Source organism: Rutidosis leptorrhynchoides, chromosome 2, assembly GCF_046630445.1.
Source record: "Rutidosis leptorrhynchoides isolate AG116_Rl617_1_P2 chromosome 2, CSIRO_AGI_Rlap_v1, whole genome shotgun sequence".
NCBI lineage: Eukaryota > Viridiplantae > Streptophyta > Magnoliopsida > Asterales > Asteraceae > Rutidosis > Rutidosis leptorrhynchoides.
This window is the reverse complement of record NC_092334.1, coordinates 216,625,960-216,914,317: the sequence shown is the minus strand read 5'-3', so window position 1 is coordinate 216,914,317 and position 288,358 is coordinate 216,625,960. Positions and strand designations below refer to the sequence as shown.

Genomic DNA, 288,358 nt, shown 5'->3' with positions numbered 1-288,358 from the left:
CTTTTACTCTTTACATTTTTGGGACTGAGAATACATGCGCTGTTTTCATAACTGCTTTATTAAATGCTTTTGAAATATATTTTGAACTGCGAATACATGCAAATGCTTTATTAACTGTTTTACAATATTTATATGCGTGAGTTTCATTTGCTCCCTCTTTAAATGCTTTTGCAATATATATATTTATGGGACTGAGAATACATGCGCTGCTTTTATAAATGCTTTACGAGATAGACACAAGTAATCGAAACTACATTCTATGGTTGGATTATCTAATCGAATATGCCCTTTTTATTAAGTCTGGTAATCTAAGAATTAGGGAACAGACACCCTAATTGACGCGAACTCTAAAGATAGATCTATCGGGCCCAACAAGCCCCATCCAAAGTACCGGATGCTTTAGTACTTCGAAATTTATATCATGTCCGAAGGAGGATCCCGGAATGATGGGGATATTCTTATATGTATATTGTGAATGTCGGTTACCAGGTGTTCAATCCATATGAATGATATTTTGTCTCTATGCATGGGACGTATGTTTATGAGAAATGGAAATATGAAATCTTGTGGTCTATTAAAATTATGAAATGATTATTTATGTTAAACTAATGAACTCACCAACCTTTTGGTTGACACTTGAAAGCATGTTTATTCTCAGGTATGAAAGAAACATTCCGCTGTGCAATTGCTCATTTTAGAGGCATTATTTGGAGTCGATCATCGCAATGGGACCAACTGTTAAAGATTTCGTCCAGGTGGATTAGGACGGGTCCTTTCAGTTGGTATCAGAGCGGTGGTCTTAGCGAACCAGGTCTGCATTAGTGTGTATAACTGATAAGTCGTTAGGATGCATTAGTGAGTCTGGACTTCGACCGTGTCTGCATGTCAAAAGTTTTGCTTATCATTTCGTGCCGAAAATTACTTGTTTATCATCCTTAAAGTCTAGACACGTCTTACTGCCGCTATTGCATAGACAGTGCATAGATAAATTCATATCTTAGCATATCTGTTGTTATTACTTTGCCTGACAGCTTCCGTAGATTCCTCCATAACTTATGGGATTTTAATATTATATATGCATATGTAAATTAGGTATTGCAGGATACTAATCTACATCCTATAATTTATTTTTATCGAAAATCCTTCATCTGATCACACGAGATGAATCCCTCAACTAGATCGAGTCCCTCGGATTCCGACAGCTATTCCGACATAGATGTTCACCTAAGTTCCGAAAACAGCATCATCGGCATGAATCAACCAATCAGCCATTATCAATTCATCTGATGGGTTCGTAGTTGACTTAATTAATGGAAACGCGCAGAAGACAATCCCTTCCATCAACCGAATTCACCTCTTGACAATGTACCTGAAGCATTTACAGGCGAACCTGTTCGAGACACCATTTTCAGTCTCATTTCCAGGGTAACTCAACAAGATTATATTCTATCCACAATTCTGAACCCTATTCATCAGGTCATTCTGACCGACAATCATCCTGGAGTAATAAGTCAACGAACTTCGCGCTCGAATAATCAATTCGGAGGATATGGTGCAAAATGTACCAGCTTCAGCAACATCACCGGCACCAACAGTACAATCAATAACAGCATCAGTACCATCAACAATCCATACTTCAATATCATCATCTGTACTTTGAGTATGATCTTCGTTCGACATGTCGAATATGTAATCTCTAAAGTTTTAAAGATTATTTATTCTAGTTCCAACCGAAAAGCAAATGAGTTTAATATTATATTAACTCATTAAATCCATGAATACATCTGAAGAAAATATATATGTATATATGTTTTCATAAAGATTGTAATTAAAAATTCTCTTGTACAAACTGTTAATGGTGAAATATTTTAACGGGTAGGTAATACCCGAGGACTATTTAAATTTCACATTAATAAGTTACATTGTACGTTCTTCGAATCGGTTTCAACAGTCATATACTATCGTACTTACATTCACCGATACACAAATCTATTCACCACAGAATAACCATATTCATCCAAATACATATTTGGATTTTAACCTATCAGAATCCAACAAGTGGCATAATGAAGAAATAATGGACACAATAAAAATTGATTAGAAACAGATTAATTAACAATGTGAAATTCTATTAAGAATCCACGCTAACAAAATCCTAGCTAACTGTTCCTAGCTAACTGTTAATTCCGTATTACCATTTAATTATCGCAATTTATTTATCGCAATTTACATTCTCACAATTTTATTTATCGTCATTTAATTTCTGTTATTTACTTTACGCACTTTATTTATCATCATTTAATTTCTGTTATTTATTTTACGCACTTTAAATATCGGGACATGTATACAAGGTTTTGATATATCATATCGACGCATCTATATATATTATTTGGAATCACCATAGACACTCTATATGCAGTAATGATCGAGTTCTCTATACAGGGTTGAGGTTGATTCTCAAATAATATATATACTTTGAGTTGTGATCGAGTCTGAGACATGTACACGGGTCACGATATTTATTAATCAATTCGAATATTATATATTAAACTATATATGAATTACTGGACTGTTACTGTGGAATATCAACTGTAGACTACCAACATTGGACAATTAAAATGAATTAAAATATTGATTATAACATATGAAACTAAACAATTCTTCAAGTTTGCCACTTGGTTTCATTTTAAATCCCATTCATATCATCACAATTACAATCTGCGTTCAAACCTTTCATGATTCTTGAAAACACCTCAATCGAGAGGATGAACCAACCGCACTTCATCTACGTAAGAAGAGATTGATGCATATAGTTATACACTTGAAAACTCTCAGAACCTGAGTAAACGTTTAACACGTATCTGCGATAGCTCCTTTGGCGTTGTTATTACCAAAAATAATTTTACAACCCCTCTCCAAATTAGCCAATTTCGTCACAGTTCCAACAAATCAACTTCGACTCTTCGTTTGAAACAACCTTATTATAACTTTGACATATATGCGTGCTCTTTTATTGTTACCGGGGAACCATTCATATTCCACCATGTTACCATCAGCGTTAATCATCTAAAAACACAATTCTCTTGAAACCACTTCGGAATGATAACCGATGATTCAGATATCGTAGCATTAAATGCAGAGGAAACATAAAAATTGTAGATAGTCTAAACGGTCAAAAGTTTAATGATAAAGAAGAGAGTGTTGGGAACGCTCGATAGAAAATTTGGTACTGAAAAACAGATTGAGCAAACCATGAAGGAGACCAAGGCCAAATACCAGGACCATACCATATATTCAAAGAATCCAGGTAATTCTGAATCCCATGAAACCTTCAACGAATATCTTGCTCCGTACTCATGTTAAAATCTTGCGGAAAATCTTCCTCATCAACCATAGAACTTAGAAATTCCAAAATATCATCATCAATATCTTCGATATTTCTGAGGATATTTTCATAAATATCCTCGTTCGAAATTATATACCTCTTCATGCTTCCTGTGTATCATTATATTGGAAACATTCAATAGAAAATTTAGTACCGAAAAGCAGATTATGCGAAACTAGGAAGAAAGCCGTGGACAAATCACAAATAATAAGTTTGACTTCAAAGAATCTAAATGATTCAATGTCTGCTAAAGTCTTTAGTAATATCTTGCTCCTTACTCTAAACCCTTGCAGCTAATAGTTTCTATCATCCTCTGATCTTAGATATTACGAGATATTATCGTATCTTTCATTATAAATATCCTCGATATTTCTGAATATATTTTTATAACTAATACTATCTGAAATCATTTATCTCTTCGTGCTATCAGTGTTACATCATATAGAAACTGTTAGTTTCTATATTCTGTAAACTTTCGAGCTTAAAATATGAATGTTATTAAGGTAATGTTGGGAACTGATGCATGAGTTAGTATAATATAATGACACTTGATCAACGTGATTATATTACAGTAAGTCATGCTGAGTTCTAACGGGACATGATGGTTCACAGTAGATCATACCACCATCATGTGTCATGTTACATAACTCTTTTATTCTAATTAACTTCTGAACATATCAAGAAAGTATATTCTTGATAGCTCTATTCTCAATGATCCTGGTAATTTGACGAATCAAATCGTGCTATTACGTTCTTTCTTGATTATAACATTAAATTCATTCGAAAATCCATACTTATAAATTCTAGACCATTACCCATTTTACTAGAGATCGAGAGGAGATTAAAAAGACGAAGAGCTTCGAAACATAAAGGAAGATATAAAACTCGACAACAACACCGAAATTACAATAATTAAAAATTTAAAACATCACGACAATTAAAAATTAAAAGATTACAATCAAACTACTCGTCGTCGTCAATTGTCATCTGCAAAGTAGTGTTCACCAGTCATTTCACCATCCGTGAGGTACTCTGGAGGCATCGGTATTTCTCTTGATGCCTCAACTGTTGTTTCAGCTGATTCATCGAGGTAACGATAACCCAACGTCTCTTCATCTTCAAGAACCGCATACAAAGAAATGCATTTACCGCGATCATCAATGGTATCTTTTATAAAGTACCATTGATCATCGGTACACAAAAAACTTGCCCTACAATCCGCATCATAATCGTCTTTATAAAAGAACACAGATGTGAATTCACACGGAACTTTTTCCTTCAGAAAGGATAGCAAGTCTTGTAAACCAACATCGCGAATGTCGATATCTTCAAACGAAATACTGTCGCCCCATTTATATTCCTTCATTTGATTACGGAAATCACCTCCGTAATGAACGTTGAATGAAACAATCATTGGGGAAAGTGTTAACATTTTGCAGTTTGGGAGTGTTTGATTTTGATTTTGAGAAAGGTGGAAATATAAAAGAAATATATGTTTGAGTGTATAAAATGATGTATATGGTTGGTGTTTTTATAGTGTAAAAGTGACCGTTGGGATAGCCGTTGGAAATTTTTTTTACTAACGGCTAAAAATTTGGGCAAGTTTTTGGGCGAAGGTGGACGATGCCCGTTGGGACCTCTCTCATGATAGCTTCATTCGTATTCTTAGAATAATCGAATTGTTTCATCATTATTATTCAATGATGATAAACCTCTAATTATCAACTTTTTGGTCATGAAAACATTTTTTTATTGTTAGCCATGACGACCACACTCAAATTTCGGGACGAAATTTCTTTAACGGGTAGGTACTGTGATGACCCGGGAATTTCTGACCAAATTTAAACTTTAATCTTTATATGTTTCCGACACGATAAGCAAAATCTGTAATGTTGAGTCTCGAAGGTTTTGAAATCTATATTTATGTAATCAATTACCCTTTGGCCTTGCCTAACGATTCATGAACATTTATGTGTATAATGATATGTATATAATATATATTTATTAATTGAAAACGTTAACAAAGTATTAAATATAAAAATACTTTACATAAAGGTATTTGTTCAATATGCTTATCGATGGAATTAAAAGATAATATCATATGATTGAATTATCAGATACATTGAATTATGATTACGAGTTTCTGTTATGAGGTCCACGTTGATTTGAGAAATCTTTTCTTTTTAACGGTATTCGGAATAAATGGTTAAGTCATTTACAAGTAAGAACAGAGTATCAATTATTGAGAGTTAGTCAAATGATAGTGAAGATTCCTCCCTAACTTTCAAGGTGTATTTTACAATAAATTCTCGAGTATGTTGATAGGTTAATCATTAGAATTAAATATGTAAAATAGGATATAAAATAATTAAGATGTAATTAAAATAAATTTATATACAAAAATATGACTTATATATTATATGTACATTGTAAGATATGTTAAAATGTATAAAAAAATTTAATATTCATTCTTACATAATATACAGTATGTAACTATATTACTTAATCTATAATATGTACTACTTATATACTAAGAGTATTAAGAATAGTTGTTATAATAAAAATATCAATATCGGTATTATTAATATTATTAATGATGTGTAATATATAGATGTAAAATTTAATACATGTAAATTATTACATTAATATTATTATTGTCATTATTTTTATAATTAACATTATCATTAGAGTTATTATTATTAATTAGAATTATCATTATTATTAATACATATATAAATTATTAATGTTTATTTAAAAGAAACAGATATACATCAGCAAAATCGATTCTTTCATTATCAGAATTTTATTTTTACTAACCATATTATTATTAATATATAGTTATTTATAATTACTAATTATTAAGGTTAATATTAAATATAAGTGAAATATAGTACAGAATTAGCTTTCTGTTGTGCATCACCATCGGACTATTCTGAATTATTGCTTCTGTCTCTAAATTATTTAGCATCGAATCTCAATCTTTAATTACAGACAAAAATAGTTGAGAGTCCATATCAGGTGTATTTTTTTTTATCTTTTATTTTTTTTTCTTCTATTCTCATGAGGAGTCTGTCGACATCTATATATGTAGAAAACGAGTAAATGAAACCATTCAACCCTTTCACTCTCATATTAAATTATAATTACAGAAAACAACTGAAATTCATTTGAAATTAAACTGAGATTTTTAAAACGAGTCAAATATCTCTGTTTCATCTTATTTTTCCAAAAATCTTGAATCTGAACTCCATTTTGAAATCTATAAATGCAAAGATGTTAGAAAGATTTCATTTAAACATTCTGTAAAGTTTCAAAAGCCAATTCGTTGTATCGAGTACGAATTCGTGAGTCAAAGTTTAAATTCAAAAAAGTCAAATTTTGTTCATCAATCGAATTCGCGTCATTCGTTCCAATTCAAATTAAAATGACAATTTATAAAGTTTATAGACGTAATTTGGAACATACTTTGTGTTGAAAGCTTTACCTAAAATGTTCTCAATTCAACGATCAATTTTTTTTTTCCTGCTCCACAGCGTCGAACAGCGATCTGCTGTATATACATATATATATTTTTTTTATCAGAAGCACAATTATAAATATATCATTGGTTGTTTATGAGTCTCAAACAGAAATTAAATTCATTGTTTCAATTTGAAAGAGATCCCTGGTCGACTTACAAGTGAAGAAGAAGGAGAGAAAGGGACAGAAAACAGAAACGGGTTTTAAACATTAAAGTTAGCATAATATCAGGAAAAACGGAAATGGCTTAATGGTTAGGGTGCGTGATGGGTGAGCGTGAGGTCTAGGGTTCGAGTCCCGTCTCCTGCAATTCTTTTTATGGAAACTTTAAAAGGGTATAACCTTTTTACCTTTCATTTTTTTTTATTATTATTATTAGTAGTAACCCCATTTATTATTATTAATGTTATTATTGTTAGAATTATAATTGTTATTACTATTATCATATTTACAAATTATAAGTATTACAATTATTGATATCATAAATATTAATATAAGTATCATGGATATTAATATCATTTTAGTATTATCTTTAGGTATTGTTATTATTGTTATTATCATTATTATTAAACTATTATTATAAGTATTACTAGTATTATTATTATCATTCTGTATTTTTATCATTATTATGTTTACGATCATTATTATGAATGTAAGGAGTGTAATTATAAATAATATCATCTCTATTATTAACAGAATTATTAGTATTATTATTATTAAACCTTTTATCAATATTATTATTTTTAGTAGTAAAATGGATATTTTTATAAGTGTTATTATTATCAGTACTAATATTGTTACCGCTAATACTAAAAATATCATTATTTTTAAAATCTATCATGTTATTAAAAATTGATACTATCATCGAAATTAACATTTTTTTTTTTGTTAAATATTAATTTGTTATTATTATTAAAAACTAACATCCTTATTATTATTATTATTATTATTATTATTATTATTATTATTATTATTATTATTATTATTATTATTATTATTATTATTATTATTATTATTATTATTATTATTTTTATTATTATTATTATTATTATTATTATTATTATTATTATTATTACTTTCATGATCCTTAACTTCATATTATTACAAATATCAACTTTTACAAACAGAAGATATTTTTATAAAAATATATTTATTATAAATTATATTAATATTACATAATATTATGTTCTAACTAATATAATGTTATAACGTTAATTAAATTATATATATCAAATAAGTATCATAACAAAATATATAAATTTGCTCAATTACTATTATATGTTTTAATATATATACGAATGATATAGGTTCGTGAATCCGAGGCCAACCTTATACTTGTTCAATGTCGTCATATGTATTTTTACTACAAAATACAATAGGTGAGTTTCATTTGATTCCCTTTTACTCTTTACATTTTTGGGACTGAGAATACATGCGCTGTTTTCATAACTGCTTTATTAAATGCTTTTGAAATATATTTTGAACTGCGAATACATGCAAATGCTTTATTAACTGTTTTACAATATTTATATGCGTGAGTTTCATTTGCTCCCTCTTTAAATGCTTTTGCAATATATATATTTATGGGACTGAGAATACATGCGCTGCTTTTATAAATGCTTTACGAGATAGACACAAGTAATCGAAACTACATTCTATGGTTGGATTATCTAATCGAATATGCCCTTTTTATTAAGTCTGGTAATCTAAGAATTAGGGAACAGACACCCTAATTGACGCGAACTCTAAAGATAGATCTATCGGGCCCAACAAGCCCCATCCAAAGTACCGGATGCTTTAGTACTTCGAAATTTATATCATGTCCGAAGGAGGATCCCGGAATGATGGGGATATTCTTATATGTATATTGTGAATGTCGGTTACCAGGTGTTCAATCCATATGAATGATATTTTGTCTCTATGCATGGGACGTATGTTTATGAGAAATGGAAATATGAAATCTTGTGGTCTATTAAAATTATGAAATGATTATTTATGTTAAACTAATGAACTCACCAACCTTTTGGTTGACACTTGAAAGCATGTTTATTCTCAGGTATGAAAGAAACATTCCGCTGTGCAATTGCTCATTTTAGAGGCATTATTTGGAGTCGATCATCGCAATGGGACCAACTGTTAAAGATTTCGTCCAGGTGGATTAGGACGGGTCCTTTCAATTTGCGTCTTCAAATCGTCGAATCTGTCTTTTGTCTTCACCTTTTATTATTTAAACGAATATTACTTGGAATTAGAACAATTGTAACTAAAAGCTTGTCTTTCTGGAAGGATAATGCTATGAAATATATGTTCGTTTTTAGCATTATCAGAGAATATGGTGCAAAGGTTACAAGCACCAGCAGCAGCACCGGCAGTAATAGTACCACCATCAGCAACACCAACAGTATCATTACCACCACCAACAACAACATCCGCATCCCACACCTCAACATCATAATCTGTACCTAGAGCATCAACATCATACGCATCATAGATACCAAGGAGTACCAACAACATTATCCGATTAAGTATTGATTCAAAACTTCATTGAAGAAGCACTCTGAGGCGATTATGTAATCTCTAAAGTCTTAGAGGTTATCTATTCTAGCCCTAACCATAAATCAGATGAGTGAACCAAAATGATAGAAGGAAGAGTAGAAACCCTGACAAGAATGGTGCGTGATTTACAAGCTAGACTTGTTTACCAGCAGCATCAACAGTACCGCCAGCATTATCGTCAGTATTACCAACACGCTCAACACCTATAACACTACAAGCTTCATCAATTACGTAACCACTAACGATACCGACAACACAATCACTAATAGGTATATCGAAATAACGAGTTATGAAGTATTAACTCATTTCCACTGAAGGATTTATGTTTATATCTTATATATATAAAATTTTAAACCATAATAAATCTTTCCGTACTAAGCTATTATGTGTGAATCTTAACTACTCTGTTAATTCATATTACTAATATGCTATGATGTACATCCTTCGTCAGCATCATCGTTAACTACAATCTCTGTTTCAACTCAATGAATCTCAATTCATGATAAACCAAGTGTATTAATCAAATACATGTTTGATTTTACAATTTCATCTTCGATGTACTCGAAAACTTTCTAGACAACATCATTTGTATCTTGCGAAGTTAGCAAGAGTTCCACGGCACCAACATCATTCATCGAGTAAACATCAATAATGAAGTATTGATGCATGATTTCATTTACGTTGAGGTAATAATCCATGAAGATTACGAAATTTCTAAAGTTTTAGAGATTATTCATTTCTAGTTCCAGCTGAAAATCAAATGAGCTTAATATGATATTAACTCATTAAATCTGTATTACATCTAAAGAAAATATACATATATTTTCATAAAGACTGTAATAAAAATTCTCTTGTATAAAATATTACTTGTGATTTTTTTAACGGGTAGGTAATGCCCGAGAAATATTTAAGATCACAATTAATATGCTACATTCTTCGATTAAGCAAATCATCAACTATATTCACTACTTTCACAATGATACACATTCTTTCGTAGAAACCAGAACAACCATGTTCATCCAAATTTGATTACGTATTCTAATTTTGACAAATCAAAATTTAAGTCAAGATTTAACAGAACACATCACTCTTGAATTCTTACATCTTTCAAAGCTATACTTTGACTTCAAAACTGTACTAGAACATCATTTCTATTCATGGAACCCAGAAAAATATTTGTATCATTCAAAATCCTAGAACATCATATGTATATTAACAATTACAATCTGTGTTCAAACCCTTCGAAATTCCTGAAGACACTCAAGATGATGATCCAACCACATGTTACCCACAGTCTTGTACCAAAAAAATCCTCGAAACCAAAGTCATAATTTAACACGTATCCGTGTCAGACCCTTTGGCATTTATTAGCTAAAATAACTTTTCAATCCCTTCTAAATATAGACAGTTTTGTCACAGCTCCAGCAAACCAACTTCAATTGTTCATTCGAATAAGCCTGATTATAACGATTGCTCCTTCATCATTGTTACCGGGGAATCTTTCATATCTCACCACATTAGCAGTAAACTTACTAACAACTTCACTGATCTTTAAGCCTCTCCGAAAAATCACTATACTTATTCATTGAAATCCTATCATGAAATCATCTGCATCTTGTAATGGTAGTTGCCATACCAAAAAGCTTGCATCATTATTCTCGAATTTTGCAGCAATTTTATACCAACAGTTATATGTATATACATATAACGTCCATCTCCAAGACTTACATACTTTGAATGTGAAGTTTATGAAAAACACCCTAAACTGCGAACTAGTTCTCGAAATTTTAAAAAATGCTGATGAAGCAGCAAAAACTGTAAACGACATTAACAGTAAAAAGTTTAATGATAAAGAATAGTGTGTTGGCAAAGCTCAGAAAAAGAGAAGGTTTGGAACTGGAAAACGGATTGAGTAAACTATGAAGGAGGCTATGGATAAATCACAAGGACGAAATCTACCTTCGAAGAATTCAAATGATTCAGTGTCTGCTGAAGTTATTATCGAATACCTTACTCCTGACTCTAAACCTTTACAGACAAATCTTCATCATCATCCATCGATGTTAGAAATTATAAGATATCATCATATCTTTCATTATAAATATCTTCGATGTTCCTGAAGATATATTCATGACTATTGTTATTCGAAATCAATTACCTCTTCGCGTTATCTGTATTACATCATAAAAGAAACTATCTAGTTTCTAAATTCTGAAACCTTCGAGTTTAAAATATGAATGTTTTGAAGTAGTGTTGGGAACTGAAGCATGAGTTAGTATAATATAATGACACTTGATCAACGTGATTATATTACAGTAATTCATGCTGAGTTTCTAAATGGAACGTGATGATTCACAGATCATAACGTCATCATGTGCCATGTTACACGACTCTTGTATTCTACTTAATCTCTAAAAATATCAAGAAAATTTTTTCTTGATGATTCGGTCTTTTCTGAGGTATTCTGGTAATTTGACAAATCAAGATCGCGCCATTACAATTTTCTTCTTAGAACATTAACTATGTTCATTTTGAAATCCATACCTACGAATTCTGGACCATTATTCGCTTGACTTGAAGTCGGGAAGAGGAGACAAAAGTATGGAACTCTTGGATATAAAAGAAAATATAAAGCTCAACAACAACACATAAATTATAAACCATGCATATCAATACGTATTGCCACGTAAAGGCACGGAAGAATTAAAATTACTATAATCCCAAGGTAATAATAAAAATAAATAAAATCTTCCGGTGGTAGATGAAAAAGAAGAATGACAGATATGAAAGTTAGGAGTATATCAAGAATCAGTACAGGATGGAGCATATTAACAAACGTTTTAAAGTATGAATTGAGGAAGAAATAATAGAATATGTGAGTTGTGAAAATAAGGAAACGAAGATGGTGGATTTATAGTGAAATATCCGACAGAGCAATCAAAAAAGATTATCGCATTTAATCAAAGAGGATCCTAATTTCCATAATTTCCAAAAAATCAAATCTTATTACAAAGATTTCCATTAAATCCCTTTAACTCTGGAAATCAACCGTATCTACGTCAAAAGATATGACGAAACTTTATTTTCTCATTTCACTCTTTTGCGTTAGCTTCACTCGTACTCTTTACATAATCAAATTGTTTAATCCATATTACACAATGATGATAAAATTCTATTTATCAAGTCATATTCGTCATAATAACATTCTTACCGTTAGCCATGACGACCTCGATCAAATTTCGGGGACGAAATTTCTTTAACGGGTAGGTACTGTGACGACCCGAATTTTTCCGACTACTTGATTATACTATTTACATGATTTAATAATTCTGACTTGATAAGCAATGAATTTTAATAAGTCTTGAACCTCCGGAAAGAGTTTTTTTTTAAAAGCGATTGACCACCCATTTGTCTGACGATTCACGAACGTCATAACTTGTCTTAATTGTTTAATTGAGTATATATATATATATATATATATATATATATATATATATCTCATTGAGTATATTATCAAAGTATTATATACACATTTTCATACTACTAATTTAAAGAGTTTTCAAACAATATATATGTTTCTATTTAAACAACGTAATTAATTCATGTTAAAATATATTTACATACAATGTATTATGAGTATAAATATATCCTTAAAAATATTGAATACACTTTATAATATACAAATACAGATAAATGATAGCTATACTCGTATTTCCGTTCATTTTTCTCAAGATTCCTACTCGTATTTATACAGTATATATACACGTATAAATATTAGTCAAATAGTAATTTGCATGATTGATGTATTATGTCATGCATGACCTCATGGTATTTAACTTATCCTAGATATTTGTTATAAAACAACAAAATACAACTAGTATATAAAGACCTTACATGGTATTTTTTACACACATTTACATCCATTCTACTTTCAATTCTCTTCCAAGTATTCTCTTATTCTTTCACTATAAAAACACTCTCTAATATCCTCTCTTCAATTTCTAATAAGCCTTCATTATCTACAACAAAAACTAGTTACAAAAACAATCCATAAACACCATAGAAGTAGTAATCAAGAACACCTCCTTTGATTTAATTTTTGCTTCCAAGTTTGGTTATCTTTAAGCACCCTTTTAAGGAGTCTTTCAAGCTCTAGAAATCCTCTTCATGTTCAGCTACTTCCCTTTCTTAAATCAAGGTATTAGCCTTACCAAAACTCTTGTTCAATTCATATAATTATAGCTATCTATATAAGAGTTTATAAACTAGAACATAGTTTAGTTAATTCTAAACTTGTTCGCAAACAAAGTTAATCCTTCTAACTTGACTTTTAAAAACAACTTAACACATGTTTTATATCTATATGATATGATAACTTAATGAGTTAAAACTTGGAAACACAAAGAACACCGTAAAACCGGACATACGCCGTCGTAGTAAAACCGGGGGCTATTTTGGGTTGGATAATTAAAAACTATCATAATCTTTGTTTTAAAAGTTGTTATTCTAGAAAAATGATATTCCATATGAACATGATAAAATATCCAAAAATCATGGTTAAACAGAAAGTAGAAGTATGTCTTTCAAAATGATCATCAAGATGTCGTACTTTCGACGAAAATGACTATGTCTTTAAAAATGGGCATGTAACCTGTAACTCTGACTATAAACCACCACTTTTTCAGTATTTTTTTAAAAATTTCAGTTCGTTACGAAACCATAGCAATTTGATTCACTCGAAACGGATTTATAATGAAGAAATTATGAGCAAAACAATATTGGTTAAAAATGGCTAAAATGACTACGTGATGATTTTACAAAAATCTATACTAACCATATCTTAGCTAAATTTTCTTATATTATACATGTATTCTAACATGTCATGGTTACACAATACGTTGGATAAATCAAAAGACACCACATACACAATACGTGTAACTACAATAGCGGTATTGTGGGTCATGATTGAGTCTTATACAATACGTGTATACTATGTCTTGATTATTTCAAGGTGATGTATCGATCTATATATTTACTACTAACTGTGGACTACTAATTGTAGACTACTAACGTTGGACTGCTAACTTGACAACTTAAAACACGTGATTGAAAATATGAACTTAAACAATTACACGTGATTGAAAGTATGAACTTAAACAATCACATGTGATTGAAGATATGATATGAACTTTCTATATTAATTTTGTTCACATGTATTATTATCTGAATCGTTATTATTGTTACAGGTTCGTGAATCCAAGGACGACGGCCATATTTTTAATAAGTTGAAAACTTATTATTAATATACTTTTACGACAGTGAGTATATAGTCCCATTTTTAAACTCTACAAATATTTTGGGATGAGACTACATGCATCTTTTGTTTTTCGAAATAGACACAAGTACTTAAATATATATTCTATGTTGAGTTGTACCTTTGTATATATCCCTAATAGTCTGGTAACTATTTGTTACATGTGGTTAACATGTAAGCACGAATCCTATTGATAGATCTACTGAGTTTGATAACCCCACTCGGGCTAGTTAGCACTAGTTCATAATGGGTGTTTAGTACTTCATTTTACTACACTTGGTACGGTATAGAGATAACTTTAAAAAGGGGAATATGCACGGAAAACATCTGTTAAGTATAATTACTAGGCGCTCAACCACATATAGAATTTCTTTGCTGAAACGTTTATAACATGAAATCTTGTGGTCTATTATTATATCTTATGCTGGCTTTAAAACCTATATCTCACCAACCTTTGTGTTGACTGTTTAAGCATGTTTATTCTCAGGTCCTTAAGAAAGTCTTCCACTGTTGCATTATCTGAGCAAGCTGTGCATGGAGTCTCATGCTTTTGTTTAAATGAAGTGTTGCATTCAATAAAACCTTTGTCATGTATTATATTCAACTGTTATGTCACGTGTGTAGTATTTGGAAACTAATGTAATATGGGGATTATTCCTTAAATAGCCCATTTGTTTAAAACATGCATTATGTATAATAATGGTGTGCTTTTTATGAAACGAATGCAATATTTTCTAAAACGTATCATATAGAGGTCAAATACCTCGCTATGGGACCAATGAATAACGTACCTCGTTTATAGTATTATGGACGGGTCGTTTCACAACCTTTCTTGCTCCTCTTGAGCTTGTCTCATTTGTTCAAATTCTTGAACTTCCATTGCTTGACCGTAAGCTTCTTGCTGACCATAAGGGGGTGAGTGTGGTGAGATTGGTTGCCTTTGGTTGTAGGGTTGCCTAGAGGGCTCGGGTTCCAAGTAGCGTTTGGTTCATCATGGGACAATTACAAAACATGGTATTGCAATCCTTGACGCAACTCCATCCTGCAAGACGGTATTAGGTTTCATCGGGTTGTATTTGACTTTGTAAATTCATATTACCGAATTGCTCTAAAAACCACGCTTCGGACAACCCATCGGTTCTCGAACTACCCGCCCCACTAGAACCCGCGCCATGTGTTGGTGCGTATTGGCCATAACCTACATTCACATTATCCCCCAAAGACGTTCAATTTCCTCCTCCTCATTAACCTCAGCTTGTTGGTGTTGGCGATACCACTTAACATAAACCTCATTTTCCTTTAACAAAATGTGACCACCCTTGTAGTCAACATAAGATAATGGATTCATCGGTAGTTTCTCAAGGCCACTAAAATTGATATTCAAAAATTTTGCAATCCTAGTCACATAACCCCCGCCCACACTTGGTTTAGTCGCCTTTTTGCCATTATCATCATAAAGATAATTTACAACAATATTTGGGACGTGTACATGCCCATGTCGGTCAATTTGATCGAACAACCAAATATCAAGGGCGTTCAATTTCTCGTTACTCTTCTTCCGGTAATTAACCGTATTTGCAATGAAACGATCAATCACCCGGAGTTTTTGGGTCTTAAGGGATGTAGCAACTTCCTTACCAGGCCTATATCCCACATCACTGATGCGATACCAAGCAGCACGAAGTTCGGCTTCATTTGGTAAATATTGGTCGCAACCATTTAATCATGATCATCAAACTCTCCATAGATACCTAGCGCCTTACAAAAATCCCAAACACTTAAGTGGTGAGTGTCCCCTCCCAAATGGAACCAAAGATATTAGGGGCTTTCAACATCAGTAATCCTCGGGTTAAAAATAAGGGTCGTTAGGAATTCACGAGTCAAGGTCGAATAAACAAGCTCATTGAGCGTGAATAATGGTTCCCAAGGGGAAAGGATCTTTTTACCATGTTTAACTTGGAAAGCCCTTCGTATCTCGTTATACATGCCGGCTTGGCGAAGGGGTCCCCATTCAACAAACTTAACTACATGCACATCATTGTCAATTCTAAGCTCCATATTTGTCCTAAATCTAGGGTTCATCAAAACCTTTTCCAAAAAGGTTGGTTTGTTATCCTACGAATATCCACAGGGACTTGGGGTTGTTGCTCATGGTTTGATTGGTCATAATCTGACCCAAAATTCGCGTCGTCTTGCGTTGTAGCTGGAGCTTTACCCCGACCCCTGCCACGAAAGACAATGGTAAACCTTCCACGTTTGTCCGGTTATTTATCCTTACCATGCGAAGATGTAGCCTCTTTAGTCTGCAAAAACACAATAGAAGTAGCACAAAACAATATTGTTATCAAAGCATAGTATTACATTCATCCAATAATCCGATTGGTCACAAAGTTGCAAATTTACTAAATGGAAGTCATAATAGAAGCATGAAAGATAGATCATTTTGGCAAGCATGCATAAAAATTCATCACTTTGATTCATAATACACAAGCATAATCAACATGACTCAATTGCAAATAGTCAAACCCAGTTCAAATTTCAAAATTCAAAATAAGCTTAAGACTATGAGTATGCATCTTAGTGTAGCAATTAGCCTTATCGTATCAATTTTAATCTCAAACATGCAAACTTTCATTACAAAGCTACCCCAATTGGTCAAATATAGTCAAAGTCAAAAAATCAAGACCCCTAATCTCAATTTAACCGCATACAAGCATGAAAGTTTGATTCTTTTTGATCTTGACATTTTACACAAGCATATGGTAGCCAATTGCATCATTATATTCTCAATTAGACCTCACATTCGAAAACTCCCAAATTGGGATGAACCCTAAAAATTCAAATTGCAAATTTTAGAAATTATGCATGCAAATCATGTTAGAAAACATTATAATAAGAAGAATCCATCACCAATTTAGCATAGTCGTCATCAATTGTTCATAATTCCAAAGGTAAGTGCAAACATGAACATGGTAGAAGTCATGTAAAAAATTGAAAATATGGAGTAATGTAGCATGAATATTACCTTTCCCATGTTAAATGATGTTAAAGATGCAAGAAATCTTCAAAAAGATGTTAGATTGATGCTGGGGTTCGAATTTAGTGAGTCTTGGTCGGTTTGGGAGAATAAAATTGAAGTGGGTGTGTGAAAGTGAGTTCAAAATCCAGCAAATTCGATTTTATATCAGGTAGGTGCGCCGCACCTTAAAGTGGTGCGGCGATCCAATTCAAACAGGTACAGGTGCGCCGCACCTTAATGGTGGTGCGCCGCACCACATAACATGAGAAAATGGTTGGGCTGACTGATGTTAAATTTTCAATTTTTAGGCTTATGGTGCGCCGCACCTGGCACTCGGTGCACCGCACCTTATAACTAGTGACCTTTTAACTTAGATTTATCAATATCCACCCAACACTTAGCCATTTTCAGCACAAGTTTAACTAAACAACTATTTATGGTGTTTTCCAGTTACCCAAATGCATGAAATGCAACCTAAATGCAAATGCAACTATGAAAAGATAACATCATACAACTTACATGAAATGCAACTAAATGAGCTATGTACACGAATGTGGAAAGTGTTTAATGAGTCTATCACCCGACTAAACTCCACTTATGAGTTCAACTAATACCGGGGTAGTAAATTTCCCCATCCCTTGAGCTAGGGACATTTCCACATCGAGAATCATCTCTTAGCATTGTGAATAACCAATCATCCATCACCGTAGCTTCCATGATTAATTCTCTAAGCTTACCTTTTTCACATTTTGACAAGTTTGACACTAGACGCTTTCTCACATGCGCATCCTCCTTGGATGAAGCACGATGAACCCGCCCATATAGCTTTCTCATGGACTTGTTAATGACATCAATTTCACTTTTAGGTTCACTTAGTGTTTCTTTGGTCAACCCCCCACACTTAGTTGGTAAACCAACTTGAGTTGTGCTAGTAGCATCTGTCACACTAGCAATGACTTGTGGTGTGGTCTTGGGTGTTGGTGGCAAACTAGTGCACTTACTACGAAAACTCATGCATTTACTTTGGTCCCTTATAGTCAATTTCCCGGTTCTAAAGTCAAATATAGATCTCGCGGTTTCTAAGAAAGGTCTACCTAACACAAGTTGAATAACCAGATCCTCTTTTAAGTTAACTAGAACAAAATCAGTCGGGAATTTCATTTCACCTACTTTAACAATTAAGTCCTCGATAATTCCCACGTTTTGACTTATAGATTAGTCAACCAATTTGATCCTCATTTTGGTAGGCACAAGGGCACCAAGGCCTAACCTCTTATAGATAGAGTAAGGCATAAAGTTTATGCTTGCTCCTGAGTCGGCCAATGAAGTAAACATCACCGACCCGTTTATATTTCATGGGATTAGGAAAGGCCCGGGATCACCCATTTTAGGAGGTAAACTTCGCTTTTTCAAAATCCCATCACACCCCTCTTTAGGAATGCGGTAGATGATAGCTCACATTCCCCTTTCTTTGCCATAAGTGTCTTTAAGAACTTCCCATAGTTGGGCATGTTTTCGAGCACTTCCGACAAGGGTAGTTTAACATAAATATTTTCGTTCTCGGCTTGAGTAGACTTACAATCTACATCCTTTGGATGTGTAGGAAGTAATGCTTGAGGATATAGAATTGGTGCCTCATACTTCCTAATGGTTGGTGTAGCATGAACCTCGACCTCGTTCTTTTAATCCTTTTCATTTAAACCACTTCCTAGTTTTGCCCCGTTTTCAACCTTGTTCAATTCAATTGCCTTGAAATCATTTTCCTTCTTCTCAGATGGTGACTCGGTAGCCTCCATAGACATCACACTTTTCACTTGATAAGGAATGAAATCCGTCACTTCGAAATCATCTAAGAACTTAAACACTCGAAGCTCCATTGTGGTGGTTTTCAATGCTTCATCCATATCAAACTCTTCCTCTTCAACATCAAATGTAAAGATACAAGGACAATCTTGTTGATCTTCTTCGTCGATTGTAATAATTGAGTTCACTTGAGCGTAATTGAAGTTTGGTGTGGAATTTGATGAACTTGCTTGGTTATGATTTTGGTTGTGATTGATACTCTCAATGGAAATGGTTTTTGTGTTGTTTTTGTTTTGGTTTTGGTGTGGGTGTTGATTGTTTTGATTGTTGTTGTAATTGTTATTAGGGTTAACTTGTGTGTTTGACGATAGAGTGCCTTGAGGTCTCTCGACGACTTGGTGTGATAATCTTCAAAAGGTGCTCTCAAGGTTTTGGAATGATGCTTGTTGATGTCGTAATTGTTGTTTTAGAAATTCATTTTCCTTATTTAAAAACGCCTAGGTTGACTCCACTTTCTTGATGTAGTTTTGCATCATCTCTTCTAAGCTCTTTGAAGGTTGAGGTGGTTGAGTGTTTTGTTGAGGTTGTTGATTGTAACCCTGGTTTTGTTGAAAGTTTTAGTTGTTTTGATTGTTGTGACTTTGGTTTTTTTAGGGTTGGTTGTTGTAAGGTTGTAGATTTTGAGGTTGGTAGTTATTGTTCCGATTTTGGTTGTAGTTTGGGTTGTAACCTTGGTTTTAGCTTTGGAATTGGAATCCGGGTGGTGGGTTTCTTTGGGTGTTGAAAGAGACTTGTCTTTGGTTTAGGTTGAAGTAACCTTGGTTTCCTTAGTAACAGTTGTTGCCTTGGGTTGATGAACCTCCTCGTTAGTAGTTTTGGTTACTCACAAAGTTGACATGAGCTTCCGAATTCATTGGAATGTCATCAAAATCAAGTTGATTGCATTGGTTGATTGGTGGACAACTCTTTGTAAGGTGAGGTCCATCACATCTCTCACATCCTACTTGCATAGCAACGATGGATTGTTGTAGCTTCTTTAATTCCTTACCGTAAGATTGAAATTGGTTGTTCAAGCTAGCAAGAGTAAGTTGACTGTTGTCACTTTCCACTTGAGCTATACTATTTCTTGAAAATGCCTAGGTGAGGGGTTCCACTCATAAGTATGAATCAAAATGTATTCTAATAACTTTTCAGCCACATTTGGTGATTTATACATGAACACACCTCCCGTGGAGGCATCAAGAATTTGTCTCGTCCTATACCCCGATAGAAAGTATTGATATACTCCCTCTTTGATAAACCATGTGGTAGACACGCCCTCAACATCTTCTTAAAACGAATCCATGCGTCATTTAATGCATTGATCTCCATTTTAAGCCACTCCGCCTTCGATGGTGGAAAGAAATTGTTGGTTGAATATCGGGTTAAGAACTAAATGAAAATATTACGCTTAACCGATAACGATGTTTTGATGATGACATATAGACTTAAGTGATGTTAGATATCTTAACATAAAACACGCAAGTTCACTAATCCATGCTTGATCTGGCAAATGACCAAAACAAACTGAAAATAAAATTGGATTAGAATACGCGCGGTCGAAGCACGGCTGACCGCAGGATCGACCGTAGGACCCTCAGTAAGATTGCAACGCTATTTTATGAAAACCAGTTCCACGGTCAACCGTGGTGGGTATAACCGCAAATCATGCTGTTCAAAATTTCAACCAAATAAAGATCTCCTACTTCCGGGCACTCATAATTCATGAAACATTTTTTAACATACTTAGAATTGGTGCCCTTTTCATAACCAAAAGGATTTTTATTGTAAAAGCGCTAATTTCAAGTAATCTCACTTAATGACATCTTAATGACGTTTTGAGCACAATTAGCTTTAACACATAAGGGTTACATCTTTCTTTACACAATTTTTCTTACATACTAATGATGGTCATTAAAGTCCCAATTAAAGAGATGATCTCTCACTTAGATTTAATGACATATGTATGGTTAGTTACTTTGTAATGAATGTGTAAGTATGTAAGTGTTGGTGATTAAGAATAGTCAAAGAGGTCTCTAACTAGTAATAAACTAGTCAACAAATGGAGTAACTAGATACCAACTTGAAGAATGCTTCCATCAATTAGAAGATAAGTGTTTAAAAGGCTAGCTAAGCATGATTTAGAAGCTAATGGTCATAAAGACAAAAAATTTGAAATTACCTCATTTGTTATCAGTGATAAATGGTCAAAGTGTGAAGAGTTTCCTCAAAAGCTAGCACATGTCAACTTCCCCACTTATATCCAATACCAAAGAAGTAATGGGGTTGATCTCATATGTTCTTGGCCTATTAATGCAGCCAACTAATAAGGGAAAGTGACAAAATCAAAGGACACAAACAGCTAGAAAATTAGAAGTCAGAACGAGCGCGGCTAAGCCACGGTCGACCGCAGTGTGAGCCGCACGAAGCTCTGGCATATTTCTCTCTCCTATAAAAGCCAAGATTTGTGCATCTGAAAAACTCACCACTTGCATTCAAACTTTCATATATTCTCTGATTTCATTCAAGTCTTTAATACTTTTGTAATCTTTAAGAGTGATTCAAGCAAGGGTCATAGCGAGCTTAAGTGTAAGCTTACTTATAAACTATATTCTTAAAGGGACTTAGAAGATAGTGGTGATTTCACTAGGACTAGAACATTAGAAGTCTTGTGATAAGAGTATTGTGTATTTGTTTATTCCTCGAAGGGACGTTAGGGATCATAAGTAGCGGCTTATCGAAGGTCTAGTGTTGTATCCGGATTCTCCGCCGGGATTGGAGCATCATAGTGAAGAAAAATCTCAATTCGTAGAATTGAGGAGTGGATTAAGGAGATTAGTTAACATCTCCCCAACCACTATAAATCTTGTGTTTGTTCTCTTATTCCTTACCTTTACTTTTATTATTTGTGAACAAACACTTCAAATCACACTATAGTAACTTCAAGTTCTAAATCGTCGAAGAATTTTTCAAAAATGTTAAAATTATCTTAAGTAACTATTCACCCCCCTCTAGTTACTTACAGAAATGATTGAGGAAAGTATCAACTAAATCTTGAAAAGTTCGAATTGAATCGAAAGGTAGTTTTCTTAGCCAAATCTTAGCATCGCCTTGAAGAGAAAAGGGGAATGCCCTTAACTTGTATGCATCTTCGGTAAGATCCCTATGCTTGTAGAGATCACAAATGTCATTGAATTGTTGAAGGTGCTTAAAAGAATTATCCTCCATTAAACCATGAAATTGCACATCCTTTAACATAGTGAAGAAATTTCCTTCAACTTTCCAATGTTCCGCCCCGATGGGCGGTTTAGTAATAGCCGGTGGCACCACCGTAGGTGTAACCAACCTTGCATCCCACATAGGTGTGTCATTTAGATGTACTTATTGTTCTTGATTAACGAGTGGTTGGTTATTGGGATCACCCACACCGAATGAATTTTCTTCATGTTGAAGTGGTTGACCATTGCCATCCATCTCTTCAATACAAAATGGTAATACCTCAAAATTATTTCTTAAGACCCTTTCTTCCCTTTTCTTATAAACCCCGTGAATGTGCTTCTCCGAATCAGAAAATGGATGTTCAAACTCTTGATCCTTTTGGGATCTTCTTTTCATACACCGCAGTACCTAACTTTCGATCACAACACAAACAAAAACGTGGTTTTCCAAACACAATAATATAATAAAAATAAGAAAGTAACATTTGCAAGGATAAATACTTACAAAAGGATCGAATAATTAAAAGCTTAACTCAAAGATACAACTAGCTAACCGCTCCCCGGCAGCGACGCCAAAAAGTTTGATGAGCTTGTTATAAACATGCTTAGTTGCTTTCTGTTAAATTTATGATTGAATTAAACGTGGACTCAACTATGTAATAAACTCTCTAGAAACAACGACTCGGTAGTTGTAATTAGTAAGTTTTCCGTTTAAGATTCATCCGAAGAGAGCGTCAATTGCTAGTTGAATCGATGAAAACTCATAATCATCCTAAGTTTTTTTTGGTTTGGGGGGGGGGGGGATTGTAATTTGAATGTTTTAATTAACAACTATAACTAGTAACAATTAGCAAGTAACTAAATATCGAAATCTAAATCAAATAATTAAGTAGTGTTCACTTATCTAATCTACCCTTTTGTGACGACTCGGAAATTTCTGACCAAATTTAAACTTAATCTTTATATGATTCCGATACGATAAGCAAAGTCTGTTAAATTGAATCTCAAAGATTTTGAACTATGTTCATGTATTCATTTAACCTCGACCAAATTTCGATGATTCATGAACATTTATGTGTATATAGATATGTATATATAATATATAGTAGATTAATTGAAAACGTTAACAAAGTATTAGATGTATAATACTTTACATGAACATATTGGTTTCAATATATGTTTAATATATTTATCGACGGAATTAAAAGATAATATCAAATGATTGAATTATCAGTTACATTGTGATATGATTACGGGTCTCTGTTGTGAGGTCTACTGTGATTTAAGAAATCTGTTCTTTTTAACAATATTCGGAAAGTGGTAAAGAGATTTACAAGTAAGAACAAATGTGTCAATTAACGGGAACTAGACAAGGGTTAGTGGAGATTCCTGTTTGATTTCCAATTTATGCTTTACAATGTTTTCCTCGTGACTTTGATACGATAACTATTTTAGCTTTCATTTTATTTAATGTGAAAGTAAGAACGTGAAGTGTAAATAACTTAGGTGTTGGATATCGACAAGTTAAGTAAATCGACATTTTACATTAAGATGATTTCATACGTTTATTTAACCTTTGGACTTTATCCCACGTTTCACCAACAAACTGTAATATAAAAACTTGAAACCTATTATGAGTATATATAATTTTACTTTTCTAAAACGTTTTATGATATAACGATTTCCATTATTTTAACCTTTTAACAAAATGATTCTTAAATATATTTAGTTTTGGAAAACAAAATTATCATACTTATTTGATTTATTTTCAAATGTACTAAAATATTTTAATATTTAAAAAGAACTTTATTATTAAAACGTTTTATAAGATAATTTATTTATGAATATAAAATTTGAAGAACTTAATTAAAGCTTTGTATTATAAATTTGCAAATATATTTTTATTGTTTCAAAAAGGTATAAGTATTACTAAACGATAATTTTGAAACGATTTTAAATTATATAATGGACATTGAAATATAATTAGTTTTGAAAAACTAAATATTTATTAAATAAATATTTCAAATTTATATTTTGATATATATATATATATATATATATATATATATATATATATATATATATATATATATATATATATATTTTACAATGTAATAAATTATAATATTAACTTAGTTATAAAATGTTTTGATTTTAAATAATATTATTATATATATTATAATTAATAACGAGAAGATGATTTAAAGAAGTAAATGACCAAAACATACAAATGAATAAGTTATACTTCGAGTAAAATAGTTTATCGATGATTTAAGTCTAATTATTGATAAAAGTACGTGTCGCGAAACATAAAGTACCAGTTTTCTAAGCGTACGAAAATGCGTTCGAGAAACTGGAATCGGGACTTAAGTCGAGCGTTAACGTACAAGTTATCAGAACAAAAATTACAAGTCAAATATGCACGTAAATATAATATAATATATAATTAGTTATATAAATTAAATTTATATATATATATATATATATATATATATATATATATATATATATATATATATATATATATATATATATATATATATATATATATAAGACCGTCGGCAAGAATAAGTTAAGCGAGTGTGTGCTGGCCAAGTGACCCATACGATCACATGGGGGTTAGGTGCAGCAAACATGTTTAAAGCTCGATCGAATTCGCATTTTATCATTCACAATTCAATCTCTCTATCTCTCTGATCTTACTCCGTAATATATATTATTTATTATTATTATTATAAATTATTATTATTATTATTAATCTTATAGTATTAATATTAGTAGTATTATTTATATTGTATTACATAAAATACTACGACGCGAGTATGTTCAAGTGTTTTCAAAACGGGGTTTTGAGTGGGTTAAAGCTATGGAAATTATGGGTTCTAGCTAAGGAGGTTATTAGTATGATGATGTTAACGAGGCGATGTCGATGAGATTAGGATGGTATAATTCTCGTCACTTTTATAGTTATTATTATTATCTTTATTATTATTATGTTAGTATTACTATTATTGTCATTATGATTAAGATTATGCGATTGCGTTAATTGATAACTTAAGCTATTACAGGATATGTTTATGAATATTAGACAAAGTTATTATGATCTAGTTAAAAATATTGTTAAGGTTACAATTCAGATAAAATGTTATTTTTTTTATAAAATTATCATTTCTATTAGAATTATCATTCTTATTATAAATTATTATTATTATTATCATTAAAACATCGTTATTATTAATTATCATTTAAAATTTAATATTGTTATTAAAACTATCATTTCTATTAAAAATTATTATTCCTATTAAAAATTATCACCTTTGTTAGAAAGTATTATTATTAAACATTATAATTTTAAAAACTATCATTTTTAGTAAAATTATTATTTTTTTTATCATTTTTATTAAAAATTATCATTTTTATTAATATTATTAGTATTATTAATAAAATCAATATTATTATCATTATTATTATCATTAACGACTATTATATTTTTATTATCATTATCACTAATATTAATATTATTATTACCACAAATAAAATAATTATTATTTTTATAAAAATTAGTATTATTATTAACAAATATAATTATTGTTATTTTTATCATTTTTATTATTACTATTATTATTATTATTATTATTATTATTATTATTATTATTATTATTATTATTATTATTATTATTATTATTATTATTATTAAAATGATTATTATTATTATTACAAAATAATACAACTTTTGTTTATTACTATTATTTTAGCAAATAAATATTTAATACAAAGATATTTACTACATGTAATACAATTATATTAATATTACATATCGCTATACTTTTATCATGTTAATTAAACCATATATAAAGTATACCAATTAATAAAAATATATATTTACCATATACAAATCTAATATAAAATTTTATTATACGAATTGATAAATATTATATTATTAAATTACTTTAGTAAGTATTTTTTACATTAATATTAATAAGTGCACTACGAAAATAGATATCAAGTATTTAAAATACGTAGAATATATATATATATATATATATATATATATATATATATATATATATATATATATATATATAAAAGTTATTTAATCATTAAAATAACATATAATTCATTAAATATAACAAGTATATTAATAATATAAAAATATACATAAACTTATTATGTGTTTTAATATAAATATAACTGATATTGGTTCGTGAATCCGAGACCAACCCTGCACTTGTCCAGTACCGTCATATGCATAATTTGCTACGAAATGCTGTATCATGAGTTTCAATTGCTCCTTTTTTATATGCTTTTGCAATATATATTTTTGGGACTGAGAAAACATGCGCTGTTTTTTATAAATGTTTGATGAAATAGACACAAATACTTAAAACTACATTCTATGGTTGGATTATTAAATCAAATATCGCCCTTTTTAGTCTGGTAATCTAAGAATTAGGGAACAGACACCCTAATTAACGCGAATCCTAAAGATAGATCTATCGGGCCCAACGAGCCCCATCCGGGTTACGGATGCTTTAGTACTTCGAATTTATCATGTCCGAGGAGAGTCCCGGAATGATGGGGATCTTCTATATGCATCTTGTTAAGGTCGATTACCAGGTGTTCACCATATGAATGAATTTTTATACACAGGTTATGTGTATCATGTTTTGTACACGGGTTACATGTGCGGTTAAATATTTGAAATCTTGTGGTCTATTAAAATTATGAAAATGATTGATTATGATAAACTAATGAACTCACCAACCTTTTGGTTGACACTTTTAATCTCGACCAAATTCTGACGATTCACGAACATTTATGTGTATATAGATATGTATATATATAATATATAGTTAGATTAATTGAAAACGTTAACAAAGTATTAGATGTATAATACTTTACATGAACGTATTAGTTTCCATATATGTTTAATATATTTATCGACGGAATTAAAAGATAATATCAAATGATTGAATTATCAGTTACATTGTGATATGATTACGAGTCTCTGTTGTGAGGTCCATTGTGATTTAAGAAATCTGTTCTTTTTAACAATATTCGGAAAATGGTAAAGAGATTTACAAGTAAGAACAAATGTGTTAATTAACGGGAACTAGATAAGGGTTAGTGGAGATTCCTGTTTGATTTCTAATTTATGCTTTACAATGTTTTCCTCGTGACTTTGATACGATAACTATTTTAGCTTTCATTTTATTTAATATGAAAGTAAGAACGTGAAGTGTAAATAACTTAGGTGTTGGATATCGACAAGTTAAGTAAATCGACAATTTACATTAAGATGATTTCATACATTTATTTAACCTTTGGACTTTATCTCACGGTTCACCAACATACTGTAATATAAAAACTTGAAACCTATTATGAGTATATATAATTTTACTTTTCTAAAATATTTTATGATATAACGATTTCCATTATTTTAACCTTTTAACAAAATGATTCTTAAATATATTTAGTTTTGGAAAACAAAATTATCATATTTATTTGATTTATTTTCAAATGTACTAAAATGTTTTTCAGTTTAAAAAGAACTTTATTATTTAAACATTTTATAAGATAATTTATTTATGAATATAAAATTTGAAGAACTTAATTAAAGCTTTGTATTATAAATTTGCAAATATATTTTTATTGTTTCAAAAAGGTATAAGTATTACTAAATGATAATTTCGAAACGATTTTAAATTATATAATGGACTTTGAAATATAATTAGTTTTAAAAAACTAAATATTATATTATTAAATAAATATTTCAAATTTATATTTCGATATGAATATATATATATATATTTACAATGTAATAAATTATAATATTAAGTTAGTTATAAAACGTTTTGATTTTAAATAATATTATTAAATATTTTTAATTAATAACGAGAAGATGATTTAAAGAAGCAAATGACCAAAACACACAAATGAATAAGTTATACTTCGAGTAAAATAGTTTATCGATGATTTAAGTCTAATTGTTGATAAATATACGTGTAGCGAAACATAAAGTACCAGTTTTCTAAGCGTACGAAAATGCGTTCGAGAAACCGGAACCGGGACTTAAGTCGATCGTTAATTTAACAACCCTCATTTTTCTGTTCTGAAGTGACTAAAATGCCCTTAGGGTTTCACCAGGTTATTTTGTGTATTTGAGTTAGGGTAGGTATACGTTCATAATTAATGATCTTAACTAATACTTGAATTTATTAACCTTAAACCCTAACCCTAATACTAAATAAATAATATAAATTATATGTAGTAAAATAATTGTGACAAATTAATACATTTAAAACTAATAAGAACTAAATAACAACTTAATAAAAGACATGGGCAAATAATGTAAATAAATAAATAAAACTATTATTAAATAAGGTTAACATTTTAAAAAAAAATATATATAATATATATGAATACTTAAATGACAAAAAAAGAAGAAGATAATATGTATAAAAAAAATATGGACGGCTAATATAAAAAAAAGGGAGAAGAACTTGATCATTAAGCAAAACTAATCCTAGTCTAACACTAATACTAGTCCTTGATCACCAAGTAATCCTAATGTGATTACAACATCCTAATCTCCTATAAAAAGACCCTTTAGCTTGATCTTTCTCTTTCACAATTGCATATGAAAGTTAAACCATAAAATCCTCTCCTTCCTTGCTTATTTTTGGCAGTTTATATCTCCCCAAAAATCACACCTTAGTCGATTAAAACACTACCCTCAACAGCCTACATTCATCACCCCTTTCAACCCACCAAACAGCTTCTTTTCGCTACCCTTCCTGCCTTCTGTTTCTTCTGTACTTTACGAACCACAATAGCCTACCTTCTTGTTGTTTTGCTGCTAAAATTGATGTCTGTCTCTTCTGTTTCTGCGTGATTCAGCAGCCCCATAATCACCCTAAGTTGCTGCATTTTTCCTCTGCTTCTGCGTGTTAAAAACAGCCCAAGAAACCCTTCAATTGGGTCATGTTCTACTGCTGCTGCTGTCAAAGGCATAACACACCATCAACCTTCTCTTTTTCTTGGTCTCTACCCTATTAAGGTATTCCTAAAACCCTGGCTTAATCATACTCCTTTAGTCTTTTACTTTTAGTGAATTAGGTTGTTAATATTGGTCTTGAGTATGAATAATAAATATAATTATTATGAATATGAAGTATTATGAATTGATCATGAAACTAGTAATATAATCAAGTATGAATATAGTATGATCATGATTGTTGTTACGAAGTTAATTAAAATAGATAAAGGTTTATAGATATGATGAACATGATTATAATAAAAGATTATGATTAAGGTTAAAAGTTATGATTAAAAGATTAGTTATAAGGTTGAGTATGATGATAATAGTTAAAAGTTATGGACTAAAAATTATGGTTAAACAAGATTAGGGTTGAAGAATTATAAGTATTATGAATAAGATAATGATGATGTTAAAAGGTTATGAATAAGGATAAAAGTTTATGATTATGATTAATTATTATGATCTGATGTGTTAATGATTAATAAGATAATGATTATTAAAAGTTTAAGATTATGAATGTGAATAATTAATATGATTCATGATTATGATAAATAAGTTGTGATTTTATGTACATGAAGATTAGTGTTAATATATGAAAGAGGATTAGTAAATAATAATGATAATAATACACGTGCATGCATGCGTACATATGTACATATGTATGTAGTAGATATACTCGTGTGTATATATGTATATATATACATGTGTGTATATGTATGAATGTATGTATATGTACGTGTGTGTGTGTATGTATGTGCATGTGTATATGTATCATATATATTATAGGTAACTAAAGTTTATAAATTATAGTATAGATATATGTACCACCTTTACGCTTATATGTATATGTAACACATATATGATAAATACATATAATATAGGTATAAACATATACATATAATACAATAATAAGATATACATATAATGTAGTATTGAACATATAAATGTATGATTATAATACAGAATAAGAATAATATTATTACTATAACATGTAAACTTATCTATATAGTAACACTTTAATTACACTAAGTTATATTATCTCCTATATATATAACTATTAAAGTACATAAATTAATTTGTTATGTGTATACATATATAACGTGAAGGTTATAATTAAAAGATAACGTACAAAGACTACAAACATCACCGCTACTTGTGGCCTAGGGTGGTCCTTCTTGCCTTATGGGAACTGCTTGTGGATTTCGAATGCCATGACTTAGATTCTGGTCAAGAATCATGGGCGCCCGGTAACAACAGATCATTCAAGTGACTTGCATGATAGCAACGAAGTTTAGGCAAGATTGTACAACATCTTTGTGAAGAATTATAACCCGAATATACTAAAATTAGAAACTTACTATAAGTAGAAGCTTTCCATAAATAGTAGGTTTCCAAAAATAGAAACTTTTCTCGAAAACCGTCACTGTTAATATAGTTGCTATATTAATAAACATACTTTATGTCTGTAAGACATTAACTAATCAAAGATTATATCTCTATGTTGAGATCTCCGATTACATACTCCATTCATACTACTTGCGTGGAATAACCTACTTGCTACTAAGGTGAACTTCATAGCCCCATTTTTACTATTTATTAACTGCTTTACAATTTTTGGGGTGAGACACATGCTTACTTTTAAATGATTTACAATTTAGACACAAGTGCCTAAACTATTTGATATGCAACTTCGTGAGATTATTGTTAACTTGTATTGATTATATCTTTACATGAAAATCCCCACTATAATACCATTAATTGCTGGAATTGAAATGTTGCAAGCTTAATTATTGTGAGTAGGCCTATTGAGAGTGACGTCTCTACCCATTGAGCTATCGTCAAGAGGGTACATAATAATGATTACCGACACCTGTACAGTGTCAGGGGTTAATGTTTAGCTCGATATTATAACTCATGGCATATTGATATTTTGAACTAAATCTTGTGGTCTAAAACTTATTATGATTGTTAAACCTATGATGTTCACTCAACCATTGTGTTGACATTTTAAGCATGCTTGTCTCAGGTGAAGATTAGCTTATGTGCTGCCCTATGATGCTTAGCTAGCTGTTGCATTGGAGTCCACATATTTAGAACTTATAAATTATGAATTTCATTACGTAAAACATTATTACATTTCCGTTGCAAATCAAATTTTGTTAAAACGTCTCATGTAGAGTCGTTCTCGCTTATATATACTTGGGTTGTGATATTGTGAAGTCATATTTACCCCGGCCCTATTTGGGGGTATGACATAGTGGTATCAGAGCCAGGTTGTTATAGAGAACCAGGATTGCATATTATGTGTGCCTTATATGCTAGTTAGGTGCCTTAGTAATCCATAGGTCTATAACCTTTCATGACTTAAGATTTCTAGTGCCTTTCCTATGCATTTTATTACGTGCCTATACGTCTTCCTTAGAACCTACCTAACCATCTCCCCTTCTTCTTATTTAGGATGTCTCGCCGTAACCCAATCGTCATTTCTGACTCTGAGGGATCCGACTCCAAAAGATCTATCCGCACACCGACTTATGGACCCATTTCTCCACCATTATCACCAACTCACCCATATTATATTCCTGCTACTCCACCACACTCCCCTCTTATGGAAGAATCCCACACAAATATTAATTATGATGGGGATGATGAAGAGGAAGAGGTTGTGGAAGAAATTATTGAGGAAGAGGAGCCCGAAGAAGAAACCCAGCCTAAGCCAGAACCCCCTGTTGTCATAGCTCCTTCTTTAAAAAGAAAGGAACCCGAGACATCAGATACCCAGAGTTCAAGTTCATCTAAAGAACCCTGTCTTACCACTGTTCCCGTGTTTTACACCAACTCTGTTGAACATGCTATGGTAAAGAGTGATTTACATGAAGTGAAAATAGAGTTTGGTAAGTTAATGGAACTTCTTGATGGTCACTTTAGTACGCTTGAAGATCAACAAGAGGAATTATCAACATACTCATATGATGTGTATAACATCTTCAGAAAGACTGCTGTGAGACATGATAGAGAAATTGAGCTGCAAAATCAAAAGATTAAGGAACTAGAGAAGGATGTGCAGTTTCTCAAGGATCTTCTGTGGGAAAATTCAAGACCCAACCTCCATCTCCTAAGAAGAATTAGATCTTAGGATTTATTTTTCTATTTCAGTAATAGTTTTCGTTTATTGTAAAGGCTTTGCCTAAAACTACTATCCTTGCTTCATTTCGTGTTTATTCTTGTTTCGTTTCGTGTTTAATAAAAGATGTTAGTTATCTTTGTGATGTTTAATGAAATTCAAGTGTTTTTAATACATCTCGTTGTTTCCCCTATCTATCCTTTTATGCATTGTGTGAATCTTGCACATTTATTTAGTAAAGTTATAATTTACTAGCGCCATTAACTCTTCGACTAATACTGTTTTATGTATTGAATATTAATGGCTCAATCAACTCGTGGTGCTACCGCTCTTCCAAATGTCACTTTGACTCCCGCACAATTTCAACAACTTCTTGCTGCCGCTCAAGGCAACAATAATCAAGGGAACAACCAAGGAAATCCACCTACATCATGCATCTATAAGGAGTTTATGAACTGTAAGCCTCCATCCTTCAATGGAAATGAGGAAGCAGTCGAGTTGACTCGCTGGTTCGAAAAAATCGAATCAATATTTCGCGTCTGTTGTAGTGACCCGAACTTTTCCATGTTTATATATATTAAATGAAATTGTTATTTACATGATTAAGTATTTCCAACATGTTAAGCAATCAAACTTGTTAAGACTTGATTAATTAAAATAGGTATCATATAGACAATTGACCACCCAAGTTGACCGGCGTTTCACGAACGTTAAAACTTGTAAAAATTATATGATGACATATATATGGATATATATAGTTAACATGATATTATGATAAGTAAGTATCTCATTAGGTATTTTAACAATGAGTTATATACGTAAAAAAGAGTCTATTGAATTAAGAAACTCGAAAATGATATATATAACGATTATCGTTATAACAACGTCTTACTAAGTACATATGAATCATATTAAGATATTGATACACTTGGTTAAATATGTTAAATGATAGGTAAATATATCATTAAGTGTATTAACAATGAACTACATATGTAAAAACAAGACTACTAACTTAAGGATTTCGAAACGAGACATATATGTAACGATTATCGTTGTAACGACATTTAACTGTATATATATCATACTAAGATATATTAATATATCATAATATCATGATAATGTAATAATTTAACATCTCTTTAGATATAATAAACAATGGGTTAACAACATTTAACAAGATTGTTAACCTAAAGGTTTCAAAACAACATTTACATGTAACGACTAACGATGACTTAACGACTCAGTTAAAATGTATTTACATGTAGTGTTTTAATATGTATTCATACACTTTTGAAAGACTTCAAGACACTTATCAAAATATTTCTACTTAACAAAAATGCTTACAATTACATCCTCGTTTAGTTTCATCAACAATTCTACTCGTATGCACCCGTATTCGTACTCGTACAATACACAGCTTTTAGATGTATGTACTATTGATATATACACTCCAATGATCAGCTCTTAGCAGCCCATGTGAGTCACTTAATACATGTGGGAACCATAATTTGGCAACTAGCATGAAATATGTCATAAAATTACAAAAACATTAGTAATCATTCATGACTTATTTACATGTAAATAAAATTACACATCCTTTATATCTAATCCATATACCAACGACCAAAAACACCTACAAACACTTTCATTCTTCAATTTTCTTCATCTAATTGATCTCTCTCAAGTTATATCTTCAAGTTCTAAGTGTTCTTCATAAATTTTATAAGTTCTAGTTTCATAAAATCAAGAATACTTCCAAGTTTGCTAGCTTACTTCCAATCTTGTAAAGTGATCATCCAACCTCAAGAAATCTTTCTTATTTACAGTAAGATATCTTTCTAATACAAGGTAAATCTCATATTCAAACTTTGATTCAATTTCTATAACTATAATAATCTTATTTCGAGTGGAAATCTTACTTGAACTTGTTTTCGTGTCATGATTCTGCTTCAAGAACTTTCAAGCCATCCAAGGATCCTTTGAAGCTAGATCTATTTTTCTCATTTCCATTAGGTTTATCCACAAAACCTGAGGTAGTAATGATATTTATAACATCATTCGATTCATATATATAAAACTACCTTATTCGAAGGTTTAAACTTGAAATCACTAGAACATAGTTTAGTTAATTCTAAACTTGTTCGCAAACAAAAGATAATCCTTCTAACTTGACTTTTAAAATCAAATAGACACATTTTCTATATCTATATGATATGCTAACTTAATGATTTAAAACCTGAAAATACAAAAAACACCGTAAAACTGGATATACGCCGTCGTAGTAACACCGCGGGCTATTTTGGGTTAGTTAATTAAAAACTATGATAAAATTTTATTTAAAAGTTGTTATTCTGGGAAAATGATTTTTCTTATGAACATGAAACTATATCCCAAAATCATGATTAAACTCAAAGTGGAAGTATGTTTTCCAAAATGGTCATCTAGACGTCGTTCTTTCGACTGAAATGACTACCTTTACAAAAATGACTTGTAACCTGTATTTCTGACTATAAACTTATACTTTTTATGTATATATTCATAAACTTAAGTTCAATATGAAACCATAGCAATTGGATTCACTCAAAACGGATTTAAAACGAAGAAGTTATGGGTAAAACAAGATTGAATATTTTTACTTGTGTAGCTACGTGAAAATTGGTAACAAATCTATATTAATCATATCCTAGCTAGCTTATATTATATAATACATATATTATAATATATTATGTAATCTTGGGATACCATAGTCACGTATGCCAATATTTTGACATATCATATCGACCCATCTATATATATTATTTGGAACAACCATAGACACATGATATGCAGTAATGTTGGAGTTAGCTATATAGGGTTGAGGTTGATTCCAAAAATATATATACTTTGACTTGTGATCTAGCCTGAGACGTGTATACACTGGGTCGTGAATTGGGTCAAGATAATATATATCAATTTATTTCTGTATATCTAACTATGGACAACTAGTTGTAGGTTACTAACGAGGACAACTGACTTAATAAACTTAAAAACATTAAAACGTATTAAAAATGTTGTAAAAATATTTTGAACATACTTTGATATATATGTACATATTTGTTATAGGTTTGTGAATCGACTAGTGGCCAAGTCTTACTTTCCGACGAAGTAAAAATCTGTGAAAGTGAGTTATAGTCCCACTTTTAAAATCTAATATTTTTTGGATGAGAATACATGCAGCTTTATAAATGTTTTACAAAATAGACACAAGTACATGAAACTACTTTCTATGGTTGAACGATCGAAGCCGAATATGCCCCTTTTAATTGGTAACCTAAGAATTAGTAAACCAGTCTACTAATTGACGCGAATCCTAAAGATAGATCTATTGGGCCTAACGAACCCCATCCATGGTTGCGGATGCTTTAGTACTTCGATGTTGTTTTATCATGTCCGATGGATTTCCCGGAATGATAGAGGATATTCTTATATGCATCTTGTTAATGTCGGTTACCAGGTGTTCACCATATGAATGATTTTTATCTCTATGTATGGGATGTATATTGAAATATGAAATCTTGTGGTCTATTAATACAATTTGATAAATATATAGGTTAAACCTATAATTCACCAACATTTTTGTTGACGTTTAAAGCATGTTTATTCTCAGGTGATTATTAAGAGCTTCCGATGTTGCATGCTAATATATGGACAAGATTTGGTGTCAACATGCTTGTATAATATTGTTTAAAACTGCATTCGAGATTTATTTTGTTGTAACATATTAATATTGTAAACCAATATGTATTGGTAGTGTGTAAGTGTGATATTTTTAGATTATCATTTCTGGATAATCTAGGTAGTGTCTTTTTAACCTTGTCGATAAAATAAAGGTTATGGTTTGTTTTAAAAATGAATGCAGTCTTTGAAAAACGTCTCATATAGAGGTCAAAACCTCGTAACGAAATCAATTAATATGGAACGTTTATAATCGATATGAACGGGACATTTCAGTTGGTATCCGAGCGTTGGTCTTAGAAAACCAGAAATTTGCATTAGTGTGTCTTATCAAGTTTGTTAGGATACATTAGTGAGTCTGGACTTCGACTGTGTTTTCTTTAAAAACGATTTTTTAACACTTTTGTTGGAAACTATATATTATTAACATGTAAATATTATGTGATATATTAACCTCTTAATGTGTTTGATATTGTGTGATAGATGTCTACCACTAGTACAAATCCCATCGATTCACCTAATAATAATGAAGAGTCGAATATATTTTGGGAAGATTCACAAATTCCCGAAGAAGAACCGGAAGAGGAGGAACCGGAAGAGGAGGAACCGGAAGAGGAGGAATCAGAAGAAGAGGAACTGGAAGAGAAGGAACCGGAAGAGGAGGAACTGGAAGAAGAAGAGGTTCCGGAGGAATAAATATTGATACCTACAGTAATTCGATTAAATAAAAGAAAATCCTCAACCAACGGACCAAAGTTAATAATGGTCAATGGTGTTTTCGCTGAGGAAGCAAAATATTGGGAAGATTACTAATTTTACGATGAATCGAATCTCGATGAGGATTTCGATGATGTTATAAAAATTACCTCGACCCAATTTAATAAAGCGAAAGAAAATAATAAGGGAAAAGGTATAAAAATAGAGAAACCCGATTCCAACCCCGATGAACTTTATTTGTATCGGCAACATCCGTATTTCCTAAATGTAACAATGACCCGGGAACCTCTAAACCACCAGGTTTTTCTAAACCATTGTGGAAAACGACGGCTCGTATTAGAGGAACACCATATATTCCTAGAAAATTAGGAAAACGTACCAAGTCAGAAGAAGAAGAAACTAGTGATTCAGATTAGAGGGTTGTAATCATGTTGTGTATTATATGTATTGTAGTGTGCTTGTACTTTTATGTTCTATGTAAAAATTACTTGTATTGTTTGTTAATTATCTTTTACGAATCTAATCCTTGTCTATTTTACAGTATAAAAACAAAATGGACGTTAAGGGTAGACAACCGAATATTTTAGAAGACCTACCAGAGGATATGATTGAGGAAATCTTGTCTAGAGTTGGTCAGAATTCATCAGCACATTTAGTTATGGCGAAATTAACTTGTCAAACATTTGAAAGACTTTCCAGAAATGCCTTAGTTTATAAAAGGCTTTCCTTTGATAGGTGGGGTATATCACATTGGGGAGACCGTAAGTTACGCCGTGTTTTCTTTAAAGCGTTAAATGCAGGGAACCCAAATGCAATGTTACGCTACGGGTTAAGAACCTATTTTAACTCAACATATCCCAACATAGGATTTCGTGAATTAGAAAGAGCTTCTAACATGCAACATAAAGAAGCATGTTATGCTTACGGGTTAGTGATGTTCGCTTCTTACCAAAGTAAGAAAAAGAACATTGGATTGCAACTTTTAAATAAAACCTTCCCACAAGTGACGGATTTAGTAGTTGGGGTGAGAAACAAGGTTTTTAGATTATTACGGGGCTGTTGGACATTACGAAACCCTCGTCCTTTTGACGACATTACAACATGCTACCTAGCCAATGGTCATAACGGTTATTTTCCACAAGATCAAGGATGGGAAGTCGTCTTAGTAAAACCTGAATGCATGACTTGTTTATGGACTTATGAATTACGTGTCTTTATTTCCTTTGCTGAACAACTTGCGTATTAACTAGATTTATCTTCAAAACTGTCCTGTATCAAAATGTACTATATTTCATGTTATATGTAATATAGCAAAGTTGTAAGTTTGAAGAATATTTGTATGTGATATATTATTGTAATCAGTTTTTCATATGGAATTGTAGTAGTTGAATTGTATATTAGCTACTAAGTATGAACTTAACGGGTAGGTAATACCCGAATTAAAAAAACTATAAAACGCTAATATGAAGAAAAAGCTTTTATAAATAAGTTCATACTATGCTACGAAATACTATTGACTACTCTTAAAATTCTATATGATTAACTTAATTCTTTTGGGCTATTTTTGAAGGAAATGGCACCGGCGACTCGTCAGAATTTGAACATGAGCGAGGAAGACTTCCGCGTTTTTCTTGCAGCAAACATAGCTGCAGTACAGGCTGCGATGCAAAATAACAATAACTTTGGATCTAGCAGTGGAACTAATTTCACAAGAAATCGTGTAGGATACTCCTACAAAGAATTCACTGCCTGCAAACCTTTGGAATTTGATGGAACCGAGGGTCCAATTGGATTGAAACGGTGGACCGAGAAGGTTGAATCGGTGTTTGCCATAAGTAAAAGTACTGAAGAAGACAAAGTAAAGTACGCTACGCAAACCTTCACAGGTACAGTGCTAACATGGTGGAATACCTATCTCGAGCAGGTAGGACAAGATGCTGCTTACGCATTACCATGGTCAGCATTCAAGCAATTGATGAACGAGCAGTATCGTCCCAGAAATGAGGTCAACAAGCTCAAGGTAGAGCTTAGAGGATTACGAACGCAAGGTTTCAATATCACCACGTACGAACGATGATTCACCGAATTGTGCCTATTGTGCCCCAGAACATTCGAAGACGAAGAAGAGAAGATTGACGCATTTGTAAAAGGGTTACCGGAAAGGATTCAAGAAGATGTGAGTTCACACGAGCCCGCTTCCATACAAAAGTCAAGTCAAATGGCTCACAAATTAGTGAACCAGATCGAAGGAAGGATTAAAGAGCAGACGACTGAAGAGGCTAACATGAAACAAGTCAAGAGAAAGTGGGAAGAAACCAATGACAAGAGTCACCAATACAACAACAACAATAACAATAACAACCACAATCGTAATAACTATCCCAACAACCGCAACATCAATCGCAACAACAACTTCAACAAACGTCCTAACAACAACTACAATAACCGTCCCAACAACAATAACAACAACAACAATTGCAACAATAACAATCCTAATAACAATCTCAATAACAACAATGGCAACAAAAACCAAAAACAGTCATGCCAAAGGTGTGAAGAGAATCACCAGGGGTTCTGCACGACATTTTGCACTAGGTGTAGAAGAAATGGTCATAGTGCAGCAAAGTGTGAGGCCTACGGACCAAAGTTTAACAGAATTAAAAGAAAAAATAATGTCGAAACAGATAATGCCGCCATAGTTTGCTTTGCATGTGGAAAACCGGGCCACATTAGTAGAAATTGTCCGAATCAGGGGAATACTAGTGGGCAGGGCCACGGAAGAGTTTTCAATATTAATACGGCAGAAGCGCAAGAAGACCCAGAGCTTGTTACGGGTACGTTTCTTATTGACAATAAATTTGCTTATGTTTTATTTGATTCGGGTGCAGATAGAAGCTATATGAGTAGAGATTTTTGTGCTAAACTAAGTTGTCCACTGACGCCTTTGGATAACAAATTTTTACTCGAATTAGCAAATGGTAAATTAATTACAGCAGATAATATATGTCGAAATCGAGAAATTAATTTGGTTAGCAAAAAATTTAAGATTGATTTGATACCAGTAGAGTTAGGAAGTTTTGATGTGATAATCGGTATGGATTGGTTGAAAAAGGAGAGAGCAGAAATCGTATGTTACAAAAATACAATTCGCATTGTACGAGAAAAAGGAAATCCTTTAATGGTGTACGGAGAAAAGAGCAATGCGAAGCTAAATCTTATTAGTAATTTAAAGGCACAAAAACTAATAAGAAAAGGTTGCTATGCTGTTCTAGAACATGTCGAGAAAGTACAAACCGAAGAAAAGAACATCAATGATGTTCCCGTCGCAAAAGAATTTCCCGATGTATTTCTGAAAGAATTACCGGGACTGCCTCCACACCGATCTGTTTAATTTCAAATAGATCTTGTACCAGGAGCTGCACCAAAGCTCGTGCTCCATACAGACTTGCACCCAGCGAAATGAAGGAACTCTAAAGCTAATTACAAGAACTTTTAGAGCGTGGTTTTATACGACCAAGTACATCACCATGGGGAGCTCCTGTTTTGTTTGTCAAAAAGAAGGATGGTACATTCCGGTTGTGTATCGACTACCAAGAGTTGAACAAACTTACCATCAAGAATCGTTACCCACTACCGAGAATCGATGACTTATTTGATCAACTACAAGGCTCGTCGGTTTATTTGAAGATCGATTTACATTCCGGGTATCATCAAATGCGGGTGAAGGAGGATGATATTCCGAAGACTACTTTCAGGACGTGTTACGGTCATTTCGAGTTTATGGTTATGCCGTTTGGGTTGACTAACACACCAGCTGTGTTCATGGACCTCATGAACCGAGTGTGTGGACCATACCTTGACAAGTTTGTTATTGTTTTCATCGATGACATACTTATTTACTCAAAGAATGATTAAGAGCACGAAGAACATTTGAGAAAAGTACTAGAGTTGTTGAGGAAAGAAAAACTGTGCGCTAAGTTTTCAAAGTGTGCATTTTGGTTGGAAGAAGTTCAATTCCTCATTCACATAGTGAACAAAGAAGGTATTCAAGTGGATCCGGCAAAGATTGAAACCATTGAAAAGTGGGAAACCCCGAAAACTCCGAAGCATATACGCCAATTTTTAGGACTGGCTGGTTATTACAGGAGATTCATCCAAGATTTTTCCAAAATAGCAAAATCCTTGACTGTATTAACGCATAAAGGGAAGAAATTTGAATGGAAGGATGAACAAGAGAAAGCGTTTCAATTATTGAAGAAAAAGTTAACTAGGGCACCTATATTGTCATTACCTGAAGGGAATGATGATTTTGTGATATATTGTGACACCTCAAAGCAAGGTCTCGGTTGTATATTGATGTGTGTGAGGTGGTATACGAAATAGTTATATTTTTACAACAAAATACTATTAAATACGATACAATTTTACACAAGTTATTTATTTATTTATAGAGTGGATATACCTAAACCTTGCTACAACACTTATAGGCAGTGTACCTAATCGTACAGTAGTGTAGTTTTTAGTAAGTCCAGTTCGTCCACAGGGAACTTGCCAAGTTTAACGCTATATTTTTAAAACTATATTTGTAAATAAATATATATATTACAATTATTATTATAAAAGGGGGGTTTTTACCGTTTAATGACCGGTTTGTCGATTTTAAAACTTTAGTCAAAGTTAAAACCTAATGTAAAATATTAAAAATAAATATAATTTAATTTAAAGCGTAAAGTAAATAACGATAATGAAATTGCGATAAAATAAAATTTGTGATATTTAAAAGGTACGATAAATAAAATGACAATAAATTAAAGTGCGATAATTAAAAGTGCAATTAAATATGAAATATATAAATTATACTTATTTAAACTTCCGTAATCATGATGTTTGACGTGTTGATTTTAGTTTATTACTATGGGTTAATTGTACCTTGTCCTGGATTATTCAATATGTCCCTCTGGTTTTTGTCCATAACAATCCATCAGTCATAAATATAAAGTGCAAGTGTCCTTGTCAAATTATCCTTATATCCGAAGTCAAATATTCCAACTAATTGGGGACTTAAACTATAATTACACCAAGTGTCCTTGTATATAATTCACCCCTATTTTAATAAGTCCATTAACTATTAATTCATTTCCATGTCTGGTTAAATGAACGATTATTAGTACTTATAAATATCCCGCCCATCGTGTCCGATCGAGTGTATATGGTTATTTATAGGTACGTCCAATTGTAAATCTTTATATTAAATTAACAAACTATCATTTAATTAAACAAATATAAAGCCCATTAATAGCCCATAGTCTAATTTTCACAAGTGTTGTTCTTTTGTCCAAACCCCAATTATGGTACAAAGCCCAATTACCCCGTCTTAATATTTTAGCCCAACATCACGATTACTTCGGCTTAAATAAGCATAATAATAACTTAGCTACGAGACATTAATTTAAAAAGGTTGAACATAACTTACAATGATTAAAAATAGCGTAGCGTTACACGGACAGAATTTCGAATTACACCCTTACAACATTCGCTAACATACCCTTATTATTAGAATTTAAAATTAAAATTAAAATTATAATATATATATATATATATATATATATATATATATATATATATATATATATATATATATATATATATATGTATATGTGAGAAAGATAGAGAAAAAGATATATATTTGATCAACCAAAACTGCAAATTTATAGGAGTGTGGCCTGATACCTACTGCCATGCGATCGTATGAAAAATGCACCTCCAGGCCATGCGATAGCATGGCCTCTTTTTCCAGCTCACATGAACTTGTTTTCTTTCTTGCCGACGGTTTTTAATATAATATATAATATATAAATAATTTATAGAATTATTTAAATATTATATTATATTTGTGTGCATAGTTAACTTGTAATTTTTAGTCCGTTGCGTCGAGCGTTGAGAGTTGACTCTGGTCCCGGTTCCGGATTTTCGAACGTCCTTGCGTACACTTTAATATCTTGTATTTTGCGTTTTGCGTCTTGTACTCTTGTAATTTTGGGACGTTTCTTATCAATAATTTGAACCACTTTGATTGTACTTTGTACTTTTGAGCTTTTTGGTCGTTTGCGTCATCAATTCGTCGAATCTGTCTTTTGTCTTCACCTTTTATTATTTAAACGAATATTACTTGTAAATAGAACAATTGCAACTAAAAGCTTGTCTTTCTTGAGGGAAAATGCTATGAAATATATGTTCGTTTTTAGCATTATCAAATATTCTCACACTTGAGCGTTGCTTGTCCTCAAGCAATATAGTCTTGAAATAAAAATACTAGAATCACTTCTTTATTCTTCACACTTTGTACATCAGTGATTTCTATACGGCGGTATGAACAATGGTAGTAACGATATGGTTTACAGTCCCACATGACTATAAAAATTTAGATCCTTTAGGAAATTGGATCTTTATGAAAAAATTTGATCTTTTTAAAAAATTAAATCTAGCTTTTACCCTAGATAAGTTTTCCGGAATAACCCTTCACCGGTGTTTGCGAAATTGTTTTTGTGGGTTTGGTGGGTTTCAGATTTGAAAATTTTAGCTCAAAACTTGCGGTTTTGTGTCACCCACTTGCTAACCTTGTATTAGGAAAGTAACACATCCAGTATACTTGCTCCGTATATTACCTTTCGGTAAACTACCGTCCAGTTGTAAAGGAAAGCATTGAACAAGCAACTGTTAAGGCAATGTCCCCTGACATGCTTTTAATTATGGTCTATAACGTGTCGGATGCAATTACTATCCTTTGTAGGAGCAATAGTAAAACTCACCCTTTAGTTTTTCCAATCTGGCACAAGGTCCTGTCTTTGACCATGCTATGCAACCACCTTTCTTACGGTTGACACCCGATTTGGTTCAGGTGACCTAATGAATTCCAGGTGAATTTCTAGGATTTTACGTTCAATGGTAATGAACGCATTAAAAATGGGTTTTCAGAAAACAAATCGGTTTGTAATTTTTGATCAAAATATTTTCTCGTTCAAGCTCGAGTTTAGATATCATTGAATTCCATGAGTTTGTAATTCTCAATCTTTAAAAGTCAATCTCTAGGATTGAGTAATATCAGGCTTAAAAGCTGATTTTAATCTATAAGGAGATTATCCTTTTCTGGGGTTCTGATTCATTAGTCTTATCAAGCTAATTTGCACGGCGCCCTCCCCATTTTACGAGACAGATCCTCTCATGGTTAGGATAAGTCTGACCACTTGGCGACCCTGTTTGATGCTGAGGTCCGTGGATTTCCTGCTGATTTTAGTGATGACTTTTCTAGATTTTTCGTCAACCTACAGCTGGTCTGGACGACAACTTCCTGACCTAAATCAAGAAGCGCGTTTCTTTTTCGGAAGACTTTACTTCCTTTTAATGATGGAATTGAGTCATTGTGTAGATCCATCTTTCTTTCAAATATCTTACAATTTACCGGGTAAAACGGTTAATTTTGTCCAAAACAAAAGTATCTTCAATTATTTGTACAAAAATATGTGATATATGTTTTAAATAACTTGGTAAATTTTTCCCACACTTGGCTTTTATTTTCCTTTCTTTGCCTTTTTATTGTCCTCTATTCCATTTTAAATGAATTCTAACATTTTGGATTGTTTCTCAATTTATGTCCTTTCTGAGGTAACAATAATTTCGGTGTTAATACCTAGTTTTATCGCTCATAAATATGTATAAACATGATTTTGAATTCATTTAATTGAAAATTTTGAAAAATTTTACTAGAATTAGGTAGTCAGTATATAAGACTAGGGCTGTTCTTTATTATCAGAGAACACTAGATTCTAATACAACTATTGCGTTACTAGTATTTTTAATGGTAACCAAGTGTTTAAATTTAAAATTTTAAAAATCCGAAAGAATTTAACCCCTTCCCACACTTAAGATCTTGCAATGCCCTCATTTGCAAGAAATCAATAACAATTTAAATTATTGAGGGTGATTAGCGTAGAAAAATGATTAAATTTTACCAAAGTTTCCAAACATATTGGCGTTTGCTTGTTGAATGATAAATGATGCACATCATTTGTTCATTCCGTCTTGTAGTTACATCACATTTGTTTTTCGTTTTGTCGTCAAAATTAGTAGCTTTTGCTGAACTTAATGCCAGTCTTTGAAAATGCGCTGTTTTACCCTGTTGTGTACATGAAATAAAATACCTACAATACAAATATAAACATGCATGGTAATTTGAAATGAGACTTAAAATCCCACTTTCAAATCAAATATGAAATATTAGTACAACAAATAAAAATATTAAACATTACAATAAAAGTATCAAAATATAATGTGTTTAAACATAAATAAATAGAAATAATAAAAAATAAAAATCATAGAAATCACCAACGGAACTATATCAATCTGGATAGGGGTTCCAGTTAATGTTGTCATCCGGGTTCCATGGTTGGTGATAGGTGTATTGATAGGCCTGGTTAGGGTCGTAGAGAGTATATGGTGGTCTCATCTCGGGCTGGTGTGGAGGATAGTAAGCGGGTCGGGTTGGTACGTAGTGATCTTGAGGTGACAACCGGCTCATGATCTGACGCTGATGATAGTCCCATCTATCATGCCATTGTTGCCTGGAATGCTCGTAATCATTCCGGGCTTGCCACTGCTCCATCTGACTAAATCTCTCCCTGTTTGTCATATCTACCTCATCTACACGCTGGTAGACGTCAGTGATAGCCTCCCTAATGACATCCCTAATGTCATATGCTTCCTCCATTTCCTCATCTGAACCTCTCTCTACCTGAGGATGACTACCAACATAGGGTATTGCCTGATTGCGTCTGCTTTTTAATACCTTAGCACCCTGATAGACCCTCAATCCTAAAGGCTCAACCTGTTCCCTATATACCATAAGTGGACCACCTTGATCCCTATCTACACCCAAATACTCTCCAATGAGAGTAACAAAAATACCTCCTCCTATTATTCCCCCTTCCTGTATTCCTTCCACCATCTTAGATAAATAAAAATCAACACAGTAAGGGATATTAACAAAGCCTCTTGGGTCTCGAATACACTTTAGGTAAAATAAATCATGTAAGGTCATTTTCTCCTTATTGTGACCTCTCTGTGTAATCGAGTTAGCCAAAAATCTATGAATTATACGAAGCTCGACTTTGTTAATATGTAAGTAGGAGTGTTTTCCTCCCAGCGTAAAAACATTATAACCTGACATACGCCTCCAGACGGCGTTCGCGTCAAAATTCCTATCTACCCTTTCATGTAATCTATCTACATCTGCATTTAACGCTAATGCACCATTCCTTATATACAAGTCTACGAATGGTGAATAAATGTTCCCAATCGTGAAAAGAAGAACTGCCATACCTTTGGATCAGATGCTCCCTAACTGAGTTAACTAGTTGGACCCTTTCTAAAGGCTCCCAATCGATTACCCTCAGAACTTCTACATTTTTCGGTATCAGTTTGAATTTGTTACTTTGATATATCGGGTAATCTCTCCAGCTTCTATCGAATCTCAGATTAGGATGCAACGTGTGTTTAGGAATCGTTGGGTATTCTACTGGTGGATGCATTGGAAATACTATGAAGGCATCAACAAATTGTAACAGATCATAATAAGGTACGTGTTGATCAGGTTGTTGTTGTTGTTGTTCCTGTTGTGGTTCTTGTTCGGGTTCTGGCTCGTATTGCGGCTCATATTCTGGTTCAGGTTCTGGTTGTGGTTGTCTAGATGTTGATGATGCACCTCCAGTTTCAGTATATTTCTGCAAAACACATTAAACACAAAATTTGTGCATCCAAATATGCATTAGTGTTAGCAAAATAACAACTTAAAACAATCATAATGACATGTTTAATCAAAATTAAACTTATGCTCATTTTCACAATTTTATTAATTCTACACTTTTTCAAATAAGCATATATGAAAATGTATACAAAGTTCATAAGCATTTAACTCAAATAACATGTCAAAATAGTCATTACTAACAATTAAACAAGTCTCAAATGGCAATTATATCGAATTAATCAAGTTCATGAATTTTTGACCTAAAAAGTCCACTTTAATTCTCAAAAATCATGTTTAGGATCAAAGTTTGAATCATTTAGCTACCTAAACATGTTACACTACTTAATTTAGCAATAATTCATGACAAAAATCGGCCATAACCTGTTTATATCAAAAAGCCCCAAATTGCTCAAGAACACAATCCCTAGATTTCTAAAATTTTTGAAGTTTTTGACTTCAAATCATGTTAAATAGCATCAATCTAGGTTATACATGCATAATATACTAACAATTTAACACTAATTACACTAGAAATTAACAAAATCAAATTAGGTAAAATATTGGTAAATATCACAAAAATTAAGAATTTTAAGAGTTTGGTATAATTTTTACATTCTTGTTGAAAAATCCGAATCTAGGCATGATTGTAGTGGATTGTAGGACGAAATTTGGTTGAATTTGGTGAAAAAATGGCGATTTTAGGAGTGTATATGTGTGTATGTTCGTGTGTGTGGGTGTTTGAAGACAGAACACAGCTCGTTGGAGCTTTTGACCCGGGCCAGATATTGGCCTCCATGCGATCGCATGAGGTTACAGGGTAAATCTCATGTGATCGCATGAGGTCCCCCCCCCCCCCTCTTTTTTTTTTTAAAAAAAAAACCTTATAACTTTTAAAACATAAATTAATAAAATTTTAAAAATTTGTTTCTTTTTAGGAGTGAGGGTGTTTCGGATCTTTGTCCTAGTCCGTCCCTCGACAAAATTTTAAAATTTGTCAATTCAAAGCGTTGTTTTAAAAGCAAAGATTTTTTTTGGGTTTTTTAAATGTTTTTGGCATACTTTAATTCAATAAGATTAAAAATAATGATAATAAAAGTTCTTGTCCCTCCCTTGGGTAGAGCAATTTAGGTTCAACGACCTAGTTTTCAACTCACGACGAATTTTAAAAATCAAATTTTTAACTTAGTGAAATAAAGTAAATTTTTGTTTTTAAAATTCACACCAAACTTAAATTTGAAATGCATAAAATTAAAAATTCATATTATTAATACAAACTTTATATTAAAAATTTTGTTTTTAAACATACAAACTTAGTTTAAAAATATTAATTTTTCAAATATTTACAAACCTAAATATATTGATTTTAAAAAGTTTATAATAATAATTTAATATTAATTTTAAAAACAAAGTAAAAATAAAATTAAAAATCTTTTTGGTCTTTTATCCCACTTTAATCTATCAAATATTATCAAAAATATACGCCCTCTTTTCGGTAAAGTAATTTCGGCTATATTACCTAGTTTTACTCCTGACGAATTTCTGAAATATTTTAGGTTGATTGATTAAAGATATTTATACCTTAAGAATAAAAGGTAAATTTCGCAGTGATGTAATAAATTTTTGCATGATATCAATAATTTCGGTTACGCATACCTAATTTTATTTAATACCAATTTAATACTTTATAGCGAACGATTTAGCATTTATTATCAAAAGGTTAAAAGCAATAAAATAAAAATAAAAACTGTACATACTTACCTGTGAGATAGAATTCTCAGTGACCTGCTTTAGCCCACTCATAAGATAGTCGGACTAATTGGTTTTCCATAGCTACATAGGCATAACCTCGAGCATTCAACGATTTTTCTTCGAAACATATGAACGGCCCTTCTCTACATAAAGTAACGAACTCGGTATTGGAATATGTCTGATTCGTCGAGCATTTTCCTTCGTGTGACCATTTTCCGCATTTGTGACATCTTTCAAGGTGTCGTGCTCTTCTTTTTGCCGCGGATTTTGATTTTCCTTTACCAAAATGTAACTTATTATGATCGTTCCTGAGTTCTTTTCTTACTCCATCCAATTTGGCTCTTATTACTGATACCAGTTCACTCGGGAGTGTGTCATTATTACGTTTAGTGATCAAAGCGTGTAGCATTAGACCATGGTTTAGTTCACAGGAATTCTTCATCTCGTAAAACCTAAAAAAAATAAAAATTCAGAATGGGGGGAGAAGACTAGTTCTTTAGGGTCTGCTAGGGAAAGACCATTCGGATTCCATTTTCGAAAACTACACGAAAACAGAATATCTAACTCTAACAGAAATACATATTACCCTAAAAAGATTCGAACCTTCCCACACTTAGTTAGCTGTGGTGTCGAAATTGTGATTAATTTCATCTTCAACTTCCATTGGATTATCTATGTAATGTTTAACTCTGTGACCATTAACTTTAAATTCAATCCCATTTGAATTTATTAATCTACTGTTCCATATGGGAAAACTCTTTTGACTATGAATGGTCCAGACCATCTTGATTTCAATTTTCCAGGAAATAGCTTGAATCGTGAATTGAAAAGAAGAACTCTATCTCCTTCTTTAAATTCTTTTGAACTTCTGATTCTTTTATCATGCCATTTCTTCGTTCTTTCTTTATAGATCAACGAATTTTCATATGCTTCATGTCTTAATTCTTCTAATTCGTTTAGTTGACTTAACCGTAGACGTCCAGCTTCATGTAAATCAAGATTACATGTTTTCAAAGCCCAAAATGCTTTGTGTTCAATTTCTACTGGAAGGTGACATGCTTTTCCATAAACGAGTTTAAAAGGTGTGGTTCCAATTGGAGTTTTGTAGGCTGTTCTAAAAGCCCAGAGTGCATCCTCCAATTTCATGGACCATTCCATCGGATTTGATCCTACGGTTTTCTCTAGAATACATTTTAAAGCTCGGTTGGTATTTTCAACTTGTCCACTTGTTTGTGGATGATAAGCGGTTGAGATTTTATGAGTTACTCCATATCTTTTGAGAACTTTCTCAAGTTGATTATTACAAAAATGAGTACCCCGATCACTTATTAAAGCTTTCGGTGTTCCAAACCTAGCAAAAAGACGTTTTAAAAAGTTGACTACAACTCGTGCATCGTTAGTTGGGAGAGCTTGTGCTTCCGCCCATTTATATACATAATCAATGGCAACGAGAATGTAGAGATTATTATGAGATTTTGGAAATAAACCCATAAAGTCAATACCCCAAATGTCAAATACTTCACATACTTGAATGACATTTTGTGGCATTTCATCACGTTGACTTATTTTTTCGGCCCTTTGACAAGCATCACATGATTTGTAAAGAAGGTGTGCGTCTTTGAAAATTGTAGGCCTATAGAATCCAGCATCGTAAACTTTTCTTGCTGTGAGCTGAGGCCCATAATGCCCTCCTGTTGGTCCTGTGTGACAATGGTTTAAGATTTGACTAGCTTCGTCCCCGAATACACATCGACGTATTATTCCATCGGGACAACTTTTAAACAAATGTGGATCTTCCCAGAAATAGTGTTTTATATCACTAAAGAATTTCTTTCGTTTTTGGTACGACAACCCTTTTTCAAGGAATCCACATACTAAGTAGTTTGCATAGTCTGCAAAACATGGAATTTCACTATAATCTATCTTCAATAGATATTCATCAGGAAAGTTGTCTTGTATGGCCGATTCATTTAGAACTTCTAATTCAGGATTTTCAAGACGAGAAAGATGATCAGCTGCGAGATTTTCTGCTCCCTTTTTATCTCGGATTTCAATATCGAACTCTTGTAAGAGTAAGATCTAACGGATTAATCGTGGCTTGGCATCTTGTTTTGAAAATAGGTATCTAAGAGCAGAATGGTCAGTATAGACCACCGTTTTTGCTAGAACGAGATATGAATGAAATTTTTCAAAAGCAAAGACAATAGCAAGGAGTTCTTTTTCAGTAGTTGTGTAATTCGTTTGTGCTCCTTGTAACGTCTTACTAGCGTAATAAATAGGTTGAAATCGTTTTTCAATCCTTTGTCCTAAAACGGCTCCCATTGCAAAATCACTTGCATCACACATAAGTTCAAACGGTAGATTCCAATTTGGAGTTATCATGATCGGCGCATTAGTGAGTTTTTCTTTAAGAATATTAAAAGATTTGATGTATTCATCCGAAAAGATGAATGGAGCATCCTTTTCTAGGAGTTTATTCATATGTGTGGCAATTTTAGAAAAATCTTTTATGAAACGTCGGTAAAAACCGGCATGGCCTAGAAAACTCCTAACTCCTCTAACATTGGTGGGATGTAGAAGTTTAGCAATTACATCTACTTTAGCTCTATCCACTTCAATTCCTTCCTTTGAAATTTTATGACCAAGAATGATGCCTTCTTTAACCATGAAATGGCATTTCTCCCAATTAAGAACTAGATTTAATTGTTCGCATCTAATAAGCATTCGTTCAAGATTAACTAGACATGTTTCAAAAGTATCAACGAAGACTGAAAAGTTATGCATGAAAACTTCCATGCATTCTTCTATCATGTCGTGAAAAATCGCCATCATGCACCTTTGAAAGGTTGCAGGGGCGTTGCAAATTCCAAATGGCATGCGTTTGTAAGAAAAAGTACCATAAGGGCACGTGAACGTGGTTTTCTCTTGGTCCTCGGGTGCTATTGGAATTTGAAAATATCCGGAAAAACCATCAAGAAAACAATAGTAACTATTTCCGGGTAATCTTTCCAACATTTGATCAATGAAAGGTAAGGGAAAGTGATCTTTTCTGGTGGCGTCATTTAATTTTCTATAATCAATACAAACACGCCATCCTGTTACAGTCCAATAGGAATAAGCTCATTTTTCTCATTTGTGATGACAGTCATGCCACCCTTCTTAGGTACGCATTGAACTGGGCTTACCCATGGACTATCAGAGATTGGATAAATTAAACCTGCATCAAGTAGTTTAATAATTTCTTTCTTAACAACATCTTGCATATTATGATTTAGTCTTCGTTGGCGTTGCACATACGTTTTATGACCTTCTTCCATAAGGATTTTATGTGTGCAATACGAAGGACTTATTCCTTTAATATCATGAATTTTCCATGCAATAGCTGGTTTATAAGCTTTTAGCACAGAAATGAGTTGAGATTTTTTATTTTCAGTAAGAGAAGACGATATTATTACAGGTAATTCAGTTTCACCATGTAAATAAGCATATTCCAAATGGTTTGGAAGTGGCTTTAACTCTAATGTCGGTGGTTCTTCTATCGATGATTTGTATCGATATCTGTCTTCTTCTTTTAGCATTTGAATTTCTTCTGTTCCTTCTCCTAAAGAACATTCTCCTAAAGAACATTCTCCTGTTCCTTCAGTATCGATATTCCATAAGTGTAGCTAACATTTCAGTTTCATCAATTAGTTCAGTTCCTTCTCCTAAAGAACATTCTCCTGTTCCTTGTAATTCTGAAAATTCTTTTAACAATTCTGCATGTGAATCTATAGTTTGAATATAATAACATGTATCATCTGCAGATTGCGGTTGTTGCATGGCTCTATCCACTAAAAAGGTAACACTCTCATCCTCTATACTTAGGGTCAGTTTCTTACCAAACACGTCTATTATTGCTTTAGCCGTGTTTAAGAATGGTCTTCCTAATATGAGAGGAACTCGAGAATCTTCTTCCATGTCCAGAATAACAAAATCTAATGGAAATACTAAAGTACCAACTTTAACTAGCATGTTCTCCATTATCCCTCTAGGATATTTTACTGATCGATCTGCTAGTTGTATGCTTATTCGTGTTGGTTTCAATTCTCCAAGGTCTAGTTTAGCGTATAGTGAATACGGCATTAAATTTATACTAGCACCTAAATCTGCCAATGATTCTATTGAACTAAAACTACCCAGAAAACATGGAATTGTGAAACTTCCTGGATCAGATAATTTTTCTGGTATCTTATTCAACAGCACTACAGAACAATTAGCATTCATAGTAACAGCCGAGTGTTCTTCCATTTTCTTTCTATTTGTGATTAGATCTTTCAAGAATTTAGCATATCTAGGCATTCCTGAAATCACATCAATGAAAGGAGGATTTACATTTATTTGTTTAAACATATCCAAGAATTTGGATTGCTCGGCTTCAAGTCTCTCTTTTCTCATTTTACTCGGGTAAGGAAGTGGTGGTTGGTATGGTTTAACATAAGGTGTAGCCTTAACTGTGTTATCTTCATTAACCTTTTTAACTACCGGTTCTGTTTCCTTATCTTGCTCAGATTGTGGTTCTTGTGAAGTAGGAATAGTGTCCTCAGAAATTACAGGTATTTCAGGTGGTTTAAGTGTAATACCACTTCTTGTGGTAATGGCTTTAGCTGTTTCATTCCAGGGGTTAGCATTTGTATCACTAGGTAGACTTCCCGGTTTTCTTTCACCTATCAACCTTGCTAGGTTGCTCACTTCTTATTCCAGATTTTGAATAGAAGCTTGTTGATTTCTAAATGCTTGAGCATTTTGTTCATTGGTTTGTTTCTGAGATGTGAAAAATTGAGTTTGAGATTCAACTAGCTTCGTCATCATGTCTTCTAAATTTGGCTTTTTATCATCGATTTGTGGTGGTTTGGTTTGAAAAATAGGTCTTTGCTGATTGTAAGTATTGTTGGATACTTGTTGGTTGCTAGGACCTTGTTGGTTGTTGTATGGAACATTTCGGTTATAGTTCTGATTTTGATTGTAGATTGGTCTTGGCGGTTGATAATTATTCTGATAATTATTTCCAGGCCTTTGGTTTATGTATGAAACATTCTCTCTTTGTTCCATTGTTGGTTCAATACTGAGATAATCTTTTGTTAAATGTGGTCCTCTATATTGCTCACAACTAATTCTTATTGAGTGGATATCTTTAGTCATCTTTTCCATTCGCCTCTCGACAGCATCTATCTTTGCGGAAATGGAATCAAAGTCATGGCTAGAATCGGCTCTAGCTGCTTTAGATGATCTAACGATATCTTTTTCTTGGTGCCACTCATGTGAGTGGGAAGCAGTGTTATCAATAATTTTGTAAGCGTCAGTTGCAGTTTTCTTCATAATGGAACCACCAGTGTCTTTCCTTGTAGTGATGTGGCATCCTTGGTAGAATATTTGTACTATTTGACAAGTGTCTAAACCATGTTGCGGACATCCTCTCAATAACTTTCCAAATCTTGTCCACGCCTCATATAGAGTTTTATTTGGCTTTTGTGTGAACGTAACTATTTCTCCTTGAAGTCTCACGGCTTTAGATGCTGGAAAAAATTGTTTAAGAAAATTTTCAACTAAAACGTCCCATGTATCAATCGCCCCTTCAGGTAACGATTCTAACCAATCTTTGGCTTCTCCCTTTAAAGTCCAGGGAAATAACATGAGATATATCTGTTCATCCTCCACTTCTCTGATTTTAAATAAAGTGCAGATCCTATTAAAAGTTCAAAGATGTTCATTTGGATCTTCCTTCGGCGCACCACTAAATTGGCATTGATTAGTTACCATGTGTAAGATTTGTCCTTTGATTTCATAATCTGGCTCATTAATGTCGGGGTGAGTAATTGCGTGACCTTTGATCAATCCATAATTAGCGATGTTACTTAATTACGGATTGAGTGCAATAAGATTGTAATGGAGGATGGAATGTTTGATGATTATTTTGGGCCCCGATGATCGTCTTTCACTTTAACTATCAAGTGATCAACCACCCCGACCCGGTCTTGATTGTTAATTAGCTTAATTCACCTTTGCGCGGTGTAAAAATCCCTTGGGCAAGATCACAAGTGGAAATTACAAAGGCTTAGGCAAAATGGCAGAGAATCAACAACCCATAAATGAGAGGCCAAGCTCCCTATTTATAGGAATCGAAATATCCGCGGTCTGCGAGTTACTTAACTATCCGCAGAAACTCAGCAGATTAAACTGCGGTCTTGCATTAATGCGAAAACATAATCGCTGCACTTATTTTCAGCAAATTTTGTATAGCTTTGCCTTATAATTCGCGTAGTTCTGCCTTTGGCTTTTAGCAAATAAAATATACATATACAATGCCATGTATATGATCAAGTCCCCCAGTTTATTATGATGCATTTTCGCGAAGCTAATGCATCATGATAAACTTTAAAAATAACGAAATGCTTCTTAAAATAGTTCGCAAACAATACTTTAATATTTCTTACCGCCTATTTATTACCGTTGTTTTAATTAAGCTCAACACGTAATTACAATGGTAACTTTCACCAATCTGTCAAATCAACACGCTGTAACGGCTAGAAAATTACCGTTTACACGTTTTACCACGTTGCGGTAATTTCAGCCATTTAAATGCAATGATTATCTTTTCAACTTGCTCGCCCTAATCCCGATTATAAATAACACAATAATCCGCATAAAAACTTTACTCTTTCTCTTTCAATTTCATCTGCAACCAAATTCGTCGAATCACAATCGTACTTTGCAATTAGCCAATCGAAACTTCAATTTCATCAATTCAACCTCCGATTTAGCTTTTTTTATTATTCAATTTATTTTTTTATTGCAAATGGCGTCGTCTTCATCTATGCATACCCCCGGAGGTTATGTTTCCTATATGACGGAAGCAAAACTTCATACCCTGCAAGAATGGTATCCGCCACTTGCCCAATTTGTTCCTACCGCGCCTGCGGCAGAACAGCGAGCCGATACTCCCCCTAAAGGGATGATTTCTGTTTACGAGGCTGCCATTTCTCAAGGCAACCTTCGATTTCCACTTACCCGCTTTTTTCACAGCGTTTGCGAATACTATAATATCGCTATGGCACAGTTGCATCCTAACACGATTAACAAGATTGTGCTGTTCGAGATGTACTGCAATGCCACAAACCAACCACTACTGCTGAACGTTTTTCGTATGTGCAATAGCCTGGTGCTATATGATGTGGGGTGGTTTTCTTTCCGCAGTAAACTTGGCGTTATGACTTCACCAAAAGATTCAATTCGGAATTGGCGCAGTTCGTTCTTTTACATCAACGACACCGCCTATTTGGATAGTGCTATTCCTAAAGCTTGGTGTACAAAGCTTAACCCCGAGCTCAATGAGAGGCCTGTACTCGATGATCTTGAGAATGACACTCTCAAGACACTAAAAAACGCGGGCATATTTCTACGACCTTACTCGAATGTACCACTGTACATTAGCAGAGTGTCAATTCAATGGCCGTGGAGCGACCATGATGCGCTTTTGGTTAACCAATCAAAAAATGGTATGCCGCTGAAATTTATCGCAGTATATTAACAAAATATACTTACATTTTTCGCAATATTTTTGCTTTGCATAACACTATGCACTTTTATTTTTACAGTGGTTCCACTTGACCTTATCATGAGGTCCACTGATATAAGCAGGATTAGCCCTGCCCGTCGCCTAAAGAACGGCGACGGCGACATTATTCTTATTGATGAACCGATCATCAATACATGTTATATTGCTGGAGGCGAGGATCGCGGCAAGCGTAAGGTTGTGGAAACTACTCCCACTCCACGCAAGAAACATCTACGCACTCATTCTGAACAAGAAACAAGTAAGCAAATGCTATTTCACAGTATGTATTTGATTACGCATTGTTTGTCTTAACATAAACTTGTTATATTTGCTTATCTGTTTATAGCTATTCTTCCTGGGTCATCCGCTGAAGCTACACCGCTTTACAACATTAGAGAGAGAATCCCTACAGATGTTCTTAATGAACCCGGGAATGAAGATCTATCTCTTCCATCTGACGCAGAAGCGTCCAACCAGGAAGAGGAAGGAGAAGACGATGCGGAAGAAACTGCCGCAGCAAATCGGGCCTTTAAACTATACCAAAGGCTCTATAAATTTGTTCCTGCAGAAACAAGAGAGCAATATCGCAAATTGTCTTATCCCGAGGCTGCCAGACAACGACTGCATAATTGCTACAATGCAATTTATCTGACAGTCGAACACATGGAGCATTTCACGGAAATGTCAGACGAGTATGAGAAAGCAGTGAAGACTGCCAACGCACAAGAGAGAAGGGCGCGAAAGGCTGAATCGCGTCTTGAAAAGCTGATGGAAGAGAACGCCAGAATTAAAAGAAGGGCAGAGGTTGCGGAACACGAGTTCGCACAGCTAGTCAAATATCTCCCGACATTTGCGGATAAAGTGATGGACTCCGAGCCAGTCACTGAAAAATTTCAAACATATGCTCAAGCAGCAAGGCTCGCCACTCGCTGCGAGTGGCATGATTTATTATGCAAACTTGGCGATCTTTCACAACCTCTTCCTTCTGATATGGCGAAAGAAATATGCGCCACCGATGATGCTCGCGAAATACTGGAGAGGGCGAAGAAGGAGATTGAGAAGATTAGCATACCTGCTCTTGAAGAGCTCAGTCAGCGAGAAGGCATTTCTTTTGCAGATATTAAATCATTAGAACTTTAGTTTTGTCTTAACTAATTTGCTTTTGAATGTATTCTCACAATTACAAATTGCGTTTGTTGTAAGAATTCGCGTTGCGTACGCGCTTAATATTAATCACTTTTTTCGCAGTTCGTAGTTGCAACTTCTTTTATTTATATAGCGCTTTATTATAAATATTCATAACACGGACTTGTCCTTTGTAATTTCCAACTTTTATTATTGTGCACATAATAAATGTGTACTTTTGCAAAATAATCTGTATGCGTATATACTTATACGTTATGAATCTTCTAAGTCCACCATAACGATCCTTAGGCAAATTAGCATTGCGAAGCATCTAAGTATTGGCAAGATCAAATACTTAGGAAGTGTTATCCTTTCGCAATTATTTTCAAATTAACACAAGTGGGCTATTTCATCACTTGGTTTTTAGCAAACTATTCCGCAATGCAGTTTTGCATTTTCATAACACTTAAGCAGACTATGCTTTACAAAAATTATGCCGCCTTATTTAAAATATCCGCAGAACAAACATTAACTTAGTGTTGTAAAAGACAAGTAATTGCATTCTGCGAAATAAGCACTACGCGTGGCCACACGCAGTGTTTTCGCTTTGTAAAGAAACAATTACTTAACACTGAAATTAACTCTGCTTTATTCATTACTATTTCGCATTCAAAACATAAACACAACTATCAAATTCGCATATTAATATCATGCATTTATGAATTTTGCCTTAGCATCTTATTACAACTTTTTAAATTTTTGCACTACTCAGGATTAACTGAACGTCCTTCAATACTCAAATTTATATTTGCCATAATCGTAGCGCAGAGTGGCTCCACTTCCGCAGAAATCAGCGTGCCAATGCCCTTGTTGGCAGAAAATTTTAGCATACCATGTATGGTAGATGGTATAACGCCAAACATGCGCAAAGCTGTGCGCCCAAGTATCATATTGAATCGCGATTGATTTCGTATTATGTACAGATTCAATAAAGCTTGGCGCCTTAGCGACTCATCGCTGTCATCAACTAACTCCATTTGTAACTCCAACAGTCCAACAGGCCAGGATGACTCTCCTGAGAACCCGGCAAGTGAAACCGCAGTAGGTTTCATCAAAGCTTGAATGTTCGCAGGCAACTTGCTAAAGCATTGTTCATACATGACGTCGACACTGCAACCAGTGTCCACATGAACCTTCATTATCATTATTCCAGTATTTGCAACGCGACATGAAACCACTACAGTTTTATCATCATCAGCGGTCAAATTTGCAGGAGGAAACGCAATAGAAGGACATTTCCAACTGGCCATCTGTTCTGAAATTTGCATTACCGGCATTTCGCCCTGCACTTCTACCACGTTGATCACCTGAATTCCGCACTGATTTTCTTTTTTGCTCACCATTTTTACTCGCAGATTTTTTACTGCGGGAGCCTTTCGCTCAACCGCGCCTGACGCATTCGAGGTATTGGCTTCTGCAGGCATTATAACCGCATTCGTGGTGTGTTGTGCGATTAAATGGTCCAGCTTGCCTTGCTCGTACGATTCTGCAATGAATTCTGCCAAATCTCTGCAACGATTGGTGTCATGACCGTAATCATCATGGAAAATACAAAATTTTGATCTATCGCACCTGCTATTTTCTCCCAAAGGCTGCGGATCAGGAAAAGACTTAGCAACACTTTCTTGCAACAAAATTTCCTTGGGCGTTTTTGTTAGCATCTGAATGATGTTGAATGATTCATTGCTCCACTTTCGCGTAGAATAGCGATCACGGCGGCCATATCCATGGTTATCATTTTGGCCTTGAAACCTGTCATTTCGCGGGTATCCACCGCTGCCATTTCTTTGCGGAAAACCTGATCCGCGGTAATTATCATTGTTACCATCGCGAAAAGAGTCATTGTCATCTCGCCAACTTTTATCTCTACCCCATCCACATGCAGAGGTTATAGTGCTATGCTCTCCACCACGGAGGTAATCATATGTTTCCTGTTGAACTTTAGCAAAAGTGTGCGGAACATCTCTTCGCAGCCTTCGCACCAGAGTTGGATGTCTCTGCGGATTAATAGCATGCAAAAATCCAGAGATTTTTTTATCTTCATGCAGGCTTGGAATCTTTTGACATTCGTGACATTCTATGTGCGTCTTTTTCTGCGGTAATAGAGTTTGAAACTGCAGCAAAAATTTTTTGCGCAAATCTACGAAGCCAATGATACTGCGAGATTGCAAACTATGGAACCATTCCCTTGCTAACCCTTGCAAGGCCATGGGGAATACTCTACACGTGACTGGTTCATCCCAGTTATAAGTGCTCACAACGCCTTCTAAGCTTTGTAGAAAATCCAAAGGATCAGTTAGACCCGAATAGACTCCCAGAGTTGCCGGCACGATCGGCGGAGAAACAATTGGATAGTCAGAAATATGCTGGGCAAACTTGTCCACAGCAGTAGTGATTTCTGTTGCCTTCTTTGTGCGAGTATCTGCATTCTCCGCACAAAACTTGGTAAGCATGTCTTGCAGAAAGTTTGGCTGATCAATCTTATGTTGCATTGACTTTGGCGCAATGCTTCTGAAAGCATCTGTCAAAAAGTTCTGGGCATTTTCTCTGCGAGCAACGTCAGATATGTCGCCCTCTTCCCCATAGCGAGGGAAAGGTGTTGATGGTCGCTTTCGCTTAATTTGTAGATTTTTAACAAACTCTTCTACGCTGTCCGAATCATCAGAAAATTCGCACTCTTCTCTTGGCGTTTTTGCCATTTTTGATTTATACACAGAGTTCAAATGAATGCGATCTTCTGCATTATCACTATAGCTATCATTATGCTCAATAACTAGACGATCAACTTGTGATCCTGAATCATTCAATGGCTATAAGTAAGTGCGCGGTATGCGAGATTCACAATTACGCTTAGCATCTCTCTTAGCTTGCTCGATTGCAGTACCAACAATCTTGTCAGTTCGTAAACTAGATTTTACAGCCAAAGCTTTTGGTCGCTTCCCATCAGCGGTTATTTCACTGCGATTTTGTAGCAAATTTCTTCGCGCAATCATTTTTTCAGCAGGAACTTCTGGCTGCGAGTCACTAGCATTGTTTTCAGCAGATGTTTTAGCGATCGGCTCTTGAACCCATTTTCCCGCGGTTATACTAGCATTTGTTTGTAATGGAAATATCACAACGTTCTGCGAATCACCAGGCAGTGCATCAGCATTCGCAGAACCACCAGTTTGCTTTGCATTTGTCATCATGATTGTCAAGCAGATCGACTGATTGCGTATTGTAAAAGCACCTGCAAATCATCACAACAAAAACACGATTGCAATTAAACCGTCAAATTAATTGTTTAACGGCACGAAACAAAAAATTTTCAGGTTAATTTGTAAAACGTGTCCCACGGATGGCGCCAATTGATCAATCCATAATTAGCGATGTTACTTAATTACGGATTGAGTGCAATAAGATTGTAATGGAGGATGGAATGTTTGATGATTATTTTGGGCCCCGATGATCGTCTTTCACTTTAACTATCAAGTGATCAACCACCCCGACCCGGTCTTGATTGTTAATTAGCTTAATTCACCTTTGCGCGGTGTAAAAATCCCTTGGGCAAGATCACAAGTGGAAATTACAAAGGCTTAGGCAAAATGGCAGAGAATCAACAACCCATAAATGAGAGGCCAAGCTCCCTATTTATAGGAATCGAAATATCAGCGGTCTGCGAGTTACTTAACTATCCGCGGAAACTCAGCAGATTAAACCGCTGTTTGCATTAATGCGAAAACATAACCGCTGCACTTATTTTCAGCGAATTTTGTATATCTTTGCCTTATAATTCGCGTAGTTCTGCCTTTGGCTTTTAGCAAATAAAATATACATATACAATGCCATGTATATGATCAACCTTGGCCAGTGCGTTTAGCTCTCATTCGGTCTTCCATACTTAGAGGTTCCAGATTTTCCATGATTGAATTTGTTGAATCTGAATCACTAGAGTATTCTGATTTAATGGGTTGTTCCTCGACAATTTCTGTTTGAATGATTGGTGGTTCTGGAGGAAAGATTAGTGGTTCAGGATCTCTGAATTGTCCTTGAATATCCTCCGGATTCTCAATTGTGAGGTCGGGTTCAAAAAATGGATTATCGGAAATTTGAATTGAAGTACTTGGTCGACTGGATGATGATTCTAAAGAAAAATCAACGGCGACAATATTGGCTAGATGTCTTGATCTGGTTACAGGTGGTGAACGTATAAAAGGTGATGAACGTTTTGCTCGGTGCATTCACTGAATATCCTATTTGTTATAAAAGATAAAAAATTATATAAGTTATCAAAATAATAGACTTTTCTGCTTTCGCCCACGTTTCGAATAGCCAATAGATGCAGCAGGGAGCCAGAACCCTTTAAATCGGAAGCTCACAACTCAGCCACTAACAAATCCAACTATTACTACGAAGCAGAAAATTTGAATGTCTATCAATTGAACCACTTAACATAATTTTTCGTTGAAATTTAAAGAAATTTTAGATAAGAAATAGAAAATTCTATGTCTTAAAAACTAGAGTGGCAAAAAATAAGAAAGAAAAAGAGCGCGTCGAAAAACGTCAAAAAATAAAAGGTCGAAAAAAATAATAGGCGTCCAAAAATAAAAATAAGAAAGTAGCGCGTCGAAACTTAAAAAGGAACTAAAAACTAAGAATTAAAAGTTGCGTCTAAAAATATTAAAGCTTAAAAGAAATACTATATCTCAAATGGCAATAACTTAAAAAGGTACTAAAATTTTAAAATGGCGTCGCAAAATTCTAAAGCACTTAATTCTTAGTCTAAAGAAAAAGCACTTAATGGATTTTACGGCAAAGCCTAAAAATCTAGAAATAAAAATAACTATGGCAAATACTATATCTTAAAACTAGTTACGAACGAAAAATACAAATATTACGCTAAAACAAATAAAAAGATACAAAATATAAAAAATAAACTTAAAGTTGTAAAAAGTACAATTTTTATAAAAATATTATTTTTATATTATTTATTTTATAAAAGTATTAATTTTTATATATTTATAAAACCAAATAAACATAAAATACAAATTAATTAAAAACTAAAATTAAATAATTAAAAACACTAACCCTAATTAGGGTTTTAATTAAATAATAATAATAATAATTACCCCGTAATTAATGCTGAACTAGGTCAACTTCGGCGTGTCAGACAGGGCCATGCGATATGGTCTTCACGTTATATATCCATGCGGTCGCATGGAGTAGGGTTTCGGGCCAGATCTGGGCTGCTACAGTACCAGGCCGATTGTTTTTTTTTCTTTTCTGTTTTGTGATTTAAATTTATACAAAATATATATAAAAATTAAATAAAAACTTAATTTTTTTAATAAAAATAAAAACTTTATAATTTTATAATTTTAACAAACTATTAAAATATATAATTTTTGTTTTTCTTTTCTTTTTATATATTTGTATCTTTAATTTTTAAAACGTATATTTTTATAAAAAAAGAACTAAATAAAAATCTTTTTTTATATAGCGTTGCGCTTTCGGCGTTTTAGTGTCCCCGGCAGCGGCGTCAAAAATACTTGATGTGTGCGAGGTGGTGTACAAAATAGTTATATTTTTACAACAAAATACTATTAAATACGATACAATTTTACACAAGTTATTTATTTATTTATAGAGTGGATATACCTAAACCTTGCTACAACACTTATAGGCAGTGTACCTAATCGTACAGTAGTGTAGTTTTTAGTAAGTCCGGTTCGTCCACAGGGAACTCGCCAAGTTTAACGCTATATTTTTAAAACTATATTTGTAAATAAATATATATATTACAATTATTATTATAAAAGGGGGTTTTTACCGTTTAATGACCGGTTTGTCGATTTTAAAACTTTAGTCGCAGTTAAAACCTAATGTAAAATATTAAAAATAGAAATAACTTAATTTAAAGCGTAAAGTAAATAACGATAATGAAATTGCGATAAATAAAAGTGCGATAAAATAAAATTTGTGATAATTAAAAGGTACGATAAATAAAATGACAATAAATTAAAGTGCGATAATTAAAAGTTCAATTAAATATGAAATGTATAAATTATGCTTATTTAAACTTCCGTAATCATGATTTTTGACGTGTTGATTTTAGTTTATTACCATGGGTTAATTGTACCTTGTCCTGGATTATTCAATATGTCCGTCTGGTTTTTGTCCATAACAGTCCATCAGTCATAAATATAAAGTGCGAGTGTTCGCGTCAAATTATCCTTATATTCGAAGTCAAATATTCCAACTAATTGGGAACTTAAACTATAATTACACCAAGTGTCCTTGTATATAATTCACCCCTGTTTTAATAAGTCCATTAACTATTAATTCATTCCCGTGTCCGGTTAAATGAACGATTATTAGTACTTATAAATATCCCGCCCATCGTGTCCGATCGAGTGTATATGGTTATTTATAGGTACGTCCAATTGTAAATCTTTATATTAAATTAACAAACTATCATTTAATTAAACAAATATAAAGCCCATTAATAGCCCATAGTCTAATTTTCACAAGTGTTGTTCTTTTGTCCAAACCCCAATTATGGTACAAAGCCCAATTACCCCGTCTTAATATTTTAGCCCAACATCACGATTACATCGGCTTAAATAAGCATAATAATAACTTAGCTACGAGACATTAATTTAAAAAGGTTGAACATAACTTACAATGATTAAAAATAGCGTAGCGTTACACGGACAGAATTTCGACTTACACCCTTACAACATTCTCTAACATACCCTTATTATTAGAATTTAAAATTAAAATTAAAATTATAATATATATATATATATATGTATACGTGAGAGAGATAGAGAAAAAGATATATATTTGATTAACCAAAACTGCGAATTTATAGGAGTGTGGCCTGATACCTACTGTCATGCGATCGCATGGAAAATGCACCTCCAGGCCATGCGATCGCATGGCCTCTTTTTCCAGCTCACATGAGCTTGTTTTCTTTCTTACCGACGGTTTTTAATATAATATATAATATATAAATAATTTATAAAATTATTTAAATATTATATTATATTTGTGTGCATAGTTAACTTGTAATTTTTAGTCCGTTGCATCGAGCGTTGAGAGTTGACTCTGGTCCCGGTTCTGGATTTTCGAACGTCCTTGCGTACAATTTAATATCTTGTATTTTGCGTTTTGCGTCTTGTACTCTTGTAATTTTGAGACGTTTCTTATCAATAATTTGAACCACTTTGATTGTACTTTGTACTTTTGAGCTTTTTGGTCGTTTGCGTCTTCAATTCGTCGAATCTCTCTTTTGTCTCCACCTTTTATTATTTAAACGAATATTACTTGTAAATAGAACAATTCCAACTAAAAGCTTGTCTTTCTGGAGGGATAATGCTATGAAATATATGTTCGTTTTTAGCATTATCATGTATTAATGCAATGAACGAAGGTAATTGCTTATGCGTCTAGACAATTGAAGATTCACGAGCAGAATTATACGACGCATGATTTGGAATTAGGCGCGGTTGTTTTTGCATTAAAGACTTGGAGGCACTACTTATATAGGGTCAAAAGTATTATATATACCGACCACAAAAGTCTTCAACACATATTTAATCAGAAACAACTGAACATGAGGCAGCGCAGGTGGATTGAATTGTTGAATGATTACGACTTTGAGATTCGTTACCACCCGGGGAAGGCGAATGTGGTAGCCGATGCTTTGAGTAGAAACGACAGAGAACCTATTCGAGTAAAAGTTATGAATATAATGATTCATAATAACCTTATTACTCAAATAAAGGAGGCGCAACAAAGAGTTTTAAAAGAGGGAAATTTAAAGGATGAAATACCCAAAGGATCGGAGAAGCATCTTAATATTCGAAAAGACGGAACCCGGTATAGGGCTGAAAGAATTTGGGTACCAAAATTTGGAGATATGAGAGAAATGGTACTTAGAGAAGCTCATAAAACCAGATACTCAATACACCCTGGAACGGGGAAGATGTACAAGGATCTCAAGAAAAAATTTTGGTGGCCGGGTATGAAAGCCAAGGTTGCTAAATACGTAAGAGAATGTTTGACGTGTTCTAAGGTCAAAGCTGAGCATCAGAAACCACCAGGTCTACTTCAATAACCCGAAATCCCGGAATGGAAATGGGAGAACAATACCATGGATTTCATCACTAAATTGCCAAGGACTGCAAGTGGTTTTGATACTATTTGGGTAATAGTTGATCGTCTCACCAAATCAGCACATTTCCTACCAATAAGAGAAGATGACAAGATGGAGAAGTTAGCACGACTGTACTTGAAGGAAGTCGTCTCCAGACATGGAATACCAATCTCTATTATCTCTGATAGGGATGGCAGATTTATTTCAAGATTCTGGCAGACATTACAGCAAGCATTAGGAACTCGTCTAGACATGAGTACTGCTTATCATCCACAAACTGATGTGCAGAGCGAAAGGACGATACAAACGCTTGAAGACATGCTACGAGCATGTGTTATTGATTTCAGAAATAGTTGGGATCGACACCTTCCGTTAGCAGAATTTTCCTACAACAATAGCTACCATTCAAGCATTGAGATGGCGCCGTTTGAAGCACTTTATGGTAGAAAGTGCAGGTCTCCGATTTGTTGGAGTGAAGTGGGGGATAGACAGATTACTGGTCCAGAGATAATTCAAGAAACTACCGAGAAGATCATCCAAATTCAACAACGATTGAAAACTGCCCAAAGTAGACAAAAGAGCTATGCGAACATTAAAAGAAAAGATATAGAATTTGAGATTGGAGAGATGGTCATGCTTAAGGTTTCACCTTGGAAAGGCGTTGTTCGATTTGGTAAATGAGGGAAACAAAATCCAAGGTACATTTGACCATTCAAGATTATAGATCGTGTCGGACCAGTAGCTTACCAACTTGACTTACCGCAACAACTCGCCGGGGTACATAATACTTTTCATGTCTCGAATTTGAAGAAATGTTTTGCTAAAGAAGATCTCACCATTCCATTAGACGAGATCACAATTAACGAAAAACTATAATTCATTGAAGAACCCGTCGAAATAACGGATCGTGAGGTTAAAAGACTTAAAAAACAAGATACCAATTGTTAAGGTTCGATGGAATGCTCTTAGAGGACCTGAATTCACCTGGGAGCGTGAAGATCAGATGAAGCTGAAATACCCTCACCTATTTCTAGAAGATGCGTCGACACTTTCAACAGCTTAAAATTTCGGGACGAAATTTATTTAACGGGTAGGTACTGTAGTGACCCGAACTTTTCCATGTTTATATATATTAAATGAAATTATTATTTACATGATTAAGTGTTTCCAACATGTTAAGCAATCAAACTTGTTAAGAATTGATTAATTGAAATAGGTTTCATATAGACAATTGACCACCCAAGTTTACCGGCATTTCACGAACGTTAAAACTTGTAAAAATTATATGATGACATATATATGGATATATATATATATATATAGTTAACATGATATTATGATAAGTAAGTATCTCATTAGATATTTTAACAATGAGTTATATATGTAAAAATGAGTCTATTGAATTAAGAAACTCTAAAATGATATATATAACGATTATCGTTATAACAACGTCTTACTAAGTACATATGAATCATATTAAGATATTGATACACTTGGTTAAATATGTTAAATTATAGGTAAATATATCATTAAGTGTATTAACAATGAACTACATATGTAAAAACAAGACTACTAACTTAAGGATTTCGAAACGAGACATATATGTAATGATTATCGTTGTAACGATATTTAACTGTATATATATCATACTAAGATATATTAATATATCATAATATCATGATAATGTAATAATTTAACATCTCTTTAGATATAATAAACAATGGGTTAACAACATTTAACAAGATCGTTAACCTAAAGGTTTCAAAACAACATTTACATGTAACGACTAACGATGACTTAACGACTCAGTTAAAATGTATTTACATGTAGTGTTTTAATATGTATTCATACACTTTTGAAAGACTTCAAGACACTTATCAAAATACTTCTACTTAACAAAAATGCTTACAATTACATCCTCATTCAGTTTCATCAACAATTCTACTCGTATGCACCCGTATTCGTACTCGTACAATACACAGCTTTTAGATGTATGTACTATTGGTATATACACTCCAATGATTAGCTCTTAGCAGCCCATGTAAGTCACCTAACACATTTGGGAACCATCATTTGGCAAGTAGCATGAAATATGTCATAAGATTACAAAAACATTAGTAATCATTCATGACTTATTTACATGTAAATAAAATTACACATCCTTTATATCTAATCCATATACCAACGACCAAAAACACCTACAAATACTTTCATTCTTCAATTTTCTTCATCTAATTGATCTCTCTCAAGTTCTATCTTCAAGTTCTAAGTGTTCTTCATAAATTTTATAAGTTCTAGTTTCATAAAATCAAGAATACTTCCAAGATTGCTAGCTTACTTATAATCTTGTAAAGTGATCATCCAACCTCAAGAAATCTTTCTTATTTACAGTAAGATATCTTTATAATACAAGGTAAATCTCATATTCAAACTTTGATTCAATTTCTATAACTATAATAATCTTATTTTGAGTGGAAATCTTACTTGAACTTGTTTTCGTGTCATGATTCTGCTTCAAGAACTTTCAATCCATCCAAGGATCCTTTGAAGCTAGATCTATTTTTCTCATTTCCATTAGGTTTATCCACAAAACCTAAGGTAGTAATGATGTTCATAACATCATTCGATTCATATATATAAAACTACCTTATTCGAAGGTTTAAACTTGAAATCACTAGAACATAGTTTAGTTAATTCTAAACTTGTTCGCAAACAAAAGTTAATCCTTCTAAATTGAATTTTAAAATCAACTAGACACATGTTCTATATCTATATGATATGCTAACTTAATGATTTAAAACCTGAAAACACGAAAAACACCGTAAAACTGGATATACGCCGTCGTAGTAACACCGCGGGCTGTTTTGGGTTAGTTAATTAAAAACTATGATAAACTTTGATTTAAAAGTTGTTCTTCTGGGAAAATGATTTTTCTTATGAACATGAAACTATATCCAAAAATCATGATTAAACTCAAAGTGGAAGTATGTTTTCCAAAATAGTCATCTAGACGTCGTTCTTTCAATTGAAATGACTACCTTTACAAAAATGACTTGTAACCTATATTTCCGACTATAAACTTATACTTTTTCTGTATAGATTCATAAACTTAAGTTCAATATGAAACCATAGCAATTGGATTCACTCAAAACGGATTTAAAACGAAGAAGTTATGGGTAAAACAAGATTGGATATTTTTACTTGTGTAGCTACGTGAAAATTGGTAACAAATCTATATGAATCATATCCTAGCTAACTTATATTGTATAATACATTTATTATAATATATTATGTAATCTTGGGATACCATAGACACGTATGCAAATGTTTTGACATATCATATCGACCCATCTATATATATTATTTGGAACAACCATAGACACTCTATATGCAGTAATGTCGGAGTTAAATATACAGGGTTGAGATTGATTCCAAAAATATATATACTTTGATTTTTGATCTAGCCTGAGATGTGTATACACAGGGTCATGGATTGGGTCAAGATAATATATATCAATTTATTTCTGTACATCAAACTATGGACAATTAGTTGTAGGTTACTAACGAGGACAGCTGACTTAATAAACTTAAAAACATTAAAACGTATTAAAAATGTTGTAAAAATATTTTGAACATACTTTGATATATATGTACATATTTGTTATAGGTTCGTGAATCGACCAGTGGCCAAGTCTTACTTCCCGACGAAGTAAAAATCTGTGAAAGTGAGTTATAGTCCCACTTTTAAAATCTAATATTTTTGGGATGAGAATACATGCAGCTTTATAAATGTTTTACAAAATAGACACAAGTACATGAAACTACTTTCTATGGTTGAACGATCGAAGCCGAATATGCTCCTTTTACTTGGTAACCTAAGAATTAGTAAACTAGTCTACTAATTGACGCGAATCCTAAAGATAGATCTATTGGGCCTAACGAACCCCATCCATGGTTGTGGATGCTTTAGTACTTCGATGTTGTTTTATCATGTCCGATGGTTTTCCCGGAATGATAGGGGATCTTCTTATATGCATCTTGTTAATGTCGGTTACCAGGTGTTCACCATATGAATGATTTTTATCTCTATGTATGGGATGTATATTGAAATACGAAATCTTGTGGTCTATTATTACAATTTGGTAAATATATAGGTTAAACCTATAACTCACCAACATTTTTGTTGATGTTTAAAGCATGTTTATTCTCAGGTGATTATTAAGAGCTTCCGCTGTTGCATGCTAATATGTGGACAAGATTTGGTGTCAGCATGCTTGTATAATATTGTTTAAAACTGCATTCGAGATTTATTTTGTTGTAACATATTAATATTGTAAACCAATATGTATTGGTAGTTTGTAAGTGTGATATTTTTAGATTATCATTTCTGGATAATCTAGGTGGTGTATTTTTAACCTTGTCGATAAAATAAAGGTTATGCTTTGTTTTAAAAACGAATGCAGTCTTTAAAAAACGTCTCATATAGAGGTCAAAACCTCGCAACGAAATCAATTAATATGGAACGTTTATAATCGATATGAACGGGACATTTCATCTGTAACTGTGCGGATGTCGACCGAGTGAAGTATGCCACTCATACACTAAGTGGTCTTGCTTTGACTTGGTGAAACGCTTATGCCCAAACTGTAGGGCTAGATGCTGCTAATGCTATTCCATGGGCTGTTGTGAAAAGAATGATGGCTGATAAGTTTTGCCCAAGGAATTAAATCCAAAATCTAGAAGTAGAGTTTTGGGAATTGAAGGTCAATGGTACCAACATTAAAGCTTATACCAACAGGTTTATAGAGTTGGTTTCATTGTGCCCGGACATGGTACTAACTGAACATAATAAGATAGAGCGATACATAGAAGGTCTTCCTGACGAGATTCAAGGAAATGTTATTGATGCTAGTAAAGAGACCTTAGATGCAGTGATACTTATGGCTCAAAACTTGATGATGGCTAAGAGGAGGAAGGCCGCGGCTAATAAATAAGCCGAGGCTAAGACTAGTGATGTAACGACCCTGGATTTTCCAACGTTTATTTATTAATAATTATTATTAATACTTGTGATTTAATGAATGTATTGTTTATATACATTTACATGTTACCATACTTGACTTTAAATGCCCGAAACGTCTTTGTGACACACGTACATTACACGAATAATATCTTCGAGTATTATTTACATTCATGATTAAGTTTTATTTATCATTTTAATTAACTAAGGATACTAGTTAATTACTTGGGCCTTTATTAGTGTTAATGAACTTTTACTTGGATTATTATTATTTGGACATGGACTTGTGTTAATGGACTTAAGAAGCCCACTCTACTCACCTTAATGGACTTATTAGCCCATTACACATGTAAGTATTACTTTAGAACTAAACTAGATGAATTAACTAGGTATGGAATCTAGTCACTTACACCTTTCCCATGCAAACACTCCTTGTAACCAACTTTTAAGACATTTACATGCAAGAAACTAGTAGACAATCTCCTCCCCCTTTGATTCCTTTGATGACCGTCGGCCAAGGAGGCCTTTAGAGGAGTTTTGTGCATTTTTTATTACTTCATTCACTAGTTTCATTCACTTCACACACACACAAAATACCTCTCAACTTTCTCTCATATTCTCTCTAATATTGTAAGTAACTTGAACAAATTTCTCTCTTCCTTTTCTCTTGTCCAAAACCGAAGCAAACACCTTCATCATCATCATTCTTTGTTTGTTGTTTTTTACTTGATCTTAGTTGTTGTTACTTACTAGTACAAGAATCAAACTTCCTAGTTTAATTCTTCATATTATCTTGTATTTACAAGAACACACACAAGAATCTAGACTTACTAGTTTATGTTCTACACTTAAAGTTTTAAAAGATTAAAGTTCATGTTGTAAAATCATACTTGTAATTCATGTTTGTAAACTTAAAGTTTACATTCTTAAAGATCAAGCCTTGGTTTGAATCTTTAAAGTATGAACAACCATTACTTGTTACTTGTTTAAATTAGTTTATTTCTTCATTTCCTAGCATCTTTAATTCGTGATTATGGTTGTTGTTGGTCAAATGTTACTAGTTAACTTTGATCTCATTTTTCTTGAACAAAAGTTAACTTGAAAGTTCAAGAACATGGAAGTGTTACTCTTTAGTTATAACTTCATACACATATGAAAGATCTAATCTTCTATAGCTTATGGTCTACTTATTTTGTCATAAACAAAAGCTTGTAAGCTTACATACACTTTACAAGATGAAAATCTAAGTTTTATAGCTTATGGTTTCATTAAAGTAAAGATTCATGTGTTATTACTTAGGATTTAACTTAATAACTTTAGATCTAGACTTTTCGATCTTGGATCTTCAAGATCTAACTAAGAACTATGTTCTACAACTTAAGATCTTGATTAGTTAGTTTACTTTCAAGTTTGTAGTTCAATATTACTTTTATAGTTCATGTATGTGTCGGATCTAAGATTTTGATGTAACTTTGGTTCATCAAGCTACTTGAAACACTTAAATGAGTTGTGCTACATGTCTTAGACTTACACAAGTGTTATGATGGTCAAACCTTGGTTAAGATGATGCAAACACATCAATGAGTTGTACACTTGAAGCTATATGCATCAAGGATGAGAACCGTGATAAGCATCGAGCACCAAGAACCCACCGGAACCTACTGTTTACTTTTTTCTGGAACAGACCCGAATACCTGGGCTACTGTTAAGTTGATTTTCAGTTATCTCTGTTCGAGTAGATAGTTTTTCGTTTAAGACTCGTCTTAATCCGAGTTACGGTTTAGGACCTATGGCCCTCCGAACGTCACTATGTCCTTTTAACGTTGTGCTGAAAATTCTGACCTACTCGCACTTAAACCATCGCCACGGTCAAACCAAGACGAGTTTGCTTCTGGAATTTTTACCACAACTAAAGGACTCATATATGGAGCCAAGGCCACTAGTCTCACCTTATTTCAGTAGGTATAGAGGCCGTGGTGACTGATCCAAGTCAGCCCTTGTTTTAAACTCTTTTCTAGAATGAAACTTACTTTACACCTTTTGTTTGATGATGAATGATGATGACCCTTAAGACCTAATTTACATACATTTAAACATATTATAATGATTTACTGACTTAGTAATATTTGACTTAGGTTGAGGACTTTCCGGACCTACGTACTTGCTTACTTTCCGACTCAACTTTACTACTACTTTACACTGTGAGTTATAGCATTCCCTTTTTACTTTAACTTATTTTGGGTAATGAGAATACATGCGCATTTTACGTTTTACATACTAGGCACGAGTGCTTAAACTTTATATATGTGTGGTTTATACAATGATAGAAACTTTCCCTTTAGCTCGGTAACGTTTAGTCATTGGTTTTTGAACCGGTGAACGCGAATCTTAGATATGGATCCATAGGGTTTGACATCCCCACTCGGGCTAGTAGCGCTAGCATTTAACGGGTGTTTAATACTTCGTAAACATACGCACTCGCCAAGTGTACTTTCAGGGGGTTATAAACGTTAAGTTAGTTACCAAGTGCCCACGGTTAAACATATACCTTATCATACTGTTTTGAAACGCTCTTTGTAGCACTGAAATCTCGTGGCCTACCTTACATACTGTTATACTTAAAATATAGCTCACCAAACTTTGTGTTGATGTTTTTAAGCATGTTTTTCTCAGGTGCTTAAGGTTGCTTCCACTGTCGTACTAGTCTTGCTGTAGACACCCGCTGCTTTAGAGATGTCACCGCATGAACGTTTATCTTGCTTTCATAAACATTATTACTTTTGAAACTATGATTTGTAACGACCTATGGGTCACATACTATTATCCTTGCTTCTATTCATTGAAGCATACTTTTGGATGTAAAACATTTGACGTTGTTTATGACGTCACCTTTTATCATGAATGCAACTTGTTTTGAAAACGCATATAGTGTTTGACCTGGTAATGATCCTATTGTTGATGGTCCGTACATGATGATTTAGTACGGGGCATCACAAGTGAAGGCAAAAGGAAATTTGAGCCTACTCAGGAATCAAACCAAGGTTCAAATAAGAAGGTTGCCAAAAGTTCAAGAGGAGGTTATTCTAGGAAACAACCTTATTGTAAGCGTTGTGAGAGACACCATTCTAGGTGGTGCAAGGCTGAGTGCACCAAGTGTAAGAAGATTGGTCATATAGCCAAGACTTGTAGGGTTGCAGTTCCTTTAACTGATACATCTGCAATAAAAGCCAACATAATCGTTCCTACATGCTATGACTGTGGAGTAAGAGGGCATTTTCGCAACCAGTGTCTAAAGAAAAAGGATAACACAGGAAATGCTAAAATCGAAGTGTTTGTAATGACTGCCGAGGAAGCTCGGGACGATGAGGAAGAAGGATGAAGAAGGATGAAGAGGTACAATGAAGAGTTTTTGACAACTACAAGAGTCATTTAAATTTCTCATAGTGTTCTTTATGTTACCATTTAGTACTTCTATATTTCGGAAGATTTCGTTAAGTTTCTGTAATACTCTAGTTATTTTCTTTTAAATGGATGAATGATGTTATTTTCTTTTCTTTCATTTTCCATTGAATCATTCACCTCGAAGAAGATGAATATTGACTAGATGACATAGTAGTAACTTTATGGAGTGATAAAAGTGTGATTTAGTATAATATAATGACGCCTGATCAACGTAGTTATATTATGATAAGTCATGCAGAAATTCTAATGGATCATGATGGAAATAAAGTCTGATCAACCTTAGGACCATTGTATACCATTACCTACTCCTTATCTCTATATTGTCAACTAAAAATATCAACCTTAGATATTATATTATCTTTCACTTTCAAATTATCCGCGCCCGGTGCTGCACCTATTGCAAAAGCACCATACCGCTTAGTTCCATCCGAAATGAAGGAATTATCCAACCAACTCCAAGAACTCTTGGAAAAAAGGGTTTCATTCATCCTAGCTCGTCTCCGTGGGGAGCACCCGTTCTATTTGTTAATAAGGAATATGGCACGTTGAGGATGTGTATTGATTATCGAGAACTCAACAAGCTAACCATCAAGAATCGTTATCCACTCTCGTGTATTGATGACCTGTTTGACCAATTGCAAGGGTCAGGTATCTATTCGAAGATTAATCTTAGGTTGGGATATCATCAATTGAGAAGTCAAGGAAGCTGACGTTTCTAACACTGCTTTCCGAACTCGTTACGGACACTATGAGTTTCTTGTTATGCCTTTTGGTTTAACCAATGTGTAGTGACCCGAACTTTTCCATGTTTATATATATTAATTGAGATTGATATTTACATGATTAAATGTTTCCAACATGTTAAGCAATCAAACTTGTTAAGACTTGATTAATTGAAATATGTTTCATATAGACAATTGACCACCCAAGTTGATCGGTGATTCACGAACGTTAAAACTTGTAAAAACTATATGATGACATATATATGGATATATATATATATATAGTTAACATGATACTATGATAAGAAAACATATCATAAAGTATATTAACAATGAACTACATATGTAAAAACAAGACTACTAACTTAATGATTTTTAAACGAGACATATATGTAACGATTATCGTTGTAAAGACATTTAATGTATATATATCATATTAAGAGATATTCATACATGATAATATCATGATAATATAATAATTTAAAATCTCATTTGATATTATAAACATTGGGTTAACAACATTTAACAAGATCGTTAACCTAAAGGTTTCAAAACAACACTTACATGTAACGACTAACGATGACTTAACGACTCAGTTAAAATGTATATACATGTAGTTTTTTAATATGTATTTATACACTTTTGAAAGACTTCAATACACTTATCAAAATACTTCTACTTAACAAAAATGCTTACAATTACATCCTCGTTCAGTTTCATCAACAATTCTACTCGTATGCACCCGTATTCGTACTCGTACAATACACAGCTTTTAGATGTATGTACTATTGGTATATACACTCCAATGATCAGCTCTTAGCAGCCCATGTGAGTCACCTAACACATGTGGGAACCATCATTTGGCAACTAGCATGAAATATCTCATAAAATTACAAAAATATGAGTAATCATTCATGACTTATTTACATGAAAACAAAATTACATATCCTTTATATCTAATCCATACACCAACGACCAAAAACACCTACAAACACTTTCATTCTTCAATTTTCTTCATCTAATTGATCTCTCTCAAGTTCTATCTTCAAGTTCTAAGTGTTCTTCATAAATTCCAAAAGTTCTAGTTTCATAAAATCAAGAATACTTTCAAGTTTGCTAGCTCACTTCCAATCTTGTAAGGTGATCATCCAACCTCAAGAAATCTTTGTTTCTTACAGTAGGTTATCATTCTAATACAAGGTAATGATCATATTCAAACTTTGGTTCAATTTCTATAACTATAACAATCTTATTTCAAGTGATGATCTTACTTGAACTTGTTTTCGTGTCATGATTCTGCTTCAAGAACTTCGAGCCATCCAAGGATCCATTGAAGCTAGATCCATTTTTCTCTTTTCCAGTAGGTTTATCCAAGGAAATTAAGGTAGTAATGATGTTCATAACATCATTCGATTCATACATATAAAGCTATCTTATTCGAAGGTTTAAACTTGTAATCACTAGAACATAGTTTAGTTAATTCTAAACTTGTTCGCAAACAAAAGTTAATCCTTCTAACTTAACTTTTAAAATCAACTAAACACATGTTCTATATCTATATGATATGCTAACTTAATGATTTAAAACCTGGAAACACGAAAAACACCGTAAAACCGAATTTACGCCGTCGTAGTAACACCGCGGGCTGTTTTGGGTTAGTTAATTAAAAACTATGATAAACTTTGATTTAAAAGTTGTTATTCTGAGAAAATGATTTTTATTATGAACATGAAACTATATCCAAAAATTATGGTTAAACTCAAAGTGGAAGTATGTTTTCTAAAATGGTCATCTAGACGTCGTTCTTTCGACTGAAATGACTACCTTTACAAAAATGACTTGTAACTTATTTTTCCGACTATAAACCTATACTTTTTATGTTTAGAATCATAAAATAGAGTTCAATATGAAACCATAGCAATTTTATTCACTCAAAACGGATTTAAAATGAAGAAGTTATGGGTAAAACAAGATTGGATAATTTTTCTCATTTTAGCTACGTGAAAATTGGTAACAAATCTATTTCAACCATAACTTAATCAACTTGTATTGTATATTATGTAATCTTGAGATACCATAGACACGTATACAATGTTTCGACCTATCATGTCGACACATCTATATATATTTTGGAACAACCATAGACACTCTATATGTGAATGTTGGAGTTAGCTATACAGGGTTGAGGTTGATTCCAAAATATATATAGTTTGAGTTGTGATCAATACTGAGATACGTATACACTGGGTCGTGGATTGATTCAAGATAATATTTATCGATTTATTTCTGTACATCTAACTGTGGACAACTAGTTGTAGGTTACTAACGAGGACAGCTGACTTAATAAACTTAAAACATCAAAATATATTAAAAGTGTTGTAAATATATTTTGAACATACTTTGATATATATGTATATATTGTTATAGGTTCGTGAATCAACCAGTGGCCAAGTCTTACTTCCCGACGAAGTAAAAATCTGTGAAAGTGAGTTATAGTCCCACTTTTAAAATCTAATATTTTTGGGATGAGAATACATGCAGGTTTTATAAATGATTTACAAAATAGACACAAGTACGTGAAACTACATTCTATGGTTGAATTATCGAAATCGAATATGCCCCTTTTTATTAAGTCTGGTAATCTAAGAATTAGGGAACAGACACCCTAATTGACGCGAATCCTAAAGATAGATCTATTGGGCCTAACAAACCCCATCCAAAGTACCGGATGCTTTAGTACTTCGAAATTTATATCATATCCGAAGGGTGTCCCGGAATGATGGGGATATTCTTATATATGCATCTTGTTAATGTCGGTTACCAGGTGTTCACCATATGAATGATTTTTATCTCTATGTATGGGATGTGTATTGAAATATGAAATCTTGTGGTCTATTATTATGATTTGATATATATAGGTTAAACCTATAACTCACCAACATTTTTGTTGACGTTTTAAGCATGTTTATTCTCAGGTGATTATTAAGAGCTTCCGCTGTCGCATACTTAAATAAGGACGAGATTTGGAGTCCATGCTTGTATGATATTGTGTAAAAACTGCATTCAAGAAACTTATTTTTTGTAACATATTTGTATTGTAAACCATTATGTAATGGTCGTGTGTAAACAGGATATTTTAGATTATCATTAATTGATAATCTACGTAAAGCTTTTCAAACCTTTATTGATGAAATAAAGGTTATGGTTTGTTTTAAAATGAATGCAGTCTTTGAAAAACGTCTCATATAGAGGTCAAAACCTCGCAACGAAATCAATTAAAATGGAACGTTTTTAATCAATAAGAACGGGACATTTCAGTTGGTATCAGAGCGTTGGTCTTAGAGAACCAGAATTTTTCATTAGTGTGTCTTATCGAGTTTGTTAGGATGCATTAGTGAGTCTGGACTTCGACCGTGTTTACTTGAAAAATAATTGCTTAACAAATTTTGTTGGAAACTATATATTTTTAACATGTGAATATTATGTGATATATTAATCTCTTAACGCGTTTGATATTATGTGATAGATGTCTACCTCTAGAACAAGTCCCATTGACTCACCTAATAATAATGAAGAGTCAAATGTAAATTGGAATGATTCGTGGACTGATTCACAAGTTCCCGAAGAGGAACCGGAAGAAGAGTCGGAACCGGAAGAAGAATCGGAACCGGAAGAAGAATCGGAACCGGATGAAGAAATAGAACCGGTGGGGGAAATAATAAAACGGTTAAGTAAAAGAAAATCCTCAACCAACCGACCAAGGTTAATTATGGTCAATGGTTTTTCCGCCAAGGAAGCAAAATATTGGGAGGATTACCAATTCTCCGATGAATCGGATTCCGACGAGAATTCCAATGATGTTATAGAAATTACCCCAACTGAATTTAAAAACGCAAAAGAAAATAATAAGGGAAAGGGCATAAAAATAGAGAAATCTAATTCCAACCCCGATGAACTTTATATGTATCGTCAACGCCCGAAGTCCTTAAGTTGTAACAATGACCCGGGAACCTCTAAACCACCAGGTTTTTCTAAACCAATGTGGATAACGACGGCTCGTATTAGGGGAACATCATATATTCCTAGAAACTTGGCAAAACGAACCAAAACCGAAGAAGAAGAAACAAGCGAGTCGGAATAAGATAGTTGTATTCGTGTGGTGTAATATATGTAATATAGTGTGCTTATGCTTTATGATATATGTAAAAATTGCTTGCATTAATAAGTATTTTTTTTTATGAATCTAACTCTTGTCTATTTTACAGTATAAAAACATAAAATGGATAGACAACCCAATATTTTAAGAGATCTACCCGGAGACATGATTGATGAAATCTTGTCTAGAGTCGGTCAGAATTCTTCGGCACAACTATTTAAGGCGAGATCAGTTTGTAAGACATTCGAAGAACGTTCCAAGAATGTCTTGGTTTATAAGAGACTTTCGTTTGAAAGATGGGGGATATCACATTGGGAAACCCATAAGTTACGATGTGTTTACTTTGACGCATATATTGCGGGGAACCCAAATGCTATTTTACGCAACGGGTTAAGAAATTATTTTGACTCAATATATCCGAATATTGGACTTCGTGATTTAGAAAAAGCGGCTAACATGCAACATAAAGAAGCATGTTATGCTTACGGATTAGTAATGTTCGCTTCTCACCAAAGTGAGAACAAGAACATCGGGCTACAACTATTAAACAAAACGTTTCCACAAGTGACGGAGTCAGTAATTGGGGTAAGAAATGAGGTTTTTAGATTATTACGGGACTGTTGGACATTACGTAACCCTCGTCCCTTTGACGACGTTACAACACGCTGTCTTATCAACGGCCATAACGGTTATGTTGCACAAGACCAAGGATGGGAAGTAGTCCTAGTAAAACCAGAATGCATGACTTGTTTCTGGACGTATGAATTACGTGTCTTTATTGCCTTTGCTGAACGACTTGTGTACTAGCTAGAATTATCTTCACAACTATCTTGTATCAAAGTTATTGTGTGCTATATTTCATGCTTTATGTAAAATAAGCGGTATTGTAAGTTTGTAAAATATTGTATAAAATTTTGAACGCGAAATATTATTATAATCAGTTTTTCATATAGAATTGTAGTAGTTGAATTGTATATTAGCTACTAAGTATGAACTTAACGGGTAGGTACTACCCGAATTTAAACTTATAAAACGCTAATATGAAGAAAAAGCTTTTATAAATGAGTTCATATTATGCTACGAAATACTATTAACTACTCTTAATATTCTGTATGATTAACTTGTTCCATTTAACTATTTTGAAGGAAATGGCACCGACTACTCGACACACCGTGAATATGAATGAAGAGGAATTCCATACTTTTCTAGCTTCAAACATAGCCGCAGTACAGGCTGCGCTACATACCAACAATAACCTTGGATCTAGCAGTACAGGAAATCGTGTAGGATGCACCTACAAAGAATTCACTGCCTGCAAACCTTTGGAATTTGATGGAACCGAAGGACCGATCGGATTGAAACGGTGGACCGAGAAGGTTGAATCGGTGTTTGCCATAAGTAAGTGTACTGAAGAGGACAAAGTGAAGTACGCTACGCATACCTTCACAGGTTCTGCGTTAACATGGTGGAATACCTATCTAGAGCAAGTGGGACAAGACGATGCGTACGCACTACCGTGGTCAGCATTCAAGCACTTGATGAACGAGAAGTACCGTCCCAGAACCGAGGTCAATAAGCTCAAGACAGAACTTAGAGGGTTACGAACCCAAGGATTTGATATTACCACGTACGAAAGACGATTCACAGAATTGTGCCTATTGTGTCCGGGAGCATTCAAAGATGAGGAAGAGAAGATCGACGCGTTTGTGAAAGGATTACCGGAAAGAATCCAAGAAGATATAAGTTCACACGAGCCCGCCTCCATACAACAGGCATGTAGAATGGCTCACAAACTCGTGAACCAAATTGAAGAAAGAATTAAAGAACAGACTGCTGAAGAGGCCAATGTGAAGCAAGTCAAAAGAAAGTGGGAGGAAAACGGTGATAAGAATCACCAATACAACAACAACAGCAATTACAACAATAATCGCAACAATTATCCCAACAATCGCAACATCAATCGCAACTACAACAAACGGCCCAACAACAACAACAACAACAACAACAACAACAGCAACTACAAAAATCATCCCAACAACAATAATAACCGCAACAACAACAACAATCAGAAGCAGCTATGCCAAAGGTGTGAAAAGAATCACTCGGGGTTCTGCACCAAATTTTGCAACAAGTGTAAAAGAAATGGTCATAGCGCGGCGAAGTGTGAGGTCTACGGACCAGGGGTTAATAGAACAAAAGGAACAAATGGTGTCGGAACGAGTAATGGCGGAGCAAGTAGTGTCGGAGCAAGTTATGCCAATGTAGTTTGTTATAAATGTGGAAAACCGGGCCACATTATTAGAAATTGCCCGAACCAGGAGAACACGAATGGACAAGGCCGTGGAAGAGTTTTCAATATTAATGCGGCAGAGACACAGGAAGACCCGGAGCTTGTTACGGGTACGTTTCTTATTGACAATAAATCTGCTTACGTTTTATTTGATTCGGGTGTGGATAGAAGCTATATGAGTAGAGATTTTTGTGCTAAATTAAGTTGTCCATTGACGCCTTTGGATAGTAAATTTTTACTCGAATTAGCAAATGGTAAATTAATTTCAGCAGATAATATATGTCGGAATCGAGAAATTAAACTGGTTAGCGAAACATTTAAGATTGATTTGATACCAGTAGAGTTAGGGAGTTTTGATGTGATAATCGGTATGGACTGGTTGAAAGAAGTGAAAGCGGAGATCGTTTGTTACAAAAATGCAATTCGCATTATACGAGAAAAAGGAAAACCCTTAATGGTGTACGGAGAAAAGGGCAACACGAAGCTACATCTTATTAGTAATTTGAAGGCACAAAAACTAATAAGAAAAGGTTGCTATGCTGTTCTAGCACACGTCGAGAAAGTACAAACTGAAGAAAAGAGTATCAATGATGTTCCCATTGCAAAAGAATTTCCCGATGTATTTCCGAAAGAATTACCGGGATTACCCCCACATCGATCCGTTGAATTTCAAATAGATCTTGTACCAGGAGGTGCACCAATAGCTCGTGCTCCTTACAGACTCGCACCCAGCGAGATGAAAGAACTGCAAAGCCAATTACAAGAACTTTTAGAGCGTGGTTTCATTCGACCAAGCACATCACCGTGGGGAGCTCCTGTTTTGTTTGTCAAGAAGAAAGATGGCACATTCAGGTTGTGTATCGACTACCGAGAGTTGAACAAACTTACCATCAAGAACCGCTACCCACTACCGAGAATTGACGACTTATTCGATCAACTACAAGGCTCCTCTGTTTATTCAAAGATTGACTTACGTTCTGGGTATCATCAAATGCAGGTGAAAGAAGATGATATTCCAAAGACTGCTTTCAGAACACGTTACGGTCATTACGAGTTTATGGTCATGCCGTTTGGTTTAACTAATGCACCAGCTGTGTTCATGGACCTTATGAACCGAGTGTGTGGACCATACCTTGACAAGTTTGTCATTGTTTTCATTGATGACATACTTATTTACTCAAAGAATGACCAAGAACACGGTGAACATTTGAGAAAGATGTTAGAAGTATTGAGGAAGGAAGAATTGTACGCTAAGTTTTCAAAGTGTGCATTTTGGTTGGAAGAAGTTCAATTCCTCGGTCACATAGTGAACAAAGAAGGTATTAAGGTGGATCCGGCAAAGATAGAAACTGTTGAAAAGTGGGAAACCTCGAAAACTCCGAAACACATACGCCAGTTTTTAGGACTAGCTGGTTACTACAGAAGGTTCATCCAAGACTTTTCCAGAATAGCAAACCCCTTGACTGCATTAACGCATAAAGGGAAGAAATTTGAATGGAATGATGAACAAGAGAAAGCGTTTCAGTTATTGAAGAAAAAGCTAACTACGGCACCTATATTGGCATTGCCTGAAGGGAATGATGATTTTGTGATTTATTGTGATGCATCAAAGCAAGGTCTCGGTTGTGTATTAATGCAACGAACGAAGGTGATTGCTTATGCGTCTAGACAATTGAAGATTCACGAACAAAATTATACGACGCATGATTTGGAATTAGGCGCGGTTGTTTTTGCATTAAAGACTTGGAGGCACTACTTATATGGGGTCAAAAGTATTATATATACCGACCACAAAAGTCTTCAACACATATTTAATCAGAAACAACTGAATATGAGGCAGCGTAGGTGGATTGAATTATTGAATGATTACGACTTTGAGATTCGTTACCACCCGGGGAAGGCAAATGTGGTAGCCGATGCCTTGAGCAGGAAGGACAGAGAACCCATTCGAGTAAAATCTATGAATATAATGATTCATAATAACATTACTACTCAAATAAAGGAGGCGCAACAAGGAGTTTTAAAAGAGGGAAATTTAAAGGATGAAATACCCAAAGGATCGGAGAAGCATCTTAATATTCGGGAAGACGGAACCCGGTATAGGGCTGAAAGGATTTGGGTACCAAAATTTGGAGATATGAGAGAAATGGTACTTAGAGAAGCTCATAAAACCAGATACTCAATACATCCTGGAACGGGGAAGATGTACAAGGATCTCAAGAAACATTTTTGGTGGCCGGGTATGAAAGCCGATGTTGCTAAATACGTAGGAGAATGTTTGACGTGTTCTAAGGTCAAAGCTGAGCATCAGAAACCATCAGGTCTACTTCAATAACCCGAAATCCCGGAATGGAAATGGGAAAACATTACCATGGATTTCATCACTAAATTGCCAAGGACTGCAAGTGGTTTTGATACTATTTGGGTAATAGTTGATCGTCTCACCAAATCAGCACACTTCCTACCAATAAGAGAAGATGACAAGATGGAGAAGTTAGCACGACTGTATTTGAAGGAAGTCATCTCCAGACATGGAATACCAATCTCTATTATCTCTGATAGGGATGGCAGATTTATTTCAAGATTCTGGCAGACATTACAGCAAGCATTAGGAACTCGTCTAGACATGAGTACTGCCTATCATCCACAAACTGATGGGCATAGCGAAAGGACGATACAAACGCTTGAAGACATGCTACGAGCATGTGTTATTGATTTCGGAAACAGTTGGGATCGACATCTACCGTTAGCAGAATTTTCCTACAACAACAGCTACCATTCAAGCATTGAGATGACGCCGTTTGAAGCACTTTATGGTAGAAAGTGCAGGTCTCCGATTTGTTGGAGTGAAGTGGGGGATAGACAGATTACGGGTCCGGAGATTATACAAGAAACTACCGAGAAGATCATCCAAATTCAACAACGGTTGAAAACCGCCCAAAGTCGACAAAAGAGCTACGCTGACATTAAAAGAAAAGATATAGAATTTGAAATTGGAGAGATGGTCATGCTTAAAGTTGCACCTTGGAAAGGCGTTGTTCGATTTGGTAAACGAGGGAAATTAAATCCAAGGTATATTGGACCATTCAAGATTATTGATCGTGTCGGACCAGTAGCTTACCGACTAGAGTTACCTCAACAACTCGCGGCTGTACATAACACTTTCCACGTCTCGAATTTAAAGAAATGTTTTGCTAAAGAATATCTCACTATTCCGTTAGATGAAATCCAAATCAACGAAAAACTTCAATTCATCGAAGAACCCGTCGAAATAATGGATCGCGAGGTTAAAAGACTTAAGCAAAACAAGATACCAATTGTTAAGGTTCGATGGAATGCTCGTAAAGGACCCGAGTTCACCTGGGAGCGTGAAGATCAGATGAAGAAGAAATACCCGCATCTATTTCCAGAAGATTCGTCAACACCTTCAACAGCTTAAAATTTCGGGACGAAATTTATTTAACGGGTAGGTACTGTAGTGACCCGAACTTTTCCATGTTTATATATATTAATTGAGATTGATATTTACATGATTAAATGTTTCCAACATGTTAAGCAATCAAACTTGTTAAGACTTGATTAATTGAAATATGTTTCATATAGACAATTGACCACCCAAGTTGATCGGTGATTCACGAACGTTAAAACTTGTAAAAACTATATGATGACATATATATAGATATATATATATATAGTTAACATGATACTATGATAAGAAAACATATCATAAAGTATATTAACAATGAACTACATATGTAAAAACAAGACTACTAACTTAATGATTTTTAAACGAGACATATATGTAACGATTATCGTTGTAAAGACATTTAATGTATATATATCATATTAAGAGATATTCATACATGATAATATCATGATAATATAATAATTTAAAATCTCATTTGATATTATAAACATTGGGTTAACAACATTTAACAAGATCGTTAACCTAAAGGTTTCAAAACAACACTTACATGTAACGACTAACGATGACTTAACGACTCAGTTAAAATGTATATACATGTAGTTTTTTAATATGTATTTATACACTTTTGAAAGACTTCAATATACTTATCAAAATACTTCTACTTAACAAAAATGCTTACAATTACATCCTCGTTCAGTTTCATCAACAATTCTACTCGTATGCACCCATATTCGTACTCGTACAATACACAGCTTTTAGATGTATGTACTATTGGTATATACACTCCAATGATCAGCTCTTAGCAGCCCATGTGAGTCACCTAACACATGTGGGAACCATCATTTGGCAACTAGCATGAAATATCTCATAAAATTACAAAAATATGAGTAATCATTCATGACTTATTTACATGAAAACAAAATTACATATCCTTTATATCTAATCCATACACCAACGACCAAAAACACCTACAAACACTTTCATTCTTCAATTTTCTTCATCTAATTGATCTCTCTCAAGTTCTATCTTCAAGTTCTAAGTGTTCTTCATAAATTCCAAAAGTTCTAGTTTCATAAAATCAAGAATACTTTCAAGTTTGCTAGCTCACTTCCAATCTTGTAAGGTGATCATCCAACCTCAAGAAATCTTTGTTTCTTACAGTAGGTTATCATTCTAATACAAGGTAATAATCATATTCAAACTTTGGTTCAATTTTTATAACTATAACAATCTTATTTCAAGTGATGATCTTACTTGAACTTGTTTTCGTGTCATGATTCTGCTTCAAGAACTTCGAGCCATCCAAGGATCCATTGAAGCTAGATCCATTTTTCTCTTTTCCAGTAGGTTTATCCAAGGAAATTAAGGTAGTAATGATGTTCATAACATCATTCGATTCATACATATAAAGCTATCTTATTCGAAGGTTTAAACTTGTAATCACTAGAACATAGTTTAGTTAATTCTAAACTTGTTCGCAAACAAAAGTTAATCCTTCTAACTTAACTTTTAAAATCAACTAAACACATGTTCTATATCTATATGATATGCTAACTTAATGATTTAAAACCTGGAAACACGAAAAACACCGTAAAACCGAATTTACGCCGTCGTAGTAACACCGCGGGCTGTTTTGGGTTAGTTAATTAAAAACTATGATAAACTTTGATTTAAAAGTTGTTATTCTGAGAAAATGATTTTTATTATGAACATGAAACTATATCCAAAAATTATGGTTAAACTCAAAGTGGAAGTATGTTTTCTAAAATGGTCATCTAGACGTCGTTCTTTCGACTGAAATGACTACCTTTACAAAAACGACTTGTAACTTATTTTTCTGACTATAAACCTATACTTTTTCTGTTTAGATTCATAAAATAGAGTTCAATATGAAACCATAGCAATTTGATTCACTCAAAACGGATTTAAAATGAAGAAGTTATGGGTAAAACAAGATTGGATAATTTTTCTCATTTTAGCTACGTGAAAATTGGTAACAAATCTATTCCAACCATAACTTAATCAACTTGTATTGTATATTATGTAATCTTGAGATACCATAGACACGTATACAATGTTTCGACCTATCATGTCGACACATCTATATATATTTCGGAACAACCATAGACACTCTATATGTGAATGTTGGAGTTAGCTATACAGGGTTGAGGTTGATTCCAAAATATATATAGTTTGAGTTGTGATCAATACTGAGATACGTATACACTGGGTCGTGGATTGATTCAAGATAATATTTATCGATTTATTTCTGTACATCTAACTGTGGACAACTAGTTGTAGGTTACTAACGAGGACAGCTGACTTAATAAACTTAAAACATCAAAATATATTAAAAGTGTTGTAAATATATTTTGAACATACTTTGATATATATGTATATATTGTTATAGGTTCGTGAATCAACCAGTGGCCAAGTCTTACTTCCCGACGAAGTAAAAATCTGTGAAAGTGAGTTATAGTCCCACTTTTAAAATCTAATATTTTTGGGATGAGAATACATGCAGGTTTTATAAATGATTTACAAAATAGACACAAGTACGTGAAACTACATTCTATGGTTGAATTATCGAAATCGAATATGTCCCTTTTTATTAAGTCTGGTAATCTAAGAATTAGGGAACAGACACCCTAATTGACGCGAATCCTAAAGATAGATCTATTGGGCCTAACAAACCCCATCCAAAGTACCGGATGCTTTAGTACTTCGAAATTTATATCATATCCGAAGGGTGTCCCGGAATGATGGGGATATTCTTATATATGCATCTTGTTAATGTCGGTTACCAGGTGTTCACCATATGAATGATTTTTATCTCTATGTATGGGATGTGTATTGAAATATGAAATCTTGTGGTCTATTATTATGATTTGATATATATAGGTTAAACCTATAACTCACCAACATTTTTGTTGACGTTTTAAGCATGTTTATTCTCAGGTGATTATTAAGAGCTTTCGCTGTCGCATACTTAAATAAGGACGAGATTTGGAGTCCATGCTTGTATGATATTGTGTAAAAACTGCATTCAAGAAACTTATTTTTTGTAACATATTTGTATTGTAAACCATTATGTAATGGTCGTGTGTAAACAGGATATTTTAGATTATCATTAATTGATAATCTACGTAAAGCTTTTCAAACCTTTATTGATGAAATAAAGGTTATGGTTTGTTTTAAAATGAATGCAGTCTTTGAAAAACGTCTCATATAGAGGTCAAAACCTCGCAACGAAATCAATTAAAATGGAACGTTTTTAATCAATAAGAACGGGACATTTCACAATGCTCCTACTGTATTCATGGATCTTATGAACCGTGTATGAAAACCTTATCTTGACAAATTCATGATCGTTTTCATTAATCTATTCCAAGAGCGAGAAAGGGCATGAGCAACATCTGCGATTGATTCTAGAGCTCTTAAAGAAGGAACAACTGTATGCCAAGTTTTTCCAAGTGTGAATTTTGGCTGCGAACTGTACAATTTCTTGGGCATGTAGTTGATAGTGAAGGAATACATGTCGATTCTATAAAAATCACCGCTATTCAGAAATTTTCGAGAAGTAGTCTTGGATGAAGCACATAAGCCTAGATATTCTATTCACCCAGGCTCTAGTGTAACGACCCAGATTTTTCCAACTGTTTTATACATATGAGATTAATATTTACATAAATTAAACATTACCAACATGATAAGCAATCCAAATTGTTGAGTCTTGTGTTTTTGAAAAGAGTTTTACACAACGTTTGACCGTCCAATTTGACCGATGATATCACGAACTATATAACATATGATAATTATACAATTGTTTACATATACATATTTATGCATATTTAACATGATCTAAGGATGGTTTAACATATCATTGTGTACTAATAACAATGAGTTATAAGTATACTTTGAGACTACTAACTTAAGTTTTCAAAACGATAACTATACGTAACGTTCTTTGACATATATACCTATAATCTATAATGCTTATACAAGTATCGTATAAATACGTATTTAATTACTTTAAAGGACTTAAATACATAAAACAATATAATTATATTCACAAAAGATAGTTATATTTGAATTCTCGTTCCGTTTTCTCAAGATTTCTACACGTATACCTAGGGTATATGTACCCATATTATACGCAGCTTCTAGATGTATTTACTATTGATAAATACCAATTATTAGACCTTAATTATCTGCTCTTAGCATCCATTTTTAGTCAACAACATGTGGGATCAATTAGGAAGACTTATGAGCTAAAAATCAAAACTTAAAATCTATATATATACATACATATACACATTTTTTTATATACATACATATACTTCCATATCAACTTTATTTTAAGATAAATGATCTTCTAAACTCTCTCATCTTCAACCTTCAAGTGTTCTTCAAGGTCTTCATAAGTTTCTAGCTTCATAATCAAGGTAAAACTATGTTTAAACTTTGATTCAATTCATGTAAGTTAATTATCTTAAATCAAGATATAAACTTACTTACAACCTTTGTTTCTTTCATGATTTCACTTCTTAATCTTCCAAGTCATCAAGAACAATTTCATATCTTGTTTATTCAGTAACTTTCTTCATCATACTTGAGGTATAACCTTTGTTCATCATCTTGTTCAATTATAACTATATTACTAAGAATAAACAAATTATAACAACAAGAACATAGTTTGAGTGATTTCAAACTTTTTCGCAAACTAAATAGATCCTTCTAACTTGACTTTTAAAACACTTCAAGACCTATGATATATCATAATGATATGCTAACTTAACAAAATACAACTTGATTTTACAAAGAACACCTTAAAACTGAATCTACATCGTTGGAGTGCAACCGGGGGCTGTTTTGGGTTGGATAATTAAAAACTGTCTTAAACTTTGAATTGGAAGTTTATATTCTGGAAAAATGATATTTCTTATGAATATGTTAATATATAAAAATTTCATGGTGTAACTCAAAGTGTAAGTATTTTTGTAAAAATGATCATCTAGATGTTGTTTTTACAACGGAAATGATCACTTTCATAAGATTTACCAAAGTTTGACCTATAACCTGCGATTTTGAATACAAACTAAGATATTTACAGTTCATATTCATAAATAATGACTCGATCCAAGGAAGTGGCAATTGAACCAACAAAAACGGAGTTATATTGAAGAAACTACGGCCAAAACAAAATTGGGTATCCGAAGCTAGTTTAGCTACGAAATTAATTGGAGTAAAACTAAACTAATCATATTTTTGCTAATTAATATGATATTTTATATATATTTACTTATGATTTGATTTTATATATTTCAGGACCACCCGTAAACAACACGAGAAGATTAATTATAAGACCTCATGATTGTACGCAACATGTCATTTGACAACACGGTACTTTATGTACGCAACACGTCATTTGACAACATTGTACCATGGGTCAAGATTAATTTTGATCAATACGAATACGATGGGGTCTTTATTTATGTTATTGAGCAACTAATTATGGACCACTAACATCGAACTGCTAACTACGGACTAATAGATATTAAAAGTATTATAAGTATATATGTAACAATTATTTGAAAAGAAAATATGTTAATATATTATATATATGGTTAGGTTTGTGATATCTATCGGAGACCAAGTTGTGTTAAATATCTTCAAAGCAAAAGTGAGTATATAGTCCCATTTTTAAACTCTAAATATTTCGGGATGAGAATACATGCATTTTATGATTTACGTTATGGACACAAGTGATTAAAAATATATATTCTACGTTGAGTTGTACCACTGGCATACTTCCCTGTAACTTGGTAACTACTATTTACATGAGGTATTGTAAACGCGAATCCTGTTGATAGATCTATCGGGCCTGACAACCCCAATCGGACTGGACGACCAGTATTCAACGGTTGCACAGTACTTCGTTTCGGTGACTACACTTGGTACGGTGTAGTGAGATTTCATAATAAAGGGAATATGCGACGTTGATTAAATGTTAAGTATGGTTATCAAGTGCTCAACCACTTAGAATATTTTTATTAAAACGTTTATGTATATTAAATCTTGTGGTCTATATTTATAACGCTGCTAGCATTAAACCTATATCTCACCAACTTTATGTTGACTTTTTAAGCATGTTTATTCTTAGGTGATAATTAAAAGCTTCCGCTGCATTATGCCGAATTTAAGCAGGATTTGGAGTATGCATATTTGTGTCAAAAATAAAACTGCATATCGGAAGATTTGTAATGTGAAATATGTTGGAAATCGTATTGTTATTATCAAATGTAAAGTTTATAAAACTAAGATTATCGCTAAACGATAATCATTATTATGCTATTTGAACCTTTGATTATAATAATGGTTATGGTTTGTATTATAAAAACGTATGCAGATTTTGAAAAATGTCACATATAGAGGTCAATACCTCGCAATGACACCAATGAGTACGTGACGTTTATATTCGATATGAACGGGATGCTTCAGGTGGTATCAGAGCGTTGGTCTTAGAGAACCAGAAAATTTGCATTAGTGTGTCTTATCGAGTTTGTTAGGATGCATTAGTGAGTCTGGACTTTGACCGTGTTTAGAAAACTCTTGCTTATCCTTGTTAGTTAAAAATTAATATGTAAATATTATGTGGTACTAACGTGCTAGTTGTTATGTGATAGATGTCTGTCTTAGAACTTGTTATCACATTCAGCGACTCCGAACCAGAATCCTCAGATAGTGTTCCAGTCATTAATCTATCTGATGATGAAAACGACACCTTTGGGGAAGACTCACAATTTCCGGATGTATCAATTGAAGAGGAACCGAAAAGTGATCCTGAGGAGGAAGAAATACAGGAAATTACAAAAGACAAGTTCGAACGAGGAAAGAAACGAAAGGCTACTGAATTGGAAAATCCAAATCCCGAGTTTAGTGAGGATGTTGTGGCACCAACTCCACCAGACACTTCCACCCCTATTCCCTCTATTCCTATTAGTTCTATCCTGACATCCAGTTCTTCGGCCCCTCAGCCAAAACGCAGGGAGACAGCCAGGATAAGCTTTAAGCGATTTCTTTGAACACAAACGTTTTGGGTTAAATGATGCGCTGTTGTTTAAAACCATGGGATCATATAACGTTTTGTATAATATTACTAGTGTGGTTTGCTTAATGTTTGATGTAAGATAAGCATATGTAAAATAGTGAAGTGTGAAATGCAATAATTTTCCATGGTTGAGTATTATTTAGGTGGTAGTAATTGATTTTCGTACTAAGCTATTAAGTATGAACTTTAACGGGTAGGTACTACCCTAGATATAATTATAAAACGCTAATAAGAAGAAAAGGCTTTTATAATAATAACTGGTTCATATTATTAATAAGCTACGATGTACTGTAAATACACACTACATCTATAATATTCCATGTGCATAATTATTTTTTTCATTCTTATTGAAGATTATGGCACGATTGAACCGAATGACGGAACAAGAAATCGAGGAACTCATCAATCAGCGAGGGAACGATAGAATGTTATGGGTCGAGGCTGCAAGAGGTGCTACAGTTAACCCAAATCCTCGTGTGGGATGCACCTACAAAACTTTTCAAGGTTGCAAGCCCTCATCATTCAGTGGAATAGAAGGACCGGTCGGTTTAACCCGGTGGATCGAAAAGATTGAGTCTGTGTTTAAAATCAGTGATTGTATTGAGAAGGACATGACCAAGTATGCATCGTGCACCCTACAAGATAGTGCACTCACGTGGTGGAAAAACTATATGAAGGCCGTAGGAGGAGATGTAGCTTATGATACTCCATGGGAAGAATTCAAAACAATGCTAATCAACGAGTATTGTCCAAGGAACGAGGTTATAAAGTTGGAAGCTGAATTACGAAGCCTGAAAGTTGTTGGTACTGAACTCACCAACTACAATCAGCGATTCATGGAATTAGCTTTGCTATGTCCCGAATTGGTACCAACCGAAGAACGGAAGATAGAACTATACAAAGATGGTTTGCCTAAAAATGTCAAGGCAAATGTTACAGCATCGAAACCCAAGACTATTCACGAAGCCATCACCATGGCAAACGAGTTGATGGACCAGATTATTCTGGATAAGAACACCGATGTCAAGACATCGGAAAACAAAAGAAAGTGGGAAGGTAATCATCAACAATCCAACAAGAAACAAGAAATCACGCAAGGTGCGGGTAGTGGTTCAAGCTCAGGTTACAAGGGATGAAATCCTTTATGTAACAGATGCCAAAAACATCACTCTAGTTATTATAATGTGGTATGCAACAATTGTAATCAAAGGGGTCATCTTACTGAAGATTGTAGGGTTCCCGTTACAATTACAAATGACACCAAGACTCCTGCCACCAATGCAAATAGAACTACCTTGGCCACTGTTACTTGTCATGGGTGTGGAAAACAGGGTCATTATAAGAGCCAGTGCCCGAATCCAGAGAAGAATAACGGACCTACACGTGGAAGAGCATTTATTATTAATGCTAGAGAGGCGTGTGAAGACCCGGAGCTTGTTACGGGTACGTTTACCATTAATAACTTATCAGCATCTATTATATTTGATACTGGTGCCGATAGAAGTTATATGTGTAGAGATTTTTACGCTAAATTGAATTGTTCATCATTACCTCTAGATGCTAAGTACATGATTGAGTTAGCTAATGGTAAACTAATTAAAGCCGATAAAATTTGCCGTGATTGTAAAATAAATTTAGCCGGAGAAACGTTTAAAATTGATTTGATACCCGTAGAATTAGGAAGTTTTGATGTAATAGTCGGCGTGGACTGGATGTCCAAAATAGGAGCTGAAGTTGTGTGTGCCAAGAAGGCAATTCGCATTCCTCGTAAGGATAAAACGTCAGTAATGATTTATGGAGAGAAGGGTAACTCAAAGCTAAAACTCATTAGCTGTTTGAAAGCCCAAAAGTGCTTGAAGAAAGGGTGTTATGCAATCTTAGCACATGTTAATAAAGTCGAAACGAAGGAAAAAGAGAAGAGCATCAACGACGTGCCTGTAGCAAAAGATTTTCCTGAAGTCTTTCCGAAAGAGTTGCCAGGATTACCTCCATTTAGATCTGTAGAATTTCAAATAGATCTAGTACCAGGAGCTGCACCAGTGGCTCGTGCTCCATACAGACTTGCACCATCTGAGATGAAAGAGTTACAAAGCCAGTTACAAGAATTATTGGACCGTGGTTTCATTCGACCGAGCACTTCACCGTGGGGAGCTCCGATTTTATTTGTCAAGAAGAAAGATGGATCCTTCTGAATGTGTATAGATTACCGTGAATTAAATAAGTTAACTATCAAGAATCGGTATCCACTATCGATAATTGACGACTTATTTGATTAACTGCAAGGATCACGTGTTTATTCAAAAATCGATCTAAGATCGGGCTATCATCAACTACGCGTCAAAGAAGAAGATATTTCGAAAACTGCTTTCCGGACATGCTACGGTCATTACGAATTTTTGGTCATGCCGTTTGGATTAACGAATGCGCCAGCTGTATTCATGGACCTCATGAATCGAGTTTGTAGTCCGTATCTAGATAAGTTTGTTATCGTTTTCATTGACGATATTCTATTCCAAAAATGAGCAAGAGCATGAGCAGCATTTAAGGTTGGTATTAGAATTGTTAAGAAAAGAACTGTTATACGCCAAATTTTCTAAGTGTGCATTTTGGTTAAAAGAAGTGCAATTTCTTGGCCACGTTGTTAGTAGCAAAGGAATTCAGGTTGATCCAGCTAAAATTGAGGCCATTGAAAAATGGGAGACTCCTAAGACACCAACACAAATACATCAATTTTTGGGCCTAGCGGTTATTATAGAAGGTTTATTCAAGATTTTTCCCGAATAGCTAAACCATTGACAGCGTTAACACAAAAAGGGAAGAAGTACGAATGGACCTCTGAGCAGGAGAGTGCATTTCAATTACTGAAGAAGAAGTTGACTACGGCGCCTATTTTATCATTACCTGAAGGGAACAATGATTTTGAGATATATTGTGACGCTTCACGACAAGGTTTTGGTTGCGTCCTTATGCAACAAAAGAAAGTTATTGTGTATGCATCCCGACAATTGAAGATTCACGAGCGAAATTATACGACGCATGATCTAGAACTGGGAGCAGTAGTGTTTGCATTGAAGATATGGAGACACTACTTATATGGGGTTAAATGCACTGTGTTTACCGATCATAAAAGCCTTCAACATATTTTCGATCAGAAACAGCTGAACATGAGGTAACGTAGGTGGGTCGAGCTGATAAATGACTATGATTGTGAGATTCGCTATCATCCCGGGAAAGCGAATGTAGTGGCCGACGCTCTAAGTAGAAAGGAACGAGAGCCAATTCGAGTACGAGTGATGAACATAAAAATTCGCATGAATCTTAACTCACAAATCAAAGAGGCTCAACGAGAAGCTCTTACTAAGGAAAACATAGGAAATGAAATAATGAAGAAGTATGAGAAGCAATTCGTTATACAAGAAGATGGAATTCGATATTTTGCAAAACGTATTTAGGTACCAAAGTTGGGTAGATTAAGGAAGTTGATATTGAACGAGGCACATAAGACAAGATACTCGATACATCCTGGAGTTGGAAAGATGTATCAAGATCTTAAGACACGTTATTGGTGGCCTAATTTAAAGACAGACGTTACAACATATGTCGGGGAATGTTTAACTTGTTCCAAAGTCAAAGCAGAACACCAGAAGCCATCAGGGTTACTTCAACAACCAGAAATCCCAGAATGGAAATGGGACAGTATTACCATATATTTTATCACAAAGTTACCCAGGACTGCATGGGGTTATGACACCATTTGGGTAATAGTTGATCGTCTCACCAAATCTGCACATTTATTTCCTATAAAGGAAACGGATAGAATGGAGAAACTATTACGATTATATATAAAGGAAATTGTTTCAAGGCATGGAATACCTATTTCCATTATATCCGATTGTGATAGTAGATTTACATCAAAGTTCTAGCAATCACTACAGAGGCCCTGGGAACTCGTTTGGATATGAACACCGCATATCATTCGCAAACTGATGAGCAGAGTGAAAGAACAATTCAGACTCTTGAAGACATGCTCAGGGCATGTGTGATCGATTTTGGAAACGGATGGGATAAATATCTACCATTAGCAGAATTCTCGTATAATAATAGTTATCATGTGAGCATTAAAGTTGCACCATTTGAAGCACTGTATGGAAGGAAGTGTAGATCCCCTATCTGTTGGAATGAAGTAGGAGATTGACGATTAACTGGTCCCGAAATCATACACGAAACTACTGAGAAGATAGTACAAATCAAGGAAAGATTGAAAACAGCCTGTAGTCGCCAAAGGAGCTACGCCGATGTTCGAAGGAAACCATTAGAGTTTCAGATCGGTGACATGGTTATGCTAAAGGTGTCACCTTGGAAAGGTGTAATACATTTCGAAAAGGGGGTAAACTGAACCCAAGGTATGTAGGCCCGTTCAAGATCATCGAACGCATTGGACCGGTAGCTTATCGACTCGAGTTACCACAACAACTCGCCAGAGTACATAATACGTTTCACATTTCAAACCTTAAGAAGTGTCTTGCAAAGGAAGACCTCACCATTCCTCTTGAAGAAATCCAAGTCGACGAGAAACTACAATTCATAGAAGAACCAGTCGAAATCATGGATCGTGAAGTTAAACAGCTCAAGCAGAGCAACATACCAATCGTTAAGGTTTGTTGGAATGCTCGAAGGGGTCCCGATTTTACTTGGGAATGAGAGGATCAGATGAAACAAAAGTACCCACATTTGTTTCCCGAGAACGCAAAATAGGTACAACTTTAAAATTTCGGGACGAAATTTATTTAACAGGTAGGTACTGTAACGACCCAGATTTTTCCGACCATTTTATACATATGAGATTAATATTTACATAAATTAAACATTACCAACATGATAAGCAATCCAAATTGTTGAGTCTTGTGTTTTTGAAAAGAGTTTTACACAACGTTTGACCATCCAATTTGGCTGATGATATCACGAACTATATAACATACGATAATTATACGATTGTGTACATATACGTATTTATACATATTTAACATGATCTAAGGATGGTTTAACATATCATTGTGTACTAATAACAATGAGTTATAAGTATACTTTGAGACTACTAACTTAAGTTTTCAAAACGGTAACTATACGTAATGTTCTTTGACGTATATACCTATAATCTATAATGCTTATACAAGTATCGTATAAATACGTATTTAATTACTTTAAAGGACTTAAATACATAAAACAATATAAGTATATTCACAAAATATAGTTATATTTGAATTCTCGTTCCATTTTCTCAAGATTTCTACACGTATACCTAGGGTATATGTACCCATATTATACGCAGCTTCTAGATGTATTTACTATTGATAAATACCAATTATTAGACCTCAATTATCTGCTCTTAGAAGCCATTGTTAGTCAACAACATGTGGGATCAATTAGGAAGACTTATGAGCTAAAAATCAAAACTTAAAATCTATATATATACATACATATACACATTTTTTTATATACATACATATACTTCCATATCAACTTTATTTTAAGATAAATGACCTTCTAAACTCCCTTATCTTCAACCTTCAAGTGTTCTTCAAGGTCTTCATAAGTTTCTAGCTTCATAGTCAAGGTAAAACTATGTTTAAACTTTGATTCAATTCATGTAAGTTAATTATCTTAAATCAAGATATAAACTTACTTACAACCTTTGTTTCTTTCATGATTTCACTTCTTAATCTTCCAAGTCATCAAGGACAAGTTCATATCTTGTTTATTCAGTAACTTTCTTCATCATACTTGAGGTAAAACCTTTGTTCATCATCTTGTTCAATTATAACTATATTACTAAGAATATACAAATTATAACAACAAGAACATAGTTTGAATGATTTCAAACTTTTTCACAAACTAAATAGATCCTTCTAACTTGACTTTTAAAACACTTCAAGACCTGTAATATATCATAATGATATGCTAACTTAACAAAATACAACTTGATTTTACAAAGAACACCTTAAAACTGAATCTACATCATTGGAGTGCAACCGGGGGGCTGTTTTGGGTTGGATAATTAAAAACCATCTTAAAATTTGAATTGGAAGTTTATATTCTGGAAAAATGATATTTCTTATGAATATGTTAATATATAAAAATCTCATGGTGTAACTCATAGTGTAAGTATTTTTGTAAAAATGATCATCTAGATGTTTTTACAACGGAAATGATCACTTTCATAAGATTTACCAAAGTTTGACCTATAACCTGCGATTTCGAATACACACTAAGGAATTTACAGTTCATATTCATAAATAATGACTCGATCCAAGGAAGTGGCAAGTTGAACCAACAAAAACGGAGTTATATTGAAGAAACTACGGCTAAAACAAAATTTGGTATCCGAAGCTAGTTTAGCTACGAAATTAATCGGAGTAAAACTAAACTAATCATATTTTTGCTAATTAATATGATATTTTATATATATTTACTTATGATTTGATTTTATATATTTCAGGACCACCCGTAAACAACACGAGAAGATTAATTATAAGACCTCATGATTGTACGCAACACGTCATTTGACAACACGGTACGTTATGTACGCAACACGTCATTTGACAACATGGTACCATGGGTCGAGATTAATTCTGATCAATACGAATACGATGGGGTCTTTATTTATGTTATTGAGCAACTAATTGTGGACCACTAACATCGGACTGCTAACTACGGACTAATAGATATTAAAAGTATTATAAGTATATATGTAACGATTATTTGAAAAGAAAATATGTTAATATATTATATATATGGTTAGGTTCGTGATATCTATCGGAGACCAAGTCTTGTTAAATATCTTCAAAGCAAAAGTGAGTATATAGTCCCATTTTTAAACTCTAAATATTTCGGGATGAGAATACATGCATTTTTTGATTTACGTTATGGACACAAGTGATTAAAAATATATATTCTATGTTGAGTTGTACCACTGGCATACTTCCCTGTAACTTGGTAACTACTATTTACATGAGGTATTGTAAATGCGAATTCTGTTGATAGATCTATCGGGCCTGACAACCCCAACCAGACTGAACGACCAGTATTCAACGGTTGCACAGTACTTTGTTTCGGTGACTACACTTGGTACGGTGTAGTGAGATTTCATAATAAAGGGAATATGCGACGTTGATTAAATGTTAAGTATGGTTATCAAGTGCTCAACCACTTAGAATATTTTTATTAAAACGTTTATGTATATTAAATCTTGTGGTCTATATTTATAACGCTGCTAGCATTAAACCTATATCTCACCAACTTTATGTTGACTTTTTAAGCATGTTTATTCTCAGGTGATAATTAAAAGCTTCCGCTGCATTATGCCGAATTTAAGCAGGATTTAGAGTATGCATATTTGTGTCAAAAATAAAACTGCATATCGGAAGATTTGTAATGTGAAATATGTTAGAAATCGTATTGTTATTATCAAATGTAAAGTTTGTAAAACTAAGATTATCGCTAAACGATAATCATTATTATGCTGTTTGAACCTTTGATTATAATAAAGGTTATGGTTTGTATTATAAAAACGTATGCAGATTTTGAAAAATGTCACATATAGAGGTCAATACCTCGCAATGACACCAATGAGTACGTGACATTTATATTCGATATGAACGGGAAGCTTCATCTAGTAAAATGTATCACGATGTGAAGAAGTTTTATTGAAGGCCTCCTACGGACGGAAATGTAGATCCCCACTGTAATAAAGTGTAAACTTTGTTTTAACAAAACGTTGACCGAATGGTAATTTTTAGTCAACACTTCCTGTTTATTAAAGTTCGTACATTTCACATCTCGAATCTTAAAAAGTGTCTTGCTGATGACACACTCGTTATTCCATTGGATGATATCCGCATTGATGATAAAATGCATTCCGATGAAGAACCGATAGAGGTTATGGATTGTGAGGTTAAAGGCTTGAAGTAAAGCACTATTTCTATTGTTAAGATCCGTTGGAATTCACGGAAAGGCCCCGAGTATACCTGTGAGCGTGGAGACAAGATGAGGCAGAAATATCCACATCTCTTCTCAACCGCTGATGCATCCGAGCAGTCCACCTGAAACTTCGGGACGAAGTTTAAATTAACGGGGAGGTACTATAACAACCCTCTTTTTTCAGTTCTGAAGTGACTAAAATGCCCTTAGAGTTTCACCAGGTTGTTTTATGTATTTGAGTTAGGGTTGTTATCCATTCATAATTAATGATCTTAATTAATACTTGAATTTATTAACCTTAAACCCAAACCCTAATACTAAATAAATAATATAAAATATGTAGTAAAATAATTGTGACAAATTAATATATATAAAACTAATGAGAACTAAATAAAAACTTAATAAAAGACATGGGCAAATAATGTAAATAAATAAATAAACCTATTATTAAATAAGGTTGACATTTAAAAAATATATATATAATATATATGAATACTTAAATGTCGAAAAAATAGATAATATGTATAAAAAAAAATATGGACGGCTAATATAAAAAAAAGGAGAAGAACTTGATCATTAAGCAAAACTAATCCTAGTCTAATACTAATATTAGTCCTTGATCACCAAGTAATCCTAATGTGATTACAACATCCTAATCTCCTATAAAAAGACTCTTTAGCTTGATCTTTCTCATTCACAATTGCATATCAAAGTTAAACCACAAAATCCTCTCCTTCCTTGCTTATTTTTGGCAGTTTATATCCCCCAACAAATCACACCTTAGTCGATTAAAACACCACCCTCAACAGCCTGTATTCATCACCCATTTCAGCCCACCAAACAGCTTCTTTTCGCCACCCTTTCTGCCTTCTGTTTCTGCTGTACTTTACGAACCACAACAGCCTACCTTCTTGTTGTTTTTCTGCTAAAATTTCTGTCTGTCTCTTCTGTTTCTGCGTGATTCAGCAGGCCCATAATCACCCTAAGTTGCTGTGTTTTTCCTCTGCTTCTACGTGTTAAAAACCGCCCAAGAAACCCTTCAATTGGGTCGTGTTCTGCTGCTGCTGCTGTCGAAGGCAAAACACACCATCAACCTTCTCTTTTTCTTGGTCTCTACCCTATTAAGGTATACCTAAAACCCTAGCTTAATCATACCTTTTTAATGTATTACTTTTAGTGAATTAGGTTGTTAATATTGGTCTTGAGTATGAATCATAAATATAATTATTATGAATATGAAGTATTATGAATTGATCATGAAACTAGTAATATAATCAAGTATGAATATAGTATGATCATGATTGTTGTTATGAAGTTAATTAAAATAGATAAAGATTTATTGATATGATGAACATGATTATAATAAAAGATTATGATTAAGGTTAAAAGTTATGATTAAAAGATTAGTTACAAGGTTGAGTATGATGATAATAGTTAAAATTTATGGACTAAAAATTATGGTTAAACAAGATTAGGGTTGAAGAATTATAAGTATTATGAATAAGATAATGATGATGTTAAAAGGTTATGAATAAGTATAAAAGTTTATGTTTATGATTAATTATTATGATCTTATGTGTTAATGATTAATGAGATAATGATTATTAAAAGTTAAAGATTATGAATGTGAATAATTAATATGTTTCATGATTATGATAAATAAATTGTGATTTTATGTACATGAAGATTAGTGTTAATATATGAAAGAGGATTAGTAAATAATAATGATAATAATACACGTGCATGCATGCATGCGTACATATGTACATGTGTATGTAATAGATATAATCTGGTGTGTATATGTATATATATACATGTGTGTATATGTATGTGTATGAATGTATGTATATGTACGTATGTGTATATGTATGAGCATGTGTATATGTATCATATATATTATAGGTAACTAAAGTTTATAAGTTATAGTATAGATATATGTACCACCTTTACGCTTATATGTATATGTAACACATATATGATAAATACATATAATATAGGTATAAACATATACATATAATACACTAATAAGATATTCATATAATGTAGTATTGAACATATACATGTATGATTATAATAAAGAATAATAATAATATTATTACTATAACATGTAAACTTATCTATATAGTAACACTTTAATTACACTAAGTTATATTATCACCTATATATATAACTATTAAATTACATAAATTAATTCATTATGTGTATACACCTATAACGTGAAGGTTATAATTAAAACATAACGTACAAAGACTACAAACATCACCGCTACTTGTGGCCTAGGGTGGTCCTTCTTGCCTTATGGGAACCGCTTGTGGATTTCGAATGCCATGACTTAGATTCTGGTCAAGAATCCTGGGCGCCCGGTAACAACAGATCATTTAAGTGACTTGCATGATAGCAACGAAGTTTGGGCAAGATTGTACAACATCTTTGTGAAGAATTATAACCCGAACATACTAAAACTAGAAACTTACTATAAGTGGAAGCTTTCCATAAATAGTAGGATTCCAAAAATAGAAACATTTCTCGAAAACCATCACTGTTAATATAGTTGCTATATTAATAAACATACTTTATGTCTGTAAGACATTAACTAATCAAAGATTATATCTAGGTTGAGATCTCCGATTACATACTCTGTTCATACTACTTGCGTGGAATAACCCACTTGCTACTAAGGTGAACTTCATAGCCCCATTTTTACTATTTATTAACTGCTTTACAACTTTTGGGGTGAGACACATGCTTACTTTTAAATGATTTACAATTTAGACACAAGTGCCTAAACTATTTGATATGCAACTTCGTGAGATTATTATTAACTTGTATTGATTATATCTTTACATGCAAATCCCCGCCATAATATCGTTAATTGCTGGAATTGAAATGTTGCAAGCTTAATTATTGTGAGTAGGCCTATTGAGAGTGACGTCTCTATCCATTGACCTATCGTCAAGGGGGTACATAATAATGATTACCGACACCCGTACTGTGTCAGGGGTTAATGTTTAGCTCGATATTATAACTCATGGCATATTGATATTTTGATGTTTTGAACTAAATCTTGTGGTCTAAAACTTATTATGATTGTTAAACCTATGATGTTCACTCAATCATTGTGTTGACATTTTAAGCATGTTTATCTCAGGTGAAGATTAGCTTATGTGCTGCCCTATGATGCTTAGCTAGCTGTTGCATTGGAGTCCACATATTTAGAACTTATCAATTATGAATTTCATTATGTAAAACATTATTATGTTTCCGTTGCAAATTAAATTTTGGTAAAACGTCTCATGTAGAGTCGTTCTCGCTTATATATACTTGTGTTGTGATATTGTGAAGTCATATTTACCCCGGCCCTATTTGGGGGTATGACAGTTAACGTACAAGTTATCGGAACAAAAATTACAAGTCAACTATGCACGTAAATATAATATAATATATAATTAATTATATTAATTAAATAAATATACATATATATACATATATATATATATAATAAAACCATCGACAAGAATAAGTTAAGCGAGTGTGTGCTGGCCAAGTGACCCATGCGATCGCATGGGGGTTAGGTGCAGCAAACGTGTTTAAAGCTCGATCGAATTCGCGTTTTATCATTCACAATTTAATCTCTCTATCTCTCTGATCTTACTTCGTAATATATATTATTTATCATTATTATAAATTATTATTATTATTAATCTTATAGTATTAATATTAGTAGTATTATTAATATTGTATTACATAAAATACTACGATGGGAGTATGTACAAGTGTTTTCAAAACGGTTTTTTAAGTGGGTTAAAGCTATGGAAATTATGGGTTCTAGCTAAATAGGTTATGAGTATGATGATGTTAATGATGTGATGTCAATGAGATTAAGATGGTATAATTCTCGTCACTTTTATAGTTATTATTATTATCTTTATTATTATTATTATTATTATTATTATTATTATTATTATTATTATTATGTTAGTATTACTATTATTGTCATTATGATTAAGATTATGCGATTGTGTTAATTTATAACTTAAGCTATTAAATGATATGTTTATGAATATTAGACAAAGTTATTATGATCTAGTTAAAAATATTGTTAAGGTTAGGATTCAGATAAAATGTTATTATTTTTTTATAAAATTATCATTTCTATTAGAATTATCATTTTTATTATAAATTATTATTATTATTATTATCATTAAAACATCGTTATTATTAATTATCATTTAAAATTTAATATTGTTATTAAAACTATCATTTCTATTAAAAATTATTATTACTATTAAAAATTATCACCTTTGTTAGAAAGTATTATTATTAAACATTATAATTTTAAAAACTATCATTTTGAGTAAAATTATTATTTTTATCATTTTTATTAAAAATTATCATTTTTATTAATATTATTAGTATTATTAATAAAATTAATATTAGTATCATTATTATTATCAATAACGACTATTATATTTTTATTATCATTATCATTATCACTAATATTAATATTATTATTACCACAAATAAAATAATTATTATTTTAAAAAAATTAGTATTATTATTAACAAATATAATTATTTTTATTTTTATCATTTTTATTATTACTATTATTATTATTATTATTATTATTATTATTATTATTATTATTATTATTATTATTATTATTATTATTATTATTACTATTATTATTATTATTATTATTATTATTATTATTATTATTATTATTATTATTATTATTATTATTATTATTATTATTATTATTAAAATGATTATTATTATAATTATTATTATTATTTTTAAAAAATAATACAACTTTTGTTTATTACTATTATTTTATCAAATAAATATTTAATACAAAGATATTTACTACAAGTAATACAATTATATTAATATTACTATCGCTATACTTTTATCATGTTAATTAAACCATATATAAAGTATATCAATTAATAAAAATATATATTTACCATATACAAATCTAATATAACATTTTATTATACGAATTGATAAATATTATATTATTAAATTACTTTAGTAAGTATTTATTACATTAATATTAATAAGTGCACTACGAAAATAGATATCAAGTATTTAAAATACGTAGAATATATATATATATATATATATATATATATATATATATATAAGTTATTTAATCATTAAAATAGCATATAATTCATTAAATATAACAAGTATATTAATAGTATAAAAATATACATAAACTTATTATGTGTTTTAATATAAATATAACTGATATAGGTTCGTGAATTCGAGGCCAACCCTGCACTTGTCCAGTGCCGTCATATGCATAATTGCTACGAAATGCTGTATCGTGAGTTTCAATTGCTCCCTTTTTTAATGCTTTTGCAATATATATTTTTGGGACTGAGAATACATGCGCTGTTTTTTATAAATGTTTGACGAAATAGACACAAGTACTTAAAACTACATTCTATGGTTTAATTATTAAACCGAATATCGCCCTTTTTAGTCTGGTAATCTAAGAATTAGGGAACAGACACCCTAATTGACGCGAATCCTAAAGATAGATCTATCGGGCCCAACGAGCCCCATCCGGGTTACGGATGCTTTAGTACTTCGAATTTATCATGTCCGATGAGAGTCCCGGAATGATGGGGATATTCTATATGCATCTTGTTAAGGTTGATTACCAGATGTTCACCATATGAATGAATTTTTATATAAAGGTTATGTGTATCATGTTTTGTACACGGGTTACGTGTACGGTTAAATATTTGAAATATCGTGGTCTATTAAAATTATGGAAATGATTGATTATGATAAACTAATGAACTCACCAACCTTTTGGTTGACACTTTTAAGCATGTTTATTCTCAGGTATGAAAGAAATCTTCCGCTGTGCATTTGCTCATTTTAAAGATATTACTTGAAGTCATTTACAAAAGACGTTGCATTCAAAACATTTGAGTTCAAAAAGATTGTTGATAGATGAATGACAGATTAGTCAATTATATTTGGGAAACATGATAATTTCATTGGTATTAATATTTGTAAACTTTCATTGAAATGAAAGTTTGTCTTTTAAAAAGAATGCAATGTTTATAAAATGTATCATATAGAGGTTAGAACCTCGCAATGTAATCAACTAATGTGAATCGTTTATAATCGGTATGAACGGGTCCTTTAACCTTTGGCTTGGATTGCCCCATTTTACCCAATTTTCTATCACATTAGTTGTTGAACTATTAGATGTTTAGCATCACTACTAAGCCTTAATCTAGTCACACTATGAAAACTCACATAAGCATTGTATTAACAAGATCAAGTTGAATTATGAGTAGTCATTGAGATTATGCTTGGATTAAAATCACTTAAAACCTTTCAACTATCAAAATCACTTAAGATAATCGAAACCACTATGTTGACTAAAGACTAATTGAAAACCAACTCAAACTAAGAACACAATCACTTGAGATCCCCAATTTGGTTGTCTAGATCACTCAATGTGTTGAAGCACAATTTGTTTCAATAATCAAATCACTTAGAAAAGCTAGATAATCTTTGTAATCAAAGTAAAGCCTAAAACAAATGCATAGCAATGGATCTATAGCTAACTAAATAACAATTACTCATATATAGCTAACTTCTATTCAATAATTTGAGGTAAATCCTTACATCAGGGCTTCATAAATAAGCAAACACAAGTGAATTAGCCAAGAATGGCTAAATCAAAGCTAAACAAAGATGAACAATCACAATTAAGATTCATATTCAACTATTAAGAGTATTCAATGCAAAACAATAGAAGTAGAGGTGGAGATTACAACCCAAATGAAGAAACTAAGTAAAACTAATGATAAGATTGCTTGAGCTTTTGATTGATCCTCCAAATTAGCCTTAATCCTAACTTGGATGATGAAATTAGGGTTATTAAGGTGAGATTTGAGACAAAAATTGCAGCACTCTCTTGGAAAACCCTATCTTAACCCATTTATAGCTTGGAAAAATTCTGCACTCAAAACAGCGATGGTGCGTCGCACGGAGAGGTGTGCCGCACCCTAAGGGTGGTGCGTCGCACCGTATAACTAGAAAATCATCCTGAATGTTCTAAAATAGAAATTTGAGAATCCTTTGTTGAGGTGCGCCGCTTTTGGACTTTGGTGCGCCGCACCATATAACTACACTTCCAGAATTTGAATTTTCTCACTTTATCATTGCACATTTGCACTCTCTTTGCACTTTGAACCATGTCCTGCACTTTGGTTCACTAATTTGGCAAGATTTTTAGTTAATTTTGCACTCGCTGAGGTCTTTACTGTTGGTGATTTTAGTGTTATCAACAAGCATTTTAGTTAATTGAGATTTACTTGAAAGCAAGGGTAATCAAGTTATACTTAGTAACGGGTTTGGAGTGTGTGGAGTACACGCCCGTAAGAGTTAACTTGATGCTGGCATGGAAATTGTGGTATTGAAAAGGCTCAAAATTCCACCATTTTCCATTAGGTGTTAACGAAAAGTTGCGTCTTTTCGTTGAAAGATTGCCTATTTTAGTTGAAAGGTTGCGACCTTTCATCGCACCCTTTCATTTCTTATATATATGGGATATGAGTTTTGCTTTCATAAGAACATACAAAAATATTCACATTCTCACTAATACTATAATTTGATCTCTTCTTGCCTAGAGACAAATTGCGTTCTTGTCTTATCCCAATTAAGATTTCGTGTAACCCAAGGCAAGTAGGGTCGAAATACTTAATTAGGAAAGTGTTTCACGATTCAAGAATCAATCCGGGATTATCATTTACAACCCTCATCTCCAACAAACTAATTAAGTATTTTGAGATGATCGTGGTTAGAGTGATTCGTGGAATTTGCAAATCTTGAAAAGAAGGCTATGTTGGTGAAAATATCATTTCGTGATTTAAAGTTAAATTAGATGGCAACCAAAACAATTAATGGTGAGAGATCTGGTCAAACAATAAACTTGTGGTTTGGATTGACTAACGACAAAACACAAGGAATTGTTTGTGTGTCATGATCTTGGTTTTAATGAAAACTAATTTTCCTTTTGGCATGTGTCATGCATATGCATGAAAACCAATTAATTTAATTGTTCAGATCGGTTGACAAAAGAAACATTTTAAACACAATTTCTTTGTGTTATTTTGTTTCATTAATTTAAAGAAAGAGGATGTATAATCCTTGAATGAACCATGAAAGGACATTGGCCGGTGAATCTTTGAAAGATGTGACTTTCCAAGTTTGGCAAATTGGGAAAAAGGAGTGGATAAGAGTTTGGCAGAATCAACATGAGATATTTCTCCAATCTTACAAGTACGCGTATTCTATTCATCTTTTATATGCTGTTAATCTGTAAGTTTCATTTATTTTCATATCCATAAGTCGGTGGGTAATTTGATTAGTGACTAGATCATTGAATTCAATTTTGTCATCCTATAATTGGATTAAAATTGGATTCTGTCAAATATTGATCAAAACGGTACAAACGGTTTTTATCCAACGTAAATTCTATCACCTAAAAACCCATGGTTGCAATTTACAGAGTATATGTGGATGATCAGACAAGTTCACATATCCACCGACAAATATTACATGTATGGTTATGGTTATTGTATTAATATAAGATATATGATATTTGAATATTTAGTTAATAGTCATATTAATATTAATCGGGCATTTCGAATGTATTAATTGATGTTTTGTCTCACATGATGGCTTGGTAAGTAACCGACATGCAAGAAATGATGATTTGGGTGATTTAAAGTTAAATTAGATGGCAACCAAAACAATTAATGGTGAGAGATCTGGTCAAACAATAAACTTGTGGTTTGGATTGACTAACGACAAAACACAAGGAATTGTTTGTGTGTCATGATCTTGGTTTTAATGAAAACTAATTTTCCTTTTGGCATGTGTCAAGCATATGCATGAAAACCAATTAATTTAATTGTTCATATCGGTTGACAAAAGAAACATTTTAAACACAATTTCTTTGTGTTATTTTGTTTCATTAATTTAAAGAAAGAAAGAGGATGTATAATCCTTGAATGAACCATGAAAGGACATTGGCCGGTGAATCTTTGAAAGATGTGACTTTCCAAGTTTGGCAAATTGGGAAAAAGGAGTGGATAAGAGTTTGGCAGAATCAACATGAGATATTTCTCCAATCTTACAAGTACGCGTATTCTATTCCTCTTTTATATGCTGTTAATCTGTAAGTTTCATTTATTTTCATATCCATAAGTCGGTGGGTAATTTGATTAGTGACTAGATCATTGAATTCAATTTTGTCATCCTATAATTGGATTAAAATTGGATTCTGTCAAATATTGATCAAAACGGTACAAACGGTTTTTATCCAACGTAAATTCTATCACCTAAAAACCCATGGTTGCAATTTACAGAGTATATGTGGATGATCAGACAAGTTCACATATCCACCGACAAATATTACATGTATGGTTATGGTTATTGTATTAATATAAGATATATGATATTTGAATATTTAGTTAATAGTCATATTAATATTAATCGGGCATTTCGAATGTATTAATTGATGTTTTGTCTCACATGATGGCTTGGTAAGTAACCGACATGCAAGAAATGATGATTTGGGTCACGACTTTATAATCCAAAATTTCATAAACATTATTGTTATAGTTGGTTACTGTTGGAATTTACATTCAAAGATAAACACTTAAAAGATGGTAGTTATTTCTTGTTCATTAAAGTGGTTATGGGTTGTTAAAAGTTGTGATTTTTGTTAAGTCACAATAGTTTATATGTTGATAATTGGTAAGTGACAGTTAGTGAAAAAGTCACAACCATTGAAAAAGTATAACGATTGACTTGTATCACATAACTACATATGTATACGTATGTAAATATGATACATGATGTGTATGGCTGTAAAGTGGGGACTTTATTGCACCAACTAAAATTAAAAAAGAAATTTCAGAACTTTTCACGTGTGTCATATCCACAAATCATTTGATGGTCCATAAAGATGGTATAAGTTAGTAAATCCGATATGTTTTAATATGGAATAAGGATTAGATGTTGCTTTCTTGTTTTAAAATACCGGTATATGTTGAAAATTGGTGGTATGATGTATGAGATACATCAAGTGACCAATATAGCATGGTGTTGGAAAGATCAAGCAAGATCTAGAATAATATATTGTGATGTGGTTTAAGTTGTAAAAGCCAACCATGGACTATGGTTCAATTCACAATGTGAATCCTTAAGGTAAATTAAATTGTATTGAGATTAATATTGATCAAGAGGATTATACATCTACAAGTTGTTGGTTTTTTTTTAACACTTGATATAGATGAGGTATCTTGGATCAAAAGAATGATGTAGAGATTATTGACATTATAAATTTACTGTCATTACTTCTTGGTTCTAGAAGTGGATTGACAAAGATTTGTTTATAATCTTAATCTTACCATCTAATGTAATGGTTTTAATTGTGTACATAATGATAATAAGGATCCATTATCAAGAGTGTACCAATTATAAAGTTTACATTGGTGATTTTTGAAATGTGGACATATTCGAAGACTAATCAATTAATTAATTTGAGTACTCGCGAGTTTCTTATGGTATAATAAGAATTTGGTAAATCCTTGGATAAAAGGATTGCAAAGGAAAATTGATTGACGTTGAAAATGTCCATTTAGATTCCTAATTATGGGATATTCGTTGGCTAAGGCATATAGTCAAATGTACATGGGAAATCTAGATACTTATGCCTTAGACATACTATGTTTCGTGAGTTGATCACGAATGGAGTGATATATGTAAATTTTGTTGAGTCGTAACAAAGTTTGAGTAAATCACTTTATAAAAGAATTAGCCCGAGACTTAAGTGCGCACAAGTTGGCTAATGATGTGGGATTGAAGTCCACCGAAATCTTCCAAAGTGAGACACCCAATTCCCTTTTAGTAAAACGCTAGAAGCTGAATTTCAATGTGGAAAACTTACTTTCTGAAGATTGAAACACATAAATATTCTGATCCCAAAGTATGTGTTTAGACCCGTAAGTTGAGATAGGTTGAAGTTTAACTTCTTAATAGTTCTTTTGAAAAATTGCAAATGCGGGTGCAAGATATAAAAGAACTACCTATGTGAGCATGAAGTTTTGCCGCTTCAAGGAGCTTTGGACTTAGGCTGCCGATATGTTCACTGAAGGATTGGGACACATGGCTTATAATAGTGTCAAGTTAGTATTAGACGAATGTAAGAAACTGATGTGTGTATTACTCTCTCATTTTCATATGGGTTGAAGGGTTTAATTTCTGAAACACCCCGATTCTTGAATTCTGGATGATGTAATATACTAAGATGAAAATTTAATTTCTGAAACATTTTCATTTATGCATTGGTTTGTTTTGTTTTGTTTGTTCAAGTTTTAGCAAATCAAGAATTACACTAAAATGGGGGGGAATTGTTGGTGATTTTAGTGTTATCAACAAGCATTTTAGTTAATTGAGATTTACTTGAAAGCAAGGGTAATCAAGTTATACTTAGTAACGGGTTTGGAGTGTGTGGAGTACACGCCCGTAAGAGTTAACTTGATGCTGGCATGGAAATTGTGGTATTGAAAAGGCTCAAAATTCCACCATTTTCCATTAGGTGTTAACGAAAAGTTGCGTCTTTTCGTTGAAAGATTGCCTATTTTAGTTGAAAGGTTGCGACCTTTCATCGCACCCTTTCATTTCTTATATATATGGGATATGAGTTTTGCTTTCATAAGAACATACAAAAATATTCACATTCTCACTAATACTATAATTTGATCTCTTCTTGCCTAGAGACAAATTGCGTTCTTGTCTTATCCCAATTAAGATTTCGTATAACCCAAGGCAAGTAGGGTCGAAATACTTAATTAGGAAAGTGTTTCACGATTCAAGAATCAATCCGGGATTATCATTTACAACCCTCATCTCCAACATTTACATCATCATCACGACAAGGTAAAATTCATTTTGATATATATTCATCTCAGCAATTGAATTTTATACCATTAACTACTAGTCCGTATATATCAACTACTACTCCTTACATTAGATTTATACAACAATTTTTAATATATATAATTTTCGTGTTATAACAAATTAGATATGATTGACTTAAATGAAATGCCTACGGAGGAAGACTCGATAAATATTCAAGAGGAAGGAATTGAAGAAGAGGGTTAAATAAACATGTAGATTTATATGAACCTTTTATTGGTCAATGTTTTTTAAGTGAAGAAGAGGCTTTTATTTTTTATCAAAACTATGCCAAAAGAAATGGATTTTCTATTCGTAAAGGTAGGTTCGTGAATAAAAATGGAGAAAAATCAAAGAGAGATTTTTTTTGTCACCGTGAAGGAAAGTCAAAATTTAAAATGCTAAATCACTCAAAAGAATAAAGGAATCGTGGTTCTATAGTTTGCGATTGCAAGGCCCACATGCGTATAATGTTAAGGAGAATTAATGAAATTTTCTCGAAAGAGTGGCAAGTCACTAAATTTGTTTACGGAACATAATCATGATTTGTTATCTCCTCAAGAGGTTCGATTTCTTCCTTCATATCGTAGTATTACAAAAGATGATGAAGATCGTATACTCTTGTTTAAAAATGGGGGGTTGTCTATTAGACAAATTATGCGTGTGATGGAGCTTGTAAATAACGTAAGGCATGGAGAACTTCAATTTCTTAGAAAAGATTTTACTAACTTTATAGGTAAAAATCATAAATCACACTCAAAAAATGACGCCAAGGAGATTTTGGAGTATTATAAAAATGCAAAAAATGAAAATCCTAAATTTCAATATGCATTTACCATTTTTTTAACGGCAAATCTCATTAAAAAACCACCTAGCAAGAAGCTAGGAAGGCGAGGAGGATACAAAACAAACTAAGGCTATAAAGCCCTGAAATGAAACACTATGAAAACAAAACCTTGGACACCAAACAAAGGCTTAAAGCCTAAACAACACCTATATACAAAGGCCTAGACATCCATGACCTCCATGAAACATTACAAGAGCTCCTACTTCGTAACCAGCGACGTCACAATTTGAATCGAATGGAAAAGCATGTTCTTCTTCAATGATTCTGAAGCAAACACGATAGAATTACGAAACCTCCATAAAAGCCAGAAATAAGCTACGATGATGATATATAACTTGTTTTTCGAGTCCTTGTTATATTTCCATGCATCGAACCAAGCGCACCACTCCATCCAATTATTGAAAACGGGCAAACGAATGTCCACCCATAGCTAAACAGCAATCTTTAACTCTTGCGCAACTATGCAATCAAACAGAACATGATTAATCGATTCTGAGTGGTATCCACACAAAGCGCAACTCGCATCTTCCACAACCACGCCCCTTACCGCAAGATTAGAATGTGTAGGCATTTACCATAGATAGTGATAATATACTAGAGCATATTTTTTGGTCCCATGGTCATTATTTTGACATGTATCAAAAATATGGTGACGTTGTGGTATTCGATACTACATTCAAAGTCAATTCGTATGACATGCCTTTTGGCATATTTGTTGGTGTTGACAATCATGAAATAACCGTTTTATTTGGTTGTGCACTTCTACGAAATGAGACTACAACCACATTTCAATGGTTGTTCAAGGTACTTCCTTGATATTTATGAATTCATACATAATGTATCTCATTTTGGTGAATTAATCACTAACTTCCTAATTGCTTTACAAATTGCAGAATTTTTGTTTACTTATGAGAAGGCCCCCGCTTAAAATTTTGACTGATCAGGATCAATGGATGACACAAACGATTGCAAAAGAAATTCCTTCGGCTAAACATGCATTTTGCAAATGGCATATCACTACTAAATTTAGTAGTTGGTTTATGTCAGTGTTAAGAAGTGAGTATTCAAGTTGGTGTACAAAATTTTACACCTTGTAAGCTGGACACGAATGAAGAATTTGAACAAAATTGGTCGTTGGTTATTAATAACTAAAATCTTACCAACAATAAGCGTGTTGTAGGCTTGTACAAGATAAAATCATTTTGGGTACCCGCTTATCTTCGTGATTTCTTTTTTGGTGGAATGACAACTACCGGAAGATCAGAAAGTATTAACGCATTTATAAAGAAGTTTATATCTTCTCGTACATGTCTAAGTGACTTTATTAGACAAGTAAATAGTCATCTTTAGTTGAGTATGACAATTTTATATTATATATTAGTATACCAATTATTAATTATTGTTATACGTATTTTGTTAGGTTAATCTTGCAGTTGAAGATGTTCAGCAAAAACAACTACACGATACTATGTTTCAGAAATATAGAGGGTCGTATTTGAGATCACTTTCACCATTAGAAGAACAAGGTCATCAGTTCTTAACTCCATTTGCTTTTAAAAAGTTTCAAGAGCAGTTTGGTCTCGCAATGCAATATTTGGTTAAAGAAACTGCATATTCTAACCGTGATGAGAACATCGTTAACTTTATTGTCAAACATCAAAAGGCAACACGGTATCATAATGTAGTTTGGGATGGTAATGTGGCTAAGTACACTTGCAAAAATTTTGAATTTGTTGGCATACTTTGTCTTCATATTTTAAGTGTATTTATCCATAAAGGTTGCTTTGAAGTTCCTTCAAAATATTGGCATCCACGATGGAGTCGCAATGACACTCAAGTCGTTGAAATACCCCAAGAACCAATTCGTGGCACATCAAACTCTGATGCCAACAATGAGGTTGAAGCTGATGTGATTGACGTGGTTCAGTGCCCAATAAAATCAAAAACCAAAGGACGACCTAGTGAAAAGAGGATGAAAAGTGTAAAGGAATTACCAAAACAAAGACGTTGTGGACGGTGCCGTTTTGGTCACAACATTAACACATGCAAGGAAAGAATAAGTGATGAAATTTCTAACCAGAAAAAGACGATTGATTTAGATGGTGAAGATATTAATCCAGTATTATCTAAGAAATGTTAGAACATTAATCTCGTTGTTTAAGAAATATTGATACTTATTATTTATGATTCGGGCTATTAAAAAATTTAGTTGTGTGATCTGAATATCTTATATTAAATTATTAGTTAAAACGTAAACTCAGCAAAAATAAGTGGAATTTTAAGTGAATACAAAGTTTTTAAGAAAAATATTACTAGTAAAATAATATTTGTTTAAAGGGAAAAAGCACATTGTTCACACCCTGCTGTTGCTTAATAAAAATACTACGGAGTAGATTTAATGTGTATATGATTTGAACGTACGGCTAAAGTGGACGTAAGGGATATTACTTTTATGTTTTTTAAAGAAATTGATTGATATTGAGTACCAGTATTACTAGGTGCATTGCCCGTACATTGCATGAAGAAGGTTACGGTTCGTGTTTTAGTGAGCTGCAACTTGGACAGATGGGATGTTGAGGTGATTGGTAGAGTCATTGAAGTGTTTTGACAAAGTTAGAAGCTGTGGAACGAAACATAATGACATGCTGAATAATGGACATAATAAACATGAAATTTTCCACTCGTTAAATAATTGGAACTGTAGGATTCTAAATAGGTTTACCAAAAGTTAAGACTGTAACTTTGAACAAAACAACCAAGAACACATAAATGCAAAATAGTTGGTGCATAATACATATGGTTCAACTCTCGATATCTAGATAATTAAAAGTTTTATTGAAATCGGCCCGCTTCTCCGGTATAGCATCTTGGATAGCTTCTATTTTCAAATATTGTGCAGCCAAACTCGACAAAAGTGAAAATCCAGTCTACAAAAAACAATTAGTATACAGTTACGTCATTATGTTACATCAAGTAAAGTATAAAGAAATAAGGACACCCATAATGCAACATTTGAATTCCCACTCCATACAACAAACTATACCAACAAATTCTACAATCCTTGTATCATTTAAAAACAAACTATTTCACATGATACTATTTCATCATCAATGAAGAAGCCAAGACTCTCCATGTCTCCAAACTACTAATAACCATATGCAAAACTATTATTCCGTAGTAAATTAATGGACTTTATATTAATAGTAGATGATTAACCGTTACAATGAATTGATGATTAGGAAAACTTATGAGTTCTTAATATAAATGATAATATTAATAGCTTTATTGAAATTTCATATGTTTCCTTTAAATGATTGTCATAATTTTTTTTACTCTAGTTATGATGGACCTTAAAACCGGATCATATATTTGTTATAGATATTTGTCCAAAACTAACTTATGAACATTGTACTAATAGTGGTAGATAAAACGCTACAATAAATTTCAAGTAACTGTTAATGGTGATAAAGACTTTTGAGTTTCTTATGAGTTTCTTGATATAAATGATAATAATAACATTAGCTCTTTGATGAAGTGATTAAACTAACCATATTTAAAAGCGAATACATATTAATTGTAAACAACATTTTTGTGTTATACATGAAGTCTTTATTATTGTCGTCTGTTATTATTATTTTAATCGTGATCTGTTTTGTCAATTGCTCCCTTATCATTCAAGCTTTTACATGTCACGCGATATGTGACTATAAATGTGATGTAAATCTCATCCGAGCATTTCCATGTCATGTATGAAATTTAGCAAGCATATTAAATGCTTCATGAAGCTACAGTTGTTGAAAGATGCTTATGAATAAAAAAATCAACAATTAAAATTTACCTTTTTGTCATATAAAAAGTTTATGTCAATGAACTTGCAAATGTGAACAAAAATATATAGCAATGTTCTGAGCAACCCAAGCCAATAAGCTTATCAAGATTCTCGACATCTCCGATTATTACTTAACCATATGCAAACCGGCTACTAAGTTAATGGACATTGTACTAATAGTGGTAGATGAAACACTACAATAAATTTCAAGTAAGTGTTAATGGTGATAAAGACTTATGAGTTTCTTATGAGTTTCTTGATATAAATGATAATAATAACAGTAGCTTTGATGGGTTGAAGGATATGATGATAATAATAGTAGTTACGATCGTATGTTTGTTGTGAACATTTCAAATGTAACTTATGAATTAATGGTAGTGAACATTCTTTCATTTTTTTTCATTTAATTTATAACTTATTTTAATTTTTCACTTTACATTTATTCTATATGCAGTATCTAATCCTTTAGTTAGATCAGTTATTTGCAAAAAAAATAAAATTAAATTGTCCAATACTTCAATAAAACTCAATCTAACTAAAATGTACAAAAAATATCCAAATGAAAGGTCAATAGTTAAGGTAAGAAAACACTAAACACGACTTAACAATAAAAAAACATGCACAAAAAAAATGTACATTTATAAATGTTGATTCTGATCAAGAGTTACAAATATGAGAATACACATGTCAGTAACAATTCTAATGTGATTGTGATATATGAAAGACCCCAATGAAAATGTTTGATTCTCCATTTGAATATTAAAATTATAATTACAATACCAACAGCAACAACAATACTTAATTCCAACAATATAGAGTATGTGTGAGTTGAGATGTAAACATTGATTCTTCTACCCTAAAGTAAAAGAGAAGTCGTTCTTCCACCCACGAGTAAAGAAAATCTTTTCTCTACCTGCTCACAGAAAAAGTCATCCCTTCCTCTATTTAAGGGCATAGAGACTGCTTCTAGACTTAAAATTATAATTATCGTTAAACTTTGCCATTGAATTTCATCACAATTGCCCATAATCATTCCATCAAAAATGATAGTCACTTACAAAAAGATCATTAAAAAAACAATATAAACATATAGGATTTATCTAAATAAAATAAAGTTACACATTAAAAAGAAATAACAATTTGATAAAGAGACTCAGGTATATTTTTTTTTAATACAATAGACTTTTATTTCATCTTGAAAATGAAGATATCGGAGAGCATGAATTAACAAACTAAATATTATTTAGAGAAACAAAATTAAAATTCACATGATACCCTGCATTATAACTGATAACTTTTTAGTGAAAGTTGAGATGTATGAAGGATTCAAGATGTTTTTATACGGGTAGTGTAAAAGTAACTTACAAATTTTGGAATGCCAAAAACCCATTTAAACCATGAGATGATACGTATTCCATCCCACTTCAGCGTATTCTTTATTATTATTAATAAATTTTCTAATCCTTTAATTATTTAGTAATTTAGTAATTTTTACATAATAGATAAGGAAAAATAATATTTTTTAACTTTTTAAATCATTAAATTATAAGGTTTAAGTTAGCTTATTTATGGCAATGAGAGTCACTTTTTAATTATATATAGATATATATAGATTAAAGGAGGGGCAAAGGTGGAAGAGTGGGAAAAAGATTCTTATTTAATGTGTAGTTAATGGTTAGGATTAGAATTTATAATGTAGGGATACAACTTTTGTAGCTAAGGTTATTGAAAATACCACTCCTCTTTTTAATTCAAATGAATCATGTTTAGGTATTTCTGCCTGTAAAAATTCGTGCAAAGAAATCAAAGAGAGATGTACCCCTTCAAAAGTTTGCAAAGAAATACTTTTACAACCAAAAGTCACAAACAAAAATAGTGGTCACAAAAAAGGGAGTAAATGGATTGATGAAGTTCCCAATATTTCCGACATCTTTGATACTACGAGTGAAATAGCTCATGTAGTTGGGCAAAGTGAAAGTGGTTGTTCATCTTTCGGGGCAAAAAAAATCACCTATAAAGAAGAATTGTACAATTTTGAGGTTTTTATGGAGAACATGACGGATGACTACACTCCCATCAAATCCTCAAAGCAATGAGGATCGCCCCGTGGAGCATACGCGGCCTAGGTAACAATTCAAGAGAGCGTATGGCGGGGTCATTAGTTGGTCGTTTTCAATCTCATTTTTAGCAATCCAAGAAGCCATGGTCAAGGAAGTGAGTCTTTGGTGTTAAATGAAATATGGTAACATTATGCATTTGATTATATTCAAGTAGATGCAAGCGGAAGATCGGGAGGTCTTCCTTCTATATGCAGAACAGATATTTTTTTCTCTTATTATGTCATGCTAGAGGAAACATTAGATAGCAACCGTCATGAGGTATCATCCTCACCGTTTAAAATTTGAGATCTATCCATGGTAGAGTTAGCCACCTTAGCCGAATTAATGTTAAACAAAAATTCAAGGTTCTTTCATACCGTTTCTGGATTCAAACAACAATCTTTCTTTATTGCGGGGTTGAATATCAATGACATATTGTAGGAGGATCCCTCGTTAGTGAAAGAATTTGCAATCAAGCATTTTGAAGACCTTTTTTTTGAAGCCTGCTGCCTCGTTTATTCCTTCTGTTAATAACTTCGATTGGGCCTCACTGTCTTTGGGCCAGATTTCAGCCCACGGACATTCCATCTTGGAGGCTTTGCCATGTTTCCTTAAGTCTTGACCATTTGTTTTAATTTTCCATGTTTGTTTATTGGTTGTAATCTTTGTAATCTTCGTATCTTTGTACTTTTGTTGATAATCTTCATTGTTTTAATGAAGTTAAAAAAAAAAGAATTTATAATGTAATTAATGACAATATTCTTGTGCCCTTAGGGCATTAATTAGCCAATTATTTTTCAATAATTTGCTATATTCAATTTAGTTTTATACTCATCAAATATTACTATTACTGAAGATGAGTATCTTCAATTATATTCACAATTTTTTTATATTATACAAATTTTATGAATTTAGAGTAATTTTATAATTGTTAGTTTTGAAATTTGATCTATTTCGGCATATTTGAATTAAGAAAAAATTATGTCGTTGGTACCTGTGGTTTGTTCACATTTGCATCATAACACCTAACCTATTATTTTGCGTAGTTGGTACCTCAGTTTTTCTCAACTATCGTGAATGGCACCTCAACCTAACTGGCGTCAAAGTTTAGTGGTTAAATCCTCACATTATACAATCATAAAAGTACAAGGACTACTAATGTAATATAGTAAAAGTTTAGGGTAAATCAAGTATCTCTTCTTCTCCCAAAATTTTAAAAAATCATTTTTTAAATAGCAAATTCTTGATAAGAAATTACCCCTACCCCTGTATACTAAAACTCATGAAAAATTTGGTAGTTTCAATTGTTTATGATTGTAGTTTTTACTTTGCGTTCATACTGCAATCGGCCCCTCACCTTTACCTCAACTTACACAACGACCCCTCAGATTTACATTTTCTCAGGGGTAAAAAATGTAAATATACAATTTTACTCCTATATACTAAAACTCATGAAGAATTTGGTAGTTTCAATGGTTTATGATTGTAGTTTTTACTTTGCGTTCACACTGCAATCGGCCCCTCACCTTTGCCTCAATTTACACAACAACCCCTCAGATTTACATTTTCTCAGGGGTAAAAAATGTAAATATACAATTTTATTAAAATAAAAGAAACAAATTCCACCCGAATTTTTAGCGGGTCCTATCTTCTCGCTCGGTGCGAGTTAAATTTTTCCGAGCCCACCGTTCAACTCAAAAAAATCTTACGAACACAACGGGACTAACTATACGCGAAACGGACACTTAAAAAAAAGCTCAATACATCGGACTACATTCAATACATATACACACCTATAATACGCTCCGTTAACTATGAATACGCAACCCAAAGACCCCGCGGCATCGCGCGGGCTCCTTTTTCTAGTTAGAATAAAAGATAACAAAAATGATATTGATATACAGTATATAACAAAAATGATAACCAATGAAAGTAGAAAGAAACAAAATGATTTTATTCAATCGGCTTTTCAAAGTGAATGAAACCGAAGTACCGAACCAAAAAGTTCAAGTTCTTTATTCGAGTTTATAGGGGGTTTTTTCTTCTTTTTGTTTTCGGTTAGATTTCTCAAAATAGTGTTTGAAGTTGTGAATGAACCTCCAGGAGTGTCTTTATTGTTTGAGGGTATCTTTTTCCTTAATTTCAATACAACGTACAAAGGGAACATGAATAGAATTCAAATGTGGGTTTAGGCCTTAGCCTGATATACTACGTGTAGACGATGTTTGGACGGATCTTTGGTCGCTTATGATCGTAACTAGAGGCGGAATACATTAGAAACGACTAAACCCGAGATTCGGGTCGTGTCGGGTTCGATATAATCAAACCTAGGGTTTAATCTAGATTAGAACGAAGCCTAGACGAATGATTTTGGTGGTAATTGGTGTTAGGGATCGAATGGAACGAATACCAGTCGATTAGGGTTATTGAAGTGTGTAACCTCACAATGGAGGCTTTAACCCGTATATATACTGCATGCCAGACACAGTCGGTCGACTGTGTGAGACAGTCGGTCGAGTGAGTCACACGGTCGGTCGAGTGTGTGAACACACTCGGTCGACTGTGTATGTAGTTTAACATATTGATTGTTTAACAAATTAAGCACGCACAATCACATATATAATCAATAGTCACCAATGTACGTTATTACATGACTAAATGTATTAAAATAATAAGCTGTCTATGACTGGGGATTACATGTACCAACAAACTCCCCCTGAGACCTAGCCATAGATGTAAAACATTCAGCCATTAATCCGTGTAAGGATTAGTCACCCAGTTTTTCAAATAGCAGAGTTTGACAACCCTGCAAAACTGTTCAGCTTGCACACGATTCTCTGGGCGATACAACATCCTGCTATAGTATAGGGTAAACATATCTTCTTCACAACAGTTTCGAAGCGAAACTGGATCTAACACCCTGATAATACCATTGATGTCACTTCCATCCTTATCTAACACAATAACTGTTTCCTTCGAGCGTTCATCATAATACCACCAACGAAAACGAGGGCTGAAGTTCTGCGGCATTTTCCTAACATGAACCTTTAGCATATACTTCACTGGTTCATATTTGACTATCTTTCTTCGTAAGCCCGTTTTCTTGTTCGTCCTGTAAGAGATCTTTGGAAATTGGGGTCGAAAACCTTCAAAATTAGGTGACCTGAACGATCGTCTTATCTTACGAACCAAAAGATCAGGAATACCAGCAAAATCCTGATACAACATCTTGAGCCTAGCAATCTGCATAAATTCAAAATAAGGTAATGAAGTGAACTGATAAGCATGCTTGATGTAGTCCACTCCATATTCTTTCTTTATCGCGTAGATATCGAATTATTTGATGTATGCCCAGGCCAAGATTTTTCCTTTAGCATGCAAACTTGTAATGTGCTCAATAAACTTCAAATACTGAGGCTCCACCTCAGGTTTCATCAAATACTTACGAATCCTCATAGAAATCTTCCATTCTTCCTCAAAGACTTCCACTTTTTCCTTGTTAATTTTCACCAGCAAAAACCCTTCCGGTAAACTCTCCTCCTTTTCTTTCTGTTCCTTTTCTTGACACTTTCTGTTCAAAAGTTCATCATTCATTTGAAAATAATCAGCAAAAGTAGGAAGATCATCGTCCGCAAAACCTTCATATCGAGGATAAGACTCTGTGGGCTCATCTTCAATAATAACTTCGTCAAAACTATTATCGCTTTCATCAACTACATCAGAATCACTTAAATCATCATCAAACTTATGTACCCCTAAAGTTGAGGCTTTTGATGCGGCGTCAACAGATTCCTTAGCTTCTCGCTCTAGACGCTCCATCAATTCTTGCTCAGTTTCTGTGAGATCCGGAGGGATCTCCCCTTCTTAGTGGGTTATCCTCTGTGTAACCTTTAGCAATTTTCAGAGGCATGTCTTCCACATTATCAGAAGTACCAAACGGATTCGATTCATCCTCAAGTTCTTCAATCATCACCTTCTTTTCCCATTCATTCAATCTTTCAGTCAGATCACGTGTATTGGTTTGTAAAGACAAGATCTCACCAGCCTGATCTTCCACGGTCTTCTCAAGCTCATCAATTTTCAGTTGATGTGTATCAACCAGCTTTCTCATCTCAGACATCTCAATGTCTCGCTTTCATTTATCCTCCTCAGCAGCCTTTTGAAACTTAGCCAAATCGGCAGACAATTGTATAAGTCGTCGATTACTCATACCAGACGAATTACCAGAAACAACTATAGGCCGCTGAGAGGTTTGAACTTAAGGTGGTGGTTGTGATCGAGGTTGTTGAGTAGATGGAATTTGGGTTGAACAACCAGTATTAGCAGCAGGTTGAGTTGATGGAGTGACCTTCAGTTGTGACTTCATTGTTGAAGATGAACTCCCATTTTTAACAGTAAATCTCAAACGCTTTTGCCTCTGCTTAGTAGATACCTTGGGTGTTTCAGCCAATCGTCTCTTTATCAACTCGGTTTGATCATCATCCAGAGCTATCACATCATCATCATCATCACGCAAGTGAGGTCCAGCTCGTCTAGGCGGTGGTTGATTAACCTCTTCCTCACCAGCAATTGTGATATCTGTTTCATCACCAGAAGTACTGTTTTCATGACAACAACTCAAACCTTCAGGACACACATAATTTTCATCAGCCAGATGGCCGATCAGCCTCTTCTCAGGAATCTCAACAGAACCAATTCTATTTTGCATGAATCGATTAAAGGACTGGTCGTTAAGAATATTAAGTGTAAGAACATCTTGTGGGATTTTCACCAAACCCTGAACTTGGTTCTCTAACATAATCTGTAAGAACCTTGGAAACACCAAATGAATCTTCTTTTTCACATTCAGCACCATACCATCAAAAACAACTTGCGAGAAGTTGAAGTCAGCATGCAAAACCAAAGCCACAAACATAGAGCTGTAAGTCTCAGTCATTTCATCAAAACCTCCCTTCATCGGGCTCAAGCATCTCAAAAGCACGTATGTGAAATACCTATACTGCCTACTGAACTTCGTTCATTTCACCACCTTAATTATATCACCCGCATACCCACATCGTTTCAGACATCTTCACACTTTCAATGCCGACAATGAGGTTGGCATTTTATCATCATCAGGAAATCCAATATCCTCTCGAATAGTCTGTGCAGAGATTCGAACGATTGTACCATTAACAGAACTGATAATCACTTTCTTTTCATCCTCAATGACAACTCTAGCCGCCTCCCAGAATGCTCTTTGATGAGAGTAATACGGTGTGCTCTCAATAGTAATAGCATTGAAGATTCTAGATCGCTTCAGAAACTTAATGATAGGACTAAAATTTCCTCTAACAGCCTCCGTTCCAGTCTCATCAACACAAGCTAAGACATTCGTATCTCCACGTCTAATCAATCCGGGCAGATCAAATGACAACGGGATCTGGGGTTCCATTGGAACAGTTTCCTCTGATGAATGTTGTTGTTCTTGAGACATTATGTATAACTAACTATAAGAAACTCAAAACAAAATAACTATTAAGCAATTACCACCATGTATCATGGGGTATCAATATAATCATACATATCAGTAATATAAATCAAACATGCTTATCACAAAAACTAATTAAAGTACGATTATATAGATCTGAGGTCACCGTTAAGTTATTACACACCATAATCACTAGGCTAACAGGCTAGCCTTATTAAATCACACATTAACCATAATTAAACATAAAATTTAGGGCATAATCACATGACAATTCATAACACAATAGCATCCTCTGGCACTGGTTTCATGTTGTAGCTATTTTCCTTGAATAGATCTAGTTCCTCAAACAGATGATTTAACAGAATAGCGTAAGGAAACGGTCTGTCTGATTCCAGAACGTCCATCATTATGTTGATAAGGATGTGACCAAAATTCACCTTAACACGCTCCGTGAGGCAATACAAAAGAGCTGCTTCAGTGCCAGACAGAACATCATCGTTGAAGTCTCTAAATGTGACATTTTTCTTAATGATCCTCAGATGAGGTATCAAATCATTTCGAACATCACTATCTCTAACCTCAATCCTAGCAGTACTCGATGTATACCCTGGTTTACAAATGTGAGTAGCCACTCTTCCAGCACTAAAATTGCTAGTGACCTTCCTTAGATCTTTACTAGGACTGTAGATTTTAGCTCCCCAATAAGGTACTTGCAAGTAATCTAAGAACTCATCTAGGGTCCATTTAAAGGTCTGTCGAAAGAAGTTCACATGAACATACTTCATCATACCCTCTTCAAGTGCTACACTGGTATAGAATTTCCGAACTAGCTTGGGACAGAAATAATCTCTTACATTAAGAAAAGTCAGACAGTCTAGACCCTTCCACTGCTCGTGAGTGGTACTGGTCGCAATGAATTTTGTTTCTACTTGAATTGATTGGTGTCTATCCAAAGCTTTTCTACGATTAAGATCAGACATCCAAGTTTCGAAAAATGCACCACCTGACATTCTATAACAAAGCTATTCCATACTTTTAGATCAATATATCACAAAATCAACAATGCATTAACCGAAATAAAAGCAAGATAGCAAAATATCAAAATTAGGGCCTGCACACACTCGGTTGTGTGTGTAGAGACACACGGCCTTCCGTGTATTCACACGGGAGAGTGTGTGGACTCACTCGGTCGAGTGTGTCACACACTCGGTCGAGTGTGTTCCTCCAGATCCGTTTTTACCCAAATCGATCAAACCATCGAATCTGTTGTTTTTGGCCTAAAAATTGATAACAATGTGCACTAAGGAGACCGATTAACATATATCAAGCATCAATTTCAACAGACAACGTCTATAAAACACTCGATTCAAAACCTCACAATTAAACACAAAATCAATGATAACTAACCAATGAGAACGAGTTGTTTTACCTCGTAAGTGGCGCTGTGATCACAAGACAAAGATGTATCTAGAAAGCAAGATCAAAAACTCATTCCACCACTTTGAAATTTCTAGGTAAAATTCACTAAAAAAATCAAAAAGTGATTTGAGCGGTCTGACCACCAGGCCCTTTTATATCCTCATACACACTCGGTCAAGTGTGTCACTCACTCGGCCGTGAGTGAGACTCACTCGGCTGAGTGTGTTTCAAACACATCTCATCCTAATTCAAACTCAGTCGATCGTGTGTGGTACTCTCACGGTCTTGCGTGTATACTCACTCGGCCGACTGTCTTTAGGTTTTCAAACTTAAAAATTTTTTCGATTTCAACTTTCACAAACCTTTTAAACGTCCACTCCCCCTGGGACTGATCTCTCCAGTATAATTTAATCACGCTTTATTACATTAGGCTTCAAACAACTAACTTTCAGATTTAAAATATCGAGGTTCCATACACAGTGAACATTTAGAAAACTGAGCTGTGAAGCCATATAACCGTAACTAAATGCAAGGTAACTATGATGAAATTAGAATTAGATTTTTCATATATAAACATGCGAAGCTACAAAGCTAAAAACTGTACAAGATCCAGTGTGTCATGCTAAACGATATTATATCAAGCATATTCAGTAAAGCTTCAACAATAAGTGTCTGCAATTCTTCACATGCAACTTTCAACATCTAATTCATTAACTATAAAGATATTTAAATGTTATCACTATAAGTACAGATATCATCATCTATCAAGAACAACACAAACATAACAAATCACATGTTTTTGCGAGTTAAATTATCACACTGTTTCAAATATTATTTCAAGGATCAGAACTGAACTATTTTGACGTGCTATTTCAGAATTCATTTCAGGAAAGCATATACAGGACAACTTTCAAACATATTAACAAACGTTCACCAACTTTCATCCTAGACTTTGATGATCACGTTAAATTACTTACTTTAACATTTTTCCATGTTAGATTTTGATCATAGAATCAGTCCTCATTTGAGATCGCACGATGTTTCAGGTAGAACAATTGAGCACAAATATATTGATGATGTCCGTTATCACCTCAATGTACTTTTAATTTGATTGAACAGAACCATCTCACGATGTTTCTATTAACCCTGTCAGCCATGAGCTTCTACCTTAAACTTATACCTTTTGTTTCAGATAACATTGTAAGTCTCAAATTTATTGCATACTTTGAACAGACGCATACTAGCCGTCATAAACTCCATACTTGAATGGAAATCGTATGATGTATAATGCATGGATGGTAGTGATATATTTGAGTGATGGAATGATATTCTAAGATATCCTCCAGACAGTGTCTCTCTAAGTCAATAGGTACAATCTCATACCACAGATAAAAGATGTGAATTGTAAGTAACTAGAGGGGGGGGGGAGGTGAATAGTTACTTAATACGTTTTTAACAATTTTTCGATTGATCACCAAATTCGATTTACTTTGATCAACCAACTCAACTCAAACTTGATGTGTGTAGTGTATATGTTCAAATGATAAATGAAGTAATGTAAAGAACATAGACACAAGGATTTATAGTGGTTCGGGTGGATGTTAACTAATCCAGCTTAATCCACTCCCCGATTACACTAATCGGGATTTGTTGCTTCACTAAGCACTTTTCTCCAAATCCGGTGGAGATCCGATTTACAAGTCTTCAATCTTCTTTAGTAGACAACAAACCTAATCTTTATATCCCTTTTAAAGATCAACTCCAACCTAGATCAACTTGTCTTCACCTTGGACAAGTATTAATCTCCAAATAAGATTAATCAACTTCCTAAGTCCCTTTAAGGAAGTAGATCACTAAGCTAGCATATGCTTCCACTAATTGAAGTTACAAGACTTATACACTCTGTAATGATGATCCTAACAAAATACTAGGACACACATTACATTAAGTAAACTCACAAGATAAATGATTTTGATTAGTAAGTTTACAACAACCCAATTCTATATCTATAAGATCATAGAATCTTCTCTTGCTTGATCACATTTGAGTAGTAGTTGATGCACTTGTGATCACTGGAAATAAGCCTTTGAAATGTGCAAGAGGGTCAACTTCAAATGCTCTTAAATGTTTGCCTTTTATAGTGGGATTCAAAAAATAGCCGTTGACACATGGTTGCCTGCACGGTCGACCGTGGTGCGACCGTGCGTGCTCCAGTCCAAAATTGGTATCTGTTGTATAGCCGTTTGACTCAGAGTTGAACACCACATTTTGGCACCTTTAATCCTTCTAGCACCTGCAAAAGAAACCAAACATCCTATACAAGTACTATATGTATTAAATGTGTGATATTTGGTCTTATTGCATGAAAGTGACTAATCATTCCAAAAGTGGCAAACCCAACATTCTTGGAGAAGTGTCTTGATTGATATTTAGAGAAATTTCAGTTTGGTCAAGACTTAGTTAGTCACATTAATGCTCTTGGTTCAATTCTAAAGGCTAGTCACTATAAAATTAACATCCTAGTTCCAATTAATCACAAGTCATTTTTCATTTAAGTTTAGTTAGGGACTAATTGAATAATGTCTCTATAAGATAATCATGAAGTGTGTAGAGACATTAAGGTTAAGTTATTCTTGAACAAGCAATCATACTTAGTTACTTAGACTAGACCAAATAGATAATTGACTATAATTTTATTGTGAACCATTTTACACTTAATCTATTGGAGTAGGTTAGTTACTTGAATCCTAACTAATGAGCACATGGCAAACATATTAATCAAGTTGACAAGTTTATGAGTATTAAGCATTATTATCAAGTAGCAAGTAATACTCACATAGCAAGAGATAGTTATTCTAGGATCAATCATATAGATACTTGCACAACTTATAATTCAAGCACTTAATAAGTTTAATGTGCAATATAACACATTACATGATTAATGTGTAAGCACACATTAATGTCCAACACATGCACAAGGTAAGAGCAATCTCTAGTTGGGACTTGGTGACCATCCTAAATGTATCTAAGTGTGTTTTAGGATTAAAAGTCATTTCTAGTTTAACCTTGAGAGCATTGTTCTTCATTTAGCCTTAATTAATTACTAAGTCATTTCTAATAGCAGTTATTGTTCTAGTGATATTGGCTTAAGTGTGTTGGTACTTGATGATCATACTAAGGATATCTAGATAAGAATTAAGATCACAAGTTGTTGATTAACACTTATGTGTTATGCCTAATCTTTGTTAATTTGTCATTAAGATGTCATTAGGCGTAATTATTCACAATTAGTATTTTTATGACCAAAACTCAATTGAGTATGGAGAAGGAATCTATTCTAAGCATGTTTAGAAAGGTTTCATGAATTATAGATGTCGGGAATTAGTCAAACTTTATTTGGTCAAAAACGGTGACAGAAGAAACTGCGGTCGCACTGCGGTTAACCGTGGTGGCGACCGTGCAACTTGTTTTCACAAAACTGCGTTGCAATTCAGTTTGAGGTTTCACGGTTGACTATGCGGTCGACCGTGCCACGACCGTGTGTTTACCTGAACTTTTAATTTCATTCTTTAACCTATGTTTGACTTGGTCGTTTGCAAGATAAAGTATGGATTAGTGACCTTGCGTGTTTTATGTTAAGATGTCAGTCATCACTTATGCGTATGTGTGTGTCATCATCAAAACATATTCTTTGGTTGATTATACTTTGGTTAATTATACTTAAGTTTATTGTCTAGTGTATTAACCCACATTCAACCAACATTCTCTCCCTTTTTGATGATGACAAACATACAAGTGATGAGGGACATTTTGCTATAAATACCCAAGTGTTAACAATCACTTGTATCCATCTTTCTCCCCCTTTTGTTGAAGCAAAAAGGTTTGCTCCCCCTAGAACTAAGCTCGCCCTTAGAACAAAACTCCCCCCTTAAATTGTGCACGTTGGAAAAACATATATTAGAACATAACAAGCACACATTTTATTCAAAGCAAGCACGAAACATAGTGATGCATATATGAAAATATGCATGGAGGGTACAGTGGATCAATCCTAAGTTTGTTCTACATGGGATGAGATGTGCTTGGGTGAGATGGGCATTTTCCACAAACAAGATTGTTCAGAAAGCATCGCAGGATCTTGTGACTTCGACGATTCTGACGATGAAGGATGGACATTTGAGTGGAGGATAATAGTGTAATGAACTGGTCATCTTCCACACTATCATCAGATCTCGTAACACTCCAGGCAGGTGTGTTCTCTCCTTCCATTTCTTCGTTAAAAGGTCGAACCTAATCGTAGTTGATTGGGAGGGAAGTTAGACCAACAGGATGTACGTCACGAATACACAGTTGTGTAAAGAGCTTCGTTAAGTGTGCTCCGTAGGGAAGACAGAGAGATTCATTGTACACCAATCCATTAATCCTCTTTGCCATGAATAGTTTCATGTTGACTTGAATTCGGTGTTGGAGACACCAGAGTAGTGAGGCTTCACAGGCATGAACGTTTGTGGATAGTGTTTCCCCCTTGCAGTAGATATTGTGACTTATGACTTTGAGCCAAAGGTTAAACTTAGGCGCAATATGATTTGCCTTAAGACCATTACTTTGGATTTCAATGTGATTGAATGGCCTTTGACAAAAGGTGTTGATGATGTCACCTTTTGTGACAAATTCGGGAAGACAGAGGAGATATGGACTATAGGAGAAACATACCACGCCTTCATCGGGAACATGCATGAATCTTCCAAAGTCCTTAAGAGACATGGAAAACCCTTTATCAAACAACCGAAATTTAACATTATTTGGGGGAGTGAATTCATAGTTAGCGTAGAATTCACGAACAAGAGTGGAGTGAATGAGACCTTTTAAGGTTAAGAATGAATCCCATTTTATGTAAGCAAAATTTTCGAGAAGCTCTTTCGAAAACTGCTCAATAGTGACCATACAACCTTCGGCAATTGGTCTAGTGCTAACCATTTGTTGGTTGCGGTTGATCACATCTCGTTCTTCTTGGGTGTTAGGAAAGTGATTGTCAAAGGAGTCGAAAACTGAAGATGACAAGTCAATCACAAAAGGATTGTTAGGAGAGTTGTTTGTTTGACTCATTTTGAGTGAGATGGTGTAGTGAGTTTTGCATCATAATCTTCTCAATTTAAAGGGAAAAAGATGAACCTTCATTTAATCTTTCATTCCCTTTTGGAGTAATTGAATCTTTTGAGAATTTTGATCATATTCAAGTATGCTAATTTGTAAATGATACTTTGAAACCAGATCCAATTAGTTTTGAGAGGTCCAATGTGCATTTATTTTTCCAGGAGAGAGAAGAAGAAGTGTCAGACACATACACGGTCGATGCTACGGTCGACTGTGTAGTTGACCGTGTGAGAACTGTTAGAAGCATAAATTAACTAACTTAATTTAAACAGATTCTAACCAAGAAATATTTAAATAGTCACATATTCAATTATTACAAACAAGTTATTCAACCAACATTTTAACCTCTCTCACTTTCTTCACCTTCCAATTCTCACATCACTACTACTTCGACATGAAAAAGCCTTTTTCGCTTTCTTTAGTAGCCGGCTGATCTTGGATTGATACTTCTTTATCTTAGCTTGATTTAAGTAGATTCGTTCAGCTTTTGAATCACGATCCAAGCCATAAAAAGGATCATTTGCTTCATCCGGAAACTGTTCTTCATCACTATCGGATATATCTTCCAAATTGATTTGAGAGATGGTCATGGCTTCATAAACCCTTTCAATCTCATCAGAGTCATCTTCATCATCCCACCCCATCAATGTTAATGTATGATGATTAAATATTTGATAGGTTGGATTTATGCGAATGTCATCTGTTGCCTTTAATTTGACAAATAACTTCGTAAGATGCATTCCATAAGGAAGAGCTCTTGTTGAGTCCTTTGGCACGTTGCTCATTCGTATGGCCATAAAGTATGCCATGTTTACTGGAATTTGCATTTCTAGGCACCAAAGAAGAGCCATCTGAACAGCATGAATATGTGAGCGATTTCCCATTCTACAGTACACATTGTTGTCGATCACTGTGTTCCATATTCAGAACTTCTTTCGCAGGTGTTTGCTCAACACTCCTCGATTGAGAATTTCTCCTCTCGGAGCATTGTCTTCACACAGTGTTCGAATAGCATTATCTTTATTGATGAAATCAGGAAGATAGGTCAGACTGTGTCTTGTGTCTAAGAACCTTTCTCCATTTGCTGGAACATCTAGAAGTTTTCCAAAATCTTGCAGTGTTATTGTAGATCTTGAAGCTTTTAGCCTAAAGGTAACTGAAATGTTGGTATAGACGAAGCTAGAGTAAAAGTCTCGAATGAGTGATGGATAAATTGGTCCATCTAGATCAAGAAATACATTCCAGTTTAAATCTGAGAAAGCTGCCACCATTTCAGGAAAATCTTTTGCTTCAATTCACCTTCCTTCTGCTATTGTTCGATCTTTCACTCTTTCTCTGTTAAGTGTTGATTGGTGTAGGCAAAAGTTAGATGAGCTTTCTCCTCGATTTGCCATTTTCTGCACATTGACACTTTTAATTAATTCAAAGTGCATAATTTAATTGTAGGCAACAAGTTTTGCAAACTTTAATTATCATCAATACTTGGACGTTTTGATGTTAATGTTCTTCACATTTTCACTCTTCATTAGTGTCAATGAGTTTGCAACTAGATTAAGATTTTCACAAAGTTCATATGTGTTCTAGACTTTTGATATTATCATCAACACATGTTTTGACATTCAACATTATTACACTCAAGTTGCAACAATGTCATTCATATCATATGAACAATGCTTCTATGAAAATCTAACCTAGATGTATAATGAACCCTAGAATTATCCAAAGTTAAATCAATGCATACAATAATCATTACTACAATCGTTTCTAAATTGTTCTTCAAGAACAATTGATGAAACATGATTAGGAACTTCGAAATCAACGGGTTTAATTCACACAAAGGCGAAATTAGTGAATCAAACCATAACTAGTGAATATTAGGAGCTTTTTGGGATTAAATTAGTCAAACCATGTGACAACCCGGAAATTTCCGATCAAATTTAAACTTTATCTTTATAATATTCCGACACGATAAGCAAAGTTTGTTAAGTTGAAATTCAAAAAATTTTAAACTTTGTTCATGCATTCATTCAACCTCGACCAGATTCCAACGATTCACGAACCATTATATAAATGGATATTATTATATATATGTATATATATTATATATTATAACATGAAAATATTAACAAAGTATTGAATGTATAATACTTTACTTGAACGTATTTGTTTCAGTATGTTTATCGATGGAATTAGAAGATAATATCAAATAATTCATTTATCAGATACATTATGATATGATTATGGGTCTCTATTGAGAGGTCCACTTTGATTTAGGAAACCTTTCCTTTTTAACCATATTCGGAAAATGGTAAAGTGATTTTACAAGTAAGAAAAAAGTGTCAATTAACGGCTAGACAAGAGTTAGTGAAGATTCCTAATTAATTTTCAATTCATACTTTACAATATTTTCCTCGTGATCTCTATAAGATAACTATTTTAACTTTTGTATTATTTATGAAATACGGATAACTTAGAAATTAGATATCAACGTTTCACTTTAAAATGAATTCATACGTTTATCTAACCTTTAAACCTTATCTTATGCTCCACCAACAAACTGTAATTTAAAAGCTTGAAATCTATTTTGAGTATAAATAACCTTATTTTTATGATATAACGAATTCCATTTTTACCTTTTAATAAAATGATTATTATATATATTTAGTTTTAGAAAACAAAGTTATCATATTTAATTTAAACATATAAAAATGTTTCAGTTTAAAAAGAACTTTATTAATTAGGACGTTTTATAAGATAACTTGTATATGACTTTTGAAGAATTTAAATAAAGCTTATATTATAAATTACAAATATATAAAGTGTTTCAAAAACGTAAACGTGATTTTATATAATATTTTTCTACTATCTAAACGATTCCAAAATTTAAATTTAAAATATAATTAGTTTTGAAAAACTAAATATTGTATTTCAATATGAACAAATTTATATTTTAAAATAAGGAAATATATATCTTTCAGGTGACAAAATATAATATTTAACGGTTGATTTAAAATAATATATTTGAATAAACAACGAGACTTTGATTTATGGAAGCAAATGACCACGACACTCAAATACAAAAGTTGTGCTTTGGGTAATATAGTCTTTAGATGATTAAGTCTAATTATTGATAAATGTACACGTCGCGTAACGTAAAGTGCTAGTTTTCTAAGCGTACGAAAATGCGTTCGAGAAACCGGAACCGGGACATAAGTCGAGTGATAAAGTACAATTCGTTGGAACAAAAATTACGAGTTAACTATGCACGTAAATATAATATAATATATAATTAATTATATAAATTAAATATATTATATATTAAATATTAATTAAAACCGTCGGCAGCTTTAATCATTTGAGGAATGAGCTGGATCTGGGGACTCCGCAATCGTGAAGCAGAAACACTAAACAACTCCGCAATCGCGGAGCTGTGGGTTCCAGATCAGGGCTATAAAGCCCGAGCTTTCTGTTTGCTCGATTCATTCTCAATCTCCCTATCTAATATATGTACTCCGTATATATTTATAATTATATATTATTATTATTATTATTATTATTATTATTATTATTATTATTATTATTATTATTATTATTATTATTATTATTATTGTTATTATACATAAAATATTACGACGAGGTCATGAGCGAGCTATTTCAAAACGGGTTTTATGAGCGGGATAGGGCTAAGGAAATTATGGATTATAGCTATGGAGGTGATGGGTATGGTTCGTGGGTATTCTCGTGAGGTCAATCTAGTGTTTATCATCTCCGTTGCGTTTACGTACTTTTCCTGCAATATTGAATCTCAATATTGATATGTGAGCACTCATAACTTAACTTTTATATATTGATAGTGTATCCCTGACTAGTGCTCGAGTATATAGGATTATGTATGCTTGTATTTTTGATATTGTCGTTAGATAGGTTATGATGAATCCTGAATTAGTTACATATGAGGTTGAGATAAGGTATAAGATATGCATGTCGTTGGAAAGCTGGCGAAAAACTATAAACTTTTCATTTAGATATCGAATGGTTTTGATGAACGGATTAAAAGATATCGTCAATTGAATTATCTATAATTTTAAAGTATTATTGTTAAAATAGTTATCGTTATCGTTATCGTTATCTTTATCATTATCATTATCGTCGTTATTATCATTATTATTATTTTTATTTAATAATCAATAATAATAATAATAATAATAATAATAATAATAATAATAATAATAATAATAATAATATTATTATTATTATTATTATTATTATTATTATTATTATTATTATTATTATTATTATTATTATCATTATTATTATTAATATTATTAAAATAATTAATATTTTTTTATCAAAACTATCAATTTATTATTTTTATCATCATTATCATTATTAAAAGTATCACTAATATTAAAACCATCATTTTTATTAAAATTATCATTTTTAATAGAAATATCATTGTTACTATAAAATATCATTATTATTATCATTTTCGTATTATTATTATTTAAAAATTATCATTTTGAATAGAAATATTACTTTTTATATAAAATATTATTATTACAGTTAATATTTAAAAGTATTGCTATTATTAAGATTGTCATGATTAGAATTATCATTTTATTATAATCATTAGTAAATATAAATATTGTTCTTTTTATTAGTAGAATAATAATAATTATTATTACAAAATAATACAACTTTCACTTATTATTGTTATTATCGATAATATTTTATCAAATCAATATATGATACAAAGATATTTTAATATATGTAATATAATTACATTAATAATACATACCACTATATTTTTATGATATTAAAGTGAACTTAATAAATGTTATTACTTGAGATGTATAAAAGTATATTTTTTTTATATCATATATTAACTTTAATATAAATGAATGGTTTGCATTATTTACTATAATAAAATCTAATATATATATATATATATATATATATATATATATACATATATATATATATATATATACATATATATATATACATATATATATATATATATATATATATATATATATATATATATATATATATATATAAATGACTACATTTAAGTTATATAATATACATAAATAGATTTTGAAAGTCTTTTTGTGTCAAATTGTTTTTTGTTGACTTTTGCATATTAGTCTCGAGCATTAGGATTGTGATACACTATGACCTGACCTAAATTGTTAGACAGATATTGATATATATATATATATATATATATATATATATATATATATATATATATATATATATATATATACACTTAATATAGGTTCGTGAATCCGAGGCTAACCTTGCACTTGTTCAAGTGCCGTCATATGCATTATTGCTACGAAATATAGTTTTGTGTGTTTCATTTGCTCCCTTTTAAATGCTTTTTCAATATATATTTTTGGGACTGAGAATACATGCGCTGATTTTATAAATGTTTTACGAAATAGACACAAGTAATCGAAACTACATTATATGGTTGGATTATCGAATCGAATATCACCCCTTTTAGTCTGGTAATCTAAGAATTAGGGAACGAAAACCCTAATTGACGCGAATCCTAAAGATAGATCTATTGGGCCTAACAAACCCCATCCGGGTTACGGATGCTTTAGTACTTCGATTTTATCATGTCCGATGAGAGTCCCAGAATGATGGGGATATTCTAGACGTGTTTTGTTTATGTCGATTACCAGGTGTTCACCATATGAATGATTTTTATCTCTATGCAGTTTGTGCGAAATGCCTGATATGAGATGTATATTGAAACGAAAAATAAAAATCTTGTGGTCTATTAAAATTATGGAAATGATCGATTATGAAAAACTAATGAACTCACCAACCTTTTGGTTGACACTTTAAAGCATGTTTATTCTCAGGTTTGAAAGAAATCTTCCGCTGTGCATTTGCTCATTTTAAAGATATTACTTGAAGTCATTCATGGAATATTTCAAAAGACATTGCATTCAAGTCGTTGAGTTCAATAAAGATTATTATTAAGTAAATGACAGATTAGGTCATTTATAGTTGGATATATTTTGAAAGGGTATGCATGCCTGTCAACTTTCGATGTAATGAAAGTTTGTCTTTAAAAACGAATGCAATGTTTCTAAAATGTATCATATAGAGGTCAAATAACTCACAATGTATCCATATGTTATTGTATTCGTCTTTATAGATTAAGACAGGTCGCTTCATGTGGTATCAGAGCGGTGGTCTTAGCGAACCAGGTCTGCATTAGTGTGTCTAAATGATAGTCGTTAGGATGCATTAGTGAGTCTGAACTTCTACCGTGTCTGCATGTCAAAAGATTTGCTTATCATTTTTTGTCGAAAATTATCTGCTTATCATTCTTAGTCTAGACACATCTTATTGCATTGATTGCATGAATAGTGTATAGACAAAATTTATATCTTAGCGTATCTGCTAATTCATATCTTAGCGTACCTGTTACTGTAAACTTTACCTGACATATTTCAAAGATTCCTCCGTAAATTATGGGATTTTGGTATTATATATACATAGGTAATGTATGTATGAATACCAAATCTAAGTCTTATAATCTTCCTCATATCGAAAAATCATTTCCCTACTCTATATGAGATTGATCCTGCAACTAGTTCCAGTTCCTTGAATTTCGATATGGAGTTTCACTCGAGCTCCGAAAGTAGTGTGACCGAAAAGGATCAACCAATTAGCCATCATATATTCTAGATGAATTGGGGATGGGTTCGTAGTCTCCTCAATCATTGGAGACAAGAAGAAGGTGATCCCTTCCATCCACCACATTGCCCTCTTGGCGAAGAACCTGAAGCATACCGGCGAACCTGTCCGAAACACCATTTTCTCTCTCATTTCCAGAGTATCTCATCACGATTATATACTACATCAAATTCTAGATTTTATTTATCCGCTTGTCCGAACCGACAATCACCCCGGTGTAATAGAAGAAGTCAACGAGCTTCGTGCTCGGGTAGTGGCTTTGGAGAATATGGTGTAAAGGTTACAAACACCAGCAGCAGCACCAGCAGCATAACCAGTACCACCATCATCAACACCAACAGAACCATTACCACCACCAACAACATCCACATTACATGCTTCAACAGCATAAAATGTCCCATGAGCATCAACGTCATATGCCCTGCAGATACCAAGGAATACCAACAACAACAAACGATAAAGTATTGATTCATAACTTCATTGGAGAAACATTATACGGCGATTAGGTAATCTCCAAAGTCATAGAGACTATCTATTCTAGCCCTAACCATAAATCAGATGAGTGAACCAAAATGATAGAAGGAAGAGTAGAAACTCTGAAAAGAATGGTCCGTGATTTACAAGCTAGACTTGTTTTACCAACAGCACCAACAGTACCGTTAGCATCACCAGCACAGTCACTACCGTCAGTATTGTCAGACTTAGTAGCAGCTATAACATCACAAGCTCCGCCAGTTCAAGAACCACCGTGGAAATCATTACGAATCAATAACGCGTATATTGTATCAACGAGTTATGAAGTATTAACTCATTCCCTCTGAAGAAATTATATGTATATTATATATATATATATATATATATATATATATATATATATATATATATATATATATATATATATATATATATATATATATATATATATATATAAACTTTGAAATCAAAATAAACCTTTCCGTACTAAGCTATTATGTGTGAATCTTAACTACTCGGTTAATTCGTATTACTAATATGCTATGATGTACATCCTTCGTTAGTAACTTAACAACCGTTAACTACAATCTCTGTCTCAATTCAATAAATTCCAATCCATAATAAATCAAGTGTATTATTCAAATATATGTTTGATATTACACTTTCATCATCGATGTACTCGAAACTTTTCAAATAACATCATTCGTACCCTGCGAAGTTCAAAAGGATTCCACAAATACCAACATCATGCATCAACAAATAACGAAGTATTGATTCATAATTTCAATCACATTGAAGAGATACTCCGTAAAAGTTATGTAATTTCTAAAGTTAGGGATTATTCAATTCTAGTTTCAACCGTAAACCAAATGAGTTTAATATTAACTCATTAAATCTATGTTACATCTGAAGAAAATATATATATATATATATATATATATATATATATATATATATATATATATATATATATATATATATATATATATATATATATATATATATATTTTCATAAAGACTGTAATTAAATTCTTTTGTACAAAATATTAATTGTGAAATTTTTTTTTAACGGGTAGGTAATTCCCGAGAGATATATAAATTCACGATTAATATGTTACAATTCTTCGAATCTGATTCAGTCATCATCTCCTATATTCACTATTTTCATAATAATTTACATTCTTTCATAGAAATCAAAACAACCATACTCATTCAATTTCAATTACATATTTTGATTTTGAAATCGCAAAATTCAATTTGAGATGTAACCGAAATCATCACTCTTAGATCCTTACATCTATCAAAGCTATACTTTGACTTCAAAACTGTGTTAAAACATCATATGTATATTAACGATTACTGCCTGTGTTCAAACCCTCCGAAATTCCCGAAGACACTTCAAATAATGAACAATCGAGATGATGATCCAACCACATGTTATCCACAGTTATGCACCCAGTAAACTCTCGAAACCTAAGTAAAAGTTTAACACATATCTGTGTTAAATTCTTTGGCATTTATTAGCAAAAAAATAACTTTGCGATTTCTTTTCAAAGTAGACAGTTTTGTCACAGCTCCAGCAAGTCAACTTCGACTTTTCAGTTGAAACATCTTATTATAAACTCCATATATACGTTGACCTTTCGCCATCATTACCGGGGAACCATTTATGTTCCACTATCTTAGCAATAAACTTACCAACAACTCAACTGATCATTGATTTTTCCGAAAAATCATTATATTTATCAAAACCCCATCATTTATTCATCTGTATCTTGTTACAAAAACTGATGTACCAATTACTGGGAATTAGCAATCAGCATTTTGAATTTCGTAGCGTTTCTACGCCAACAGTTATAAACATACATATAACGTCTACTTCCAAGACTTACACACTTCGAATGTGAAGTTTCTGAAAAACACCCCAATCTACGATTTAGTTCTCTGAAGTTTTGGAAAAGGTGAATGAAGCAGCAGAAACTGTAGACAACCGTAATAGTTAAAAGTTTGATGATAAAGAATAGTGTGTTGGCAAAGCTTAGAAAAAGAGAAGGTTTGGAACTGGAAAACGGATTGAGCAAAGTATGAAGGAGGCTGTGGACAAATCACAAAGACTAAACCTGCCTTCAAACAATCCAAATAATTCAGTATTTGTTGAAGTCATTAACGAATACCTTACTCCTTACTCTAAAACCTTTGCGAACAATATTCTTCATCATCCTCTGATCTTAAATATTCTAAGATATCATCGTATCTTTCATTATAAATATCTTCGATATTTCTGAAGATATCTTCATAACAATTGTCATCCAAACTCATTTACCTCTTCGCGCTATCTATGTTATATCATAAAAGAAACTATTTTAGTTTCTAAATTCTGAAACCTTTGAGTTTAAAGTATGAATGTTTTAGAAGTAGTGTTGGGAACTGAAGCATGAGTTAGAATAATATAATGACACTTGATCAACGTGATTATATTACAGTACGTCATGCTGAGTTTCTAATGGAATGTGATGATTCACAGACCAAAACGTCATCATATGCCCTGTACACAACTCTTACATTCTACCTAACCTCTAAACATATCAAGAAAATATTTTCTTGATGATTCGGTCTTTTTCGAGGTATTATGGTAATTTGACAAATCAAGATCGTACCATTACAATTTTCTTCTTAGAACATTAACTATGTTCATTCCGAAATTCATATCTGCAAATTCTGGACCATTACAAATGGTGCTTAATCGCAAGAAGAGGAAACGAAAGAATGAAGCCCCGAAATAGAAATGGGAGTATAAATCGCAGCAAATAAGAGATAGCATTAATTGTGAATGTCAATGATTATGGAAAAACAGAATCAAAGACATCGAAATATAAGGGAAGATATAAAGCCAACAACAACCCAGAAAGTACAAACCATGTATATCGATGCGTATAGCAATATAAAGAAACGGGAGAACTAAAAACACTATAAAACCAAGAGTATAGTAGAAGTGAATAGATTCTTCCGGCGGTAGATGAAAAAGGAGAATGACAGATATGAAGGTTAGGAGTATATCGAGAACCAAAACTGGATGGAGCATATTGACAAATGATTCAAAGTACGAATTAAAGGAGAAAGAATAGAAGGTGTGAGTTGTAAGGAAACGAAGGGGGTGGATTTATAGTAAAATATCCGACAAAGTAATCAAAATGGATGATCGCATTTAAAGCGGATCCTAATTCCCTTGATTACTGAAGAATCAAATCTTATTACGAAGATTTTCTCCAAATCTCTTGAACTTGGAAATCAATCCTATCTATGTCAAAAGATATGACGATTCTACACCTACTCATTTCACTCTTTTGTGATAACTTCACTCATACTCTTCACATAAATGGATTATTTTATCCATATTACTCAATGATGATAAAACCCTATTTATCAACTCATAATTGTCATAAAAACATTCTTATTGTTAGCCATGACAACCTCGATCAAATTTCGGGGACGAAATTTTTTTAACGGGTAGGTACTGTGACAACCCGAAAATTTCCGACCAAATTTAAACTTTATCTTTATAATATTCCGACACGATAAGCAAAGTTTGTTAAGTTGAAATTCAAAAAATTTTAAACTTTGTTCATGCATTCATTCAACCTCGACCAGATTCCGACGATTCACGAACCATTATATAAATAGATATGATTATATATATGTATATATATTATAACATGAAAATATTAACAAAGTATTGAATGTATAATACTTTACTTGAACGTATTTATTTCAGTATGTTTATCGATGGCATTAGAAGATAATATCAAATAATTGATTTATCAGATACATTATGATATGATTACGGGTCTCTATTGAGAGGTCCACTTTGATTTAGGAAACCTTTCCTTTTTAACCATATTCGGAAAATGGTAAAGTGATTTTACAAGTAAGAACAAAGTGTCAATTAACGGGAACTAGACAAGAGTTAGTGAAGATTCCTATTTAATTTTCAATTCATACTTTACAATATTTTCCTCGTGATCGCTATAAGATAACTATTTTAACTTTTGTATTATTTATGAAATATGGATAACTAGAAATTAGATATCAACGTTTCACTTTAAAATGAATTCATACGTTTATCTAGCCTTTAAATCTTATCTTACGCTCCACCAACAAATTGTAATTTAAAAACTTGAAATCTATTTTGAGTATAAATAACTTTATTTTTATGATATAACGAATTCTATTTTTACGTTTTAATAAAATGATTATTATATATATTTAGTTTTAGAAAACAAAGTTATCATATTTGATTTAAACATATAAAAACGTTTCAGTTTAAAAAGAACTTTATTAATTAGGACGTTTTATAAGATAACCTGTATGTGACTTTTGAAGAATTTAAATAAAGCTTATATTATAAATTACAAATATATAAAGTGTTTCAAAAATGTAAATGTGATTTGATATAATATTTTTCTACTATCTAAATGATTCCAAAATTTAAATTTAAAATATAATTAGTTTTGAAAAACTAAATATTGTATTTCAATATGAACAAATTTATATTTTAAAATAAGGAAATATATATCTTTCAAGTGACAAAATATAATATTTAACGGTTGATTTAAAATAATATATTTGAATAAACAACGAGACTTTGATTTATGGAAGCAAATGACCACGACACTCAAATACAAAAGTTGTGCTTTGGGTAATATAGTCTTTAGATGATTAAGTCTAATTATTGATAAAGGTACACGTCGCGTAACGTAAAGTGCTAGTTTTCTAAGCGTACGAAAAAGCGTTCGAGAAACCGGAACCGGGACATAAGTCGAGTGATAAAGTACAATTCGTTGGAACAAAAATTACGAGTTAACTATGTACGTAAATATAATATAATTTATAATTAATTATATAAATTAAATATATTATATATTAAATATTAATTAAAACCGTCAGCAGCCTTAATCATTTGAGGAATGATCTGGATCTGGGGACTCCGCAATAGCAGAGCAGAAACACTAAACAACTCCGCAATCGCGGAGCTGTGGGTTCCAGATCAGGGCTATAAAGCCCGATCTTTCTGTTTGCTCGATTCATTCTCAATCTCCCTATTTAATATATGTACTCCGTATATATTTATAATTATATATTATTATTATTATTATTATTATTATTATTATTATTATTATTATTATTATTATTATTATTATTATTATTATTATTATTATTATTATTATTATTATACATAAAATATTACGACGAGGTCATGAGCGAGCTATTTCAAAACGGGTTTTATGAGCGGGATAGAGCTAAGGAAATTATGGGTTATAGCTATGGAGATGATAGGTATGGTTCATGGGTATGCTCGTGAGGTCAATCTAGTGTTTATCATCTTCGTTGGGTTTACGTAGTTTTCCTGCAATATTGAATCTCAATATTGATACGTGAGCACTCATAACTTAACTTTTATATATTGATAGTGTATCCATGACTAGTGCTCGACTATATAGGATTATGCATGCTTGTATTTTTGATATTGTCGTTAGATAGGTTATGATGAATCCTGAATTAGTTACATATGAGGTTGAGATAAGGTATAAGATATGCATGTCGTTGGAAAGCTGGCGAAAAACTATAAACTTTTCATTTAGATATCGTATGGTTTTGATGAACGGATTAAAAGATATCGTCAATTGAATTATCTATAATTTTAAAGTATTATTGTTAAAATAGTTATCGTTATCATTATCGTTATCATTATCGTCGTTATTATCATTATTATTATTTTTATTTAATAATCAATAATAATATTATTATTATAATAATTATTATTATTATTATTATTATTATTATTATTATTATTATTATTATTATTATTATTATTATTATTATTATGATTATGATTATGATTATCATTATTATTATTAATATTATTAAAATAATTAATATTTTTTTTTATCAAAACTATCAATTTAATATTTTTAACGTCATTATCATTATTAAAAGTATCACTAATATTAAAACCATCATTTTTATTAAAATTATCATTTTTAATAGAAATATCATTGTTATTATAAAATATCATTATTATTATCATTTTTGCATTATTATTATTTAAAAATTATCATTTTGAATAGAAATATTATTTTTATATAAAATATTATTATTACGGTTAATATTAAAAAGTATTGCTATTATTAAGATTGTCATGATTAGAATTATCATTTTATTATAATCATTAATAAATATAAATATTATTATTTTTATTAGTAGAATAATAATAATTATTATTACAAAATAATACAACTTTCACTTATTATTGTTATTATCGATAATATTTTATCAAATAAATATATGATACAAAAAGATATTTTACTATATGTAATATAATTACATTAATAATACATACCACTATATTTTTATGATATTAAGTGAACTTAATAAATGTTATTACTTGAGATGTATAAAAGTACATTTTTTTATCATATATAAACTTTAATATAAATGAATGGTTTGCATTATTTACTATAATAAAATCTGATATATATATATATATATATATATATATATATATATATATATATATATATATATATATATATATATATATATATATATATATATATAACGACTACATTTAAGTTATATAATATACATAAATAGATTTTGAAAGTCTTTTTGAGTCAAATTGATTTTTGTTGACTTTTGCATACTAGTCTCAAGCATTAGGATTGTGATACACTATGACCTGACCTAAATTGATAGATAGATATTGATCAATCTATGAATATATATATATATATATATATATACATATATATATATATATATGTATATATGTATATGTATATATATATATGTGTATATATATATATACTTAATATAGGTTCGTGAATCCGAAGCCAACCTTGCAATTGTTCAAGTGCCGTCATATGCATTATTGCTACGAAATACAATTTTGTGTGTTTCATTTGCTCCCTTTTTAAATGCTTTTGCAATATATATTTTTGGGACTGAGAATACATGCACTGCTTTTATAAATGTTTTACGAAATAGACACAAGTAATCGAAACTACATTCTATGGTTGGATTATCGAATCGAATATCACCCTTTTTAGTCTGGTAATCTAAGAATTAGGGAACAGAAACCCTAATTGACGCGAATCCTAAAGATAGATCTATTGGGCCTAACAAACCCCATCCGGGTTACGAATGCTTTAGTACTTCGATTTTATCATGTCCGATGAGAGTCCCGGAATGATGGGGATATTCTAGATGCATTTTGTTAATGTCGATTACCAGGTGTTCACCATATGAATGATTTTTATCTCTATGCAGTTTGTGCAAAATGCCTGATATGAGATGTATATTGAAATGAAAAATGTAAATCTTGTGGTCTATTAAAATTATGGAAATGATCGATTATGATATACTAATGAACTCACCAACCTTTTGGTTGACACTTTAAAGCATGTTTATTCTCAGGTTTGAAAGAAATATTCCTCTGTGCATTTGCTCATTTTAAAGATATTACTTGAAGTCATTCATGGCATATTTCAAAAGACATTGTATTCAAGTCATTGAGTTCAATAAAGATTATTATTAAGTAAATGATAGATTAGGTCATTTATAGTTGGATATATTATGAAAGGGTATGCATGCCTGCCAACTTTCGATGTAATGAAAGGTTGTCTTTAAAAACGACATATAGAGGTCAAATACCTCGCAATGTATCCATATGTTATTGTATTCGTCCTTATAGATTAGGACGGGTCGCTTCAAACCATAACAAGGATTGTGTGATTAGATTAATGCCTAGAACTATTATTCACTACTGGAGTGATTTGGGTTGAGAGAGAAACGGATTAGGGTTACCAGATCCGAGTGATGTGTGTGTGTGAGAGGCTTAACCTAAAATGAAGAACATAACACATTATATACCCCTGCAGTTGCATCAACCGTGGGAGCCAGATATCACTCGTACGAGTGATCAGCCTCAGCCATACGGGTGATCACTCACTCGTGTATGTTTAGTCAGATTAGATTTATGACTCAGCTCAGCTCAACCGTGCGTATGAGCTTGTCACCCGTACGAGTGAGACTTCACTCGTACTTGTGACAGAGTCTGGCAATGTCAACTTATCCTTTTCACGTTCCTGCAGTACCTGTAACCACATATAAACACATATAGGATAATAACGAGCGATCATGGTAGCCCATAAACTGAAGTACTAATCACAAACGTAGGTTAGATGTCTAGGGAATTACAGAAAATGCATCAACAACTCCCCCTAGGACCTAGAACATCTATTACAATAAAGTAAACGTCCGTGAAATACATATAAGTCCAAAAGTAACATTAGTTTAACATTAAGTACATATCCAAATTCTCTCTCTCGTATAAATACATCATCAAAAATAAAATACAAACTATCAACACAGTATCCGACATAGATCAGCTGGCTTGAACTTGGTTTGAGCTTTGAGGTATGCATAGTAGACATCGATCACACGTTGATATCTCATAGATTCCTCTTTTTGATCATCTCTAAAAGTAATGTGATGGTGGTGAAGAGTCTCCACATCAAATCTCGATAAGTTCCTCAGCCACATAGGATCTAGAATCCTTACATTGTCAAACTGTATGCTTCCATCTTCCTTTTCAATTGCAGTTAAGATCACTGCTTCTTCCGACAACTCATCATAGAACCACCATCTAAAGTTTTTGCATATATCCTTGGGTAAGGGCATCAATGGAGATTGCTTCATGTATTTGGCTGAACGAAACTTAACAACGCGTACAGGTCCACCTTTAGAATTTCTCTTTTTTGGGTGCATGGAAAACCTGGCGGTTGTTGACTTAAAGATGTCCCATTTCCATGTCTTATACTCATATATGAGTTTTCTCTGCAACCACCTGGAAAGGTCACAATATTCAGCGTTCAACATCTTCAGCTTAGCAAGTTGAATGATCTCGAAGTACGGTAGAGTTTTAAAGTGACTAGGATGTGCCATGTAATCAACTCCTCCTTCCCTCTTGATCGCGAAACAATTGAATCTCCTTGAAGTAACCCCAGCTTAAAATTTTACCCTTGGAATACTTCTTTGTTCTCTTTCCCCTTTCGTAGAAACTAACAAACTTCAGCTCTAGTTCTGGCTTATTCAACTAATCAGGGTTAACGACGTTGTGTTTCCACCAACTCTGACGGATCTCGTCTTCTTCAACATTTCTATTAACTTTAACCCTATCACGTTTGAACCATTCATTAATCTCATTCCATGCCTCAGCTTTAACTTGCTCGGCTCGGAGTTTCTTCTTCTTCAGCTCAAATTCTTTTCTTTCTTTCTCAACGAGCAATTTCTCATGTCGGATTTTCTTGTTCTTTTCAATTAAAACATCCACTTTTTTCACTTTTTCTTTGTATACCTTCCTCGCCTGTTCTAAATCATCTAACTTCTTTCTTTTCACATCACTACTCAAATTGAAAAAGTCACTTAATGTGTTGAGTGAGGGATTTGAGTATGGCTCAACCGAAGGCATAACAATCTCAACTTCTTCTTCTTCTTCTTCTTTTTCTTCTTCTTCATCAGATTCTGTTACCAATTCGTCCTCGGATTCAACAATCACATCCTCTTTTACATTATCCTTACCAACAGAATCTTCACTCTTCTCATCAGCAAACAAATTATCGAAATCACTCAAGTTGATATTTTGGATTGATTTGGGAGGGATACTGGCAAATGACTCTTCTTGTGGAGCCTTGTTCTCAGCTTCAACTATCTCTGCATCCTCTATATCATTTTCGCTATCGTATGCCAGAGCAACAAGCTGTTCCATCAGAAAATCACTTGGTGGAATGTCCCCCTTTTCTGCATCATTAAAAACATTTGAATAATTCATATAATATTCAGCAGTAAAGACCTCACCGTATTCATTAAAGCTTCAAATAGGTATCACTAACGGTATCTCAAAAGAGGGTCCTCCAGTTCCAGCATCTTCTTCATCGTCTTTCTCGTCATCACCACCCAAACCAGAAGAAAATTCTTCTCCTCTCTCCTTAATCAACTTTGTTTTACCAGAGGTAATCGATTCAATCTTATTGTTCAAATCCTTCAATTTCTCCTTATTCTCACTCTTAATTGCCAACACCTTCTTCTTCAACTTTTTCGTCCTTCCCTTCTGATGGTCCAACGATTTAATCTTAGCTTCACTGATCTTCTTCTCCTCAATTGCTTGATTCTCTAAATTGGTAATTTTTGTAATCAAAGACAACAGTAGATTTTGCTGTGTCTTGAATTCAGCTGGCATGACCTGAGTTGTTGTGGTGGCTGGTTTTGGTGATGTAACAGCTGCTCTTGCATCCTTCATGAAAACGGATGGTTGTCTCTGAGCCTGTTGTTTCGAACCTCCATGTGATGACTTTTGAGACAAATCAAAGTGATGTTTTGTTCTTTTCTCCTTCTTCTTGGGCTGTTCTGAAGTCATCGCTTCCTTCCCTTTCCTCTTCCTCTGTATCAAGCTGACATCATCCTCTGTCGCTTCATCATCACCTTCGATAATCTCATCATCAACATTACCTCCTCCTTAAACTTCACCAGTAGCTCGTTGATTATCACCCTCACCTTCCTTATCAGAAACTTTGTAGTCAGAGTCTGAATCCTCATTCCTCCAAGCATTACCTGCTGGACATCGATAATTCTCCTTGGCAAGATGACAAATAAGCTTTCTGCTAAAGTCAGGTTTCAAACCCTCATTTCTTGTCTCCTCCATTCTTTGGAAAGTTATCGGATTCATTTGCTTAAGGTGAATAATATCCTCTTCAAGCTTAGGTATATCAGGTGCAACATCATTAATGATCAATTGAAGAAAATGGGCATAAATGAGATAACTTTGAGTAGAACTGAAAAGATTCGCTTTGAAGTAGTGTAAGACAAATCCTGAGAAATCGTATGGAGCCTTTAGGACAAGTGCCACAAACATACTCTGCACTTTTTCATTCAACTTATCAAAACCCAATTTGCGTCCACTCAAGCAGTGCATAATCACATGAGCAAGATATCTAAACTGTGGAGGCAGAAGCATCTTCATCAGTTCAAATTTGCCAGCGATATACCCAGAATAAGCACATCTCTTGAAGCAACCATGAATTCTTTCTCGACTGATTATCATGTGAGAGCAGTTCCCGTCATTAAAACCTAAAATCCTTCTTATCACTGTCTTAGAAAAAATGATCTCATGCCCTTGAACCTTACTAACAATCTTAGCATCATCTTCTGATACATTCAGTACAGCATTTCTCCAGAATTCTCTCTGATGGCTGTAGTATGGTGTGCATGGAGTAGAAATAGCAGTGTGTATCCTTGATCTCTGAAGAAATTCCACAATCTCCTTAAAATGATCACCTTTCTCTAAAGTAGTGTCATAGAGAGCGACTTGATTGTTCAGTTCACCCTTCTCTAGAGGAATCTCTTGCTGAGCAGGTCGGTTAACCGGATTCATTTATGGATTAGCTTGTTGCTCCCCCTGTCCTTCTACGTTAACAATTGGAACATTGACTTCTTGATCAGCCATTGATGATATCTTAAAAAACTGAAAAATTAACAGAAATGTTAGAGATATGACCCACATATCATAAAATATCAAAGCATTCACATCAAAGTGTCATAAACATATTAACATGATAAACCGTGCAAGTGATAATGTCACACGTGCGGCTGAGTGATCAACCGTGCGATTGATATATTCACTCGTGCCACTGTTGACATGTTTGAGCAGTAATATGGTTTCAGACAAGGTGCACGGTTGAGGTACTGTTCATAAGCGAGTGAGTCAACCTTGTGGTGACTCGTGCGTGTAATCACACATGTCAGCTCTGTCAAACAAGTGAGCAACCAAATCAATTTTAACAAGTGAGCTCAAAGGTTCACACGGTTGATCATCAACTGTGTACTGACTCATGCGAGTCATGTCTCAAGCGTGCGAGTGATGTCACTCGTGCATGTCTGATGAAACCTGTATTAAATGCCTTTTCAAATTACATAGATTACATGTTTGATAGTTTTAGGGACCGATTTACATCACAATAGCAAGTGTAGGTTCCGTTTAACTCAAAACAATAACAGATACACATCAAAATACACTTCAATTGCACAAAATTTGAGTTAAGAACCCTTAGGGTTTCGATGCATTCAAACAACAAATTAACACACTTAAACTCGATGAAATCATACCTAGATGGTGGCACTGGAGTCGGCTTAATGATCTTAATAAACGCTGTGGTTGAAAACAGGATTTGTGATGTTCGGATTTTGAGAGAGAAAATAGGTGGAGGGTGCAAGTGTGAGCAACTGTGCTCGGCACCCTCTATTTATACTCTCGTGATCAACTGTACGGTTGATCACACGATCCACCATCAACTGTACGTCTCACCTTAATCACTCGTGCGTGTGACCCGAATGTCTTAGGACATTATTGAATAGGGTCATCCGTATGGTTAACCTCACACGTGTGGTTACTCGTACGGTTCACACATCAAACGTGCGAGTGAGCCACTTAAGCAATTTCAAATTTTCCAATTTTTACAAACTTAGGATTTCGACTCGTTTGACAATCTTAAAGCTAACTAGCACTTTCAATTTGAGTCATAAATCACTAATCCTTTAAGAAATGATCATCAACACTTAGGTAGATCAAAAATACTAACCCAAACAAGGTTATTACTCTAAACATTTGGTTTCTCATGAGTAAGTCCTACAGTGTAATGTCATCTTGAGTTCACTAACAACTTTAAATCATTAAAGTCCTTCAAATAATCACAAGCTCTACAAACTTCTAACTTATGGATTTGGTGGCCTAAAAATATCTTGATCTCGACAAGGTTCTTTCAGATGTTATTGTACATTTAGAGGATAATCAGAAAACAAAAGAACGTAAAAAAATCTTTATAAGTTTTCCAATATATAATGTCATGCAACTAAAAATATGCAAAGAAAAGACATTCTACCATGAAATGCAATAACATGCAAAACCAAAATCTTTTTGTTGTTTTACAGTTTACAATGCAAACTATTTAATAAACATATAAGCAAACATATAAATCCACATTCTTTTTGTGAGCAAAATGATTAACCATTTAAAAATGGATCAGAACTGACATATTGAATCAACTTATGTTGTTCATTCCCAATTATCCAGTCTATGTCTATTATCATGCAATTACTGATATCAATCCTTATTTAAAATGAACATATTCATTCCGGACACTTCGACAATCATGTTGGCATTAATTACTTGAACACTATAAAGCAATGATTTTTAAGATCATGCTAAGTTCATTAATCCTTGATTCTTTCATCACTTATGATTGTGCATTTTTATTAGGTTGTCAATTCATTACGCATAACTTTCCGTTATCTCTTTCCATGTATTTTATTCAAATTGAACACGATGGTTCTCACGGCATTTTGAATAACCCTGTCAGCCTTTGGCTTCCATCAGTGTATTGATAATCTTCAATCTAGTTAGAGCGGCAGATTTTAGAATATATTGGATTATCCGAATAGGGGCATTATTTACCGCGGAGATTGGTCTACAGTTAAAGCAGACTTGCCTGATGACCAGTCGTCACACAAAATAAATCTCAAGGCCCTTAACTTCTTTATGTTCAAGTTGACATGGAAAATGGAATCAAAAGTTAAACTTTCATATATATATTTATTTAGAGTATATCTAGATAAGTATCTTTCCGACTTACAGTCTTAATAGGTATAACTCTATATTGCAGACGACAAGAATCTTGATAGTTCAGTGTGAACGTCGTGATTAAATAATTCAAGCTGCGCGGGGGTGTCACACTAAGAATGATCTGAGTTCTTTATGAGCACATCATGAATCAGCATTCTTCATACTTTCAGGACTTTGCCATCTTGATATGCCAATTATTTTTTACTTTAATTTTCTTTTGATATTTCTTTTTCAGCATATCACTGTCTTTTGATATATTGATTTTGAACACCATCATGAATGGATTTTCCATTTTTATGCATGAACTCATATTTCTTTGTTGTGTGCTCAGATCAGTCAAAGGTGTTCTCCCTATAATGCTTGAACGGTCCACAATAAGGAATTATACTTTTCAACCTTAAGCGAGAAGGGACACTTACTTTCGACATAAACTAATTTTCTCTAATATTTTCGGGGTTTAGTTTCGATTATAAAGTCTTAGGCCCGTGACAATCCTCAACTTAAAATAATCCTCAACTTAAAATCTACCCCAACCTTTTCTAGTGATTATCAATTATGATAGGGGATACCCTCAACCGACTGTTGAGTTCTTCAAAAATTATCATTAGATACAGTTTCGGAGATAATTAGGTGACTACCTTCAAACGCAACAGATCATTCATGATTTCTAAATCCTAGATGATCGTTATTCTTATTATGATTGTCTAATGCTAAGAATTCATAAGTCACATTTATCAGTACATTACACAATAGATAAACATAAACGTTCAAATCAGTCCTTACTAATCAAATATATCAATTCTCAGTATAGTAATTTCTTCATCTCTACATATGCCTTTGTTAAATTATCTATTGTTACCTTAGATTCAGCACATTTAACACATTCAATAACAGTAGATGGATCAGAAGATACCTGTTGAACGTTATTTGATGAGGAAGTCTCAGCCATAAATGCAAAGTAATCTGTCTTCTTCCCATCATAGAGCTCATTTTCTGATTCTGACGAGTCTGTAAGGAACTATGATGTTTCGGAATCTTTACCCAAATGAATCTGCTCAAGTCTGTCCCAAATATCCTTAGCTCTTGTCAAAACGGAAACCTTTTCAAGATCACTTTCTGATAAGCACATCTTCAGTAAGTCTACTGCTTGCTTGTTCAATGCTTCAAAATCAGATTGATCTACTCCATTATGATCAGCTTTATCTTCAACCTCTGATTTTGACTTCTTATTTGAATCATCATAATCTGAACTTACACTCTCAAGATCTGAACCTTCACCCATAAGAACTAACATTTCCAATTCAGCAGCAAACATTTTACCCCATTTGTCTAGTTCCGTATCAGCATCAACCAATGTCTCTTCACTCTGATTAGCCTCTAGACTTTCTTCAAACACTGAGGTATCACCATAGTTATCCTTCCAACTGTTGAAGTAGTAGTCCTCTGACAATGATGGTGAAATACTTCCAGATTCAGGTGTACGAGGAACTGAATCATGTGCCTTCTTGAATTTATCTTTAACCATCTTGTGAATCTTCTCTCTCCGAATGGTTTGTGACGACTCTTCAGCTCTTTCAGCACGAGCAGTCAGCTTTTCAATTATACTTTGACCAATGACACAGTCTTTTTTTACTTCAGTAATCTTGGCCATGTTAGCTTTAGGTTGTTGATCATCAACATTCAATTTGATAGACCAATTATCATCGTCTCCATGAATGACAACTAAAGCTTTGTTCAGACTTTCAGCTGTTTCAACTTCATTTACTTTATCAGTAATGTAAATCTCACACTTTTTAGTTTGACTCTGAGAACTGTAGTTCTGATTCTTGAACGGATTACGATTACCCTGCTTCTTCTGTTTTGTGCACTGTCTTGAAAAATGACCTAATTCTTCACAGTTGTAACAAGTAACAGTATTCATATCAAAACCCAGTTTTGTATCTTTGGTCAGACTGATTGGTTTTTCAGTTCGCTCTTCATAATCTCTAGCTCGTCTCACAAAATTTGCCATACCCCACATAATATCCATCTTTTCTGCTTCATCTTTATTAAGTTGATGATAATCTTCTGTTGTTAGATGAATGTTACCTACACGACCATCAAGATAACTATCATAAGAATTACCAAGGCTTGACAGCAAAGCTATATCTTCACTAACCTTTTCTTTCCCAGCTTTTCTCAAGTTTTCAATCTTAAGTGCAGAAAGAACATCTGATGCAGTCGGTGTAGATGACTCTGTAGTATTGGAAGTAGGCTGTGATTGAGTATTGATAGAACATGGTGAAACTTGTGGTGGATACGAAGGTTGTTGAAAAGGTGCACTGCTAACATTTAAACCATACATATTTTAATTCTTCGTAATAAAAGCTGTTTGAAATGGTGCATGAGCTGACTTAGGCGGTGTGTAACCATTTAGACAATACATTTTCATGTCTTGAACTTGTTTAGACCTATTGACTTTGTTTAACAACTCTAGTTCTTCTTCCTGAAGTCTTGCAATAAACGAGTTCACTGTAGCAGTAGCTAGTTCTCCACTGGTTTTTATAGTTAATACGAAACCATTCCATTCTAAAGGTAATGCTCCAGCTAGACATGTTACTTTGTCTTTTTCAGCAATGGTCACATCATGCTTGTGTAGTTCAGCTAGCAAATGACGATATCTTTCAACCAATTCTGTAATAGACTCTCCAACTTGCCAGTGAAAACGATCAAACTCAGCTTTTAATTCTAAACCTTTTCTAGTTCTGTAAGATGTATTTCCTTCATTAAAAGTACGAAATGCTTCCCATATCTTGAATGAGTTATCATGACACAGAAATTGATGGAAAATCGGACCATCAAGAGTACTTGTCAAGTTACAGTACATCTTCTTTTCCAAGTTATACTCTTCACGTTCTTACGAAGGCATGTTATATAACATATACAATTCATTTGTAACAGGTGAACGTGGCTATTGAAATTCGGTTTCAATGTACTTCCAAAGTTTCGTGTCCTGACCATCAGATCAAATCTTAAATCTCGACTTCCAAGTAGAATAGTTATCCATATTCATTAACCTCGGACATTTCGTACCACTTCCTGATTCACTCTCAGCAAGGAGTAATCGTTGAGTCATATTCATAATGCTCTGAACTAACGGTGCAGCCAACTCGTAATCGTTTGAATTAAACATTTTGAAAATTTTACCAAAGGTAAATCGTGCGGTTCAGAATATTAACCATACGAGTGACTGTCTTAACCGTACGTGTCACAACCTCAAGCGTACGTGTCACTACTTAAGTGTACGTGTGATAAATCAAGCAAAAGAACCAAACACTGAGTCTCAGACGTGCGAGTGATGATCACCCGTGTGATTACTCGTACGTGTCACAGTCAATCGCTTGATCACCCGTGTGATTAAACTAGTCACTTAACCTCAAAAGGTTATGCTCACCCGTGCGTGTGAGTTCACGGGTGACAGTCAACCATCTGTTCAACTGCGCGTGTGATCAAAATTTTTGACCCACTCGTGTGAGTTGCTGTTCAGCTGAAATCACCCAAAAACCCTAGAAATTGATGCTAAACCTCAATTTCTTCGTCCACAAGCTGGATTAGCACTAAACTAACATAAACATACTCTCTAAAAACAAATACACACGTAAAAATGATTCCTTTTTGATCAAAATCACTTTTAACTCAAAAACCCAAAATAATAAACTCATTAATCTCCAAAAATCACTAGATGATGTTGAAATCACAACCTACACTCTGATACAAATGATGAAACATGATTAGGAACTTCGAAATCAACAGGTTTAATTCACACAAAGGCGGAATTAGTGAATCAAACCATAACTAGTGAATATTAGGAGCTTTTTGGGATTAAATTAGTCAAACCACAACAAGGATTGCGTGATTAGATTAATGCCTAGAGCTATTATTCACTACTGGAGTGATTTGGGTTAAGAGAGAAACGGATTAGGATTACCAGATCCGAGTGATGTGTGTGTGTATGAGGCTTAACCTAAAATGAAGAACATAACACATTATATACCCCTGTTGTTTCATCAACTGTGCGTGCCAGATATCACTCGTACGAGTGATCAGCCTCAGCCGTACGGGTGATCACTCACTTGTGTATGTTTAGTCAGATTAGATTTATGACTCAGCTCAGCTCAACCGTGCATATGAGCTTTTCACCCGTACGAGTGAGACTTCACTCGTACGTGTGACAGAGTCTAGCAATGTCAACTTATCCTTTTCGCATTCCTGTAGTACCTATAACCACATATAAACACATATAGGATATTAACGAGCAATCATGGTAGCCCATAAACTGAAGTACTAATCACAAACGTAGGTTAGATGTCTAGGGAATTACAGAAAATGCATCAACAACAATTTCAATTATTTGCATCAATTTAGGTTTTGATTCATTCTAGTTAGGGTTTCTTCATAACCCTAATTCATCATACAAACACAATTGAATGTTAGAAAAGCAAGGATTAATCATACCGAAAGTAGGAATTGAAATTGAGGGAATAAGCGTTCTTCTCCGTGCGGTCGATCTCCTCCGCCGTGTGTAGGTGTGTGTGTTGTGAAGTGGGTTGAAAAGAAATAAAAGTGAGGGTTTAATTTAATTTAAAACAGAATCAGACCACGCATGGTCGAAGCACGGTCGACCGTGGTGTTAGCCGTGCAGATATTTTTCCACGTACAGGACAGGAATCTGCGATCGAGTATACGGTCAGCCGTGGTGCTGCCGTGGATCCTTTTGATCACTCGTTTTTTCACTTCTTCTTTCTTCGAACGCGTTTTGACGATTCTTAGGTTCTATAAAATACTTGAGGACAAGTTTTCTTTTCTTAACATTGAATGATTACATCCTCCCGATGTTTAATCATCAATGACACGTAATATACTACATCTATATGTATATATATTTATATTCAATCACACATAGTTTAGACAAAACACATCAATCTAGTATTTAACATGCAATACATGTTTTCACATAAACACACAATCCTAAGGCAAGTAAGCTTCCTACACTTGATCTTTTAAAATCATTTTTCAAAAACAATTTGCATTTGTAAGAAAAACCTTTCATTTATACAAAGTCTTGTGAGAAGGTTATTCTCATTAGCATTTTGATCATTGATTTTGATTGATTTTAAGATTACCCAATCCTCGACTTATCCCTACCATGGAATTGCTAGCTTGATCCATTTTTCCCATGTTTTCAATTTTCCTAATAATAGACAATGGACTTTGATTACAAGATTTGTGTTTGCTAGAGTCGTGACATACATTCATTTCATGTTTATCTCTTGATGAATCACAAATAGTTATCATTTCAAGTTTCTTTTTTAAGGTGTTATTTTCATCAATTAAAACTTTGTTAAGTTATCTAACTTTGTGCAATTTTTTTCTCCAAAAGTTTTACTTTGTCACGACTACTATCATACACAAATTTAATAGTCTTGTAATCATCTAACAATTCTTCATAATTACAAGGATAGAGTACATGTACCTCATTGCAATCCATGCTTGAGACATCGTCTTCTTTGAATGGAGATGCAACCTCTTCTCCACTTTGACCATCTTGATACAAATCATTCCAGAACTCATGAGGCAAAAGTCTTCATCTTCATTCAACCCTTTTGCTTGAAAATCACCAACCTTTTTCAAACCCTTCTCTAGTCCTCTACCCTTTAAACTCCTAGAGTTTAAATCTTCTTGAGAACATAGTGAGTCCCAACATTCTTTTGCACTTTCACATGAGATTATCTTTAATCTTTCTTCACTAGGAAGAATTCCATGAAGTAGTGAAATTACATCAAATTGTTTCAAAACATCATTGTTTTGAAATGTTGACTTCACTAGTCTTGAACTAGCTTGTGGTACAGAGTCTCCTACTTTGATTATTCTCCACAAGTAGTAATCCTTGGATTTGAGATAAGACTCAAATCTTGATTTCCACACATCAATATTCATCTTATCAAAGATTGGTGCTTCTTTCACCAATTCTTCCAAGTATCCCATAGTTTGAGTTGATCAGAGAATTGTTGACTCAAGTTTTTGCACAAAACAAATTTTGACGCTTTCGCGATCATTTGTAGCGCAATGATTTGAGCAAACGCTCCAATACCAATTGTAAGTAACTAGAGGGGGGGTGAATAGTTACTTAATACGTTTATAATAATTTTTCGATGGATCACCAAATTCGATTTTACTTTGATCAACCAACTCAACTCAAACTTAATGTGTGTAGTGTATATGTTCAAATGATAAATGAATTAATGTAAAGAACATAGACATAAGGATTTATAGTGGTTCGGGTGGATGTTAACTAATCCACCTTAATCCACTCCCCGATTACACTAATCGGGATTTGTTGCTTCACTAAGCACTTTTCTCCAAACACGGTGGAGATCCGATTTACAAGTCTTCAATCTTCTTTAGTAGACAACAAACCTAATCTTTCTATCCCTTTGAAAGATCAACTCCAACCTAGATCAACTTGTCTTCACCTTGAACAAGTATTAATCTCCAAATAAGATTAATCAACTTCCTAAGTCCATTTAAGGAAGTAGATCACTAAGCTAGCCTATGCTTCCACTAATTGAAGTTACAAGACTTATACACTATGTAATGATGATCCTAACACAATACTAGGACACACATTACATTAAGTAAACTCACAATATAAATGATTTTGATTAGTAAATTTACAACAACCCAATTCTATATCTATAAGATCAAAGAATCTTCTCTTGCTTGATCACATTTGAGTAGTAGTTGATGCACTTGTGATCACTGGAGATATGCCTTTGAAATGTACAAGAGGGTCAGCTTCAAATGCTCTTAAATGTTTGCCTTTTATAGTGGGATTCAAAAAATAGCCGTTGACACACGGTTGCCTGCACGGTCGACCATGGTGCGACCATGCGTGCTCCAGTCCAAAATTGGTATCCGTTGTATAGCTGTTTAACTCAGATTTGAACACCACATTTTGGCACCTTTACTCCTTGTAGCACCTGCAAAAGAAACCAAACATCCTATACAAGTACTATATGCATTAAGTGTGTGAGATTTGGTCTTATTGCATGAAAGTGACTAATCATTCCAAAAGTAGCAAACCCAACATTCTTGGAGAAGTGTCTTGATTGATATTTAGGGAAATTTAAGTTTGGTCAAGACTTAGTTAGTCACATTAATGCTCTTGGTTCAATTCTAAAGGCTAGTCACTATATCATTAACCTCCTAGTTCCAATTAATCACAAGTCATATTTCATTTGAGTTTAGTTAGGGACTAATTGAATAATGTCTCTATAAGATAATCATGAAGTATGTAGAGACATTAAGGTTAAGTTATTCTTGAACAAGCAATCACACTTAGTTACTTAGACTAGACCAAATAGACAATTGACTATAGTTTTATTGTGAACCATTTTACACTTAATCTATTAGAGTTGGTTAGTTACTAGAATCCTAACTAATGAGCACATGGCAAACATATTAATCAAGTTGTCAAGTTTATGAGTATTAAGCATTATTAGCAAGTAGCAAGTAATATTCGCATAGCAAGAGATAGTTATTCTAGGATCAATCATATAGATACTTGCAAAACTTATAATTCAAGCACTTAATAAGTTTAATGTGCAATATAACACATTACATGATTAATGTGTAAGCACACATTAATGTCCAACACATGCACAAGGGAAGAGCAATCTCTAGTTAGGACTTGGTGACCATCCTAAATGTATCTAAGTGTATTTTAGGATTACAAGTCATTTCTAGTTTAACCTTGATAGCATTGTTCTTCATTTAGCCTTAATTAATCACTAAGTCATTTCTAATAGCAATTATTGTTCTAGTGAATTTGGCTTAAGTGTGTTGGTACTTGATGATCACACTAAGGATATCTAGATAAGAATTAAGATCACAGGTTGTTGATTAACACTTATGTGTTATGCCTAATCTTGGTTAATTTGTCATTAAGATTTCATTAGGCGTAATTAATCACAATTAGTGTTTTTATGACCAAAACTCAATTGGGTATGGAGAAGGCATCTATTCTAAGCATGTTGAGAAAGGTTTCATGAATTATAGATGTCGGGAACTAGTCTAACTTTATTTGGTCAAAAATGGTGACAGAAGAAACTGCGGTCGCACTGCGGTTGACCGTGGTGGTGACCGTGCAACTTGTTTTCACAAACCTGCGTTGCAATTCAGTTTGGGGTTTCACGGTTGACTATGCGGTCGACTGTACCTCGACCGTGTATTTACCTGAACTTTTAATTTCATTCTATAACCTATGTTTGACTTGGTCGTTTACAAGATAAAGTATGGATTAGTGACCTTGCGTGTTTTATGTTAAGATGCTAGTCATCACTTATGCGTATGTGTGTGTCATCATCAAAACATATTCTTTGGTTGATTACACTTTGGTTAATTATACTTAAGTTTATTGTTTAGTGTATTAACCCACATTCAACCAACATGAATGATTTGAGTTCTATATATCTGATGATCTGACGATCTTCTCCCCCTCGGATGTAGATAACCAAATCTTCCAATTAACTCCATGATTAAAATGTCTGCGGTCTCAGACTTAGATAACTTGGAATCCCTCAAGATTGTTCAATTCTCGATCAATGATCCTTTGTGTTGTAATGTGGCGCATCATCTTTATTTACAAAGCTAACATTAAATAAAATAATACATCACATTTTTTTTTTTTAGATTTTCTGATGTTGCACTTTTCTCAAAACTATAATACAAAGCATAAACTCAAAATACAGATAAAAATAACTTCAACATTACATATGACACGTTTATGCACCACTGTCTTTGACTTTAGTCGTGTGTTCACAGAAAACTGATCTTTTGATGTTGAAATCTGTTACCCGATGATGTTGCATATTCAAATCATTCAATGTCTGTAATACAAGATTGCACTTCTCAACCCATTTATGGAGAACCACCTTCCTTTGGATACCCGACATGTATGATGTGGACTCTGGTCCAAGTATTATGAGTAAATAGAAACAAGTATGCACTCTAGACAAAGTATGCTCACCTTGGGGACATACAAAATTATCCTTCGCTACCAAGTATAAATCGTACTAGGGGAGACCACAACCGTCTATTGAGTTTCTGAAAAATCAGTTCTCAGTACATATTCAGTGATAATTAGGTGACTACCCTCAACCGCTGAAAACCTTTCCATGATTTCCTCATCAGATATTTACATGTTCTTAGTGTGATCATCTTCATCTAAATTAGGCCAGTAAAATCTAGTAATACGTTATCAATCATCCTGTACGACTTATTTACATCAGTAACATGTCAGTTCAGTATTGCAATCACTTCCCCACAGATATAATAAGTAACATGTCAGTTCAGTATTGCAGTCAGTTCTGATACCACTTTGTAGACGATGTTTGGACCGATGTTAGGTCGCTTATGATCGTAACTAGAGGCGGAATACACTAGAAACGACTAAAACCGAGATTCGGGTCTTGTCGGGTTTGATATAATTAAACCTAGGGTTTAATGTAGATTAGAACGAAGCCTAGACGAATGATTTCGGTGGTAATTGGTGTTAGGGATCGAATGGAACGAATACCAGTCGATTAGGGTTATTGAAGTGTGTAACCTCACAATGGAGGCTTTAACCTGTATATATACTGCATGCCAGACACAGTCGGCCGACTGTGTGAGACAGTCGGTCGACTGAGTCACACAGTCGGTCGAGTGTGTGGACACACTCGGTCGACTGTGTATGAAGTTTAACATATTGATTGTTTAACAGATTAAGCACGCACAATCACATATATAATCAATAGTCACTGTCATACCCCCCAAATAGGGCCGGGGGTAAATATGACTTTTCCAATATCATCACACAGTTATATAAAAGAGAACGACTCTAAACGAGACGTTTAATAAAATCAGTAATTTAATTGCAGCGGAAAATGAATTGTTTTAATAGTAAACCCAAATGTAATAAATATTTAACAATGCAAAAATATAAGTAATGTGGACTCCAATGCAACAGCAAGCAAGCAACATAGGGCAGCACATAAGCTATTCATCACCTGAGACAAACATGCTTAAAATGTCAACACAATGGTTGAGTGAACATCATAGGTTTAATAATTAATAAGTTTAGACCACAAGATTTATTTCAAAATATCAAAATATTCAATATGCCATGAGTTATAATATCGAGCTAAACATTAACCCCTGACACTGTACGGGTGTCGGTAATCATTATTATGTACCCCCTTGACGATCGGTCAATGGGTAGAGATGTCACTCTAAATAGGCCTACTCACAATAATTAAGCTTGCAACATTTCAATTCCAGCAATTAACGATATTATGGTGGGGATTTGCATGTAAGAATACAAGTTAACAAAGTCTCACGAAGTTGCATATCAAAAAGTTTAGGCACTTGTGTCTACATTGTAAATCATTTAAAAGCAAGCATGTGTCTCACCCCAAGATTTATAAAATACGTTAAAATATGTAAAAAGCGGGGCTATGAGTTCACCTTAGTAGTACAGAAGAGTTATTCCACAAGAGAAATGAATTGAACAGAAGAACGTGATAGGAATCTCAACCTAGAAATAGAATGTACGATCAGTTATTTCCTAAAAGACTTAAGTATATTAATTATACTAATGATGATGGTTTTCTAAATTAATTTCCATTTTCGAAAGGTTACTATTTATGGAAAGTTTCCACTTATAGAAACTTTCTAAGTATAGAAAGTTCGAGTTACAATCTATAACAAGACGTTGTACACCTTTACCCAAATCTCGTTGCTATCATACAAGTCACTCTAATGATTTGTTGTTATCGAGCGCCCAGGATTCTTGACCAGAATCTATGTCATGGCATTCGAAATCCACAAGCGGTTCCCATTAGATAACAAGGACCACCCTAGGCCATATATATATATATATATATATATATATATATATATATATATATATATATATATATATATATATATATATACATAAAAGTGTTATATTATTTATTACTTAATTTACAAGATACTTAATAATATAGTACTTTATTAACTCAATATAATCCATAAATACTTAAATAATTAATTGAATACCTAATAATCTTATACATAATTTTTATAGTGTTAGTTAATTATAATAATCAGTAGAAAAATTTAAGAAAGAAATTTTATTAAAATTTTATATTTATATTAGTTTTTATTCTTAATTTAAACACAAAAGAAGTTTAATTCTACATAAAATACCAAATAAACATAAATAATTATTTTAAAATTTTTATAAGTTTCTTATAGTTAATAAACCTGTAGAAAAATATTAAATAAAAGATTTCTTTATTTTTACAATTATTTTCTTATTTACCTCCTATTTACATAATAAAAGAGTTTAATTATACAATAATTATTAAATCGACCCATAAATAAATTCTTATATTTTTCTCCGACTTATGAAAAGTTTAAGAACTCAGAAAAATTATTTATTATATTTTATTTACTGTATATATTTTTATTACGAATTTCCCCTAGTTTCCATAATTAAATAACACATAATTCGTATTTAATTTTTATAAATTATATTCTGACCTAAATAACTAAGTTAAATATCATAATTTACTAGAAAAATATTTATATAGCTTAATTAGCCTTTTTCCTATTTTTTATAAATATATATATGTATACCGTATATATATATATATATATATATGTATATATATATATATATGTATATATATATATATATATGTATATATATATATATGTATATATATATATATATTAAAGAAACTGTTTTAATTAAATAAAATATAAAAACGTATTATTAATCAGTAAAATTATTTTTCCTAGATCTTATATTACTTATTAATAATTAACATGTATAATATATAATTTAATAAACTCAATACATAATTATTATTTATTTTTAAATGGTTCGGCCCAAAAATACAAACAAAAATTAAAAAAAAAATACAAAAACGAATTATCTTTCTAAAAATTGAATTTTTATAAAACTCATTCATCATGTTAATAATTATCATGTAGAAATTGAATTTAATTAATCTTTTAACAATTTAAAAAAATTTTTTGTTGATGTTGTTGCTTTTGGCCGAAAAAAAAGAAAAAAGAAAAAACAAAAAGAAAAAAAAAGAAAGAAGAAAGAAACTCACAAATACTTTTAGGGTTGACAGCTCTAAAAGTTTGATGTAAAAATTATGAGGGGTTAACTCTCTTTTTATAGTTTTTAATTACTTGGGCTCCAAGAAAATACATTCCTTTTAAAAATACAATTTAATTTCTTTTTCCTCTGTTTTTTTTATTCGGCGACTTGGCCTTTTTCTTTTTTTTTTTCTTTTTGTTATTAAAAGGAACATTCTAGAATATCTTGTATTTTATTTTCTTTTATTTAATTAACATGATTTATTATATATTTATTTATATTTTCGGTACATATATAAATTCATATATTTTTATATTAAATTTACAAATTTACATTTGTCACCCATTACTTAATTATTTTATATACATACTCATATTTATATTTTATTTACATTTTATTTACACTGATATAGAGTACATACTTTTTAATACGTAATATATACACTTAATAATAATAATAAATATAGTAATAATAATAATGATAATGATAATATTATTATTATGGTTAGGGTTAGGGTTACATTAAATAATTAGGGTTTTCACTAATGATTATGTTTAGGGTTTAGTTCATTAATGACGAGTATTAGGGTTAAGGTTTGGTTTATGAATATTAATTACTTCATTTATTATGTCCGGATAACAACCCTAATATAAAGTACGAATCAACAATGAAACCCTAGGGGCATTATAGTCATCACAGAGTGGAAAAATGAGGGTTGTTATAGTACCTCCCCGTTAATTTAAACTTCGTCCTGAAGTTTCAGGAAGACTTCTCTGATGTATCAGTAATTGGAAAGAGATGAGGATATTTCCGCTTCATCCGGTCTTCACGTTCCCAGGTATACTCGGGGCCTCTTCGTGAATTCCAACGGACCTTAACAATAGGAATAGAGCTTTGTTTCAAGCTTTTAACCTCACGATCCATAACCTCTATCGGTTCTTCAACAAAATGCATTTTATCATCAATGCGGATATCATCCAATGGAATAATGAGTGTGTCATCAGCAAAACACTTTTTAAGATTCGAGACGTGAAATACATCATGCACATTACTAAGCTCAGTGGGTAATTCTAATCGATATGCCACAGGACCAACTCTTTCAATAATCTTGAAAGGTCCAACATAACGTGGACTTAATTTGCTTCGCTTACCAAAATGAACGACGCCCTTCCAAGGGGATACATTCAACATGACTTTATCACCAACTTGGAATTCTAAATCTTTCTGACGTTTATCAGCATAGCTCTTTTGTCAGCTGCGGGCAGTTTCTAACCGTTTCTTAATCTGAACGATCTTTTCGGTAGTTTCATGAATGATTTCAGGACCAGTTAACTGTCTGTCCTCCAATTCATCCCAACACAATGGAGATCTACAGTTTCGTCCGTATAAGGCTTCAAAAGGTGCAGCCTTAATACTCGAGTGATAGCTGTTGTTATATGAAAATTCAGCTAAAGGCAAGTGTCTATCCTAACCTTTGCTAAAATTGGTAGCACAAGCACGAAGCATATCTTCCAATGTCTGAATAGTTCATTCACTATGACCATCAGTTTGTGGATGATAAGATGTACTCATGTCGAGTTGAGTTCCAAGAGCAGATTGTAAAGTTTTCCAGGATCTAGAGATAAATCGACTATCGCGATCAGAAATGATTGAGATAGGAACTCCATGACGTGAGACAATCTCTTTGATGTAGAGTTGTGATAATTACTCCATCTTGTCAATTTCCTTGATCGGTAAGAAATGTGCAGATTTAGTAAGACAATCAACTATGACCCAAATAGTATCGTTGCCATTTGAAGTCTTAGGCAACTTAGTAACGAAGTCCATAGTGATACATTCCCACTTCCACTGGGGAATATCTGATTGTTGAAGTAAACCAGACGGCTTCTGATGCTCGGCCTTAACCTTCAGACAAGTAAGGCACTTGCTCACATAATCAGCAATGTCAGACTTTAGATTAGGCCACCAATAGAATTCTTTCACATTGTGATACATTTTACTGGATCCTGGGTGAATAGAATATCTAGCCTTATGCGCTTCATCCAAGACTAGCTCTCGAAGATTTCCAAAAATTAGGACCCAGATTCGGTTATTGAAATACCTTGTTCCGTTTCCCTTGAGTTCAAGTTGCTTTTCGAGACCCTTCAGTCCCTCAAGTTGGACATTCTCTTCCTTCAATGCCTCAAGTTGGGCTTCGCGAATTTGAGATGTAAGATTCGTACGAATACGTATATTTAAAGCTCGGACTCGAATCGGTTTGACACGATCCTTTCTACTAAGGGCATCAGCTACTACATTCGCCTTGCCAGGATGATAATGAAGTTCACAATCGTAGTCATTTAGTAACTCGATCCAACGCCTTTGCCTCATGTTTAATTGCTTCTGGTCAAAGATATGTTGAAGACTTTTATGATCGGTATACACCGTGATTCTAACCCCATAGAGGTAATGTCTCCACATCTTTAGTGCAAATACCACGGCTCCTAATTCCAGGTCATGTGTGGTATAGTTCTTCTCATGTTTCTTCAACTGTCTAGATGCATAGGCAATAACCTTTTCACGTTGCATCAAAACACATCCGAAACCTTGATTCGAGGCATCACAATAGACTACAAAATCGTCGATACCTTCAAATAATGACAGAATCGGGGCTGTGGTCAATTTATCCTTCAGAATCTTGAAAGCAGATTTCTATTCTTCGGACCACTCAAAATTCTTCCCCTTATGAGTTAGCTAGGTAAGAGGTTTAGCTAGAATAGAAAAATCCTTGATAAACCTTCGATAATAACCAGCAAGTCCTAAAAATTGGCAAATATGCTTCGCATTCTTAGGCACTTCCTAGTTCTGAATAGCGGTAATTTTCGCTGGATCGACATGTATTCCTTCACTATCAACTACATGTTCGAGAAATTGAACTGTTCGTAGCCAAAATTCACACTTGGAGAACTTAGCATACAGTTGTTCCTTCTTTAAGAGCTTTAGAATCAATCGCAAGTGTTGCTCATGCTCCTACTCGTTCTTGGAGTAGATTAGAATGTCTTCGATAAAGACGATCACGAACTTGTCAAGATAAGGTTTGCATACACGGTTCATAAGATCCATGAATACAGCAGGAGCATTGGTTAAACCAAAAGGCATGACAAGAAACTCATAGTATCCGTATCGAGTTCGAAAAGCAGTCTTAGAAACATCAGTTTCCTTGACTCTCAATTGATGATAACCGGACCTAAGATCAATCATCGAATAGATGCTGGACCCTTGCAATTGGGCAAACAGGTCATCAATACGCGGGAGGGGATAACGATTCTTGATGGTTAACTTGTTGAGTTCACGGTAATCAATACACATTCTCAACGTGTCATCTTTCTTCTTGACAAACTGAAGGGGTGCTCCCTACAGAGACGAGCTAGGACAAATGAAACCTTTCTCAAAAAGTTATTGGAGTTGGTTAGACAATTCCTTCATCTCTGGTAAAGCTAAGCGGTATGGTGCCTTTGCAATAGGTGCAGCACCGGGGGTCTAATCAATCTGAAACTCAACCTGTCGTTGGGGAGGGAGACCAGGGAGTTCCTCAGGAAATACTTCAGGAAAGTCTCTAACGATCGGGACATCTTCAATGCATTTCTCTTCCGATTCAACTACCTTAACGTGAGCCAACATGGCTAGGTATCCCTTCATTAGATACTTGCGGGTCTTCATTCAAGAGATGATGTTGAGTTTGGAACCACTCATTTCCCCTTGAACAATTAAGGTTTCCCCGTTTTCAAGAGGTATGTTAATGGTTTTCTCATAGCACATGATTGTAGCTATTAACGGGCGTAACAAATCCTTCCCTACGACTGCATCAAAGCTCCCTAATTCGACTGGCAATAGGTCGATCTTAAAGTGTTTGTCGGCTAAAACCAGATCACAGTTCTTATACACATTGTCTACTTTCATAACTGATAATGCTAAAAACAAACATATATTTCATAGCATTATCCCTCAAGAAAGACAAGCTTTTAGTTGCAATTATTCTATTTACAAGTGATATTCGTTTAAATAATAAAAGGTGAAGACAAAAGACAGATTCGACGAATTGAAGACGCAAACGACCAAAAAGCTCAAAAGTACAAAATACAATCAATAAGGTTTCAATTATTGATAAGAAACGTCTCAAAATTACAAGAGTACAAGATTCAAAATGCAAAGTACAAGATATTAAATTGTACGCAAGGATGTTCGAAAATCCGGAACCGGGACCAGAGTCAACTCTCAACGCTCGACGCAACGGACTAAAAATTTCAAGTCAACTATGCACATGAATATAATATAATATATAATTAATTCTTAAAATTAATATATATATTATATTATATTTAAAAACCATCGGCATAAAAAAACAAAGACTTTTGAGTCTCCCCAGCTGGCCATGCGATCGCATGGCCTTGAAGGGTAAAGCTCATGCGATCGCATGAGCATCTTTTCCAGATCACAGGCCTATAAAAATCGAGCTTTGGTGAAACACAAAAGACATCTTTTTCTTCTCCTCATTCATACGTAGTATATATTTATATTTATATTTTAATTTTAATTTTAATTTTAATTCTAATAATAAGGGTATGTTAGCGAATGTTGTAAGGGTGTAAGTCGAAATTCTGTCCGTGTAACGCTACGCTATTTTTAATCATTGTAAGTTATGTTCAACCTTTTTACATTAATGTCTCGTAGCTAAGTTATTATTATGCTTATTTAAAACGAAGTAATCATGATGTTGGGCTAATTACTAAAATTGGGTAATTGGGCTTTGTACCATAAATGGGGTTTGGACAAAAGAACGACACTTGTGGAAATTAGACTATGGGCTATTAATGGGCTTTATATTTGTTTAACTGAATGATAGTTTGTTAATTTTAATATAAAGATTTACAATTGGACGTCCCTATAAATAACCATATACACTCAATCGGACACGATCGGTGGGATATTTATATGTGCGAATAATCGTTCATTTAACCGGACACGGGAATGGATTAATAGCCACTAGAATTATTAAAACAGGGGTGAAATTATGTACAAGGACACTTGGCATAATTGATAACAAAGTATTAAAACCTTGGGTTACATTCAGTCGACATCCTGGTGTAATTATTAAACAAAGTATTAAAATCTTGTTACAGTTTAAGTTCCCAATTAGTTGGAATATTTAACTTCGGGTATAAGGATAATTTGACGAGGACACTCGCACTTTATATTTATGACTGATGGACTGTTATGGACAAAAACTAGACGGACATATTAAATAATCCAGGACAAAGGACAATTAACCCATGGGCATAAAACTAAAATCAACACGTCAAACATCATGATTACGGAAGTTTAAATAAGCATAATTCTTTTATTTCATATTTAATTTCCTTTATTTTATATTTAATTGCACTTCTAATTATAGCACTTTTATTTATTGTTATTGTATTTAATTGCACTTTTAATTATCGTACTTTTTAATTATCGCAAGTTTATTTTATCGCACTTTTATTTATCGCAATTTCATTATCGTTATTTACTTTACGCTTTAAATTAAGTCTTTTATTTATTTAATATTTTACATTTTGTTTTAACTGCGACTAAAGTTTTAAAATCGACAAACCGGTCATTAAACGGTAAAAACCCCCCTTTATAATAATAATATTACTTATATATATATATTTGTATTTTTATAAAATAAAACTAATATAGCGTTAAGCTTTGATTAAAAGATTTTCCCTGTGGAACGAACCGGACATACTAAAAACTACACTACTGTATGATTAGGTACACTGTCTATAAGTGTTGTAGCTAGGTTTAAGTATATCCATTCAATAAATAAATATATATCTTGAGTAAAATTGTATCGTATTTAATAGTATTTCCTTGTAAAATATAAGCTATTTTATATACACCTCGCAGAACATCAAGTATTTTTGGCGCCGCTGCCGGGGAGAATCTAGCTTAAAAGCCGGAAGCGCAACGCTAATATATATAAAAAAAAGATTTTTCTTTTTAGTTTACTTTTATAAAAAAAATACATTTTAATACATTCGAAAATATAAAAAGAAAAACAAAAATATAAATATTTTTAAGAGTTTGTTAAATATTTAAGTTCTATAAAAGTTTCTTTATATTTATTTTATAAAAATATAAGTTTTATTTAATTTATAAAAATATATTATATAAATATTTAAAACAGAAAAAAATAAACACAGCAAAATAAAAAAAAATAATAAACTCTCGGGCCTGCTACTGTAGCTGCCCGTAACCTGGCCCAAAATCCTGGCTCATGCGATCGCATGAGCCCGAAGGCATAAACTCATGCGATCGCATGAGAGTGTCTGACACGCCAACTGCAACCCTAATTCAGCATTTATTACGGGGTTTATTTATATTATTATTACTTTAACCCTAATTAGGTTATTATTATTATAATATTTAGTTTTAATTTTATTATTTTGTATTATTTAGTTTTAATTAGTTAATTAATTTATATAAACTTAATAGTTTTATAAAATAAATAATATAAAAATAATATTTTTATAAAAATTGTAATTTTTGCAACTTTTAGTATATTTTTATATTTTGTCCCTTTTTAATTGTTTTAGCGTAATATTTGTATTTTTCGCTCGTATTTAGTTTTAAACTTAGTTTTTGCCATAGTTATTTTTATTTATAGATTTTTAGGCTTTGCCGTAAAATCCCTTAAGTGCTTTTTCTTTAGACTAAGATTTAGGTGCTTTAGAATTTTGCGACGCCTTTTTAAGTTTTAGTACCTTTTTAAGTTATTTCCATTTGGGATATAGTTTTACTTGTAAGCTTTAATATTTTTAGACGCCTTTTACCTATGTATCAATTATCATTCCAATTAGTAATCTCAATTTGCGATTATAATTTTAAGTTAGTGATAGTAATAAGGTTGGGTTAGTTGAGTGTTTTTAAGTCTTATAGTCATTCTCTGTTTCTTTCATTTTTCGACGCCTTTTTCAATTTTTTTCTTTTTCGACCCTTTTCGACGCGCTCTTTTTCTTTCTTATTTCTCACTATTCTAGTTTTAGGACATAGATTTTTTTTCTACTTCTTATCTAAATTTCTTAAAATTACGAAAATTTATTTTAAGTGGTTAAATTGATAGACATCAAAATTTTCTGGTTCGTAGTAATAGTTAGATTTGTACGTGGACCGGGTTATTGGAGCCAAACAGTCCTCAATTATATTGAGACCAAACGAATCATGCCCCTCTGCTGCATCTTTTGGCTATTCGAAACGTGAGCAAAATCAGAAAAGTCTATTAATTGGATAACTTATATAATTTTTCTTTCCTTTTAAAAAACTAATAGGATATTCAGTGAATGCACCGAGCAAGACGTTCACCACCTTTTGTATGTTCACCACCTGTAACTACATCAAGACATCTAGCTAATATTACCGCCGTTGATTTTTCTTTAGAATCGTCATCCAGTCGACCAAGTACTCCAATTCAAATTTCCGATAATCCATTTTTTGAACCCGACCTCACAATTGAGAATCCGAAGAATATTCAGGGACAATTCATAGATCCTGATCCATTAATTTTTCCTCCGGAACCACCAATCATTCAAACAGAGATTGTTGAGGAACGAACCATTAAATTAGAATCCTCTAGTGATTCCGATTCAACAAATTCAATTATGGAGAATCTGGAACCTTTAAGTATGGAAGACCGAATGAGAGCTAAACGCACTGGCCAAGGTCACGCAATTACTCATCCTGACGTTAATGCGCCAGATTATGAAATCAAAGGACAAATTCTACACATGGTGACTAATCAATGCCAATTTAGTGGTGCGCCGAAGGAAGATCCAAATGAACATCTTCGTACCTTTAATAGGATCTGTACTCTATTTAAAATCTGAGAAGTGGAGGATGAACAGATATATCTCATGTTATTTCCCTGGACTTTAAAGGGAGAAGCCAAAGATTGGTTGGAATCGTTACCTGAAGGGGCGATTGATACATGGGACGTTTTAGTTGAAAAATTCCTTAAACAATTCTTTTCGACATCTAAAGCAGTAAGACTTCAAGGAGAAATTGTTACGTTCACACAGAAGCCAAATGAAACTCTATATGAGGCGTGGACAAGATTTGGAAAGTTATTAAGAGGATGTTCGCAACATGGTTTTGAAATGACCCGTTCATTATAAACGATTCATAATAGTTGATTACATCGCGAGGTATTTTGACCTCTATATGATACATTTTACAAACATTGCATTCGTTTTTAAAAGACAAACTTTCTTTACAATGAAAGTTGACGGAATGCACACAATTTCATAATACATCCAACTATAATTGATATAATAATAATCTTGATGAACTCAATGACTCGAATGCAACGTCTTTCAAAATATGCCATGAATGACTCCAAGTAATATCCTTGAAATGAGCTAATGCACAGCGGAAGATTTCTTTAATACCTGAGAATAAACATGCTTTAAAGTGTCAACTAAAAGGTTGGTGAGTTCATAGGTTTATCATAATAATCATTTCAATATATTAATAGACCACAAGATTTCCGTTTATAAATATATGTACACTCGCAAGTGTATAAAAGTATTCTATAAGTTGTAGGCACCCGGTAACAAGCCTTAACGTTCATGTTTTACCCTCTGAAGTACACCAGATCAGGTGTGTTTAAAATAACCTCGAAGTACTAAAGCATCCCATAGTCAGGATGGGGTTTGTCAGGCCCAATAGATCTATCTTTAGGATTCGCGCCTACCGTACATAGACAAGTAGTTTAATGTTACCAAGCTAAGGGTATATTTCTGGTTTAAACCCACGTAGAATTAGTTTTAGTACTTGTGCCTATTTCGTAAAACATTTATAAAAACAGCGCATGTATTCTCAGTCCCAAAAATATATATAAAAGGGAGCAAATGAAACTCACCATACTGTATTTCGTAGTAAAAATACATATAACGTCATTTAACAAGTGCAAGGTTGGCCTCGGATTCACGAACGTATCAATATTGAGATTCAATATTGCAGGAAAGTACGTAGACGCAACGGAGATGATAAACACTAGATTGATCTCACGAGCATACCCATGAACCATACCCATCACCTCCATAGCTATAACCCATAATTTCCTTAGCTTCGACTCATTCAAAAAACTATTTTGAAATCACTCGGACATCACTCCGTCGTAATATTTTATGTATACTAATAATATCTTGAAATAATATAGAGCAAATATATATATATATATATATATATATATATATATATATATATATATATATATATATATATATATATATATATATATATATATATATATATATATATATATATGTAAATCGATTAAGAGAGTTTAGAGAAATATATTTTCAAGTTTCTATGAAATAATGAAACCTATTGAATTCTATTTATAATAGATTTTTGAATTATTAAAGTGAATTATTAAAGTATGAATTTTTAAAGTGAATTATTAAAGTGAATTATTAAAGTGAATTATTAAAGTGAATTATTAAAGTATGAATTATTAAAGTGAATTATTAAAGTATTAATTATTAAAGTGAATTATTAAAGTTAAAGTAAAGGTAAAGTAAAGTAAAGGTAAAGTTAAAGTATAGTAAAAATATAAAAACTATGTATGTATAATACGTGTATAAATATATATAATATTAATTTAAATCGTTATATATATTTAATGAAATAAAATATAAATATCGTTATATTTATTATACTGGTTAAGTAATGAGTTGTCAAAAGTGATTCTAGATATTTATAAAAGTTATATACGTTTTAATAATAAAGTTCTTTTTAAACTGAAAACGTTTTTGTACGTTTGAAAATAGATTAATAGAATATTATGGAAACCAATTCTCCAATAGCTTTTGTCTAACTTTCGTAAATGACACTTTTTTATTTTTATTTATAAATAGCTTTACAAATTATTCCGAATATCGTTAAGAGGAATAGATTTCTCAAATCATAGTGGACCTCTCAACAGAGACTTGTAATCATAATTCAATGTTTCTGATAATTCAATCATTTAATATATTTTTTTTAATTTCGTCGATAATCATATTAAAAAAAATACATTCATATAAAGCATTATACTTTTAAATACTTTGTTGACATTTTCAATTTATAACATATACACATATACATACATATTCATATATGTTCATTTAATGGTTCGTGAATCATTGAAATTTGGTCGAGGTTTAAATGAATGTATAAACATAGTTTAAAATCCTTGAGATTTAACTTAACAAACATTGCTTATCGTGTCAGAATAATATAAAGATAAAGTTTAAATTTAGTTGGAAATTTCTGGGTCGTCACAGTACCTACCCGTTAAAGAAATTTCGTCCCCGAAATTTGATAGAGGTCGTCATGACTAACAATGAGAATGTTATTATGACGATTATAAAGTTTTATCATGTCTAAGAAGTATGGATAAAATAATTCGATTACTCGAAGCGTATGGGGGAAGTTATCGTAAATGAAGGAAATAAGATTATAGTGATTCGTCATATCTTTTGACGTCATCACAATTGATCTCCGAATTTAAAGAAAATCTTTGTAATCTATGTTGGATTTGATGCTTCGGTGATTAAGGAGATTATGATTCTCTTCGAATTAATACGATAATCCATCTTGATTTCTCTGTCGGGTATTTCACTATAAATCCACCTCATTCGTTTCCTTACAACTCACACCTTCTATTCTTTCTCCCTCAACTCATATTTTAAAGTATTTGTCAATATGCTTCATCCAGTACTGATTCTCGATATACTCCTCACTTTCATATCTGTCATTCTTCTTTTTCATCTGCCTCTGAAAGAATCTATTTACTTCTACTATATTCTCGGTTTTATAGTGTTTTTAGCTCTTCCGTGTCTTTATATTGCTATATGCATCGATATATACGGTTTATAATTTTTGGGTGGTTGTTGGGTTTTATATCTTCCCTTATATTTCAAAGCCCCTGCTTTTGTCTTCTATAATCATTGACATCCAAGTTAATGCTCCCTTCTATTTGCTGCGATTTATACTCCAATTTCTATTTTGGAGTTTTGTCCTTTCGTTTCTTCTTCTTGCGATTAAGCAACGTTTGTAATGGTCCAGTATTCGCAGATATGAATTTCAGAATGAACATAGTTAATGTTCTAAGAAGGAAATGGTAATGGCACGATCTTGATTTGTTAATTTACCAAAATACCCTGAAAAGACCGAATCATCAAGAAAATATATTCTTGATATTTTTAGAGATTAAATAGAATACAAGAGTCGTGTAACATGGAACATGATGACGGCATGGTCTGTGAATCGTCATGTCCCATTAGAAACTCAGCATGACTTACTGTAATATAATCACGTTGATCAAGTGTCATTATATTATACTAACTCATGCTTCAGTTCCCAACACTACTTCAAAACATTCATAATTTAAACTCGAAAGTTTATAGAATATAGAAACTAATAGTTTCTTATATGATGTAACACTGATAGCGCAAAGAGATAAATGACTTCAGATAAGATTAGTTGTGAAAATATCTTCAGAAATATTGCGGATATTTATAATGAAAGATATGATAATATCTAAGAATTTCTAATATTGATGGATGATGATGAAGATTTGTCTGTAAAGGTTTAGAATAAAGAGTAAGGTATTCGTTAATGACTTTAGCAGGCACTGAATCATTTGGATTCTTTGAAGGCAGATTTAGTCTTTGTGATTTGTCCACAGCCTCCTTCATAGTCTGTTCAATCCGTTTTCCAGTTCCAAACCTTCTCTTTTTCTCAGCTTTACCACCTTAATATTATTTGTCATCAAACTTTTTACTGTTAAGATCGTTTACAGTTTTTGATGCTTCGTCAGCATTTCAAGAACTAGTTTGCAGTTCAGAATATTTTTCAGAACTTCACATTCAAAGTATGTAAGTCCAGGAGATAGACGTTTTACGTACACATATAACTGTTAGTGTAGACATGCTGCGAGATTTCAAAATACTGGTTACTGTTTTTCGATGATTCGTATGACAATTCTCGTTACAAGATGCGAATGAGTAAATGATGTGATTTCAATAAATATAATGATTTTTTGAAAAGTCAAAGATAATTGAAGTTGTTGGTAAGTTTATTACTAAGGTGGCGAGATATGAAAGGTCCCCAGTAACGATGACGAAAGGGCAACGTATCTATCGAGGTTATAATAAGACTAGTCCGACTGAAAAGTCGAAGTTGACTTGCTGGAGCTGTGACAAAACTGTCTACTTTGAAAAGGAATTGAAAAGTCATTTTAGCTAATAAATGCCAAAGGGTCTGACACGGATACGCGTCGAACTATGACTTTGGCTTCGAGAGCTTTTTAGGTACATAAATGTGGGTAATATGTGGTTGGATCATCATCTCGATTGTTCATTGTTTGAAGTGTCTTCGAAAACTTCGGAGAGTTTGAACACAGTTTGTAATCGTTAATATACATATGATGTTCTAACACAGTTTTGAAGTCAAAGTATAGCTTTGAAAGATGTAGGAATCTAAGAGTGATGTCTTCTGTTAAATCATGACTTGCATTTGATTTGTCAAAATCAGAATGCGTAATCAAATTTGGGTGAGAATGGTTGTTTTGATTACTATACAAGAATGTATATTGTTGTGAGATTTTGGGAGTATAGTTGATGATTTGCTTAATCAGATTCGAAAAATGTAATATATTAATTGTGAATTTATATATCTCTCGGGTATTACCTACCCGTTAAAAAAAAATTTCACAATTAATATTTTGTACAACAGAATTTTATTACAGTCTTTATGAAAATATATATGTGCATATTTTCTTCAGATGTAACATAGATTTAATGAGTTAATATTAAATTAAACTCATTTGATTTACGGTTGAAACTAGAACTAAATAATCCCTAAAGACTTTAGAAATTACATAACTTTTACGGAGTATTTATTCAATAAAATTGAAATTATGAATTAATACTTCGTTATTTGTTGGTGTTTGTAACCCTTGCACCATATTCTCTATAGCCACTACTCGAGCGTGAAGCGCGTTGACTTCTTCTATTACACCGGGGTGATTGTCGGTTCGAACGAGCGGATAAATAAAATCTAGAATTTGATGTAGTATATAATCGTGATGAGATACTCTGGAAATGAGAGAGAAAATGGTGTTTCGGACCGGTTCGCCGGTAAGTGCTTCAGGTTTATCGCCAAGAGGGCAATGTGGTGGATGGAAGGGATCACCGTCTTCTTGTCTCCAATTATTGAGGAGGGTACGAACCTATCCCCAATTCATCCAGAATAGATGACGGCTAATTGGTTGATCCATTCCGGTCACACTGCTTTCGGAGCTTGAGTGAGATTCTATATCGGAATTCGAGGGACTTGAACTAATGACGAATTCCATTTCGTTCGATTGAATAAAGGATTTTTCGATATGAAATGATTTTTCGGCTATCGGGTGGTATTCTAATTACATAGAATATCTATATATATAGCGCAAAAGATTTCGTAGATTACGGAGGAATTTACGGGATATGTCAGGCAAAGTTTACAGTAACAGATACGCTAAGATATGGATTAGCAGATACGCTAAGATATGAATTTTGTCTATACACTATTCATGCAATCAATGCAGTAAGACGTGTCTAGACTAAGAATGATAAGCAGGAAATTTCTGACAAAAATGATAAGCAAAACTTTTGACATGCAGACACGGTCGAAGTCCAGGCTCACTAATGCATCCTAACGACTATCAGTTAGACACACTAATGCAGACCTGGTTCGCTAAGACCACCGCTCTGATACCAACTGAAAGTTGGGGACGCATCCCACTCAGTGCCTTCTCAGCTAACCGCCTGTGACCACTGAGCGTACCTCAGACACTGATTTTACGGCCCGCCTCTCGGCAGTACAGCCAACCCTAATAGGGACCACGAGGAGTAAGAGCCAATGCTTCGTCACAGGTAACACTGTGAGAACCCCCTCTACGATTAACCCGCTAATAAACGGCATTAAACCAACTCTGATACCAACTGAAATGACCCGTTCATTATAAACGATTCATAATAGTTGATTACATCGCGAGGTATTTTGACCTCTATATGATACATTTTACAAACATTGCATTCGTTTTTAAAAGACAAACTTTCTTTACAATGAAAGTTGACGGAATTCACACAATTTCATAATACATCCAACTATAATTGATATAATAATAATCTTGATGAACTCAATGACTCGAATGCAACATCTTTCAAAATATGCCATGAATGACTCCAAGAAATATCCTTAAAATGAGCTAATGCACAGCGGAAGATTTCTTTAATACATGAAAATAAACATGCTTTAAAGTGTCAACCAAAAGGTTGGTGAGTTCATAGGTTTATCATAATAATCATTTCAATATATTAATAGACCACAAGATTTCCGTTTATAAATATTTGTACACTCGCAAGTGTATAAAAGTATTCTATAAGTTGTAGGCACCCGGTAACAAGCCTTAACGTTCATGTTTTACCCTCTGAAGTACACCAGATCAGGTGTGTTTAAAATAACCTCGAAGTACTAAAGCATCCCATAGTCAGGATGGGGTTTGTCAGGCCCAATAGATCTATCTTTAGGATTCGCGCCTACCGTACATAGACAAGTAGTTTAATGTTACCAAGCTAAGGGTATATTTCTGGTTTAAACTCACGTAGAATTAGTTTTAGTACTTGTGCCTATTTCGTAAAACATTTATAAAAACAGCGCATGTATTCTCAGTCCTAAAAATATATATAAAAGGGAGCAAATGAAACTCACCATACTGTATTTCGTAGTAAAAATACATATAACGTCATTTAACAAGTGCAAGGTTGGCCTCGGATTCACGAACGTATCAATATTGAGATTCAATATTGCAGGAAAGTACGTAGACGCAACGGAGATGATAAACACTAGATTGATCTCACGAGCATACCCATGAACCATACCCATCACCTCCATAGCTATAACCCATAATTTCCTTAGCTTCGACTCATTCAAAAAACTATTTTGAAATCACTCGGACATCACTCCGTCGTAATATTTTATGTATACTAATAATATCTTGAAATAATATAGAGCAAATATATATATATATATATATATATATATATATATATATATATATATATATATATATATATATATATATATATATATATATATATATATATATATATATATATATGTAAATCGATTAAGAGAGTTTAGAGAAATATATTTTTAAGTTTCTATGAAATAATGAAACCTATTGAATTCTATTTATAATAGATTTTTGAATTATTAAAGTGAATTATTAAAGTATGAATTATTAAAGTGAATTATTAAAGTGAATTATTAAAGTATGAATTATTAAAGTGAATTATTAAAGTATGAATTATTAAAGTGAATTATTAAAGTTAAAGTAAATGTAAAGTAAAGTAAAGATAAAGTTAAAGTATAGTAAAAATATAAAAACTATGTATGTATAATACGTGTATAAATATATATAATATTAATTTAAATCATTATATATATTTAATGAAATAAAATATAAATATCGTTATATTTATTATACTGGTTAAGTAATGAGTTGTCAAAAGTGATTCTAGATATTTATAAAAGTTATATACGTTTTAATAATAAAGTTCTTTTTAAACTGAAAACGTTTTTGTACGTTTGAAAATAGATTAATAGAATATTATGGAAACCAATTCTCCAATAGCTTTTGTCTAACTTTCGTAAATGACACTTTTTATTTTTATTTATAAATAGCTTTACAAATTATTCCGAATATCGTTAAGAGGAATAGATTTCTCAAATCATAGTGAACCTCTCAACAGAGACTTGTAATCATAATTCAATGTTTCTGATAATTCAATCATTTAATATATTTTTTTTTAATTTCGTCGATAATCATATTAAAACAAATACATTCATATAAAGCATTATACTTTTAAATACTTTGTTGACATTTTCAATTTATAACATATACACATATACATACATATTCATATATGTTCATTTAATGGTTCGTGAATCATTGAAATTTGGTCGAGGTTTAAATGAATGTATAAACATAGTTTAAAATCCTTGAGATTTAACTTAACAAACATTGCTTATCGTGTCAGAATAATATAAAGATAAAGTTTAAATTTAGTCGGAAATTTCTGGGTCGTCACAGGTTTAGACACCTGTCAAATAGTACAAATATTCTACCAAGGATGCGACATCACTACAAGGAAAGACATCGATATAGCAGCTGGTGGTTCTATTATGAAGAAAACCGAAACTGATGCTTACAAAATTATTGATAACACTGCTTCCCACTCACATGAGTGGCACCAAGAAAAAGATATCGTTAGATCATCTAAAGCAGCTAGAGCCGATTCTAGCCATGACTTAGATTCCATTTCCGCAAAGATAGATGCTGTCGAGAGACGAATGGAAAAGATGACTAAAGATATACACTCAATACGAATTAGTTGTGAGCAGTGTGGAGGACCACATTTGACAAAAGATTGTCTTAGTATTGAACTAACAATGGAACAAAGAGAGAATATTTCATACATAAACCAAAGGCCTGGAAATAATTATCAGAATAATTATCAACCGCCAAGACCGATCTACAATCAAAACCAGAATTATAATCGAAATATTCCATACAACAACCAACAAGGTCCTAACAATCAACAAGTATCCAATAATACTTACAATCAGCAAAGACCTAATTTTCAAAACAAACCACCACAAACCGATGATAAAATGCCGAATTTAGAAGATATGATGACGAAGCTAGTTGAAACTCAAACGCAGTTTTTCACATCTCAGAAACAAACTAATGAACAAAATGCTCAAGCATTTAGAAATCAACAAGCTTCTATTCAAAACTTGGAACAAGAAGTAAGTAACCTAGCAAGGTTAATAGGTGAAAGAAAACCGGGAAGTTTACCTAGTGATACAAATGCAAACCCCCAGAATGAAACAGCTAAAGCCATTACCACAAGAAGTGGTACAACACTTAAACCACCTGAAATACTTGTAACTTCTGATGAAGCTATTCCTACTCCACAAGAACCACAACCTGATCAAGATAAGGAAAAAGAACCGGTAGTTGAAAAGGTTAATGAATATAACACAGCTCAGGCTAAACCTTATGTTAAACCATACCAACCACCACTTCCTTACCCGAGTAAAATGAAGAAAGAGAAACTTGAAACCTAGCAATCCAAATTCTTGGATATGTTTAAACAGATAAATGTAAATCTGAAACGACCCGACCCAATCCATAGGGTCGAATACAATAACATATGATTACATCGCGAGGCATTTGACCTCTATATGATACGTTTTATAAACATTGCATTCTTTTGAAAAGATATACCATAAATGAATATTTAAAATTCAATGTTTTCGACATCTGATGATTTCTACATATAGACAATCACCGTAAATAACAGTTTACAAGAATACTTCCGTTGACAATGCAGTCAAAATAAATACACGGTGATGATTTTGTGAATGCAATGCTTCCTCGAATAAAACATGTATGACTCCATGCACATGGTTTCTCTAACATATATTCAAACAGCGGAAGACTTCTAGGAACCTGAGAATAAACATGCTTTAAACGTCAACATAAAGTTGGTGAGATATAGGTTTAATGCTAGCAGTGTTATAAATATAGACCACAAGATTTCATATACATAAACGTTTTAATAAAAATATTCTAAGTGGTTGAGCACTTGATAACCATACTTAACATTTAATCAACGTCGCATATTCCCTTTATTATGAAATCTCACTACACTGTACCAAGTGTAGTCACCAAAACGAAGTACTGTGCAACCGTTGAATACTGGTCGTCCAGTCCGGTTGGGGTTGTCAGGCCCGACAGATCTATCAACAGGATTCGCGTTTACAATACCACATGTAAATAGTAGTTACCAAGCTACAGGGAAGTATGCCAGTGGTACAACTCAACGTAGAATATATATTTTTAATCACTTGTGTCCATAACGTAAATCATAAAATGCATGTATTCTCATCCCGAAATATTTAGAATTTAAAAGTGGAACTATATACTCACTTTTGCCTTGAAGGTATTTAACTCGACTTGGTCTCCGATAGATATCACGAACCTAACCATATATATAATATATCAACATATTTTCTTTTCAATTAATCGTTACATATATACTTATAATACTTTTAATATTTTCTTAGTCCGTAGTTAGCAGTCCGATATTAGTGGTCCACAATTAGTTGCTCAATAAAATAAATAAATAAAGACCCCATCGTATTCGTATTGATCAGAATTAATCTCGACCCATGGTACCATGTTGTCAAATGACGTGTTGCGTACATAAAGTACCGTGTTGTTAAATGACGTGTTGCGTACAATCATGAGGTCTTATGATTAATCTTCTCGTGTTGTTTACGGGTGGTCCTGAAATATATAAAATTAAATCATAAGTAATTATATATAAAATATCATATTAATTAGAAAAGATATGATTAATTTACTTTATCTCCAAATATTTTCGTAGCTAAACTAGCTTCGGATACCCAATCTTGTTTTAGTCGTAGTTTCTTCATTACAACTCCGTTTTTGTTGGTTCAACTTGCCACTTCCTTAGATCGAGTCAAATTTTAAGAATATGAACTGAAAATACCTTAGTTTATATTCGAAATCACAGGTTATAGGTCAAACTTTGATAAAACTTATGAAAGTGATCATTTCCGTTGTAAAAACAACATCTAGATGATCATTTTTACAAAAATACTTACACTTTGAGTTACACCATGAGATTTTTATATATTAACATATTCATAAGAAATATCATTTTTCCATAATATAAACTTCCAAATCAAAGTTCAAGAGGGTTTTTAATTATCCAACCCAAAACAGCCCCCGGTTGCACTCCGACGACGTAGATTCAGTTTTTAAGGTGTTCTTTATAAAACCAAGTTATATCTTGTTAAGTTAGCATATCATTATGATATATTACAGGTCTTGAAGTGTTTTAAAAGTTAAGTTAGAAGGATCTATTTAGTTTGCAAACAAGTTTGAAATCATTCAAACTATGTTCTTGTTGTTAAAATTTTACAACATAAAATAAGATAGCTATATAATTATGAATCGAACAAGATTATGAACAAGGTTACTACCTCAAGTTACTTGGACAAAGTTACTGTAAGAGATAAGAAAAAATCTTGGAATCAAAGAGTGGTGGAGTTAGATCAAAAGGTTGGAAGTATACTTCTTCAAATGGGTGGTTATTTTGATATGTTCTTGAAAGAGTTTTCTTATGGTGTTTAAGGCTTGTAATTGAAGCTAAATGATGGGGAAAATGCTTGGAGATGATCAAGTATGAAGTTAGGAGTATTTTGAGAGAGAAATGAGGGTGTAGGTATGAGAAAATGGAGTGAAGAAATGGTGTTCATTCATAAAAACGTTTTTAGTTTATAAAGAAAGAAAAGGATTCCTAATTTTGTTTTCTTACTAATAATTCATGCTACTTGACAAATCCTAGTTACCTCATATCTAGGGCAGTAATAATGTTGATTAGGATGTTGATTTGATGTGTATATACCAATAGTAAATACATATAGAAGCTGGGTATGATACGGGTACATATACCCTAGATATACGTATAGAAATCTTGAGGAAACGGAATGAGAATTCAAATATAGCTATCTTTTGTGAATATACTTATATTGTTTTATGTATTTAAGTCCTTAAAAAGTGATTAAATACACTATATATACGATACATGTATAAGCATTATAGGTTATAAGTATATATATCAAAGAATGTTACGTATAGTTATCGTTTTGAAAACTTAAGTTAGTAGTTTCAAAATATACTTATAACTCATTGTCATTAGTACACAATGAGATGTTAAACCATCCTTAGATCATGTTAAATATATATAAATACATATATATACACAAACGTATAATTATCGTATGTTATATAGTTCGTGATATCATCGGTCAAATTGGACGGTCAAACGTTGTGTAAAACTCTTTTCAAAAACACAAGTCCCAACAATTTGGATTGCTTATCATGTTGGAAAGGTTTAATTTATGTAAATATTAATCTCATAAGTATAAAATTATTGGAAAAATCCGGGTCGTTACAGTACCTACCCGTTAAATAAATTTCGTCCCGAAATTTGAATGGGATGGTCATGGCTGACAATAAGTATGTTTTCATGACGTATACGAGTTGGAAATTAGAATTTTGTTATCATCAAGTAATATTGATAAAGCAATTTGATTTTTGTGAAGAGTACGAGTGAGGCTGTCACCAAAGGGTGAAATGAGTAGGTATAGATTCGTCATATCTTTTGACGTAGATAGGATTGATTTCCAAGTTCAAGATATTTGGAGTAAAATCTTCATAATGAGATTTGATTCTTCGAAAATCAAGGAAATTAAAATCTGCTTTAAATGCGATCATCTATTTTGATTGCTCTGTTGGATCTTTTACTATAAATCCACCTCCCTTCATTTTCTTACAACTCATACCTTCTATTCTTCCTCCCTCAATTCATACTTTAAAACATTTATCAGTATGCTTCATCTAGTACTGATCCTAGATATACTCTTAACTTTCATCTCTGTCATTCTTCTTTTTCATCTACCTCCGGAGGATTTTATTTATTTCTACTATTACCTTGGGGTTATAGTATTGTTAATTCTCCCGTGCCTTTACGTTGCAATACGTATTGATATACACGGTTTGTAATTTATTTGTTGTTGTCGAGCTTTATATTTTCTTTTATATTCAACAGTTCCATACTTCTGTTTCCTCTTCCCGACTTCGAGTCAAGCGAATAATGGTCCGGAATTCGTAGGTATGGATTTTGAAATAAACATAGTTAATGTTCTAAGAAGGAAATAGTAATTGCATGATCTTGATTTGGTAGGTTACCAGAATGTCCGAAAAGATAGAATTATCAAGGAGATATGTTCTTAATATGTTTGGAGATTGGGTAGAATGTAAGAGTTGTGTAACATGGCACATGATGACGTTATGATCTGTGAATCATTATGTTCCATTTAGAAACTCAGCATGAATTACTGTAATATAATCACGTTGATCAAGTGTCATTATATTATACTAATTCATGCTTCAGTTTCCAACACTACTTCAAAACATTCATATTTTAAACTCGAATTTTTTAGAATTTAGAAACTAACACAGTTTCTTTTATGTTGTAACGCAAATATTGTGAAGAGATAAATGATTTTTGATGAGTATAGTTGGGAATATATCTTCAGGAATATCGGAGATATTTATAATGAAAAATACGATGATATCTTAGAATATCTAAGATCAGGTAATGACGCGGAAAATCTGTCTGTGAAGGTTTAGAATAAGGAGTAAGGTTCTTACTAACGGTTTCAGCAGACACTGAATCATTTGAATCCTTTGAAGGTAGATTTCGTCATTGTGATTTGTCCACGACCTCCTTTATACTTTGCTCAATCCATTTTCAGTACCAAATTTTTCGTTCGAGCTTTTCCAATCTATTATTCTTTATTGTCAAACTTCTGACCGTAATTGTTGTCTACTGTCTTTACCACTTTATCAGTCTTTTCCAAAACTTAATAGCACTAATTCGTAGACTGGAGCATTTTCCAGAAACTTCACATTTGAAATATGTAATTCTTGGGGATAGACGTTGTATATCTATATATATATAACTGCCGAAATAGAAATGCTGCGAGATTTCAAAATACCAATTGTTGATTCCACCAAAGGGGTAACGAGTTGCTGGTACATCTGCTGATAATGTCGTGGAATATAAAAGGTTCCCTGGTAACAAAAGGGTAATCGTATGTATTACAGGTTATAATAAGGCTACTTCGAATGGAAAGTCGAGGTTGACTTGCTGAAACTGTGACAAAATTTGCTATTTTGAAAAGGAATCGCAAAGTTATTTTGGCTAATAAATGCTAAAAGATTTAACGCGGATACGTGTTAAATTATGTCCTTGGTTTTGAGAGCTTTTCAGGTGCAAGACTGCAGGTAATGTGTGGTTGGATCATCATCTCGATTGTCCATTATTTGAAGTGTCTTCAGGAATTTCGAAGGGTTTGATCATAGATTGTAATTGTTAATATACATATGATGTTTTAGGACTTTGAATGATACAAATATTTTTTTGGGTTCCAAGAATCGAATGATGTTCTAGCATAGTTTTGAAGTCAAAGTATAGTTTTGAAAGATGTAAGAGTCCTAAGAGTGATGTCTTCTGTTAAGTCTTGACTTGAATTTCGTTTTGTCGTAATCAAATTTGGATGAGAATAGTTGTTTTGATTTCTATGAAAGAATGTATATTATTGTGAAGGTAGTGAGTATAGTTGATGATTGTTGAATCAGAGTCGAAGAATATAATCATATTAATTGTGAATTTATATATCTCTCGGGTATTACCTACCCGTTAAAAATTTTTCACAAGTAATGTTTTGTACCAGAGAATTTTATTACAATCTTTATGAAAATATATGTACATATATATCTTCTTCAGATGTAATCATGAATTTAATAAGTCAATATAATATTAGACTCATTTGATTTTCGGTTTGAGCTAGAATAAGTAATCTCTAAAACGATTAGGAACCACATATTCTTCACAGAATATTAATGAAGTTATGGATCAATACTTCATTATTTATTCTTATATATATTTCCTTAGTGAATCATGCTGATACTCATTGAACTCTTGCTAACTTCGCAAGATATGAATGTTGTTTCCCAGTAAGCTTCGAGTACATTGAAGATGAAAGTGTAAAATCAAACATATTATTGAATAATACACTTGGTTTATTATAAAACGAAATTCATTGAATTGAAACAGGGATTGTAGTTAACAATGATTAAGTTGCTGACGAAGGACGTACATCATTGCATATTTGTAGTATGAATTTAAACGAGTAGTATCTACCCTTTTTCAATTCATACTTAATAGCTTAGTACGAAAATATTTATTTTGGTTTCCGAATTCATATATATAAAATATTTATATAAATTCTTCAGAAGAATGAGTTAATACTTCATAACTCGTTGATGCAATATACGCGTTATTGATGATGTTCACGGTGATTCTTGAACTGGTGGAGCTTGTGATGTCAAAGTTGCTGACGATTCTAACGATGTTGACAGCACTGACTGTGTTGGTGAGGCTAAGGGTACTGCTGATGCTGTTGGTAAAACAAGTCTAGCTTGTACCTTACGCATCATTCTTGTCGGGGTTTCTACTCTTCCTTTTATCATTTCTGTCCACTCATCTGATTTATGGTTAAGGCAGAAATAGGTAATCTCTATGTCTTTAGAGATTACATAATCACCATAGAATGTTTCTCCGATGAAGTTATGAATCAATACTTCATCGTTTGTTGTTGTTGGTACTTCTTGGTATCTATGGTGCGTGTGACGTTGATATCCGAGGTACGGATGGTGATATTGAGGCGTGTGATGCGGATGTGATTGTTGGTGGTGGTAATGATCCTGTTGATGTTGATGATGGTGATAACGTTGATGCTGGTGATGCTGCTGGTGCTTAGGGTATTGAGGCTTACGATGTTGATGTTATTGACGGTACTGGTTATGCTGCTGATGCTGCTGATGGTGTTTGTAACCTTCGTACCGTATTCTCCAAAGCCACTACCCGAGTGTGAAGCTCGTTGACTTCTTCTATTACACCGGGGTGATTGTCGGTTCAGACGAGCGGATAAATAAAATCTAGAATTTGATGTAGTATATAATCGTGATGAGATACTCTGGAAATGAGAGAGAAAATGGTTTCTCGAACAGGTTCGCCGGTAAGTGCTTCAGGTTCATCGCCAAGAGGGCAATTTGGTGGATGGAAGGGATCACCTTCTTCTTGTCTCCAATAATTGAGGAGGCTACGAACCCATCCCCAATCCATTCAAAATAGATGATGACTGATTGGTTGATCCATTCCGGTCACACTGCTTTCGGAGCTTGAGTGGTATTCCATATCGGATTCCGAGGGACTTCAACTAGTGACGAGTTCCATTTCGTATGATTGAATAAAGGATTTTTCGATATGAAATGATTTTTCGGCTATCGGGTGGTATTCTAATTATATAGAATATCCACATATATAGAATAAAAGATCTCATAGATTACGGAGGGATTTACGGAATATGTCAGACAAAGTTTACAGTAACAGATACGTGTAGATATGAATTAGCAAATACGCTAAGATATGAATTTTGTCTATACACTATTCATGCAATGAATGCAGTAAGAGGCGTTTAGACTTAAGATGATAAGCAGGTAATTTCCTACAGATGATAAGTAGATGATTTTTGACACAAAATGATAAGCAAAATTTTGACATGCAGACACGGTCGAAGTCCAGACTCACTAATGCAACCTAACGACTTATCAGTTAGACACACTAATGCAGAACTGGTTCGCTAAGACCACCGCTCTGATACCACATGAAACGACCCGACCCAATCCATAGGGTCGAATACAATAACATATGATTACATCGCGAGGCATTTGACCTCTATATGATACGTTTTATAAACATTGCATTCTTTTGAAAAGATATACCATAAATGAATATTTAAAATTCAATGTTTTCGACATCTGATGATTTCTACATATAGACAATCACCGTAAATAACAGTTTACAAGAATACTTCCGTTGACAATGCAGTCAAAATAAATACACGGTGATGATTTTGTGAATGCAATGCTTCCTCGAATAAAACATGTATGACTCCATGCACATGGTTTCTCTAACATATATTCAAACAGCGGAAGACTTCTAGGAACCTGAGAATAAACATGCTTTAAACGTCAACATAAAGTTGGTGAGATATAGGTTTAATGCTAGCAGTGTTATAAATATAGACCACAAGATTTCATATACATAAACGTTTTAATAAAAATATTCTAAGTGGTTGAGCACTTGATAACCATACTTAACATTTAATCAACGTCGCATATTCCCTTTATTATGAAATCTCACTACACTGTACCAAGTGTAGTCACCAAAACGAAGTACTGTGCAACCGTTGAATACTGGTCGTCCAGTCCGGTTGGGGTTGTCAGGCCCGACAGATCTATCAACAGGATTCGCGTTTACAATACCACATGTAAATAGTAGTTACCAAGCTACAGGGAAGTATGCCAGTGGTACAACTCAACGTAGAATATATATTTTTAATCACTTGTGTCCATAACGTAAATCATAAAATGCATGTATTCTCATCCCGAAATATTTAGAATTTAAAAGTGGAACTATATACTCACTTTTGCCTTGAAGGTATTTAACTCGACTTGGTCTCCGATAGATATCACGAACCTAACCATATATATAATATATCAACATATTTTCTTTTCAATTAATCGTTACATATATACTTATAATACTTTTAATATTTTCTTAGTCCGTAGTTAGCAGTCCGATATTAGTGGTCCACAATTAGTTGCTCAATAAAATAAATAAATAAAGACCCCATCGTATTCGTATTGATCAGAATTAATCTCGACCCATGGTACCATGTTGTCAAATGACGTGTTGCGTACATAAAGTACCGTGTTGTTAAATGACGTGTTGCGTACAATCATGAGGTCTTATGATTAATCTTCTCGTGTTGTTTACGGGTGGTCCTGAAATATATAAAATTAAATCATAAGTAATTATATATAAAATATCATATTAATTAGAAAAGATATGATTAATTTACTTTATCTCCAAATATTTTCGTAGCTAAACTAGCTTCGGATACCCAATCTTGTTTTAGTCGTAGTTTCTTCATTACAACTCCGTTTTTGTTGGTTCAACTTGCCACTTCCTTAGATCGAGTCAAATTTTAAGAATATGAACTGAAAATACCTTAGTTTATATTCGAAATCACAGGTTATAGGTCAAACTTTGATAAAACTTATGAAAGTGATCATTTCCGTTGTAAAAACAACATCTAGATGATCATTTTTACAAAAATACTTACACTTTGAGTTACACCATGAGATTTTTATATATTAACATATTCATAAGAAATATCATTTTTCCATAATATAAACTTCCAAATCAAAGTTCAAGAGGGTTTTTAATTATCCAACCCAAAACAGCCCCCGGTTGCACTCCGACGACGTAGATTCAGTTTTTAAGGTGTTCTTTATAAAACCAAGTTATATCTTGTTAAGTTAGCATATCATTATGATATATTACAGGTCTTGAAGTGTTTTAAAAGTTAAGTTAGAAGGATCTATTTAGTTTGCAAACAAGTTTGAAATCATTCAAACTATGTTCTTGTTGTTAAAATTTTACAACATAAAATAAGATAGCTATATAATTATGAATCGAACAAGATTATGAACAAGGTTACTACCTCAAGTTACTTGGACAAAGTTACTGTAAGAGATAAGAAAAAATCTTGGAATCAAAGAGTGGTGGAGTTAGATCAAAAGGTTGGAAGTATACTTCTTCAAATGGGTGGTTATTTTGATATGTTCTTGAAAGAGTTTTCTTATGGTGTTTAAGGCTTGTAATTGAAGCTAAATGATGGGGAAAATGCTTGGAGATGATCAAGTATGAAGTTAGGAGTATTTTTAGAGAGAAATGAGGGTGTAGGTATGAGAAAATGGAGTGAAGAAATGGTGTTCATTCATAAAAACGTTTTTAGTTTATAAAGAAAGAAAAGGATTCCTAATTTTGTTTTCTTACTAATAATTCATGCTACTTGACAAATCCTAGTTACCTCATATCTAGGGCAGTAATAATGTTGATTAGGATGTTGATTTGATGTGTATATACCAATAGTAAATACATATAGAAGCTGGGTATGATACGGGTACATATACCCTAGATATACGTATAGAAATCTTGAGGAAACGGAATGAGAATTCAAATATAGCTATCTTTTGTGAATATACTTATATTGTTTTATGTATTTAAGTCCTTAAAAAGTGATTAAATACACTATATATACGATACATGTATAAGCATTATAGGTTATAAGTATATATATCAAAGAATGTTACGTATAGTTATCGTTTTGAAAACTTAAGTTAGTAGTTTCAAAATATACTTATAACTCATTGTCATTAGTACACAATGAGATGTTAAACCATCCTTAGATCATGTTAAATATATATAAATACATATATATACACAAACGTATAATTATCGTATGTTATATAGTTCGTGATATCATCGGTCAAATTGGACGGTCAAACGTTGTGTAAAACTCTTTTCAAAAACACAAGTCCCAACAATTTGGATTGCTTATCATGTTGGAAAGGTTTAATTTATGTAAATATTAATCTCATAAGTATAAAATTATTGGAAAAATCCGGGTCGTTACAAAATCTTCCTTTCATTGATGTGATTTCAGGAATGCCTAGATATGCTAAATTATTGAAAGATCTAATCTCAAATAGAAAGAAAATGGAAGAACTCTCGGCCGTTACTATGAATGCTAATTGTTCAGCAGTGCTGTTGAATAAGATACCATAAAAACTATCTGATCCAGGAAGTTTCACAACTCCATGTTTTCTGGGTAGTCTTAGTTCAATAGAAGCATTGGCAGACTTAGGTGCTAGTATAAATTTAATGCTGTATTCACTATACGCTAAACTAGACCTTGGAGAATTGAAACCAATAAGAATAAGCATACAACTAGCCGATCGATCAATAAAATATCCTAGAGGGATAATGGAGAATATGCTAGTTAAAGTTGGTACTTTAGTATTTCCAGTAGATTTTGTTGTTCTGGACATGGAAGAAGATTCTCAAGTTCCTCTCATATTAGGAAGACCATTCTTAAACACGGCTAAAGCAATGATAGACGTGTTCGGTAAGAAATTGACCCTAAGTATAGAGGACGAGAGTGTTACCTTTTCAGTTGATAGAGCAATGCAACAACCGCAATCTGCAGATGATACATGTTATTATATTCAAACTATAGATTCACATGCAGAATTGTTAGAAGAATTTCCAGAATTACAAGGAATAGGAGAATGTTCTTTAGGAGAAGGTAATGAACCAATTGATGAAGCTGAAATGTTAGGTACACTAATAGCTAATGGATATGAACCAACAACAGAAGAAATTCAAATGCTAAAAGAAGAAGACAGATATCGATATAAATCATCGATAGAAGAACCTCCGACATTAGAGTTAAAGCCACTTCCAAACCATTTGGAATATGCTTACTTACATGGTTAATCTGAATTACCTGTAATAATATCGTCTTCTCTTACTGAAAATGAAAAATCACAACTCATTTCTGTGTTGAAAGCTCATAAACCAGCCATTGCATGGAAGATTCATGATATTAAAGGAATAAGTCCTTCGTATTGCACACATAAAATCCTTATGGAAGAAGGTCATAAAACGTATGTGCTGAAATGTCCCGTTCTAATTGATTAAAAACGTTCCATATTAATTGATTTCGTTGCGAGGTTTTGACCTCTATATGAGACATTTTTCAAAGACTGCATTCATTTTAAAACAAACCATAACCTTTATTTCATCAATAAAGGTTTAAAAAGCTTTACGTAGATTATCAAATAATGATAATCTAAAATATCCTGTTTACACACGACCATTACATAATGGTTTACAATACAAATATGTTACATCGAAATCAGTTTCTTGAATGCAGTTTTTACACAATATCATACAAGCATGGACTCCAAATCTCATCCTTATTTAAGTATGCGACAGCGGAAGCTCTTAATAATCACCTGAGAATAAACTTGCTTTAAACGTCAACAAAAATGTTGGTGAGTTATAGGTTTAACCTATATATATCAAATCATAATAATAGACCACAAGATTTCATATTTCAATACACATCCCATACATAGAGATAAAAATCATTCATATGGTGAACACCTGGTAACCGACATTAACAAGATGTATATATAAGAATATCCCCATCATTCCGGGACACCCTTCGGATATGATATAAATTTCGAAGTACTAAAGCATCCGGTACTTTGGATGGGGTTTGTTAGGCCCAATAGATCTATCTTTAGGATTCGCGTCAATTAGGGTGTCTGTTCCCTAATTCTTAGATTACCAGACTTAATAAAAAGGGGCATATTCGATTTCGATAATTCAACCATAGAATATAGTTTCACGTACTTGTGTCTATTTTGTAAATCATTTATAAAACCTGCATGTATTCTCATCCCAAAAATATTAGATTTTAAAAGTGGGACTATAACTCACTTTCACAGATTTTTACTTCGTCGGGAAGTAAGACTTGGCCACTGGTTGATTCACGAACCTATAACAATATATACATATATATCAAAGTATGTTCAAAATATATTTACAACACTTTTAATATATTTTGATGTTTTAAGTTTATTAAGTCAGCTGTCCTCGTTAGTAACCTACAACTAGTTGTCCACAGTTAGATGTACAGAAATAAATCGATAAATATTATCTTGAATCAATCCACGACCCAGTGTATACATATCTCAGTATTGATCACAACTCAAACTATATATATTTTGGAATCAACCTCAACCCTGTATAGCTAACTCCAACATTCACATATAGAGTGTCTATGGTTGTTCCAAAATATATATAGATGTGTCGATATGATAGGTCGAAACATTGTATACGTGTCTATGGTATCTCAAGATTACATAATATACAATACAAGTTGATTAAGTTATGGTTGGAATAGATTTGTTACCAATTTTCACGTAGCTAAAATGAGAAAAATTATCCAATCTTGTTTTACCCATAACTTCTTCATTTTAAACCCGGTTTGAGTGAATCAAATTGCTATGGTTTCATATTGAACTCTATTTTATGAATCTAAACAGAAAAAGTATAGGTTTATAGTCATAAAAATAAGTTACAAGTCGTTTTTGTAAAGGTAGTCATTTCAGTCGAAAGAACGACGTCTAGATGACCATTTTAGAAAACATACTTCCACTTTGAGTTTAACCATAATTTTTGGATATAGTTTCATGTTCATAATAAAAATCATTTTCTCAGAATAACAACTTTTAAATCAAAGTTTATCATAGTTTTTAATTAACTAACCTAAAACAGCCCGCGGTGTTACTACGACGGCGTAAATCCGGTTTTACGATGTTTTTCGTGTTTCCAGGTTTTAAATCATTAAGTTAGCATATCATATAGCTATAGAACATGTGTTTAGTTGATTTTAAAAGTCAAGTTAGAAGGATTAACTTTTGTTTGCGAACAAGTTTAGAATTAACTAAACTATGTTCTAGTGATTACAAGTTTAAACCTTCGAATAAGATAGCTTTATATGTATGAATCGAATGATGTTATGAACATCATTACTACCTTAAGTTCCTTGGATAAACCTACTGGAAAAGAGAAAAATGGATCTAGCTTCAACGGATCCTTGGATGGCTCGAAGTTCTTGAAGCAGAATCATGACACGAAAACAACTTCAAGTAAGATCATCACTTGAAATAAGATTGTTATAGTTATAGAAATTGAACCAAAGTTTGAATATGATTATTACCTTGTATTAGAATGATAACCTACTGTAAGAAACAAAGATTTCTTGAGGTTGGATGATCACCTTACAAGATTGGAAGTGAGCTAGCAAACTTGAAAGTATTCTTGATTTTATGTAACTAGAACTTGTAGAATTTATGAAGAACACTTAGAACTTGAAGATAGAACTTGAGAGAGATCAGTTAGATGAAGAAAATTGAAGAATGAAAGTGTTTGTAGATGTTTTTGGTCGTTGGTGTATGGATTAGATATAAAGGATATGTAATTTTGTTTTCATGTAAATAAGTCATGAATGATTACTCATATTTTTGTTATTTTATGAGATATTTCATGCTAGTTGCCAAATGATGGTTCCCACATATGTTAGGTGACTCACATGGGCTGCTAAGAGATGATCATTGGAGTGTATATACCAATAGTACATACGAGTAGAATTGTACGAGTACGAATACGGGTGCATACGAGTAGAATTGTTGATGAAACTGAACGAGGATGTAATTGTAAGCATTTTTGTTAAGTAGAAGTATTTTGATAAGTGTATTGAAGTCTTTCAAAAGTGTATAAATACATATTAAAACACTACATGTATATACATTTTAACTGAGTCGTTAAGTCATCGTTAGTCGTTACATGTAAGTGTTGTTTTGAAACCTTTAGGTTAACGATCTTGTTAAATGTTGTTAACCCAATGTTTATAATATCAAATGAGATTTTAAATTATTATATTATCATGATATTATCATGTATGAATATCTCTTAATATGATATATATACATTAAATGTCTTTACAACGATAATCGTTACATATATGTCTCGTTTAAAAATCATTAAGTTAGTAGTCTTGTTTTTACATATGTAGTTCATTGTTAATATACTTAATGATATGTTTACTTATCATAGTATCATGTTAACTATATATATATCCATATATATGTCATCATATAGTTTTTACAAGTTTTAACGTTCGTGAATCACCGGTCAACTTGGGTGGTCAATTGTCTATATGAAACATATTTTAATTAATCAAGTCTTAACAAGTTTGATTTCTTAACATGTTGGAAACATTTAATCATGTAAATATCAATCTCAATTAATATATATATACATGGAAAAGTTCGGGTCACTACAGTACCTACCCGTTAAATAAATTTCGTCCTGAAATTTTAAGCTGTTGAAGGTGTTGACGAATCTTCTGGAAATAGATGCGGGTATTTCTTCTTCATCTGATCTTCACGCTCCCAGGTGAACTCGGGTCCTCTACGAGCATTCCATCGAACCTTAACAATTGGTATCTTGTTTTGCTTAAGTCTTTTAACCTCACGATCCATTATTTCGACGGGTTCTTCGATGAATTGAAGTTTTTCGTTGATTTGGATTTCATCTAACGGAATAGTGAGATCTTCTTTAGCAAAACATTTCTTCAAATTCGAGACGTGGAAAGTGTTATGTACAGCCGCGAGTTGTTGAGGTAACTCAATTCGGTAAGCTACTGGTCCGACACGATCAATAATCTTGAATGGTCCAATATACCTTGGATTTAATTTCCCTCGTTTACCAAATCGATCAACGCCTTTCCAAGGTGCAACTTTAAGCATGACCATCTCTCCAATTTCAAATTCTATATCTTTTCTTTTAATGTCAGTGTAGCTCTTTTGTCGACTTTGGGCGGTTTTCAACCGTTGTTGAATTTGGATGATCTTCTCGGTAGTTTCTTGTATAATCTCTGGACCCGTAATCTGTCTATCCCTCACTTCACTCCAACAAATTGGAGACCTGCACTTTCTACCATAAAGTGCTTCAAACGGCGCCATCTCAATGCTTGAATGGTAGCTGTTGTTGGAGGAAAATTCTGCTAACGGTAGATGTCGATCCCAACTGTTTCCGAAATCAATAACACATGCTCGTAGCATGTCTTCAAGCGTTTGTATCGTCCTTTCGCTCTGCCCATTAGTTTGTGGATGATACGCAGTACTCATGTCTAGACGAGTTCCTAATGCTTGCTGTAATGTCTGCCAGAATCTTAAAATAAACCTGCCATCCCTATCAGAGATAATAGAGATTAGTATTCCATGTCTGGAGACGACTTCCTTCAAATACAGTCGTGCTAACTTCTCCATCTTGTCATCTTCTCTTATTGGCAGGAAGTGTGCTGACTTGGTGAGACGATCAACTATTACCCAAATAGTATCATAACCACTTGCAGTCCTTCCCAATTTAGTAATGAAATCCATGGTAATGTTTTCCCATTTCCATTTCGGGATTTCAGGTTGTTGTAGTAGACCTGATGGTTTCTGATGTTCAGCTTTAACCTTAGAACACGTCAAACATTCTCCTACATATTTAGCAATATCGGATTTCATACCTGGCCACCAAAAATGTTTCTTAAGATCCTTGTACATCTTCCCCGTTCCAGGATGTATTGAGTATCTGGTTTTATGAGCTTCTCTAAGTACCATTTCTCTCATATCTCCAAATTTTGGTACCCAAATCCTTTCAGCCCTATACCGGGTTCCGTCTTCCCGAATATTAAGATGCTTCTCCGATCCTTTGGCTATTTCATCCTTTAAATTTCCCTCTTTTAAAACTCCTTGTTGCGCCTCCTTTATTTGAGTAGTAAGGTTATTATGAATCATTATATTCATAGATTTTACTTGAATGGGTTCTCTATCCTTCCTGCTCAAGGCATCGGCTACCACATTTGCCTTCCCAGGGTGGTAACGAATCTCAAAGTCGTAATCATTCAATAATTCAATCCACCTACGCTGCCTCATATTCAGTTGTTTCTGATTAAATATGTGTTGAAGACTTTTGTGGTCGGTATATATAATACTTTTGACCCCATATAAGTAGTGCCTCCAAGTCTTTAATGCAAAAACAACCGCGCCTAATTTCAAATCATGCGTCGTATAATTTTGTTCGTGAATCTTCAATTGTCTAGACGCATAAGCAATAACCTTCGTTCGTTACATTAATACACAACTGAGACCTTGCTTTGATGCGTCACAATAAATGACAATATAGGTGCCGTAGTTAGCTTTTTATTCAATAACTGAAACGCTTTCTCTTGTTCATCATTCCATTCAAATTTCTCCCCTTTATGCGTTAATGCAGTCAAGGGTTTTGCTATTCTGGAAAAGTCTTGGATGAACCTTCTGTAGTAACCAGCTAGTCCTAAAAACTGGCGTATGTGTTTCGGAGTTTTCGGGGTTTCCCACTTTTCAACAGTTTCTATCTTTGCCGGATCCACCTTAATACCTTCTTTGTTCACTATGTGACCGAGGAATTGAACTTCTTCCAACCAAAATGCACACTTTGAAAACTTAGCGTACAATTCTTCCTTCCTCAATACTTCTAACACCTTTCTCAAATGTTCACTGTGTTCTTGGTCATTCTTTGAGTAAATAAGTATGTCATCAATGAAAACAATGACAAACTTGTCAAGGTATGGTCCACACACTCGGTTCATAAGGTCCATGAACACAGCTGGTGCATTAGTTAAACCAAACGGCATGACCATAAACTCGTAATGACCGTAACGTGTTCTGAAAGCAGTCTTTGGAATATCATCTTCTTTCACCCGCATTTGATGATACCCGGAACGTAAGTCAATCTTTGAATAAACAGACGAGCCTTGTAGTTGATCAAATAAGTCGTCGATTCTCGGTAGTGGGTAGCGGTTCTTGATGGTAAGTTTGTACAACTCTCGGTAGTCGATACACAACCTGAATGTACCATCTTTCTTCTTGAAAAACAAAACAGGAGCTCCCCACGGTGATGTGCTTGGTCGAATGAAACCACGCTCTAAAAGTTCTTGTAATTGGCTTTGCAGTTCTTTCATCTCACTGGGTGCGAGTCTGTAAGGAGCACGAGCTATTGGTGCAGCTCCGGGTACAAGATCTATTTGAAATTCAACGGATCGATGTGGGGGTAATCCCGGTATTTCTTTCGGAAATACATCGGGAAATTCTTTTGCAATGGGAACATCATTGATGCTCTTTTCTTCAGTTTGTACTTTCTCGACGTGTGCTAGAACAGCATAGCAACATTTTCTTATTAGTTTTTGTGCCTTCAAATTACTAATAAGATGTAGCTTCGTGTTGTCCTTTTCTCCGTACACCATTAAGGGTTTTCCTTTTTCTCGTATAATGCGAATTTCAATTTTGTAACAAACGATCTCTGCTTTCACTTCTTTCAACCAGTCCATACCGATTATCACATCAAAACTCCCTAACTCTACTGGTATCAAATCAATCTTAAATGTTTCGCTAACCAGTTTATTTTCTCGATTCCGACATATATTATCTGCTGAAATTAATTTACCATTTGCTAATTCGAATAAAAATTTACTATCCAAAGGCGTCAATGGACAACTTAATTTAGCACAAAAATCTCTACTCATATAGCTTCTATCCGCACCCGAATCAAATAAAACGTAAGCAGATTTATTGTCAATAAGAAACGTACCCGTAACAAGCTCCGGGTCTTCCTGTGCCTCTGCCGCATTAATATTGAAAACTCTTCCGCGGCCTTGTCCATTCGTGTTCTCCTGGTTCGGGCAATTTCTAATAATGTGGCCCGGTTTTCCACATTTATAACAAACTACATTGGCATAACTTGCTCCGACACTACTTGCTCCGCCATTACTCGTTCCGACACCATTTGTTCCTTTCGTTCTATTAACCCCTGGTCCGTAGACCTCACACTTCGCCGCGCTATGACCATTTCTTTTACACTTGTTGCAAAATTTAGTGTAGAACCCCGAGTGATACTTTTCACACCTTTGGCATAGCTGCTTCTGATTGTTGTTGTTGTTGCGGTTATTATTGTTGTTGGGATAATTGTTGTAGTTGCTGTTGTTGTTGTTGTTGTTGTTGTTGTTGGGCCGTTTGTTGTAGTTGCGATTGATGTTACGATTGTTGGGATAATTGTTGCGATTATTGTTGTAATTGCTGTTGTTGTTGTATTGGTGATTCTTATCACCATTTTCCTCCCACTTTCTTTTGACTTGCTTCACATTGGCCTCTTCAGCAGTCTGTTCTTTAATTCTTTCTTCAATCTGGTTCACTAGTTTGTGAGCCATTCTACATGCCTGTTGTATGGAGGCGGGCTCGTGTGAACTTATATCTTCTTGGATTCTTTCCGGTAATCCTTTCACAAACGTGTCGATCTTCTCTTCCTCATCTTCAAATGCTCCCGGACACAATAGGCACAATTCTGTGAATCGTCTTTCATACGTGGTAATATCAAATCCTTAGGTTCGTAACCCTCTAAGTTCTGTCTTGAGCTTATTGACCTCGGTTCTGGGACGGTACTTCTCGTTCATCAAGTGCTTGAATGCTGACCACGGTAGTGCGTAAGCATCATCTTGTCCCACTTGCTCTAGATAGGTATTCCACCATGTTAACGCAGAACCTGTGAAGGTATGCGTAGCGTACTTCACTTTGTCCTCTTTAGTACACTTACTTATGGCAAACACCGATTCGACCTTCTCGGTCCACCGTTTCAATCCGATCGGTCCTTCTGTTCCATCAAATTTCAAAGGTTTGCAGGCAGTGAATTCTTTGTAGGTGCATCCTACACGATTTCCTGTACTGCTAGATCCAAGGTTATTGTTGGTATGTAGCGCAGCCTGTACTGTGGCTATGTTTGAAGCTAGAAAAGTACGGAATTCCTCTTCATTCATATTCACGGTGTGTCGAGTAGTCGGTGCCATTTCCTTCAAAATAGTCAAATGGAACAAGTTAATCATACAGAATATTAAGAGTAGTTAATAGTATTTCGTAGCATAATATGAACTCATTTATAAAAGCTTTTTCTTCATATTAGCGTTTTATAAGTTTAAATTCGGGTAGTACCTACCCGTTAAGTTCATACTTAGTAGCTAATATACAATTCAACTACTACAATTCTATATGAAAAACTGATTATAATAATATTTCGCGTTCAAACTTTTACACAATATTTTACAAACTTACAATACCGCTTATTTTACATATAGCATGAAATATAGCACACAATAAATTTGATACAAGATGGTTGTGAAGATAATTCTAGCTAGTACACAAGTCGTTCAGCAAAGGCAATAAAGACACGTAATTCATACGTCCAGAAACAAGTCATGCATTCTGGTTTTACTAGGATTACTTCCCATCCTTGGTCTTGTGGAACATAACCGTTATGGCCGTTGATAAGACAGCGTGTTGTAACGTCGTCAAAGGGACGAGGGTTACGTAATGTCCAACAGTCCCGTAACAATCTAAAAACCTCATTTCTTACCCCAATTACCGACTCCGTCACTTGTGGGAACGTTTTGTTTAATAGTTGTAGCCCGATGTTCTTGTTCTCACTTTGGTGAGAAGCGAACATTACTAATCCGTAAGCATAACATGATTCTTTATGTTGCATGTTAGCCGCTTTTTCTAAATCACGAAGTTTAATATTCGGATATATTGAGTCAAAATAATTTCTTAACCCGTTGCGTAAAATAGCATTTGGGTTCCCCGCAATATATGCGTCAAAGTAAACACATCGTAACTTATGGGTTTCCCAATGTGATATCCCCCATCTTTCAAACGAAAGTCCCTTATAAACCAAGACATTCTTGGAACGTTCTTCGAATGTCTTACAAACTGATTTCGCTGTAAATAGTTGTGCCGAAGAATTCTGACCGACTCTAGACAAGATTTCATCAATCATGTCTCCGGGTAGGTCTCTTAAAATATTGGGTTGTCTATCCATTTTGTGTTTTTATACTGTAAAATAGACAAGAGTTAGATTCATAAAAAAATACTTATTAATACAAGTAATTTTTACATATATCATAAAGCATAAGTACACTATATTACATATATTACACCACACGAATACAACTATCTTATTCCGACTCGCTCGTTTCTTCTTCTTCGGTTTTGGTTCGTTTTACCAAGTTTCTAGGGATATATGATGTTCCCCTAATACGAGCTGTCGTTTTCCACAACGGTTTAGAAAAACCTGGTGGTTTAGAGGTTCCCGGGTCATTGTTACAACTTAAGAAATACGGGTGTTGACGATACATATAAAGTTCATCAGGGTTAGAATCAGATTTCTCTATTTTTATGCCCTTTCCCTTATTGTTCTCTTTTGCCTTTTTAAATTCAGTTGGGGTAATTTCTATAACATCATCGGAATTCTCGTCAGAATCCGATTCATCGAAGAATTGGTAATCCTCCCAATATTTTGCTTCCATGGCGGAAACACCATTGACCATAATTAACCTTGGTCGGTTGGTTGAGGATTTTCTTTTACATAACCGTTTTATTATTTCCCCCAGCAGTTCTATTTCCTCCTCCGGTTCCTCCTCTTCCGGTTCTGATTCTTCTTCCGGTTCTGATTCTTCTTCCGGTTCCTCTTCGGGAACTTGTGAATCAGTCTAATATATATTCGACTCTTTGTTATTATTAGGTGAGTCAATGGGATTTGTGCTAGAGGTAGACATCTATCACACAATATCAAACATGTTAAGAGATTAATATATCACATAATATATACATGTTAATAATATATAGTTTCCAACAAAAATGTTAAGCAATCATTTTTAAAGAAAACACGGTCGAAGTCCAGACTCACTAATGCATCCTAACAAACTCGATAAGACACACTAATGCAAATTTTCTGGTTCTCTAAGACCAACGCTCGGATACCAACTGAAATGTCCCGTTCTTATTGATTAAAAACGTTCCATATTAATTGATTTCGTTGCGAGGTTTTGACCTCTATATGAGACATTTTTCAAAGACTGCATTCATTTTAAAACAAACCATAACCTTTATTTCATCAATAAAGGTTTAAAAAGCTTTACGTAGACTATCAAATAATGATAATCTAAAATATCCTGGTTACACACGACCATTACATAATGGTTTACAATACAAATATGTTACATCGAAATCAGTTTCTTGAATGCAGTTTTTACACAATATCATACAAGCATGGACTCCAAATCTCGTCCTTATTTAAGTATGCGATAGCGGAAGCTCTTAATAATCACCTGAGAATAAACATGCTTTAAACGTCAACAAAAATGTTGGTGAGTTATAGGTTTAACCTATATATATCAAATCATAATAATAGACCACAAGATTTCATATTTCAATACACATCCCATACATAGAGATAAAAATCATTCATATGGTGAACACCTGGTAACCGACATTAACAAGATGCATATATAAGAATATCCCCATCATTTCGGGACACCCTTCGGATATGATATAAATTTCGAAGTACTAAAGCATCCGGTACTTTGGATGGGGTTTGTTAGGCCCAATAGATCTATCTTTAGGATTCGCGTCAATTAGGGTGTATGTTCCCTAATTCTTAGATTACCAGACTTAATAAAAAGGAGCATATTCGATTTCGATAATTCAACCATAGAATGTAGTTTCACGTACTTGTGTCTATTTTGTAAATCATTTATAAAACCTGCATGTATTCTCATCCCAAAAATATTAGATTTTAAAAGTGGGACTATAACTCACTTTCACAGATTTTTACTTTGTCAGGAAGTAAGACTTGGCCATTGGTTGATTCACGAACCTATAACAATATATACATATATATCAAAGTATGTTCAAAATATATTTACAACACTTTTACTATATTTTGATGTTTTAAGTTTATTAAGTCAGCTGTCCTCGTTAGTAACCTACAACTAGTTGTCCACAGTTAGATGTACAGAAATAAATCGATAAATATTATCTTGAATCAATCCACGACCCAGTGTATACGTATCTCAGTATTGATCACAACTCAAACTATATATATTTTGGAATCAACCTCAACCCTGTATAGCTAACTCCAACATTCACATATAGAGTGTCTATGGTTGTTCCGAAATATATATAGATGTGTCGATATGATAGGTCGAAACATTGTATATGTGTCTATGGTATCTCAAGATTACATAATATACAATACAAGTTGATTAAGTTATGGTTGGAATAGATTTGTTACCAATTTTCACGTAGCTAAAATGAGAAAAATTATCCAATCTTGTTTTACCCATAACTTCTTCATTTTAAATCCGGTTTGAGTGAATCAAATTGCTATGGTTTCATATTGAACTCTATTTTATGAATCTAAACAGAAAAAGTATAGGTTTATAGTCGGAAAAATAAGTTACAAGTCGTTTTTGTAAAGGTAGTCATTTCAGTCGAAAGTACGATGTCTAGATGACCATTTTAGAAAACATACTTCCACTTTGAGTTTAACCATAATTTTTGGATATAGTTTCATGTTCATAATAAAAATAATTTTCTCAGAATAACAACTTTTAAATCAAAGTTTATCATAGTTTTTAATTAACTAACCTAAAATAGCCCGCCGTGTTACTACGACGGCGTAAATCCGGTTTTACGATGTTTTTCGTGTTTCCAGGTTTTAAATCATTAAGTTAGCATATCATATAGCTATAGAACATGTGTTTAGTTGATTTTAAAAGTCAAGTTAGAAGGATTAACTTTTGTTTGCGAACAAGTTTAGAATTAACTAAACTATGTTCTAGTGATTAAAAGTTTAAACCTTCGTATAAGATAGCTTTATATGTTTGAATCGAATGATGTAATGACCATCATTACTACCTTAAGTTTCTTGGATAAACCTACTGGAAAAGAGAAAAATGGATCTAGCTTCAACGGATCCTTGGATGGCTCGAAGTTCTTGAAGCAGAATCATGACACGAAAACAAGTTCAAGTAAGATCATCACTTGAAATAAGATTGTTATAGTTATAGAAATTAAACCAAAGTTTGAATTTGATTATTACCTTGTTCTAGAATGATAACCTACTGTAAGAAACAAAGATTTATCGAGGTTGGATGATCACCTTACAAGATTGGAAGTGAGCTAGCAAACTTGAAAGTATTCTTGATTTTATGTAACTAGAACTTGTAGAATTTATGAAGAACACTTAGAACTTGAAGATAGAACTTGAGAGAGATCAGTTAGATGAAGAAAATTGAAGAATAAAAGTGTTTGTTGGTGTTTTTGGTCGTTGGTGTATGGATTAGATATAAAGGATATGTAATTTTGTTTTCATGTAAATAAGTCATGAATGATTACTCATATTTTTGTTATTTTATGAGATATTTCATGTTAGTTGCCAAATAATGGTTCCCACATGTGTTAGGTAACTCACATTGGCTGCTAAGAGCTGATCATTGGAGTGTATATACCAATAGTACATACATCTAAAAGCTGTGTATTGTACGAGTACGAATACGGGTGCATACGAGTAGAATTGTTGATGAAACTGAACGAGGATGTAATTGTAAGCATTTTTGTTAAGTAGAAGTATTTTGATAAGTGTATTGAAGTCTTTAAAAAGTGTATAAATACATATTAAAACACTACATGTATATACATTTTAACTGAGTCATTAAGTCATCGTTAGTCGTTACATGTAAGTGTTGTTTTGAAACCTTTAGGTTAACGAACTTGTTAAATGTTGTTAACCCAATGTTTATAATATCAAATGAGATTTTAAATTATTATATTATCATGATATTATCATGTATGAATATCTCTTAATATGATATATATACATTAAATGTCTTTACAATGATAATCGTTACATATATGTCTCGCTTAAAAATCATTAAGTTAGTAGTCTTGTTTTTACATATGTAGTTCATTGTTAATATAATTAATGATATTTTTACTTATCATAGTATCATGTTAACTATATATATATCCATATATATGTCATCATATAGTTTTTACAAGTTTTAACGTTCGTGAATCACCGATCAACTTGGGTGGTCAATTGTCTATATGAAACATATTTCAATTAATCAAGTCTTAACAAGTTTGATTGCTTAACATGTTGAAAACATTTAATTATGTAAATATCAATCTCAATTAATATATATATATATACATGGAAAAGTTCGGGTCACTACACGTGCAACTCCAACGAAGACTAAATCCGAATATGCAAGATGTAGTTAAAAAAGAAATTATTAAACTGCTAGATGCAGGTTTAATTTATCCAATCTCTGATAGTCCATGGGTAAGCCCAGTTCAATGCGTGCCTAAGAAGGGTGGCATGACTGTCATTACAAATGAAAAAAATGAGCTTATTCCTACTAGGACTGTAACAGGATGGCGTGTATGTATTGATTATAGAAAATTAAATGACGCCACCAGAAAAGATCACTTTCCCTTACCTTTTATTGATCAAATGTTAGAAAGATTAGCCGGAAACAGTTACTATTGTTTTCTTGATGGATTTTTCGGATATATTCAAATTTCAATAGCACCCGAAGATCAAGAGAAAACCACGTTCACGTGCCCTTATGGTACTTTTGCTTACAAACGCATGCCATTTGGACTTTGCAACGCCCCTGCAACCTTTCAAAGGTGCATGATGGCGATTTTTCACGACATGATAGAAGAATGCATGGAAGTTTTCATGGATGACTTTTCAGTCTTCGGTGATACATTTGAATCATGTCTAGTTAATCTTGAACGAATGCTTATTAGATGCGAACAATCAAATCTAGTACTTAATTGGGAGAAATGCCATTTCATGGTTAAAGAAGGCATCGTTCTTGGACATAAAATTTCAAAAGAAGGAATTGAAGTGGATAGATCTAAAGTAGATGTAATTGCTAAACTTCCACATCCCACCAATGTTATAGGAGTTAGGAGTTTTCTAGGGCATGCCGGTTTTTACCGACGTTTCATAAAAGATTTTTTTAAAATTGCCACTCCTATGAATAAACTCCTAGAAAAGGATGCTCCATTCATCTTTTCAGATGAATGCATCAAATCTTTTAATATTCTTAAAGAGAAACTCACTAATTCGCCGATCATGATAACACCAAATTGGAATCTACCGTTTGAACTAATGTGCGATGCAAGTGATTTTGCAATGGGAGCCATTTTAGGACAAAGGATTGAAAAACATTTTCAACCTATATATTATGCTAGTAAGACGTTACAAGGAGCACAAACGAACTATACAACTACTGAAAAAGAACTCCTTGCTATTGTCTTTGCTTTTGACAAATTTCGTTCATATCTCGTTCTAGCAAAAACGGTGGTCTATACCGACCATTCTGCTCTTAGATACCTATTTTCGAAACAAGATGCCAAACCAAGATTAATCCGTTGGATCTTACTCTTACAAGAGTTCGATATTGAAATCCGAGATAAAAGAGGAGCAGAAAATCTCGCCGCTGATCATCTTTCTCGTCTTGAAAATCCCGAATTAGAAGTACTAAATGAATCGGCCATACAAGACAACTTTCCTGATGAATATCTATTGAAGATAGATTATAATGAAATTCCATGGTTTGCAGACTATGCAAACTACTTAGTATGTGGATTCCTTGAAAAAGGATTATCGTACCAAAAATGAAAGAAATTCTTCAGTGATATAAAACACTATTTCTGGGAAGATCCACATTTGTTTAAAAGTTGTCCTGATGGAATAATACGTCGATGTGTATTTGGAGATGAAGCTAGTAAAATTTTAAACCATTGTCACACAGGACCAACAGGAGGGCACTATGGGCCTCAACTAACAGCAAGAAAAGTTTATGATGCAGGATTCTATTGGCCTACAATTTACAAAGACGCACACCTTCTTTGAAAATCCTGTGATGCATGTCAAAGAGCCCGAAAAATAAGTCAACGTGATGAAATGCCACAAAATGTCATTCAAGTATGTGAAGTATTTGACATTTGGGGTATTGACTTTATGGGTCCATTTCCAAAATCTCATAATAATCTCTATATTCTCGTATCCATTGATTATGTATCTAAATGGGCGAAAGCACAAGCTCTCCCAACTAACGATGCACGAGTTGTAGTCAACTTTTTAAAACGTCTTTTTGCAAGGTTTGGAACACCGAAAGCTTTAATAAGTGATCGGGGTACTCATTTCTGTAATAATCAACTTGAGAAAGTTCTCAAAAGATTTGGAGTAACTCATAAAATCTCCACCGCATATCATCCACAAACAAGTGGACAAGTTGAAAATACCAACCGAGCTTTAAAACGTATTCTAGAAAAAACCGTAGGATCAAATCCGAAGGAATGGTCCATTAAATTGGAGGATGCACTCTGGGCTTTTAGAACAGCCTACAAAACTCCAATTGGAACCACACCTTTTAAACTCGTCTACGGAAAAGCATGTCATCTTCTAGTAGAAATTGAACACAAAGCATTTTGGGCTTTGAAGACATGTAATCTTGATTTACATGAAGCCGGACGTCTAAGATTAAGTCAATTAAATGAATTAGAAGAATTAAGACATGAAGCATACGAAAATTCATTAATCTATAAGGAAAGAATGAAGAAATGGCATGATAAAAGAATCAGAAGTTCAAAAGAATTTAAAGAAGGAGACAGAGTTCTTCTTTTCAATTCACGATTCAAGCTATTTCCTGGAAAATTGAAATCGAGATGGTCTGGACCATTCATAGTCAAAAGAGTTTTCCCATACGGAACGATAGAATTAATAAATTCAAATGAAATTGAATTTAAAGTTAATGGTCACAGAGTTAAACATTACATAGATAGTCCGATGGAAGTCGACAACGAAGTTAATCACAATTTCGATACCACAGCTAACTAAGTGTGGGGAGAATCAAGTCTTTTAAGGATTTTATGTATTTCTGTTAGAGTTAGATTGTCTGTTTTCGTGTAGTTCTCGAAAATGGAACCCGAATGGTCTTTCCCTAGCAGACCCTAAAGAACTAGTCTTCTCCCCCCATTCTGAATTTTTATTTTTTTTAGAAAATGAAGACTTCCTGTGAACTAAACCATGATCTTATGCTACACGCTTTGATCACTAAACGTAATAATGACACACTTCCGAGTGATCTAGTATCAGTAATCAGAGAAAGATTGGACGGAGTAAGAAAAGAATCCAGATGCGAAGATAATAAGTTACAATTTGGTAAAGAAAAATCAAAATCCGCAGCGAAAAGAAGAGCACGACACCTAGAAAGATGTCACAAATGCGGAAAATGGTCACATGGAGGTAAATGTTCAAATAATCAAACCTATTCAAACACCGAATTTGTTACTTTATGCAGAGACGGACCGTTCATATGTTTAGAAGAAAAAACACTGAATGCTCGAGGTTACGCCTATGTAGCTATGGAAAACCAATTAAACCGACTATCATATGAATGGGATAGATCATATAACTAAGAATACTATCTCACAGGTAAGTCTGTATAGTTTTTATTTTTTATTTTTATTTTTAACCTTTTGATAATAAACGCTAAATTGTTCGCTATAAAGTGTTAAATTGGTATTGAATAAAATTAGGTTTGGCGACCGAAATTATTGATATCATACAAAAATTTATTACATCACTGAGAAATTTAACGTTTATTCTTAAGGTATAAATATCTTTAATCAATCAACCTAAAATATTTCAAAAATTCGTCATGAGTTAAATTAGGTCATGGAACCGAAATTACTTTACCGAAAAGAGGGGTGCATATTTTTGATAATATTTGATTGATTAAAGTGGGATAAAAGCCAAAAAGATTTTTAATTTTATTTTTTACCATGTTTTTAAAATTAATATATAAATATTAAATTAATATTTTGAACTTTTTAAATTAATATATTTAAAATTGTAAATATTTGAACAATTGATATTTTTAAGTTTGTATGTATAAAAACAAAAATATAATATAAGTTTGGTGTGAATTTTTAATTTTTTAAAAATGTGAATTTTTAATTTTATGCATATTTTAAATTTAAGTTGTGTGAATTTAAAAACAAAAAATTTACTTTATTTCGCTAAGTTAAAAATATGATTTTTAAAATTCGTCGTGAGTTGAAGACTAGGTCATTGAATCGAAATTGCTTTACCCGAGGGAGGGACGAGAACTTTTATTATCATTATTTTTAATCTTATTGAATTAAAGTATGCCAAAAATATTAAAAAACCCAAAAATCTTTACTTTTAAAACCGCGCTTTGATTTGACAAATTTTAAAAATTTTGTCGAGGGACAGACTAGGACATCGATCCGAAACGTCCTCATCCTAAAAAGAAACAAATTTTTAAAATTTTATTAATTTTATGTTTTATAAAGTATAAGGTTTTATTAAAAAAAAAAAAAGGTGAAAACACTGTACCCGGGACTCCATGCGATCGCATGGAGTTTGGCCTTTGGTGCCATGCGATCGCATGGGGAGAAAATCCAGGCCAGATACAAACGAGCCAGAGAGCTGTTCTTCACACAAAACACACACAAATACACGAAAATACTCTCTAAAATTCGCAATTTTCCACCGTAATTCGTCATTTTTCTTGCTCTAATCATGCCTAGATTCTCATTCTTCAGCAAAATGGTAAAAATTACACCCCTAAACTCTATAAATTCCTAGTTTTTGTGATAATTACCAATTTTTTACCTAATGCAATTTTGTTAATTTCTAGTGTAATTAGTGTTAAATTGTTAGTATTTTATGCATGTATAAACTAGATTGATGCTATTTAACATGATTTGAAGCCAAAAACTTCAAAATTTTTAGAAATCTAGGGTTTGTGTTCTTGAGCAATTTGGGGCTTTTTGATATAAACAGGTTATGGCCGATTTTTATCATGAATTATTGCTAAATTGAGTAGTGTAACATGTTTAGATAGTTAAATGATCCAAACATTGATCCTAAACATGATTTTTGGAGATTAAAGTGGACTTTTTATGTCCAAAATTCATGAACTTGATTAATTTGATATATTTGCCATTTGAGACTTGTTTAATTATTAGTAATGACTATTTTGACATGTTATTTGAGTTAAATGCTTATGAATTTTTTATATATTTTCATATGTGCTTATTTGAAAAGTGTAGAATTGTGAAAAATTGTGAAAATGTGTATAAGTTTAATTTTGATTTAACATGTTATAGTGATTGTTTTAAGTTGTTATTTTGCTAACACTAATGCATATTTGGATGCACAAATTTTGTGTTTAATGTGTTTTGCAGAAAGCCGATACGGGAGGTTTAGGAGCATCATCATCTAGACGACCAGCACCAGAACTAGAACCAGAAATGCAACACGAACAAGAACCACAACAAGAACCACAACAACAGCCTGATCAGCACATACCTTATTATGATCCGGTACAGTTTGTTGATGAATTCATAGTATTCCCAATGAGGCCGCCAGTAGAATTCCCAACGATTCCTGAGCACACTCTGCATCCTAATCTAAGATTTGATAGGAGATGGAGAGATTACGAGACATATCAAAGGAACAAATTCAAATTGGTAACAAAAAATGTAGAGGTGCCAAGGGTAATCGATTGGGCCCCTTTGGAAACGGTCCATCTAGCTGACCGTGTTAGACAGCTTTTGGTACAAATGTATGGCAGTTCTTCTTTTACAGATTGGGAACGTCTTTTCACCATTCGTAGACCTGTATATAAGGAATGATGTGTTGAGTTGATGAGTACTGTATCACTTGAAACAAATATAGTTAGAATAGATGATAGAAGATTTCTTAGGTTTATCCTTGGCGGTAGGATGTACAGAATGTCCATGCTGGACATGGACAGGGCCTTACAGATATATACTCCTGGTGAGTTGCTATTACCCGATTGTACAAATTTGATTCATTATGGTGAAAGGGTAGATAGTAACTTTGACGCTGACGCCATTTGGCGGCGTATGTCACATTTTGATTTTTTACACGAGCAGGAAGACACTCCTATACACATATTGACAGAGCTGAGCTTCGTATTATTCATAGATTTTTTGCTAACTCAATTACACAGAGAGGTCACGATAAAGAAAAAATTACCTTACATGATTTATTCTACCTAAAGTCCTAGAAGCTTTGTCAATATCCCTTACTGTGTTGCTTTTTATTTATCTAAAATGGTAGAGGGAATGCAGGACGGGAGTATAATAGGAGGAGGTATTTTTGTTACTCTCATTGGAGAGTATTTAGGTGTTGATAGGAACCAAGGGGGTCCATTACAGCTTTGTAGAGAACAGGTTGAGCCCTTAGGATTGAAAGTTTATGTGGGTGCTAAGGTATTGAAAAGTAGACGTAACCAGGCAGTACCCTATGAGGGATCTCATCCTCAGGTAGAGAGAGGCTCAGACGAGGAAATGGAGGAGGCGGAAGACATTAGGGATGTCTTTCGAGATGCTATTCTTGACGTCCACGTTCGTATAGATGAGGAAGCAATGACGAACGCAGCCAGACATAGTATGTACGAGCAGTGGAACTCCGAGCGAGTATACGAGGATTATAGGCGACGCCAACACGATAGCTGGGTAGTTCATCAGCACTAAATCATGAGCCAGCTATCATATCAGGTACCAAATAACTATGTACCTACTCGGCCTGCTCATTTTTCGCCACACAGCCTTGATATCCGACCACCCTTTAACCGGTATGACTATAACCAAGCCTATCAGAACACCTATAACCAACAATGGAACCCACTTGATGAGATGAACTGGAACCCCTATCCAGACTGATTTGGTTCCATTTGGTTATTTATATGATTTTTATGTTTTTATCTTTTTACTTATTCACGTTTAAACTTATGTTATTGAATATACTTATGTAATCTTTATCATTTTTATTATTATTGTGTACTAATATTTCACATTTAGGATTTGAAAGTGGGATATTAAGTCCCATTTCAAATTGCCATGCATGTTTATATTTGTATGTATGTATATTGTAAATTGTACAAAACAGGGAAAAACAGCGCATTTTCAAAGACTGGCATTAAGTTCAGCAAAAGCTACTAATTTTGACGACAAGACGACAAGATAAATGTGATGTAACAACAGACGGAATGAACAAATGATATGCACCATTTATCATTCAGCAAAAAAAAAAAAAAAAAACGCCAATATGTTTGGAAACTTTGGTAAAATTTAATCATTTTTCTACGCTAATCACCCTCAATAATTTAAATTGTTACTGATTTCTTGCAAATGAGGGCATTGCAAGATCTTAAGTGTGGGAAGGGGCTAAATTCTTTCGGATTTTTAAATTTTTTTACTTTAAACACTTGGTTACCATTAGAAATACTAGTAAAGTAGTAGTTGTATTAGAATCTAGTGCTCTCTGATAAAGAACAGCCCTAGTCTTATATACTGACTACCCAATTCTAGTAAAATTTTTCAAAATTTTCAATTAAATGAACTCAAAATCATGTTTATACATATTTATGAACGATAAAACTAGGTGTTAACACCGAAATTATTGTTACCGCGGAAAGGACATAAATTGAGAAAAAAACCAAAATGTTAAAATTCATTTAAAATGGAATAGAGGACAATAAAAAGGAAAATAAAAGCCAAGTGTGGGAAAAATTACCAAGTTATCTTAAACATATGTCACATATTTCTGTAACAAATAATTGAAGATAATTTTGCTTTGGACTAAACTAAACTGTTTTACCCAAATGAAAGAAAAGAAGAGATGGATCTACACGATGAATCAATTCCATCGTTAAAAGGAATTAAAGTCTTTCGAAAAAGAAACGTGCTTCTTGATTTAGGTCATGAAGTTGTCGTCCAGACCAGCTGTAGGTTGATGAAAAATCTAGAAAAATCATCTCTAAAATCAGCAGGAAATCCACGGACCTCAGCATCAAACAGGGTCGCCAAGTGGTCAGACTTATCCTAACCATGAGAGGATCTATCTCGTACAATGGGGGAGCACCGTGCAAATTAGCTTGATAAGACTAATAAATCAGATCCCTAGAAAGGATAATCTCCTTAAAGATTAAAAATCAGCTTATAAGCCTGATATTACTCAATCCTTGAGATTGACCTTAAAGATTGAGAATTCAAACTCATGGAATTCAATGATATCTAAACTCGAGCTTGAACGAGAAAATATTTTGATCAAAATTACAAACCGATTTGTTTTCTGAAAACTCATTTTCAATGCGTTCATTACCATTGAACGTAAAATCCTAGGAATTCACCTGGAATTCATTAGGTCACCTGAACCAAATTGGGTGTCAACCGTAAGAACGGTGGTTGAATAGCATGGTCAAAGACAGGACCTTGTGCCAGACCGGAAAATTATAAGGGTGAGCTTTACTATTGCTCCTACAAAGGATAGTAATTGCGTCCGACACGTTATAGACCATAATTAAAAGCATGTCATGGGACATTGCCTTAACAGTTGCTTGTTCAACGCTTTCCTTTACAACCGGACGGTAGTTTATCGAAAGATAATATTCGGAGCAAGTATACTGGACGAGTTGCTTTCCTAATACAAGGTTAGCAAGTGGGTGACACAAAACCATAAGTCTTGAGCTAAAATTTTCAAATCTAAAACCCACCAAACCCACAAAAAGAATTTGCAAACAACGGTGAAGGGTTATTCCGGAAAACTTATCTAGGGTAAAATCTAGATTTAATTTTCAAAAAAATCAAATGTTTTCATAAAGATCCAATTTCCTAAAGGATCTAAATTTTCATAAGTCATGTGGGACTGTAAACCATATCGTTACTACCATTGTTTATACCGCCGTATTGAAATCACTGATGTACAAAGTGTGAAGAATAAAGAAGTGTTTCTAGTATTTCAAGAGTATATTGCTTGAGGACAAGCAACACTCAAGTGTGGGAATATTTGATAATGCTAAAAACAAACATATATTTCATAGCATTATCCCTCAAGAAAGACAAGCTTTTAGTTGCAATTATTCTATTTACAAGTGATATTCGTTTAAATAATAAAAGGTGAAGACAAAAGACAGATTCGACGAATTGAAGACGCAAATGACCAAAAAGCTCAAAAGTACAAAATACAATCAATAAGGTTCCAATTATTGATAAGAAACGTCTCAAAATTACAAGAGTACAAGATTCAAAACGCAAAGTACAAGATATTAAATTGTACGCAAGGACGTTCTAAAATCCAGAACCGGGACCAGAGTCAACTCTCAACGCTCGACGCAACGGACTAAAAATTACAAGTCAACTATGCACATGAATATAATATAATATATAATTAATTCTTAAAATTAATATATATATTATATTATATTTAAAAACCGTCGGCATAAAAAAACCAAGACTTTTGAGTCTCCCCAGCTGACCATGCGATCGCATGGCCTTGAAGGGTAAAGCTCATGCGATCACATGAGCATCTTTTCCAGATCACAGGCCTATAAAAATCGAGCTTTGGTGAAACACAAAAGACATCTTTTTCTTCTCCTCATTCATACGTAGTATATATTTATATTTATATTTTAATTTTAATTTTAATTTTAATTTTAATTCTAATAATAAGGGTATGTTAGCGAATCTTGTAAGGGTGTAAGTCGAAATTCTGTCCGTGTAACGCTACGCTATTTTTAATCATTGTAAGTTATGTTAAACCTTTTTACATTAATGTCTCGTAGCTAAGTTATTATTATGCTTATTTAAAATGAATTAATCATGATGTTGGGCTAATTACTAAAATTGGGTAATTGGGCTTTGTACCATAAATGGGCTTTGGACAAAAGAACGACACTTGTGGAAATTAGACTATGGGCTATTAATGGGCTTTATATTTGTTTAATTGAATGATAGTTCGTTAATTTAATATAAAGATTTACAATTAGACGTATCTATAAATAACCATATACACTCGATCGGACACGATGGGCGGGATATTTATATGTGCGAATAATCGTTTATTTAACCGGACACGGGAATGGATTAATAGCCACTAGAATTATTAAAACAGGGGTGAAATTATGTACAAGGACACTTGGCATAATTGATAACAAAGTATTAAAACCTTGGGTTACATTCAGTCGACATCCTGGTGTAATTATTAAAAAAGTATTAAAATCTTGTTACAGTTTAAGTCCCCAATTAGTTGGAATATTTAACTTCGGGTATAAGGATAATTTGACGAGGACACTCGCACTTTATATTTATGACTGATGGACTGTTATGGACAAAAACCAGACGGATATATTAAATAATCCAGGACAAAGGACAATTAACCCATGGGCATAAAACTAAAATCAACACGTCAAACATCATGATTACGGAAGTTTAAATAAGCATAATTCTTTTATTTCATATTTAATTTTCTTTATTTTATATTTAATTACACTTCTAATTATAGCACTTTTATTTATTGTTATTGTATTTAATTCCACTTTTAATTATCGTACTTTTTAATTATCGCAAGTTTATTTTATCGCACTTTTATTTATCGCAATTTCATTATCGTTATTTACTTTACGCTTTAATTAAGTCTTTTATTTATTTAATATTTTACATTTTGTTTTAACTGCGACTAAAGTTTTAAAATCGACAAACCGGTCATTAAACGGCAAAAACCCCCCTTTATAATAATAATATTACTTATATATATATTTGTATTTTTATAAAATAAAACTAATATAGCGTTAAGCTTTGATTAAAAGATTTTCCCTGTGGAACGAACTGGACTTACTAAAAACTACACTACTGTACGATTAGGTACACTGCCTATAAGTGTTGTAACAAGGTTTAAGTATATCCATTCAATAAATAAATAAATATCTTGAGTAAAATTGTATCGTATTTAATAGTATTTCCTTGTAAAATATAAGCTATTTTATATACACCTCGCAGAACATCAATAACCTTACCATTTGCTACTTCTACAAGACGCTTAATTTCTAAGGCTTGTGATTTTTCAGTGAATAAGGCACAAAACTCAGTAGACACATAACTTTTATCAGCACCAGAATCAAATAAAACAGTAGCATAGAAGTTGTTAACAAGAAACGTACCCGTTATCACTTCATCATCATCACGGGCTTCTTCAGCAGTCATCACAAATGCCCGGATTTTAGCATTAGCATTTCCCGTATTGCCCTTCTTCTTCGAACACTGGTTGTGGTAATGCCCCTTTTCACCATAGTCATAACATGTATGAACGATTGCATTGGCTTTGGTTGCAGGTGTATCCGTTGGAGGAACTGCAGCTCTAAAATTTTTGTCTATATGGCCAATCTTCTTACACTTGGTGCACTCAGCCTTGCACCACCCAGAATGGCGTTTCTCACAACACTTATAGAAAGGTTGTTTCTCAGAGTAACCTCCTTTTGAATTATCGGCAACTTTCTTATTTGAACCTTGGTTTGATCCCTGAGTAGATTCAAATTTCCTTTTGCCCTCATTTAACTTGGCCTCAGCTTGTTTATTTGTCGTGGCTTTTCTCCTCTTAGCCATCATGAGGTTTTGAGCCATCAGTATTACTGCATCTAAAGTCTCCTTACTAGCAGCAATGACATTTCCCTGAATCTCTTCAGGAAGGCCTTCTATGTACCTTTTTTTATCTTTTTCTGCTCAGTTGGTACCATCTCTAGGCACAAAGTAACCAACTCTATAAACCTGTTGGTATAAGCTTCAATGTCGGTTCCTTTTACCTTCAGTTCCCAGAACTCAACTTCCAGCTTCTGAATTTGGTTTCGCAGACAGAATTTTTCTGTCATCATTCGCTTCAGAACAAGCCATGGAATAGCGTTCGCAGCATCTAGTCCCACATTTTGGGCATAGCCGTTTCACCATGTTAGAGCTAGGCCACTTAGCATATGAGTGGCATACTTCACTCGGTCGACGTCCGCACAGTTACATATGCGAAAGATGGATTCAAGCTTTTCGAACCAACGAGTTAGTTCTACAGCTTCTTCACTCCCCTTAAAAGACGAAGGCTTGCAATTCATAAACCCCTTGTAGCTGCAAGAAGTGGGAGGATTTCCTTGGTTGTTCCCATTATCGTTATGATTGCCTTGTGCGGCAGCCAACAGCTGTTAGAATTGAGCAGGAGTCAAAGAGACATTGGGGATATTTGTAGCACCTCGAGTTGATTGAGCCATCGTTCTTCAATACATAAATACAGTATTAGTTGAAGAGTTCGTGGTGCTAATAAATGATAAGTTTGATAAATGCACAAGGTTCAAACAACAAATACAACCAAACTGATATATCCAAACAGATACGAATGAGGTATGATAAATGGTAGGAGTAACAAGATGTAATCAAAATACTTGAATTAAACCATAAAACCACTAGTTTAACATGAATCAAAGAAAACTAATATAACTTAGGCATATGCCTTTACATAAACAATGGAAGTGGAAATAAATGAGAATCCTAAGATCTAATCTTTCTTAGGTGACGGAGGCTTGAAATGATCCTTAATGTACCCCTTGAAGTACATTACAAACTTCTCTAATTCTACCAGTGCAATAAGCTGGCGATCAAGCTCTCTCTTGCCTAGCAAACATCACGGAGAACTTGTCATAGACCTCTTTCACATCGATGTTTGTATAGTCCATGTGCTTCTCCATCTGAGCCAAACACTCCCAGAACGTATCTTTCAAAGTTAAAATGCGACTTTGTAGGTTCATGATATCACACCGAACTAGAGCATGATCATACTCGGAGTAGACAAACTCAGAAGTCTTTGACTTCTTGGATGTACTAGCATTATCAGTAGCGGGAGTCTCCGGCTCCTTCCTCTTAGGTGAGGGAGTCTTAATAACAGGAGGTTTCAACTTCCTCCTCGAAATCATCTTCTAAACTATAGATAACTCCAAGACCATCATAAGCCGGATCAACCGTCTCATTAGCTGGTTCCCAAACCACATTCTCTTCTTCGGGTTCGGACTCTTCCTCGGGATCCTCCTCGGAATCATCCTCACCTTCAATATGTTCTTCAATTTCTTCATCATCACCCTCATCGTCCCCATCATATTCATTTTGAGGTTCTTCCTTTACCAATGAGTGTGGTGGAGTGGCTGGTGTGTAGACCGGAGATGCGGGTGGAGTAACTGGTCGATAAATCGGAGAGGATGGTGGAGAAATGGGTCCATAAGCTGGAGTGTGAATGGATCTCTCCATATCAGATTCTTCGTAGTCAGAAATAACGATTGGGTTGTGGCTCGACATCCTAAAAGAAAGGTAAGAAAGAAATCAGAATGTTTCTAAGGTAGACGTAAAAGCACGAAAGGAAATAATAAGGAAAGGCATTAAAATCTTAAGTCATGAAAGGTCATAGTCCTATATATTGCAAAGGCACCCTAACTAACATATAAGGCACATAAAAAGGCAATCCTGGTTCTCTATAACAAACTGTGCTCTGATACCACTCTGTCATACCCCCCAAATAGGGCCGGGGGTAAATATGACTTTTCTAATATCATCACACAGTTATATAAACGAGAACGAGTCTAAATGAGACGTTTAATAAAATCAGTAATTTAATTGCAGTGGAAAATGAATTGTTTTACATGGTAAACTCAAATGTAATAAATGTTTAACAATGCAAAATTATAAGTAATGTGGACTCCAATGTAACAGCAACCAAGCAACATAGGGCAGCACATAAGCTATTCATCACCTGAGACAAACATGCTTAAATTTCAACACAATGGTTGAGTGAAAATCATAGGTTTAATAATTAATAAGTTTAGACCACAAGATTTATTTCAAAATATCAAAATATTCAATATGCCATGAGTTATAATATCGAGCTAAACATTAACTCCTGACACTGTACGTGTGTCGGTAATCATTATTATGTACCCCCTTGATGATCGGTCAATGGGTAGAGACGTCACTCTCAATAGGCCTACTCACAATAATTAAGCTTGCAACATTTCAATTCCAGCAATTAACGATATTATGGCGGGGATTTGCATGTAAGAATACAAGTTAACAAAGTTTAACGAAGTTGCATATCAAAAAGTTTAGGCACTTGTGTCGAAATTGTGAATCATTTAAAAGCAAGCATGTGTCTCACCCCAAAATTTATAAAATACATTAAAATATGTAAAAAGTGGGGCTATGTGTTCACCTTAGTAGTACAGAAGAGTTATTCCACAAGAGAAATGAATTGAATGGAAGAATGTGATCGGAATCTTAACCTAGAGATAGAATGTACGATCAGTTATTGCCTAAAAGACTTAAGTATATTAATTATATTAATGATAATGGTTTTCTAAATTAATTTCCATTTTCGGAAAGTAACTATTTATCGAAAGTTTCCACTTATAGAAACTTTCTAATTATAGAAAGTTCGGGTTACAATCTATAACAAGACGTTGTACACCTTTACCTAAATCTCATTGCTATCATACAAGTCACTCTGATGATCAGTTGTTACCGGGCGCCCAGGATTCTTGACCAGAATCTATGTAATGTCATTCGAAATCCACAAGCGGTTCCCATTAGACAACACGGACCACCCTAGGTCATATGTAGCGGTGAGGTTCGTATATAGTGCACGTTATCTTGATTATAACCTTCACATATGATAGATGTATAATCTTTGATTATAGTTAAGTTAATTATATTGTTACTATTTGTATTATATAACTAATTATAGTTTAATAATTATATATGTATTATTATTCAAGCTATAATTTCTATCTTAATTTAGATTAATTAATATATATAATATACTAATTATTATCTCCTACTATATATATATATATATATATATATATATATATATATATATATATATATATATATATATATATATATATATATATATATATATATATATATATATATATAAATGTGTTATATTATTTATTACTCAATTTACAAGATACTTAATAATATAGTACTTTATTAACTCAATATTATCCATAAATACTTAAATAATTAATTGAATACCTAATAATCTTATACATAATTTTTATATTCTTAGTTAATTATAATAATCAGTAGAAAAATTTAAGAAATAAATTTTATTAAAATTTTGTATTTATATTAGTTTTTATTCTTAATTTAAACACAAAAGAAGTTTAATTCTACATAAAATACCAAATTAACATAAATAATTATTTTTAGAATTTTTATAAGTTTCTTACAGTTAATAAAAATGTAGAAAAATATTAAATAAAATATTTCTTTATTTTTACAACTATTTCCTTATTTACCTCCTATTTAAATAATAAAAGAGTTTAATTATACAATAATTATTAAATAGACCTATAAATAAATTTTTATATTTCTTTCAGACTTAGAAAAAGTTTAAGAACTCAGAAAAATTATTTATTATATTTTATTTACTGTATATATTTTTATTACGAATTTCCCCTAGTTTCCATAATTAAATAACACATAATTCGTATTGAATTTTTATAAATTATATTCTGACCTAAATGACTAAGTTAAATATCATAATTTACTGGAAAAATATTTATGTAGCTTAATTATCCTTTTTCCTATTTTTTATAAATATATATATATGCCGTATATATATATATATAAGAAATTATTTTAATTAAATAAATTATAAAAACGTATTATTAATCAGTAAAATTATTTTTCCTAGATCTTATATTACTTATTAATAATTAACATGTATAATATATAATTTAATAAACTCAATACATAATTATTATTTATTTTTAAATGGTTCGGCCAAAAAATAAAACAAAAATTAAAGAAAAATACAAAAACGAATTATTTTTCTGAAAATTCAATTTTTATAAAACTCATTCATCATGCTAATAATTATCATGTAGAAAGTTAAATTTAATTAAGCTTGTAACAATTTAAAAACAATTTGTTGTTGTTGTTGCTTTCGGCCGAAAAAAAGAAAAAAGAAGAAAAAACGAAAAGAAAAAAAAAGAAAAGAAGAAAGAAACTCACAAATACTTTTAGGGTTGAGAGCTCCAAAAGTTTTATGTAAAAATTATGAGGGGTTAAGTCCCTTTTTATAGTTTTCAATTACTTGTGCTCCAATAAAATACATTCCTTTTAAAAATACAATTTAATTTCTTTTCCTCTTTTTTTTATTCGGCCGACTAGGCCTTTTTCTCTTTTTTTCTTTTTTTTATTAAAAGGAATATTCTAGAATATCTTGTATTTTATTTTCTTTTATTTAATTAACATGATTTATTATATATATATTTATATTTTCGGTACATATATAAATACATATATTTTTATATTAAATTTATAAATTTACATTTGTCACCCATTACTTAATCATTTTATATACATACTCATATTTATATTTTATTTACATTTTATTTACACTGAGATAGAGTACATACTTTTTAATACGTAATATATACACTTAATAATAATAATAATAAATATAAATATAGTAATAATAATAATGATAATGATAATATTATTATTAGGGTTAGGGTTACATTAAATAATTAGGGTTTTCACTAATGATTAGGTTTAGAGTTTAGTTCATTAATGACGAGTATTAGGGTTAGGGTTTGGTTTATGAATATTAATTACTTCATTTATTATCTCCGGATAACAACCCTAATATAAAGTACGAATCAACAATGAAACCCTAGGGGCATTAGAGTAATTACAGAGTGGAAAAATGAAGGTTGTTATAGTTACCAATGTACGTTATTACATGACTAAATGTATTAAAACAATAAACTATCTATGACTGGGGATTACATGCACCAACACTAATAAATTACATTGGCCTAATAAAAGTACTCTTAACCCTTTGTCGATTTTCAAAGAATTGTATAAAATATTTGTAAATACGAAAACTAAAGATTAATGAAAGTTAAGAAAAAACAAAAACCAGCTAGACACATTTCGTAAACATATAAAACAATTAACAACTTTGCAGAACTCCAGCTTTTTTTTTGAAAAGCCAACATTTTATTAAAAGAATAAACGAATACAACAAAAGCTTAAAGCCTAGAGACAATACTCGACAAATTACAAGCACAAAACTCGATAACCTGAGAACTAAAATAACTAAAATGGAAAACAGGAACTCGACATATAAGTATAATACCTATACAAAATAAAAAAGGGGGGAGAAGAACTCGACGGTTAATTATCTTTAGCAGGAAAAAGCCTTCAACTTACTCTAACCTCCAAGGGTGGGGATAACTTGTATATACAAGCAGGGGAAGCAATCAAGTTACAGTACCATATAAATACAGCGACAAAGCAATTTGACACTTAACCCTCTTAGCTCCAAACCTAGGCGAAAAAGCAAGAATCCGGCATTAAAAAACCTTCCAATTAATCGATTCCATCTCTTGCATGACTAGCGTCATACCATCTCGGATTGGTGATCCATTTTGACCATTGAAGGTTGCCTTTCTTCAATCTACAGTTAATCCCTTTTGGATTGGATTTCTGACACGATTTTTGGAGCGCTTAAGTTTTTCTTGCCAAAAACTCGATCGTTTTGGTGTAGCCAAATATAGTAACTAGTTATCCATACCATCGATTTCCAAATAGATTTTCCTAAGTTTGAAGAAAGTTGTGGATTCGAAGTTTTTTCAATATCTTGAAAACCTAAAATATAAGTGCGGTCCATATTCCACCACTTGCGCATTCTATCCCAAATGTCGATAGAATTTGCACACGATAAAAGACAATGATTGAGAGTTTCGATGTCATTATCGCAAACTGGGCATCTTACGGAATGGAGGTCGATGGCTTTTTTATCTAACTCAGTTCGGACAGGGAGTTTGTTTTGTTTCGCACTCCAAATAAAGATGCTTATTTTTTGTGGTACAAAAGAATTAAGGACTGTAGGCTCGGTTTGTCTTGAGGAAGCAGCAGCTAGCGATTGAAGATGAATCATGAAAGAGTCAGTTGTGAACACACCACTTGGATTTAGTTTCCAATGTGATGACCCGGAAATTTTCGATCAATTTTAAACTTAATCTTAATATGATTTCGACACGATAAGCAAAGTCTGTTAGTTTGAGTCTCAAAAACTTTGAACTGTTTTCATGTATTCAATTGACCTTCGACCATTCCCGACGATTCACGAACAACTAATTGTAAATAGATACATGTATATTTAAATATATATATATATACATATATAATAATAATTTGCAATATTATTTGAAATAATATATGATTTAATTGTTGAAAATAAATATGTAAAATATTATGCGATGTAATGAAAGATATTATTATAAATGTATATATATATATATATATATATATATATATATATATATATATAAATATGTATGTAAATATTTCTTGTAAATATATATAATTATATTAAAAATATATTATATTTTTTTTAGTAATTAAAACTTGCTATTTAAAAATGTTTACATATAGAAAGTGAATATATTAAAAATAACTGATTTCGAGCCTAATTAGTAAACGTCAGTAACACTCGGTTGATGTTTCGTTAGTTTTAATATAGATATAATACATGTTCATGAATGATTAAGATAAAAGTTGGACTGTAAATTGATTACAAAGATTTTAGATTTGTTAAAAATATTTTTACATTTTTAAGATTAAATATTAGTACTCCGTACACATAAATTGGAACAGAAAATAAACAATTATCAAAACTTTTTGATCAGGTTTCAAACAGTTAATGAGTGAAATAATTAAATATATTTAATCTAAAAATTTGGGATTTTTAGGAATGCTTTTATGCATTAACTGTTTAGCAATGGACACGATAGTATCTTGAAATTTAAAAGTGTCGGTAGATGAAGTTAAAATATAAGGCTGCTTTACTAGTGACACAGTGTTAAATCATTGATTCCAGTTCATCAAATGTGATCCTTTCCCACAACTTACTTATATTATATTACATATATTAATACAATACAGAGATATATTAAACCCACTTAACACCATTCATATATGTTTCTGTTTTCTGTATCCATCCTTCATCACCTTCTCTTTCTATTCTCTACTACTAAACTTAAATGCCACCCATCACGAACCACCTTATTCCTTTGTTCTTTGCTATCCTCTTTATGATTCTTAATTCAATTTGTACATATGAAATCAAACGAACCCATCATCTTTGTTATTGCTTTCTGCTTGAACCGAGCTCGAGACCCATATTCGATGACCAAAACCCACCACAACCATTACCATCGTGATTCACCACTCCATCGCCACCATCTCCTATCACAATCAAACCACCACTCCATCGTGAGCATCACCACAGTCATCCATCATCACAACCATCGGTCATCACCATGCCACCATCCACCACCTTGAATCACCACTATCAACATCTAATTTTTTTTTTCTTTTCCTTCTTTCTTGTTCTCGTTCGTATTCTATTTTGTTCCAACAATAAACATCCACTCGTTCACCCAAAAACCCAACTGTAAAACTGCTGCAGTATACTTTGTGTTCTGGTTTCCGCACGAATGAATTTGATTATGATGATACATGATGATTATGATATTACCGTATGTTGTAAGATGATGATGATGCTCATTGTGATAATGAAACTGTTAGAAGGTGAACGGTGAGGTGATGATGTTAAACTCGAATGAAGACGAAGAGGACGATCTGATGATCAATGATGACCCGTGAAGAATATGAGAGTTGATGATGGGTAACGGTGAAGAAGACGATGAATAGTGTTAATGTTAGCAATGATATACTAATGATAGTGATGATGTTGTTGATGATAGACGATGCAAGTTGATAATTATACACACAATAATAAACCGTGAATATGTATGAAGATGAGTTCGTTGTAATGATCGTTGATGATGAAGTGTTTATCATGATTATGATCATGATGAAAAATTGATAACAATGGCGATCGTGGATTATAGACTATTTATGGTGACTGCATTAGGCCGAACCCAAGAACACCTAACAATCGATCTCTCTTTCTGTTACCATTTCCCGTTTGATAATCATCCATAAAACCAACGAAATTCTAACTGGTCGTGATCTACTATTGTTGTTATTCTGTTCCTGGTTCGATCGAGCCCCAAATCAAATCGAGGCAACACCTGCCGTATAGTTTTATTTTATGTTTAAACCCCACCTCAGCGTACAAGATTAAACCTCTGGTCAGATGAATTCCTTTGTAAATAAAAGGCTACAAGGTGTTAGGATGCTGAGGTCCATTAGGCTTGGTTACCAGGCTTTGTTTTTAGACTTGGTTAAAATTGTTCTTGGGTCACACTTACAAGATGGACTAGTTGTACTTGGGCCGCAATATTCACTTTTGTTGGGCCTTGAAACAACTAATAGGATGATGATGATGATGTTAGATGAGTAATACAATAGATGACGATTATGATTCCCGAATCTTAAATAATATTAGCAAGGTGTCAATGAAACGAGATTTTGATGTTGATCGTTGTTATGATGGTTTAATGATGATATTGATGATGATGGCCATAAAATAAGATGATGCATGATATATACATGGATGATGATCACATAAAATAATAATGATAAGGGTATAATTCTTGTTATTATTATTATTATTATTATTATTATTATTATTATTATTATTATTATTATTATTATTATTATTAGTATCATTTTATTTAAAGACTATCATTTTTGTTAAAAGTATCATTTTTATAATTATTATCATTATTAGAAAAATTATCATTTTTTTCAAAATTATTATTATTACTATTATTATTAGTTTGACATTAAGGTTATTATTTTTATATTATCAATATTATTATCATAATAACTATAACTATTATTATTATTATAAAATAAAACGAGTTTTTATTTATTATTATAATTAATATTATTTTATCAAATAACTATTAGTAATAGAAAAGCATATCTATTACATATAACATAACTATATTAATTTTTTTATAATAAATATTAGTAAATATAATTACTTAGGTTATTAAAGAAACACCTAATTAAAATAACAATTAAATCACTAATAATATATAAATTTGTTCGACTACCATTATATGTTTTAATATATATAAATGATATGGGTTCGTGAATCCGAGGTCAACCCTGCATTGTTCAGTTGTTCAATGTCGTCATATGTATTTTTACTACAAAATACAGTATAGTGAGTTCATTTGCTCCCTTTTACTCTTTACATTTTTGGGACTGAGAATACATGCGCTATTTTTACAACTGTTTTATTAAATGCTTTTGAAATATATTTTGAACTGCGAATACATGAAATACTTTTATAAATGTTTGACGAGATAGACACAAGCAAAACATTTCTAGAATGAATTATGTGGACGTGATAATTGCCACCATTGAATTATGTGGACGTGATAATTGCGACAATTGATATGAATATTTTTCCCCTGATTATTATTGCTTGGTAACCTAAGAATTAGGGAACATCACTAATTTTGAGAATTAGTGCACGCCTAATTCACGCAAATCCTAAAGGTAGCTACCGGGTTTAACACCCCCACCCAGAATGTTCACTAGACAGAAGGGCTAGTGGGCGTGGTGTTTAGTACTTCGAAGTTTATATGATTATTATATAGACGAGATGTTCTATTTTGGGGATATTATTATGCGCATTATATTTTAAGGTCGGTTACCAAGCCAAGCTATGAAAGTAATGAAAAGTGAATGTTATGTATCGAGAGAATGATTTTATACACAGGTTATGTGTATGTTATTTTTGTGCACAAGATATGTGTACGGTTACTAAGATTTATGAAAAATAATTTTGTACACGAGAAAGGTGTACTGTATTTAAAAGATATCGCATGTACATTACAGGTGGGTATAGGATTCGGGCCCATTTGTACCATGCAGGATTTAAATCTTGTGGTCCATCAAAATGACGAATTTTATTATTTTATGATAAACCTATGAACTCACCAACCTTTTGGTTGACACTGTAAAGCATGTTTATTCTCAGGTATGAAAGAAATCTTTCGCTGTGCATTTGCTCATATTAGAGATATTACTTGGGAGTCATTCATGACATATTTCAAAAGACGTTGCATTCGAGTCGTCGAGTTCATCAAGATTATTATTAAGTCAATTATAGTTGGAGGTATTATGAAATAGTATGCTTGCCATCAACTTTCGATGTAAAGAAATTTTGTCTTTTAAAAACGAATGCAATGTTTGTAAAATGTATCATATAGAGGTCAATTACCTCGCGATGTAATCAACTATTGTGAATCATTTATATTGTATATGAACGGGTCCTTTCAGTTGGTATCAGAGCGGTGGTCTTAGCGAACCAGGTCTTGCATTAGTGTGTCTAACTGATAGTTGTTTAGATGCATTAGTGAGTCTGGACTTAGACCGTGTCTCCATGTCAAAAGTTTTGCTTATCATTTCGTGTCAAAAATTTACCTGCTTATCATCCTTAGAGAATCACTTGCTTATCATCCTTAGTCTAGACACATATTATTGCGTGAATTGCATGATTAGTGTATAGACAAAATTTATATCTTAGCATAACTGCTAATTCATATCTTAGCGTACCTGTTATTGTTACCGATGCCTGACAGCTTCCATAGATTCCTCCGTAAATTATGGAATTTTAGTATTATATATGCATATGTAAATTATGTATTGCAGGGTACTAATCTATATCCTATAATCTATTTCTTATCGAAAATCCTTCATCTGATCGTACGGGATGAATCCCTCAACCAGTTCGAGTCCCTCAGATTTCGATAGGTATTCCGATAGTTATTCCGACAGCTATTCCGACATGGATATTCACCTAAGCTCCGAAAGCGGTGTCACCAGAATGAATCAATCAATCATCCATCCCAATTCATCTGATGAGTTTGTAGTCGACTTAATCAACGGAAATGAGAAGAAGGCAATTCCTTTCTGAAATGTCCCGTTCTTATTGATTAAAAACGTTCCATATTAATTGATTTCGTTGCGAGGTTTTGACCTCTATATGAGACGTTTTTCAAAGACTGCATTCATTTTTAAAACAAACCATAACCTTTATTTCATAAATAAAGGTTTAAAAAGCTTTACGTAGATTATCAAATAATGATAATCTAAAATATCCTGTTTACACACGACCATTACATAATGGTTTACAATACAAATATGTTACATCGAAATCAGTTTCTTGAATGCAGTTTTTACACAATATCATACAAACATGGACTCCAAATCTTGTCCTTATTTTAGTATGCAACAGCGGAAGCTCTTAATATTCACCTGAGAATAAACATGCTTTAAACGTCAACAAAAATGTTGGTGAGTTATAGGTTTAACCTATATATATCAAATCGTAACAATAGACCACAAGATTTCATATTTCAATACACATCCCATACATAGAGATAAAAATCATTCATATGGTGAACACCTGGTAACCGACATTAACAAGATGCATATATAAGAATATCCCCATCATTCCGGGACACCCTTCGGATATGATATAAATTTCGAAGTACTAAAGCATCCGGTACTTTGGATGGGGTTTGTTAGACCCAATAGATCTATCTTTAGGATTCGCGTCAATTAGGGTGTCTGTTCCCTAATTCTTAGATTACCAGACTTAATAAAAAGGGGCATATTCGATTTCGATAATTCAACCATAGAATGTAGTTTCACGTACTTGTGTCTATTTTGTAAATCATTTATAAAACCTGCATGTATTCTCATCCCAAAAATATTAGATTTTAAAAGTGGGACTATAACTCACTTTCACAGATTTTTACTTCGTCGGGAAGTAAGACTTGGCCACTGGTTGATTCACGAACCTATAACAATATATACATATATATCAAAGTATGTTCAAAATATATTTACAACACTTTTAATATATTTTGATGTTTTAAGTTTATTAAGTCAGCTGTCCTCGTTAGTAACCTACAACTAGTTGTCCACAGTTAGATGTACATAAATAAATCGATAAATATTATCTTGAATCAATCCATGACCCAGTGTATACGTATCTCAGTATTGATCACAACTCAAACTATATATATTTTGGAATCAACCTCAACCCTGTATAGCTAACTCCAACATTCACATATAGAGTGTCTATGGTTGTTCCGAAATATATATAGATGTGTCGACATGATAGGTCGAAACATTGTATACGTGTCTATGGTATCTCAAGATTACATAATATACAATACAAGTTGATTAAGTTATGGTTGGAATAGATTTGTTACTAATTTTCACGTAGCTAAAATGAGAAAAATTATCCAATCTTGTTTTACCCATAACTTCTTCATTTTAAATCCGTTTTGAGTGAATCAAATTGCTATGGTTTCATATTGAACTCTATTTAATGAATCTAAACAGAAAAAGTATAGGTTTATAGTCGGAAAAATAAGTTACAAGTCGTTTTTGTAAAGGTAGTCATTTCAGTCGAAAGAACGACGTCTAGATGACCATTTTAGAAAACATACTTCCACTTTGAGTTTAATCATAATTTTTGGGTATAGTTTCATGTTCATAATAAAAATCATTTTCTCATAATAACAACTTTTAAATCAAAGTTTATCATAGTTTTTAATTAACTGACCCAAAACAGCCCGCGGTGTTACTACGACGGCGTAAATCCGGTTTTATCGTGTTTTTCGTGTTTCCAGGTTTTAAATCATTAAGTTAGCATATCATATAGATATAGAACATGTGTTTAGTTGATTTTAAAAGTCAAGTTATAAGGATTAACTTTTGTTTGCGAACAAGTTTAGAATTAACTAAACTATGTTCTAGTGATTACAAGTTTAAACCTTCGAATAAGATAGCTTTATATGTATGAATTGAATGATGTTATGAACATCATTACTACCTTAAGTTCCTTGGATAAACCTACTGGAAAAGAGAAAAATGGATCTAGCTTCAACGGATCCTTGGATGGCTTGAAGTTCTTGAAGCAGAATCATGACACGAAAACAAGTTCAAGTAAGATCATCACTTGAAATAAGATTGTTATAGTTATAGAAATTGAACCAAAGTTTGAATATGATTATTACCTTGTATTAGAATGATAACCTACTGTAAGAAACAAAGATTTCTTGAGGTTGGATGATCACCTTACAAGATTGGAAGTGAGCTAGCAAACTTGAAAGTATTCTTGATTTTATGTAACTAGAACTTGTAGAATATATGAAGAACACTTAGAACTTGAAGATAGAACTTGAGAGAGATCAATTAGATGAAGAAAATTGAAGAATGAAAGTGTTTGTAGGTGTTTTTGGTCGTTGGTGTATGGATTAGATATAAAGGATATGTAATTTTGTTTTCATGTAAATAAGTCATGAATGATTACTCATATTTTTGTAATTTTATGAGATATTTCATGCTAGTTGCCAAATGATGGTTCCCACATGTGTTAGGTGACTCACATGGGCTGCTAAGAGCTGATCATTGGAGTGTATATACCAATAGTACATACATCTAAAAGCTGTGTATTGTACGAGTATGAATACGGGTGCATACGAGTAGAATTGTTGATGAAACTGAACGAGGATGTAATTGTAAGAATTTTTGTTAAGTAGAAGTATTTTGATAAGTGTATTGAAGTCTTTCAAAAGTGTATAAATACATATTAAAACACTACATGTATATACATTTTAACTGAGTCGTTAAGTCATCGTTAGTCGTTACATGTAAGTGTTGTTTTGAAACCTTTAGGTTAACGATCTTGTTAAATGTTGTTAACCCAATGTTCATAATATCAAATGAGATTTTAAATTATTATATTATCATGATATTATCATGTATGAATATCATTAAATGTCTTTACAACGATAATCGTTACATATATGTCTCGTTTAAAAATCATTAAGTTAGTAGTCTTGTTTTTACATATGTAGTTCATTGTTAATATACTTAATGATATGTTTACTTATCATAGTATCATGTTAACTATATATATATCCATATATATGTCATCATATAGTTTTTACAAGTTTTAACGTTCGTGAATCACCGGTCAACTTGGGTGGTCAATTGTCTATATGAAACATATTTCAATTAATCAAGTCTTAACAAGTTTGATTGCTTAACATGTTGGAAACATTTAATCATGTAAATATCAATCTCAATTAATATATATAAACATGGAAAAGATCGGGTCACTACACTTTCCACCAACCAAATTTCCCTCTTGGCGAAGAACCTGAAGCACTTACAGGCGAATCTATTCGAAACACCATTTTCACCCTCATTTCTAGGGTATTTCGACACGATTATATTCTATCTAAAATTCTAGATCTTATTCATCCGCTCGTCCGAACCGACAATCATCCCGGAATAATAGAAGAAGTCAACGAGCTTCGCGCTCGAGTAATTAATTTAGGAAAAACATGGTGCAAAACTTACCAGCTTCAACAACAGCATCCGCAGCACAAGCCTCATCACTACACGCCTTAAATTCACAGTCTGTACCTCCAGCATAATCATCATACTACATGATGTCCTACCTCAATTATCTTCGTTCTACATGACGTTCTACATCATTTATATTCGTTTGACATGGCGATTATGTAATCTCTAATGTTTTAGAGATTATATATTCTTATTCTAACGGTAAATCAAATGAGTTTAATATCATATTAACTCATTAAATTCGTGATTACATCTGAAGAAAATATATATGTATATATGTTTTAATAAAGATTGTAATTAAAAATTCTTTTGTACAAACTGTTAATGATGAAAATATTTTAACGGGTAGGTAATACCCAAGGAATATTTAAGATTTCACATTAATAAGTTACAATATACATTCTTCGAATCTGATTCAACGGTCATTTACTATCCTACTTACATCTACCGATATACGTATCCGTTCACCACAGAATAACCATTTCCATTCAATTTCATATTTGGATTTTGATCTATCAGAATCCAACGAGTGGCATAATGAAGAAAACATTTGACAAAATAAAATTTGTTAGAAACAAACAAATTAACTATGAGAAATTTTGTTAAGAATCCACGCTAACTGTTCCTAGCTAACTGATTACAATTTATTTATCGCAATTTATTTATCGCATTTTATTTATCGCAATTTTAATTCTCGCAATTTTATTTATCGTCATTTAATTTCTGTTATTTATTTTACGCACTTTAAATATCGGGACACGTATACAAGGTTTTGACATATCATATCGACGCATCTATATATATTATTTGGAATAACCATAGACACTCTATATGCAGTAATGTTGGAGTTAGCTATACAGGGTTGAGGTTGATTCTACAATAATATATATAGTTTGAGTTGTGATCGAGTCTGAGACATGTACACGGGTCACGATACGTATTAATTAATTCGAATATTATATATTAAGCTATATATGAATTATTGGACTGTTAACTGTGAACTATCAACTGTGGACTGTCGACATTGGACAAATAAAATGAATTAAAATATTGATTATAACATATGAAACTAAACAATTCTTCAAGTTTGCGACTTGATTTCATCTTAAACCTCATTTTTATCTTGATGATTACAATCTGCGTTCAAACCTTTCATGATTCTTCAAAACACCTTAATCGAAAGGATGAACCAACCACACTTCATCTACAGAAAGAAAGATTGATGCGTATAGTTACACCTGAAAACTCTCAAAAACTGAGTAAACGTTTAACGCGTAGCTGTGCTAATTCCTTTAACGTTATTGTTACCAAAAATAACTTTGCAATCTCTTTCCAAATTCGTCAATTTTGTCACAGCTCTAGCAAGTCAACTTCGACTTTTCGTTCGAAACAACCTTATTATAACTTTGATATATATGTGCTCTTTTAGTGTTACCGGAGAACCTTTTATATTCCACCATATTACCATCAGCGTTTAATCATCTAAAAACATAATTCTCTTGAAATTACCTCGAATTGATAAACAATGATTCAGATATGGTAGCATTAAATGCAGAGGAAACAGCAAAATCATAGATGGTCTAAACGGCCAAAAGTTTGATAATAAAGAATGGAATGTTGAGAACGCTCGATAGAAAATTTGGCACTGAAAAACTGATTGAGCAAACTACGAAGGAGTCTCTGAACAAATCACAAGGACTAAACTTGTACATTAAGAATCCTGATGATTCTGTTTCTGATGAAATCTTTAGCGAATACCTTGCTTCTGACTCTAAACTCTTGCGAACAAATTTTCTTCACCATCCTTCGATATTATAAATTCCAAGATATCACCGTATCTTTCATTATAAATATCCTCCATATTTCTGAAGATATTTTCATAACTATTCTTATCTGAAATTATTAATCTCTTCGTGCTATCAGTGTTACATCATATAGAAACTGTTAGTTTCTATATTCTGTAAACTTTCGAGCTTAAAATATGAATGTTATTGAAGTAATGTTGGTAACTGATGCATGAGTTAGTATAATATAATGACACTTGATCAACGTGATTATATTACAGTAAGTCATGCTGAGTTTCTAATGGAACGTGATGATTCACAGATCTTAACGTCATCATGTGCCATGTTACATAACTCTTTCATTCTGATTAACTTCTGAACATATCAAGAAAATATATTCTTGATAGTTCTATTCTCAGTGATTCTGGTAATTTGACAAATCAAATCATGCTATTACATTCTTTCTCGTTTAGAACATTAAGTTCATTCGAAACTCCATACTTACAAATTCCGAACCATTACTCGCTTTACTAGAGGACGAGAGGAGAATAAAAAGGCAAAGAGCTCCAAAATATAAGAGAAAATATAAAGCCCAACAACAACAACGGAATTACAAACCGTAGATATTAATACGAATAGCAATATAAAGACACGGTAGAATTAAGAATAGTATCACCCCAAGGTAATAGTAGAGGTAAATAGATTTTTCTGGTGGAAGATTGAAAAGAAGGATGACAGAAATGATAATTAGAAAAATATCAAGAATTAGAACGGGATTAAGCATTTTCACAATCTTTTGGATGTATGAACTAAGAAAGAAAGTATAGGAATGGTGAAAATAATGGAACGGAAAAAGTTTAATTTATAATGGGAATATCAGACAGAGTAATCAAGGCAGATCACCGTATTTAATTATAGAGGTCTTAATTTCCTTACTCGCCGAAGAATCAAATCTTTTAGATTTCGAAGATTTTCTTTAAATTCCTTGAATTCCGGAATTCAACCATGAATAGTCAAAGGTTATGATGAAATATGTCTTTCTCATTTCACTATTTAGTGATAGCTTCACTCGTACTCTCCGAGTAATCGAATTATCTTATCTGTATTATTCTATGGTAATAAAACTCTATTTACCAACTTATTTTCGTCATGAAAAACATCTTTATTGTTAGCCATGACGACCACACTCAAATTTCGGGACGAAATTTCTTTAACGGGTAGGTACTGTGATGACCCGAAAATTTCCGATCAAATTTAAACTTAATCTTAATATGATTTCGACACGATAAGCAAAGTCTGTTAGTTTGAGTCTCAAAAACTTTGAACTGTTTTCATGTATTCAATTGACCTTCGACCATTCCTGACGATTCACGAACAACTAATTGTAAATAGATACATGTATATTTAAATATATATATACATATATAATAATAATTTGCAATATTATTTGAAATAATATATGATTTAATTGTTGAAAATAAATATGTAAAATATTATGCGATGTAATGAAAGCTATTATTATAAATGTATATATATATATGTATATATATATATGTATATATATATATATATATATATGTATATATATATATGTATATATATATATATATATGTATATATATATATATATGTGTGTATATATATATATATAAATATGTATGTAAATATTTCTTGTAAATATATATAATTATATTAAAAATATATAATATATTTATTTTAGTAGTTAAAACTTGCTATTTAAAACTGTTTGCATATAGAAAGAGAATATATTAAAAATAACTGATTTCGAGCTTAATTAGTAAATGTCAGTAACACTCGGTTGACATTTCGTTAGTTTTAATATAGATATAATACATGTTCATGAATGATTAAAATAAAAGTTGGACTGTAAATTGATTACGAAGATTTTAGATTCGTTAAAAATATTTTTACATTTTTAAGATTAAATATTAGTACTCCGTACACATAAATTGGGACAGAAAATAAACAATTATCAAACCTTTTTGATCAGGTTTCAAACAGTTAATGAGTGAAATAATTAAATATATTTAATTTAAAAATTTGGGATTTTTAGGAACGCTTTTATGCGTTAACTGTTTAGCAATGGACACGATAGTATCTTGCAATTTAAAAGTGTCAGTAGATGAAGTTAAAATATAAGGCTGCTTTACTAGTGACACAGTGTTAAATCATTGATTCCAGTTCATCAAATGTGATCGTTTCCCACAACTTACTTATATTATATTACATATATTAATACATTACAGAGATATATTAAACCCACTTGACACCATCATTCATATATGTTTCTTTTTTCTGTATCCATCCTTTATCACCTTTTCTTTCTATTCTCTACTACTAAACTTAAACGCCACCCATCATGAACCACCTTATTCCTTTGTTCTTTGCTATCCTCTTTATGATTCTTGATTCAATTTGTACATATGAAATCAAACGAACCCATCATCTTTGTTATTGCTTTCTGCTTGAACCGAGCTCGAGACCCATATTCGATGACCAAAACCCACCACAACCGTTACCATCGTGATTCACCACTCCATCGCCACCATCTCCTATCACACTCAAACCACCACTCTGTAATAACCCGTCCTTATCCACCTGGACGTAGTCATCAACATCTGGTCCCATTGCGAGGTACTTTCCTAAATATGCCATGATTGACTCCAAGTAATATCTTTTAGATTGAGCAAATGCACAGCGGAAGAATTAATTCGTACCTGAGAATAAACATGCTTAAAAGTGTCAACCAAAAGGTTGGTGAGTTCATAGGTTTATCGTAACAACAGTTATCAATATTTTCAATAGACCACAAGATTTCATAATCATAAACATAATACACTCGCAAGTGTAAGTAAAGCATTCTAAGTGGTTGAGCACTTGGTAACCATACTTAACTATTAATCAACGTCGCATATTCCCTTTATTATGAAATCTCACTACACTGTACCAAGTGTAGCCTACAAAACGAAGTACTGTGCAACCGTTGAATACTGGTCGTCCAGTCCGGTTGGGGTTATCAGGCCCGATAGATCTATCAACAGGATTCGCGTTTACAATACCCATGTAAATAGTAGTTACCAAGCTACATGGAAGTATGCCAGTGGTACAACTCAACGTAGAATATATTTTTAAGTACTTGTGTCTATTTCGTAAACATTTATAAAAGCAGCGCATGTATTCTCAGCCCAAAAATATATATTGCAAAAGCAATTAAAAAGGGAGCAAATGAAACTCACCTAATGTATTTTGTAGTAAAAATACATATGACTATATTGAACAATGCAGGGTTGGCCTCGGATTCACGAACCTATATTAGTTATATATATATTAACACATATAATGATAATCGAACAAGTTTATGTATTATTAGTGAATTTATTGTTATTTTAATTATGTGTTTCATTAATATATTTAACTATTTACATTTATTAATATTTATTATTAAAATATTAATATAGTTATATTATATGTAGTAAATATATCTTTATATAACTAATAGTTATTTGACAAAATTATATTGATAATAATAATAACTAAAAGTAGTTTTATTTTTCAATAATAATAATAATAGTTATTATGATAATAATATTGATAATATGAAAATAATAATATTAATTTGAAAATAATAATAATGATAGTAATAATAATAATAATAATTTTGATAAATATAATAATCTTTCTAATAATGATAATAATAATAGTAATGATGATACTTTTAATATAAATGATAGTTTTTAATAAAAATGATAATAATAATAATAATAATATTAATGATATTTTACTAATAATAATTTTAATAATACTAATATTAATAATAGTAATAATAATATAATAATAATAATAATAATAATAATAATAATAATAATAATAATAATAATAATAATAATAATAATAATAATAATAATAATTAGATAAATAACTACCTTAAGGAAGTAGCCCTAAAAATAATGCCCAAGTCCAAGTTTGAACCCGCGACGTCCCGCTAACCCAATAAATTCCAAGACCATTCATTCATTCCCGTTTTTCTGTTATTATTAGTATCATATTTATATTTACCCCTTAAATTTCGGTTTCCATCTTCCTTCTTCTTCATTAATTTAATTATAAACTTCATAATATTTTAATCATCATGATCATAACATTTGCTTATTATGATCAATACTGCATATCATCATCATTATCTTAGTTATTTCGGCCATTAACAATATCATTCATTATCGACTTTTCATCTCCTAATCGTTTCATTCTCACCCATATAATATGCTATCATCACCATCCTTCATTATTATTATTGTCACCGTAAAAAAAAAAATATCACGCAGCAGTAGCAATTCAGTATGTAACAGATGGAACTCATGTGGGTATTGGGCTTCGACTCAAGTGACATCAAAAGCCCAATTCTATTTTTCTTTGCAGCCCAAAAAGGATTAGATTTATAAGTGGTCCGATAGACAATAATAGCCCAATTAGAAAAGAAAAAGAAACGGAATATGACAGGCAATTAAGTAGTCGTTTTCTCATTAGCAGCCGACTAAAAAAAAATATACGCACTATTTTTATCTTTACAGCTCATCATCAATCATCATAAAATATTCGCTTTTTATATCATCACCATCCCACCTTTTTGATACAATATCATTATTCTTATTGGCATATAATCGAGACAGAAGTAACAGCAGTAACGAGATAGCAGTAGCAGGTTCTTGAAGAAGAAACAGAAACGATTGTCTCAGAAATCATTAAAATTCTCGTTTGCTGCTCGACTAAAACAGATGCATATAGCAGCGGTTATACCAGGTGAACAAAATAGCAATTTATAGTGATATTGTAGGTTTAGTGGGTTTCGTTTTGGGATGGTTTTGAATAGAAAACAATCAGAATTTAATGGTTGTGGTGATTGGGCTTCGGTTTACAGCTGCAATAGCAGCAATTAAAAATAATTTAATGGTGATGTTTGATTCAAAGTGGTGGTTTGATGGAGAGGGTGTGTTAGAAAGTGGTTTAAACAAGATGGTGAAGTTCTTGGTGTTCGATAGTATGATATGGTGATCGATGGGTCTTAGGTTAACATCAAAACCGAATAGCAACAAGTATAAATAAGTGTTGATAGTTTGGGGTGACAATGGAACAAAATCCATTAGAAAGAGAGGTGTCATGTGGGGTTAATATTGAAGTGGTAAATGATGAAGGTATTGTATGTATAGACATTTATATATATAATCTCATAATTTTATAAGGCAACTTGATAGAAGAGATCAATTAAAGAAGGTAGTGGTGATTACCAGTGGTTGAGGGCCGAGAGTGATGGTATAATAGGTTGTTCTCGGTTGTCATGGAATGAAGTTCATGATTTTCATGGTGATGATCGTGATTTACGGCTAGAATCAAAACAGATTAAGAAAGGTTGGGATTGTGGGTGTAGATGAACAAAACAAGAAACGGTTTTGGTTTGCAAAGATGATGATGTTGGTTTTGATGATTAGGGAGAAAGATAAAGGTGATGATCATCGTAGATTGTAGGGAGGATGGAGAAACAGGTTTAGTGATGATGATGGTAACTAAGAGATAAGAAGAAGTAGGTGATTGAATACTCAAATATGTATCCTATATATAAATCTGTAACTACTCCAATGATTAATAATAATACTATAATAATTATAAATAATACATGTGATAATGAAAAAAAAGCAGTAAGTGGAATCAATTTGCATAAATATCAAATACAGTATAGCCGCCCTTTAATTGTTTTCTTTTACTGCCAGTTTACACGGTTAAATATCGTGGTCCGTTGATAATCAGTGGCGGATAAAAGAACAAATAAAAATCTCATTTTATTTTATTTTACATAATTAAATTTTAATAGTAATAACATATAATATTTCAAATTACCATTTATACATATACACACATACATATCTATTTACAATTAATTGTTCGTGAATCGTCGAGAACAATCGAAGTCAATTGAATATATGAAACAATTCAAAATTTTTGAGATTCAACCTAACAGACTTTGCTTATCGTGTCAAAGATATAATATAGTATTGAGAGTTTGGTTTAAAATTAGTCGAAATTTTCGGGTCATTACAGTACCTACCCGTTAAAGAAATTTCGTCCCCGAAATTTGATAGAGGTCGTCATGGTTAACAATAAGAATGTTTTCATGACGAATATGAGGTGAATATGGAGTTTTATCATCATTAAATAATATAGATAAAATGATTCGATTATGTGAAGCGTACGAGTGATGCGGTCACAAAAGATTGAGATAGAGATTTAACTTTTGATGTAGTCACGGTTGATTTTCGAAATTCAAGGAATTTAAGGAAATCTTCTATTCAAAAAGAAAATGTAATCGCACGATTTATTAGCAACTGTCAGAATTACGGTAGAACAGAAATATCAAGGAAGATATTTCCGTGATATACTTAGAGATTAAGTAGAATGAAAGAGTGATGTTACATGGCACATGATGACTGTATTGTCTGTGAATCATCACGTTCCATTAGAAACTCAGCATGACTTACTGTAATATAACCATGTTGGCCCGGCGTCATTATATTATACTAACTCATGCTTCAATTCCCAACAGTTCTCTAGGAAATCATTCATAATTTAACTTGAATTTTAAAGAATATAGAAACTAAAACAGTTTCTTCTAAGAGGTAACACAGATAGCACGAAGAGATAGATAATTTTGGACAAAGATATTTATGAATATATCTTCAGAAATATCGAAGATATTTATGACGATATTTTGGAATTTCTAAGATCGAAGGTTGATGAAGAAAATTTTTACGCAAGGATTTAGAATAAGTAGGAGCAAGATATTCGTTTAAAGGTTTCAGCAGATACTGAATCATCTGGATTCGTTAAGTACGGGCTTAGTCTTTGTGATTTGTTCACAATCTCCTTCATGTTTTGCTCAATTCGTTTTCCAGTACCAATTCTCTATTGAGTGTTTCCAACACTCCATTCTTTTATTATCACTTTTGACCATTAAGACCATTTACTACATGCTGCTTCATCAGCATTTTTAAAGTTCCGGATCTGGATCATTGGTTATCAAACCGAGGGGTCTTAGGAGAATTGTGTTTCTAGATGATTAAATGCTGATGGTAGTAGGGTGGAATATAAAGGATTTTCTGGTAACGAAGGCGAAAAGACAACGTATATATCAAGGTTATAATAAAGTTAGTCCGACTGAAAAGTCAAAGTTGACTTGCTGGAGCTGTGACAAAATTGGCTACTTTGGAAAGGGATTGCAAAGTGATTTTCGGTAGTAACATCGCCAAAGGAGCTAGCGCAGATACGTGTTAAACCTTTACTCAGGTTCCAAAAGTTTTTCAGGTGCATAAATATATGCATAAATCTTTTCTTCCGTAGATGAGATGCAGTTGGTTCATCCTCTCGATTGAGGTGTTTTCAAGAATCATGAAAGATTTGAGCATGGATTGGAATCCTCAAGATTCAAATGAGGTTTAAGATGAAATCAAGTGGCAAGCTTGAAGAAATGTTTAGTTTCATATGTTATAATCAATATTTTAATTCATTTTAATTGTCCAATATTATTAGTCCGAAGTCGATAGTCCACAGTTAACAGTCCAATAATTTATATATAGTTTAATATATAATATTCGAATTAATTAATACGTATCGTGACCCGTGTACCGGTCTCAGTATTGATCACAACTCAAACTATATATATATTTTGGAATCATCCTCAACCCTGTATAGCTAACTCCGTCATTTGCATATAGAGTGTCTATGGTTGTTCCAAGATATATATATATAGATGGGTCAATATGATATGTCGAAACCTTGTATACGTGTCCCGTTATTTAAAGTGCATAAAAGTAAATAACAGAAATTAAATGACGATAAATAAAATTGCGAGAATGTAAATTGCGAGAATGTAAATTGCGATAATTAAATTGCGAAAAATAAAATGTAACCAGTTAGCTAGGAACAGTTAGCTAGGAACAGTTAGCGTGGATTCTTAACAATATTTCAATTAGTTAATTCGTTTGTTTCTAACAAAATTTATTTTGTCCGATGTTTTCTTCATTATGCCACTTGTTGGATTCTGATAGGTAAAAATCCAAATATGAAATTGAATTTGAATGAAAATAGTTGTTCTTTGGTGAACGGATACGTATATGTACGGACTTGAGCAGTATCGTTAATGACTGCTAAATCAGAACTGAAGAGTGTACAGTGTAACTTATTAATGTGAAATCTAAATATTTCTCGGGTATTACCTACCCGTTAAAATATTTTCACGATTAACAGTTTGTACAAAAGAATTTTTAATTACAATCTTTATGAAAATATACATACATGTATATTTTCTTCAGATGTAATCATGGATTTAATAAGTCAATAAGATATTAAACTCATTTGATTTATCGTTTGTACTAGATTACATAATCTCTAAAACTTTAGAAATTACATAATCGCCATGTCGAGCGAAAATAATCGATGTAGAATGATATGTAGAACGGAGATAAAGTAGATAGAACGATACGTAGAATGATGATTATGCTCGAGGTACAGAATGAGATGTTGAGGCATGTGATTGTTGATGGTGCTGGTGTTGTTATTGATGGTAACATTGGTGCCGGTGATGTTGCTGAAGCTGGTAAATTTTCGTTCTCCAAATTGATTTCTCGAGCGCGAAGTTCGTTGACTTCTTCTATTATTCCGGGATAATTGTTGGTCGGAACGAGCGGATGAATAAAGTTTAGAATTGTGGATAGAATATAATCGTGGCGAGATATTCGGGCAACGAGAGTGAAAATGTTGTTTCGAACAGGTTCGCCGGTAAGTGCTTCAGGTTCTTGGTCAAAAGGTGAATTTGGTTGGTGGAAGGGATCGTCTTCTTCTCGTCTCCATTGATTAAGTCGACTACAAACCCATCAGATGAATCTGGGATTACTGATCGCTTGATTCATTCTGGTGACGCTGCTTCTGGGGCTGGAGTGGGACTCCATATCGGAATCCGAGGGACTTGATCTAATGGTGAGTTCCATTGCGTACGATTGAATAAATGATTTTTCGATATGAAATGATTTTCGGATATCGAATGATATTCTAATTATATAGAATACCTATACAGAGTACAGAAGATCCCGTAGATTACGGAGGGAATTAAGAAAATGTGTCAGATAAAGTCTACAGTAACAGATACGCCAAGATATGAATTAGCAGATACGCTAAGATATGAATTTATCTGTACACTATCTATCAAAAAGTGCAGGAAGTCGTGTCTAGACCTAGGAATGATAAGCAGGTAATTTTCCACTAGAAATGATAAACAATACTTATAATATGCAGCTAAGGTCGAAGTCCAGACTCGCTAATGCATCCTAACAACTATCAGTTAGACACACTAATGCAAGACCTGGTTCGCTAAGACCAACGCTCTGATACCACATGTAATAACCCGTCCTTATCCACCTGGACGTAGTCATCAACATCTGGTCCCATTGCGAGGTACTGTCCTAAATATGCCATGAATGACTCCAAGTAATATCTTTTAGATTGAGCAAATGCACAGCGGAAGACTTAATTCGTACCTGAGAATAAACATGCTTAAAAGTGTCAACGAAAAGGTTGGTGAGTTCATAGGTTTATCGTAACAACAGTTATCAATAGTTTCAAGAGACCACAAGATTTCATAATCATAAACATAATACACTCGTAAGTGTAAGTAAATCATTCTAAGTGGTTGAGCACTTGGTAACCATACTTAACTATTAATCAACGTCGCATATTCCCTTTATTATGAAATCTCATTACACTGTACCAAGTGTAGCCTACAAAACGAAGTACTGTGCAACCGTTGAATACTGGTCGTCCAGTCCGATTGGGGTTGTCAGGCCCGATAGATCTATCAACAGGATTCGCGTTTACAATACCCATGTAAATAGTAGTTACCAAGCTACAGGGAAGTATGCCAGTGGTACAACTCAACGTAGAATATATTTTTAAGTACTTGTGTCTATTTCGTAAACATTTATAAAAGCAGCGCATGTATTCTCAGCCCAAAAATATATATTGCAAAAGCAATTAAAAAGGGAGCAAATGAAACTCACCTAATGTATTTTGTAGTAAAAATACATATGACTATATTGAACAATGCAGGGTTGGCCTCGGATTCACGAACCTATATTAGTTATATATATATATATTAACACATATAATGATAATCGAACAAGTTTATGTATTATTAGTGAATTTATTGTTATTTTAATTATGTGTTTCATTAATATATTTAACTATTTACATTTATTAATATTTATTATTAAAATATTAATATAGTTATATTATATGTAGTAAATATATCTTTATATAACTACTAGTTATTTGACAAAATTATATTGTTAATAATAATAACTAAAAGTTGTTTTATTTTTCAATAATAATAATAATAGTTATTATGATAATAATATTGATAATATGAAAATAATAATATTAATTTCAAAATAATAATAATGATAGTAATAATAATAATAATAATTTTGATAAATATAATAATCTTTCTAATAATGATAATAATAATAGTAATGATGATACTTTTAATATAAATGATAGTTTTTAATAAAAATGATAATAATAATAATAATAATAATATTAATGATATTTTTAATAATAATTTTAATAATACTAATATTAATAATAGTAATAATAATAATATAATAATAATAATAATAATAATAATAATAATAATAATAATAATAATAATAATAATAATAATAATAATAATAATAATAATAATAATAATAATAATTAGATAAATAACTACCTTAAGGAAGTAGCCCTAAAAATAATGCCCAAGTCCAAGTTTGAACCCGCGACGTCCCGCTAACCCAATAAATTCCAAGACCATTCATTCATTCCCGTTTTTCTGTTATTATTAGTATCATATTTATATTTACCCCGTAAATTTCGGTTTCCATCTTCCTTCTTCTTCATTAATTTAATTATAAACTTCATAATATCATAATCATCATGATCATAACATTTGCTTATTATGATCAATACTGCATATCATCATCATTATCTTAGTTATTTCGGCCATTAACAATATCATTCATTATCGACTTGTCATCTCCTAATCGTTTCATTCTCACCCATATAATATGCTATCATCACCATCCTTCATTATTATTATTGTCACCGTAAAAAAAAATATCACGCAGCAGTAGCAATTCAGTATGTAACAGATGGAACTCATGTGGGTATTGGGCTTCGACTCAAGTGACATCAAAAGCCCAATTCTATTTTTCTTTGTAGCCCAAAAAGGATTAGATTTATAAGTGGTCCGATACACAATAATAGCCCAATTAGAAAAGAAAAAGAAACGGAATATGACAGGCAATTAAGTAGTCGTTTTCTCATTAGCAGCCGACTAAAAAAAATATACGCACTATTTTTATCTTTACAGCTCATCATCAATCATCATAAAATATTCTCTTTTTATATCATCACCATCCCACCTTTTTGATACAATATCATTATTCTTATTGGCATATAATCGAGACAGAAGTAACAGCAGTAACGAGATAGCAGTAGCAGGTTCTTGAAGAAGAAACAGAAACGATTGTCTCAGAAATCATTAAAATTCTCGTTTGATGCTCGACCAAAACAGATGCATATAGCAGCGGTTATACCAGGTGAACAAAATAGCAATTTATAGTGATATTGTAGGTTTAGTGGGTTTCGTTTTGGGATGGTTTTGAATAGAAAACAATCACAATTTAATGGTTGTGGTGATTGGGCTTCGGTTTACAGCTGCAATAGCAGCAATTAAAAATAATTTAATGGTGATGTTTGATTTAAAGTGGTGGTTTGATGGAGAGGGTGTGTTAGAAAGTGGTTTAAACAAGATGGTGAAGTTCTTGGTGTTCGATAGTATGATATGGTGATCGATGGGTCTTAGGTTAACATCAAAACCGAATAGCAACAAGTATAAATAAGTGTTGATAGTTTGGGGTGACAATGGAACAAAATCCATTAGAAAGAGAGGTGTCATGTGGGGTTACGATTGAAGTGGTAAATGATGAAGGTATTGTATGTATAGACATTTATATATATAATCTCATAATTTTATAAGGCAACTTGATAGAAGAGATCAATTAAAGAAGGTAGTGGTGATTACCAGTGGTTGAGGGCCTAGAGTGATCGTATAATAGGTTGTTCTCAGTTGTCATGGAATGAAGTTCATGATTTTCATGGTGATGATCGTGATTTACGGCTAGAATCAAAAAAGATTAAGAAAGGTTGGGATTGTGGGTGTAGATGAACAAAACAAGAAATGGTTTCGGTTTGCAAAGATGATGATGTTGGTTTTGATGATTAGGGAGAAAGATAAAGGTGATGATCATCGTAGATTGTAGGGAGGATGGAGAAACAGGTTTAGTGATGATGATGGTAACTAAGAGATAAGAAGAAGTAGGTGATTGAATACTCAAATATGTATCCTATATATAAATCTATAACTACTCCAATGATTAATAATAATACTATAATAATTATAAATAATACATGTGATAATGAAAAGAAAGCAGTAAGTGGAATCAATTTGCATAAATATCAAATACAGTATAGCCGCCCCTTAATTGTTTTCTTGTACTGCCAGTTTACACGGATAAATATCGTGGTCCGTTGATAATCAGTGGCGGATAAAAGAACATATAAAAATCTCATTTTATTTTATTTTACATAATTAAATTTTAATAGTAATAACATATAATATTTCAAATTACCATTTATACATATACACACATACATATTTATTTACAATTAATTGTTCGTGAATCGTCGAGAACAATCGAAGTCAATTGAATATATGAAACAATTCAAAATTTTTGAGATTCAACCTAACAGACTTTGCTTATCGTGTCAAAGATATAATATAGTATTGAGAGTTTGGTTTAAAATTAGTCGAAATTTTCGGGTCATTACACACTCCACCGTGAGCATCACCACAGTCATCCATCATCACAACCATCGGTCATCACCATGCCACCATCCACCACCTTGAATCACCACTATCAACATCTAAATTTTTTTTTCTTTTCCTTCTTTCTTGTTCTCGTTTGTATTCTGTTTTGTTCCAACAATAAACAACCACTCGTTCACCCAAAAACCCAACTGTAAAACTGCTGCAGTATACTTTGTGTTCCGGTTGCTGCACGAATGAATTTGATTGTGATGAAACATGATGATTATGATATTACCGTATGTTGTAAGATGATGATGATGCTCATTGTGATAATGAAACTGTTAGAAGGTGAACGGTGAGGTGATGATGTTAAACTCGAATGAAGACGAAGAGGACGATCTGATGATCAATGATGATCCGTGAAGAATATGAGCCGTGATGATGGGTAACAGTGAAGAAGATGATGAATAGTGTTAATGTTAGCAATGATACACTAATGATAGTGATGATGTTGTTGATGATAGACGATGCAAGTTGATAATTATAAACACAATAATAAACCGTGAATATGTATGAAGATGAGTTCGTTGTAATGATCGTTGATGATGAAGTGTTTATCATGATTATGATCATGATGAAAAATTGATAACAATGGCGATCGTGGATTATAGACTGTTTATGGTGACTGCACTAGGCCGAACCCAAGAAAACCTAACAATCGATCTCTCTTTTTGTTACTATTTCCCGTTTGATAATCATCCATAAAACCAACGAAATTCTAACTGGTCGTGATCTACTATTGTTGTTATTCTGTTCCTGGTTCGATCGAGCCCCAAATCAAATTGAGGCAACACCTGCCGTATAGTTTTGTTTTATGTTTAAACCCCACCTCAGCGTACAAGATTAAACCTCCGGTCAGATGAATTCCTTCGTAAATAAAAGGCTACAAGGTGTTGGGCTGCTGAGGTCCATTAGGCTTGGTTACCGGGCTTTGATTTTAGACTTGGTTAAAATTGTTCTTGGGTCACACTTACAAGATGGACTAGTTGTACTTGGGCCGCAATATTCACTTTTGCTGGGCCTTGAAACAACTAATAGGATGATGATGATGTTAGATGAGTAATACGATATATGACGATTATGATTCCCGAATGTTAAATAATATTAGCAAGGTGTCAATGAAACGAGATTTTGATGTTGATCGTTGTTATGATGGTTTAATGATGATATTGGTGATGATGGTGATAAAATAAGATGATGCATGATATATACATAGATGATGATCACATAAAATAATAATGATAAGGGTATAATTCTTGTTATTATTATTATTATTATTATTATTATTATTATTATTATTATTATTATTATTATTATTATTATTATTATTATTATTATTATTATTATTATTATTATTATTATCATTATTATTATTATTATTAGTATCATTTTATTTAAAGACTACCATTTTTGTTAAAAGTATCATTTTTATAATTATTATCATTATTAGAAAAATTATCATTTTTATCAAAATTATTATTATTACTATAATTATTATTAGTTTGACATTAAGGTTATTATTTTTATATTATCAATATTATTATCATAATAACTATTATTATTATTGTAAAATAAAACGAGTTTTTATTTATTATTATAATCAATATTATTTTATCAAATAACTATTAGTTATAGAAAATCATATTTATTACATATAACATAACTATATTAATTTTTTTTAAATACATATTAGTAAATATAATTACTTAGGTTATTAAAAACACCTAATTAAAATAACAATTAAATCACTAATAATATATAAATTTGTTCGACTACCATTATATGTTTTAATATATATAAATGATATAGGTTCGTGAATCCGAGGTCAACCCTGCATTGTTCAGTTGTTCAATGTCGTCATATGTATTTTTACTACAAAATACAGTATAGTGAGTTCATTTGCTCCCTTTTACTCTTTACATTCTTGGGACTGAGAATACATGCGCTATTTTTACAACTGTTTTATTAAATGCTTTTGAAATATATTTTGAACTGCGAATACATGAAATGCTTTTATAAATATTTGACGAGATAGACACAAGCAAAACATTCCTCAAATGAATTATGTGGACGTGATAACTGCCACCATTAAATTATGTGGACGTGATAATTGCCACAATTGATATGAATATTTTTTCCCTGATTATTATTGCTTGGTAACCTAAGAATTAGGGAACATCACTAATTTTGAGAATTAGTGCATGCCTAATTCACGCGAATCCTAAAAGTAGCTACCAGGTTTAACACCCCCACCCAGAATGTTCACTAGACTGAAGGGCTAGTGGGCGTGGTGTTTAGTACTTCGAAGTTTATATGATTATTATACAGACGAGATGTTCTGTTTTGGGGATATTATTATGCGCATTATATGTTAAGGTCGGTTACCAAGCCAAGCTATGAAAGCACTGAAAAGTGAATGTTATGTATCGAGAGAATGATTTTATACACAGGTTATGTGTATGTTATTTTTGTGCACAAGATATGTGTACGGTTACTAAGATTTAAGAAAAATAATTTCGTACACGAGAAAGGTGTACTGTATTTAAAAGATATCGCATGTACATTACAGGTGGGTATAGGATTCGGGCCCATTTGTACCATGCAGGATATAAATCTTGTGGTTTATTAAAATGACGAATTTTATTGTTTTATGATAAACCTATGAACTCACCAACCTTTTGGTTGACACTGTAAAGCATGTTTATTCTCAGGTATGAAAGAAATCTTATGATGTGCATTTGCTCATATTAGAGATATTACTTGGGAGTCATTCATGACATATTTCAAAAGACGTTGCATTCGAGTCGTCGAGTTCATCAAGATTATTATTAAGTCAATTATAGTTGGAGGTATTATGAAATAGTATGCTTGCCGTCAACTTTCGATGTAAAGAAATTTTGTCTTTTAAAAACGAATGCAATGTTTGTAAAATGTATCATATAGAGGTCAATTACCTCGCCATGTAATCAACTATTGTGAATCGTTTATATTGTATATGATCGGGTCCTTTCATCCAAGACTATGAAGATTCTGAATTGTTTGAAAAGGTGAAACTGCTGAGATCATTTGTTAAGGAACCAAAGTCGTCAAGGGCCCTCCACTTGGGTTGTGACACCCAAGCCCATGAAAAAACAATGCCAGCGTCCGAAGTATGCATTCGATCAGAGACATAGGAATTTTTTAATGTTTCGAGTCTAAAAAATCTCGGGTATTTCTCGCATAAAGGTGAATCGCCCAACCATATGTCTTTCCAAAAACTAGTATCTCCGCTGCTACCTACATCTTTACCAAACTTATTAGAAAGATTACACCCTAACTTGATTAGGGTGTCTTCGATTTTGATAATATTCTACCAAGTGCGACCCTTGAACTTTTTTAATTTGTTTTCGGGAGGTGTACATGAACAACCCAAACCCCCGTTTGACCCGTAAATACTTTTATAATGCGTACCCAAAAAGTGTTTTTCGTTAGTAAGAAAGCGCCACCACCATTTTGCAAGTAAAGAGAGATTTTTTTTAGTTTTAAAGAATCGACATTTAGACCACCGAACTCGTAAGGTAAAAGGATTTGATCCCATTTGACCCAAGCCATTTTTTCTCATCAAAGGACCCACCCAAAAAAATCACGTCATATACTTTCAAGAGATTTTATGACACTTACCGGAGCCCTAAAAAGGGAGAAGTAGTATTGAGGGAGGCTACTAAGTACCGCTTTTATTAGGGTTAGTCTTCCGCCGTATGAAATTGATTTAGCTTTTCAATCGGATAGCCGTTTTTTAAATTTGTAGAAAATAGGTTCCCAATTATTATGTTTTTTAAGATTCGTGCCGATTGGAAGACCGAGATAATTAAAAGTAAAGGAACCTTCTTTACACCCGAACCATGAAGCAATATTATTTAATTCAACATTTGTCGTGCCAATTCCATAAACGCAACTTTTACTAAGATTTATTTTAAGACCCGAAAGTTCTTCAAAGCATTTAAGGATTTTTAAAACGTTTCTAACTTCACTTTTATTATAAGAACCAAAAATGATAGTGTCGTCCGCGTATTGCAAGTGGGAAACGACGACCTTGTCATTGCCAACCTTGACCCCATTTGTTTAATTTTTATTAGAAGCTACTTTTAGAAGATAATTTAAAGCTTCACTCGCAATAATGAAAAGAAAGGGCGAGAGTGGGTCTCCTTGCCTAACTCCTCTCTTGAAAAAGACTTGGTCGGTGGGGGATCCATTAATTAAAACCAAAATGGAGGTTGAATGTAAGCATGATTGTATCCATTTAATCCATCTAGCCCCAAACCCCATTGATTCCATGATAGAACTAAGGAAATCCCAATCTAGACAATCAAAAGCCTTTTCAAAATCAACTTTAAATTTAAAACTCTTTTGATTTCTAGATTTAAGATCATCGACAGTTTCAAGTGCAATTAAAACCCAGTCTAAAATGTACCTATTGGAAATAAAGGCAGTTTGTTCATCGCCTATTAGCCTCGGAATAATTTTTCTGATTCTATTTGCAAGAATTTTTGAAAGGATTTTGTAATAGCTACTAATGAGGCTAATAGGACGATAGTTGAAAAAGTTGAGAGGGTCCTTTACCTTTGGGATAAGTGTGATGAAGGAAGCGTTGCAACCATTGGAAATTTGCCCTGTTTCCCAAAACCAATTGATAGCTTTTAGAAGATCTTCTTTAATGATGTCCCAAAATTTTGTATAGAAAAGGATATTGAAACCGTCTGGACCAAGAGCTTTATTTTTTCCGCAACCTTTGATTGCATCACGAACTTCGGATTCTGTAAAAATGGCTTCTAAAACAACGGACGTGTGGTCTTCTAATTTCAAACCATCCCAATTATTGAGCAACCACCCTTCGGAATTTTGCTTCTCGAAAAGTCCGTGAAAAAAATTAAAAGCTTCATTTTTTATTTTAGAAGGGTTATTAGTCCATACCCTTGCCACGTTAATTACATGAATATTGTTTTTCTGGTGCCGCCGAAGAATATAGGAATGGAAGAATTTGCTGTTTTCGTCTCCTTCTAAGGCCCATTTGTATCTAGCTTTTTGTTTGAGCATCTCCAGCTGCATTTTTTCTTTTTGGGCAAGCAACTCTCGATCTTTCATCCATTGTTCATGGTTTTCGTCGTTGAGGTCTGTTAATTCGACTTTATTTTCCCATTCATTAACTATGTTCGTGAGATCCTCTATTTCAAAACATAACTTACCATGTGATGTAGAGTACCACTTTCGCAACTCTTGTTTCACAAATTTTAATTTTGCAAGAAAAACAATGTCGGGTCTGTAGTTGTTAACAGAAGTTGAACATGATGATTTTACCACATCAAAAGAATCTTTCTGATTAAGCCATTCGTCAAATATTTTAACCGGTTTCGGGCCAAAGTCGGTGTTTCCTTCTTTAAGACTTAAGGGGCAATGATCTATATGCTTTTTATCAAGAACGGTTACGTTAACATTTGGCCATTGTTGAATGAAGTTTTTCATCACAAGAAATCTATCAAGCTTACTGAATTTCCTCCCATTGTCACTAATACGAGTGTAAGTTCTACCTCCTAAAGGTAAATCAAGAAGCGAATTATCTTTGATGAAATCATTGAATAACTTGGCTCTTCTTTCACAAAACTCTGTATTCTTTCTTTCGGACGCAAATCTTACTTCGTTAAAGTCACCAAATAGTACCCACATGGCACCTGAGTGTATTAACATATCAGTGAGGTCATTCCACATTACCTTTTTTTCTTTTTTAGTCTGTGGACCATAGGCATTTTCGAGGATGATTTCGGTACCTACATCTTTCCAATGTCCTTTTATCGCAATAAAGGATTCTCGTTCAACAACACGATTAGCGGTAAAAATATTAGGATCCCAAACTGTTAGAATCCCGCCTGATTTTCCTTTTGACTTTTTAAAAGCATATTTATAATCACAATTGCCCCATACCTTTTCAATCCATAATTCGGGAATAGCTTCAGATTTTGTTTCTTGTAAAGCGATAATGTTTGATTTTTGTTGAAAACAAACTTTTTTGAACCAGTTAAATTTCTTTTTATCGTCTAAACCCAACCCTCTCATATTTAATGATAGTATCTTCATTGTAAACTAAGAAAATTAATCTCAAAAGTAAAAAAAAAGTTACCTCAGTTCAGGCGTGATCCGAAGCCTTTTTCCTCGTTAGTCCTAGTGTCTTTCCAATATCTTCATAGTTTAGTGATCTTTCAGACAGAGATTGTGATTGCCCGCCCTTGTCTTTGCTGTGGTTTGATAGTGATTTCGATTTGATTTTTTTCACAGAGATTTTTTTCCTTGAATTCCTTGCTATTTTCTTCACGTTCAAAAATTTGGACGATGAGTTCCAGTTCTTGATATTGGACCAAGATTCAATTTATGATTTGCTTGAGGTTTTCCATTTTTTGTTAGGAAATTCCTTTAAGGTGTTTTCCTCGAGGAGGGGACGATTAGTTAGGTTGTTTGAAGGAGTTGAGCGTTCGGTCGATTTGAAGATAAACTAGGGGTTAAGGTTGGCATCATCTAGATTAAAACAGTTATTGAAAGGTCCAATTTTCTCGCTGTTGTTTTCAATATTGGAAGGGTGATTCACGAATGGGCTTGGTGGGTCTTTTAAAGTTTCTGAATTATTTAATGGACTGTTTGGATGGATGGGTAGTGGGCTGGGACTTGTGTTTAAATTATTGGGTGGATCTTGGGCTAGGTTAGAGTCAATAGGTTGGTTGGGAAACGGTTTGGGGGGTGGGCTTGAAGAGTTGGTTGTTTCTTGGGCTGGGCTAAGGTTATCAGGTTGGGCTTTGTTAAGGTTATCACTATGATTGAAAGAATCTAAAACACTTTCATCGTCGTTGGAAGGGGGGAAAAAGGTGTGAGGGGAATTTTCTTTGGGAACCGATAAATTACTCGATACAGGTGTATCCAAAATTGAATTGGATCTATCCGTTGCATTTATTGTATGATCTTGGAAATTCTCAAGGTTGTGGGAAGGTGGAATAACTGCGTCTGCATTTATTTTTCCGATGGAAGATGTTTTGTAATTTTTTCCTTCACATTTATTGTTATCGTCGAACAGATCTGCTGATGTGGCTAAGGCTTTGGACCCTTCGTCTTCTCCGGTAAAGAACTAGTGTTCTCTTTCCGGCAGCCATTCATCTGCATCATCATTCTCAGAGAATTCATTATTGGATTCCTTGTCATTTTCAAAATTAGAATTGGCATCAGTGTTGTCGGTGTTCGAGTCGGCTTCTTCCATATCTATTTCCACTATGCTTGGACATAGAACATGTCTCCACCTTTAGTTTTAACCTGGACCGTGACATTTAATAATTGTTCCTGGCCCCATAATTTGACGAGAACTTTTCCGGCGACCAAATTTTGGTTTTCGGTAAAACTACAGTTTTCAAGATCATGAACAGGGCCATACCAACTTGCAATTTTTCTAAAAAAAATTTCTGACCAACAGTTGATTGGAAGGCCTTTAATTGTGAGCCATGAAAGTCTTGCAGATTGAAACAGTTTAGAATCGACACGACGGATATTTTTGAGCCATTTGTGGAGGGTATGGACTTTATTGGTAATGATGTTATCTGTGGCTCCTTCATCTTCAAAGGTGAGACAAAGATCAAGCCCACCCAGGTACTTAATGTTGAATTTCGATAGGCCCTCCGCAGAACATAATGTGGGGAAATCCTCTATTAGATCAACGTTTATAATTTCTCCAATAATAGCATTAGAGAGGATTTTTTTTATTAGATTCTTCTTCCTCCAGGTCGATTATTCTTGATCTGTTTGCAGGGTTAGGGGTGCTGTGATCTTGCTTTGAAGCTCCATTGTCTGTATTGGTTGTATTTTGATCGGGTATGTGATTGGGATCTTTAGCAACATATACGGTTTTGGTAGGCGTGTTTGAGTGATTTTTCGGAAGTCGTCCCATTTTGTAAGCAAACTAGGGACGCAAAGTGTCGTTTTCGACTGTCTCCTATAGAGACGTGTTGGTGTAGAGTGCATTCGGGAATGAACACTGTTAACACCTATTTCCTTATGAGGTAAGGGTTAGTGTGCCAACAAGATACTAGAAGTAATCTAGCTTTAGGAGGGCGGAGGTTTGCCGATTGATTTTTACCCTCGGGAAATAATCCCTGCAGACCCGGTTCACAAGTGTAGAAACTTGTGGGGTGGCTTAATCAATCTGTCGTCCGTAGAGCGTAGAAATGCTAGCCGGATGACTTCTAGTGAGAGAAAGTAGAGAGAGAAAAGAGAAGTGAAGTCTCAGCTCTCAAAGTTGTCAGAATATCTGAACTGTGTAAAATGACGACCCAAGGGGTCTATTTATAGTGTCAGATCCACCAGATTGCTTGGGGACACGTGTCATATGATGATACGTTCTGTTATTCGTGATCCGAAATTTATGCTGAAGGTGGCGTTCTCCGGCCAGGGCTTACACTCTAGGCGGCCTTCGGGGCTTACACATGACGGAGCAGCCTGTACAGCGGAGAACGCTAGACGAACAACTCTACAAAACTGTTGTTTCCAGCATTCCTGATGCTACTTTTATGCAACCATTATGCCTTTTATGCATGTATACGATAGGATACACCATTAAGTCCCCCCAGTTTAATGACTTAAGCATTTGAAGAATGATGAAGTCGTTAAACTTTTGAAAACGCATGCCAAACCAGCCTGCTCATTGCCCACTTGCATTGGGGAAAACATTTTAGGCATTAAATGCAGACGAATTTACTGACGCTGTTATGATTAATTTTTTACGGATGAGATCATCCACGCGCCTCCAGCTATAAAAAGTGTTACTTCATACCCTTCATTTAAACTAACCCATACACGTGTCTCAATCATGGCCATAAAAATTGCACCGATGAACCCCTATAAAAACCGTCATAACCCTGTTACCATCACTTTTTTACTTTTGCTAAGATCTAAAAAGCGTATTTCTCCCCCAAATCTTCATCGCCTTCTTCAATCTTCAACTTTTTAAGGTTTACCGTCTTCCAAGGTCAGTACACTTCATCTTACTGTTATTTTCTTCTTGTTGATATCTTTTACTGTATTATCATGGCTTCTTCACGGAGTACCGGCCAAGAGCACGCCAAGCCTTCTTCATCAAATACCGCTGACATTCCAAAAGTTAGCACGATGGCTTCATCATTAACCAGTGAATATTTAGATGGCTTAAAGATTGCATTTCGCCATCTCAATCAATACAACCCTGTTCTTCCCACCATCGGACAAACTGCTGACAACCCTCCTGAGGGGAAAATTACTTTATACGCTTTACAAATTATCCACGGCAACCTCCGTGTTCCCCTTACTAACTTTCTTCTTCGCCTTCTTAGATATTATGGGGCCTGTCTTAGTCAGATGCATCCCCATGGCCTTCAAAAAATCATCCTTTTTGAAATGTATTGCAATGCTATTAATATAAAGCCTCGCATTAATGTTTTTATCTCTTTATTTAGAATCCGTACAATTAGCGATTGCTGGCTTACTATTGATAGTAAGAAAAATAATCATTTTGTTGGTCTAAATAGAGTTTCAAACTTGAAGGACTGGAAAAGTCCATTTTTCTTTGTTGATGAAACTGTTATTCCGGAGGAATACTCCGTTGTCCGGGAGTGGGGTGCTATTGATGCTGGCATAGGAAAGGGTGTTAAGATTTCTCCCGCAGAACAGCGGATAGTAAATAGTTTGAAAGGACTCCGTCTTTCGCCCAGATCATACGAAAGGTATGAGGGAATTCTTGTGCTGTGCAAAGTGAGCCAAGAATGGCCGAGCAATTCTGTGCCAGTACTTCGTGGGAAAAAATAGGGTAGGATGTGATATGATCATCCTATTATATATATATATATATATATATATATATATATATATATATATATATATATTGATTTGTGTCTACTGTTTGTCATGTGTACTTATATTTCTATTCATGTGTAACTTTTGCAGGCAACTCCGTGATGCAGGTTCGCTCTGCTCTTTTATCCGCTGATCTTGATGATGATGTAGAGGTCACTGCTCGTGACAAAACTGCTGAAGAGCTAGAGGCGGAGAGAGTTGCAGCTTAAAATAAAGCTGCTGCTGATGCCGAAAAGGGAAAAGAAATTGTTGTGAGCAGCTCAGACAGCGAATCCGGGTCTGAACATACAGACACTGAGCGGACAACGGATGATACCACCACCGCCGATCAGCAAACATCGGCATCAGTTGACATCACGGGTGAAACTAACCCTACTCCTCCTCCAACCCAAAAGACAAGAAAGAAGAGCATAGGCTCTAAAAGGGCGAAGAGTACAGAGGAGGGTAATAAGCAGAAACGCAGGAGAAGTATGTTCATTCTACTCTTTCTTGAAAATGCACATGTTTTTGCTTATAACTGTTATGTTTGTTCATAATGCTAATTTGTTTTTGTTAGTAATTTTAGCAGAGTCGGATGATAGCCAAGGGAAGGCTACGGAGAGCCTGAAAATGCCTGACCCAGACTTTGCTCCCTTCGATGAATCTGAATTTCATGAAGATAGGCCGGAAGGCAACTCTGCTTATGATTCTCCTCTTCCTAATATCACTAACCCTGCTGTCACCTCTTCTAATGTTCAAGAGCCAACTCTTCCTGCTCATGTGAGGGCTTTGCAGGCCATCATTGCAAACCCTGCCACTAAGGATAAAGAATTTTCAACTCTTCTTCAGGTATGAATGATAAGACCATCTACATGTATATGCTTGTAAGTTATTGATGTGAGTTGCCTGAATTTATTCATAAAATTTTGTTTTGTACAGGGTTATGTTATCCCTGAGCTGAAACCCCAATTCACTGCTCTCCGTTCTGATCAACTCAGGGAATCAACTATGGCAGCTCTTGTACTGCTAACCAACCACCTGGACTCTGTGTTGCAACTGCAGGAGCATCAAGAGTCTATTCTTGCTTTAGCCCGTAAGGACATAACTGAAGGTGCAAATGCTCGCAAAAGAGCTGCTGATGCTGAGCATGCCTTAAGTGATTCGCAGAAAATAATAAAGGCTAAAGAAGTTGAGCTAAAAAGTGCTCAAGATGTTGCTGCTGTTCTGCAAGGGGAAAGGGATGCTGAGAAGAAGAGATTGGAAGAGGAACAGGTGAAAGTTGGTGAGCTGGAGAAATAGCTGAATGCAGAGAGAGAAAAGTCTACTGAGCTTCTCCGGAAGGCGGAGAAAGGCAAGGGAAATTTTGCTGAGCTTAAGAAGGGTGTACCAGGTCTGATAGCTAAGGTGCTTGGATCCAATCTTGTAGGGAATCCCTACAATGATTATGTTGATGCTGCCTGCGCCCATGCTATTGCTGATGTGACCGGCAAGCTGTTCAAATGCCTTGCTCCCAACCAAACCCCTTCTGCTGCTATTGCCAAACTTATGCCCCCTGGTACTCAAGAAAAAGTTGATGAGGCCAAAAACAAATTGATAAATTTGAAGATAAACGTTTTTGACGAAGTATGCAGCAAAGAAGATTCATCTGCTCAAGATGTGCTTAGCGTGCAGTTTGATTGATCTTTGTAAAGATATCAAACAATGTTTTGTAATAATTTTCCATCTGATTTTGACATTATATATATATAATGACTTTATTGTGATGACTATGTGTGTTTACATGCTTGTTGCAAATATTTTGATGCTTAACACTTTAAAACCAATCGATTATGCACCTGAGCATAAAATTTCTATACACAATTGTGCAGTGTATAATTGAGCAAATCATTTTGAAAAGTGTATAAGGTAATTCATATGTAGACGCTTTGCAATATCAAGTTTTGCTAAATGAATATGATGTCTGAATTCTGTTACACGCTTTCCATCATAAAATTAATGAGGAAGAATTATGAAGTGTTTTAGAAGAATGATTACAAATCAATAAACTCTCCGTCTTACGCCTTCCGTCATAAAGTATATGAGGAAGAATTGTGAAGTGTTTTAGAAGAATGATTACAAATCGATAAACTCTCCGTCGTATGCCTTCCGTCATAAAGTATATGAGGAAGAATTGCTAATTATTTTGCCTTCATACATAAAATACAGAACTTCGTTCTGTGAAGTAAGTTTTTTATAATGTTTGTCATGACAAGTATCTGAGTTTTGTATCATGCCTCGGTGCGTTCTAGTAAAACTTAAATGTTTTCTAGCCGATCCCTTGTGCCTTTACTGGCCGGCACAAAAGCTTCCGCCATCGGAGGTATTTTAAAAATACACTCCTTCTGTGGGCAGGTTATAAATGTAATGTTTTACATTTGTCACGGGCAGCACTTTGTTTAAGAAAAATATATAATATTTTGTTCGGTACTGTGCAGTACATAAACGATTGATGACGAATTTAGGTGGATCAAGCCTAATTAGTACGCCATGAATGTTTAATGTATGCAATTGCTAATATATGCACTGTAAAATTAGCACAATGGCTCACAGTAAATTGATAAACGCTGCTCTTCATTATAATGTGAAAATATATTCTTCAAATGCCAAACATGTGTATTTTGGCATGAATACAACGATTGTAAAAGACAATGCCTTCATAAAAATGCTAAAAAACTGCTCTTGATAGTAAACTTCTGTTCTTGATAACATGCTAAGATTTGCTTCTTCATACGCCGAGCGCCCAGCGCTATCCGGCCTACACACTCGATTATGGAATGAAAAACTCCTGAAATTCATCATCACTAAACAACCGATCATGCTTTCTCCAGTTTACGTTGCCTTTTGGTAAGTTCACAAATGTGGATCTCTCCCTAGCCGGTGCCACATACTGTGAATGTATGGCGGCTACTCCGTTAGGAGTTGGGAACCTGATCTCTGCAAGAGCTGTCGATGTTATTGCTCCAAATTTAGCCAACGCTGCCCTTCCAAAAAGGACGTTAAACCGAGAATTTCCATCTATGATTATGAAATCAATTGTTTCTGTTCTCAATAATGGGAATGTGCCCATAACAACTTCCAAACGAATCTGCCCCATGGCATTTACCGGTGCTCCCGTTAATCCAGAAACTTTCAATCTCGTTTGCCTAGCTCTGTCCTAGACATGCCTTGGAAAAGTCTTCAAGCAATGCCAGTAAATGATGTCAGCTTCACTTCCCGTATCTGTGTAGATACAGTTGACAAACTTATTTGCTATCTCTGCTGAAATGATCACTGGCTGAACGGACAACGCCCAATTCTGAATTGGCTGAAAGATAATTGGAGCATATCTCCAGCTGTCCAAATTGCTATTTGATGATTCACCTTCTGCATAATAACTGTCGTTGATCCAAACCATCCTAATTACAACTTCTGTAGTTGTCTCACGCTCTGTGACCCGGCCTCCGTACTGCGGTTGGTTCCGATTATCTCTTCCGCCATGCTGCTCTCTTCTGTTCTCTCCACGACGTCCTCTGTTACCATCATTCCTTTGCCACGCAAATTTCCTGCGAGGATCATTCCTCCTGTACTGTTTGCCAGGCAACAAATGATTCAATTCTCCTGCCTTGATTTTTGCTATGATTTCCCTCATCAAAGATTTGCAATTGTCCGTATCATGGCCCCATGCCTCATGGAAATCTCACCACAACTCACTCTTTGGACCCTCCCTTTCTTCCATATATGCTGGAGCATTGAAAGTGGTCCGAATTGGTTCAGTGAAGAGGATCTCTTTCGGAGTTTTGGTAAGCGCCATAATCAACGGGTGCCTTTCTATTGGCTTTCTGTTGTGGTGAAAATCATTAGGGTGATTGTTTCCTCTCCATCCTCCATTTGAATTGTCATTCCTTCTCTGATTTCTGTCAAAATACCGTCCTCCGTTGTGTGGCTTGCTACTACTGCCAGTATCAAACTTGTTCAACCCACGCTCACCAGCTCGAACATGCCTCTGTGCAACCTCTAAAGCTTGATGCAATGTTTTTGGCAAGTCATACCGTAATGCATGAACAAGTGCACTAAACCGTCGCTGGTCCAAACAGAAAATGAAGCCAGACACAAGCTGTGATTCTGGACAATCAGGAATCTTCTGTGCTTCAAGTGTATAACGCTTCATAAAATTACTCAAAGATTCGTTATGATGCATTGTGATCTCGTGTGCATCAAGATGTGTCAGAGTACAGCTCCGTAGATTTTGGTATTGCATCACAAATTTTTCTCTCAAATCAAGAAAACTGGTAATACTCCTTGGTGGCAAACTAGCAAACCATTCGCGTGCCATTTTCTGCAATACCATAGGAAACATATGGCACGCAGTTTCATCCTCCCAATGCTGCAACCTCATAACACCTTTAAACATAGTCAGAAAATCTTTCGGATCCGTTGTGCCATCATAAACTCCAATTGCTGGTATAGCAAGATTTCTGGGCAATGGATAATTAGCAATTCGATCAATGAAACACTGTGTAGATTCTGCCATGGCCGGTGGCTTGGTGGCTTGCTCTCCAGTAATGAGGGCAAAGAAATTGCCCACGGCCACAGCACGGACGGCGGGCTGCGCTAAGCGTTGCTTATATTTTGCCGGAGCTGTCTGCTTAAGAATGTCATTCAAAAGCAACACTGCCTGCTTCTCTGACATGAACTCATCTTTGTTAGTTTCATTATCAGAGTCATTATTATCATAGCTCAGGTCGTTATCATCCCCAGAATCATCAATAAGACTGCCCAGCTTGTCGAGTAGCCTAAATAACTTGTATTTTGATATAGATTGCCTTTTCATTATTTGCTTGTCTCTGCCATCCGCCATCCGCCGAAGAGGTATACATGATGGACATCGCCGTGGTTGCATCAATTGTCGTCGTTCTGGATTAGTAACAAAATTTGAAAGTCTTTCTGCACTTCTGGCTGTCGTTTCTTCGATTACTGGCCTTTTCTCCGAATTAGTTGCCAAATGTTTAAGCCTTTCTGCAGTTTCAGCAACTGTTTCTTTAATCGTACCATCTAGTGGCTGAACGGGTACATCTTCAACAGTTATCATGTCATCAGTTGATGGATTGTTGACTGCTTCAAGTACAAATCGAGCTTCAGTTGTTTTTGTTCCTTTTCCGTTTCGTGTGTTCTTTGCATTAGTGGATGGCGCCATTGTTAACACCTATTTCCTTATGAGGTAAGGCTTAGTGTGCCAATAAGATACTAGAAGTAATCTAGCTTTAGGAGGGCGGAGTGTTGCCGATTGATTTTTACCCTCGGGAAATAATCCCTGCAGACCCGGTTCACAAGTGTAGAAACTTGTGGGGTGGCTTAATCAATCTGTCATCCGTAGAGCGTAGAAATGCTAGCCGGATGACTTCTAGTAAGAGAAAGTAGAGAGAGAAAAGAGAAGTGAAGTCTCAGCTCTCAAAGTTGTCAGAATATCTGAACTGTGTAAAATGACAACCCAAGGGGTCTATTTATAGTGTCAGATCCACCAGATTGCTTGGGAACACATGTCAGATGATGATACGTTCTGTTATTCGTGATCCGAAATTTATGTTGAAGGTGGCGTTCTCCGGCCAGGGCTTACACGCTAGGCGGCCTTCAGGGCTTACGCATGACGGAGCAGCCTGTACAGCGGAGAACGCTAGACGGACAACTCCACAAAACTATTGTTTCCAGCTTTCCTGATGCTACTTTTATGCAACCATTATGCCTTTTATGCGTGTATACGATAGGATACACCATTAAACACACTAGAGTATTGAAGATTTGTATACGCGAGAAGTGACAAGATCATCCTTAACGGACGATTGAAACGATGTTCACGGAGTAATGGTGGATGAGTTATGATTCGTGCAAGGCTGCGTGTCGGTTGGCGTTAGAACTCTAAGTTGTGAGTTAAGGTGCGCCAAGTAATCCTGGAGTATAGTTGTGCAATTGGAACGTTGTGTGGTGAGAAAATGTGATCGATAGGATGCAATTGTGGCATCAAGGGGGTGTAGAGTTGGGTGGAGCTCGAAAAATGAGGAAAGTGTACATTCCTTGTTCGCAATAAGGTTTAGATCGCAAGGACATGATCTGATTCAGGTGGGGGAGAGTTGTAAGACCCTAAACCCAAGTGTACATGTTTTTTATAAACGTTGAATAATAAAACTGAAACTGGCAGGCTGATTTGACACTGTGCGCGCCGCGTACATTTAAGGTCACGCGCCGTGCACTATACCTGGTGACTGTTTCTTGATTTTTAATTAAAATTAAATGAGGGGAATATTGGTCTTTTCACTAGGGGGTCAGTTTTAGGCCACAAATGGCAGATTGGTAGACTCATTCAAGTCCACAATCTTATCTTCATTCTCTCATCTTCAACCTCAAACCCTAGAGTGAGAAAAAGAGTTTAGAGAGAAAGCTTGATTTGGAGAAGAAGAAGCTTGAATCAATCAAAAGTCCAAGTGTTAAAGTTGTTCATCTCGTTCTTGGCTACGTTGTGGTAATGTTGGTAAGTTCTAACTCCTAATTTCATTTGTTAGATTTGATGTTTAAGTTAGGGTTTTGATGTTCAAGTTACGGTTTGAACATAAATTGTTGAGAAACCCATTTAAACTCATGAAGTGAGTTTAGTGATACTAGTAATCGGGTTTTATGTGTTTGTTGGTGGATTTTGGGTTGGATGATGAAATTGATTAGTTGATAATCATGTTCAGGTGTTAAAATCACTAGTTAACTTATGTTATAAGTGATTAGAGGTGTAAACTTGCAAATGGGTGTTTTGACTTGAGAGTAGGTCAAAATGGGTTTTGTGTCAAAATGATGCAAGTAAGTGTTTTGATGATGAAACGTTGAGTATAATATGGTGTTAGAACATAATCGCTAATTAATTGTGATTATGAGTGTTTTGGGCGAGATTTGACTTAGTCAAAGTGAAGTATGTGCAAACGGGTCAAAATTTGCACTTATGGTGTTTTGGGCAAAAGATAGAGTGTTTAGCTTATTTGTTTGTGAATTATCTAGGTGATTCATATTTGGACGATTAGGAGCTCAAGCGGGAGTTGCCTTTCTTGTAATCGAGGTGAGTGGAATATTTATACATGTATGTATGTAGTTTATTTACTCGTACGTGATGTGTGTCTTCGGTTCCACATCGTGAGTATTGGTGTTATGTCACAGGCCGATGATTTATTGTTAGTATCTCAATAGGTGTTGCACAAGTCGGTGACACACTCCGGGGGGAAATTTGTGAAGTGTTTCGGGGGTCTAGCTAGCTGGGGTAAAAATCGCCTTGCCGTCACTGTGGTACCTGGGAGGAGGTACTTTGCCGGCACAGGTCTCTTTCGGGGTGGGATTGGTGGGTGCTACGGCACACAGGGTTAGCGTGTCCCTGCCAACTTACACGATTTGACCTTAAGTCGGTGTCATAACCCGTCCTTAACCATAAGAACGCGTTAGATAACGTATGATTTCATTGCGAGGTATTGACCTCTATATGAGACATTTTTAAAAGAAAAACTGCATATATTATACATTACAAACCACAACCATTATTTTTGTTACAAGCTTAAGACAATAAAAAGAAGACAAACTTTACAAATGATGACAACAACACGGTTTCTAGCATATTTTACAATACAACATCTCGGATATGCAGTTTTATTTTTGACACAAACATGCGTATGCAAGATCCTGGTTAGATCCAACATGATGCAGCGGAAGCTTTAGAAATCACCTGAGAATAGACATGTTTTAAAAGGTCAACATAAAGTTGGTGAGATATAGGTTTAATGCCGGCAGCAATATATATATAGACCACAAGATTTCGTATATAAACAGTTTAATAAAAGTATTCTAAGTGGTTGAGCACTTGGTAACCATACTTAACATTTTCACGTCGCATATTCCCTTTAATATGAAATCTTACTACACCGTACCAAGTGTAGTCACAAAACGAAGTACTGTGCAACCGTTGAATACTGGTCGTCCAGTCCGGTTGGGGTTGTCAGGCCCGATAGATCTATCAACAGGATTCGCGTTTACAATACCACTGTAAATATTAGTTACCAAGCTACAGGGAAGTATGCCAGTGGTACAACTCAACGTAGAACATATTTTTCAGTTACTTGTGTCCATATCGTAAAACATAAAATACATGTATTCTCATCCCGAAATATTTAGAGTTTAAAAGTGGGACTATATACTCACTCTTGTCTTGATGATATATATAATTTGACTCGGTCTTCCGGTTGATATCACGAACCTATCCATATATAATATATCAATATGTTTTCATTTTAAAACAAACGTTATATATATATATACTTGTTATACTTTTAATACTTAGAATAATTCCTTAGTCCGTAGTTAGCATTTCTTTGTTAGTAACTCAATTTTAATGGTTCATTTTTAGATGTTTAATATACCCGCAATGAAATAAACCAAACCCCCAACGAAATAAATAAAACCCTAACGTATATGAATTGGTCGAGATTAATCTTGACCCACGGTACCGGTGTTGTCAAATGACGTATTGCGTACATAAAGTACCGGTGTTGTCAAATGACGTGTTGCGTACAAACATGGGATCTTATGATTAATCTTCTCGTGTTGCTTACGGGTGATCCTGAACCATATGAAATTGAATTATGAGTACATATATATAAAATATCATGTTATCTTATAAAGATGTGATTTTATGTAAATTTTTCCAATGAATCCCGAAGTCAATTAAGTCTTGGATAACCAATTTTGTTTCGGTCATAGTTTCTTCGTTACAAGTCCGTTTTCGTTGATTCAAATTGCCATCTTCTTGGATCGAGTTCTTCTTTAAGACTATGAACTGTAAATACCTTGGTTTGTATTCAAAATCATACGGCATAGGTGAAAGTTTAGTGAAACATATGAAGTTAAACATTTTTGTTACAACAAAATCATTTAATGACCATTTTTCCAAAAATACTTATACTTTGAAAAACCAAGTTTTACCTTGTTAAATTAACATATAAATAAGTTATGTTACATGTCTTGAAGTATTTTAAAAGTTAAGTTAGAAGGATCTATTTAGTTTGCAAACAAGTTTGAAAACATTCAAACTATGTTCTTGTTGTTAAACTTTTGTACCACAAAATAAGATAGCTATATATATATGAATCGAATAAGGTTATGAACATAGATTCTACCTCAAGTTCCTTGGATAAGTTTGCTGTAAAAGAGGAGTAAGAAGCTAGAATCAAAAGGGTGATAGAAGTGGATGAAAGATTGGAAGTAAGTTGGTGTTCTTGGAGGGTTTTCTTGAAGTGTTTTTGTATGGTTTTCTTATGGTGTTTTAGTATGGTTTTTGAAGCTAGATCTTCAAGGTTTCTTGCTGGATGTTTATGGAGTTTAGAGAGTAAGAAAGAGTGTGTGTTTTTGATAAGAAAATGGTAGTAAAAATGGATCAAAATGATCATGTATATATACACCAAAAAAAACGTGTAACATGGTGTATATGGACAAAATTTCAAGTGATAATTTTATGTATCTAGTCCTAATTGCTTCCAAGTTCAATTACCTAGCCCTCATGGCATGAATAATGGCTGGTTAGGTGGTGATTTTGATGTGTATTTACTATTAGTAAATACGTATAGGAGCTTGGTATGATACGAGTACAAATACTCTAGGTATACGTATAGAAATTTTGTGAAAAATGGAATGAGGATTCAAATATAGCTATCTTTTGTGAATACACTTATATGGTTTTATGTATTTAAGTCTTTAAAAGTGATTAAATACATTACTTATACAATATATGTATAAACATTATATGTCTTAAGTATTTATGTCAAATAACGTTACGTATAGTTATCGTTTTGAAAACTTAAGTTAGTAGTTTCAAAATACACATATAACTTGTTGTTATTAATACAAAATGAGATATTAAAACATTTATTAATCATGTTAAATATGTATATATACATTTATATACACAAACGTATAATTATCATATATTGTATAGTTCGTGATATCATCGGTCAAACTAGACGGTCAAACGTTGTGTAAAACTCTTTTCGGAAATATAAGTCTCGACAATTTAGATTGATTATCATGTTGGTAAGGTTTAATTTATGTAAATATTAATCTTATTAGTATAGAACGATCGAAAAAGTGCGGGTCGTTACATTACCTCCCCGTTAAATAAATTTCGTCCCGAAATTTTAAAATTGTACCTATTTTGCGTCATCGAGAAACAAGTGTGGATACTTTTGCTTCATCTGATCCTCTCGTTCCCAAGTAAACTCGGGACCTCTTCGAGCATTCCAACGAACCTTAACGATCGGTATGTTGCTCTGCTTGAGCTGTTTAACTTCCCGGTCCATGATTTCGATTGGTTCTTCGACGAATTGTAGTTTCTCGTCGACATGGATTTCTTCAAGAGGAATGGTGAGGTCTTCCTTTGCAAGACACTTCTTAAGGTTCGAGACGTGAAAGGTATTATGTACTCCAGCGAGTTGTTGCGGTAACTCGAGCCGATAAGCTACCGGTCCAATGCGTTCGATGATCTTAAACGGGCCTACGTACCTTGGGTTCAGTTTACCCCTTTTTCCAAAACGTATCACACCTTTCCAAGGTGACACCTTTAGCATAACCATGTCCCCGACCTGAAACTCTAATGGTTTCCTTCGGACATCGGCGTAGCTCTTTTGGCGACTGCGGGCTGTTTTTAATCTCTCCTTGATTTGCACTATCTTCTCAGTCGTTTCATGTATGATCTCGGGACCAGTTAATTGTCGATCTCCTACTTCATTCCAACAGATAGGAGATCTACACTTCCTTCCATACAATGCTTCGAATGGCACAGCTCCAATGCTCGCATGATAACTATTATTATACGAGAATTCTGCTAACGGTAGATATTTATCCCATCCGTTTCCAAAATCGATCACACATGCCCTGAGCATGTCTTCAAGAGTCTGAATTGTTCTTTCACTCTGCCCGTCGGTCTGCGGATGATATGCGGTACTCATATCCAAACGAGTTCCTAGTGCCTCCTGTAGTGATTGCCAAAACTTTGAGGTAAATCTACTATCACGATCGGATATAATGGAAATAGGTATTCCATGCCTTGAAACAACTTCCTTTATATACAATCGTAATAGTTTCTCCATTCTATCTGTTTCCTTTATAGGCAAGAAATGTGCAGACTTGGTGAGACGATCAACAATCACCCAAATGGTGTCGTATCCCCAGGCAGTCTTTGGTAACTTCGTGATGAAATCCATGGTAATACCATCCCATTTCCATTCTGGGATTTCTGGTTGTTGAAGTAACCCTGACGGCTTTTGATGTTCTGCTTTGACTTTGGAACAAGTCAAACATTCCCCAACATATGTTGCAATGTCGGTCTTTAAGTTAGGCCACCAATAACGTGTCTTAAGATCTTGATACATCTTTCCAACTCCAGGATGTATCGAGTATCTTGTCTTATGTGCCTCGTTCAATATCAACTTCCTTAATCCACCCAACTTCGGTACCCAAATACGATTTGCAAAATATCTAATTCCGTCTTCCCGTATAACGAGTTGCTTCTCATACTTCTTCATTATTTCATTCTTTATGTTTTCTTTATTGAGTGCTTCTTGTTGAACTTCTTTGATTTGTGAGTTGAGATTCATGCGAATTTTTATATTCATTGCTCGAACTCGAATTGGTTCTCGTTCCTTTCTGCTTAAAGCATCGGCCACCACGTTCGCCTTTCCGGGATGATAACGAATTTCACAATCATAGTCGTTTATTAACTCGACCCACCTACGTTGCCTCATGTTCAATTGTTTCTGATCAAAAATATGTTGAAGGCTTTTATGATCAGTAAACACAGTGAATTTAACCCCATACAAGTAGTGTCTCCACATCTTCAATGCAAACACGACTGCTCCCAATTCTAGATCATGCGTCGTATAATTTCGCTCGTGAATCTTCAATTGTCGGGATGCAAATGCAATAACTTTCTTCCGTTGCATAAGAACACAACCAAAACCTTGTCGCGAAGCGTCACAATATATTTCAAAATCATCGTTCCCTTCTGGTAACGATAATATAGGCGCCGTAGTTAACTTCTTTTTCAGTATTTGAAATGCGTTCTCCTGCTCCGAGGTCCATTCATATTTCTTCCCTTTTTGCGTTAACGCTGTCAACGGCTTAGCTATTCGGGAAAAATCTTGAATAAACCTTCTATAATAACCGGCTAAACCCAAAAATTGGCGTATCTGTGTTGGTGTCTTAGGAGTCTCCCATTTTTCAATAGCTTCAGTTTTTGCTGGATCAACCTGAATTCCTTCGCTATTAACAACATGGCCAAGAAATTGCACTTCTTTCAACCAAAAAGCACACTTAGAAAATTTAGCATATAGCTGTTCTTTTCTTAACAACTCCAATATCAACCTTAAATGCTCTTCATGCTCTTGCTCACTCTTGGAATAGATAAGAATATCATCAATGAAAACGATAACAAACTTATCTAAATACGGACTACAAACTCGATTCATGAGGTCCATGAATACAGCTGGCGCATTTGTCAATCCAAACGGCATGACCAAAAATTCGTAATGACCATAACGTGTCCGAAAAGCAGTTTTCGGAATGTCCTCTTCTTTGACGCGTAGTTGATGATAGCCCGATCTTAAGTCGATTTTCGAATACACACATGATCCTTGCAATTGATCAAATAAGTCATCAATTCTCGGTAGTGGATACCGATTCTTGATAGTTAACTTATTTAATTCACGATAATCTATACACATCCTGAAAGATCCATCTTTCTTCTTAACAAACAAAATTGGAGCTCCCCACGGTGAAGTACTCGGTCGTATGAATCCACGGTCCAGTAATTCTTTTAACTGACTTTGAAGTTCTTTTAACTCGGACGGTGCAAGTCTATATGGAGCACGAGCCACTGGTGCAGCTCCTGGTACTAAATCTATTTGAAATTCTACCGATCTAAATGGAGGTAATCCCGGCAATTCTTCCGGAAAAACTTCAGGAAAATCTCTTGCCACAGGCACGTCGTTGATGCACTTTTCTTTCTTTTCGACTTTATTAACATGTGCTAAAATAGCGTAACATCCCTTTTCTAAACACTTCTTGGCTTTCAAACAGCTAATGAGTTTTGGCTTTGAATTACCCTTCTCTTCATAAATCATCACCGGTATTTTATCCTTACCAGGAATACGAATTGCCTTCTTAGCACAAACAACTTCCGCTCCTATTTTGGACATCCAGTCCATGCCGACTATTACATCAAAACCTCCTAATTCTACGGGTATTAAGTCGATTTTAAACGTTTCTCCGGCTAGATTTATTTCACAACCACGACAAATTTTATCGGCTTTAATTAGTTTACCATTAGCTAACTCAATCAAGTACTTAGCATCTAGAGGTAATGATGAACAATTCAATTTAGTGTAAAAATTTTTACACACATAACTTCTATCGGCGCCAGTATCAAATAAAATAGATGCTGATAAGTTATTAATGGTAAACGTACCCGTAACAAGCTCCGGGTCTTCTCGTGCCTCTCTAGCATTAATAACAAACGCTCTTCCACGTGCAGGTCCGCCATTCTGATTCGGGCACTGGCTCTTATAATGACCTTGTTTTCCACACCCAAAACAAGTAATGTTAGCCAAAGCAGTTCTATTTGCGTTGGTGGCAGGAGTCTTGTTACCATTTGCATTTGTAACGAGAGCCTTACAATCTTCAGCAAGATGTCCCTGTCGATTGCATTTGGTGCACAACACACTACAGTAACCAAAGTGATGTTTGTGACAACGGTTGCATAAAGGACTTTGTCCTTTGTAACCAAAGCCTGAACCGCTACCCGCACCTTTCGGGGTTTCTGGTTTCTTAAAAGATTGCTGTTGGTAACCTCGATCATAATTTCCGTTCCACTTCCTTTTGTTACTCGATACCTTCACCTCAGTAGTGAATGCTTTCTTATCCAGAATGACCTGATCCATTAACTCGTTCGCCATGGTTATAGCTTCATGAATTGTCTTAGGTTTCGACGCCGTAACGTTTGCCTTGACCTTTTTGGGCAAACCACCTTTGTACATTTCAATCTTCCGTGCTTCGGTTGGAACCAATTCAGGACATAGTAAAACCAATTCCATGAATCGCTGATTGTAGTTGGTGATTTCAGTACCAACCACCTTCAAACTTCGTAACTCATCTTCTAACTTAATAACCTCATTCCTTGGACAATACTCGGTGATTATCATTGCTTTGAATTCTTCCCATGGAGTATCATAAGCTACATCTCCTCCTACCGCCTTCACATAATTCTTCCACCATGTGAGTGCACTATCTTGTAAAGTGCACGATGCAAACTTGGTCATGTCTTTTTCATCACAACCACTGATTTTAAACACCGTCTCCATCTTTTCTATCCATCGGGTTAAACCGATCGGTCCTTCCGTTCCACTGAATGATGAGGGCTTGCAAGCTTGAAACGTCTTGTAGGAGCATCCTACACGAGGATTTGGGTTAACTGCAGCAGCTCTTGCAGCCTCAACCCATAACATTCTGTCGTTCACTCGCTGGTTGATGAGTTCCTCGAGTTCTTGTTCCGTCATTCGATTCAATCGCGCCATTTCCTAATGAAAGAAAATAATTATTCACATGGAATATTATAGATGTAGTGTGTATTTATAGTACATTTATAGCTTGTTAATAATATGAACCAGGTATTATTATAAAAGCCTTTTCTTCTTATTAGCGTTTTATAATTATATCTAGGGTAGTACCTACCCGTTAATGTTCATACTTAATAGCTTAGTACAGAACCAATTACTACAATCTAAATAATACTTAACCATGGAAAATTATTGCATTTCATACTTCGCTATTTTACATATGCTTATCTTACATCGAACATTAAACAAACCACACTAATAATATTATACAAAACATTATTTGATTCCATGGTTTAATTCGGCAGCGCATCGTTTGATCTATTTCCCAAAACATTTATGTCCAGGGAATCCCCCAACGCGAATCCTAGCTGTCTCCCTACGTTTTGGCTGAGGAGCCGAAGAACTAGACGCCGGGATAGCACTAATAGGAATAGCGGGGATAGGGGTGGTAGTGTTTAGTGGAATTGGTGCCACTTCATTCTCATTAAACTCGGGATTTGGATTTTCTAATTCACTAGCTTTTCGTTTCTTTCCTTGATCGTATTTTTCTTTCGTAATTTCCTCGGGTTCACTTTCCTCTTCGGGTTCACTTTCCTCCTCGGGTTCACTTTCCGATATTTCTATAGTTGGTTCATCCGGAAATTGTGAGTCTTCCCCAAAAATACCACTTTCGTCATCGGATATGTTAATGACTGAAACACAATCTGAAGGTTCTGATTCGGAGTCGCTGAATGTGATAATAAGTTTCGAGCCCGACATCTATCACATAACAACTAACCCATTAGTACTTACATAATATTTACATATAAATTTTTAACCAACAGTGATAAGCAATGGTTTTTAAAATCAGACCCGGTCAAAGTCCAGACTTTACTAATGTATCCTAACGACTTCTTGGTTAGACACACTAATGCAAACCTGGTTCGCTAAGACCAACGCTCTGATACCACATGTCATAACCCGTCCTTAACCATAATAACGCGTTAGATAACGTATGATTTCATTGCAAGGTATTGACCTCTATATGAGACATTTTTAAAAGAAAAACTGCATATATTATACATTACAAACCACAACCATTATTTTTGTTACAAGCTTAAGACAATAAAAAGAAGATTAACGTTTAGCGATAATCTTAGACTTACAAACTTTACAAATGATGACAACAACACGGTTTCTAGCATATTTTACAATACAACATCTCGGATATGCAGTTTTATTTTTGACACAAACATGCGTACGCAAGATCCTGGTTAGATCCAACATGATGCAGTGGAAGCTTTAGAAATCACCTGAGAATAGACATGTTTTAAAAGGTCAACATAAAGTTGGTGAGATATAGGTTTAATGCCGGCAGCAATATATATATAGACCACAAGATTTCGTATATAAACAGTTTAATAAAAGTATTCTAAGTGGTTGAGCACTTGGTAACCATACTTAACATTTTCACGTCGCATATTCCCTTTAATATGAAATCTTACTACACCGTACCAAGTGTAGTCACAAAACGAAGTACTGTGCAACCGTTGAATACTGGTCGTCCAGTCCGGTTGGGGTTGTCAGGCCCGATAGATCTATCAACAGGATTCGCGTTTACAATACCACTGTAAATATTAGTTACCAAGCTACAGGGAAGTATGCCAGTGGTACAACTCAACGTAGAACATATTTTTCAGTTACTTGTGTCCATATCGTAAAACATAAAATACATGTATTCTCATCCCGAAATATTTAGAGTTTAAAAGTGGGACTATATACTCACTCTTGTCTTGATGATATATATAATTTGACTCGGTCTTCCGGTTGATATCACGAACCTATCCATATATAATATATCAATATGTTTTCATTTTAAAACAAACGTTATATATATATACTTGTTATACTTTTAATACTTAGAATAATTCCTTAGTCCGTAGTTAGCATTTCTTTGTTAGTAACTCAATTTTAATGGTTCATTTTTAGATGTTTAATATACCCGCAATGAAATAAACCAAACCCCCAACGAAATAAATAAAACCCTAACGTATATGAATTGGTCGAGATTAATCTTGACCCACGGTACCGGTGTTGTCAAATGACGTATTGCGTACATAAAGTACCGGTGTTGTCAAATGACGTGTTGCGTACAAACATGGGATCTTATGATTAATCTTCTCGTGTTGCTTACGGGTGATCCTGAACCATATGAAATTGAATTATGAGTACATATATATAAAATATCATGTTATCTTATAAAGATGTGATTTTATGTAAATTTTTCCAATGAATCCCGAAGTCAATTAAGTCTTGGATAACCAATTTTGTTTCGGTCATAGTTTCTTCGTTACAAGTCCGTTTTCGTTGATTCAAATTGCCATCTTCTTGGATCGAGTTCTTCTTTAAGACTATGAACTGTAAATACCTTGGTTTGTATTCAAAATCATACGGCATAGGTGAAAGTTTAGTGAAACATATGAAGTTAAACATTTTTGTTACAACAAAATCATTTAATGACCATTTTTCCAAAAATACTTATACTTTGAAAAACCAAGTTTTACCTTGTTAAATTAACATATAAATAAGTTATGTTACATGTCTTGAAGTATTTTAAAAGTTAAGTTAGAAGGATCTATTTAGTTTGCAAACAAGTTTGAAAACATTCAAACTATGTTCTTGTTGTTAAACTTTTGTACCACAAAATAAGATAGCTATATATATATGAATCGAATAAGGTTATGAACATAGATTCTACCTCAAGTTCCTTGGATAAGTTTGCTGTAAAAGAGGAGTAAGAAGCTAGAATCAAAAGGGTGATAGAAGTGGATGAAAGATTGGAAGTAAGTTGGTGTTCTTGGAGGGTTTTCTTGAAGTGTTTTTGTATGGTTTTCTTATGGTGTTTTAGTATGGTTTTTGAAGCTAGATCTTCAAGGTTTCTTGCTGGATGTTTATGGAGTTTAGAGAGTAAGAAAGAGTGTGTGTTTTTGATAAGAAAATGGTAGTAAAAATGGATCAAAATGAGCATGTATATATACACCAAAAAAAACGTGTAACATGGTGTATATGGACAAAATTTCAAGTGATAATTTTATGTATCTAGTCCTAATTGCTTCCAAGTTCAATTACCTAGCCCTCATGGCATGAATAATGGCTGGTTAGGTGGTGATTTTGATGTGTATTTACTATTAGTAAATACGTATAGGAGCTTGGTATGATACGAGTACAAATACTCTAGGTATACGTATAGAAATTTTGTGAAAAATGGAATGAGGATTCAAATATAGCTATCTTTTGTGAATACACTTATATGGTTTTATGTATTTAAGTCTTTAAAAGTGATTAAATACATTACTTATACAATATATGTATAAACATTATATGTCTTAAGTATTTATGTCAAATAACGTTACGTATAGTTATCGTTTTGAAAACTTAAGTTAGTAGTTTCAAAATACACATATAACTTGTTGTTATTAATACAAAATGAGATATTAAAACATTTATTAATCATGTTAAATATGTATATATACATTTATATACACAAACGTATAATTATCATATATTGTATAGTTCGTGATATCATCGGTCAAACTAGACGGTCAAACGTTGTGTAAAACTCTTTTCGGAAATATAAGTCTCGACAATTTGGATTGATTATCATGTTGGTAAGGTTTAATTTATGTAAATATTAATCTTATAAGTATAGAACGATCGAAAAAGTGCGGGTCGTTACAGTCGGTGACACCTTACGGTGATTCACGAGTCGGTGACACTCTTTAGTGCTTCACAAGTCAGGTGACACTAGGTGGTGCTTCACAAGTAGGTGACGCCACATGGCGTTCACAAGTCGGTGACCCATAGGTATTGGTGGGTAGTTGATAGTGCTCCAAATGAACATATATTTAGTAGCAATATCCTCCCAATATGTAAATTATTTAGTTGTAATTTTCCTATTGTAAGTTGTAATCGTTTATATTAAATAAGTGCGAAGACAAAAGGCGAAAACGAAGATTTGAAGACACAAACGTCCAAAAAGCTCAAATGTACAAGATACAATTCAAAAGGTTCAATTTATTGATGAGAAACGTCTAAAAATGACAAGAGTACAAGTTACAAAACGCAAAGTACACGATATAAAATAGTACGCAAGGACGTTTGAAAATCCGGAATTGGGACATGAGTCAACTATCAACGCCCGACGCAACGGACTAAAAATTACAAGTCTACTATGCACAAGAATATAATATAATATATAAATAATTATATTAATTATTTATATTTTATATTTATATATAAATTATGTCGACAAGCAAGGTTCCAAAATTATGTGAGCTGGATTTTCAAACTCCACGACTCGCGGAGTTTGCAGGCTTAAAACTCCACGACTCGCGGAGCTGTCAGAAATCAAAACGCCTATAAAAGGCCATGCATTCTGCCGAGTAAAAATATAAAAAATAATAATAATAATACTCTGTAATAAATAATAAATAATATATATATATATATATATATATATATATATATATATATATATATATATATATATATATATATATATATATATAGATATAGTATAGGGTAGTTTTATATTAGATTAGTTCGGGTTATGTAAAGGTTATTTTACGGGTTTTTGAAGTCGAAATTATGTCCGTGTAACACTACGCGATAAATACTCAATGTAAGTTAAGTTCTCCTTTTTAAATTAATGTCTCGTACTTAAGTTATTAGTATGCTTATTTAATACCGAAGTAATCATGATGTTGGGCTAAAAATATTAAAATTGGGTAATTGAGCTTTGTACCATAATTGGGGTTTGGATAAAAGAACGACACTTGTGGAAATTAGACTATGGGCTATTAATGGGTTTTATATTAACTAAACAATACCTTGTTAATTTAATATACAAACTTATAATTTGACCTATTTATATATAACCACATACGCTTGACTGGGTACGGTGGGCGGGATATCTATAAATACCAATAATTATTCATTTTACCGGACACGGAACTGGATTAATAGTTAATAGACTTGTTGAAACAGGGGTGAATTACATTCAAGGGTAATTGGTGTAATTGTTAACAAAGTAGTAAAACCTTGGTTTACACGCAGTCGATAACCTGGTGTATTCATTAAACAAAGTATTAAAACCTTGTTACAATTCGAATCCCCAATTAGTTGGAATATTTGACTTCGGGAATAAGAATAATTTGACGAAGGCTTTCGCTCTTTATATTTATGACTGATGGACTATTATGGACAAATCCGTATGGACATATTAAATAATCCAGGATAAAGAACAATTAACCCATGGGCATAAAACTAAAATCAACACGTCAAACATCATAATTATGAAAGTTTAAATAAGCATAATTCCTTTATTTTCATATTTAATTGCACTTCTAATTATTGCACTTTTATTTATTGTTATTGTATTTAATTGCACTTTTAATTATCGTACTTTTTAATTATCGCACTTTTATTTATCGAAATTTCATTATCGTTATTTATTTTACGTTTTAAATTAAGTTATATTTATTTTACATTCAGTTTTAACTGCGACTAAAGTTTTAAAATCGACAAACCGGTCATTAAATGGTAAAAACCCCCTTTTATATATTATTAATATAATATATTTTGTACAAATATAATTGTTTAAAAATATAGTGTGCAATAAGCCCGCTCCCTATGGAACGAACCGGACTTACTAAAAACTACACTACTGTACGATTAGGTACACTGCCTATAGTGTTGTAGCAAAGTTTAGGTATATCCCATTTGTAAATAAATAATTAAAACTTGTGTAATTTGTAACGTATTTCGTAGTAAAATATAGTACTATCACGTACCCCCACGCTACCACATCAAGTTTTTGGCACCGCTGCCGGGGACTCGGCGAAACGCTATATTTTTAATTTATTTTTGTATAAATATATTTATATATATTTTTAGAAAAACAATATAAAATTTAAAAAAAAAACATGTTTTTCAAACTCCACGACTCGCGGAGTTTGCAGGCTTAAAACTCCACGACTCGCGGAGCCACCCTGACAGGCGCACCCAGGAACCCTACTTCGCATTTATTACGGAATAATATTAATTATTATTATTTTAAAACCCTAATTAGGTTTAATTAATTTAATATTTAATTTTTAGTTTTAATTAAATTTGTAATAATTACTTTTAATTAGTTTTATTATAAATAAAAATTAATACTTTTATAAAATAAAAATATAAAAATAATATTTTTATAAAAATTGTACTTTTTACAACTTTAAGTTTATTTTTATATTTTGTATTTTTTAGTGTAATATTTGTATCTTTATTGTTCGTAGCTAGTTTTAAGTTCTAGTATTTTGCCGTAGCTTATTTTTATTTTTAGATTTTTAGGCTTTGCCGTTAAATCCCTTAAGTGCTATTTCTTTAGACTAAGATTTAGGTGCTTTAGAATTTTGCGACGATTTTAAAATTTTAGTGCCTTTTAAGTCACGACTCGCTACTTTCTTATTTTTATTTTTCGACGTTTTTTGACGCGCATTCTTTTTCTTTCTTATTTCTCGACGCTTTAGTTTTTACGACTTAGAAATTTTCTCTATTTCTTATCTAATATCTCAAACGGAAAGAAAAATTATTTAAGTGGTTAAATTAATGGACGTTGACAATTTTCTGCTTCGTAGTAATAGTTGGATTTGTTAGTGGCTGAGTTGTGAGCTTCCGATTTAAAGGGTTCTGGCTCTCTGCTGCATCTTTTGGCTATTCAAAATGTGGGCAAAAGCAGAAAAGTCTATTAATTGGACAACTTATATAAGTTTTTTTATTTTTATAACTAATAGGATAATTAGTAAATGCACCACATTGTAGCTAAAATTTGGCCATCGCAATAAAATGGAAAATTTTGAAAACAAGGCTATGGAAACTCTTTTTGATATCCAAAATCAATTAAATCAATACTCTCAAACGGGTGTTGATGACAATTCATTCGGTTAATCTTGGATCACGAATGACGAAACAATAACTGGTTGTGAAATCTGTGGAGATTATCACTCAACATGGGAATGTTATTATTACGTTCCTATGGAAAATTACGCACCCACGGAACCTGAATGGAATGATTATGAAGAATACAATTCAAATTGGGATTATTCCCAAGAATATTTCCAAACTCAACAACCAGTAGACGAGGAAAATTACGTGTCTAAAAATTTATTAGACAATATGAAAATCAAACTCGAAGAACTCAATGCTCAAAATGAACAAATGAGAGAGTTTGTAAACTGGCATGCTGAAACTCTATCAGACTACACACCTGTTGATCTGAGGAGTCGTGTGCAAGAAAATCTCATATCAACAAATTTTGATGAATTCGAGAGCTTCGAAATCACCAACTATCCCGATGATACTTTTTATTCAGTTTTACCAATTTCATAACATATCGACACATTAGCCTCTATGGATGAAGAAGAAGTAAGGGTGAAAACTGGTACTCTTGGAAAAACGATAACGTTGAAAATTTTACCCCCGAGACCAAAGTGGTGGGACTGATAAGTACCGTTAATGAAGAAGAATCTACTCCAATCCCGAAATTCACCATTCCACAACCTTCCAACCTAATATTCTCAATAGACGAGTCATCTACCGAAGATGAACTACGAGCTGTAATAGATAATGACACCTCAGATTTCACCCAATTGGGTAATAGAGGTGAAACCTTTAATCCCGAGAATAAAAGGAAGGAAATGTTAGGAATTGTCCACCCTATAATATATATGTCGGTGTATATCGATCCATTTGACCAAGAACCAGAAAAGAGACATATCCATTTACTAAAAGCTACACTTAAAAAAGAATTAAGTAGTGACAATCGGGCGAGTCTAAACTTTAAACCCATTGATATATTATACACCACCCGAGATGTAAACAACTGGCTCACTACTCTAATTCGTGGAACTCATTCTACCGACTTCACATGTCATCAGCTAAGTGTGGGGAAGTCTAACCCCACTTAACGTTAAATTTGGGGTTCGGGTTAGTGCATAACTCGTTAATAAAAATGCATGATAATTTAGGGTAAAATACGTATATTCAAAGATTAGCAAACAGTTCAAAAAAGCAACCGTTTTTGAAGAAAAATATGTGTGATAAAACAAGAAGGAATGAACGATAAGGCGCGCCATCTATCATTTGACCAGCTTTGTAATTACAAACTAGGTATTTTCAATCACTTTTCTACACTAATCACCCTCATGAATTTATAATTAGAGTCTGATTTCATGCAAATGAGGGCATTGCATGATCTCAAGTGTGGGGAAGGGTTATAAATTCTCTCGGGTTTATACGCCAAATTTTATGAAAATTTGAAAAATTTTCAACTAAATGAATTTAAAATCATGTTTATATATATTTATGAACGGTGAAAATTAGGTGTTAATACCGAAATTATCATTACCTCGGAAAGCACATAAATTGAGAAACACCCTAAAACGCTTGAATTTATTTATTTAAGAATAAAAAGGCAAAGAAAGAAACTAAGTGTGGGGAGAATGTACCTAGTTATTCAATTAAAAACTATCTGGCACATGTTTCTATAAAGTTTATTGCAGGTGCTTTTGTTTTGGACTAAATTAACTATTTTACCCGATGAAAGAAAAGAAAAGATGGATCTACACGATGAATCAATTCCATCATTAAAAGGAAGTAAAGTCTTTCGAAAAAGACACGCGCTTCTTGATTTAGGTCAAGAAGTTGTCGTCCAGACCAGCTGTATGTTGACGAAAAATCTAGAAAAGTCATCACTAAAATCAGCAGGAAATCCATGGACCTCAGCATCAAACAGGGTCGCCAAGTGGTCAGATTTATCCTAACCATGAGAAGGATTTATCTCGTACAATGGGGGGACACCGTGCAAATTAGCTTGATAAGACTAATGAATCAGATCCCTAGAAAGGATAATCTCCTTAAAGATTAAAAATTAGCTTTTAAGCCTGATATTACTCAATCCTTGAGATTGACCTTAAAGATTGAGAATTACAAACTCATGGAATTCAATGATATCTAAACTCGAGCTTGAACGAGAAAATATTTTGATCAAAATTACAAACCGATTTGTTTTCTGAAAACCTATTTTCAATGTGTTCATTACCATTGAACGTAAAATCCTAGGAATTCACCTGGAATTCATTAGGTCACCTGAACCAAATCGGGTGTCAACCGTAAGAACGGTGGTTGCATAGCATGGTCAAAGACAGGACCTTGTGCCAGACCAGAAAATTATAAGGGTGAGCTTTACTATTGCTCCTACAAAGGATAGTAATTGCGTCCGACACGTTATAGACCATAATCAAAAGCAAGTCACGGGACATTGCCTTAACAGTTGCTTGTTCATCGCTTTCCTTTACAACCGGACAGTAGTTTACCGAAAGGTAATATACGGGATAAGTAAACTGGACGTGTTGCTTTCCTAATACAAGGTTAGCAAGTGGGTGACATAAAACCATAAGTTTTGAGCTAAAATTTTCAAATCTGAAACCCACAAAACCCACAAAAATATTTTGCAACACCGGTGAAGGGTTATTCCGGAAAACTTATCTAGGGTAAAAGCTTGATTAAATTTTCAAAAAGATCAAATGTTTCCTTAAGGATCTACATTTTCATAGTCATGTGGGACTGTAAACCACATCGTTACTATCATTGTTTATACCGCCGTAACAAAATCACTGATGTATAAAGTGTGAAGAATAAATAAGTGATTCGTGTGATTTAATTTCAAGTTCTGTATTGCTTGAGGACAAGCAACGTTCAAGTGTGGGGATATTTGATAGTGCTCCAAATGAACATATATTTAGTAGCAATATCCTCCCAATATGTAAATTATTTAGTTGTAATTTTCCTATTGTAAGTTGTAATCGTTTATATTAAATAAGTGCGAAGACAAAAGGCGAAAACGAAGATTTGAAGACACAAACGTCCAAAAAGCTCAAATGTACAAGATACAATTCAAAAGGTTCAATTTATTGATGAGAAACGTCTAAAAATGAAAAGAGTACAAGTTACAAAACGCAAAGTACACGATATAAAATAGTACGCAAGGACGTTCGAAAATCCGGAATCGGGACATGAGTCAACTCTCAACGCCCGACGCAACGGACTAAAAATTACAAGTCTACTATGCACAAGAATATAATATAATATATAAATAATTATATTAATTATTTATATTTTATATTTATATATAAATTATGTCGACAAGCAAGGTTCCAAAATTATGTGAGCTGGATTTTCAAACTCCACGACTCGCGGAGTTTGCAGGCTTAAAACTCCACGACTCGCGGAACTATCAGAAATCAAAACGCCTATAAAAGGCCATGCATTCTGTCGAGTAAAAATATAAAAAATAATAATAATAATACTCTGTAATAAATAATAAATATATATATATATATATATATATATATATATATATATATATATATATATATATATATATATATATATATATATATATATATATATATATAGTATAGGGTAGTTTTATATTAGATTAGTTCGGGTTATGTAAAGGTTATTTTACGGGTTTTTGAAGTCGAAATTCTGTCCGTGTAACACTACGCGATAAATACTCAATGTAAGTTATGTTCTCCTTTTTAAATTAATGTCTCGTACTTAAGTTATTATTATGCTTATTTAATACCGAAGTAATCATGATGTTGGGCTAAAAATATTAAAATTGGGTAATTGGGCTTTGTACCATAATTGGAGTTTGGATAAAAGAACGACACTTGTGGAAATTAGACTATGGGCTATTAATGGGTTTTATATTAACTAAACAATACCTTGTTAATTTAATATACAAACTTATAATTTGACGTATTTATATATAACCACATACGCTTGATTGGGTACGGTGGGCGGGATATCTATAAATACCAATAATTATTCATTTTACCGGACACGGAACTGGATTAATAGTTAATAGACTTGTTGAAACAGGGGTGAATTACATTCAAGGGTAATTGGTGTAATTGTTAACAAAGTAGTAAAACCTTGGTTTACACGCAGTCGATAACCTGGTGTATTCATTAAACAAAGTATTAAAACCTTGTTACAATTTGAATCCCCAATTAGTTGGAATATTTGACTTCGGGAATAAGAATAATTTGACGAAGGCTTTCGCTCTTTATATTTATGACTGATGGACTATTATGGATAAATCCGTATGGACATATTAAATAATCCAGGACAAAGGACAATTAACCCATGGGCATAAAACTAAAATCAACACGTCAAACATCATGATTATGGAAGTTTAAATAAGCATAATTCCTTTATTTTCATATTTAATTGCACTTCTAATTATTGCACTTTTATTTATTGTTATTGTATTTAATTGCACTTTTAATTATCGTACTTTTTAATTATCGCACTTTTATTTATCGAAATTTCATTATCGTTATTTATTTTACGTTTTAAATTAAGTTATATTTATTTTACATTCGGTTTTAACTGCGACTAAAGTTTTAAAATCGACAAATCGGTCATTAAACGGTAAAAACCCCCTTTTATATATTATTAATATAATATATTTTGTACAAATATAATTGTTTAAAAATATAGTGTGCAATAAGCCCGCTCCCTGTGGAACGAATCGGACTTACTAAAAACTACACTACTGTACGATTAGGTACACTGCCTATAGTGTTGTAGCAAGGTTTAGGTATATCCCATTTGTAAATAAATAATTAAAACTTGTGTAATTTGTAACGTATTTCGTAGTAAAATATAGTACTATCACGTACCCCCACGTTACCACATCAGTAGTTCACAAGTCGGTGACACCCTTTGGTAATTCACAAGTCGGTGACACCTTTTGATGATTCACAAGTCGGTGACATTACACGAGTATGACTCTACGTTAGTGGTCAACTACAAGGCGGTAGTGCTATAGTGGGAATGGTTGGTATGCTTATGCATTGTATTGATTTAGTATACTATTGTGTTGAGTTATATACTAACGTTGTTGATAGTTGTATGTGGTATTACTAGATTGCTTATACATTCTTATACGTGTTATGTGTTGGGGTATGCGTGTAGGTAAACTATATATGTATGTGTATAAATGTTTTACTCACTAAGCAATTACCTTACCCTCTCTTTGTTTACATTTTTAGGTACGAAGCGGTTAGAAGCAAGGGTTTGCTCGGGATGTATATGCTTTCCCATTTTGGTACTTGTAGTGGATTACTTTTGGATTCGACCTAGGTTTGGGTAGTTAAACCCCAAACGCCATACTCGCGTATTTTGTTTGGTTATTAAACTAATGTGATTGAAATTCTAGTATTATGTAATTCAGTGGTTAAACGGGTCAATGTGGGCCCGGTGTCGTAAAACATGATTTGTTGTAAAAACATGCTTAGAATACTTAACTTAATGTTGTATGACAATCGGTTAAATTTAAAAGTGTTGTGAAACGTGTTTTACGAACGTGCATAAAAAGGAAGTGGACAGGTCACTTTGGAGCGGCGCGCCCCTATATGGAGAGGCGCTCTATATGTCTGAAACTGGTATTTTATATATAAAAAAAAAATTAAGTGTTTTCGGTTGGATAACGGGTTGGGTCGTTACAAGTGGTATCAGAGCATGGTCTAAGGGATTTAGGTGACTAGAGATAGGCGCCTAAACTTAGAATTTTTGTGTGGGCTATTATGCGGGACTTGTAGGACTTCGGGTCGGTTCGGGTTTTAGCTAGTGCCTTAGATTGTAGGTGAACTAGCTATGTATTGATTATTTTGCTACTAACCTTGTTGTTTTGCGTTGAACATATAGCGAGACGGTTGTTGTATTTAGGAGTTTGACATGGTGTGTGAGCGTAATAATGAGTCGCGACCATTATTACGGTTGCAAACCAAGTCAAGCGAGTAATGTACAACAAATTTCGATCTAGATGGGGTGTGCGGGTAGTGATATATGTAGGGATACATATATATCATGACGGTGTATTTAGTTTACTTGTGTTCCTAACCGAGTTCATTTCTTAGAATGGCGAACAGGAACGAACGTGATAACGAAGACCAAAGCGACGAGAGCGATTTCACGGCCAAGGTAGAAGCCATCTTGAAAAGTCACAAAGCGGAATTTCTTGCGGACGTTAGGAGGATCTTCCAAGAATCGGTTGATGAACAAGTGACCGATATGATATGGGAGCAAATGAGTGCTCTTATCCAAGAGGAGTTTAATAAGAGGTTTCCTAACTCTCAAGAGGGGAGTATGGAGGGTTTAACGGGTGATGTTGGGAGATGAGACCTTCATTTCAAGAACTTCAAACTCTCCGAACCTCCTATGTTTCATGGCGAGCGAGATCCACGTAAAAGTACTTGTTGGATCACCGATATTAAAGGGGCATTTCGGACTAGTGAGTGTCCTCTTGATAAGAAGACAAGGTACGGTAGTAGTATGTTGTGAGATAATGCAAAGTTGTGGTGGGATGGGGAAGTCCAAGTTTATGGCGAAGAACAATGTTTGAGTTTAACTTGGGAAGAGTTCAAGGAGGAATTCTTTAAAGAGTATCGCACTCAAGCCAATCTTTCTCGAATAATAGATGAGTTGCGAAGTTTGAAACAAGGGTCGATGGACTTGAATGAACTAAAAGTCCAACTTTTTGTCAAAGACCCGATTTTGCTCGAAGTATATCGGGAAGGATCGTATGTTGATGGAAGATTGTTATCGAACATTGAATGATGATTTGCGGAACAAAATTAGTAGAGGGTCGGTTGACTCTTTTGAGAGGTTGTTCGAGGTGGCAAGGGGTTTTGAGACCCTTTTTCCAAAAGGAAGCGGTTCTGATGTTAGTAAGCGGAAGTTCGAAGCGACGATGTTTTCGAACAAGAAAAGTAAGAGTGCTACCGAAGGTGTCGGAAGCGTGAAGATGAGTGGCACGAGTGGTTCTAAATTCGCGTGTTACAATTGTGGGCAAACGGGACATAAGTCTCGTGATTTACCGTCGGGTAAGGTCACATGTTTTAAGTGACGGAAGGAGTGACACCGAAAGTCGGAGTGTCCCGAGTGGATTAGTGATGGAGCGCGAAGGTCTAACGATGCTTGATTCAAGTACTATTCGATTTTGGCACTATTTTTATGTGGGTGACTTTTGGGTAATGAGTGGGTTTACCCATAGGATGTAGTGACTAGCTAGGTCAAGTTAGTCCGTTGAGGTTTCACTAACCAAGTTGGGTTAATCAATTGTTTTTAGGGGTTTTACCTAGTCGGGTTGACCAAGGGCATTTGACTAACCAAGTTGGGTTAATCAATTGTCGTTAGGGGTTTGACCGAGGTGGGTTGACCGAGTGCGTTTGACTAACCGGGTCGGGTTAATCAATTAGATGTTAGGTGTTGACCGAGGCGGGTTGACCGAGTGCGTTTGACTAACCGGGTCGGATTAATCAATTAGATGTTAGGTGTTGCCCGGGTCGGGTTGACCGAGTGCGTTTGACTAATCGAGTCGGGTTAATCAATTAGATGTTAGGTGTTGACCGGGTCGGGTTGACCGAGTGCGTTTGACTAACCAGTTCAGGTTAATCAATTAGATATTAGGTGTTGACCGGGCCGGGTTGACCGAGTGCGTTTGACTAACCAGGTCGGGTTAATCAATTAGATGTTAGGTGTTGACTGAGTCGGGTTGATCGAGTGCGTTTGACTAACCGGGTCGGGTTAATCAATTAGATGTTAGGTGTTGACCGGGTCGCGTTGACCAAGTGTGTTTGACTAACCGGGTCGGGTTAATTAATTAGATGTTAGGTGTTGACCGAGGCGGGTTGACCGAGTGCGTTTGACTAACCGGTTCGGGTTAATCACTAGATGTTAGGGTTGGCCGAGGTAGGTTGACCGAGCTTGTTTGACTAACCGGGTCGGGTTAATCTTTTGGCGTTGAGGGCTTAACCTAGTCAGGTGTAACCATGTTGTGATTAGATGGTTACTTGTATTGCTCTCCTTTATGTGTTAGCGTAGAAATGGTGTGCCGATCGAGAAGGTGTTTTGCGTTAACCATGTAGGTGTACGAATAGAATCACGGGAGTTGACCATTTTTGAAGTGTGTTGATAACCGTGCCGATGATTGCGACGGTGTGCGGGAGGGTGTAAGTCTTGGTGTTAATAAGCGTTTCCGTAGTGATGAGTTGAAAGGCAAATAGGCTTGCTATGTGGCCTAGGCGGATAGTGACAAGCAGGTGTCACTAGAAAGTTGTGAGCGTTGAGCCGTAATGTTCGTTGGATTTGTGTGACTTCGAGTAGTCGGGTGACGTGTGACACAGAGGGTAGACCCTGTAAGGGTCGAGTTCATGAGTCTCGGTGTTGATGATGGGAGTTGCATAACACTGCGTCAGGTACCTCTATATACCTGTTAATGAAATGCTTCACTCCGAAGGCGTGATTACTTTGTACTTGTGTACCAATGAGAAATCCGATGGTACGACGGTGATGTTTAGCGGGCATAAACGTTGTCCGATTTGAATTATTGAGGTTCGAATACCTTATAGTAAGTCCTTGGAAGGACTGTGGAGTATGACCAACGTCAGGAAAAGTCATGCGCGTTGTGGAATAATAAAATTTCGTAGGTTATTATCATCTTGATGGTGAAAGCATGGGGACTTAAAACCCTAAGTGGGGAAGTATGTACCCAATGGGCACGGTGTAGCCTCGGTTTGGTAGGTGTATTTGAGTGATTTGTCAAAAGTCGTCCCTTTTTGTGAGAAAACGAGGGACGCAAAGTGTCGTTTTCGACTGTCTCCTATAGAGACGTGTTGGTGTAGAGTGCGTTCAGGAATGAACACCCTAGAGTATTGACCATTTGTATATGCGAGAAGTGACAAGATCATCCTTAACAGACGATTGAAACGATGTTCATGGGTGTAACAACCCAAACCGTAACCGACCAAACACGACGAAATTTCAAACAAAAAAAAAATTTTCTGGTGCAGGCCATCTGCGCGGCGCGCCAGGTGGCCGCGCGGCGCGCCAAACCACCTGGACAGCCCGCTGTCCCCGGAAGTCAATTTAATGAAAATGTTTGACTAGTTCCCGACACATTTAGCTAAAACGCTTTTAACCATGACTTCATATATGAAAAACTAGCACGTTTAATTAATAAAATCAAATTTACGAAGCGGGTCCCACATCGACCCAAATTACCCCTTGAGTACCAAAATGCAATATTTGACCATAAGACTTTTAATACAAAACGAAGCCGAGCATGGCGATTGGGGATACGCTACCCAATCCTAAACAATCCAAAAGCAAGTCTCTAAAGCAAACTATGCAAGTCTTCTAGTCCTCGCACTTACCCGAGCCACCAATCCGCATGCAATCTATAAAAAGAGTCAACAACGAGAGGGTAAGCTAATGCTTAGTGAGTAGAATAAATATATACATGCATATACAACTTACCTACTCGCATCCACGACATCACATAAATACACATAAATCACTTACCTCATCGTACCAAACGCTAGTATCATCAAATCGTATAACTAGCAACCTCATAAGCAATCAATAGCTAGTAACGTCAAACCGTACAACTAGCAACATCATTAGCATAAATAAATATAAATAATAAATCAAATTAAATGCTAGCATCAACAATTACAATTCATGGTTAACCAATCTCTTCGCTAGGGAACGACTTCGCGAAACAAGTCATCGATGTTCATAACATTCGTTAGCTTCCAAACACGGCTATGGCATGCTAACCCCCCGAGGTGTTCCAAAAACGGCTATGGCATCACCCCTCAAGTGTTCCAAAAACGGCTATGGCATCACTTGCTCAATGTGAGTAGAACACGGCTATTACTCACGCTTTCGTACACCAACACGGCTATGTGTACGGGTAACTCAAATAACAACGTGGGAGTAAAACACGGCTATTACTTGCCACTAAATGCACAAACACGGCTATGTGCCTTAGTACAAAACATGGACTAATACGGCTAAGTCCCACAACCTTGGTCACAAAACGGCTATGTGACACCATCAACACGGTTCATAAATCATATACATACATATATACATATTCCACTCACAATAATCATTATGGACAAGAACGGCTATGTCCCACCACTACGGTCACAAAAACGGCTATGTGACATCATTACTACGGGCAACTATCAATGTGGACAAAACGTCTATATCTCACAACTATGGTCACCAAACGGCTATGTGACACCATTTCCACGGGCACATAAATCATATACATACATATATAGATATTCCACTCACCTTGAAGTCTTGAAGAATGCTTCCAAGTAATCCGCAACTCGCCAATGGAAAGTACCTATTCCATTACCACAATTACAATAATACACTTAGAGTGGATTTACAAATCAACCCAATTCGTCACTAAGTTCAATTTCGACCCAAATGCACT

The 288,358-nt window shown here is 33.4% G+C and overlaps 1 protein-coding gene across 1 annotated transcript; it reads left to right on the top strand.

The window, feature by feature from the left end:
- The first annotated feature begins 113,559 nt into the window (after nt 1-113,559).
- LOC139888548 (protein FAR1-RELATED SEQUENCE 11-like) lies at nt 113,560-115,534 on the top strand. The gene is made up of 5 exons (XM_071871553.1): nt 113,560-113,730; nt 113,820-113,994; nt 114,107-114,258; nt 114,347-115,061; nt 115,416-115,534. Exons 1-5 carry the CDS (start codon nt 113,560-113,562, stop codon nt 115,532-115,534), a joined length of 1,332 nt encoding a protein of 443 aa, XP_071727654.1.
- Nucleotides 115,535-288,358: the final 172,824 nt, after the last annotated feature.

Coding starts and splice junctions, on each gene's coding strand:
- LOC139888548 (XM_071871553.1), top strand. CDS start 113,560: ATGTATCAAAAATATGGTGACGTTGTGGTATTCGATACTACATTCAAA. Junction 113,731..113,819: donor CATTTCAATGGTTGTTCAAG/GTACTTCCTTGA, acceptor TACAAATTGCAG/AATTTTTGTTTACTTATGAG. Junction 114,259..114,346: donor TAAGTGACTTTATTAGACAA/GTAAATAGTCAT, acceptor GTATTTTGTTAG/GTTAATCTTGCAGTTGAAGA.